The 285,919-nt window shown below is 37.2% G+C and overlaps 12 protein-coding genes and 1 pseudogene across 21 annotated transcripts; 7 read left to right on the top strand and 6 right to left on the bottom strand.

Annotated features, from left to right (window-relative positions):
* The window catches only part of LOC128245114 (probable flavin-containing monoamine oxidase A), a 12,729-nt pseudogene extending 11,535 nt beyond the window's left edge, over positions 1 to 1,194 (top strand).
* Positions 1,195 to 34,934: 33,740 nt separating this feature from the next.
* Positions 34,935 to 41,071, bottom strand: LOC128216781 (uncharacterized protein K02A2.6-like). The gene is made up of 6 exons (XM_052923448.1): positions 40,566 to 41,071; positions 39,241 to 40,453; positions 38,883 to 39,004; positions 38,035 to 38,486; positions 37,806 to 37,930; positions 34,935 to 35,174 (listed from the first exon to the last, which is right to left on the bottom strand). The coding sequence occupies exons 1-6, from the start codon at positions 41,069 to 41,071 to the stop codon at positions 34,935 to 34,937; spliced, it is 2,658 nt and encodes an 885-aa protein (XP_052779408.1).
* A 2,966-nt stretch (positions 41,072 to 44,037) lies between these two features.
* Positions 44,038 to 55,419, top strand: LOC128219780 (probable flavin-containing monoamine oxidase A). 2 transcript variants are annotated; one of them, XM_052927788.1, is made up of 11 exons: positions 44,038 to 46,268; positions 50,070 to 50,257; positions 50,643 to 50,730; positions 51,056 to 51,233; positions 51,463 to 51,577; positions 51,843 to 52,000; positions 52,610 to 52,784; positions 53,085 to 53,185; positions 54,202 to 54,384; positions 54,666 to 54,853; positions 55,160 to 55,419. In XM_052927788.1, exons 2-11 carry the CDS (start codon positions 50,140 to 50,142, stop codon positions 55,329 to 55,331), a joined length of 1,476 nt encoding a protein of 491 aa, XP_052783748.1. In that variant the 5' UTR covers positions 44,038 to 46,268; positions 50,070 to 50,139; the 3' UTR covers positions 55,332 to 55,419. The 2 variants fall into 2 exon arrangements, with proteins under 2 accessions (XP_052783748.1, XP_052783738.1); XM_052927778.1 differs by lacking the exon at positions 44,038 to 46,268 and having other exon boundaries at positions 49,265 to 50,257.
* A 4,335-nt stretch (positions 55,420 to 59,754) lies between these two features.
* Positions 59,755 to 119,072, bottom strand: LOC128220763 (voltage-dependent calcium channel gamma-5 subunit-like). The gene is made up of 4 exons (XM_052929292.1): positions 118,052 to 119,072; positions 68,122 to 68,214; positions 63,342 to 63,482; positions 59,755 to 62,441 (listed from the first exon to the last, which is right to left on the bottom strand). Exons 1-4 carry the CDS (start codon positions 118,242 to 118,244, stop codon positions 61,900 to 61,902), a joined length of 969 nt encoding a protein of 322 aa, XP_052785252.1. The 5' UTR covers positions 118,245 to 119,072; the 3' UTR covers positions 59,755 to 61,899.
* A 6,607-nt stretch (positions 119,073 to 125,679) lies between these two features.
* On the top strand, positions 125,680 to 140,677 carry LOC128243705 (intraflagellar transport protein 56-like). 3 transcript variants are annotated; one of them, XM_052961635.1, is made up of 18 exons: positions 125,680 to 125,787; positions 126,062 to 126,199; positions 128,171 to 128,263; positions 128,664 to 128,778; positions 129,281 to 129,328; positions 130,876 to 131,071; positions 132,616 to 132,685; positions 133,298 to 133,399; positions 133,745 to 133,819; positions 134,029 to 134,131; positions 134,541 to 134,650; positions 136,217 to 136,280; positions 137,253 to 137,341; positions 137,604 to 137,687; positions 138,087 to 138,156; positions 138,675 to 138,781; positions 139,222 to 139,355; positions 139,630 to 140,677. In XM_052961635.1, the coding sequence occupies exons 1-18, from the start codon at positions 125,785 to 125,787 to the stop codon at positions 139,742 to 139,744; spliced, it is 1,716 nt and encodes a 571-aa protein (XP_052817595.1). In that variant the 5' UTR covers positions 125,680 to 125,784; the 3' UTR covers positions 139,745 to 140,677. The 3 variants fall into 3 exon arrangements, with proteins under 3 accessions (XP_052817595.1, XP_052817587.1, XP_052817601.1); XM_052961627.1 differs by lacking the exon at positions 136,217 to 136,280 and adding an exon at positions 135,762 to 135,825; XM_052961641.1 differs by lacking the exons at positions 129,281 to 129,328; positions 136,217 to 136,280 and adding an exon at positions 135,762 to 135,825.
* A 3,284-nt stretch (positions 140,678 to 143,961) lies between these two features.
* On the bottom strand, positions 143,962 to 148,974 carry LOC128220130 (uncharacterized). Its single transcript, XM_052928400.1, has 2 exons — positions 148,208 to 148,974; positions 143,962 to 145,199 (listed from the first exon to the last, which is right to left on the bottom strand). Exons 1-2 carry the CDS (start codon positions 148,724 to 148,726, stop codon positions 144,810 to 144,812), a joined length of 909 nt encoding a protein of 302 aa, XP_052784360.1. The 5' UTR covers positions 148,727 to 148,974; the 3' UTR covers positions 143,962 to 144,809.
* A 1,036-nt stretch (positions 148,975 to 150,010) lies between these two features.
* LOC128224939 (ATPase family AAA domain-containing protein 5-like) lies at positions 150,011 to 166,039 on the top strand. The gene is made up of 19 exons (XM_052935050.1): positions 150,011 to 150,114; positions 153,343 to 153,382; positions 153,808 to 155,963; positions 156,141 to 156,204; positions 156,431 to 156,878; positions 157,476 to 157,690; positions 157,870 to 158,043; positions 158,263 to 158,413; positions 158,941 to 159,144; positions 159,382 to 159,570; positions 160,035 to 160,192; positions 160,336 to 160,456; positions 160,974 to 161,177; positions 161,441 to 161,577; positions 162,051 to 162,209; positions 162,587 to 163,108; positions 163,347 to 164,074; positions 164,419 to 164,577; positions 164,889 to 166,039. Coding segments are annotated over exons 1-19 (5,910 nt in total). The 5' UTR covers positions 150,011 to 150,112; the 3' UTR covers positions 164,968 to 166,039.
* Positions 166,040 to 169,596: 3,557 nt separating this feature from the next.
* LOC128241524 (UPF0602 protein C4orf47 homolog) lies at positions 169,597 to 176,818 on the bottom strand. Of its 5 annotated transcripts, none has more exons than XM_052958498.1 (8): positions 176,488 to 176,818; positions 175,769 to 175,988; positions 175,314 to 175,451; positions 175,085 to 175,160; positions 173,150 to 173,335; positions 172,635 to 172,810; positions 172,017 to 172,091; positions 169,597 to 170,628 (listed from the first exon to the last, which is right to left on the bottom strand). In XM_052958498.1, the coding sequence occupies exons 1-7, from the start codon at positions 176,585 to 176,587 to the stop codon at positions 172,028 to 172,030; spliced, it is 960 nt and encodes a 319-aa protein (XP_052814458.1). In that variant the 5' UTR covers positions 176,588 to 176,818; the 3' UTR covers positions 169,597 to 170,628; positions 172,017 to 172,027. The 5 variants fall into 5 exon arrangements, with proteins under 5 accessions (XP_052814458.1, XP_052814494.1, XP_052814466.1 ...); XM_052958534.1 differs by lacking the exon at positions 172,017 to 172,091 and adding an exon at positions 171,114 to 171,183; XM_052958506.1 differs by lacking the exon at positions 175,085 to 175,160 and adding an exon at positions 173,891 to 173,966.
* Positions 176,819 to 176,890: 72 nt separating this feature from the next.
* LOC128244579 (double-strand break repair protein MRE11-like) lies at positions 176,891 to 204,823 on the top strand. The gene is made up of 8 exons (XM_052962573.1): positions 176,891 to 176,962; positions 181,183 to 182,231; positions 182,563 to 182,659; positions 184,472 to 184,569; positions 195,667 to 195,752; positions 201,633 to 201,752; positions 202,027 to 202,439; positions 204,114 to 204,823. The coding sequence occupies exons 2-8, from the start codon at positions 181,184 to 181,186 to the stop codon at positions 204,376 to 204,378; spliced, it is 2,127 nt and encodes a 708-aa protein (XP_052818533.1). The 5' UTR covers positions 176,891 to 176,962; position 181,183; the 3' UTR covers positions 204,379 to 204,823.
* A 1,042-nt stretch (positions 204,824 to 205,865) lies between these two features.
* Positions 205,866 to 243,255, bottom strand: LOC128208125 (ubiquitin carboxyl-terminal hydrolase 7-like). Of its 3 annotated transcripts, none has more exons than XM_052911495.1 (33): positions 243,132 to 243,255; positions 242,782 to 242,977; positions 235,562 to 235,666; positions 234,999 to 235,101; positions 234,483 to 234,581; positions 233,854 to 233,927; positions 233,512 to 233,576; positions 233,135 to 233,223; positions 232,121 to 232,229; positions 231,623 to 231,753; positions 231,182 to 231,236; positions 229,822 to 229,902; positions 227,351 to 227,441; positions 226,721 to 226,803; positions 221,984 to 222,093; positions 221,493 to 221,646; positions 220,685 to 220,829; positions 218,964 to 219,033; positions 216,551 to 216,746; positions 214,544 to 214,645; positions 214,201 to 214,297; positions 213,835 to 213,927; positions 213,313 to 213,380; positions 212,471 to 212,625; positions 212,101 to 212,268; positions 211,338 to 211,443; positions 210,851 to 210,928; positions 210,387 to 210,484; positions 209,915 to 210,083; positions 208,817 to 208,864; positions 208,614 to 208,685; positions 208,228 to 208,330; positions 205,866 to 207,911 (listed from the first exon to the last, which is right to left on the bottom strand). In XM_052911495.1, exons 2-33 carry the CDS (start codon positions 242,831 to 242,833, stop codon positions 207,802 to 207,804), a joined length of 3,279 nt encoding a protein of 1,092 aa, XP_052767455.1. In that variant the 5' UTR covers positions 242,834 to 242,977; positions 243,132 to 243,255; the 3' UTR covers positions 205,866 to 207,801. The 3 variants fall into 3 exon arrangements, with proteins under 3 accessions (XP_052767455.1, XP_052767459.1, XP_052767469.1); XM_052911499.1 differs by having other exon boundaries at positions 243,204 to 243,218; XM_052911509.1 differs by lacking the exon at positions 242,782 to 242,977 and having other exon boundaries at positions 243,132 to 243,244.
* Positions 243,256 to 250,761: 7,506 nt separating this feature from the next.
* Positions 250,762 to 255,538, top strand: LOC128242257 (marginal zone B- and B1-cell-specific protein-like). The gene is made up of 5 exons (XM_052959352.1): positions 250,762 to 250,793; positions 250,934 to 251,168; positions 251,823 to 251,935; positions 252,165 to 252,269; positions 252,856 to 255,538. The coding sequence occupies exons 2-5, from the start codon at positions 250,953 to 250,955 to the stop codon at positions 253,043 to 253,045; spliced, it is 624 nt and encodes a 207-aa protein (XP_052815312.1). The 5' UTR covers positions 250,762 to 250,793; positions 250,934 to 250,952; the 3' UTR covers positions 253,046 to 255,538.
* A 5,828-nt stretch (positions 255,539 to 261,366) lies between these two features.
* Positions 261,367 to 268,517, bottom strand: LOC128218524 (renalase-like). Its single transcript, XM_052926213.1, has 7 exons — positions 267,998 to 268,517; positions 267,082 to 267,187; positions 266,676 to 266,824; positions 265,397 to 265,561; positions 265,043 to 265,213; positions 264,548 to 264,723; positions 261,367 to 263,039 (listed from the first exon to the last, which is right to left on the bottom strand). Exons 1-7 carry the CDS (start codon positions 268,140 to 268,142, stop codon positions 262,875 to 262,877), a joined length of 1,077 nt encoding a protein of 358 aa, XP_052782173.1. The 5' UTR covers positions 268,143 to 268,517; the 3' UTR covers positions 261,367 to 262,874.
* Positions 268,518 to 279,023: 10,506 nt separating this feature from the next.
* On the top strand, positions 279,024 to 285,691 carry LOC128225224 (galactokinase-like). Its single transcript, XM_052935312.1, has 7 exons — positions 279,024 to 279,247; positions 280,481 to 280,670; positions 281,220 to 281,481; positions 282,014 to 282,195; positions 282,500 to 282,650; positions 282,930 to 283,092; positions 283,643 to 285,691. The coding sequence occupies exons 1-7, from the start codon at positions 279,077 to 279,079 to the stop codon at positions 283,712 to 283,714; spliced, it is 1,191 nt and encodes a 396-aa protein (XP_052791272.1). The 5' UTR covers positions 279,024 to 279,076; the 3' UTR covers positions 283,715 to 285,691.
* The last annotated feature ends 228 nt before the right edge of the window (positions 285,692 to 285,919 follow it).

Genomic DNA, 285,919 nt, shown 5'->3' with positions numbered 1-285,919 from the left:
CCACTTTGCTGGTACAGAGTCAGCCACCATTTGGTGCGGATTTATGAATGGTGCTGTGCAGGGCGGGTAGCAGGGCTGCCTTGGAAGTCTTATATGACCTTCGACCCCAGTTGGTGGCTGCATCAGATATCCAGGTCATTGGAGGTCATAGAAGTGGACACAAACAAGGTCAAGGTCAAAGTCTCAGTGGAAAGGTTGTGAAATGGAGCCTAGGCCTCGGGATTGCTTTAGCGGTCATCTTCACGGCAAGAAAGTTCTATAATAGCATGTCCCCTGCATGAGAGACATGCTTTGTTTACTTTGTGTTCATTATTGGAGTAGTTTCACCTATTCTGGTGCATTTTATCTGTAAGTTCAACATTGTAGATTGTTCAAATTTCACCATGTTTTTTTTGCATTTTTTTTTTTAAATCTAATTTACAAATTCATTCTACAATTTAAATTCATTAGTACGATAATGTTTTCCTTTATTTTTTATATTAACGAAATAAATTATTTATAGGAAAAAAATGTAACTTAAACCCTTGTGAAATTTAAGCAATCTGCATGTTCAATAATTATAATGATGAAAACAAAGTATTTGCAATGCTTGAATACCTCCCCAAGGAAGTGTTAAATTACTTACTTATGTATTAAAGCCATTGACTTACTATCTGAAGGTGGTGTTTTTTAACTGAAAACATATATTTGTATTCAGACCTGATCATGAAATTGTACAGATTCACATTGTTTTTTTTATGTTACCAATGATAGTCTGTGATCTCTATTTGCGATTGCTGTGATAAGTTGACATTGTGTTTGATTTCTGATATTAGGAAATGCTTTCTGGCAATGTAGGTTTAATGTAATTAACATTCTTGCAATATTTTCATTAAGCAGTTAAATAAGTATTATATTATTCTCCTCAAATGGCAACCATAAATGAACCTTAATTTCTGCAGTACAGTTGTATAATTGTTTTCGGAAGTGCTGTACATTGAGAGTGGTGGTCCTAGTGCTTACAAGGAAGCCTAGGATGGAAGGTACTGGGGATTGAAGTTGGGACCAAAACTGATTTGGAAATAATAAAACAGTTTTTATTATTTTAATTAATCAGTTTCATAATCAGAAGTAGAGATATGCATGAAAAGGAGCCGTTGCCAAATTTTATTTCAAACTGATAATTATGTATTTACTTATAAATAGAAAATGACATTGGGCTCATCATTAATCTCATATTACATTTGCTTTGAAAACATCACTCAGACTTTCCCTTCAGTCTGAATATCAAATGCCATTAATATTACTAATAATGATGATGGTGTCTTGATTTGGGATATACAGTTCTCCAGACCAGTAAACCTCAATAGTTAGCCAGTGTTTTTCACCTCTTTGGGAACATTTCCTGATTGTTTTTTCGTGAAAACCAGCAAATTGGGGAAAGTGTGAAACATGGTCATTGGGAAATATTATTGTACTTGTATACAGTAACTAAAGGACATGGTCATTGGGAAATATTATTGTACTTGCACACAGTGAAGTAAGGACATGGTCATTGGGATTTTTAGCTCACCTGCGCACAAATGGCTCAGGGTGAGCTATGGTGGGCTGTCTGTCATCAACATTTTTCTTAAAAAACGTCTCATCCTTAACCACTGGGACAATTTTAACCAAACTTCACAAGGATGTTCCCTGGGTTTTATTCTTCCAGATTCCTTTAATAAAAGTGGTTACATGCAGAACTTATGGCAATGTAAAGGAAAAACTTGGAATTTTCTTTCTTTTTCTTTTTATGCTTTTATCTTTTTATGATTGGAAAAGTTTTAAATGAAGAACAGATTGAAAAATTTATTCTTATCATCTATCATATTTCAACATCAATGAAATACATTTACATGTGGAAACAACTTCAGTAGACATAGAACAGTATCAGAACAGGTCCAGAAAATATTTCAGGCTTAAAGGGGCTATACACCGTATGATAAAATAGCCAAAAAAAGGAGAAAATTTTCGAAAACTGAAGTAAACTTGGCATTGATGTGTACAATGCATTGAAACTTACTAACTGAAGTACCACATAGTTTACAATTTATTTAAGTTTAGCAGTTATTTCATATTTTTCCATTAAAAATATACTGGGTATGTCTACCAGGTAAAATTCATTCCTAATGCGTGATTGGCTAGTCGGTGTTATCACGTGATATTACCGAGGTAAGTGTATAGCTTTATTATGTCACCCATTTAGAGAAAGCCGTCGTAGCTCAGTGGATAAGATGCTGGACTGCAATTTTGGTGACATGGGTTCGAACCCGGTCTCCGACACAATTTTTTTTTTACATTTTGGTACTTTTTTTGCAATTATCATATCAAAGTGTAACACATTCTATTAAATAATTGTCCCGAGATTCTTTTTTTTTGGTGCCAATCTAGTGTACAGTCCCTTTAAGTCCTGGGCTTAGCAATTGGCAGGGGTGGGTGCAGGATGGTGGGTACTCCCGTCCACATGTCAATTTTTTGTTATAATTTCAATGCCAAATGGCACATTTTGGTGCACTCTAAAAAAAAATATTCAATAAAGACAAGCATACAAAGTCATTATTATCATATTTATTTCCTTGTTATAAGACATAAATAAAATGATATGAATAAATATAATAAAAAGGTCAACACATTATATATCAATAAATACTAGGGATGGCAACGAGTACCCGAGTACTCGATCGAACGTCCGAGTACTCGAGTACCAAATCACTACTCGAGTACTCGGAAAAAAAATCTATTAAAATCACCAAATACACGATTTACAGATAAAATATCAGATCTGGTTAGTTGCCAAGAGGACAATTTACGGTCCCTCTAATCCCCGCTGTGTATTTTAGTCATTTATTTATATTTATATCATTTATTGTTAAAATACGTAATGAAAGTTTACTTAAAAGGTGAAAATGAACAAAAATATGACCAACGCACAATATACGTCATTAACGATACATGTATATACACAATCATGTCTTCGCGAACACATATTCAATTTTTCCGAGTACCCGAGTACTCAATCGAACGATCGTCCGAGTACGCGAGTATTAATTTTACTACTCGTTGCCATCCCTAATAAATACACAATACATATTAATCATGAATCAATATATTTAAGAATAGATATAATGTGAATAGATATTTAAAAAATCAATAAATAGCATGATGTAATGTCTTAAGAGTTGTAAGGAATCACTCTAGGACGATACATTTTAATACTTCTAGAATTACATGTTTGCTATGGTGCTATCAGCAGAGAAGTGAACTCAATTCTACATTTTGTAATTTTTGAATGTGTTGCCAATAAAGCTAGGCATGCTTGACAGGTTGACATTTAAATGACAGATAACAAATAATAATAAATAACAAGAAGTAATTGCCTTTTTTAAATCCAAAGATCAACCTTTTCTTTTGGGTGCTGACAGTAGTTTCGTGTTCATGGGTCATCCAAAGAAAAGCTCATATGGAGTTTGCTTTGTACTTGTATGCGGTGTTGCGGGGTAATTTCTCAGATATGAGTGCATCGCCTGGTTCGATGGAATTTCTTCTGTAGTTGCTGCTGGTATGGCTTTGCAGATTGATTTATTAAACCATTCAACTTCTGCATGAAATTTTTGCTTGCGGCCACATTGGAGTTATCTTTCTGTGTTTAAAACCAATATATAAAGTGAAATGTGTAAATTCATTCCCATTCCTTGGTGGATTGTTGTCCATTTTGACACATTTGTGCAAAGTGGTTCCACTTTTTACACGCATGGCATTGTTTTCCCTTTGCAGGGCAGTTGGCTGTCCTTGAATGTTTGTTTCCACAATTACCACAGTTTTTGTTGTCGTCCCTCGGCTTATACGCCGCAGCTGGTCTCTCTGGCTGGTACTTCCGGTATCGCTCATTTGGTTGCCGCCGCACCTGGTATACAGCTGAAGAATGGGCTTCTTCGCCGGAAGTCGTCGTCATGGTTCGCATCTGCTCTCTGGCGTATTCAAAGTTCTGTGCTATTTGAACAGCTTTGTCCAGCGACAGTTTCTCTCCTTCGTTAATAAGCTTCTCTCGCAGTTTGGCCGACGAAATTCCAAAAACGATCCGATCGCGAATCATTTCGTCTGAGCTGGTAAACTGGCAATCTGTCGACGCTAATCTCAGTTTTGTAACGAATGATTCAAATTGTCAGCACCTTGAACTATGTTGTTAAACTTGAACCTGGCAAATATCGGGTTAAGTTTCGGCTGGACGTATTCCTTAAATTTCTTAAAAAACGTTGCCGGCTTTTTAGCGTCAGTCTCGCTAATTGTCGTCCACGTCTGGCGAATATCCCTTCCTTTGTCTCCGACCCAAAGAAGGACGTACGACGCTTTCTCTTCGTCACTTTTGTTCTTTAGGGGCCCAGAGAACACTAGTTCGGCGTGCCTTTGAAACTTATCCCAGGCTTGAGGTAAGTTCGTGCTTTCCCAATCCATTTTGGGAATTGACACCCCATACATCTCCATAATGGCCACGTGTTTGAATGGGCAAGTCCAAAACAATGTGTTATGTCCACGTATATCCTTTTGGAACGTTGAAATAATTCCTTTCAATTTCCACTAGATTCTGTGTCAGAGTTTTTACTTCTGACACCATGTAAAGATATGCTAATCGGATGCATTAAATCCACTTAAATTTAGGATTGTAATAGACACAGAGAACAGCGATGTTAGCAGTGTGAGTTTATTCCAAGAACTGGCGCTTCACCTTTGGGCGGAAGTGCCTATCAAATTACAGCATGCTTGACCATGTGACCATAGACTGGCCACATACATGATATCATTACATAATCTAGTGCGATGAAGATATACATATCGATCAATGAAACTGTAAATTAAAGATATAAAACCCGTTTAAGACATCATACCCGTACAGAACATTGTACATACATGAGGATTACATGGACTAAACGAATGAAAAGTTCATGGACAGCACAAATGACAAAACAAAACGAAATGCTGGGGTGGAGTTGACCTGTTTACACACTCCCCCACTTTATTGAAAATGTCTCTGACATTTCTGGCTGTAAGTTACGAATACACATGTTATGTAAAGTGTATCATATTCTCAAAATATCTGAAGTATCTGAAAACTGATAATAAGGAATGCATAAAACCCTGAAAGTAATGGTGTTATTTTTTAAAAATAGCATGTTAATTAAAAGAACAATCGTATGTTGCAACTACTATACTATGTTTGTTTTTTGTACAATTTGTGTATTTTGGGGCGATGGCCTTTATTTACTTGAATAAAATGAATTGAATTGAAATTGAATTGTATATGACAACAACTAAATGAGAAAATAGTTTCTCACTGAAATAAATGTTTTAGCATAAATTATTTTGCAATAATTAATGAATACATAAAGTACTTTTATAATTCCATCGAAGGGTTGTCAGGCCTAAAATAAACCACTGCTCAGGATTTCTGAAAATCACCAAAGAAATAGCAAAATTGTTGCACAAGAGGTTAGAAAAAAACAAATTAAAAGACAATAAATTATGGATTAAGAAAGTACTACTAGTTTAAATAAACTTAAAATACAGCAATTTGAAATAACGCCTAAATATAAAATATAACGTCTTTGGCGAGCTGGGATTATACCCACTCACCGAAACATTCGGGGGAACGTTTAGAACGCCTCGGTCTGGGAGTAGGAGTAGGCATTGATGGTGTCACGGGAATATGAAGAGGAACTTCTGGGCTGTGTTGGCGAGTATGGAAAGAAATAGGAGACTGAAAAGAAACAGGTGAATGAATTTGAAAAGAAGGAGAATTGCCATTACTGTTTGTGGGTGGTTCAGGAGCGGGTGGATTGGGATTTTGCCTACGGCTCAGTGGCCCTCTGTTGAATGATATATATTGCAGACGAAGATGAATCGGAGGAATTCGTGTCTCCATCGTACTCAGACTCAGAGGCCTGAGGAGGTACTGACCGCATCCTGATCTTTCGAAAAGGTTTGGGTTTTTGATCACCAACTTCGGCATCTTCTTGCTCTGGCACGGAGATAATAGGAAGCAGGAGATTTTGGTGCAAAGTACGTATTGGTCCCTTGCGAGACTGGAGTTGCACTTTGTTCTGACCTTCATATGGAATATTTAGTACTACATATGTGTCTTTCTCCCAGCCAGTTTCTGTCGCCCTTGTCCATTTACTTTACGTACAAAAACAATATCGCCTTCTGCAATTCTGTTTTCTCTGACTTTCTGGTCGTAGTGAACTGTTGCTCTGCTCTCTTCCTTGCTGCTTCTTCAGCTTTCCTGTAAGCGTATTATAGGCGTTCCTGCAGCTGTGATACATAAGAAGCATGGTTTTCACCATCCCAATTCACCGATGCAGTGCCTAAGTATGCATCTACAGAGAGAGTCATGGGTGCCACCGGAACATCAGGAAACGGGGGCTAAACCCTGTTTAACTCCTCTTCGTTGCGTTGTAAGGCTAGACTATAGAGAAGGAATAAACACAGCCCAATGTGATTTTGGTCGTCAGCCAAGGTACCCAACATACAAAGGCGAGTGTAGTATAATCTCTCAGCCGAAGGATTTCCCATAGAATGGAAGGGGGTTGTTCCGGTCTTTCTCACATTGTCAAGCTTACAGAGTTCTTTAATGACGTCGGTCTTGAAGTTGCGTCCCTGGTCTGAGTGGAGCTGCTCTGGAAAGGAGTAATGGACTATGAAGTTTTCATAAAGAGCTTTAGCAGTCGTGGTAGCTTTCTGATTCATACAGGGAATAGCTTTGGCATATCGTGTAAAGTGATCGGTGATTACCAAAACGTCTTCATATCCATCTTTTGACCTCTCAAGTTTGAGAAAGTCAATATAGACAAGCTGCATAGGTCTCGAGGCTTCAATGCAAACAAGATTAGCCATGGGAAAAACTGGGGTCTTGCTACAAACACACAGACGACAGGATGAAATACGACGATCGAAATCCGACTCCCTGCCTGGCCAGTAGAAACACTGACGTGCGAGCCAAAGGGATTTCTCATGACCAGGATGACATACATTGTCGTGAACACCACAGAAAGCAATAGTCCAGTAAAAAGGTGCAATGGAAGCAGAGACACCAAAACAAACAGCTTTTATCTCCTCCCCATTATGTAAATTGGTTAAAACATTACATTCAATGAACAAAAAATGAAATATACGATTCCCCTTTGAGTCCAAACAGCTTATGAAAATCTGTAAACAAGATGTGCTCCTAAGTTTATGTTTATTATGCTGATGTCATTTTGGTATTACCTTTTTATTTATTTACACATATCACAACCTTTTGCCATTATATACACTTGAAATCTTAAAACCAGGCTAAATGCCAATTATTAGATGGCGGTCATGAAACCCGCTTTCTTTCTGGCTCAAGTGTGACTATATTTGTTGCTGTCGTTAAGGTTACATACCCATATTTATACACAATTTCAAAAACAGACAAGCTCAAAATGTAATTGACTGTTTGGACTTTACACAGCATGTAACTGATGTTGATTGCCTAGATATTGGTTCAAGCTCATTCTCGACCACACCACTAGCAACCGAAGCATAAAGGTTTAAAACACTTGAACTCTCGTTGTTTTTTCTTTGCACGAACAGGTGATCCAAGAACACCCTCAAATGCATTAAATGTCTCTTGAGTAGCCACTTCAGTGGCATGTTGGCTCTCTCCCATTGATCCACATGTAGACTCGGAACTTTCAGTCCCCTCCATGATGGTCAACCAAGGCTTTAATACAGTAGACGTCACGACGGGGATATCAATAGGGTAAATGCCTGAGCTCTTGAAGCTTTTGATGACAGTAAGAGGCCGGTAGAAGATATGCTTCTTTCAGAAGTTTGCCAAAGTTATCCTTGCTTACTGGGGTTGATGGATTTTCAGTGGAGTGTGGCGTCTCAGGATCTGTTACCACCATCTGTTTTTTAATGGCCCGAACACTCCTTTATCTAGAGGCTGCATTTTGTCAATACAGACAAGCTGCATAGGTTTCGAGGTTGCAATGCGAACAAGATTAGCCATGGGAAAAATGGGGTCTTGCTACAAACACACAGACGACAGGATGAAATACGGAGTGGCATTCGGAACTAATCTATACAACTATATTCCCTTTTACATGGCAAACTCAAAGGCTCCCATGTTAACATGGCTACTTATGCTGTCAATCAGCAGTATTACAGCCCTGTCCCTGCCACAGTATTTGTTGAATTGTTCAAGAAATCCCTTGTATGCTACATAATCCATCCAATCCTTCGATTTATAGGCAATGCCACTGTTCTCAATGGATTGAAGCTTCATGGACAGCGTGCTGGGTACACAAATTAGGGAGGTAGCATGGTACCATCTGATGACCCTTAGAACATCACATTGATCCTCTATTTACTTCGGCCTCCTGTCATATGTGGCACTTGAAAACTCTCTGTTTAGCTCATCTGATTCTTTGAAAAGAGATGCGCTATTGTCGTCACTTGATTGTCGTCATTGTCGTCGTCAGCGTTGGTTCAGTTTTGCGGGTCACTTACATGGAAACTATCAAAACTGTCACTTTGAAACTTTGGAAACTTGTTCATATAATACCCTTCTTCACATTGTACCCTAAAGACGGTGAGTTTTGCCTGTTTTTTGTTGTTGTTTTTTTTTTTTGGGGGGGGGGATGAATTTTGATTGATTTTGGTTGATTTGGAGAATTGGACATAGCTTCTTCAATTTTTGTTAGACTGATTTCAATTTTATTCACAGACAATAAATGGATAATGCCTTCAATAGATCAAATGGTTTTTGAGTCACACATTTAGAAGGGGATGGGGGATATTTTAGTATTTTTGGACTGTGTAATTTTTAGCAAATCTTTCTTTTTTTAAGTTAAGTTTTGCATTTAGGTCACTTACGTAGGAACTATCAAAGCTATCACTTTGATAATACCTGTAATATTAAGTGTGCTGTACGACTACAAGTTTAATACTGACGACTTTTAACAGTATATACAATGATTGGGTATGCGAATGAAACAGGTCTGTTCCAATAAACATATTCTGTTTCAACAAATGTATTACATTTCCCGTCTTTTGAAAATATTAAAATGTAATATAAAATTCATTGTTTAAGACTAATACATGGGTGAAAGTTACAAATTTTCAAAATACTGAAAAATTAAGCTAATTTCCCTCAATACTTAAATTCTTGCTCATAAATCAAGAACTCATTTAACTCTGTAACTCATTCAATAAAAGGTAAAAAATGAAAAACAGAATAAAATATAAGAATCATATTAAATTATGTTTTGTATTTTTATCAAGTTAAACAGCACATTAAATAACTTGTACATATACTGTACATACATATATAAAATATATACAACAATATTGCTAAGAAAATATTTACAAAATATTATATAAAGTCTCTAAACTAAATGTTCACTGGTCTGCCCATATTAATTTCATTCTTTTCCACTTGGTGTCCCAACAGAATCACTAGTGGATATAAAATATATACAATATATCGCTATGGAAGTATTTACAAAATATTACAAAGTCCCTAATAATTTAATTCTTTTCCACTGGCGTCCACCACTAGAACCACTAGTGGCTTTCCTTTTGCTGTTTGCTATTCTGTTTTTCAACTTCACAAACTTGTCAATTCTACTGGCTTTCTCCTATTTCAGCATTTGAATAGAGGTGTTCAATTTCTCTGTCCTTTTCTCTTCCACTTCTTCCCTTCTTCTTTTCAGAAAGTCTTGATATTAAAGATGAGTATACATTTATGCAAGCTTTTGTCATTCTCCTACTAGCTGTTATTTTTGTGCATTTTTCAGCTCTTATCTTTAGGGAAGTCGTGACAATGGCCACAGCTTCATGGTTGACCACTGTTAGCTGGGTCCTGTCTTTTTCTATGATGTCATCCATGATATTGAATGTGGGTTCAATCAGAGGTCCGCTAAAGATGGTCAGTAGAGCCATCACAAGCTTCTTCAGCATTTGGGTAGCAGACCTCTGTGAAAGTTTTTAATTGAAACACTTTGGTCCAGAAGCCAGTATCTATTCTGTCCTCCTCATAGAACTCCCACCTCACATCCTTCACATGTGGATCATCACAGTACCTGTCAATCTCTTCAGCTAGTTGCCCATTCTGTTTGTCAGTGAACACATTTGGCAAGCAACTAGCTAATCGCTTTAAGACACTAGAGGTTTGATTGTGGTTGACTAAGTCTGGGTCCAAGGCAGTCATCAAACGGAGTGTTCTGTTGCAAGTGGCATTTTTGGCATTTTTTGGCAGCCATGACATATCCATTTCGGAGGTTAGTATACAGATTTTCAGCCCAGTGCCTGCATGATTTGTCTATTATTGCTTTGTTGAGTTCAGTATATGCATACTTCCCTACATCAATACCTCTATCCGGTTTTTGGAGAGTTCTGTCTGTGACATCTCATTTCATCAACTTAGTGATACTGTCTGGAATTTGCTCAGGTTTCATAAACATTCTAAACAGTTCTGTGGCCACCTCTGTCATTCTAGTGTGAAGAGTGTGAATCAAGGGTTTTTCACTCTGGAACTGTTTCACAAACCCTCGAAACACATCCAATAGGACCCTTAACAGATTGATCTTAACCAGTGTTTCCCACCCATTATGGAAAAGACTGCCTTGCGCTTATTGCTGGTGACCGACTTGTGCTGCCTCTCCTGTGACAGCTGAAGAAGGATGATGGCTATCTGTGCTTGGTCGGAGACAAATTTGAGTTGATTTTCTATGTTCTTAATAGTATTAAGAACATAGTTAATTAACTCAAACTTGTATGTACTATAACTAGTAAATATATGATAATTAATGATCAACAGTCGTTTACAAATATCTTCCAAATTAAAAGTCAAAACAAATATTTAACTAAAACACAATATTATTAGACCATCACCGTATTTAATGTTCATCTAATCTGCTAATTATTCAGATAACAATTTCACAGAAGCGTGTGATTATCTGTTTATACTATGTGCCTGTCAAGTACTGATCATTCTGATAACGAGTGCTTGGCTTCATAACTCTCCCTGACCATGTTACAAGGACTTTCAATGGATTATTGGCTAACGACCTACAATTGTAAGAAGGGAGCTGCTGGTTTGCCGGTTTGTCAGTACTACTAGTATGTCATATCTGGGGCACTTGTTTGCTAAGATATTTGGTTCAAAATCGGACAGTGTTTCTTTTGTCTTGATTAACAATTGTCTATTTCGGCGATTAATTACACCGTTCTGTGTTTGTACATTGTATGACCTCACACCTTGCTTTGAAACAATTTTACCTGGAACACATTTCTTTCCAGATTGAATTGTTACTGCATCTTTTATCTGAAGTGGTGTGAGTTGCTTAGTGGTCTGTTGAAATAGTGTTTAGCTTTGATTTGAAGTCGTGCTTTGGCAATACAATGGACTTTGTTCTTTGTCCCATAAGAAGTTGTGATGGTAAATATCCACACTCTTATGGTGTATTCCTGTACTCCAAAAGAAATATGTGCGGGTCTTTGCCTGTTTCATTGGCTTAAGTCAGGAGTTTCTTTGCGATCGGAACACCTTTCTCTGCCATGCCGTTTGACCTACTGTGATATGGAGATGAGGTAACATGTTCAAATCCCCAATCGTTTGCAAATTCATTAATCTCAGTTGATAAAAACTGCGGTCCATCGTCGCTCATACAAGTATCAACTACACCATAACGTGACATATGTACGCGAAGTTTCTTAATGACGGTTTTTGATCGCATGTCTGATAGCCGGTCCATCTGAAAGAACCTGCTGTAATAGTCGATGGTAATAGTAGTTGTTTCCATGATATGTGAAAATATCAGTTCCAGTTTTCTGAAACAGCATACCAGGAAACGGATGACTGATCATTGGCTCCTTTGCATTTGAGTTTCTGTGATTGAGACATGTACTGCATTGGAATACATATTCGGTAATTTGTTTGACCATTCCTGGCCAAAACAGGTTATCTTTCGCGCGCTCGACTATTTTGTTTACACCTAAGTGACTAATGTGAACCTTTGATAGATTTCACCGCGGAGAGATACTGGGATAACGATCTTTTGATCTCTGAATAGTAAGTCATTCTCGAATGATATTTCATCCCTGTGAATCAAGTATTCAAAGATCTTTGGAGGGCAATTTGACCTACTCTCTGGCCAACCATCAAGTATAGCCCGTTAAAATGTTTGCATTTGATCATCAGAGCTTATTGCCTCAGATATGATTCTTAACCTTTCGTCAGTTATGTGTAATGGGTTTTGGACTGTGTGTACATGTGTGTCCAGACCTTGAATAGGCCCTTGGTAACTCTATGCTAAGTGCTGCCTTGAAAGACAGTCCCTTACAGGAATGTTTTTGCCACTAACATGTGTGACCTCAATGTCATACCTTTGCAAGTGAACGCATGATCACGGAAATGGGCTTGTGATCTGAAAGTACCGTGACGTTTCTGCCTTATGTATATTGATGAAATCGCTTGCACCCAAAAAGTATTGCCAATAACTCTATCTCAATTTTGCGCGTAACCTATTTCCGTTTGTGTTAGGTTTTTCGACGCGAACGCTATCGGGCGACCGTTTTGCATGAGAAATGCCCTGATTTCGTGGTTTGACATATCACACTCGAGTACCAATGATGCTTCTGGGTAACCTAATACGGGAACATCTGTGATAGTTTGCTTTACACTTGTAAATGCATTACTTTGTTGCTCATCCCAGATAAACTCGTTCTCTTTTTTCAAGAGTCTCCTTAAGGGTGAAGTAACCTCAGCTAGATTTGGCACGAATTTAGCTTAGTAATTAACCATCCTCAGGAAAGTTTCTAGTTTCGATCGCGTGTCTGGGGACTCTAGGTACGTGATACCCTTGATCTTTGATTTGTCCGGCTTTAAGGCTGATCACGTGACCAAAGAATGGTACTTCGTTGACGCTTAGTATGCTCTTATCTGCGTTTAAATTAATACCCTTAGTTCGAGCGCGTTTTAGTACCTGCACTAGATTTCTGTCGTGCTCTTCTTTCGTGTGGCCATGTACGAGAATGTCGTCTACAATTGCCGTTATACCGCTGAGACCTTCAAAAATTGCGTTGATCTTTTGATTAAGTAGGCGCTATGCACTAATTCCGAATGGTAAACGAAGCCATCTATATCGTCCAAATGGAGTGTTAAATGTCGTTAGCAACGACGATCGTTTGTCGAGCTTGATGCTCCAGTAGGCATGCGTAATATCAAGTATACTTAATACTGCAGCACCTTTGACGTGACGTCATCAATGGTTGGCATCCGGTTATGAGGTCGGCGATTTGCTTCATTTAGAGTCTTGGGCTCTAAGCATATTCATATTCTTTTTTCGGTTTTTCAACCACGACGAGCAAATTCATCCAATCGGTCGGTTCCTTAATTTGGATAATTTTACTGTCGTTGACCATATTGTTAAGTTCATTCTTAACTTAAGAATGCAATGCATCAGGAATCTTAGATGGGGGATTAACAGTCGGTATGGCAATTTCCTTTAAGTGCAACTTGCATTCGCCCTCAATTACGCCAAGACCTTTAGGTCACACTCGTATATTTGTCTATTACAATTGACTGAGGGAGTGTGTACAAGAATTTCTCACAGAATATTCCATGCCAGATTCTTCCACTGAGTTTAAGTTTACTTTCTCAGACCGCGATCTAGTGATGTTTGTAGGCTTAGCAGCGGGATAGCATTTCTATCCGCCACATGAAATTTGGCAATGATGATTGTTTCTGTGATAAGCAGTGTAAAGTGACCGTTCCCAGAGCAGGGAGTGTATCTCCTGTGTTAGGGGTCAGTTTGCAATCAGAGGCCTCCCAACGGTTAACTCATTTTAATAAGTTGCTTGAATTTCTGGACAGGTAGGATATTGGCTACACTACCAGTGTCAACTTTGAATTAAATGGGATGCTTATTGGGCCAATATGTTCTTCAGTAAATACATGGTCTAGTAGTATGTGAACAAGCACCTACCCTATCAATAGAATATCCATGACACAATCCATCATTATCATCAATTTCATGCATCTTATTGTTACTTCTGCACACTTTTGAAAAGTGGTTTTGTTTACCACACTTGTAACACTCGCATCCTTTTGTTTTGAAGACGTCCATTGCCTGGTTTTGTGGTATCTCCGGCGTTTCGACCTACTTTTTGGCCCTTGGGCACAACGTCCACTGGTGTTTCTGACTTCCCATACTGCTCATTTGCTGTTGGCAGTACTCATGGTTTTGTATGATTTGGATTGCTTTATCTAACGTTATTTTTTCGCCTTGGTTTATGAGCTTTTCTCTCATTTTGAACTTTGTGTTCTATGTCTTTGGCGTTTGCCCATTGCCACTAAACCGGGTTTATGTTTAAACTTTTTGCTACTGAGCATGTTTCTGTAGCTTTTTGCATATATATTGAGCAACCGAACACAATTCTATCCCTGACCATTTCGTCGGTGTCTCTATATCTGCAGTCTCTTGCTTTATTTCTTAATCTGGTCACGAACATGTCAATAGAGTCATTTTTTGCACTTTATTTAATCGATATCGTGCAAATATTGGATTCAATTTTAGTTGGACGTGAGCCTTGAATTTGTTGATCTTTTCATGATTGTCTTTTACAATCAGATTTGTTGTCATCAGTGTTAGTTTTTCAGCTCGTTCATAGCTTTAAATGCATCTTGGTACCTTAATTTGATGAACACAAGCTAGCTCGTCAAACCAATCACCATTTTGATTGTATTTTTTCATGTACTTTTTCATCCCAATCAACACCTGATATCCAAATGTCCTGCATCAACATTTTAGCTCTAATGGTGTATGGAGTTAGCAAACTAAGTGGATCAAATAATGTAGATATTTTTTTGAGATATTCACGCTTTGTCATGTCCTTGTTTTCATCAACTGCTGTGAATTCAAATGAAAATATATCTTCTTCAGGTACCCATGTGGCCACTAGTGTTTTCGCTAGAGCTTGTAGACTTTGTAATTTTTAGCTAGTCTTAGTTTTTAAGTATTTTTGCTTGTATCACTTAAATGTGTAGTGGGTGTGTGGAGATGGCCACAAAACTTAAAGAGTTCGATTGTTTACTTGAGAACGATGTCGTAGAAACCTGAAACATATAATAAAACATATTAAAGTATATGCTAATCATATTACTTATTAATACACAAAATACAATTGCAGTGATCGGCATATATCAACGGAGACTTCGCGATCTAATACATAAAACATTCTCAGACATATTAATATCAAACTTACAAGGCACGTCTCAATAATAATTACATGAATAGAACTACAATATTACTGCTCAAAGATAGTCGATGACTTGTGTCGTTGACGATATAGAGTAGAGTGATTGATTTGTATATGTTAATAAGGGCGTAAGCAATGAAGCAGAAAAGGAGAGAAGGGCATTATCAACCGATCAATCACTCTCGTAAAAATAGATCAACTCGCATAACGAGTATTTACGCTCTGACGCACTCGAACATCGACGTACATTGACGGACAGTAACGCATATAGGACAATAACCACGTAGCACGACACTAAACACGACGAGTCAACAAATACCCAAACAATACAAGACAATTTACGATACAGAACCATACCAAACACACACACGGATATAATACGGAAATATGCACCTTGCTACATATGCAAACTATCAAAGCTATCACTTTCAAACTTTGGAATACCTGTTCACTATCAGATGTAAAATATCTCTGGGTTTAAGGTTTCATTTGCATTGTGCAACCGCCTAAGATCATCATCTATTCTAGCGTCGTGCTCTGTTTCTGAACGCCCAAAGATTAAAATATCATCAGTTTGACATATCAAACATTTTAGGCCCAATATTATTTAAGACATCATTTTTTGGAAATACTCAGATGGACTTGATAAGCCCATCGGTAGCCTGTTATGTGCAAATCTCCCTATTGGAATAATAAATGTAGTCAACAATTTGCTTTTGTCAACAATTTTGACTTGGAAATATTTTTTTGCATATATTTTGAAAAAATCGTGAATTTGCATCGAGCTTATTCAAATATTTCGCCGCGGTAAGACTACCAAAACTTTGATTTTTATCTGGCAGAGGAAAGTTCTTTCTCCATGAAATGTTATTTAGTTATGAGTAATCTACGAGAACCTTATTTTGTCGTTTGGTTTTGGCACAACGACCATGCCCGTGCGCCAATCGGTCGACTGATCAACCTTAAATATGACACCGTCTTTTTCCAATTATTTTCAAGTTCTTTTTTTAACATTCAAGAGTAACGGAATTGGTACTCCCCGCGGCACTGACAGTGTGACGGCCTAGATCAAAGGATATTTTATATTTTTTGTTAATTCTCCGTTAAGAATACCTAAAGCATGACATTCAATTTCTTATTCCCTGGCCCAAATCGGTTTTTTGATACTTACTGTCAGAGGAGGACTACCTATAAGTTTGTGAACATAATCTGGAATTACAGTGACATCAGCACCTGTATCTATTTTGAAAGTGATACGCTCTTGTCTCACCTTCAAACTAATTGTCCATTGTTCATCGCCTTGGCCAGACACGACCCCAAGAAACGACCGCTCTTCCACTTCGTCATTGTCGTTGTAGAAAACGTCCCCGGCATGACCATAGCACGATTCGTCGCCATCAGTTAGCGCTTCGGCCCCAGAACGATACGAATGTAGGACTTCGTGTACACGTTGCGTTTTCTTACCTGACCTGCAACATTTTACCCAATGGTCCGGTTTACCGCAACCACGGCACATGGTTCTTGCTGCATGACATTGTTGTAGGCCATGCAGTCTTGCTGCCCCGAAACGGGTTCACATTTGTGGCTTTTCTGTCTGTTTTGGTGTATACGTCCTTTTGCTTTGTTCATTTTTTTCTTAACCATGTGAATTGTATCTGTTTATGGAGATTGTAAAAACACTTGCTGTTTTAAACCGACTCCTTTTGCCGCACTTGATTAATTGCTTTTTCGAGTGTCAACTCATGTTCTATTTGTAATTTTTCTGATAACCTGGGTTTTTGGATTCCCACAACAATTTCGTCCCTTTTGAGTTCATCATTTAGCTCACCATATTCGGAAACACTTAACCCTTCAAATCTATAAAACCATTTATCAAACTCCTCTGGTCTTTTAAAGTTAAAGTTTTCTAGTGGTGGAACGTTACATGTAGCCATTTGAAATGGTTCTTGCAGTTAATGTACATGGTATGTAGTGAACTAGCAGCTAGATGAATATCTAGGCAAAAGCCCAGCATTACGCACAGACAGTGTATATATATATATATATATATTTATAGATTATCATGTGATTTCAAGTTACAACGGCTAAGCTTAAACAAGGTATACAAGAGAGGTAACCACCAAACACATGTGCCTCTATTCCCTGAGTAAGATCTGGGCAAGATTTTGTACCGCGTGTCTACTCAAAGTATCTGCTAATGGAAGTTTCTTTCCTTATACATATTTGAGCTCAAATTCATATGAACTCATTTTCAAAACCATGCGTTGCAAACGCATTGGAATTGTGTACATTGGCTTTTTGAATACTGATTGCAAGGGCAAAGGTCATTTTCCACTGTCACATATACAAAACAATATTGATTAAATTTCTTGCAACCAGAAACAATTGACAACATTTCTTTTTCAATTAGACTCATGTTCTTTTGTTATTGTATCACTCTACGTGAAGCATAAGCAATAGGACGCTGATCTTGAAACGATACAGCTCCCATCTCATAACTAGAAGCATCGCATCGTAGCACTAATGACTACTTTGGGTCATAATAGGCCAAGACCGTGTTATTACAAATGAGTTCCTTCATTTTATCGAATGACTGGCTCTGTGATTTACCCCAGGTAAAACCTACGTCTTTGTTCAGTAATAATCTTAATTGGGCTGAGATATCTCATAAGTTGGGTATGAACCTTGAGAGTTAATTAGTTATGCCCAGAACTGTTTGTAGTTTAGCCTTGCACGTGGGTGTAAGAACATGACCAAAGTATGAGGACTCTGTGAACCCAACTTCAATTTTATTAGAATTAAACTGTGAATTACAGCTCTTAAGTTCTTGTCGTGACTACCTTTTTGGCCCATATATGCAAATTCGATCAACAATGGTTACAACGCCTTCAAGGCACTGTAATGCGTCCTCGAGCATACGCAATAGGAAGTCGCCCTCTTTATTCAATCCCAAAGGACATCTTACGTGCCCCTAGAGGGCTATTAAAAGTAGTCAAGTATGACGATTCTTCGGATAGTTTGATTGACCAATATGCTGACGTCAAGTCTAGCTTGCTGTAAAACTTAGCATCAAGCTAAGGCAAAGCATTATCGAGCGTTTTAAGAGGGTAAGGCGATTTTTCGATTTTACTAGTTAATAAAAGACGACCAAAGCATAATCGAATTTCACCGCTGGCCCTCTCAGTAACCACCAAGTTAATACATCATTCTGTTGGCTGCAACACTTTGACAATGATCAATAGCTTTTCCATGCCTAGCAGCTCATTTTAACCTTAGGCCTAAAAAAAAATATGTCTGTTTCCTGTAACATGCTGAAAAAAAGATGGGTCGGTAGGTAGGGATTTTTTTTTTTTTTTTTTTTTTTTTTTTATGTCAGAATGATCCAATATTCAAGTTTATTTCAGGTGAATTATTTTAATAAGAATTCAGTGTGATATATAGATTCAATCTTTCTGCCACTTAAAAGCTAAAACTGCTAGCTTGACAGCCATCAAAACATAAAATACATCATCATTGTAATAAATCAAGACTAAGTGATTTTTTCACATCTATATATAGGTGAAGCTTGACAAAGAAACAGCATTGTTTATCAGTTATTTTTAGCCATGGTACATGTATTTCAGTTGTAGAATGCATCCTGTTGAAGGGCAAGCCATGGGTTCGACTCCCAGCGGTGGCAACATTATGTGCAATTTTGAGCATTGTCAGTATGTTCACCAGGGAAGCAGTTAATCTTTAGACTTTGCAAATATAACCCAGTGAAAGAGTGAATCAAAGAACATTTAGACAATTTATTTTTTGCAAATGTTTTAAACAAAACTTTCAAAATGCATACATTTTCAAATAATAAAACATGATATTATTGCACAGACTATTTTAAGATAGACTGTGTAATAATATCAAGTTGTATTACAATTAAATGTACATGACAACTATTGTAAAATAAAATGCTGTTACAACAAGAACAGGCAAGAATCTCCACAAAACATAATTTTATATAAATCAATACTTCGATTGATTAAGACTAGAATCAATGACTAAACCATTTAACTCTTAGATGCTGTTAGAATTGTACAGATCTTTGGGACCAGTGTAGACCCATGGTCTACGCTGTTCACTGCTTGGACACTTAAACCTTACCTGCTGACTCGACAGGGAACAGTGTAAAATAACAGATTGGACTGGAATATGTTTAAATAGACTAGAATCAGTATCAAAAAAGCTTAGACTGACTAATAAAAAGTAACACCATTTTCTTTTTAAAAAGTTAAACAGCAAAACTAGTACACGAACAGTACCTTAAATAGTTTCCACAACTTGTTTTTTTTAACAATTTTCAGTGTTTTAAAAAGATCTGCTGTATTAGATCCACTGTTCATTCTGTAAAAATCTCAAGCACGATAATCAATGTAACTTTCAATAGAATACCTTGTTGTTGTTTTTTCCTTTTCTGGACTTGACTGGACTACGGGGGTTAAAACATTCCCAGAGTCAAAACTTGGTAAAATATGTTCTGACTCTGACGAACATATTATTTAGTTAATGCATCTTCGTTATGTAATCCAGTGCATCCTTGTCAAATTCCAATATGCACCAGCGATTGTTTAGTTGCAAAGACATCTTTCTTACTTTAACTTTCACTTTCAGGTTTATCTTTTTTTCCGGAAGTAAACAAAAACATTTAACGTTCCTATTGCCAGTATTGCAACATCGTATTTTTCATAAATGGCAAAACCATAACAGTTTTGTTATAGAACCACGGACCTATAAACCAGGTCCGTGATAGAACTAAACTATAACACTGATAACGATCTACGTAGTTCTCCTTTCATTTTCATTAAAATTGACAGGAAGTTAGCGTGCACCTGTTTTCCGTGCTTTTTAGAACATGTGGTATGAAATATGTTTATTTTTCTGTTAACTCATTAAAAACTTATAAGAATATTTTTTAATTTACTGGAGATATAATAAAAAAACTTAAAATAAATGAACAAAATATATCCTAGCATTGTTGTTTTTCAAAACCATTGCACTTAGCGAAAAAGCGGAAGGTATCCGTTAATTTGCATAATGGGCGGAGTTAATATTACGTCATTGAGTTTGAGTGCTGCTAATTGACAAGGTTACCGATCAGATTCCAGATCGATAATCACTTGTCACTTCGGGTGTAAATTGCTCTTGCGGGTTAAACAAACATTCAGATCATGCATTGAGGCTCCTTTCAGATGATACCGACTCTCACACCGAAATATCCCGTGTCAAAACTGATGCATATTACAAATGGATGATGCGTTGATTTCGGGTCATTTACGATTCCTGTGCGTCAAAACCCGGGAGCTCGGGTCAATTGAAAGCCCTGCAGTTTAATGTCACAGCCATTAAGGTTTTTGCCATTGTTTCAACTTGCCAAACCGGAAACGTTTGTAACTATGCAACGATTTGGACACTACCAAAATATTTAAATTATCGTTGTATGCAACGATTCGGACACTACCAAAATATTTAAATTATCGTTGTCATCATAGGCCAGAGATCGCTAAAAATCTGACTTTTCGAATTTTGGGGCATAAAAAAATTGCGGTCGGCGGTAAAAAATTACGGTCGGTCGGGTTACAGGAAACAGACATATTTTTTTTTAGGCCTTATTTTGCATTGCAACGGGTATACGACGTGGTGGGTGGACAACAGGCGTTTTCGTCAACATGAATAATACATTCCCCAGGAAGCAACCCTAACCCTTTAAAGGCTTGGTGATCGTCCTTCAAAACGGACTCTTTTGTTAGAAAGGGCTTAAAATCAGTTTCTGATGCTTGTTTATTTACACTGTGGGCTGACTGTATCAAATTGGTGTCTATGCACGAAGCCGTAGTTAAGCACGATATTTTGTATCAACACCATGAAACATCACATCTTTTGATTGACCTGACATAACATTAATACATTTTAACGATAATGTACCCCTACATTTAGGAACATTGCCATTGTAAGCGGTCAACTGAGATTTAGAGTTTGCTAATGGTGCCTCAACTTATTAACGCTGAAATGCTGATAATGGTAAAATATTGTAAGATTATTCGAGTATTCCGCTATATCCCGTTTAAGACATGTAAGATATTATTTCGCTTGAGCGACCCCCTTTTTAGTCGTTAGTCTGTGAAAGTTAACTATTGTGTAAGAGAATAAATAGACAAAAATATGTTTAAACGTTACTTTTTATGCCCCCGAAGGTGGGCATATTAAAATCGCACCGTCTGTCCGTCCGTCCGTCCGTCCGGCTCTGTAGCTTTCCCTTGTATGGACAGATTTTAAAATAACTTGCCACATGTGTTCCACATACCAAGACGACGTGTCGCGTGCAAGACTCGTGTCCCTACCTCAAAGGTCAAGGTCACACTTAGTGTTTATTCACAATGGAGTGCTGCATATAAGGACATAGAGTATAAGTTGTCGTGTCCGGGCTGTAACTTTCTCTTGTATGGACAGATTTTAAAATAACTTGCCACATGAGTTCCACATACCAAGACGACGTGTCGCGTGCAAGACCCGTGTCCCTACCTCAAAGGTCAAGGTCACACGTAGTGTTTATTCACAATGGAGTGCTGCATATAAGGACATAGAGTATAGGTTGTCGTGTCCGGGCTGTAACTTTCCCTTGTATGGACATATTTTAAAATAACTTGCCACATGTGTTCCACATACCAAGACGACGTGTCGCGTGCAAGACCCGTGTCCCTACCTCAAAGGTCAAGGTCACACTTGGTGTTTATTTACAATGGAGTGCCGCTTAAAAGGACATAGAGTATAGGTAGTCGTGTCCGGGCTGTAACTCTCCCTTGTATGGACAGATTTTAAAATAACTTGCCACATGTGTTCCACACACCAAGACGACGTGTCGCGTGCAAGACCCGTGTCTCTACCTCAAAGGTCAAGGTCACACTTAGTGTTTATTTACAATGGAGTGCTGTATATAAGGACATAGAGTATAGGTTGTCGTGTCCGGGCTGTAACTTTCCCTTGTATGGACAGATTTTAAAATAACTTGCCACATGTGTTCGGCATACCAAGACGACGTGTCGCGTGCAAGACCCGTGTCCCTACCTCAAAGGTCAAGGTCACACTTAGTGTTTATTCACAATGGAGTGCTGCATATAAGGACATAGAGTATAGGTTGTCGTGTCCGGGCTGTAACTTTCTCTTGTATGGACAGATTTTAAAATAACTTGCCACATTTGTTCCACATACCAAGACGACGTGTCGCGTGCAAGACCCGTGTCCCTGCCTCACAGGTCAAGGTCACACTTAGTGTTTATTCACAATGGAGTGTTGCATATAAGGACGTAGAGTATAGGTTGTCGTGTCCGGGCTGTATTTTTCCCTTGTATGGACAGATTTTAAAATAACTTGCCACATGTGTTCCACATACCAATACGACGTGTCGCGTGCAAGACCCGTGTCCCTACCTCAAAGGTCAAGGTCACACTTAGTGTTTATTCACAGTGGAGTGCTGCATATAAGGATAAAGAGTATAGGTTGTCGTGTCCGGGCTGTTACTTTCCCTTGTATGGACAGATTTTAAAATAACTTGCTACATGTGTTCCACATACCAAGACGACGTGTCGTGTGCATAACCCATGTCCCTACCTCTAAGGTGAAAGATACACGAAGTGTTTATTCACAAGGGAATTCTGAATATAAGGAAATAACAGTGTAGGTTGTCAAGTATGGGTGGTATTTTTTATGTTCAGAGGCAATTTAAAATAACTTGCCATATGTATTTGACACGTAAAGGCAAGATCAACTTTCCATGTACTGACCTTGTTCATAGGTCAATGTCACATTCGGGGGCATTCGTCACATACTGTGACAGCTCTTGTTTATGTATGTTAATAAACGAACAATAAAGCAATATAGTTATATTTGTGAAGCCATCCGTATTAGTCGTAGTGTTAGTTAGTAACTGTTTATTTTGTTAAGTGTGCTATGAAATTTTAACGTTGTCAGGCCTAGATAATTCCACGAGGAGAGCCCCTGTTTGTCTGCTCGTTCTTTTTTTATATCCGCACTCGGATACATCTTCAGCAGCCACCGTATGAGTACTTCGTCAGCTCCCACCAATGAAAACCCAGCATTCGCCAATTTCCTCTTCTCAGCCAATCAAAAAGACGCGGTAAAATGCTTTCATATTGTGTAAGTCCTCGGTCCAAGGAAAAAATATAGGCAAAACTTTTTAGATATATTTAATTTCGATATCTTATATACCAAAACTGTTCTACTCTAATATATAATCATAGTGTAAATTAACTTAACGTTATTTGCTGTGTTACTCTCACGATCAAATATTTCGTAAACAGACAAGTTAAGATGGCGCCACATAAACAAGTGATAATAAAGTCATTTTCCAAGGGAATTATGACGTTACCAATGAGATATTAATAGTGAAAGATATACACTGTCACAAGTGGCAATAGATATTAAAGTGATATATGCATGAAACCCTGCTTCGTAGGTTATTTACATGGACATGTAATATATTTCCGCGACCTGTCAGAACTAATGTAGTTTTATATATACACCATTAACTCATATACATAAATCACACCCTTTAGTTAACCTATACACTAAATATACTCTAAACTAGGATAAAAGCCCATTAATCTACAAGATCTCTCTCCGGCTACGTGCGACTATTCTCGTGGCTGTCGGTTGAGGTTACATACCACTCTTTACCGTGACAGCCGTCACAACACTCCCCCGACTTTATTTGAAAAGCCTTGACCTTGGGGGGAAACTTTGACAACCTTAAGACATAACCCCTTTTTTAACAAAGTTACCGACATTCTAGCTATGGCCAAATCTCAACCAAAGTTCAAACCAACCTTAACTTGAAGACTTTGACCTTGGGACCTTTAACCCAAACACAGTTTAAGTTCAAACCATCTTTAACTTTAAGACCATGACCTTGGGACCTTGAACCTAAAAAGATACTTAAAACACTTTTAATGGTCCGTTGAATTGCCTGAGGAATAGCCCCTCAAAACAGATTATTTTAAACTTTGGTGTCTCCTCCTCAACCTGGATCGAAACGACCCAAAATTTTCTCCTCTATTTGGATCGAAACGACCGACAATTTTCATTGAAGATAGGTCGAAACGACCATCCAAAGGTACACTTTAATTTTCTATCTAACAATCCTCTTCGAGCTGAAACAGCTCCATTGACCTTCTTCACCTTTACTGAGGACACTGAAACAGGTCCTCTGCATTCATTGCCGCCGGACGCATCAAATCCAATGGATTTTCTTTCCTCAAGGAGACGACTGCTTCAGCTGTGTACCGTAGAATACTTGTTGACGAAAAGTCCCTTCCTTTTAGCGGGAAATGCGGAGCATCTGTCTCTAACAAAAGGCGGTGTCTTGGTACTGCTCTAAGTGCTTCTAGCTGGTCCACATTGAATCTCGAAACCATGAGGGTAAATCCACAATAGAGTCTTGAGAATGCCTCTGACCATTTTCTCAAAACATAGGCATCTCCACTGAAACATTGAAGATATACCTGTTGACTCTCTGGCAGATGGGATTTAACCCAACTCAACAGTAGCATGTAGGCCTCTGTCCCATTGTCACCATGTATCCCCCTACAATGCAAAACCAGCACTTGATGTGGCTTCACCAGGGGCAAGACATTCTGCAATAACCAGCTGCAATAACTCTAGCTGGAGATGCCAATATTGGATCGGCTCTGTTTGGTCAACGCTAATCTCACCCACAGCTCCAACTCTCGGATTCCTGAGTAATACCTCCAGTCTTCGAAATTCATCACAGCCTGGAACATACCTATGTTTCGCACTCTTTGGATGAATCCCAATAGCCACTGCAATATTTGTGGGCAACTCATCCATGCTCCTATTTGTGGGCCATGTATCTGGATCGCAGTAACTGGCACACGCTCCGGTCAGCTCCACTCTATGGCAAGTATCCACATCCGCTAGTTCCAGCGCTGCAGTGACGTCTCCATGCAGGCTTAACCGATGGCACAGCCTATCCAAATGATAATGAGCATTATAGGCTTTGAGCAAAATTTCCTTAAGAAGCCCAGGAGGTGCAGCATAGGTTTCCATTCAATAGCCACTCTGCGGTGGTTCTAACGCCGCTGCCATCAAAACCAAAGCTTTCTAGTACAGAATAGAGGCTATTGCGTTCAATGGAACCAAGGTATACTTCTTTGGGACCTTTTCACCGATGTAGCGACTAAAAGCCTCTATCATTTGGTCCTGGGCCTTACTGATATTATAATTATCAGTTCTTGTGAGTATACCTTGCATTTCCAGGAATTTGACCAGCTCTTTCAAGCTACCTGGAGTTCCCAGAAGCCAAGTCGTCTTTTGATACAAGGCTCTTTTCTCCTTACCAAAACTTCTTTATCCCCCGCAGGGAGTCTCATCAAATATTCTTGGAATATGATGCTCGAAAGCATGTGACTCTTGGTAGGTGTTTCTTTCTCTAAAACCCGGTACCAAGCAACGCTTATCTCTCGAATGTCCTTCCTGGCCCCTTATAAAGAACTTGCGCCTCACGTCCTTTTCAAGCTTTCCAGAAGCCAAGTTATTTAAGGACAAGACAATTGTGTCTCCTCTTGCCTCCACAGTGCGACCTGTCTCCAACTTTAACCTTGATGGTTCCGGCCTTTTATACGGGGCCTTCATCTTTGACGGGTTTCGCGCTGTAACATTGCCCTTAAAGTGCTTAGCCTTCGGCTGACTGCTTTCAGACAACAGTTCTTGGCTAGAAGTTCCCTGAGTAGACCTAAAAGTCCTCCCTGTAGGTACCTCTGGACTAAAAGCCCTCTGACTTGACCTTTTATGACTTAAAGTCCCCTCTGGGGATGTCTCTGGACTAAAAGCCATAGAACAACCTGCAGCACCGGACTCCACAACTACCTCCGCACTTAAAACTTTTGCAGATGAACCCAATACTGCCTCCGAGGATTCCGTTTCCAACATTTCCCCTGTTTCCATGGGTGACACATGTGCCGTTGGACGCACCCTCAAGCTTTCTGGTGTATTCAGCAAAGATGAACTTGGCGATGAAGTATAGCTGAGACTGATACCCGGGTCCGCGGCATTTGAGATCTACAGAGGGATGATTGGATTGTCTTGAAGACGGTAGTCCCGGGTGCACTTCTATGGTTCAAACACCTGTTCAGAGGTCTTGCGTTTAGGTGGCAGCTTGGCAATGTGCTCTTCAATCCACCTCTCTTCCACTATTTCAATATCGTACATGCATTTGGCCATGCGATTGAGATATTTGGTCATCCTTTGCTTGTCCTTTCCACATGCCTTTGATTTTGCCACTTTAGCCATACCTTGGAACAGGCTTTTTCGTACTTCATCATCTGCTGGCTGACACACTGCCTTTGACAACCCAATCACGAAGTACTCTGGGGGTTGAAACAACTCCTTCTTTCTGGTCATATCCTTCACCCTCTTTACGAACTTCCCCTCTGCCATCTGAAACAACAAATAAAGTATTTCACACTTATCCTTTGCATGCCCTACACCTGTATTTATCAATGTTCAACGCGTCACTAGCTGTTACATTGACACAAGAACCATGATACAACTCATTACAGTAATCACATTGTATCATGAATCTATTGTCCCATGGCATCCTACAGTAACAATATTCATCCGTTGTTGAACCTGCATCCACAATCTGTGTGGCTGTATCACCATTCTTTTGGTAATCTGTAATCCAACCAGGTATATAACGGTCTTTGCATGGCATGAGCCTATCAAGGTTCAACTTGATAATTTCTCTACAATTATAGCCGGTCCTTTTCATGGAGAACAGAGTGTTCTACAGTTGCCTTTGGTCACTGCAGTATCTAAAAGATACACTATATCACCTTTCTGGTAGGGCCGTATCAATATCTTTAGATCATAATCCTGTTTTGATCTTTTCAAAGAGGTATTGAGGATTTCTCTTGCCACCTTATGTGCATCTTGAATGCCCTTCACAAGATTAGTCACATACTCATATGGCTCTTGATGCTTTCCCTGTGGCAACGGAAACATGAGCTGTGCTGGAGTATTCACCTTCCTCCCCAACATAAGCTTATTGGGTGTGAACCCTGTGCTTCTATTCACAGTCCCACCGATTTTGCGATTTGTTTTAAAACAGCGCACTGAATCCATTAAGGTCTTGTTGTACCTTTCCACTTGGCCATTAGCAGATGGCCTTTATGGAGTGGTCCTTGCTTTGTGGATTTGCAATGTCTCGCACAGTGTCGTGAACAGCTTGCTCTCAAACGTTTGACCCTGATCAGAAAATAACTGTACGGGATACCCGAAACGGGTAAGGAACTGGTCTACAGCTGCCTTAGCAGTTACTTCTGCCTTTTGAGAAGGTAATGGCACGCATTCCACCCACTTTGTGAACTGGTCCATCATCATCAAGCAATACTCATTTCCATTAACCGTTTTAGGCATTGGACCTAAGAAATCGATATGCACTCTTTACATGGGAGCTACAGCGTAATACTCCGTCATCGGACCCTCCCATAACAGCCCTTTTCTTATTTTGACTACACACATCACATGAGAGTACGTATCGTTCGATGTCCGCACTCATACCAACCCAGAAGAACTTTTCCTTCATTTTTGTTTTTGTCCTCGCCACACCTTGATGTCCAGCTGATGGTATATCATGGTGCCACAAGATTGCCTGCTCTTTCAAACTTTCCGGCAAAACCAGATCCAAATCTCCAGTGTCTGTCCTTTTACGAAGCAACACCCCATCTTTTAGCACAAACAGTTCTTTGTTGACCCAAAAATGCTTAGTAGTTGGGCCCCTCAAGAATAATTCTCCCTCACTTGGTACCTGACCAGTAGCAATGAAATCGAGTATTACTTTGAAAGAATCATCCTTTTCCTGTGCAGCCTTGAGATCAGCTATAGAGAAGCCCCAATATGCTGGACTGTCTTTAGAGAATTCCTGTGGCAGCTGTACAGAACAGATAACTATATATAGGTTTTTCTGATCATTTACGATATCAAACCCAGAAAATCTGTCTTCAAACCTGTCTATATCTATTGACCCAATATTAACAATGAAATGTTCATCTGCGTGTACAATATACGCATCCACCACACGGCAACGTTTCTGGTGATATACCAGCCACATACTCAGGACAAAGCACCAGATTGTCCCCAGAAAGTCTTGATAATGCATCCGCATTCTGGTGTTTTCTTCCAGCTCTATGTTTCACCACCATGTGGTATGTGACAACTCCTCAATACATTAACCAGCTGCCCTCGAGGTTCTTTGAACCATAGCAACCAGGTTAAGCTGGAGTGAACACTCTACCTAAAAGGTAATATCTATATTGTCTTGTGATACGGACAATGGCTAAAAGTTATTTTCTAGTAGTGCAGTAATTCTTTTGTTCCGCTGTTAGCGAAAAGCTACAATAAGAAATTACTTTTTCAACACTTCCCTGCACTTGACTCAACACTTAAACTATTGCAAAGTCTGAAGCATCTGTATCAAGGATGAAATATCCATCTTTACTTGAAAACTCTAGTATGGGCGGTGTTGTCAGAGCTAACTTTAACTTTTCGAACGCCTCCGCTTGCTGCTCCCATACAAACGTGTTCTTTCCTGTGAGCTCGTAGAGTTGCTGCGCTTTTTTGCAAACCCTGGTACAAATTTTCGATGGTAGTTAACAAACCCGAGAAATTTCTCAACATCTTTTGATGATTTAGGAACTGGCCAGTTGACCACTACCTCGATGTCTTTGTCTGCCATCCCAATTTCATTCTTGCTCACAATGCGTCCCAAAAACTCAACTTGGTTTTGAAAAAAATAAACACTTGCTGGGCTTTAACTTTATGCCATGCTGTTTTATTCTGTCCATTGCTTCAGCCAAGTTTTGCAGATGGTTTTCATAGCTGTGTCCCAAAACCAGAATATCATCAAAAAATGCCAAAACTGTTTTCCAATTCAAGCCCCTAAAGATAAGATTAACCACTCGACTGAAGGTAGCCGGTGCATTCGTTAAACCAAACCCAATTTTAACATGTTCGAAAAGACCATATTTTGTTAGAAACGCAGTTTTCTTTTGATCCGGTTCACTTATCTTCACCTGCCAGTAAGCAGGATTAGCATCCAGTTTTAAAACCACGCACTCCCGGACAAAGTATCAAGACAGTCCTCCACTAATGGTAACGGAAATGTGTCCTTCACTGTAACGTTATTCAGTGCCCTGTAATCAACGCACCATCGAACAGATCCGTGACGCTTTCTGATCAAAACAGGAGCTGAGGCCCAGTCTGAAACAGACTGCTGTATCACTCCTCCATCAACCATTTTCTTAAGATGCGCCTCTTCCTCGTTGACAAAACATGTTGGATATTTGCGCATGTGTAACTTTATAGGCTTTGCATCACCTGTGTCGATCGTATACTCAATAGTAGTAAAACTACCTAGATCAAATTAATCTTGGCGAACACATCCCAATATTCATTTAGTAGGTTTGCTAAACCAATCTGCTGACTATAATCCAACTTTTCTTTTAATCTGTTAAAAACATCCTGCAAGTGTTCTGGAACAGTTAAATCTGTTCCACTGGTCTGTCTTACTGAATCTTTAATATCGCCATATTGCCCTTCCTTTACATTGTTTACAAAGTGACCTCCAGTGATGTCATTGACCACATCTGAAACAGATGAAGCTCCTTTTGCCTTGTTGAGCACAACATTTTCACCTGAAATAGGTGCATGAACATTGGTATTGTTAGAAACAATATTATTTATTGCAGCATCGTCTTGCGCGTCGTCCTCTTGCAAGACACTCTCCACTTCATATGCATTAGCGACAAATTTTCCTCTCTTGAACTTGCAAATTATTTATCACCTACATTGACAAGAGACACCACTGGTTTTGTTTCACCCTCTCGTAAAACGCGAGGGATTTCAATTCCGATATTTTCAACCGGTTCAACCACATTATCACCTAACTGTTGATCTACATCACAAACCACCCTCACTACTGAATTAGGGGGTACCACAACCCTCTTAGAAACCATAACCCGTGCAATTGTTGGCTTATCATCTTTAAACCGGGTTTTTAAAGGAATGACTTCCTCATTTAACACCAATGTCTCTGCAGACCAGTCTACCATTATGCCCAAATGATGCAATAAATCATGCCCAATTAACAGATCATCACTAATTGGCGCCACGTATACACGTTCCTTAAATGACTGGGTTCCTATCTGCATTCGGACAGGTTGTGTTACAAACCCCTTAAATTCAGAGTCTTTATCTTCCTTATAGCATCTTTCACCTTTTTCGGCTTCTTTACTAGTTTGTCATAAACACATTTCGACAGAATGGTTATCTCGGCTCAAGAATCTAAACGTGCTGTCACACCCACGTTACTTCAACACATTCCACAGGAGCCTCCTGATCTTCCACTTTTATAGTAGATCCCTTTATGTGGCCTACTCCTTTTTTGGGTCCAGCGTCCGGGCCAAAGTCCCTGTCCCCTTGTCGTTTAAAAAACGTTTTGAAGATTTCTCTGTAGGTTGCTTCTTCTTCAACCATTGTTTATATTTTATACAATCTTTCTTGAAGTGCCCTCCCAGCTCTTACCGCTACCATCCATTCTTCTCGATTTAAAGTCTGGTTTAGACTCCGGTACAAAACTTGTACGGCTTGATGTTAACTGCTGCACCTGTTTGGTGAGCTCCTCTATTTTTCTTTCCATGGCAGATTGTTCCGTTGCAACCAAATTTACTTGACCATCATCCCTTCTCTTATGTTTCCTACCATCAATTGATGTGGTTACATATTGAAAATCTTTCACAATATTAAGAGCTTGCTCTATTGTGCTTGGATGTTTCAAAACTGTATACTTGCCGGCCTCCTTGTCACTCAAGCCCTGGCAAAAGCGTTTGACTGCCTCCTACTGCATGTGCTTTTCAGGGTAGTCGCTAAAAGCTTCAATACCCAAGGATAAAATCCTATCTGCCCAGAGCTCTAAACTTTCATTCCCACCCTGCAACGCTTGTTCAAATTGAGACCGCAGGGCTGTAGGACAGCTGCTTGGTACGGGTAATGATGGTAAAATAATCAAGAGCGCTACCTCCAAGCTTCCAAGCAAGATAGTCAAAACTTTCTTCTTCTGTTCACTTACTTAAGAGTTCTACGAATGCTCTTGAAACGCCGCTCAAATGAAGCCCACTTCTTATCACCTTTGAAAGTTAAGTTCTTTTGCAATTTGCGAGGATCGCCCCGAACTGAACCAGAATCATAAGAATCATCTGAAACAGATGACAACCGGTGCCGCCGTGCACGTCTTGACCTTGACCGTGAGCTCGAGGATGCCAAACTATCTGAAGGTGAAGAATAATGTGTACCCTTGTGATGCTAGCTCTTCTTTTTGGAATGTTTTTTTTCGTCTCTACCTCGACCTGGACTGCGAGTCCGAGGTAGAGCTTGAATAATGTCTCCTGTGAGACTTGTGCTTTCTCGCCTTTCCGTGTTACGGTGACCTTGAATCCTTGACCACTTTGGGTGTCGGTCCCATCGGTTGCTTATGCAAATGTGTATCCAGGTTTTTACAACCAGATGCAGATCGCACCTCCTTTTGCATAGTCAGTTTTTGTCTAACATCCCCCGGTGGAACCAGCAACTGCTGTTCACCAAACTGTATGTATTCTTCCTTTTTCACATCCGCCTTCAGAGCCCTCACTTGCACCATCAACTGTTCATCTTCATCCGGCTCAGCGAAATCAACCAGTTTTTCCAACTTAATGGTTTAACACCGTGCCTACTATTTGTTTAAAAAAAAGGTAATATAACCTTCTGACTCCCTGTGCGCCACCAGTGCTCCTGCTCTTGTTTCCCCTATTCCGGGTAAAACCCTTTTAATTTCCTCTTCAGTAGCTGTATTAATCTTAAGCGCCATATCCGCAACTCAATAACACAACACCAGGAAAGAAACCAGAATACTAGCGACGTGATTGCATTTGGGATCTTTACCACAACTATTAGCTGAAACAGCCAAACCGGCCGGCTTTACCTTCTCATTAATCAGATTGCACTCTGTAGCACTCTACTACATTCCAAAGACATGTGCACGGTCTTTATACATGCCTATGCTGAAACAGCACTACATGAGGCAAATCAAAAATTCAAGCTTGAATTTATGTTTACAGTACAATGTTACATTAAGATAAAATCTAAAACATTGCGCATATGCATTATTTAACCAGAAACTGGATAAAATACAGTAAAAGAAGGAATTATCTTTTAGCAGTACAATGTTACATTTAGATAAAATCTAAAACATTGTGCGTATGCAAGGACCTGTATGCCAGACTGGCTTAATCATTAAAATGTGGGCTCACGTGTAGATAACTACAAATCTCTACTAAAATTTATCAGGCCTTTTACTTATTTGGAGCTCAAATCTTTCTTGTTGGGTCTGTTTCGTCTGTTGAGGTCTTGTGTTCTTCAACTGGTCCTACACCTCAAGAATCGGCTCCCAACAAACGCACTATAATGTCAGTAAGGGTCTGCTCCAATCACTAACAATGTTAGCAGTCAACTGTTCATGCACACAATCCGCCAAAAACACTAGACGTATGCAGTTTGTCGTCGCGAAATCACATGACCCGATCCTTCACTTCCCTTCACTTCCCTTCAAACGTATATTCGTGCCAGTCCCTCATATTATACTTCTCCTCTCTTTATTAAAATAATCCTCCTGGATTATACCTGTTAACAATACATCGCTAGATCTTCACTTGTCAAGATACGTACGTACGTACATAAGGTTGAATCAAAGTATGCTGTACATTTGCTAAATTCCGGAATGTATTTAGAAATGCATGACAGCATATACATCCTTACTCTGCTGTTAATGTTATTTATCAATTACATGTCTGTTTTAATGCCTCCATGCTTTAATGAATGATTAATTCTTCTGTTTAAAACACAGTTTGTTACATTTCTCACTATGACTTTGTCCTTGAAGTTGCGCACCGTGTTCATCAGTATCTGTCAGGAATGCCTCCAAAGTCTCATCTGAGACATACTGATGAAATCTTGAAGGGATATTGTCCCATATTGGCGCAATGTAGAGAACTGGAATGCAAAACATGTAGATAAAGTTTCATTAATGTCATTACCAGTGAGTGCTAATTCGGAAGACTGCAATAATGTACCGGTATTTCTGACACTTAAGAGACAAAATCTATCTTTCGACATCTGTGATCACTATCCTATATTTAGGGTGTTTGAATTATACGCACGCTACCAGTGCTATACATACGTATAACTTGTGCTCTAACATTTTATGCGTGTAGATGACCTTTAACTTTCATAGTAATATACTGACAGCTTAAACTAATATACTTCGACTAATTCCGACAGCCCATCAGAGTTTGACTGGGTGACGAGTTGACTTGATACCAAATGGGGGACGAGTTGACCAAATTTTATCACAGGGGGGTGGGGGCGAAATGACTAATTTTAGGGGCCGAAATGATCAAAATGGAGACTAAATGACTTGACTGAAAATCTAAATACTGTATAATTCTAATGCTCACCATCGATCTACAGTAAAAGCCATGTATTGGATAAAACAAAACATCGAGAATGCAAAATAAAATCATTTCACTATGTATAAATATCTGTAACACGTATACAAATATGGATTTGATGAATTACCATTGCAAAATATAAATGAAAATAACCACGTGTTTTTATACCATAATTATTTTTTTAACCACTAAAATACCCCTATTAGAACTGATCAAGCGACTACCACTCAGTACTAGCATTGAAACATATGTTCCTGTGAGCAAACTACTAAATGCCAACGGTAAAATAAGGCAGAAGTAAGTGAAAAAATGAATCAAAATGAAAAAAAATCGAAGGAAGTAATCAACTCTTGTTCTTTGTCCGCCATCATGGGTTTGGTATAAATCGCGCACGAATCAACGCCACACCACCTTTTACAACAGCACACTTAGAACAGTGACGGAATCGGATTCCAGTTCATTCGATTTGAATTTTGCCTGTACCGACAGTCGGATCGGCAAAACAAGCACGTTCAAACAGTTGGAGTAAATAATGGATAAAATAAGACAATTTAATATTTAAATATTTATGCCAAAAGCTACAGAAACAAGCTCAGTAGCAAAAAGTTTAAACATAAACTCGACTTTATAAACTTTTTAAAAACACATAAAGCATTTAGAAACACATATTTACATGAATATATTATAAAATAAGCATTACTGATTCTGAATATAAATCGTCCTAAACATAGTGTCCAATGAGGGGAATATTATAAATGTACACAATTTAAAGCCTGATCTTAATGCACATTGTGCCCATCCCTTCAAAAACTAGATCGCAGTCAGTCCATCTTTCGACGCGCTGAAGGCTTCCCAATATACCCTGGGATACGCGACTTTCAGCAAATTCATCCTTTGCGATTCCTTTCAGATAGGCAAATTTATAGAAACGTATTTTGGAGTCTATTTTATCGCTGTCTTTTTCTTGAACCCCTGGCTTCCCTTCCACCTTATAACAGCCATGAACTGATACTTGTCCAGGAGGGTTCATCTGGTCAGTGTTGGGAAAGAAGTCGCTGTCAAGGACTTCTCCAGGACGATGGCAGCATACTCATGGGCCATTTGGTCGGCCGTCATGGAGCGCCAGTTTGCTGGAGGCCAGCATAATTTTTGATGACCCCGCTGGAACACAAAGTCCGTCACATCGGACCAATCCCTCTTAGCCGGCGGGCACATGGGCATACACCCCTTCATCAAAAGACGTACAGCTTTGTCTTTTAATCCTCCCTGGCAATGCACACTGCTCTCTTAAGACAAGGATGACGAACTCGCCGAAACGCTCCTAGGTGTACTTTATCCACCCTCCCCAAATGGCACGACTGCATCTTTCTTTGGAGCCGCCTTCTCCCCCAACACAATATCCTCAACATACTCCAACTCATGATCTTCTTTCCTATACATTGGTCTTCTCCCCCGGCTTAGCACTAGACTTCTCGCTTCCCTCTTTTTCCTTCGCCTGTCCATTTGTCACTAAATCTTTACCACATTTCGTCACCCTTTCTTAACTTCTGCTCTTTATAAATTTCCAGCCCCGATCTCCATCCCGCTGCCATCCGTTCTGTTCGTTCTTTTCTGATGTTTCAAATGTAAGCATCAGGCCTAGTAAACGTGGGTCATATAGAATGGGTACGTTTTGGAAGTTAGCTGTGTTGACCCGCTTACTATTTACACTACAGGCCGTGGATTATGTGCGCACTGGACGTGTTTTAAATGATAATAAATGTATTGAGATCACATACAAACAGATTGACAGGAGTCATGATCTCTGAATGTTTGTACTGTTACAAAAAGATATGTTGCAACTACTGCATTGAATAGCCTACACAAGGGATTTTCTTTCTTTTTTTCAAAATTGTAAGTGTTCTGTATAATTTTGAAGGGAAATCCAAGACTTAAACAAAAATGTTATCCATATTTATATAACAAAATCACAGAAAAAGTTATATGTTTTTAAAGAAGGTCACCTTCGGATTTCAATATATCTTTCCGTAGATCACATTGTCCCCTTAATGCAAAAAGGTACCATCTGACGTTTTCATAATTTGAGAAAATCACGTTTAAAGGTTTGAAACCTGAGATCTAATTAAGTTTTTGTACTACAGCCTTTTGATGTTAACATATAAGTAGGCATGGGTCTTATGTGTATTGCCTGAAATTATTAAACGTTTGTATTCACTAATTAACCTAAATTAATAAATTAAGAATGATGGCTCCTTTTTGCATAACACACTTTAACGACATTTACGTGCAAGAAGGTACCATATGAAATTATGGTTTCTTTTTGCACTGAACATTATTTAAACTAACACAAATAATGTCACAAAATGGTGCCGTATGACAACTGGTACCTTTTTGCATAAACAAATTTAAGGTGATGCTGTACATTTTACATTATTATTTATACAAAGTTATGCTTATGCAATAATATTTTGCGTTACGCTGAGTCAAGCAGACTATAATCATTTTTGTAAACATTTACAATTAAAAGTAAGCAGAAAATAACATGTTATATCCAAATACGATTATGAACAAATATAACTGTAAACATGATAGTACGCGTTTGCGACTTAGCTTACTTTACATGTTGTATAGCAGTGTTATTTTCACTATTCTTGTAACATCGACATTATTATTCAATGTCTGTATCCTCATCACTTTTTCCTTTTCCTTTTTGCTGGATGGTGAACTATCGTAGTAACTGTGGAACTCTTCTCGATTTATTTCCTTTGAACACAAAATAACCAAATCAGCTTTCTTCTGTACTGAGAGTTTTGTATTATAACACATTGCTAGATCTTTTTCACTTTCGGGCCACTTGCACAAACTCCTCTTTATTCTCGTTGTCCTCTCAACATTGATCTCTTGGAAACTCTTGATTTTTTTATTTAAACATATTTTATTCAACATATCTATATCTATATATAGATATACTACACGTTAAATATAACGTGTCAAAAATGTAATTTACAAATAAAGATGTTGGGCATTCCCTTCGCACTTGTAATCATTTGACTTGAAGCCAGTTGATTCGTTCACCAATTATTGATATTCTGAGGTTTGGACAATGTTTCTTTACAAAGTCTTTAAAATCAATAACATGGTTGTATCTCATTGGATCAGCAATGTATGGCTCTAATTTCCTCGACAACGAAATTAAAGTGCACCACTGTTGTTGCGTTGGGTTATGGTGCGTTGAAGTACAATTCGAAAACAGTTTAACTTTTAATCAACTACATATTTTATGTTCCAGACAACATACATCCATAATGATGCAGACAACAGTTTTACAAGTCTATAGTGCCATGAATTATATCCCTTGCTAGATACTACAACTCCTCCTTTCTTTAGACTAATACAAACTTGTATTACAACTCATGAAGTTCTAATAATCCTTAAAATCAAATGTTTACTTTAACAATTGACGATGATTATAATTCTTTAACAATCATTAAAGATCTCACTAATGCAATAATTTACTCTTATAGCAAATGTCTGCATAATGTATCTTAAACATCTTTAAACAATTAAATGTAACTATAATATTCAGAATGAGACAAAATCATACATAATCTCATACATAATCTCATAAAACAATTATGAATAGCACAAGAATTTCAAATAAATTTTTCAATGGCCCTTACTTAAGGCAATTTAAACAATTATAACAATGAACTGTCTCTATGTCTTGCACAATAACCAATTAACTTTATCAGCCCATGTCATAGTCTTTGAATTTAACCGGTACACGTCGATCCCGCTGTGGTCTAGTTGGTAGAGTATCCGACAGCGTAGATGGAACATCCGTGAAAGCATCAGCGTCTCCATGTGGTAGACTTAACGCAGGTCATCATTGGTTACCTCCGACGTCTCAACTTCTGGTTCCCGGAATTCCTTCACATGTGTGGAGTTTCTGACTCGCGTTACTCCAGATGGCGATTCAAGTGATACTTGATTTCCGTACTTCTCCACAACTCTATACGGTTCTGGTTCATCATTAGTGCTCAGTTGTCTTGTTTCAACAACACTTTCTGTCCTTGTTGAATATTTCTCTGTTCAGCACTTCTCTTAGTATCTGTATATACCCTACTTTTCTCCTTCCTGAACATGTCTCTATCTCGTACTTCCCCATCATTCAACGAAAACTGAATTTCAGGTAACTTAGTTCGGATCTTTCGGTTGAACATCAATTCCGATGGTGGTACACCTGTCGTACTGTGTGGTGTTGTGCGGTAAGCTAGGAGAAACTTTCGGATTTCAATCTTCCAATTCTTCCCTTCGGCATTCGCAATCTTGATACGTTTCAGCAGAGTTCGGTTTTGCCGTTCTACTTTACCGTTGGCACTAGGATGAAGTGGCGTTGTTCGTCTATGCTCAATATTGTTCTCGAACAAATACTTCTCAAACTCATCTGACACGAATGGTCTACCATTGTCACTAGTTATGGTCACTGGCAGTCCATGAATGATAAACATTTTCTCTAGACAGTCAATTATCTTCTCAGACGCAATAGTCTTGATAATGTCTATTTCATAGTATCGACTATAATAGTCCACACACGCAAGTATGAATTCTCTTGAAGGTAATGGACCCATCAGATCTATCGCAACATCCTGCTAAGGCCCAGCTGGCAATGGAGTTGGCGTCATTGGCTCTGGATTACTTGATCCACTGACTAGTTGGCATCCGTGGCACGTTTTGACGAAACGTTCAACGTCTTGGTCCATCTTAGGCCACCACACTTTAGTCCTAAGATTTTGTTTAGTCCCTACGATTCCTAAGTGTCCCTCATGTGCCAATTCTATGCACTTAGTTCTCAGTTTCTTTGGTACCACTATTCGCGTTCCCCTCAACACTAACTTTCCTAGAGTGCTAAGTTCGAATCTCACCGGCATATATATCGAGTTTTGCCACTGATCAGTATAAATTGACTCATACAAGTCACACAGCTCTTCATCTGTAGCTGAAATTCTCTCGACTTCCCGTGTAGACAGCGCACTTGGAGTTGCATTGGTTGCAACAAACCGAATAAATCCCTCTGTTTCACTCTCGTCTTCGCTCTTGGTACAAGTCGATCCTTGTCAACTTTAATCCTAGATAAGAAGTCTGCAATGTTTACTTTGCCTGGTGCATATCTGACAACGAAACTATATGGCAGCAATCTTAACATCCATCTCTGGATTCTTGCAGATAGTTTGGACTTTGCAGAGTAAATGACTTCAAGCGGTTTGTGGTCCGTAACAAGTTCAAAATCAACACCATACAAGTATACATGATATCGTTCGCACGCCCATACAATAGCTAGAGCTTCTTTCTCTGTCGTCGAGTATCGCTTCTCACTGTCACTAAGTGTACGGCTAGCGTAACTGATAACTCTCTCTTTTCCGTGTTGTTCTTGTACTAACACTGCTCCGAGACCAACATTACTAGCATCTGTCACTAATTTAGTCTTACATCCTGGCTTAAAGTATGCCAATGTTTCTGTGTTTGCCATTCTTCTCTTAATCTCATTAAATGACTTCTTCTCTTCACTTTTCCACTGAAACTGTGCATTCTTCTTTGTGAGTTTTCTCAATGGTTCAGTTACTGTAGCAAGATCAGGTATATATCGCGCACTAAAGTTCACCAATCCAAGGAAACTTCTGACTTCTGAAGCGTTCTTAGGTTCTGATGCATTGATAAGGTCTTTAACACGCTCTTCTGTAGGCACTATGCCTTTATCAGACACAACATGTCCCATGAAAGTTATCTTATTCATGTTGAACTGTGACTTTTCAAGGTTCACCGTGAGACCTTTAGCTTTCAGTGTTTCCATACAGGTTTTGAGATTTGCATCGTGATCTTTCTGACTTTGACCATGTACTATAATGTCATCTGCAATGTTTGCAACTCCGTCACATGACTGTAACACCTGAGTTATTATGTGCTGGAACATTTCCGGTGCTGCGTTTACTCCAAAACTTAACCTCTTGTACCGGTATAGGCCCTTATGCGTGACAAAAGTAGTTATGAAACGTGATTCTTCGGCCAATGGAATTTGGTAGATTGCCATATTAAGGTCAATCTTACTAAAATAACAGCTATTATTCATCTGTACCAATACTTCATCTACGGTTGGAATCGGATGTCGCTCTCTGGTAATAGCTTTGTTGGCTTGTCTCATGTCAACGCAAATTCGTATGTCCCCTGATGGCTTTGGCACCACCACCACCGGAATCACCCACGGCGTCGGACCCTCGGCCTTTTCTATAATATCTTCTTCTTCAAGTTCTTCAAGCTTTTCAGCCACCTTCTCTCTTAGTGATATAGGCACAGAATAAGCTTTCTGAGCAACAGGCTCTACATCTTCATTAATGTGAAGCTTCAACTCAAAGTCCTTGAGCTTGCCGATACCCTGAATACAGTCACCATACTCGGTCCTTATGTCTTCAACATTATACACTGTCCCTATTTTCAGAATGCCTAACTTCTCGGCAGTTTCCCTACTGAGCAGAGCTGGAGCTTTCCCCCTTTATAACATAGAAAGTCACATTGGTTAAATTGCTAGAATTGTCGTTTAGCGACACATCAGCTTCAAATTCTCCCAACAAATTTAAGGGTGTGTTGCTCCAATATGCATACAATTTCTTCTTAGTTCTTTTGTTAGAGTGACACAAGATTTTCTGTTCTTTTAAATGTTCCCATGCGTCTTCGTCAATAATATTGGCAGAACTCCCACTGTCAACGATAATGTTAATTGGGATCTGTCCGATCTTGATCTTGTATCTTGTGAGCTTACTATCTGGAATCGTAAATGCATACTGTCTCTCTGAATGATCGTCTTCAACATTTTTCACATACCCTTCCTTCTTAAACTTGTGTTTTGCCTTAGACTTACAACATTTCTGAAAATGACCTATGTTGTGACATTTGTGACATTTTCGCGACTTTGCTGGACAGGCTGGATCTTTACCAAAGTGTCCAATAGATCCGCATCTATAACATGATGGACCGTTCAGACGTTTGCTCGCAAATGGCGCTACTCCATTAGCTTTTGAACCCTTGTGTTTACTTGTCTCGGCATAGACCCTATTTACTGAACTGTCAATATTTTCAATATTTTTACTCCGGATATCACTGAGTTCCATGGTACTTGCCAATAACCTTACTTGATCGAGTGTTAATTCATCCCCCTTTTCAAGTAATTTTGCCCTAAGCCTTTGCGAATTGCATTTATCAATTACCTGATCCCGAATTGCTTCGTCAGCATTGTTAAAACTACAATGTACAGCTTTGCTCCTTAGTCTAGTTATATACTGATCAACCGTTTCTGTACTTTCCTGACTAGTGTTCCTAAATTCATAACGTTCATACGCAATGTTTTTCTTTGGGGTAAAATGTTTCCGCAAAGTTTTCACACATGTATCATACTCATCGTCCCCATCTACCTCGGTTAGAGTAAAATAAATGTCCTGAACAGCTAGTCCTGCACTATGCAACAATAAGGCTCTTTTCTGCTTTGCATCAGTTATCCCTTTCCCCGTTGCAAATAAATCGAAAGCACGCTCCCATCTAACCCAAGCTTGACCTAAGTGGGTGGGGTTTACATTTGGATCAAATTTGTCCACTCCTAGAACATCAACCGTCGCCATTTTCCTGTTCTGTATTTAAACATAGGTTTGGCCGTATTTAATCATTGGTTCTGCTCCTCGTCGCCAGTTGTTGCGTTGGGTTATGGTGCGTTGAAGTACAATTCGAAAACAGTTTAACTTTTAATCAACTACATATTTTAGGTTCCAGACAACATACATCCATAATGATGCAGTGATGGAACTTACTCTGGTGTGATTTTCTTTGACCCTTCTACTGTTGAATGTACTGAGTCGCATTCCATTTGCGAGTGTCCTGACAATTAAAATTCCTGGCTGATAATTTGCAAATTTGTACGTGTACAGCAATGATGCAGATACTGTTTTGTTTTCCTTTTGTTGTGTGTGCGTGTGTTCAATGTTCACCATGTGAGATAACAAATAAGAATTGTGCTCTAACTATTTACTATGAACTACGCTAAGCAATGTAAACCAACAGACTGACCAAGAATACTCAGCATGCAAGAAGATAAAGATATAAAGTGTTGTCTGTTTGTAGAATCTGCAACAGTTACATACTGATTTCGATTCTGTCCTCCACAAGAGCATGAAGCAAGTTGCTATTTCGCATGATCCTCTTTTGCATTATGTTTCATCCCAAACATGACAAACAACTTGTTTGTCACCAAGAGAATATATGGTCAAGTTGAAACAACATAGTTTCCTTGAATAGTAAAGTTCATTGACTAAAGAACATGGTGTTGTAAGTACAGTCTGTAGTTCAAATGTAGCAACATAAATGCCTCTGTCTGCCCTGGCTCTATCTTTGTCTTTAGATCTCTCTTCGCGCGCTCTATCTTTCATCTTTTGATGTTCGTCATATTCATGCTGCACCGAGACATCAATTGTCCCAGCCTGTTTTCTTCTTTCGAAGATTGTACACAAAGAACACTGATCCTTTTTATGCACCCGAAGGTGGGCATATTAAAATCGCACCGTCCGTCCGTCCGTCGTCCGTCCGTCCGTCCGTCCGACTCAATAACTCAGAATATTATGGACAGATTTTAAAATAACTTGCCACATGTGTTCGGCATACCAAGACGACGTGTCGCGTGCAAGAACCGTGTCCCTACCTCCAAGGTCAAGGTCACACTTAGGTGTTTATTCCCAATGGAATGCTGCATATAAGGACATAGAGTTTAGGTTGTCGTGTCCGGGCTGTAACTTTCCCTTGTATGGACAGATTTTAAAATAACTTGCCACATGTGTTCGGCATACCAAGACGACGTGTCGCGTGCAAGAACCGTGTCCCTACCTCTAAGGTCAAGGTCACACTAGGTGTTTATTCACAATGGAATGCTGCATATAAGGACATAGAGTATAGGTTGTCGTGTCCTGGCTGTAACTTCCCTTGTATGGACAGATTTTAAAATAACTTGCCACATGTGTTCAGCATACCAAGATGAGGTGTCGCGTGCAATAGCCGTGTCCCTACCTCCAAGGTCAAGGTCACACTTAGGTGTTTATTCACAATGGAATGCTGCATATAAGGACATAGAGTATAGGTTGTCGTGTCCGGGCTGTAACTTTCCCTTGTATGGACAGATTTTAAAATAACTTCCCACATGTGTTCGGCATACCAAGACGACGTGTCGCGTGCAAGAACCGTGTCCCTACCTCTAAGGTCAAGGTCACAATTAGGTGTTTATTCCCAATGGAATGCTGCATATAAGGACATAGAGTATAGGTTGTCATGTCCGGGCTGTAACTTTCCCTTGTATGGACAGATTTTTAAATAACTTGCCACATGTGTTCGGCATACCAAGACGACGTGTCGCGTGCAAGATCCGTGTCCCTATTTCTTAGGTCAAGGTCACACTTTGTGTTTATTCACAATGGAATGCTGCATATAACGACATAGAGTATAGGTTGTCGTGTCCGGGCTGTAACTTTCCCTTGTATGGACAGATTTTAAAATAACTTGGCACATGTGTTTGAATTACCAAGACGATGTGTCGGGTGCAAGACCCGTGTTCCTACCTCTAAGGTCAAGGTCACACTTAGTGTTTATTCACAATGGAATGCTGCATATAAGGACATAGAGTATAGGTTGTCGTGTCCGGGCTGTAACTTTCCCTTGTATGGACAGAATTTAAAAAACCTTGCCACATGTGTTCGACATACCAAAACAACGTGTCGCGTGCAAGAACCGTGTCCCTACCTCTAAGGTCAAGGTCACACTTAGAGTTTATTCACAATGGCATGCTGCATATAAGGACAAAGAGTATAGGTTGTCGTGTCCGGGCTGTAACTTTTTCTTGTATGGACAGATTTTAAAATTACTTGCCACATGTGTTCGACATACCAGATGATGTGTCACATGCAAGACCCATGTCCCTACCTCTAAGGTGAAAGATACACTTTGTGTTTATTCACAATGAAATGCTGAATATAAGGACATAAGAATGTAGGTTGTTAAGTACGGGTGGTATTTTTTTATGTTCAGAGGCAATTTAAAATAACTTGCCATATGTATTTATTTCATCTTTAACTTTTCATGTACTGACCTTGTTCATAGGTCAATGTCACATTCGGGGGCATTCGTCACATACTGTGACAGCTCTTGTTTGGTTTGTAAAAGGAGATATTGTATTTTCACATTCTTTTGTGTATAGATCCCACATCTTCTTTATGTTTAGTTCATGCGATAAGTAGTCTTTTCTGGATGATTTGCGTTTGTAGTGGGATTCCATCGTTCTTTCAACCATTTCACAAATGAACTGCTTTTGACGCTCATAACTATCCAAAGTGTAATACAGTGTAAGAATGTCTTCCCTTTGTTCCTCTGTAAATTGATCACCACATTTGAACGTACATTTTATACAGTTATGAGCCTGAACCTTTTTAGCTGCGAATCTTTTTCTAGTAGCAGATAATTATTCTTTCCCTTTATTTTTCTCTTTTTTTCTCAGGTTTCTTTTCCAATTTTCTGTTTTTCATTTTATCTTTCTGCTTGAAATTCTTTTCTGGACTTTGGTATGATGCCTGTTTGTGTGGGGTGGTTTCAATATGCATAGTCGAACTGTGTGACTCATCATGATTGATATATGAGTCTGATTCAACAAAAGGTGAAATTATGTTTATTTATAGAATGTCAACATGATCCCTGTCGTCATTTGAATAAGATTTTACTCCATCATAGTGTTCCTGTCCACGAAGTGCTAAATAAGTGAGGCAAATGATTTTGTTCATTGCTTGCTCAGGTTTGATCTCATTGACTGGTGTTGATACTGAAGTTTAATACATTCTTACAGTGCTTTCTGTAATGTTTGCCACTACCAATGGAGCAAAATCTGCTATATCTAAATCCCACTGACCATTTGTCTTCAACAAATCAACGTCTCTAAGAAGCGCTTCTTTAGAATTGCCAATATGTTTGGCCAAAAATGACATGTATTTATCAGCATTTTCAACTGACCGTGTAGATTTTTCATTCTGCGAACAAAATGGTAACACATACTAACTATCTTGTCAAGAAACTAAAAGTTAAAGATGAGCACTTTTAGATGAAATCGGAAGAATACAAGTTAAGAAACTATATTGAATATAAACATATTTGTATTAATATTGTGCTTATTTTGTTTCAAGCATGTTTCATCAGATATCGCTGTATTGGTATAATAGCATTTAAAATGTTGAGCATGATAAGAAAAACATACTTAGATTTACAGGTGTAGCCATTATGAATATATCACATGGAGCTTGTTTTCTTCCTCAAACTGATATGAAAGTAATTAACTGCATCTTATGTTGTTAACACTTTCTTTGCTTGTTATCTCTAAATGGAGGAAACAACTGTCCATAATTAGACATTTGATACTTGATATAAGCATCTGGATTGTGTATTCATTCTGGTGCAAAAATGTACCAAGTAAACAATTTTTATTTATAAATACTTTTGAGTACGTTCTCTTTCAAAATACAAAAAGGCACCATGTGTCAAATGGCGCTTTGTTGCATGACATTTTTTTTAATTTTTATTTCATAGCGTATGTGCAAAAAGGTACCATGTGCCATGGTACATTTTCGCATAGATTATTCATCACTTGGTACCTTTTTGTAAACAGAAAATGAAAGATTTTCACTTGATACCTTAATGTTTGTTTTCTTTATATCTTTACACTGATAGTAATGTATATATAATATTTTCACATTATGAAGATTTCATCAATTTACAATGAAATATGCCTGACTAGGGTTAATGAAATGTCAACGGGCTAGTGTCTCGAAATCATTCAAATACAGTTAACGTGCAGCCCAGCGCATTTTAACATCATGAAACACCCTCGAAATGTTAAAATAATATATTTCACTGAAAAAATAAATCGAACCACAACCACGTTTATTTCTGTATATCGATATGAGGATGCTCACTTGCCCATTTCTTAATTGCTGTACGCAATTATTTGCACGTTCCCAATTAAACAATCCTAATATTTTCCCGTCTTACCCTCTTATAAATCAATTCATCACTGAACTCAGAGAATCTTATTTTTGATTGTTGTACTCACCGATGTCCACTTTTAGCATTTTCCGACATCTTGGAACACTGATGACTCTCGGTCGAAGCAGGGTTGAAAATGGTCAGGGTCAAAAGGTTAAATGACGTCACCAGAGTTAAAGCTCTTGCCGTTCATGAGGAACCCGTATGACTCTAGTCGGAACTCGGGTTCGTCGTGAACTTAGCCAAAAGCATGTAAGTGAAGAGTAACGTTTGTATAGATTCGAAATGCGACATTTTAGACGACGCCCTGTTGGACCGATTTGTATGCAGGTGGCAGAATAAAACATACTACATATTTCCCCCCTGTAAGAGCATCTAGTGTTTATGTGAAACTAAAATAAACCAGGGTTGTTCGTTGCCTGAAGAGCATGACCAACACAGAGATTACTTTGACCGATGGCATTATACACATTAACAATGTTAGCGTTGTCGTTGGTGATCAATAGTTTTGATGCCTTGTAGGCTGAGTCTTTAAATATTGTTTGCACATCGATCATGATTATTACATGAATCCTATTGATTTTTGGGTGTGTACTACAACGTGTAAGGTCTGCCCTTGCATCTATACAGATTGTAAGGTCTGTCCACCACGGCCTGCCCGCGCATCTGTAGAGTGAGCACGGCCTGCCCGCGCATCTGTATAGTGTGTAAGGCCTGCCCGCGCATCTGTATAGTGTGTTAGGCCTGCCCGCGCATCTGTACAGTGTGTAAGGCCTGCCCGCGCATCTGTACAGTGTGTAAGGCCTGCCCGCGCATCTGTACAGTGTGTAAGGCCTGCCCGCGTATCTGTACAGTGTGTAAGGCCTGCCCGCGCATCTGTACAGTGTGTAAAGCCTGCCCGCGCATCTGTACAGTGTGTAAGGCCTGCCCGCGCATCTATACAGTGTGTTGGGCCTGCCCGCGCATCTATACAGTGTGTTGGGCCTGCCCGCGCATCTGTACAGTGTGTAAGGCCTGCCCGCGCATCTATACAGTGTGTAAGGCCTGCCCGCGCATCTATACAGTGTGTAAGGCCTGCCCGCGCATCTATACAGTGTGTAAGGCCTGCCCGCGCATCTATACAGTGTGTAAGGCCTGCCCGCGCATCAATACATGTGTAAGGTCTACCCTTGCATCTATAAATAGTGTGTAAGGTCTGCCCTTGCATCTATATATAGTGTGTAAGGCCTGCCCGCGCATCTGTACAGTGTGTAAGGCCTGCCCGCGCATCTGTACAGTGTGTAAGGCCTGCCCGCGCATCTGTACAGTGTGTAAGGCCTGCCCGCGCATCTGTACAGTGTGTAAAGCCTGCCCGCGCATCTGTACAGTGTGTAAGGCCTGCCCGCGCATCTGTACAGTGTGTTGGGCCTGCCCGCGCATCTATACAGTGTGTTGGGCCTGCCCGCGCATCTGTACAGTGTGTAAGGCCTGCCCGCGCATCTATACAGTGTGTAAGGCCTGCCCGCGCATCTATATATAGTGTGTAAGGCCTGCCCGCGCATCTATACAGTGTGTAAGGCCTGCCCGCGCATCTATACAGTGTGTAAGGCCTGCCCGCGCATCAATACATGTGTAAGGTATGCCCTTGCATCTACATATAGTGTGTAAGGTCTACCCTTGCATCTATATATAGTGTGTAAGGTCTACCCTTGCATCTATATATAGTGTGTAAGGTCTACCCGTGCATCTATATAGTGTGTAAGGTCTACCCTTGCATCTATATAGTGTGTAAAGCCTGCCCGCGCATCTGTACAGTGTGTAAGGCCTGCCCGCGCATCTATACAGTGTGTTGGGCCTGCCCGCGCTTCTATACAGTGTGTTGGGCCTGCCCGTGCATCTGTACAGTGTGTAAGGCCTGCCCGCGCATCTATACAGTGTGTAAGGCCTGCCCGCGCATCTATACAGTGTGTAAGGCCTGCCCGCGCATCTATACAGTGTGTACGGCCTGCCCGCGCATCTATACAGTGTGTAAGGCCTGCCCGCGCATCAATACATGTGTAAGGTATGCCCTTGCATCTACATATAGTGTGTAAGGTCTACCCTTGCATCTACATATAGTGTGTAAGGTCTACCCTTGCATCTACATATAGTGTGTAAGGTCTACCCGTGCATCTATATAGTGTGTAAGGTCTACCCTTGCATCGTTATATAGTGTGTTAGGTCTGCCCTTGCATCTATATAGTGTGTAAGGCCTGCCCTTGCATCTGTACAGTGTGTAAGGCCTGCCCGCGCATCTGTACAGTGTGTAAGGCCTGCCCGCTTATCTGTACAGTGTGTAAGGCCTGCCCGCTTATCTGTACAGTGTGTAAGGCCTGCCCGCGCATCTGTACAGTGTGTAAGGCCTGCCCGCGCATCTGTACAGTGTGTAAAGCCTGCCCGCGCATCTATACAGTGTGTTGGGCCTGCCCGCGCATCTAAACAGTGTGTTGGGCCTGCCCGCGCATCTGTACAGTGTGTAAGGCCTGCCCGCGCATCTATACAGTGTGTAAGGCCTGCCCGCGCATCTAAACAGTGTGTAAGGCCTGCCCGCGCATCTATACAGTGTGTAAGGCCTGCCCGCGCATCTATACAGTGTGTAAGGCCTGCCCGCGCATCAATACATGTGTAAGGTATGCCCTTGCATCTATATATAGTGTGTAAGGTCTACCCTTGCATCTATATATAGTGTGTAAGGTCTACCCTTGCATCTATATATAGTGTGTAAGGTCTACCCGTGCATCTATATAGTGTGTAAGGTCTACCCTTGCATCTATATATTGTGTGTAAGGTCTACCCGTGCATCTATATAGTGTGTAAGGTCTACCCTTGCATCTATACAGTGTGTTGGGCCTGCCCGCGCATCTATACAGTGTGTTGGGCCTGCCCGCGCATCTATACAGTGTGTAAGGCCTGCCCGCGCATCTATACAGTGTGTAAGGCCTGCCCGCGCACCTATACAGTGTGTAAGGCCTGCCCGCGCATCTATACAGTGTGTAAGGCCTGCCCGCGCATCTATACAGTGTGTAAGGCCTGCCCGCGCATCAATACATGTGTAAGGTATGCCCTTGCATCTATATATAGTGTGTAAGGTCTACCCTTGCATCTATATATAGTGTGTAAGGTATGCCATTGCATCTATATATAGTGTGTAAGGTCTACCCTTGCATCTATATATAGTGTGTAAGGTCTACCCGTGTATCTATACAGTGTGTAAGGTCTACCCTTGCATCTATACAGTGTGTAAGGTATGCCCTTGCATCTATATTGTGTGTAAGGTATGCCCTTGCATCTATATAGTGTGTAAGGTCTACCCTTGCATCTATATAGTGTGTAAGGTCTGCCCTTGCATCTATACAGCTTGTAAGGTCTGCCCACGCATTCATACAATTTGTAAGGCCTGCCCGTGTATCTTTACAGTTTGTAAGGTTTGCCCATGTATCTTTACAGTTTGTAAGGTCTGCCCATGTATTTATACAAGTTTGTAAGATTAAAATATTAAGGTGCAAATATACAGTGTGTTAGGTCTGCCTTTGCATCCCATGTTGTTTGTAAGGTCTGCCCGTGCATCTATACAGTTTGTAAGGTCTGCCCTTGTACTATATATGTAGATTGTAAGGTATTCCCATGCATATAGAGCGCAAGTGTGGAGAATATTGTTCAGTGCATACTAATGATGAAAGGATGAGACAGATGGCACAAACGTTCACCACCTTTGAATTATGAAAGATAACTCTTATAAGATAAGAGTACTATATTTTGTTTTGTATCTCCCTTTAAAGCTTGTAAATTCTACATGTGTATAAAACCTTGACCCTTGTACTTTCAGTTTAGAGTTAAGTTAGCAATGCACTATCTTGTGTAGAATATGATAAATATTAATGTTATCTTGAAATAAACAATAAGGTTATTTTCCTACATATGGATGATTAAAGGGAAATTGATCTGCGATTCACTATCTTTCTTTCTGAATGTGCTGAATATCATAATATACATATAAATTTACTTGTTTCTGATGATCTTGTAATATCTATCAAGTTGAACGCAAAGGCCAAGGTTTAAAGCACATGTTTTGGACCTGCGGCTATTAAAGGCCTAACTATAGAACATGTCAACAAAAGAGGTTGATGTGGTGATAGTGGGTGCAGGTATAGCGGGACTGTCGTGTGCCAGGTACCTGCTGAAGAAGGATGAAACACTCAACATTGTCATCTTGGAAGGCAAGGGTAAGTTTTTCTCGGCTAAGATCAATTTTGCTGGTAGAGCATTAATACTGCCAGACTTTTTATTGGTGCATAATAATAATAATAATTTCCTCCATCGTTCGGTATGTTTAACCTTAGAGTATGATTGCCAACTTATAGAAATTATGTTTTGATACTGTTTAGGTGAGGTACTCATGTAATTATTTTTTAAATAATAAAATGTACTCATGATTTGCTTACCATATTTTATAGTTTAAAGTGTTGAAAAAGGATCGTACATATACTTACTATGAATAGAGATATCTCAATTAATAACAAATCGATCATGTTTCCTTTTCATGTAAGACATACATATATTATGAAACAGTTCTAATTATGAAATTGCGTGTCTCGCTTGTCATTTCAGATCGAGTTGGTGGGCGGACCTTGTCAGTTCCCCTGAAGACTGATGATGGCACGAACACCTGGGATCTTGGTGCTCATTGGGTTGGCAGGTATGCTCTCTATGCTAGGCAGAACAGTTCTTAAAAATGTTCCTTGTAGTTTACTTCATTAAATGCAGTCACATAATAAAGGCATTATTGTATAGTTTCAATTTTGAGAGTAGTGGGTGACGTAACTGTGTTGAACCATGTTGTCAATGACAACGTTAAATAACTAGCACGAGTATGAGTGAAAAGCACTGTAATTGTTCCGCACTACAGTAAAGGCATGGTGTAGCTCCGCAGTTAATGTATAAACACAAAAACACACTCTCGAACATGGTACAAGCCCTTGTATTGTTATCTACATTTGAATGTTCTGCCTTTGGTCTGCCAGGTGCCAACCACATATAATGAGGCTCGTTGGAGAGCTTGGGTTGAAGACCCACGAGCAGTGTATCCAGGGGAGGAAATTCCTGCAAATAGGAAAAGACAACTCTGTCAGGAGTTATGCGTCAGATATTCCCACATTACCTCTTTTGGACTTGCTAGATCTTGACAGAACCATGAAAAAGGTTAGTTATTTAAGAATTCAATAAAAGCTTTACATGGTCTTGCATTATTATCCTAATACTCTTTGACATTCATGTCAAATCTGATAAAATGTGTGGAGAGCAAGGTTTGCAAAACGCTATGTATGTGTAGAATATATGTTAGAAGATATATGGTTAGAAGACTTGTATGTCATTTTCTTACGTTTTGGTTAAGTTTGTTTTTGTCTGTACTGTTTATTAAACCTAACAGTTAGACAGCCTAGCTCGAGAGGTTGACCAAAATGACCCATACAGCCACAAACGTGGGCCAGAGTTTGACCAAATGACCCTCCAAACCTACCTGAACAACACATGTTGGAGGGCTGGTGAGTACAAACTTTAGTGTGTACAGTCCGCCAAAGATAATTTAAGGTTAACAAACACCAATTACAAAAAAACAGCAAATTAGGAAAATTTAAGGATGACACCATTGCAAAAGTCAACCTTTTATTTTTAAGTATTTAAGGAAACCATTACGAAACTTAATAACAAAATATGAAGGAATTTCATAACATTCATATGCAGTGTAAATGAAATGTTAACACTGCTTGTAAATTCGTGTTATATCTTCATGTAGTCTCTATATTACAGAATCGAAAGAGTTGATGTGCATAGCAGTACGAAGTACCCTTGGTGTAGAGGCACATGATATCTCAATGCTCTACTTTCTGACATACGTGTCCTCTGCTGGGGGTCTCAAACAGCTCACCGAGGCCACACCCTATACTGCACAGGAATACACTATACAGGTAGCTCTTGTTTGGTATAGTAGTGGACAGACAATATAAAACTAGTAAAAGGTTGAAATTCTAAGCTTGCTTAAAGTGTATTCTATGACATGAGAGGCAGTCTTTATATCGCAATACTTTGCCTTTGCCGTAATGTATATGTTGAAACTTGATCTTGTCCCATGTGTGTCATCTATGATTATTGTTTTAACATATCCTTTATGAATTGTATTGATTGGAGGTATCCCTGCTGATGGCCCTTAGACACTTTGTGAGACTGAGTGAGCCGGTGACCAGTAAGTAACTAGTGTGGATTTTTTTTCCGCGAAAATCGAGCGTGGAGAAATAGCGACTCGTTAAATATCGAGCCATCCGATCGAATTTTATGTAAACATATAATAAAAAAATTGGTCCTTTTATCCAGTTCGAGCCAACGAGGATATCAAGCCATGCGATGTGAAGCCGGCAAGTTTTGACTGTACTTATATTTACCATGTGACAGGGTGGTACTCAGCAGATACTGATGGCGGATGCACTAGGAAACCGTGAGCGAGTGAATGAGCTGGTGACCAGTATCATCCAGGGGCAAGATACCTTACATTGTAACTACTTATATTTACCATGTGACAGGGTGGTACTCAGCAGATATCCCTAAAGATGGCGGGCGCCCTAGGAAACAGTGTGAGACTGGGTGAGCCGGTGACCAGTATCAGCCAGGCTGTAGACACCGTAACAGTGGAGACAGGTCATGGCAATGTTTATATCTGCAAGAAGGTTGTCCTGGCTGTGCCACCTAACCAGATTGGTAACTTCATCATTGCTTTTTTGAGATAGTTAACCCACTGGTAAATGCAGCCTTGAGATAATATTTATTTACAAAAAATTATTGTGGTATTTCTCAACAGATTATTTCTATGGAGAAATGAGTACTTAGGATGTGAGGCCTTAAAAAGGTATCGAGTAAACAGGGTACAAGAGCTTAAGAATTGGCCTCAAAACTTAAACTATTCCTTATCTTAATATCCTTACATCATTTTATAATGTCCAATTTAACTGTACTAGAAAACAATCTAAAGAATTACTGATGTTGTTGTTGTTTTTCTAGGAAAACTGACATTGGAGCCACCTTTGCCAACTATAAAAAGGGAACTTTACAAACGAATGCCTATGGCAAATTATGTGAAAATCATTTTCACATACAAAATGGTATGAGAAAGCATTGCAGCAAATCTTCTCCATTTCCATTAGAGTAATTATGTCTCCCCCATTCCTGTGGGAGACTTTTTTGCCCTGTGACAGTGTCTCTCCATTTGTTCGTACATCACACTTTGTTTTATGCTCAACAACTATAGACCGCCTGAACAAGTATGCTGATTGGTCATGACCAGTGGATGGCCCCTATTGATTTTGAGATCATGTTTTCGCTCAATAATTGAAGATCCTTTAGATTTAGGAATTTCATAATTGGTTTGTCAGTTGGTCATGACAGGTAGATGAGGCCTATTGATTTTGAGATCAGTAGGTCAAAGATCAAGGTCATGGTGACATTAACATGTTAGTGATGAGGATTCATTGGCTGTCATTACGCCATCAAAAATGGTGCCTGCTCAATAACTTAAGAGTGCTTGCATCCATGAACTTCATACTTGGATCGGCAGGTTACTGTCCTGACTAGTAAATGACTCCTATTGATTTTGATATCAGTAGGTCAAAGGTGATCCAGTGACCATGAGGTGAAAAAGCAGTGGTTTCCGCTTAATAACATACAATCCTTTGGTTCCAGGAACTTCAAACTTATTGTTTGAGATTTTAATGACTAGTGGATGACCCCTTTTTCAGATCAGTAGGTCAAAAGTTAAGTCCGCGGTAACCTTTATTTAAAAAACTGATTTTAGGTGGCGACCTTAGGCTGAAAAATGGTTTCGCACAAGATAGTATGCCAGATTTTGAGATCAGTAGGTCAAAGATCTAGGTCACTGTTAGTTCGTCTGCTGTCTAAAATTATAAAATTCTTCTCAATCATTGATTATTCCTCAGCATCGACCACACAATGGGGGAGACAAACGTTTTTTTAAGCATTCTCTAGTTTACGGTTGTAAGCCTTTTTATCTCCCTTTACTCTGTTAAAAAAAATTCCGCCATTTTTTGGCGAAGTCCATTTTTAAAATATATATGTTATAAATTAAAATGAAAACTTCCAATGAACGTATGTCTTTTGACAGGCGTTCTGGCGGGAGGAAGGGTACTCTGGTGAGAGTGTGACGAGTGGTGGCCCCTGGACAGCAGGGGCAGGCTGCATTTGCGGCCCCTTGTGCTTTACATTTGATGACACTTCAGCCAATGGTGACCCAGCATTGGTGACTTTTGTTACAGGGGCTCAGGCTGTTGAATGGAGGCAGCAAACAGTTAGTTATTTAAAATAAATCAGTTCATTTTATCAATAGTTTATCAATAGTGCCAAATAATGCTATAAATAGAAATGATATATTCTTATAGTTCTTATATGTTCTCACTTATCCGTGAGAAAATGTTTATTCAGCTGGAATTGATGTAGAAGCAGCTCTTTTTATGCAATAACAACAGCATTTGGACTAGTACATTGTGGATTTTTGTAAAATGGTGCATAAGTTGATTACAATTTCCAACTGAAGAATAGTAATACTGGCATTTACATCCAAACTTTAAGGCAGAGGTTCGCCACAAAGCCATACTGGAGACATTGTCCCAGTTTTTCGGTTCCCGGGTTAATGAGTATGTAGACTGTCGAGAGAAGGACTGGGACGAGGAACCGTTCTGTGAGGGTGGACCAGTCTGCACCGCTGCACCAGGGGCCATGAAGTATTACGCTGATGGCTTGAGGAAACCAATGGGAAAGTAAGGAACAGCCCATGCCATCATTACTTTTGAAGAATCTGAACTTTTAATCATGCTTTGAGTGTATTATTATAAAATGTAATCACGGTAAAATGGAGTTCTATTTCCTCATTAAAAAATGTTAATTCATGAAGTCATAGTCAGTTACATGAAATGCTGTGTTGTAAGTCCAATGTTTTAGGTGAATATGAAAACATAGTTCTCGCCATTTCTATATTCAGAAAACATGTTCGTGTACGTTGCATAACACATGTAAAAAGAAGGTGTTTGTCTCCTTTTTTCTGTTGCACTACAAAATTATTTTAGTATCCACTTGGCTGGTACGGAGACTGCGACCGTATGGGCTGGCTACATGTCAGGGGCCGTGCAGTCAGGCTACAGGGCCGCTATTGAGATACTGGCCAATATAAGACCTGGCACCGTATCCCAGGAGGACATTGATGAAAATAATAAACCATTTAAACGGAGCAACTCGTGAAATTTACGTTTAATAGGTGCCATGACAGTACATGTGTAAGTGTTAAGAGTGTTGTAGTATAAAATGTATTAAACAATTTTATTCATAATTGTTTGTAGTTTGATTTATTATAGACATACAAATGGAACCAAAATGTACAAAATATACATTTGAATTATTCATGTAGAGATTTTGTCGGTGACGGAACTTAAAATTATAATGAAAAAAAATGAAAGTTCCCTACCCAGCAAATTTAAGATCAACCTAGAGCTACTTTATATTCTGCTTTTAAAGTTATACCCCTTGGGTTATACTGACAATGAAGGCGATATGTTGGAATTACTGTTGCTGATCTTTTTATCTGTCTGTCTGTGTAAATGATACCCTAGTCTTGAGCCTCAAATGGTTTTATTACTGGAACAACTGCATACTGGATACAGTTGCCATGGGGCAAGCCATAGAAGTACATGAAAGATCGTAGTTGGCATCTACGTTTCAGTTGCAATCACCATTGTGTCACTCAACAGTAGTCTGTAGAAACTTGTTGAGTTTGAGCTCAGCAAAACTATTGTTCATCTTGCTATTACAGTGTTCAACAATATTATATAGAAACTCATTATTTAGTACATGTATGTATGTGCATCTTTTGTTAGGAAAGTACTTTGTCCTTTGAAGTGTATGCAGTTTATGTGAATGACTGTCTTTTCAGAGCATGGTATTTTTTTTTAACTAGGTCACAGGGTCAAAAATAGGAAGCCTTCTTAAGATGCTACATGTTCCACTATAGTCAACTGTTTGATTATCCAAAGGGCAATTTTTATGAACGTGTGCACTGTCTATATCAAGATTTTGGGGGCTTTGGAATGCCCTGTAGTTTCTTTGACATTTTCACCACTTGTTACTCAATCAGCAATATTGTCCGCCGTATTATACACTTTAACTCTTGTGTTTTATATTGACTCGCGTGCCCTACTGCCTCCCTACAGCTTAAACGCGAGAAAACATGTGATCAATCCTTAATAATGTACGGCCTCAAGAGGGAAGCGATGGTTCTTGTGTTTTCCAATATTTAACTAGAGGCCAAATATGTGTCCTTTCATAGCACATTAATTTAAGTCGAACTAGATTTAAAATTGTCGTAATCTTTTAGAACGGAATGTAAGCCATATTCCGTACAGAAGATAAGCAGCATCTTCATTGATCTAATGGCATGGCCAGACAAGAATCCCAACCAGACTTGACCTGTGTTTTAGAAAGGTTTAAATAATATGTGGTCAAATAAAAGTCAACAGAAGAACACACGACAAACAACAAAAATAGGTCATTTTTGTACCTAAAAGTAAAATTGGTCATAACCAATCATAAACATGACAGTCCATGGTCACAAGGTATGTTATACCCTTGGGCAAAGAACTATATTGGTTTTACCGGACCAGGTGGGAGTGGTCTAGTGATATATATGTCCGCCTGTCATCCAAGAGGTTGTGGGCTCGATCCCCACCAGGGGTCCTTTCTTACGACCACTCGAAATGGGCACTAGTAATGGTTTCTGCACAGAGTGGGATTCTATAATCGATCTGCTTTCGTCATTCTCGAGATAGAATAATTTCGTATAAACTAACGTTTTTCAACGTTCACTTTTGCGTTGAATGTTAACCATGGACCATGTACACCTTTCTTGTAAATCCTTCATGTTGACCTATGTTCACTTTTCATGTCCACCCTTTATGGCTGAATTGTTATTGCGTTAGAAGAAATGTTCCGCACAATGCGGACTTTTGTACAGCATAAGTAGTTGACATTGCTCCTGGCACCTCCTTATTGTCACGTTTTGCATACGACGAGCCCAGTTCGTGATTTGGGATGTCGGATGTCCGCAATCTTTTATGACTGAAGCACATGATAAAATTAGATTAACCGTTACAGCTAGGAAACAACATCACGTTGAATTGTACTTTGATGGTCGATCACTATTAGATAATAAACGTTCCATGAGGTTGCTATTTCCCATTTTCTTTCAGCTCATATGTACACAAAGTCATAATGTGGAGGTATTCTGATCGGTAACTGTCCGCCGCGGTTTATTAACGTGCGCTTATGGACACCAGATGACGCGTCTTTACCTAGTCTTCGTGGAACTTAATTAGAATGTTTGTTCCATGACGTCTAGGTCAAAATATGTTTAGTCAGATATTTTATTAATGGGTAAGTATTCGAAACACTTATCAAACTCCAGAGGCTACATTTTTATCCAGTGTTAATAAAACTTGTTATTCATATATGTAGCTCTAGGTTGATCTTAAATTTGTGTCATGCCAGGTTAAGAAAAATTGCAGTGTGTTAGTTTTTTGAGAAAATGCTGACACTCCAATCCCACAATTTATTAGTACACATCCTACGTTAAACTTTTTCGCAAAATTGCCTTCTAAAGTTAATGTTTAGTTCAATTACGATTACAATCAAGAGGTAGTCAATACAATGAATTTTAAAAGTAGCTCTAAAAGTTGATATTTTCACACCTTAATTTGCAGTGAAAATATCAATTTGATTGTTATTTAACTGATAAAACTATCACTATATTTCATCGGAAAGCGTGTAAGAAAACCTTATAGGTGGAAAAGGTCACGTTTTCTTTCCAATTTACTTCAAACCTTGGCACGAGATTCGCATTTATGAAATCTAGAGAGATCATGTTTGATAATCGTTCTGTCAGGTAAAAAGCTAGATAATTAGCATAAGGGTGATATTTTCGATCCAATCTTAAAAGCAGTCTTATTGGATTTAGGTCAATACGAAGTAAAAAATGCTTAATATATTTGTCAATTTTTTTCAACATTAGAATCGTGTCCTTTCAGTCGAATCTTAGAATAAAACTTGTTGGGTAGGTCCGTTATTTTCAATACTGCGAAGTAAACAAAATATTCTTAAAACGAAAAACAGAAGTGTTTGCGAGTGTTTGGGTGACTTGACCATTACACTTTACCAGAACATTACATCATACACCGACTCCATTTGCTACAACTATGACCCCAAAACAGACATGTAGGGCATTTATTTCATATTCTATTGTTTGTTAAAGTTCCAAATTTCTGATCACTGCTGTGTTTATGTTGTCCTAGTTATCTACCATTTAAATTGAGTTGTCCTTTTATTCCATGTTATGCTGACTCACCTACGTTGAATTCGTTACGAGTCACAGTTTCTTACCCTCTATTTGAGGCATAGTTTATGGGGGGGGGGGGGGGTCGGGGGGGGGGGGGGGGGGGGGGGGTCGCCAAACCCCTTCTAATAGGGCTAACGTCCTGTTGCTGTAATTCATATGACGAAACTCCTGGGGCAATGATTACGAACAGTCTTAAGTCCAAGTCTAGACTAAGGCTCAGAAATGCACTTCGATTAAATTAAGAAGAATCATCTTTATTACATTCGTTTTAATAAGATAGAAGTGAATTATTGAACAACTTCGAATAGTAGTAATACAATTCAGTATACATCATCACCAAAACTCAACTAGAAGGAAAGTTGCAATGAAATGAAGATTAGCAGTTTTGCCACTTCCGTCTGAACCTAGACTTGTGACTGTACGTAAACATGGCCCCTGACCGGCGCTGTTGCGGGGACATCTCCCTTGTAGCGCTTTACGAGCGGGGTAATCAAAGCCCGGGTCGGTCGTTCCATCGTTAACTTGTTCAGCTGACCGTATTAACCATTCTAAGTTTATCATTTTTAAATATTAAATGTTGTTGCATGTAAATTTGTTTGTAAATAAGTACATAAGTTCACAATAAACTATACGGTTCAATAGCCGTGTATTTGCCATTGCCATGCTGTAAAAATGCTGTACAGGACATGTGTATAACATTAACAACAGAAGCAATACACGGACCTTTTCTTGTCCTTGTTCAATTTCCCCCTCGAACGGTTGAAGACGTACGGACACTTATGGTTTATGAAGATTTCCCTTCCTTACAAACTAGATCATATAGGTGTATTTATGAAACATAAACATATATTAATATAAAGTTTTTCATAAAGAAAGCTATGCAAAAAGCCCCTAACCCTGATGCCAATAAAACCCATAAGCCCCGAATGTCGTGACACCGTAAATAACTGATCATGATTGATAACAGCAGCACCTGTCCATAGAGAGGTAGGTAGATGTTGATGAACCTGTTGGCTGTTCGATTACACTAGCTGCAATAGACGGTGCGGAAACAGATCTAAACCACAATTAACGCTCTAATGCAAGAACGCCGTAAGTGCATATGCATACAGGAAACGTTATGTGGTTCTTGCAACTAGTCAACATTTACTTGTTTATACCATTGTAAGCGTATTGTCTCACAAATGTCATTAAGTAAACACAACGCTTCAATTTTTTATAATCAATATTATAGTTTACTTGATTTCAATATCAATAAAGAGTTTGGATCTGAAGCAAACCATGTACAAATCTTACAGATATGCCATAATCAGGGGCATGGGGAGGTCTCGCACAAAATGAAATGTAATGAAAGTCTCGTATAACCAAAACATGAGCAAAAATGAATGCATGTACAGTGTGCATACTGAGACATATAAATGGATTTTTACTTTAATAAATAAGCGAAAACACAGAACTTTTTCCTTCCACTAACATGCGTCTAATAGCCAGTAGAGTTGTTTTTACAGACAGCTTATAAGACCCCTTCGTTACATACCACTATAAATTAATCTTCAATTGCAATTTACTTAATGTAGAAAAGTTGTTGTTTGCATGTTACTTTCCTATTTAATCGTTTAAATCAATATCATATTTTTATGTATTTTGATGTTGCTCTGTTTAATCCACGTACCGAAAATATAATAAAAAATATAAAACGATGGGTTTAGTATAAAGGTAATTCCAACCTCAGCCGTTGTAAAAATCGCAAATATCTAAGTCAATTATGTTTCTTTTGAACCCGATTATTTATAGTATGCGAAAACAAAATAAAGCTAACTCATGCATAATCCGGAGGTCGGTGGCTCGAAACACTCGGCACATCTTTTTATTCAGGTTAACATTGAAACCCATTTGAATTTTTTCTTGTGTTCTTGTGTGAACTTCCATGGCAAGTTTTTTTGAGAATCCTATAATGCATAGTCAAGATACAGCCCAGATAAAGATCAGATCAAACATTTGACCTCTAACCTTGACCTTTACCTTTGATGTATAGACATTGGTCTTCTGAAAAACAACTCAATATATCGAGAACCTATGAACGGTTTATAGGTCCGTGACTTTGATAACATGACTAAGCAATTGAGACAAAAGTTTGTATAGCAAACAAGCAACAATTCCTTGACATGTTTTAATTATCAAAACATTGTGATTGATGTACAGAAAGGTTTCGAGAAAAATAATTTTGTCAGAAATTTCCATTTAGACCACTTTTTGACAGAAATATAAATTACTTAACTTGTGAAAATTCACTTAAACATGATATAGTATGTTTTATACATAAAAGTAGTTCTTGCAATAATTATTTGATCCATATGAAGAGATATTCATATATTGTAGAAATAAATCGGATATTACACTATTTTATGTTCATCACCCAAGCGGGAAATTGTATAAAATTAACCAAGATTTCCTTTTTTTAATTCCTACAAAATCTTAGTGCTGTTCTATGAACATTAAAGGTTTTAATCTCTCCTTAACTACGGTTGGAATTACCTTTAAACGGTGAACACATCATACAAGTGTCAATCTATTGACTTTTTCATTCTCATTTTAACTGTTTTTATAGTGCATTATTCGAATTTCTTTATTTTAAAAATACTTTTACTAGTCATTATCGATGTGGAACAAAATACTATAAAGGTCTGCAATTTAAATCAAAATAATTATTAACATACATTTCTGAAAAAATAACGACACGGTTCCTTTATGTACAACACTAAACTAATTCACTTTCTTATACATAACAAAATATTGCATGTTACATAATAATTAATAAAGCATCACTACCAATACTTGGTGTATACAAGAAAATAGTTCTCGTGGAAATGTGGATGACGTGTGAACAGATATTCATAACTATCTTTTGGCGAAAATACAAAAAGCGATTTTGGCAAGGACTAGAATGAAGTTCATACACTAACAATGACAAATGTTACAATTGTATCTATATGGCACATTCTGTTTATACCTAAATATATCAATCTCTGTAGAACATTGACGTGTTCGCTATTCAAAAATTTAAGGGAATAAAAAAGTACAACACTAAAATGAGCCTCCTCAAATTAACATTAACACAAATCAAAAAAGTATTTGAAAATCTGAAAATTAACAAAGCAAAACACCAATAAATAGACTAAAATGCTATTTACATTTATACAACCTTACCTAAATTTATATTGCTATTAGATATTCATATCTACTATAAAAAATCATGATAATGTCTCTAATCAAATCAATAAATCATGTGGTTATTTTTAAGCACTCCCTAAACGTACCAAGCACTACACACATTTACATTCACATGCGTTCAGAAACCCAAGTTTTGAACTTTTATATGATGGCACCAAGTTTGAACTATATCATTGTTTCATAGAAACACTGTCATTATACGGGCGTCGTCTTCCTAAGGTAGTCTGCTGATGAAGAATACAGGTTTTCCCTAGGCGCATGAGTTTCAGCTATAGTGGTCGTTGACAAAGCATTCCTAGATGTATCATTTGGAAATGAGTAGTTTGATAGCTCATGCGATGCACATGTAGTTTCAGAAATAGGTGTATATGTGTAGTAACTTTCAGATCTACTCAGTGAGGTGTCTCGTGATCTCTCACGTGACTGAGATCGATCACGTGATTGTGGGCGCGAACGTTTGTGACGCCAGTGTTGGTTGTTTCTGTCATTCGCATTTGCCTCAGACTTAAGTGCTTGTAGTCTTTTCTTCTTTTGGGCGTTTTTGTACCTAGTTATATACAGGTATACAGAAAACACACCCGACATCTCAGTCAAAGCAAACGAGCCCACTGCCATCATAAACGAAGATCCGTAATTATATAGAAATTGCACGTCCTCTAAAGAAACTTTTGGCTTGTTTCCCACTTCTTCTGTAATACTGCCTATGTAAAGAATTATCCCAACTAGAGTGCACAACCCTGAAACACAAAGTTGCACACAGTGAGGGTTAAACGTATATTGTATATTATTAAGGGCTGGCAGCGATGCAAAAGTCGTTTAAAGGACCAACATTTTAAATGTTAAAACAATCAATTTCTATTTAGATTTGAGATTCACTATTGAACAAGTATGATTCATATATATCCATTGCAACATGTGAAGCTGTAATTAGTAGTTTTTTACGAAAGAACATTTTATCAGATTTCAAATCAAAAGGCATTTACGGTTCCCCGGAAATGTCTTCATACAAAAAGAATATGTACATGAGTCAAATTTATCGGAACTGCCCAATCAACATTGTCTTGGGGCTTTGTGTTGATTGCAGCTATTTTAAAAAGATATATGCATTTTTGTAACCCGAAAATAAATTTCATCTACTTTTTAAAATATTTTTTCTGTATAACTTTCTTATTTGCCAAGATATCATCAAGAACGCTCAGAACAGTGTTGAGTATGTAGTCTGGGGTATTTTGATATAAAAACGAAGAAAAAATGTCGACAGACTCTTCCGAAATAATGTGAATGCTTTTTGATCCAAAATCTGATAAAATCTTCTTTTGTAAAAGTTGTTCAACTCCTTACTACCCCAAAACATGACACCAAAGATCGTTTCTCAAAACTGAATTAAACATGAACTTTTTAAACGTTTCAGTTTTTGACCTTCCCCACCCACTTTTGCATTGTGACCGGCCCTTAAAACATGCTTAACTATTATCTATTAACTGGATCAATGTAAGTTCTGTGGAAAGGAAATCACATGTACACGTATATATGCTGCTACAACGAATAACATACAAATTTAAATAACCTATAACTTTCCAGTTAACCATTCGTTCCAAAAACATAATTTTAAAACATGATATACATTATAGACGTACCTGCTAAAACAAATAAGATACCACTGACGAAGGTAAGGTTTTTCTTGCCGGACTCGCAGTGTCCTACGAAGCAGACTGTCCCCGCAATAAGCAGTATGACCAGGCTCGACAGGGGAAACCAGGTAGAGCGTCGCATTGTCACTGTAAACAACAACAACATGATTTGATAACCTTTGCATTATCTGTGTAAATCCATTCAGCCGTGACCTCGGATTTTGATGATTCTTGAAAATCGGATATTGCTTTAACAAGTGCATTGGGTCTTGACGAATTACGACTGGTCTGGCTTCCGACATTTGCGAATAAACTTAGCCAAATGTGATCGTCAATCTATCAAACTAAGTCTGGTTGTAATGCCATTTTGCACCGAAGAGACCATAATTTTTACCGTCTTAACAACGGCTTCGACGATTTGAACTTTTCATAGAGTTTCGTTTGTAACCTGGCTATTCTTGTGAGCGTAGTTGAAGTTAACCCATGCAAACAGTATATGTATGGATGTTTTGCGGGTTAGTATTAGTTAGTTTTATGCCGAAAGGTACGCCAAATCGCTGCATTCGGCACTCGCTTTCTATGATATGTGATATATTGCACCTGATTCAAAATTCAGTTGGCGGATTGGTGCGGAGTTAAAGCAACGTCCATTTAATGATTCAATGCCTTCAAACGCTAAGTTTATTTTCAAACGTTATATTAATTATGATATATGTTCTTTTATTGTGGCAGACGAAAGGATAAATCGTCCCTATAATTCTATTTCAGCTCGTTAACTGAGATTATTAGTTTTCAAATACCACTCCCCTAATAGTGTTCTCTGTTTTATTGTGTCTGAAGACCAATCATTGGCTGCATAGTTAACTTGATAAAAAATCCGAGCTTCGTCAACATTTCCTTGTTCATACACTAGCCGCCAAATTGATTGATAAAAAAACCAACTGCCAGGGCCTCGTTGATGGTCTTTGACATTGCCAACGTTTCGATATTGTTTACCTGGTATTTATAATCGGAAAAATATATATCTTATATCGTTCATACATAGACAGGAAATTGTGTCAGAGTATAATTGCAATATATCACCGAAAAGGTACCAAAGGTTATATTTCACGATGGTGCACTTATAAACTTGTTATGTTCATTGCATTTTGTAATCTGAAACGATTTTTTCTCTGTTATTGTATGCATTTAAAGACTCTATAAAATGATATTTACTTTTGAAATGAATATTTGCCAAACAGCATTCGGTTTATGTAAAATCAAAACCTAGTTCGCGGGGTCAAATGATTCAAACAAGTTGTTTATAATTGGTTTTATATTCTACAACTTGGTCAGAATGAGGTCCTATATGTTACGAAATGAAGGTAAAATTTATGTGTTCCTTTTATTTCAGACCAAACACTAGACCAGATGAAACGATATAATTTTGACACTTTCTTACTCTAAGTAGCGCGTCTATCTTTCAATATCTGTTAGCCTTGAGCATTGTGTCTTTATCCAAGATCATAGTTATAATTATGGCTATAAGGATTGTCCCTGAACTTTCAATTTTATTTTTGCTATAAATTTAAACTTGAGAGACACAGGAGAAGCAAACTCCTGCTTCAGTGTTCTTGTTTATCCCCAAGATCAAATAAGCACCACATGAACATGATAAAATGTGTGCCTGGAAAAACTCGCTAATATCGGCCACAACGAATCAAAATTGAGCCAAAGGAATATAATACACTGTCAATGCCAAAACAAAATCGCAGTCAAATTGCTTGTAATGAATTCCAGGTACGATTGTTGGACCATAATTTAGTTTCTACGCAATAGTGTGACTATGGCAATTTTGTGTGGGATTAAATGTTTCCTTCAAAGTCTGTTCAGTTTTACAAAAGGTAATTTAGTGTGAAAATTAGGTCAAATTAGATCATGGGTCAATTTAAGTTGACAGACTGTTACTGGGTCAAATTATATACAACGTCCTTTGATGTTATACCTTTATATTTAAAGCTTCACTCTCACAAATTTACCGATTTTACAACTTTTTTATTTTTTGTCTTGGAATGAGCAAATTTTTGCGTAAATGTTTGAAAACCAATGATGAAAGACTGCTGACAAAAAAAACAGATCGTAGATTTTCATATTTCCGTTCGAAAATTAATGTTACTAACGGTTTCAGAAAAATGCATAAAACATCAATATTTGAACTTAGATATAAAAATCTGCGGTCTGATTTTTTGTCAACAGTCTTATATAACTGGTTTCTATGGATTTTCGCAAAAATTGGCTCGTTCCAAGACAAAAAAATAAAAAAGTTGTCAAAACGTTCAATCTGTGAGAGTGCAGCTTTAAAGCACATGTGTGATCAGTGAGCCATATTCTTTGTTTCGTTCGTTCATAGAAGAATGCTCCCAAAAACTGACAAGCGTTAAGGCAAACTAAATACTATATCGGTCAATTTCATCCTCCGATCGGAAACGTGATTAATGAAAGCTATAATTCACAAACAGAAATGTTAGTACATATCCCCTATTGTCGACAAAAAGAGGTCAGGATGATATAGATTTTGTGGCAAGAATATTAAGTTTCCATGAACACTAGTGAATCAATTTCATAAAAGATCCGAGACAACGTAATCTCTGCATACTAGGAAAGTTGAAAAGACTTTTGTTTCGTCTGCAAAAATATTCTTCAGGGAAAATGGATGAATTGTCAGCGGCCGGGAAATATTGGTATATGAGATAATTAAGCATTTACATTAGACAAATTACATCCTAGCTATGGCCTGTGTCATGCAATCACTGGGTAACGGTTCATGGTAAGTGGTTTGAAGGACAAGACACAAAACGTACCGAAAGTTGTGGTTGTATATGGTTCGATGTTATGCCAGTACAATACATACATTCCTTTCAACAAATTCAGTTGTTTTAAAAAGCTTTTCAATATTAACGAAAAACACATTTTATAGCTTGTTTTGAATGAAATCGTTTGCAACAATTTATCCAGTCAACCATGTTTTGTGACTTTATGGTGATATTATGCTTCTATTTTAACACAGCGTTTTTGGATTTTTGTAACTAGGAAGTCAATTTAAGTCATTTGTATAAACTTATTTTTTAATAATATTTTATTCGAATCTATACCATGAAGACAACCTTATAAATTGTTGATTGGATGACCTGAAACATTTGATACAAACATATTGCTCTACCCTTTATTGTACCAAGACATTTTGGAAGTGTTTGTTTGACTCTTAGAAAAGACTATCTCAAAACTAAATTAAAATTCACAATTTTGAAACATTCCAATGGTTTGCCTTCAACAGCCACCTTGGTTTTGTGGGAGAACTTTTGGTGAACGTGACGTTTGCTAATTGAATGCTTCCAAACAAATCCGAATTTTAAAATAAGGTGATTTTCTTTTCGAGATCTGCTATTTTCTGCATCATCGGATACAAAGGTTCATTATATTCATATATGGATCGAGAGAATCAAAATTCAGAACGGATCGACCATGCGTGGGTTCCTCAAAGGTGTTTCAGTTGATGTGTGATTACAAATGTTCCTGTGAAATGTTAAGCAACTCCTACCCTAGAACGGCAATACGAGTACGACTTCCATTGTAGTTGATAATGGTGATTGACCGGTCGTGCATTGTGAACATTGACTGTAACGTGTTCATTGCCTTTACTATTCTGATCAAGTTTAATAATTGTCACAGGCATTCGAAAACATTTTTCGCAATTCCCATTCGATAATTAAATTACAGATAATATAACAAACGTCTACATAGATGTATTATTAAAACATCAACGAAAATATACACTTTGTCATCTCAAGGGTTTTGAAATAATTCAAAATGGACATGTATTGGGTATATATGTATTGGGTATATATGTATTGGGTATATATGTATTGGGTATATATGTATTGGGTATATATGTATTGGGTATATATGTATTGGGTATATATGTATTGGGTATATATGTATTGGGTATATATGTATTGGGTATATATGTATTGGGTATATATGTATTGGGTATATATGTATTGGGTATATATGTATTGGGTATATATGTATTGGGTATATATGTATTGGGTATATATGTATTGGGTGTATATGTATTGGGTATATATGCATACATACAACTACCTACGTCCGGTTAAAGTCTTCAGAATCGAATGGTCATCAGCCTGATAAATTTAATAACTAGAAGTCCCGCGATGCGCCGAAACGCGGTTTTTCATATAGGCAATGAGAAATTATAGCAAACTAATTTCTTGTATTAGTAAGAAAAAACAGCAAATTTTCTCTTTTTTAACTTCTATGAAAAAGTTACATAACTGAAAATTACTCTCGACAAGTGTTTAGTTTCTCTGCAACATTCATGCTTAGTGTTATGACCTTGACCTTGACTCTGACCCCACATATGTATTCACTTTCTTAACTAAAATTTTGGGCGGAACTCATTTTCTTATTCGAAGCATCAATGACCTTGACTTTGATCTAGCCCCCTTCAAAATTACCTACACACCAAGTTTATTCACAATTCATCATTTCTAACTGAAGTTATTGGTCGGAAACCATTTGTCTACTTTAAGTAACCTTGACCTTTCCCCCAACCCCTCAAAAGCAGATCATTTGGTATTTCCAAAATAAAACTATTAATAAATAATTTAACGATAAATGTTGGAATTGACATGTACTCAGTGAGTGCTAAGCTTAGACAGCGTGATATTAATAGGTATTATCTTGTCCGTTATTATTACCAAATAAGTAGATGAAAATATTAACTTACATAATATTGCATCGGTTTGTGGTATCCCATCTCTGTCGTCGTTGACGGTGAAGTACTTTATATATGTGCAGTTCATTTTACTGGTGTCTTTTGCTGAAATAAAAAGAAAATGTAACATTAATTAGGATAAATAAGTTAAATAAATAAATAATAAATCATGAGTTTATGATTCTCGTTGTTTTTTGCCAGTTTTCTTTTCCTTATTGTATTTGTAACGTTCTGCTTGTTTATTCATCTGATATAAGGTATTTATGTTTGGATTGCTTCAAACATTTGTCCTGTCTTGAAGGATGTCGTTTGTAAACATTGTTTGTTTTCATTTTCAACGGAAAACCAGAAATACTTTGTAAATCCAGTTCTGCGAATAATTATAACTGAGGAAAGATTACATTTAATGCACGAACAATATACCAGACAGCACTATATGTTTTTTTTATCCTCGCAATGTTAATGCTGTGTTACATTCAATTCTAGTATTAGAAAGTTTCTGTCTATAATCTGCAAACAAAGAAAGGCAAACGTGGCTCATCTTCTTCCAAGGATCATTTATATTTAAGGAGGAAGTGAATAAAACGGTTTGAACGAGTGCAAATCCGCTGACGATAAAGAACTAGAGCACGTCCCGCGACACTGATTACAACATTATATTTTCCAGCTCGCTATCTCGTCTTAATTCAATGAAAGATTGATTAGTTTAAAACATGGCATCAGTAAGGATGTTTAATTTGATTTCAAACGAAGTCTGCTATTGATTCATAACGTTTCACATCGACACTGACTGTTCATACAATTGGTCGTATAATGTAAATATTCTTGGTTTTGAAGAAAAACTTGAGAACTTAGAGACATTTAACGATCACTTAGGGTATAGAGTAAAAGAAGGCATTCTAAATTGTAAATAAACGCAATAAAGACGGGATCTTTACTAGTTTCTTGTCAATCCCGTTCCGATCATGATTAAAGAATACGTAAATATTTATTTTCATGTGATATTTCACTTAATATGTTTAAACCATGTGGTAGTGTCTTTAAGCTTCATTTCATCCGCTGTTGACTTTGAATTCATTAACTGTCACTGGTGACAGCAATCCAATATATATGACCAAATTACTTTTAGTAACTCGCGAGAGTATTCCCTTTTCAGAACAGCTGGTGTTTTTAAAAGCATTTTGGATGTTTTTTGCAGGCCGTTGTTTAACACATATCGAAGTTGAAATTTTCTGTATATCAAGCATTACAACTTCTAACGTTTCTTTTACACAATTCTTCCTTTGGTGTACACTAACTGCTTTGTTGCCAAGTTTAGGCACTGACATTCAAACAATTCACCATAAGACTACCAACAAAGCAGATTTAGAAATGCATGTGACTGCAGTGTGCAGTCTCAATGTACCATACAAATAGCGTTTCCTTTCCTTTTTAGTGTGGTTACAATGTATAAGAACATGTCGATGGATATAAACATCTTGTATCATATTTTACAAAGAGTGGATCAAATGTTAAGACAAAAACAAATCTTGCTGATCAGGCTACAAATGGTACGTTTGCGCTCTTAAAGAAAATAAAGAGACTTTCATTACCGATAATCTAATTGATTTTTTTATAAAACAGTTTTACCAATATCATTTTATGAAAAGTGAAATAGGGGTACATTTTAGAACGAGTTCGATTAAAATTTTATAAATATATATTAGGAATGAAAAAATCGACACCATCATACATGATATTTGGTGAACTTAATGTGTTTTTTCCTTGTATATGTTTATACTAAAACCAGAACAATTTCATACTGGACAAGAATGATTAAAAATAATAATGACAATTAAACATCTACTAATTTAAACTCCAAAATTTATTTACTTCAAAATGACTTGGTTTCAAAAAGGTAAAATCTGTCTGGATTGACAAATATATATATGTCTACTTTATGTGAACATGTTTTTTTCTGGCAAATGGTCATTCAAAGCTTTCTAAGGGTAACTGGTTGATTAAGGCTTTACATCAAAAACTAAAATATGTATATACTCAATAATAGCATTATACCTTAGAAATATCATTTGTTAACAACTTCTATAAATATATGATAACTAATTTTCCTCAATGAAGCTATATTCAGTCATTACCGTCTCACTTGACAAAATATTTGATACTTTTCATATCACGAGACCAGTTACTGCCAACTGCAGTTGGTCGATGGCGGAATTTACAAATTCATGAAAGAAAATGTCCAGTTTGTTCAGATGAATTTCCCTTTCTTTTCGTGTGTCTTTCATTTGACAATGTAAGAAATAGATACTAATCGCTGACAAGCTGGGTCATTCTTTACAGAAAATGTAAATTTGTAACAAGATATATTATTAGCATATTACAATTTAAGGCTTAAACAAAGATTGAAAGGTCCAAATATACTTATACACCAACAAAAACATCTATATTTGCAAACTATCCTTATTAGGATAACATTTGGATACAATTGGCGGATGATTATGATTTATATTATTCTGTAAGGGTTTCAGTTCAATAAGTCCCGTCAGTACTGATTCAAATCTTTTTTGCTAAAAACCATTTTACATTTCACAATCCTGAACCGTTTTAGTGGATGCACAGATGGACTAAGTAGCCTTATGAAGCACGCAGTTGACCTTCTCTTCATTTTCTGGAGTTACACACAGTGTTAGAATTGATTCATCATTTTTCATGGAAACGCATAGCTTTATTGAATATTGAAAACATATCCCTCCATGTTATGGTACAGAGCGATAATAGTACATTTCCCCAATAATGTAGTTAAAGAACATTTAGAGACGAGCTTTGTCCAAAAGAGAAATGGGTGCTATAAATAGGTAAGCTGTCAGCGATTCTCAGACAAAAGTGCTATATTTGAACTATATCAGGTGGGCGGTCGCAAATTTGCAAGGTTTATGACGTCACTGGAACAATTTCCAAAAACAGATTCGCCATCATTTCTCTGGCCGGGGTTGAATCAATACAAACATTATAATGGTTGATACGAAATGTTTACAATGAACCAACATACAAGAACTATCTTGTCCTCCTTCTAAAACTAAGATTATAAGACGCAAATATGGATTATCACGATATTTCATTGAAAAATAACTGAGGGACAAAACTAAAGTAGCGAAATAACCAACAATGAGTAAATGGCATCAAGACCAAACTTAATGACCACCATAACAGAACGACAGAAACACAATCTTACAGAACAGCGCATTAGCATTGAACATATCTGAATGGTCATATTGGTTTATAATGAAAATGGCAACACATGAAATATTAACATACCTTTAAAGACATTTATTAAGAAAACCAAAGGAGAAAGTTCACGAAACAGCTAAGACTAGAAAGTACTTTCCCGCCTAAAATCCTATAATTCTATAGGACAGTAATCAGTATAATCCAATCAGGTGATCGAAAAGTATTTGCTTAGTTTGTTATGGGATTAAAGTTTTTTTGTGAAACCAATCCATGGTCAACATGACTTATCATCAAACGTCTCAATGAATAGCATGCAAGTAATACATTTGGGGTACAAGATTACTCTTTTGGCGAGTATCCCTTCCACCGGTGGGGGGTGAAATTCCCTCTTTGGATTCAACATTTTTCCACACTTGAGGATGTGACGTGGTCACGCCATAATGTAGCCATTATAAGACGCGGGCAGACCTTTATAAACTCAACAACGTAATACATTGAATAGACTAAGAACGCAGCTTGCAACAATTGTAAACATTTGACATTTCTTGCAAAAACGACCGTTCCAGAACATTCTTTAAACTCAACAGAAAAAATAGTAATTTTCTGTTGTCATGGAAATCTGAAATATAATTTGATGTCACTCCTGAAGTGACATTTCTTCATTATTCCCGATACAATTGGCTGATTGTATGACAGAAGTAGAACGCTATGCACTGATAACACGAGTATACTGATCTATGAATTTTACGCATTTCTTGACAATACTTGTCCCGATATGATATTGAACGCAGATAACTACATTTTTCAAACCTTTGATATGCTTAATGGACATACCTTAATCATGTGTTCGTATAATGTGCAAATTTAAGGAGACTTAATCTACTAAAATCAAACACGGCTAACAGTACGTCCAAGTTACCCAGTACGTCTTAGTTACGCAGTACGTAAAAGGTACTCAGTGTGCCCAAGTTACCCAGTGCGTCCAAGTTACCCAGTGCGTCCAAGTTACAATGTGCGTCCAAGTTACCCAGTGCGTCCAAGTAACCCAGTGCGTCCAAGTTACCCAGTGCATCCAAGTAACCCAGTGCGTCCAAGTAACCCAGTGCGTCCAAGTTACCCAGTGCGTCCAAGTTACCCATTGTGTCCAAGTTACCCAGTACGTCCAAGTTACCCAGTGCATCCAAGTTACCCAGTACGTCCAAGTTACCCAGTACGTCCAAGTTACATAGTGCATCCAAGTTACCCAGTGCATCCAAGTTACCCAGTGCGTCCAAGTTACTCATTGCGTCCAAGTTACCCAGTGCGTATAAAGTACTCAGTGCGTCCAAGTTACCCAGTGTGTCCAAGTTACCCAGTGCGTATAAAATACTCAGTGCGTCCAAGTTACCCAGTGCGTCCAAGTTACCCAGTACGTCCAAGTTACCCAGTACGTCCAAGTAACCCAGTACGTCCAAGTTACATAGTGCGTCCAAGTTACCCAGTGCGTATTAAGTACTCAGTGCGTCCAAGTTACCCAGTGCGTCCAAGTTACCCAGTGCGTCCAAGTAACCCAGTGCGTCCAAGTTACCTAGTGCGTCCACGTAACACAGTACGTCCAAGTTACCCAGTACTTCCAAGTTACCCAGTTCGTCCAAGTTACCCAGTACGTCCAAGTTACCCTGTTCGTCCAAGTTACCCAATACGTCCAAGTTACCCAGTTCGTCCAAGTTACCCAGTACGTCCAAGTAACCCAGTGAGTCCAAGTTCCTAGTGCGTATAAGTTACCCAGTACGTCCAAGTTACCCAGTGCGTATAAGTTACCCAGTACATCCAAGTTACCCAGTGCGTTCCCTATATGCACTAATGGTTGGGCAAACAATTAAGAAAGACTTTTTAGCCCTAAATGTGGCAACCATCGACGTTATGTACTTGAAGAAAATATATGCATGTACATACACGTCTTCAGTTTTCCAGGCATAGTATTTGTTCGTATACACTTCATTTACTTGGTTTCTCATTTGAGTTGGTATATTCCCTTTACACGACCACCAAGTACGAGACTATTCTAAATGCAAAAACATGAACGGTGGTGATTTTTTCAATCAAAAAAGACAAATATTTCTCAAGCAGAAGCCAATTTCCTTACAGCTATCACTTATGTTAATGCATCTTTTGTGTTTGCCTTTTCATTAGGCGAAAGCTGAAGATTGTTTGTGTATTGATACAGTGTTCAAGGTGCAATTTCCATGTCAGTTTGATGATGAATGAGGTTTTGAAGATTCTTGTCTGACCTAGATGGAAATCGTTCCTACTGCTGCATGCGTGAACTTTATTTATGTATTGCTACTGAATAAGGAGGGGCTAAGAGTTCAACTAAGAGGGAGACGTGAATAATAAACCACAGTCAGTGAAAAGGACATTTATTCAAAGTCAAAACTAAATAATAAATACGAGTTTGACATCCTCGTAACATATTATTCACGACTAGCACATTGGGCGTCCAGATAACCGCCCAATAATGAAAAACCGTGTAAAATAAAACCAAAATATACTAGAACAAATGCTTAAACATGTATATGTTCAAAGAAATGACGTATAAAACAATACACAAACAATTTATAAATTAGTTGATTGCACTACAAATATACAACATAAAGAAGTGCATAAAATAATATATACATAGATTATTTGAATATGTATGGAGGTGGATTGGGAGGTGGAGGAAAATTATGCAATCTATTTTGCTCAAAATATGCAACCACGTATCTCAGAAGATTTTTCTAGAATGGCTGACGAGGGAGGCTAGCGATACGCTGACACCCACCACGTGGCCACTGGTCACGGCTGGGAACGCTGATAAGCCAAGCACACACCATGTGACCACTTGTCACGGCGTGGAACGCTGATAAGCCACGCTTTAGATGTAACCGGTTCAACCCGCACATTTAGCAAGGGGTGATTCAGTTCAACACGCAGATCCATAAAACATTTTATGTCGGCATAAAATTATATTTTATTGCTACTGAATAAGGAGGGGCTGGCCATGACAAGTTCAACTAAGAGGGAGACGTGAATAATAAACCACAGTCAGTGAAAAGGACATTTATTCAATGTCAAAACTAAATAATAAATACGAGTTTGACATCCTCGTAACATATTATTCACGACTAGCACATTGGGCGTCCAAATAACCGCCACAAGTGTAACCACACGACGCCCAAAGAGAGGAACGTTGGCATGGCACTGCACCGTAGATGCTGTTAAGGATGATTAGCTTATGAGACTGGGAACCTAATCTGTGTGAATTCAATTTTAACAGATACGAAAACAATTTAATTTATGTTTTCCTATATAACGTGAAAAAAGAAAATGAAATAAAAATATATCAAAAGAAAAACACTTTGACAACGTACTTGTTACAAAAGCTACGGCATAGGCACGTCTGCCCTAACATCTCTCCTGCCCCATAATCTCTCCTGTCTCAAAATCTATCTTGCCCCAACATCTCTCTGCCCTAACATATCACCTGCCCCCCCCCCCCCATCATCTCTCCTGTCCCAACATCCCTCTGCTCTAACATCTCTCCTGCCCCCCCCCCCCCATCATCGCTCCTGCCTTAAACATCTATCTTGCCTCAACATCTCTCTGCTCTAACATTCCTCTGCCCAACATCTCTCCTGCCCTCATCATCTCTCCTGCCCAACATCTCTCCTGCCCAAACAGCTCTCTGCCCCGACATTTCTCCTGCCCCCACCATCTCTCCTTCCCCAACATCTCTTCTTCCCAAACAGCTCTCAGCACCGACATTTCTCATCCCCCATCAACTCTGCTACCCTAACATCACTCCGGCCCAAACAGCTCTCTGCCACGACATTTCTCCCCCCCCCCCCCCCCCCCACCATCATCTCTCCTGCCCCCAACATCTCTCCTGCCCCCATCATCTCTCCTGCCCCCAACATCTCTCTGTCCCAACATCTCTCTGTCCCAACAACTCTCTGCCCCAACACCTCTCTTGGCCAAACATTTATCAGTAGGTTCAAATTTGAGGATATTAGAGCTGGCATCAATTTAAAGGCAATGAAATATATATTTAAGTTAAACTTAAAAAGTTAAATAATTATGTTCAGAAGCGCACATCTTCAATTGCTTAACAAATATTTTGCGATTATAGTGTGCTTGTTTGCAAAACATGTAGATACTACTAAGAAATGTTGTATTTTACATTGTCAGTTATCTTTCGAAGCATTTTATATAACATTAACTATTTAGTCTTTCATTTCAAATACATGACATAGGTGAATATAGGATTTACTTCTGACCATATTATGGTAAAAACCCTGTTCGTAATGCCAGAGTCACTCGCAATTTCGATTCTCCTCATCACATCTAATAAGCATGCATCGTCCAGGACAACACATAAACAATTGAAATGAAAACTACAGGTACTGATTAAGCTAAGGGCCTAACAGACAATCATTGAGACATACAAGGTCACAAAACAAAATGCGTATGAACTATTACTAGTAATATTAAGATTTTAGGTTATCGCATTGGAACGGTCTTTGAAAAAAGGTTTCCTTGGGTTAAGGCTGGTTTCCGAGTGCTAACCACTCGTCCAACATTGATCATCTGTAGCAAAATGCTTGCTTAAAGCCGCAAAGGAGTCAGGGTCAACTTGAAAACAATGTTGACTTTAATCAAGTACCACGCTTTATCTTCTATGTTTAAACTTACATGGCGCCATTATTAAAACCATTGTCTGCTGAAATCACGTTAGAATCATTATAACGGTTATTTAAAACATAATACTTTCTATGTAAAATTGGTCTGCTCTCCTTAAAACACACACACACGCACAAATATAAATTATATGATACTGAATTACAGATAGGAAAACGACTGGGATTTAATAAACATGCACACAGAAGATAACACAGATGCGAACGAATGTCTATCAAATGTAAAACTTCCACAATTGTGTATCACACATATTTGCTTTGTGTCTAGTTAAATTCATTGACAGAACTTGAATTGTGTAAGTCAATCCTATGGGAAATTATTTACACATGGAGATCTCTCATCCCGAAAGCTTATTCAAACACTCTGGAATGTAACTGAAATGTCATTCTGTCCATGGAGAAGTGTTAGTAGTAAAATAAGTAGTGTTAGTGGTGGTGGTGGTGGTGGTGGTGGTGGTGGTAGGTGTAGCGGTGTCATGTGACCTCAGAAACATGGCTGATTTCTAATATGTAGCATTAATGACCCAAATTAGCTTTACATAACGATATACAGCTTGTAAATTTGCTCTTTATTCCAGATGGAATCAGACGTTCAGTGGTGCAGTTTGAGGCCTAAAACCCCATGTATATACTCCCTAAGCCCTTATCATTAACGTGCAAAATATGTCTACAGGTTTTATGATATATTTTAGACGCAATGGGCCAATTGTTTAGAACTTGGTAACAGTCATTAACGACATCGCTGTTAATTTTAAACGATGATGTGCTCACACAATTTAAATATTAACAAGTACAGCTGAAACAATGGTCTCATCTCCAGTTAGAAATACAGCAGATCACAAGTGCCCATTTAAACTTCCAGGACAGTACATAAGTTTTTTTGTCTGTTGTAATATTTTTGTATGATATAGTTAAACGAACATATTTATATTGAAGCTACTGTTTTATGTGTTACCACGTGTAATGTAAGTGTGCAAGTTTAAACCTAAATAAACATCAATTAATCAATCAATCGGTCAATAAACAAATCAATAAAAAATACAAAATTCGGGCAATTGGATTTGTATGGTTGGTTTCACAATTAGAAATGAACTACGGTGTTGATATTGTATGTAGCCAGCTAATATAAAAGATGCAAGGACTTTACGGACAAGCCCAGATGTCGAATATTCAAAACTAAACCCTGTTTAGAGGCATAAGAGAAATGACCAAACGACAATGAACTAGAGACGCAAACGACAATGAACTAGAGACGCAAACGACAATGAACTAGAGACGCAAACGTATAAACATCAACGCACAAGCATCAAGATAGCCTTACCGATAGGTGATGGGATTACAACCGAAACACCGGTTCACTTTACACGAGTCTACTGGGAGCTTAGACTACTTTGTATGGTCATAAGCTCATACTTGTCCCAACATTGAAGTATTTAGACATGAATACGATAGTAATTAACCTAGGGTAATTTATTAATTGTGCCAAAATTAATAATACAAGCCTCGACGTACATTGTGATTGCATTAAGGGTCGTTGTGATCAAGGTAAGGTCGCTGATTATGAACACAGAAGAAAAAAAAACATGTTATCGCTCAATAACGTTGTTTTACTGACTGGAAGTGATAACGCATGATGTGTATTAAGAATATGTAAGGACGTATCATGGGATTAATTTTGGGGTCAAAAAGTTAATGCCAATGTCGTTGTTTCTAAAATAACAAAATAAAACTGAAAATAGAAAAGAATCGCTTAATAACTTCTGTTAGAAAGGATGTATTCTGGAAAGAAGCATTGGTGAAGACATACCTTGGCACTGCTTTTTGGGTGTGTGGGGTCAAGGTCAAAATCTCGGTTGCTAATAACAAACAATATGTTTTGCCCAATTGCTCAAACAACAGTTTCGACTTAATGGCTTGATTTTGGAATGATATTTTGTAATAACACGATGTGCATATATGTTCCTTTGGAAAATGGCATTTGGTGTTAGCTGGGTCAAGGCTAGGGTCAATCTTACAAGACTTGTTTTGGGTCAACAACTTTGGTATTTAGCAAGTTTAAGTTGTTAGGATTTAGAGATTGGTAGCAACAAGGCGAAGGTCACTGCTTATATTAAGAAACCCAAAACTTATATTTGCCAAATATCATCCTTGCACAAATTAAGAACAAGGTTTCATCGCATGCCGGCGTTTCTAGTATAATTGTTGTCTTTTCGGTTGTATTTATTTGTCTCGGTCGTAATTTCATCTCAATTCTTCTCAATGAGTTCCTTTTCAAACAACTTTTAAGGAGCGTGTTTTTTGTTGAGATGGCAATCTTGTCTAAAGTTAAGTGATTTTAAAAGTCGTCTTGCATAACCTATCAAAATTGCTCGTTTTTAAATGCGTTTTCTGACAGCTTTGTGATTGGTTTATGTGGTACAGATCTTAACTGCTCTATACTTAGTTTTGGTTGTTTGTTTAAAGGAAAAAACTCACAGAGTATATACTGCCAAGACTTGCTTCCAACTCATACTATTATATAAAAAATACCTTTATTCGTATCGCATCATTCAGATTCAAGGTTTCATATACACAATTTTATTAATTATGATTGCCTATTGATGCCATATTAGTGTGGTGTCATTTGAAATGTGTTATGCGGTGGAAAAGAAGTATGTAGATATCATTTTAAAACTGACTGGCTTTGAAAGGATAGTTCATGCACGATTTCAGTTGAAATAAAGAAACACATACAAACCACAGTTCCTTTATATTTGATGTGTTTCGACCATTTATTTCACATATTGCTTATCAAGATTATTTTTTTTGAAAATAGCCTTATTTAAAAAAAAGCCGAGAGAGGCAAGAGGAAATTGACTTTATATATCTAAACCATTCTACAGCAATAAATGATGACATGAGCTCTTTTCCTACGGATACGACAAATCGCCCTGGGAAGCGACGCAACTCTCGATGCTTTGGTGGAAGCTTAATACAACAGAAAAGACTTAAAGGGACTGTACAACAGATTGGCACCAAAAAAAGTTTTTTTTTCTGTAACGAATCTCAGGACAATTATTTAATAAAATGTTTTACTCTTTGATATCATAATTGAAAAAAAATCCAAAATGTCAAAAAAAAAATTGAGTCGGAGACCGGGTTCGAACCCGTATCGCCAAAATTACATTCTAGTGTTGTATCCATTGTGCTACGAAGGCTTACCCAATATGAGTGGTATATTTAAGCTATATACCTAACTTGGTAATATCACGGGATAACATCGACTATTGTGTATTTTTCAAAGTATTTTCGCTACGTTATACCCCATGTAATCTGTACAGGTTTTGTGTAATTGTCATTTATTTGTTTGTTAACATTCACACAGTAACTTCAAGTGAATCAAGTATTCCTATGAGTACATAGATACATATTAACTATAAGTGCACCTCTGTATGTCTGCATAATGATGCATTTATTTTATTTTATTTTTGCATACATTTTGTTTATTGTGTTATAGCTGCTCTCTATCCCCATTGTATGTGTACATGTTTTGCCCGATGGGTCTATGACCTTCGTTGTTAATAGATGCTCTGTTCTGTATAACGCCTCGGTCGGAGGAAGGACACGACAATACCTACTGTAGTTGTCAATGAGAATGACACAAGTACAACTGATAAAAAAACACTAGTTTATGAGAGCATTGGAAGTGATTTTCAGCGACTATACAAGAGTGAGGACAGGAATTACTTTGATCAGAATTTCTATAATTGTGAAAGAAAATCATAAACATTTCTTCAAAATGAACATTGCTGACCCACTGTTTAACGCTTAAGATATTCTAAACCACCAATTCTCGTCGGAAATAGTAGCGAATGTTGTTAAAATCAAACAAAGCGTGTGGTCTTGGCTCTATCCCATACGCGGTTCTAAAACATACACTGATCATTGCAATTCAAAACATTTTTCAGTTGATATTTGACAAGTTTTGTGCCCAGTGATAGAAGAAAAGCCATGATCCATAAGGATCCTAGCTAGGACAAAAATACGCCGTTAAATTACCGCGGGATCAGCCTCATCTCTTGCCTCAGCGTCATTGTGAATAAAAGACCTACCTATAACTTGAAGAAAACAAAATACTCGTCGACGAACAAAATAGGTCTAAAAAGGACAGCTTATGTGAGAACCAGATTTTCACCATTAACAACACTATCAAGAATAACATCAATGAGTACACCGCCTACATCGACCTTAAGAAGGCCTTTGATTTTGTTGACAGGGACTTGATGCTCTACAAACTATTGCTTCTGGGTGTGGACGGTAACATATATATCGGCAATAATTCTACTTATAATCAAACGAGGTCCATCATTACACAAACGAGGTCCATCATTACATACACGAGTCTAGAATAGCAAAAGGAAATAAGTTGTCACCTACAATTTTTGTCGCATTTGTTTATGATCTCGTAACTGAAATCAATAACTTTGGCATCTATGCGCAAGTTGGTGACCTTCCTGTGTCCATATTTCTACTCTATGCTGATAATATGATTCTACTTGCCAAAACAGAAAAAAAAAACCGAATACAGATATCTCGGAGTTATCCTCACAAACAAAGGTAACTTTGCACCTCACGCTGAAGTGCTACCAGTGGAGCAGGGAGAGCTATAGGTAAAACACTTGGGTTTCAATCACGTGAAAAGTTATTCAACAGTTGCTTCGAACCAATATTGGACAACTGCGAAATACTCTCTTTGCCGATACGCCAACGAGCCCGTGGACAAACGGATATGTATCATGTGCAACACCAGACAAATTGAGTCAGAGATTCACTCTATGCTCTTATAACGACCTTAGACGAGATATTTACGACAACTTATTAATTGAAAATTACGTTGAGTATGACATCAACTCATGAAAGGTTACAATAACTTTTGAATGAGAGACCTATGCTCTTAGATGTATAGAAATGTGTAAAATGTATTAAATAGCACAACATTTACCATGTACATGTAGTATCTGATATCTTGCTTTTTGGATGACAATGCCATATTATCTTATCAACTGCATTATGTATAATGATTGTGATTATAAAAGCTGTGTGAAGTTAGCTAAACATACGACATTGGACATTGGACATTCAAACGTGAATAACTTATACAAGGTTTGCATACTTTTGGTGACCGATCAAAAAACCTGATATTAAAAAGGAATCGGCCATTTTGTGACCAGATCTAAGTAAACAACACAGCACAACATTCGATTTTGAATGTCCAATGTCCAATGTCGTGCCAGCACGACTTTCACTTTTGAATGTCCAATGTCCAAGGTCGTGCCAGCACAACATTCGATTTTGAATGTCCAATGTCGTGCCAGCACAACATTCGATTTTGAATGTCCAATGTTCAATGTCGTGCCAGCACGACTTTCACTTTTGAATGTCCAATTTCCAATGTCCTGCCAGCACAACATTCGATTTTGAATGTCCAATGTCGTGCCAGCACAACATTCGATTTTCAATGCCCAATGCCCAATGTCGTGCCAGCACAACATTCGATTTTCAATGTCCATTGTCCAATGTCGTGCTAGCACGATTTTCACTTTTGAATGTCCAATGTCCAATGTCGTGCTAGCACGACTTTCACTTTTGAATGTCCAATGTCCAATGTCGTGCCAGCACAACATTCGATTTTCAATGTCCAATGTCCAATGTCGTGCTAGCACGACTTTCACTTTTGAATGTCCAATGTATAATGTCGTGCCAGCACAACATTCTATTTTGAATGTCCAATGTCGTGCTAGCACGACTTTCACTTTTGAATGTCCAATGTCCAATGTCGTGCCAGCACAACATTCGATTTTGAATGTCCAATGTCCAATGTCGTGCTAGCACGACTTTCACTTTTGAATGTCCAATGCCCAATGTCGTGCCAGCACAACATTCGATTTTGAATGTCCAATGTCGAACTAGCACGACTTTCACTTTTGAATGTCCAATGTCCAATGTCGTGCCAGCACAACATTCGATTTTGAATGTCCAATGTCCAATGTCGTATGTTTAGCTAACTTCACACAGCCTTATAAATGCATATGTTGCTTACTTTGTATAATGATGACATTTAGAACAATGGGGCCGGATGTCCTCCTTTTCTTTCTTATGCCGTTTACTAGTTTATATAACACATGTCACGGTAATACACAATTGACTTACTAACCTACTTACTTATATCAATATATGGAGTTACGCGGCCTCACAATTTAACAGTATCCCAATGACAATGTTTTTTTCTTCACAGTATGATGCGTTAAATAAAAAAAAATTATGGAGTTGAGATGCACTCAGACAACACTTGCAAATCATGTGGTATTATATTTTTTATTATATACACGTAACCTAATATTTGTTTTATTATTTTTAAGTGATACTCGTTTTTATAATCAATCTAACAAATATAAGTTTGAGTGATCATAGCCTTTAACTGCTTCCTTAATACTAGAAATGCGTTTTTGAAAACATTAACTGCTAGTTTAATTATTAGCTGCAAACACATAAATAATTAATTAATAAATGACTGGTAGAGCTTCATAGATTTACAGTGATCATCGACCGTCTTAAAATACTGTGATTTCTGCAGGCATTCATTCAAATTAAAAATTGTATCTTTAATAAGAACCGGACATCTTTTTCGGTAAATTTAAAACAATTGTATTATTTGAACACTGAATACTATAGGATAATCAAGATTTGTACAAGGAAAACAATCTTCATTGTACACGTCGATGTCAGTAAGCACAGCCTGCAAATAACGAGACAATGGTGTCGTCGTTGCAGGACTAGATTCCGGGCAAATTATCACAGACTGTAACCAGCATCTCTTGTCGCAGATATTGATCAGCCAAATCCAGAAGTGATAAACCTTTCATCGGGATCAGTTACACTCCCCCGCTCATTTTTTTCTAGGCTGCTTTATGCATTTAGCGTTTACGAATTGGAGACATCCCCTCAAGGGTTTTGCACGGACTCATCCCCCGTATATTTCCTAAGCTGTTTCAAAGCATGTTTTTATTTGTTTCGCCTTTTACTTTCTGAAGCATTAAGCAATGAAATCATTACTTGCAAACCATTAATTTCTTTTAAAACACTGAGCATGAAGAGAAATGATTAAACTAGATTAGTTTTTACTCTCTACTTGATTCCTGTGCTAGCTCAATGTTTATATGAGTCAAACCATTTATTTTGATCCAATAAACAAACGGGTCGCTGACATATTGAATCAATGATATCTTGTTCATGTTCTACTTTATGGCACTCATTTTGTCAATGGTTGCAATAACAGAACTAATAACGAAATGCCATTTATTCCATTGAAAACGCACGGCCATCAACAATAGCCATTGTATATTTATTAACTATCAATATAGCAGCCATTAGCCCGACATCTAATGCTCATGTAACGCCCAGACCGCATTTCATATCACCAAATGCTTTTTCCGATTATTCATTTACGAGTTATTTCGTTGACTGGGCCTCTTATTAGGCGACCGCTCAGCTAAATGTGCTTGGTCTGGTTGAGGCTTTGCCCCTTCTCAGACTAAGTTCCAGATAATTGACCATTGTTCAAACACAAATCAATAGTTGCTGTACACATCTGGACGAAACAAATATGAATTTAATAATCCGCTTGTCATTGAAAACACTGAGACAAACTGCATATGTAAATGTAATAATATTGAGTTTGATTGCTATATCTTAGGGCAATACTTTGTATTAAGATTCGAGTGCAGCGTTCTTGTTTGTGTCACCATTTCTGGGTAGCCCACTTCCTCCCTCTCATACGTCCTCCTGAATGCAGAGTAACCCCCTCCCTCTCATACGTCATCCAGAATGCAGAGTAACCCCCTCCATCTCATACGTCATGCTGAATGCAGGGTAACCCCCGCCCTCTCATACATCATCCAAAATACAGGGTAATCCCCTGCCTCTCATACGTCCTCCAGAATGCAGGGTAACCCCCTCCCTCTCATACGTCATCCTGAATGCAGGGTAGCCCTTAACCTCTCATACATCATCCTGAATGCAGGGTAGCCCCCTCCCTCCCATACGTCATCCTGAATGCAGGGTAAACCCATCCCTCTCATACGTCATCCTGAATGCAGGGTAGCCCCCTCCCTCTCATACGTCATCCAGATTGCAGGGTAGCCCCCTCCCTCTCATACGTCACCCCGAATGCAGGGAAACCCCCTCCCTCTCATACGATTTCCTGAATGCAGGGTAACCCCCTCCCTCTCATACGTCATCCTGAATAGAGGGTAACCCCCTCCCTCTCATACGTCATCCAGGATGCAGGGTAACCCCTTCCCTCTCATACGTCCTCCTGAATGCAGGGTAGCCCCCTCCCTCTCATACGTCATCCAGATTGCAGGGTAGCCCCCTCCCTCTCATACGTCATCCAGAATGCAGGGTAACCCCCTCCCTCTCATATACGTCATCCTGAATGCAGGGTAACCCCCACCCTTTCATACGTCATCCAGGATGCAGGGTAACCCCCTGCCTCTCATACGTCCTCCTGAATGCAGGGTAACCACCTGCCTCTCATACGTCATCCTGAATGCAGGGTAACCCCCTCCCTCTCATAAGTCCTCTTGAATGCAGGGTAGCCGCCTCCCTCTCATACGTCATCCTGAATGCAGGGTAGCCCCCTGCCTCTCATACGTCCTCCTGAATGCAGGGTAGCCCCCTTCCTCTCATACGTCCTCCTGAATGCAGTGTTACCCCTCTGCCTCTCATACGTCCTAATGCAGGGTAACTCACTCCCTCTCATACGTCATCCAGAATACAGGGTAACCCCCTCCCTATCATACGTCATCCAGAATGCAGGGTAACCCCCTCCCTCTCATACGTCATCCAGAATGCAGGGTAACAACCCTATCCATCTCATACGTCATCCAGAATGCAGGGTAAAACCCACCATCTCATACGTCATCCAGAATGCAGGGTAACAACCCTATCCATCTCATACGTCATCCAGAATGCAGGGTAATACCCACCATCTCATACGTCATCCAGAATGCCCGGTAACTCCCTCCCTCTCATACGTCCTCCTGAATGCAGGGTAACCCCCTCCCTCTCATACGTCCTCCAGAATGCTGGGTAACCCCTTGCCTCTCATACCTCCTCCTGAATGCAGGGTAGCCCCCCTGCTTCTCATACGTCCTCCTGAATGCAGGGAAACCCCTCTGTCTCTCATACGTCCTCCTGAATGCAGGGTACCCCCCGCCTCTCATACGTCATCCTGAATGCAGGGTAGCCCCCTCCCTCTCATTCATCATCCAGAATGCAGGGTAACCCCCTCCCTCTCATGCGTCCTCCTGAATGCAGGGAAACCCCTTGCCTCTCATACGTCCTAATGCAGGGTAACCCTATCCCTCTCATACGACCTCCTGAATGCAGGGTAGCTCTATCCCTCTCATACTTCAACCAGAATGCAGGGAACCTATCCCTCTCATACGTCAACCAGAATGCAGGGTAACCCCCTGCCTCTTATACGTCATCCTGAATGCAGGGTAACCACCTCCCTCTCATACGTCATCCTGAATGCAGGGTAACCACCTCCCTCTCATACGTCCTCCTGAATGCAGGGTAACCCCTCTGTCTCATATACGTCATCCTGAATGCAGGGTAACCACCTGCCTCTCATACGTCCTCCGGAATGCAGGGTAACCACCTCCCTCTCATACGTCATCCTGAATGCAGGGTAACCCCCTCCCTCTCATACGTCATCCTGAATGTAGGGTAACCACCTCCCTCTCATACGTCATCCTGAATGCAGGGTAACCCCCCTGTCTCTCATACGTCCTCCTGAATGCAGGGTAACCCCCCTGTCTCTCATACGGCCTCCTGAATGCAGTGTACCCCCCCCCCTGCCTCTCATACGTCATCCTGAATTCAGGGTAGCCCCCTCCCAATCATACGTCATCCAGTATGCAGGGTTACCCTAACCCCCTCATACGTCATCCAGAATGCAGGGTAGCCCCCTCCCTCTCATTCGTCATCCAGGATGCAGGGTAACCTAACCCCTCATACGTCATCCAGAATGCAGGTTAACCCTAACCCTCTCATACGTCATCCAGAATGCATGGTAGCCCCCTCTCATACGTCATCCAGTATGCAGGGTAGCCCCCCCCCCCTCTCACACGTCATCCAGATTGCAGGGTAGCCCCCTCCCTCTCATACGTCATCCAGATTGCAGGGTAGCCCCCCCCCCTCTCACACGTCATCCAGATTGCAGGGTAGCCCCTTCCTCCCATACGTCCTCCTGAATGCAGGGTAACCCTTTCCCTCTCATACAGCATCCAGAATGCAGTGTAACCCCCCTCCCTCTCATACGTTATTCCGATTGCAGGGTAGCCCTAAACCTCTCATACGTGCTCCTGAATGCAAGATAACTCCCTCCCTCTCATACGTCATCCAGATTGCAGGGTAGGCCTAACCTCCTCATATCTTTCTAAACGCAGAGTAGCTCACTCCCTTTTCTATACGCGGAAATCTACGGTGCGAAACCATGTAGGAAGAACGCCGGTCAGCAAAACACAGTTCAAACATGACTTGTAAAAGTAAGTGTTTCAAACGTATAGTCTTATAAATTGCTTTCAAAGCATTTGTTCCTTATTTGGAAGGCATGATTTACCGAGAAGATCTAAAAGAATTAAGTAAAAAAAATGAGGGGGATTTTTCCACGGCCAAGATGATTGATACAATTAAACTAATCATTGTAGGCACTTTTCTTTTGCGGCTACTTTTTGTCTCCGTTTTAAAAAAACAAACTTATATGAACGTTCGGTTTCTCTCTGACGGTAAATCCCCAACTGTATAGCTACTGGGCCTGTCCCGGTAGTTTTCATTATATTATTGAAACTGTGAACAATCCAAATCTAATCATTGAAAAAGAAAAGAATTAACGTCAAGTTAGAGTATCTCGTACTCGGCTGATATGTACAAAAACAAGTTTATTGACAATACCAGATGGCAATATGAAACTACTATTCACAGTCTCTGTCCAGGAATGAAGCGGAAACGTACAAAAGGTGATCTATGTTTATGGAAGAAACGCGTGTGATATTATACACAATGCAACTAAGGCTGTTTTATATTCGTTTTACAACATGTGTATTTGTTGTGACAGTTTTAAATGAAGTTTTAAAACCATCTCTATCTTCTGTTGTTGTTTTTTTTAAACTACCGGAGGCGGTTAAGTCGGTTCGTTCTATCTGAAAACAAGCCCACTTTAGAAAGCAAAACAACATAGCGGACAGCGATCCAACACGTGTGTTGAAACAATAGTTAGTTAAAACAGGCAAAAAAACATCTAGTGTATTATTGTTTTGAAAAAAAAGAAGAAAAAAAATAGAAATAATGGCTATATGCAGAAGCTCCATCTTGGTGTTTAAGCTGTACACAACACCATGCATCTGTTACATCAAGGAAAACTTCCGAAACAGGTTTCCAAACCGCCGAAACCCTTAAAACGAAAACTGAAACTAGTTTGGTACCAACAAAAATGCCCTGAAGAGTCAACTGCAGTGTCTAACTAAATACCATCCGAGCAGAGATGTACTTTCTACTTTGATGTTAAACTATACAATTATCATTGATTACTGTCAAATAAGAAGTCGATGGCGTGCAACCGGAGAAATGTTTTGCTTTAATGTGAAATTTGCGTGACCCATAAAACGGTTGACACAGAAGACCATAACATGGCGTTTGTTGAACGGATGATAGATAACCTTTCAAGAAACTCTGTTCGTGTCTCTGTGTGGAATGAGAATCGTTCAATTAGGATTCTGTGCTTTTTCCCCTACGATGAGACTTATTAATTACTAATAATAGTGCGGTTGTTTGACAGTTATACTGAGTGATTTATCACTGATATTCTGTTTCGTTAGGTCTTTTCCTAGTGTACAGGGTTGTTTTTTGCATAATTTCAAACAAGGTGTTTGAGTGAGCAACAACACGATAATTTAAGAAATCAAAAACATAGAAAATCACGATCCTCACGATCACGATAGGGATAGAGATTGGATAGGCACTTTGTATTCATTTGTATAATGTCAATATTGTTTTATAAAACTAAAGGCCCGTTGAATTAAAAAACTTTGTGGCAACGTAGTGTCAGGTTATAATTATATCATTTAATACTATGTCAGTGTTAATTTCACTATTTAATTTATTTGGCAAACAACTTCACTTTAAATAAATTTGAAACAATGTTAAGGAAGAATATCCTTCAAGTGCTACCAAAGTTATTTTTCTGATGTTAAATTGATCTTCACTTCCCATAAAAAAAATTCTAAAAGTTCGTTAGTTTTAATGAATCATTCTGATAGATCAATATTCCTCGACAAGATCTTTATATAGTTGATGTTGTCGTCAAAATGATTCGGAAGTTTGGTTATGTCTCGTTGAAATATTTGTCTGTTACAATTTTACTCTTCAGACAAACTGATTTAAAAATATGATGCCGAAATCGGGAAGCATTATTGGGTCACTAGGTTTATTAAAGTTCTGAACGCAGACGGGCAGGTCAGCCTTAGAGGCAGGTCTATTCCGGAGTTTGTACTTTTGTTAAATTGTGTAGCCAATATTCTTTGGACGATTTTTTTGAGAAACAGAATCCATTGTTGCAAATGTTTATTCTCTCTTAAATCATTCATTGCAAATAACAAACACAAAAGCAGCCATAAATCAACTGCAGATGAAATATGCCTTTTTGTTATTAAAATGGAACACTCTAGCTCAGCGGGTACATGTTGGAACACTCTAGCGCAGCAGGTACATGTTGGAACACTCTAGCTCAGCGGGTACATGTTGGAACACATTAGCGCAGCAGGTACATGTTGGAACACTCTAGCGCAGCAGGTACATGTTGGAACACTCTAGCGCAGCAGGTACATGTTTGAACACTCTAGCTCAGCGGGTACATGTTGGAACACATTAGCGCAGCGGGTACATGTTGGAACACTCTAGCGCAGCAGGTACATGTTGGAACACTCTAGCTCAGCGGGTACATGTTGGAACACTCTAGCTCAGCGGGTACATGTTCCAACACTCTAGCTCAGCGGTTACATGTTCCAACACTCTAGCTCAGCGGGTACATGTTCCAACACTCTAGCTCAGCGGGTACATGTTCCAACACTCTAGCTCAGCGGGTACATGTTCCAACGCTCTAGCTCAGCGGGTACATGTTCCAACACTCTAGCTCAGCGGGTACATGTTCCAACGCTCTAGCTCAGCGGGTACATGTTCCAACACTCTAGCTCAGCGGGTACATGTTCCAACACATTGAAGATTTTCAACTTTCATGAAATGAATTGGCATTTTGCTAAATATGATATTCTGAAAGTGAAAATAACAATTGTGTTTGCGACGTGAAATATTTCGAGAAAATACATTGAGTTTTAGACATCGCACTCAATATGAAATGTTTTAAATGATGAAATCATTTATAGACTTCTATCTTTATAATGGATATTTCTTGTTGTGGCTATTTGAAAAATGTTACAAAAGAAATACCTTCAGCTCTCGTTTTCATTTCACAATCAAATTTTGCACTTTTGATTCTTCGGTCTGACACTGTAAACCAAGATATTCGACACACGTATAAGCTAGTACTTTGATAACTCCATTAACCATCATGTTGAATGTTGACGCCTGGTGACCCCATTTAATATAGGGATTACTATAGGGAACCGCTTGTTGATTATGTATATGTCAATTGTATGACCAAAACACACAGTAGATAAAGTTATTGTTGTTTGTGTCTTTTGTCCTTAATTTCAACTGAAAATGCATGTGATTGACCTATTTTGCAATTTAAGGTCAACACAGCCGTTGTTTTGCTTTATTATAACGTTTTTTTCCCTTTAAAAACATATCAAAATACAATGGGGTTACCGAACATAAATAAGATGTACCACACTTAATACATTTGTTTTAATTTAACGAAAAATATGACTTAATACTGAAATCATTGGTTATTATGAAACATTCTGTGTTTAATTATACAGAAAGGTGCAGAATACACGGTTTTTCTACCTTATGAGACGAAAGTTGATCACTGTAATATATTTAGGATGATAGTTAATCACTGTTAATATTTTAGGATCCACCAGTCATTTTATATGTGTGCGTTTTCAGCTATTAAAGTACACGGTTCCAATCTTGCTATCAGTAATTATATTTTCCATAAATGCTAGAGCGTGAAACATGGGTCGTTTTAGCAAGCTACTTCCAAATCTTATACAATTTCAATGTACAAATCCAATCAACATCAAGTCATTTCAAAAATGATGACTAATATATTTTAGAGTGTTTTAAGTGTTTATTGGTAAAAACCCATTTTGGAATTAGTACCAAACTGACCAAGCGTTAATGTTCCGAATTATTCTAGTCTCCTTGACGCATTTATCTAAACAGCGACGACATTGAATGTACAAATTTATGAACACGAATCAATTTATGAATACATGACTAGTTCATCAAATAAAAAGTGCCTGCTCTAACTTAATTCTCAATAGCATCTACATTGAGCATTCCATTAAGAGATGTGCTTTGAAACAATTACACGATCTAATCTGAACGTGATAGTCAATATCACATGGAGACAATGTGTGAATGGCAGTGCACACATACCGTTCACATAGTCCAACTATCGGCCTCTAATTTCCCCCAGGCCCTCACCGTTTCTCCGCACTCGGTTCTTCCCACGTCATATATCAAACTAGCAACTACTAGACTAAACATACCAAACCAACGTTAAACATGTACCACCAGAGTTAACCCAGGAACTTAACGTAAAACTACCAAACTCCAGAGTTAACCAAGGAACCAAACGTAAAACTTCCAATCTCCAGAGTTAACCAATGAACCAAACGTAAAACTTCCAATCTCCAGAGTTAACCAAGGAACCAAACGTAAAACTTCCAATCTCCAGAGTTAACCAAGGAACCAAACGTAAAACTTCCAAACTCCAGAGTTAACCTAGGAACCAAACGTAAAACTTCCAAACTCCAGAGTTAACCAAGGAACCAAACGTAAAACTTCCAACCTCCAGAGTTAACCAAGGAACCAAACGTAAAACTTCCAATCTCCAGAGTTAACCAAGGAACCAAACGTAAAACTTCCAACCTCCAGAGTTAACCACTGAACCAAACGTAAAACTTCCAATCTCCAGAGTTAACCAATGAACCAAACGTAAAACTTTCAAACTCCAGAGTTAACCAATGAACCAAACGTAAAACTTCCAACCTCCAGAGTAAACCAATGAACCAAACGTAAAACGTCCAACCTCCAGAGTTAACCAAGGGACCAAACGTAAAACTTCCAACCTCCAGAGTTAACCAAGGAACCAAACGTAAAACTTCCAACCTCCAGAGTTAACAAAGGAACCAAACGTAAAACTTCCAACCTCCAGAGTTAACCAATGAACCAAACATAAAACTACCAACCTCCAGAGTTAACCAATGAACCAAACGTAAAACTACCAACCACAATACTACACCAAATAACCCAACGTAATACTACTTAACACAAGACTACACCCAAGAACCCAACGTAAAACTACCAACCTACAGACTACACCCAAGAACCCAACGTTAAACTACCATCCACCAGACTCAACCCAAGAACCCAGCGTAAAACTACCAAGCTACAGACTACACACAATAACCCAACGTAAAACTACCATCCATGAGACTAAACCCAAGAACCAATCGTAAAACTACCAAGCCACAGACTACACCCAAGAACCCAACGTTAAACAACCATCCACCAGACTTAACCCAAGAACCCAACGTAAAACTACCAACCTACAGACTACACCCAAGAACCCAACGTTAAACTACCATCCATGAGACTAAACCCAAAAACTCAACGTAAAACTACCAAGCCACAGACTACACACAAGAACCCAACGTTAAACTACCATCCACCAGACTTAACCCAAGAACCCAACGTAAAACTACCAAGCCACAGACTACACACAAGAACCCAACGTTAAACTACCATCCACCAGACTAAACCCAAGAACCCAACGTAAAACTACCAAGCTACAGACTACACACAAGAACCCAACGTTAAACTACCATCCACCAGACTTAACCCAAGAACCCAACGTAAAACTACCAAGCTACAGACTACACACAAGAACCCAACGTTAAACTACCATCCACCAGACTAAACCCAAGAACACAACGTTAAACTACCACCCACCAGAGTTAACCCAAAATGTTAACGTAAAACTACCAACCTCCAGAGTTAACCCAGGAACCCAGCGTAAAACTACCAACCACCTGAGTTAAGCCAAGATGTTAACGTAAAACTACCAACCTCTAGAGTTAACCCAAGAACCCAGCGTAAAACTACCAACCACCTGAGTTAACCCAAGATGTTAACGTAAAACTACCTACCTCCAGAGTTAACCCAGGAACCCAGCGTAAAACTACCAACCACCTGAGTTAACCCAAGATGTTAACGTAAAACTACCTACCTCCAGAGTTAACCAATGAACCAAACATAAAACTACCAACCTCCAGAGTTAACCCAATATGTTAACGTAAAACTACCAACCGCAAGACTAAACCGAAAACCCAACGTAAAACTACCACCCACCAGACTAAACCCAAGAACCGAACGTAAAACTACCAACAATCAGACTAAACCCAAGAACCGAACGTAAAACTACCAACCACCAGACTAAACCCCAAAACCGAACGTAAAACTACCAACCGCAAGACTAAACCCAAGAACCGAACGTCAAACTACCAACCACCAGACTAAACCCAAAAACCCAACGTTAAACTACCAACCACAAGACTAAACCCAAGAACCGAACGTAAAACTACCACCCACCAGACTCAACCCAAGAACCGAACGTAAAACTACCACCCACCAGACTAAGCCCAAAAACCCAACGTTAAACTACCAACCGCAAGACTAAACCCAAGAACCGAACGTAACACTACCACCCACCAGACTAAACCCAAAAACCCAACGTAAAACTACCAACCGCAAGACTAAACCCAAGAACCGAACGTAAAACTACCACCCACCAGACTAAACCCAAGAACCCAACGTAAAACTACCACCCATCAGACTAAACCCAAGAACCCAACGTAAAACTACCATCCACCAGACTAAACCCAAGAACCGAACATCAAACTACCACCCACCAGACTTAACCCAAGAACTGAACGTAGAACTACAACCACCAGACTAAACCCAAGAACCCAACGTAAAACTACCACCCACCAGACTAAACCCAAGAACCCAACGTAAAACTACCACCCACCAGACTAAACCCAAGAACCCAACGTAAAACTACCACCCACCAGACTAAACCCAAGAACCGAACGTAAAACTACCACTCACCAGACTAAACCCAAAAACCGAACGTAAAACTACCACTCACCAGACTAAACCCAAAAACCGAACGTAAAACTACCAACCGCAAGACTAAACCCAATAATCAAACGTATAACATGTGAACAGCATTACCTTCACGTTTTTCATGTTCTGTTTCAGGCGATGCTTGTATATTACACTTTTCTATATGTTCAGGATTAGATTTGATGAGGCGGAGAGACACTAAAGGTATAATTTTAGTTTGGTCACTTGCTACATTTTTCATTTAGACTGATAGTGTCCAGTGTGTTTTGTAGCAAGTCTAAGGACATTCATAACCCTAGTATGCATAAATACAACTTTCTTTAATTTAATTGTTGGTTCATAATTGTGTATAATGAATGTTAATCTAAAGACAAAAGTAAAACTTAAGTTTAACATAATCAGATGTATGATAATGACGACTATACTTCTCAATAATATTAAACTCTTTTTTGAAACAAAGTCATGCTTTTATAAAAAAAATATTTACTTAACTTAAATGTTATTACTTAATGTTATGCACTTATAATGCAATTTCAATGATAATGAGAAGCGGTCACAGAAAATGTGTCTATAATGCTTGTTTTTGTGTTTTTACGTGTATTACATTACATGTATGTTTTGATCTCTTATAATGATGTGAAACACATCCTAAATTAATATGGTTAAAGAATGTTTGTAACGTACAACATAATTATAGAAATATTGTCATAATGATATTTTATTTGCAAAATTTAGAATACTTTCTGTGGTTGTCATGGAGAAAATACTGCCGTTTTGCCATGTTACCACTATAAAGGATATTGACTCTAAACTGGACCTATTTCCCCTCTAAAACCCGCATGTCCTGGGTAACAACCTACGATTAAACAAATCATTAACGATTTCAGATGATTGCTTCTGTTATCAATGAAAATATCTCCACTCGCAGCAAAAACGACTTGTCAATCCGTCAATCGGAATTAATTTTTACAACGTGATTTTGGATATTAACAACATTATCTCATAATCATGTTATTAATCCAACTGAAAACCATCACAGACACATACAATTACTCATGCGTCGTAATGACAAATCCGCCATAATCAAGTTAAATGCATACAATAATACAATAAACCGCTAACATATCAAGTGATACACAGGCATTTGAGCTACTGTTGTATGTGTCTAACCAATCGCTTTATATGCAACAGTTCCACGTACATTTAAATTCCCTTAAAAGGTTTAAAAGCTGCATTCTCACAGATTTAGCGTTTTGACCAACGTTTTTGTCTTGGAATAAAACAAATTTTGCATAAATGACTTGTTATAGACTATAGTGATATTAAACTGCTGACAAAAGATCAGATCGCTGTTTCTCTTATTTACGTTAAAGGTGCACTCTTACTACCAAAAAAGATTTACCACAAATTATAATATTGTTTTAATATTCTCAAAAGGATGAATAAATGTCGAAAACAATGGTTCCTATGAAGGATAACCGAATTTAATTTGAAAGAAATGAGCATAAAACACGGTATTTCTACCTAATGAGACTACAGTAGACCACAGTAAATCTTTTAGCATTGACCAATCATTTAATATTGTTGCGCTTTCTGCTATTAAATTCGCGGTTACAATATTGTTTTCAGTAGTTAATATTTTTCATAAATGCATTATTTAGTAAGTAGTTGAGGGTTTATTTCTCAAAATTGATGTTTGTTATATATGTGTATGCATTGATTTTGAATAAGAGTGTCACTTTAAAAAAATGGATGTTTTATGCCGAAATCTTTTTTCTTAAAACGTTAGTATCGCTTTTAGCCATCAAAGCTAAGCTGGTGTTTTGTCAGCGGTTTTATATAACTGGTTTTCAGACTTTTAGGCAAAAAATGGCTCATTCCCAAAAAAAGCTGACAATACGGTCAATCTGAAAGAGTGCAGCTTTAAAAGTTACGTCAGGGGCATCTTACATCGCTGACATATTTGACGCATGGTTTGCGATCAACGTAAACTCGACGGAATTGGCATATCACCTTGCACTATTGATCACGCACACAAGAACGACTAGGACTTTTGTCTTAGACTTGTTTAGTTACTGTGCCTGGATATGGCTTATAGTAAATAACATTTCTTGACACAATAGATAATGAACTAGCATAGAAACAATGGCTTAGGCGGACTCAGAGAGAAAGCTATTCATCACTAGGCCATCTACTGTTATCAGACATCGAGTGAGCTATGTTGGCTGGGAAACTAATGGCAATGGATTCAAGACTGTGTGTGTCGTTTTTTTGACTTTAATATTGGAGAGATTGGATCACCATGAATTATAGACTTGGGAGTCAATTGTATGCCACACAAAACCTCATTACACTGAGCCAGTCTTTAATTCGAGGAAAATTTTATTCCTCATAGCTGGAATTGCTGGAAACGAAGCAAACATTCAAATATTACTGGTGTGTTCACAATAATGGTTTTCTTAAATGTATTAAGAAGACTTTTTGGATATGACCTGCTTTTAAAATAAAATCCTGTTCAACTGTTAAAATGATGGAAGGTGTTGCCGTCAGTATATAGCGTTCTTTATTACACACAATCCAATCACTTCCGATCAAGGCTAGGGTGTTAAGTATTGAAAACTGTGGCCTTTGTTGTTGATTTTTTGGCAAATAATCTTCAAATACAGGTTAGTAGCACATGTTGACTGCATGTCAGGGCAGCTCCTCTTAATATCAACTGATATCGGAGTCCTTGACAAGTATGTGAATTCAGTCAGTTCGTTTTCCCAAGTATAAAAAAATGCAGCGTATCTGTAGCAAGATACCTTAATTACATATATATATATATATATATATATAAATATATATATATATATATAAGCCCATAACTGGCATAAGCTGGAATACATTATGAAAATTATATCAAAGTGAATTTAACATTATTGTTTTTATTAAATCATTAATACTTGTAACAGGATCCTCAGACGCGGGTCATGTCCATCACACAACGGTACACCGTTTCTCCAAGAAATTTAAATGTAAGAAAAAAAAAAACGAAAATTACCAATATTTGTATGTTTATTGCTTCTTGTTTGGAAACTGTTGTAGGGAAGTTACGTATATGTCTGTCGGCACCTTTTTGCTTTCAGGTGATAAAAAGCTCTCGGGAGGATTAATTCAATCGCTTATTTATTTTCTGTATTCCATCTTCATTTTATTTGTAAATAAATACTAGATGCCCTTCGTCTGTCGTCAAAATACTCTTAAAACAGACTCTTCTCTGGCGTGTAGTTTAACGGTATTAAAGATAAAATCCCTAAGGGGGGGGGGGGGGGGGGGGGGGTCAGCGGTACACATATAATGCGCCCCGTGGCAAGAGTTCAACAAACTGCATAGACAACCACGTAACTATCAAATATCTAAGGCATGTGCCATGCGGTTATGGAAATAATTTGTCCATGATCCCTTTTGTTCGCGCGGGCAAACATAGTTCTGCTTAGAATAGCTTGCACTGAACAACTTAAACAGACTGAACAAGAAACTATTTTTGTTCAGTCTGGTTGAAACTGCTAGGATTCGAGGTTCCAGGGTGCCGCCGTGTTCCTTGTTGTAATTACTATGTGTTAATTCTATTGTCGACAACTTTAACATCACATAATTAATCAATCGAAAATAATTTCCATCTAGGCGTTTAAAAATTGTTGTTTTCGTCTTGTTGTATAACACCACGGCGCGCGTGCAATTGTTCGTAATGGAGAAGTGAAGATGTGGAGAGGTTTCAGATGCTCTCATTGTCAACGTTGTCTAGGGACCGATTTTCAGGATATAACTATTAACATTGGACACACATGAAAGCATTTCGTTTCAGTTAAGCATGTTATCATATTGTTTATTGAATCAATACAAGAACGTTTAGCCTGATAACTTTAAATACTGACTGCTTGAGTCAACCTTAACAACATGGCTCTGACATGTGCGATACGTTATAAAAGCAACAGCATGTACATTTTTATTCTATATTTGTTTTACTGTGAACGTTTCTTTGTTAAGTAAAGACCTTAAACGTTTACTTTTATCTTGCTTGAATGCTCATTATTAATAAAGTTGCTTAGAAGCTTTGATGGTTTAAAACATGTTCATATTACAATTCAAAAACAGTGTTTCCAATTTAAAACGGCGTATAAAATAAACGACGCAAATAAAAGACTAGACTGAGCTCCTGAGAAAACAAATCAACTGACAGACACAAATTTAATAGGATGTTGGAATGACCACTTGTCTCATAAAACCGTCTTGAATGAAAACATGTGGAAAGCCTCGACGCCAGATAAAACATTGACCTAATAGAGAAGTAGTAATATTGCTCCAGAATCAGTTAGGAACAGTAGCAATCATCCGCAGATTTCGACATTTATTGTTCTGCCTTGGAAAACAACATATATGATATCACTCGGGGGATATGTTGCTTTTGTTGAAATGTACCGCGCTCGTTAAAACCGTGACGGGCTATGACACACCGACCAGCAAGCAAACAATGCTCTGATTATTATAAGATATGATGATATTCTTAGTCGAACCGTGGGGGTAATGCTATTGCACTAAAGGTAACGCACACAGAGCCTGGTCGACCCCTCTCCTAATTCAAATGGAGCTGATTCTTTTTTTCTCTCTCCTGTAACGTTATAGTTGTGATGCATCGTTGTTACACAACCATATCTTTAGGGCTTTATTTATTTTCGTTTAGTCTTTATGTCCCATTCATTGATGAGAGTAAATCCCTGTTTAAGCTGTTAAAAACTTCTTTAAACTGCACAAGGATGCGGCGGTGTCAAGTCATAATACAGCCAATAGCAGCGGGCAGAAACGAGGGAGGGTCTGACCATCCTTTTAAGAAATGCTAGCATTCAAAAGTGTGGTATAATTTAGTTTTCAGATAGAAACACGCTGTATACTAGATAAATAGATTTCAGATTGAAGCACGCTGTATACTTGATCTATAGTTTTCAGACTGAAGCACGCTATATTCTTGATATACGGTTTTCAGACTGAAGCACGCTGTATACTAGATAAATAGATTTCAGATTGAAGCACACTGTATACTTGATATAAGGTTTTCAGACTGAAGCACACTGTATACTTGATATAAGTTTTTCAGACTGAAGCACGCTGTATACTTGATATAAGGTTTTCAGACTGAAACACGCTGTATACTTGATACATAGTTTCCAGACTGAAGCACGCTGTATACTTGATACATAGTTTTCAGACTGAAGCACACTGTAAACTAGATAATTATATAGTTTTCAGTTTGAATCATCTTGGACTGTAACGGTGTAATGTAGATATATATTTTAATGAGAGTGTGTGTATATGCGAGCATTTCTGTCTGGCCTATAACCGATTCATCCCATGTCGCTTTGTGTTTTCATAGCTTAGTCTGTGACAGAGGATTTTATTATTGGCGATTTCTTTTAAGAAACGACTTTGGACCATGACCTTGAAATCTGTCTAGAATTAGTCTGGAAAAGGTTGATGTATGTATGAGGCATTGTCTACTTTGTCCAGATATCATCAGAACTTCGTAGACCAAACACCGAGATCTATAGGCTAAAATCCAATTAGCACACATTTTAAAAATGTTGAAAAATAATGTAATGGGACGGTTAATTCAGATAACACATAAGCGTATGTTGTACAGACTTTTTACGATATGAAACAAACATAAATTTCAAAAAAATCCAATTCTACGCTTGAAACAGATACCTCCGTTTAATGGCTGCACAAAGTACTAGAAGAAACCACAAAACAATGGTGACGCAATATAAATGTACCAGGTAAGGAAGAACGGCTTCAACTCGTTATTTATTTTCAGTTTTAGCGAGTTGTAGATATTAGATATTAAATAGAATCATCACATTAAACCAGTGAGTCTTGTAATACTTAATATGCAACAGTGTACTTTTTGCACTATTTAAAATGGGGGTTGTAGCAAAATATTTAGAACAGAACATTTATTTGACTTCAATTCCATCGTCACAACAATGTGTATAGAAACAAAACATGGCATGTCACAATCTTATCATAAGTAATAGTGATGCAATTTATAACCTTTATAAAATATCTAGATAGTACAACCACAAGGTTCATGTTGAGGGTTACCATGGTTAAGTACACTTATATTCAGCGGTTAACTGGGTATAAGAATGTTATTGATTTAAATATATATATATAAAGATAAAAGAATCTGTATGTATAAAAATACTACACATTTTGGTTTGATTACTACAGATATATTTTATCAAACTTGAGTGAGTGTAATAATACCTCGGACTATATTGACGTCTTATGTCTGCATATACTGAGCAATACAACAATACACTACAATATCTACCAAACTAAACTGAACTAATCTATGCTTAGTTTATGGGATGATAAGCGTATTATTTACTAAAATATTTCTATACTCTTTTTTTTCTCGTGATATGAGAAATGTTCAGAACTTGTCTTCATTTCTTTGTATACATTTAGCATACATTTAGAGCAGATGCCATTTACTAAATTATTGTTTAATACTGATGGATCAAACCGTCAGAAGTTATTTGACATTCGGTGTTTTTGTTTCAAGAGAAATCTGCATACTCGCTAGGAGACCAAACGTGTCATTAGCACGTGTCATGTTGATGTATTAGAAATGTGGAAATAAAATAGTTGGTGTTAGGACAGACAGATTTGTAGCCGTTTATTCTTGGAGAACCATGTCATTCGGAGTAGTTCATCACTGTCCCACAATAAAATGAGCGTGATTTGTGAGCTAGTCACGTGACTTAGGCGATCCATTAGGCGCTGCAAAAGAAGCTAAGACGTTAAGCCAATATCCGAAAATTCCGTTACACCGTTGCGCATAGAAAATCCCCTTGTGGCACTTATCAATGACATTATCGATCGTTTATGAGACTGCTGAAGCGAAAAGAAATAACTTCCCGATAAACTTCTTGCTTAGATACTTGTAGTACGGAAAATTAGTTTCGTGTTATAATAACTAATGGATGTTCTCTCGGTTTCCCGTAAAATACTTTGACACGCGCCGCGCAGCGTTTGTACCGTTTGATCAATGCATTTCTATGATTGCCACTACGGTTTCAGTATCATGTGATGCTTGATCGCCAGCCATGACAAAAGCTCTCAAGGAGACAAGACAATTACATATCCCATGTTGGCACATGTATATTGACGATGACAGTGACTTCGTCTTTCATGACACGCTAAGTGAAATCACCGGAAAGAATTATACGAGAAGTAAGAATGTTTAGAAGCAAAATAAAAACATTCATTACGAGACAAAACATATAAGAATTAACGACTTTCAAATACCTTCGATACAAGGGTCGGTTTAAGAATAAAAACATGTGACATAAAAAAGCCACACACTCGGAAGTGTTTGAATTGGTATCACAAAATTTACTAATGGGCACATGTTCATGTCATTGTACACAAGCAATGCTTTGTCCCGAGCAATATAGGCAATGCTTTGTCCCGAGCAATATAGGCATTGAATGAGTCTTGATCATATATAACTTGAGCTTGCCCCGGATTTCGATCAAATATTATCCAGTCTAGTATAGACATTGGTCAGAAAGAGCAACACTGATTGCTCCACAACCTTGAATTAGCTAGTATGTGCCGAGTGCAAGTTCTACTTCCACATTAATCTATATACTATTCAAATGGTCCAAATCTTATCTGTGATTTCTACACAATGTACTAATTGCTGATTTGCGCCAAGTGTTGCTCATGACTTCCACCAAAATCTAGGTATATCTAAAGTGGGTAAAGTGTTAATTTTGCTTTCTACACAATCCAGATATTGTTCGAATGAACAAAGAGTTCAATGTGATTTCACTACAATCCAAATATTGCTCGAATAAGCAGTGTTTATTTTGATTTCTCTATAATCCAGATATTGCTCAAATGAGATAAGTATTAATTCTAATTTCTCTACAATCCAAATAGTGCTCGAATGAGAAACGTATTTATTTTGATTTCTCTACAATCCAGATATTGCTCGAATGAGAAAAGTATTTATTTTGATTTCTCTACAATCCAGACATTGCTCGAATGAGCAAAGTGTTTATTTTGATTTCTCTATAATCCAGACATTGTTCGAATGAGCCAGGTGTTTATTCTGATTTCTCTACAATCCAGATATTGCTCGAATGAGCCAGGTGTTTATTCTGATTTCTCTACAATCCAGATATTGCTCGAATGAGAAAAGTGTTTAATCTGATTTCTCTACAATCCAGATATTGCTCGAATGAGCAAAGTGTTTAATCTGATTTCTCTACAATCCAGATATTGCTCGAATGAGCAAACTGTTGATTCTGATTTCTCTACAATCCAGATATTGCTCGAATGAGCAAAGTGTTGATTCTGATTTCTCTGCAATCCAGATATTGCTCGAATGAGCAAAGTGTTTATTCTGATTTCTCTGCAATCCAGATATTGCTCGAATGAGCAAAGTGTTTATTCTGATTTCTCTACAATCCAGATATTGCTCGAATGAGCAAAGTGTTTAATCTGATTTCTCTACAATCCAGATTTTGCTCGAATAAGCCAGGTGTTAATTCTGATTACTACATATTCCCAGATATTGCTCGATATTACTTAAATCTGCGAAAAGTCAATTCTGATTCCACCCCATTTCATTCAATGCTAAAACTTACCAAACGTTTATACTGGTTCTATTGTAATCCAGATATCGTTAAAGTGTACCGAGTATTCATTTATATCGTGTAGTCTGAAATTGTTCACTAAAATAGGCACTAAAACTATGAAAAAATGAGTGCCCTTGATTTAGATCAAATTTAAATATGGATCAAGTTTTTTTTCCGTCTATGAACAGCTGCCTTCAACAGCACACTTTGAGAAAATAAGACCTGTATGGAAGACATATTTATTCGAAAATATATCTGTTCTGTAAAATTGCAAAATTGATACAGATTGTGAAACACATCAGTCAATGAAAACTGGTAAATAAGGTATTTGCATGCTGTTATCATCGATATTTTTTAATTATATTGTTTAAAAACCCTATTGTTTTATTATGTTATACTGATATATGTTGTATTCGAGTTGTGTTAGATATGGTAGCTATATAAAAGATCTCTGGCCGTTTCATCAGGAATTCTAGGAATAATTGTGTATTTAAACAGTAGAGTACTGTCGCGACCGCCTATAACAAACTCTTTGTAAATTTAATGAAACGGCCGCGGATACATGAGATGCACACACCAATATGTGGAGTGTAATAATTTGAGATAGGAGAATCGAGCGAAAAATGAAAGTTAATCAAGACCAGACAAATGTATTAAGAACAAAGCGTGTCTGCTATTAGATTTGGTAAAACGCCTGAATGTGTCAGGAAACATATTTTGAAAATGACAAACAAATTTACTTTTGTGATGTTTCAGATGTATCGAGATATTTTTTGAAGCTTCGTACAAATCATATCAATGTTTAGACATTCCATACCCATTGTTACATTTACATAGGGTGTTCCTTAGCCATCAAGGTATTTTCCTTGAATATGCTGTACCATTTGGTCTTGAATACGTTGATGATGACACTCTTTTATATACAAAACTCAACATGATTTCAAGCTATTCAAATAAAAAAAAATACTACAGAAGGAGATGTTGCCATTGACAATACGCACATGCGTATCAATGCACACAACACGGGCTTTGATAGTAATAATCTTGAGCATGTATTACAGTCTATGTGGTTATGTTTTTACTTAAGCTTACTCAGGTTTTTACTGAAATATTATCCAGTTCAGGATACCTATTGGTCAAAAGGGCGAAACTGATTCGTCTAGAACCTAGACATGTTTAGCATGTGACAAGAGCCAATTCTAGTTAAACAAAACACAAGATATAATTTGAATCTTAAAAACCTTCTTTCTGATTTCTACATTATTTACATGATACCGATTTGTGCAGAGTGTTCATAAAGATTCCTCCACAATGTTTGCATTGTTTGAATTGGTCGATACGTGCTCTTCAACAATTCAGATGTTGCTTATTAAACCTAGTGTATATTCTGATTTCTTCTACACACTCTAGATATTTCTCAAATGACCCAAGTGTTAATTCAGAATCGTCCAAAACTCAGATATTGCATAAATGACCCAAGTATTAATTCAGAATCGTCCACAATCAGATATTGCACAAATGGCCCAAGTGTTCATTCAGAATCGTCCACAATCAGGTATTGCACAAATGGCCCTAGTGTTAATTCAGAATCGTCCACAATCAGATATTGCACAAATGGCCAAAGTGTTAATTCAGAATCGTCCACAATCAGGTATTGCACAAATGACCCTAGTGTTAATTTAGAATCGTCCACGATCAGATATTGCATAAATGTGTCAGGTGTTAATTCAGAATCGTCCACAATCAGATATTGCACAAATGGCCCAAGTGTTAAATCAGAATCGTCCACAATCAGATATTGCACAAATGGCCCTAGTGTTAATTTAGAATCGTCCACGATCAGATATTGCACAAATGGCCCAAGTGTTAATTCAGAATCGTCCACAATCAGATATTGCACAAATGGCCCAAGTGTTAAATCAGAATCGTCCACGATCAGATATTGCATAAATGTGTCAGGTGTTAATTCAGAATCGTCCACAATCAGGTATTGTACAAATGGCCCAAGTGTTAAATCAGAATCGTCCACAATCAGGTATTGTGCAAATGGCCCAAGTGTTAAATCAGAATCGTCGACAATCAGGTATTGTACAAATGGCCCAAGTGTTAAATCAGAATCGTCCACAATCAGGTATTGTACAAATGGCCCAAGTGTTAAATCAGAATCGTCCACAATCAGGTATTGCATAAATGTGTCAGGTGTTAATCAGAATCGTCCGCAATAAGGTATTGCATAAATGTGTCAGGTGTTAATCAGAATCGTCCACAATAAGGTATTGCATAAATGTGTCAGGTGTTAATCGGAATCGTCCACAATCAGGTATTGCATAAATGTGTCAGGTGTTAATCAGAATCGTCCACAATAAGGTATTGCATAAATGTGTCAGGTGTTAATCGGAATCGTCCACAATAAGGTATTGCATAAATGTGTCAGGTGTTAATCAGAATCGTCCACAATCAGGTATTGCATAAATGTGTCAGGTGTTAATCAGAATCGTCCACAATCAGGTATTGCATAAATGTGTCAGGTGTTAATCGGAATCGTCCACACTCAGGTATTGCATAAATGTGTCAGGTGTTAATCAGAATCGTCCATAATAAGGTATTGCATAAATGTGTCAGGTGTTAATCGGAATCGTCCACAATCAGGTATTGCATAAATGTGTCAGGTGTTAATCGGAATCGTCCACAATCAGGTATTGCATAAATGTGTCAGGTGTTAATCAGAATCGTCCACAATAAGGTATTGCATAAATGTGTCAGGTGTTAATCGGAATCGTCCACAATAAGGTATTGCATAAATGTGTCAGGTGTTAATCAGAATCGTCCACAATAAGGTATTGCATAAATGTGTCAGGTGTTAATCTGAATCGTCCACAATAAGGTATTGCATAAATGTGTCAGGTGTTAATCGGAATCGTCCACAATAAGGTATTGCATAAATGTGTCAGGTGTTAATCGGAATCGTCCACAATCAGGTATTGCATAAATGTGTCAGGTGTTAATCAGAATCGTCCACAATTAGGTATTGTACAAATGGCCCAGGTGTTAAATCAGAATCTTCCACAATAAGGTATTGCATATATGTGTCAGGTGTTAATCAGAATCGTCCACAATTAGGTATTGCACAAATGACCCAAGTGTTAAATCAGAATCGTCCACAATCAGGTATTGCATAAATGACCCAAGTGTTTAATTCAGAATCGTCCTCAATATATGCAATGCTCAAATAGGTCAAGTATTAATTCAGATTCGTCTACACTCCAGATATTGCTCAAATTGTGTCACATGTTTATTCTGATTTTTCTACAGTCCAGATATAGTTCTTTTTTTCCGTAATCTACATATTACTGAAATGTGCCAAATGCCATTACTGATTCCACGTTTATACTGGTTGCAATAGAATCCAGTTAGTGCAAAATGTTTTATAAGTTTTAATTCTGATTATTTGTGACGAATGTTCTAAAAGCGTTGTCTATTGACCTACACTAAAACTACGACACAAAAAGGGAGTCAACCTGATCGTAGAGAAAAGTTTAAGATGGATCTATATTTTTCGTCGATTAATAACTGCCTTCAACATCTCTCTTTGACAAACTTAAATAAGTCTTGTAAGGAAGATGTATTTATCCGTTCTCTATGTGTCCCGCATAGTTGCATTACAAAATAGTTGAAGCAGATTAAAAGCAATGTCTTCCTAATCGTTAAATAATGCGATTTTTCAACAAAACGTGTGTCTGTGCACCCAATTCAGTCAATGCAAACTGTTTAATAAATCTCTAACTTGAATATTGTGTTCAACAATATCTGATAATATAATATTTTTCATTATAAAGTTTAAAAAGCGTATTGTTTATACTATGCTATATCAGCTGTTTTCGAATTGTGTTAAATATAAGTAAAATTGAATGTTTCTATTCAATAATTAACGATTAAATCAAAGATCTGGGGCCGTTTATCATCAAAAAGTTGTTGGAGTTATTTTGTATCTTAAACTGTGTACTACTGCGGAAAGGTCCTTTAAGACTCGAAACCGCCTTTGTTACTTAGATGAAACGGCCGCGGATGCATGAGATTCAAAGACCAATATGTAAAGTGTTATGATTTGTAGGAGTCATGTGTGGATAAAATATCAGTGTAGATTATTACCACAAACAAAAATGCCAGATTGTATGTTTTTTCGCCTCTATAAATGCCAAGCTAGGAGAAACGAGCGAAAATGGAAGTTTATCAAGATCAGACAACTTTATTAATAACAAAGCGTGTCTGCTGCTAGAATTGGTAAAACGCCTGAATGTGTCAGGAAAGAGATCTATCCATCACGAAGCACGTCTTATCATTGCCGTTTTCAAGTGCAGCATTTGATGTATCATAAACGTTATATTGTTTGCAACAAAGAGTGATTTCACAACTACTAATGCAATGTTAGCACTAAAAAAGTCCAAATATTATATCAGTATCAGATTCTGTGACAAGTAACATTATTTCTATTAAATCGACGTCTGATTTTTCATTTTGTGCAGACATTTGGCATTTTAGCCCCGATAAGTGCCGAAGCATTAAATACGTAGTATAAGTGTGTTTTTTTGTTAATGCACACTTTTATCAGTCTACATAATGTATAAAAAACATTGTTCTAAAAGAAATGAAACGGCGACTTTACATGATTAATGTGTTTTGTGTTTGTGTTTTCTGTTTAACAAACATTTTGATAATGACACTAACACATTTACTTTTGTGATATTTGGAACAATGACATCTCAAACATAGTCTCCTTTAAGTATACTTGCACAAATGTCTTGTTTTGTGCTTTTGTGTCTTTTACTTGTACTAGTAAACAAATTATTCATGAGTATATATAAAGGAACAACTCATTAGCTCTGGATTGTTTTCATTTAAATCTGCGTCTTCAGGCACCATGACAAAGTACAGTGTCATCTTGCCGACCGTTCCCTGCACTACTTACAGTTCTTATTAGTTTGATCGCACGAGCACGCGTCTGGTAGTCTCAATAATTGATTTCTCCAGAATTTGAGAGATAATTTGCTTTCAAATCTTTAAACTAGTGTTAACGTTTTTATTTTTACACAAGTTACAAATGTTTCAAATGTACTTGGATATAAATAAGTATCAAATTTTATAAACGTGGAAAACAAATGTATATTTGGACGAAAACACTGAAAACAGTAACAGAAACAGTTATGGTCAATAAAGATGATATACTTTCTTGGAAACGGCTCTATCTTTATTCAAAATGCGATTATGAAAGCCTCGGTGGGTTGGGCAGACATTCTGAATAAATTCGCTAGTATGATGTTTTACATGTGTAATTTGCCAAAGGTCTGCAGCTATAACTTTTAGATAGCAAAGTATGCGTAACGTATCTTCCCTTTCACAACACCAATGCCATTGTCCGTTAGTTTGAAGTCGATTGAAGTCGATGCACTAGAAGAGCTACATTATAGCCAGAAATTGAACGTTCTTAATACGAAGTTCTTTAAAAGTGTGTTGCTTATTCAATAACATGATTGATAATGAAACACACTTGTGTTTGTATGTGTTTTGCTCCAACTCTTATATGTGTGTTGGTGTATTTATTTCTGTTTTTATAAACATCTTTTTTTGAAAATTATTCAATTTTTCAAACATAAGCAATCATAATATGTCACATGATTTGGACTACATGCATGAAGTTTACATCTGATTTATATCAAGTGTCCATGAACGTTTTGGACACAACTCCTACATCCAAATTGTTGCTTTGTTTTTGTAAAAATGTTACTATTTGGTGTTATTTCATCAATGGAATGTTGATTTACAGTCACTACCACAAATTACCAAAGACTCGAGATATTTAAGACATGATTAAACATTAAATCGAATTTAAACTATTATTATTTAATATTGTATTTTCATATGTATATATTGACAGAATGATGTTATCAAAGCCAGTTATTATATGCCTTACGAAGCCAAAGCATTGTCTAGTTTGGCTTCTTCATAAATACTGGTGTCTGGCTCAATGCGATCTAAGTAAAATCACACCAAATGCGCTCGAATAACAAATATCTTTGTCTAGCCGTAGAGACATATTCGAGCAATTATTGATTATCTAAAAAAAAAAATGTATATGCCTATTAATCTATTTCAATTCTTGGGCCCTTGTCGAAGACTCAAAGTCGTCGAGATTTATTTCACAAGAAGAACACGAGTCCACTGGGATATTCTGTGATATTAAACAGTGTGATGTGTGAAACCGGGTTTTTGATTAACTAGGCTTCGGCTAATAGATGTATTATATACGGGGAACGAATAGAAATTGTCAGACAATGGCAAATTGCAATGGCAACATTACGTGCAAACTGAATGAATTTTATATGTAATAGACATGTTTTTCTTTTGTAATTACGTCTCTTATTGGTATTCATCCGATCGCCGTGTACACCTGAAAGAATAGTCATGATATATTGTTCATCATAGAACTTTGTCATAATTCAAACCGACACGCCAATTTTCGCTCTAAGAGAACCTAAGATCTCCTTGTATGTTCCACATCAATAAAGCTCCCAGGATTAACTGAAAACGTCATGTGTGCCAGCTAGTATTTTATCTTAGAAAATAGTTGTTTTAGATTGGTCTGGGTCTGATCCACAGCGTCTTTTAAATCAACCATTGTGCAAGAAAAAATGAGTATTTGTCCATTCAGACTATTGTTACGTAAATTATCTGGAGGAATTATTTTAAGTGACTGAATAGAAGACAAACTCTTATCGTAGCTTAAGTTTGCACTTTAACATAAACGTTTAATTCACATCAACTCAAACGCACAGCTCTTTACACATATTATTCCCCTCGACTCACATATAATTCAGTTCGACTAAGAATACACATGGAATTAACTTAGACACAAACATAAGTGATTCACAAGTACTCAAACATACCTATATTGTTCATATTGACTAAAACATACATACATTATGTATCAGGATTGTAATGTAGACATATCAATCACATGGACGCCAATCGAAAACATCGATTCAACCATACACATAGTTCTACATCGATTCAAACATACACATATCATTCACAATGACTCAAACATGCACATATCATTCACAATGACTCAAACATACACATATCATTCACAATGACTCAAACATGCACATATCATTCACAATGACTCAAACATGCACATATCATTCACAATGACTCAAACATGCACATATCATTCACAATGACTCAAACATACACATATCATTCACAATGACTCAAACATGCACATATCATTCACAATGACTCAAACATACACATATCATTCACAATGACTCAAACATACACATATCATTCACAATGACTCAAACATGCACATATCATTCACAATGACTCGAACATCCACATATCATTCACAATGACTCAAACATCCACATATTATTCACAATGACTCGAACATCCACATATTATTCACAATGACTCGAACATCCACATATTATTCACAATGACTCGAACATCCACATATTATTCACAATGACTCAAACATGCACATATCATTCACAATGACTCAAACATCCACATATTATTCACAATGACTCAAACATGCACATATCATTCACAATGACTCAAACATACACATGTTATTCACAATGACTCAAACATGCACATATCATTCACAATGACTCGAACATCCACATATCATTCACAATGACTCAAACATGCACATATCATTCACAATGACTCAAACATGCACATATCATTCACAATGACTCGAACATGCACATATCATTCACAATGACTCGAACATCCACATATCATTCACAATGACTCGAACATGCACATATCATTCACAATGACTCAAACATGCACATATCATTCACAATGACTCAAACATACACATATCATTCACAATGACTCAAACATACACATATCATTCACAATGACTCAAACATGCACATATCATTCACAATGACTCAAACATACATGCATTATTTACACTAACTCAAATATACACATGTAATTCACATGGACTCAAACATACATACATTATTTACACTGACTCAAACATACAGATCTACTTAACATGGACTCAAACATATGCAGTGTATTATTGTTCAAATGGACTCACACATACATACATCAGTTACATGGACTTTAACATGCACATATTATCCACATGGACTAACATACCCATGAAATTGACATGTACTTAGGCATATATATTAGTGTTTACATGAAAACAAACATACACATATAATTCACATCGACTCAAACCACATGTAATTCACCTGGACTCAACCCACATGTAATTTATATGGACTCAAACCACATGTAATTCACATGGACTCAAACATAGCCATGTAATTCACATGGACTCAAACCACATGTAATTCACCTGGACTCAACCCACATGTAATTTATATGGACTCAAACCACATGTAATTCACATCGACTCAAACATAGCCATGTACTTCACATGGACTCAAACCACATGTCATTCACATGGACTCAAACCACATGTCATTCACATGGACTCAAACTAATGTAATTCACATGGACTCAAACCACATGTAATTCACATGGACTCAACCCACATGTAATTCACATGGACTGAAACCACATGTAATTCACATGGACTCAAACCACATGTAATTTACATGGACTCAAGCCACATGCGATTCACATGGACTCAAACCACATATAATTTACATGGATTCAAACCACATGTAATTCACATGGACTCAAGCCACATGCGATTCACATGGACTCAAACCACATATAATTTACATGGATTCAAACCACATGTAATTCACATGGACTCAAACCTCATGTAATTCACATGGACTCAAACCACATGTAATTCACATGGACTCAAACCACATATAATTTACATGGATTCAAACCACATGTAATTCACATGGACTCAAACCACATGTAATTCACATGGACTCAAACCTCATGTAATTCACATGGACTCAAACCACATATAATTTACATGGATTCAAACCACATGTAATTCACATGGACTCAAACCAATTCACATGGACTCAAACCAATTCACATGGACTCAAACCTCATGTAATTCACATGGACTCAAACCACATGTAATTCACATGGACTCAAACCACATGTCATTCACATGGACTCAAACCACATATAATTTACATGGATTCAAACCACATGTAATTCACATGGACTCAAACCAATTCACATGGACTCAAACCTCATGTAATTCACATGGACTCAAACCACATGTAATTTACATGGATTCAAACCACATGTAATTCACATGGACTGAAACCACATATAATTTACATGGATTCAAACCACATGTAATTCACATGGACTCAAACCACATATAATTTACATGGATTCAAACCACATGTAATTCACATGGACTCAACCCACATGTAATTCACATGGACTCAAACCAATTCACATTGACTCAAACCACATGCGATTCACATGGACTCAAACCACATGCGATTCACATGGACTCAACCCACATGTAATTCACATGGACTCAAACCACATGCGATTCACATGGACTCAACCCACATGTAATTCACATGGACTCAAACCACATGTAATTTACATGGATTCAAACCACATGTAATTCACATGGACTCAAACCACATGTAATTCACATGGACTCAAACCAATTCACATGGACTGAAACCACATGTCATTCACATGGACTCAAACCACATGTCATTCACATGGACTCAAACCACATGTCATTCACATGGACTCAAACCACATGTAATTCACATGGACTCAAACCACATGTCATTCACATGGACTCAAACCAATTCACATGGACTCAAACCACATGCAATTCACATGGACTCAAACCACATGTATTTCACATGGGCTCATTTTCCCCGGAACCGAAATGTATATAACCTGTTCGATTCGACCATATGGGGGTCGGGTTCCCCCGACCCTAGATACGCGTGTGCATGCATGTTAGTTCTGGAACTGTAAACTACTTATCGTTAGTGGACTTCATTCGTTGGGGGAGCTTTCGGGATCTGCTAAAACATTTGCCAGGAAGTAACAATATATGTCAACGTGTAACGCTTACAGCAGATGGTTTTTTCCATTTGGTTATTTTTTTAAAGGCCTTTAATGTTTAGTTTTGGTAGTTTTGATTGACAAGTTATGGGCTAAAATAAAAAAGGAAACTATTTATTGCTCGAACCGTGCTGTTACAATCAGTTACCAAAGCACACAGAGACTATATTCATAACAGAAACTTCGAGTATCAGTAAAACGGTTGACAGCGTACGAATATTTCCAAGCAAAAAAAGCATAGGGTATATGCCATGAATATGTATTTTCAAAGAGATTATAGTCATATATCTATGATTCATAGTTAAGTGACATGTGAACCACTGGAAGCTTAATTCCAAGAAAATGACGTCTCTAAAACATTCTGGTAAAAACTGTAATGTTATATTGGGCCGATTGTTCAGAACTTTGTTAAAGTCAACAATGTGATTAACGATAGCTTTGTTAACTTTTAAACGTGAGCTGTTTGATGGTGTGCTGTTACATTCAAATGAAACAAGTACAAATGAAACAGTCGTCTCAAGTATTGTTAGGAACATTGCAGATGTGCTCTAGTGTATCCACTAAACATTCAGAGCAGTAACGATCTAGGAGAAAAAAAACAATGTGGTTAATCAGTTCGTTAACTTTAAAGTCCCCAGTAAACATTCGGGCCAATTGTGCACCCATGAATTTCACTTTTGCACGTGCTGGATAAAAAATGGAATAAATAAAATATGGTAAGATTAATATCAATGCTAACTATTACTCAATTATGACATAATTTCTACATTTGCATGTACAACCTAAACTATATAACTGTGTGCCTGAGTGTTCCCTCCAGGAGTCTAGGGCTAATGATTCTGATCGGGATTTGATGATCCAGAAGTCCCGCTTTGCTTGTACAGTACTGTGATTGATAAGACCACAGTCTGTATTGACATTTTAATTAGGCTACTTGCAGTAATTAATTTAGTGGTGATTTCATTGACTGTATGTCTATTTATTGGTAATAGTTGATGGCTAATCAAGCTATGGCTCTGAAAAGATCATATTAGACGCTGCTATTGCCTTCACGTGGAACTAAATTGTGTATATTAAAATCAGGTTCTTCTGTTCATTTCCTTCCAACATGCAATTAAAGATTGCATTTGAAGGTATTCGGACCCGTGAAACGTTCACAACACATATACATTCAAAATTGAAAACTTATAATTTAAATCCTCGTGTATCCGATAAAAGAATTAAAATGTGCATTTAGTGTTCTACTTTAAACAACAGAGTTCTGTAAAAAGGGATAACCTAAATTGGTATATATACAAACATTATTATTTGAGATGAATGTTGATGGCTAAGCATGTGTGTACAAACAAATGTTCAACTTTTGGGAGCTTTGTTTGGCTTGGCTGCCTTGGCCTTCTTTGGTGACTTTGTTGCGTCCTTCTAAAAACTGTATTGGCGTGTTTGGACTGTTTTTATCGTCATGTGTGTTTCAAGAAATAAAGTTTGATGGAGATTTAAGTACTTTTCCTACAAAGAAGTCAATTATTAGAGAACATCAGTCGAATATTCCGACCATGTTCTTAGTTAGCTATAGTTATCTGGCTTCGTATTACCAACCAGGGATAAAGAACTCATCTGGGAAACCCCAAGTGTATATTTTGCTAATGTTATTTGCCTTTCAAAACGCACCATTAGTTGATTCCCGATAATTACTTGCAGCACACCATACCAAGTCAAATAGTACAAATGTTTTAGAAAGAAAATAAATACGTTTAACTAAATTAAGACAAGCTTAAGCTATCTTTATTCCTGAATTAATCGTGCGATACAGGCTTTAGATTTATATTGTACCAGACATATTCTTCAACTGAAAATACTTCATTTGCATTACAATTTGAATTTAAATACGCAAAAGCAATTTCAAGCTTTTTTTGCATCAAGATTAATTATAGTTGTCCCATACTCTTCCGGAAATCAACACACATTATGTTTCTGAATAGGTAAGAAAGGTACTCGACTCTTTATAAATTAGTGAATTTGAAATACATGAAACATGCGAGAATGCGCATTTATTACTTTATTTTTTACAGAAATATAAATTCATTTAGCTGAGAGAAAAAATGTGAAATTGAATTGTGTTTATTTTTTTATCAATGGTGCATTCGTTTATAATGCCCAAAGGAAGCGATTGTACTTTTATACATGTGAGATTGGTTCGTGGTAACCAACCCGGACAAGTGGGTTCTCTCTGGGTCTCCAATTATCCCAATTAAACATAACCACACACTCGCGAAACATTCTGATGCCAACGAGAGCGACTCTTCTTCACAACCGTTGTAAACTAAAATAGTTTGAAATAGTTTAAAATGCGTTAATAGTGTTAATGGTAGAATAACGGTTAAATTAAAGGATTTTTGGGTGAAATGGATAACGAGATAGATCATCTGTAGATAGAGAATGCCACTGAAACAACAAAGGTTGAAACTTCAAAAGTACATGACCATACTGTGTTTCTCAATAACGCTACATGTTATTAAGCGAGTATCGTCTCACGGGCCATTAAACAAAACGTATCGCCTCAACATTCAATTTGTACGCATATTAGGAAGAGTTCGAACATTATTCCAGGAATCATGGATATTGGTAAACTTCTTTTCTTTTCGAAACGGAGTTTTTTTTAGTCTCATACATGTCATGTATCACAGAGTACTAAAATATATCGCCGAGTACTAAAAGTACAGTGTTAGCTACATCTCATAGCTCGCCGGGTGTTGCGTCATAGAATATTTTCTACCCAAATATTACGAAAAGAATGGGAAAAATATTGTATATGTTACAAACCTGAATATTCCAGCAAATGTGGACCATTTTGTAACTCATTTTCTTTAGACAAGGTAAGGTTAATGTATTCGCTGGAATTGGTCCCAGAAGAGATATACTGAACATGCCGTTTTATCCGAAGGCACAAATTTTAAAATGCCCATTCGGAACATCTCGGCCATTTTCCATCGAAAACAATAGATCAATAGAAGTAGTTCATAAAATTTTGAATAATAATAGAAAAGTCATTTAGTTTAACTGCTAAATTGAAATTACTACGTGATCTACTTGCAGCGTATCTTTGATGATAATATGCCCAGTGGCTGTTGGATTGGTTGTATTACTATTTTTTAAACTGCAGTTTATTGTATCAAAGCCTATCATTTCGACAAGCTATCTCAACATTAGTAATTGCACTAAAATTAATCTGCAACTTAATCTTAAGCTAGATAAATACGATGGTAAGTATGGTTGTGTTCAGTTTCCTTCTAATGGTGTTTCTCTTTATAAGAGACAATGAAGGGATGTAAGTTATCGCTACATGTAATACGTTTGTTTTATTAGTGTTACACAGTTGGATGTAATAAAAATGGGGAAATGATTTCTGCATTCATTGAACAAAAAATGTTGTTGTTTTTTTTACGTAGTCGATGTTCTTGTCAACATATATTAGTCACGTCGTTTGCTTAACCGTTTCCACTCGCTACCAAATTTGGCACGTGGTTTCCTTCTATTAAATAACCCAGCACAGTTACAAGACGGCTTTCCCTCTAGGGTCTCAATGAAAGCATCGAACAAATATCAATTCCGGTTGATTTTTCTTGATTCTCTCGATTATAGTCAACTCGGAATCGTCAGATATCTTTCACAGATTTATATTATACACACATGCAATCTTTCTATTCGGGGCAACATTGTTTCTTACAAAATCATCATCTCATTGATGAACATTATAAATAAACTGGAAAACGGTGAATCGGAAATTATAGAATAAAATATTGATTTGCGGCTGTTTGTGTTTGGAGTTGCTCCATAAACCCATCTACTTAGAGGCGTGCATTATCCAGAATTTAAATACAACATGATATTATGTCTCAGTAGAGGCTGTTAGCTTACAAGATTTGGCAATCTCAAAGATTAATTCAAAACGATTGCACAAAAACATTCTAGAAAGTCATGTTCAAAAATTGTTTTAATACAAAAGTTAAAAAAACACTTGATAATTTGAGATTATCATACCTTTAATATTGATAATTTAGAAGATGAGTATTACAGTATTACTATATATTAACCTGTTTTATGACATAAGAAGTAAATACTGTCAAATGTTAATATGTTTTATACTGAGGTATTTGAAGATGAATTCCATTTTCTCTAAGAATGTCCTTAATACCATGAATTAAGAATTGTATACATTAAGCAATATAATTGGCGCAATCCAAATATTCCTAAATTCATCGAACTGATTTCGAGCGAAAATGTAACTACTATTAGAAAACTATGTTGTTTTGTCTATAAGGGCTTTGAAATGCGTCAGCTTAGACATTAGACACTTTTCTCCACTAACTATTGTTCAGTATTTTAAGCAAATGTGATATACCTTTACTTTGTTTATACATTATGATTGATTTTGAAAGTTGTTCTATCGGAAATGTTTATATGCTGTACATGTTTATATTATATGTAACTGATGGGCTGTAAGCTTATTGTTAATAAAATCTTCTTCTTCTTTATTGTTCTTTTGTACTCCACTGGGCCGGTAATCTTAAAGCATCTGAAGTCAATTTCTGAATTATCGCACTGGTTATATGATATAATAAGTTTACAATATAAGAAATACTTTCATTGAATATAAATATTTGTATGGTAAACAACACTTTAATGAACTTATCGTTTAATTTGACTTTTTATGAAATCGACTTAAGTTAAGAAATGACTTAAGAAGTGTTATCAATACGGCTCCAGGTCCGCGTCAAACCATATTTTATGTTTTGTTTTGATTAACAATGTCATACATCGTTTAGATCGGACAGTTGTACTTTTGGATGTGCCACATACTTTGTAAACTCCAGTATACGACCAGTCCATCGTTCCAAATTGTCAGACCCTTCGAATATTTTCCCCGTTTATTGAAGAATCTTCCACGTGATTTGCATAATGTTTCTTTGACACTGTTAAGTCAACAGCTCTGGGGATTTGGTTGTATCTCTTGACAAGGATGGGACGATATTGGCCATATTAGTCGGCCTTCCAATGAAAAACGTACAAATGAAACCTTTTACTTCTTGCTTCTTGGCACAAAATGAATCCAATATGCGTGAAGTATTGAATAATTGCACGTTAGTTACGGTTTGGTTATTTTTCAATCAGCAGTAAACGCGAATCGATGAATGTATAAACGTGCATTCTATTTTGTTACGTTTTTTATTTTATTAATATTTTCCTTCAACTGAATTAGTTCATGCCAAATCATGCATATTTATATAATAACATGTTTGTAAAATTGTGAATACATTTGAATGTAAATTATAGTATTTTGCCTACTTTTATCTTAAATTATTGGTTTTGCAATCAATGACAGCCACTTTTTAGTCACCTGGATTGTAATTAGTTAGATATTCATAAAGTTCAGTCTACTTAATGTTTAACGGCGACGTTATATATTTTACTCGTTAAATCAAAAAATTGTTTCTTTATTATAAATACTGAGTCTGAGACGTCAGTGGTGGGTGGTCAGTGGTGGGTGGTCAGTGGTGTGTGGTCAGTGGTGGGTGGTCAGTGGTATGTGGTCAGTGGTAGGTGGTCAGTGGTGGGTGGTCAGATTGTTGGAATTGTTTTGTCTGAGACACTGTTTAAATCTATTCCAGTTTCCGAAACCACTATTTGAATTTCTCATTTTCAAATTGTCAGATTATTATTTAACCAATGTCAACTGTGTTCCTTAACAGAAAGAAGCTTAAAGCTTCCTGAAACACTGATTTACAGGGGAGATTGTCCCCGTCGTGCCAATTATCTTACCATCAATTTTACATTTCCTGAAGAGTCCCGACCAGAAGCGATTGTAGGTGGTTCCGTTGACGCCTTCCTCCAGTTTCTCCATAGTATACAGCCAGTAGTCCGTTGCCACGGCGATACATAGAAGCCCGAAGGCGGCACAGGCACATGCACTTGTCATTACCATGAGCAGCCGCTTCCGGTCGCAACAGTCCATGTTATACAGAGGCCTGGGATCCGGTCCGATATAAACTGGAGACTGTCAGTTGTACAATAATGATATAACAATTGCACGTCTACGGATCTACAAACATGGGTTTCAAAGTAGTTCTCGTCGATTTCATCGACTTTGTATGGCGTGTCTCCGTTTCTACAAATGGTTGAAATGGACTGACGATGAACTTTGGAAGATGTAACAGGTTCGTGACGTCTCGTGATATCACATTCACAGTTCGCACGCAATGGTCGACTTCTGAGGGGTGACACAAGTGTATTAGTCACCATCACATTAGATATAGTGTCCTAATGCCCTGATTCAGCTTTGTCTGGACAATTGTTTCACAACAGTTTTAATACCATACATAATCAGATAATATGTTTAAGTTCTACCTTACTATTCAACAAATCAGCTCTGGTATCGTTTGAAGTAAGTAAATGTTCATTATATACTCCCAGTGATCAATTTAAAGTCACAGACAGGAATTAGAAAATTAAGTGCGAGGCAAAGTTGGATTAGAAAACGAAATATCCATGGTGCTCCTCTGTAAATACCAATCCCGTGAATTGCCAGAACGCTCAACCCAGACGAGATGTTTGCAATCCAAGGGAACAATAAATCTCTAATCCAAATAATTGATCCGTGTGACAGTGCCTTTTTCCGGTTCCCTGTTCCCCGAGAGTTGACACAGTCATATAGTTGTATCAGAAAATAATCCAACTTCCATGCTTTCATGGACTACACAGCCCTCGTGTCAGCTGAAGCAGACGTTTAGATGACTCTCGTATCGATCCGAAAGCGGAAAAGGCAAATACACGTCGAGCCTAGCACTGCCTTCTCACTTACTGAGAAATGCCGAAAAACGATGGAACGAATTCTGCTCTAGACTTCCCGTACAAGGCAATGGACGGCAGCTGCCGGGCTACAACTACAAATGACAGTATTGGAATAATGTAGATTCCATCTTGCTTCCAGTGGTAAAATTATAGCAACGCTAGCCAGCTCCTAAACTAATTAAAAGTATAAGTTATTCAATGTTTTGTCACAAGCTATTTCAAAGACTGTATTACTTTAATTTTCAAATGTTGGTTATTCTTACATGCCATGGCAAGAGCACAGCCATAATCGTGTTTCATGAACTTATGTCTCGTTTTCATAGATACGATGATTAAAGCAGGAGCACGCATTTGTTTGGTAATAAAAGTGTATCTTCTTTAATAACAAAGCATTAAGTTCATTATCTATTTTAATATTAATTTTGTTTTCACTTGAGCTTATTGAACAACGTTGTAAGTTTTAAACATGATATACAATTACGTTAAGTTTAAGGATTTGCTATTCCGTGAACATGTCAAGGCAACCATGATAAACAGTATGTCTGATGCTATCAAGTTCCGAGAGAAACAACTCCGAACACTGGCTGCTTCCTCGTCATGGTTTTCTTGAATTGTTCATATATAACATATTTAGTTATTATATTATTTAATCTTTTCGAGGTTTTATACGTTTTATGCATTGCTCATTCTCAGTTAAATGTTTGTATTTTGGCCAAATAAGTAGTTATACCAAGTGAATTGCCAAAGGCAAGATGCCGATTTGCCAATAAATTTCGTTGTAAACTACCAGAGCTGTCCTACTCTGGGAGTTCCATGGACACACTTATGGGATCTGCACTATTTCTAATCAGATTTGAGACAACTGTTTCAGCTGCAGTTATTTCATTTCAATATAAAGGCACATCATAAACCAGCTTACTACAATTGTGCCTTTACATTTTATCATACAATATCTTGGATTTTGTTCAGTGATAAAATATTAACATTATATTATTATTCTTAGTCTCGAAACTGGTGTTACCTTTGATGTGTCTGTTGTTTGATTTTATTCTTAAATCTTTTTCGTAAGAGCAGACTATCCATATATATTTAAATATAATCATACAGTTAATTTTCATTGAAATATTTTCGACATTCGCTTGAACTCTTGTGCTTGTTTTGATTCATATGGTACAATGTTTTTGAATAAAATGCATTGAGTTTACTCTTCTGAGGAATATCCCATTAAAATTCGATAGATACATACAAAAATCAACAACAAAAAATAAACGGACCGACCAATTGTCTTTAAATTCCCTAAATATTTTATAACAAACCGGTGCATTACATTATTTTGTTGTTATTTTCCTTATTATCAAATATTTTTGACTCCGCGTGGTAAAACCCATATCAAAATCAACCCTTAAACTTTAATTTATATTAGTAAGTCTTATTTCTTGAGAAATCCTAAAACACGTAAAGAAATAATAGTATAAACAGAGGAAAATTCTGTAGACCTTGGTTCTATATCATACACAATATGCAAATATTCTGATTCAGTGACATTTTGTTTATTTATGTTTATCATGGCCTGTAGGTTTAAGGTGTTTATATATTTATTATTATATTATTCAAAATACCCTTTGCTTTTATACTTACTTATTAAACATTGCAAATATATGCACGCGTATATGAATGTAATACGTGTTGCATTAAAATGATAGTAGGCCTAAATTAAAGTTAAGTGGATTGAATTTAAAAACGAAACATGATATCCAGTTGGAATTTTGTAAATAAGTAATATAAGATATATGTGCGTTTATGTGCATGTGTGTTTTGAGTATGTGTCCATGCGCTTATGTTCGACCAGTGTGTTACCTGTAAGATGTCAATATTACTTTTTTCTGCTCTTATTATTACTATGTTCTGCTTTGGCTCAAATCATGTGACACCCCATTCTTTGCATTGAGATGAAATAGACAAAAGTAATGAAGATATGGCTCTGTTTTCATTTAAAGAAATGATATATAAAAATCGCAATAAATAAATTAATTTACGGTGTCAACATGAAATACGCCATCAGCAAATTAAATCACGGTGTTTGTGGGTGGCTTTATTTTTCATTTTTATATTTTCTTCATACGCATATATTATGCCGTGCATTTTCAGCCAGATAAATGTTTTATTTTTAACAATAAAAACATAATTGTAATTATTTCAGGCGATCATTATAAAATATAAATGGTATTTCCTCAAATATTGATTGAGACAGGATCTACATAATCATTAAATGATATTTTAGTAAAATACATTCATTGTCAGCTTTTTGCTTGGAAGACAAATAATTTCATTTTTAATTGTTCTGATAACCACATTCATCACCTGTAATATTTTATCAAACTCTGTATCACATTTAGGAGTATGTAAACACGTACATGTTTTCATTTGAATAGTGAGGATTTAGTAATCAAAAACGTAACAACTTTGTGTAACTTTGTGAAAGACATTATACTCTCTTTCTCTCTGTGTAAAACTTTGTGTTTGTTTGTATCTTAAACTGTGTGAACAAGTGACTAAATTTAATTGAACAAGCTAATAAGTAGACTTTTATTTTTAGGTTAAACTATTCGTTTTACTCTGTTGTTTGTTACTGGAATAAAAGGTGAAAACCAAATAGTGCTGTACGTTCCTTTTGGTCGGAGTAATGCTATGTGGCAGACAAACACAAGGTCGTGTTGCGGGTGCGAGGCTCACAATACCGCGCACCAAACTGTCGCACAACATGAAAACGTCATGACGGTAAAGTTGGAAGGTAGTTGGTAGTTGATAGTTGGGGATTCGAAAAATCAACTACTTACCAGTTGCCATTTGGGGATTCAAATATTCAACTACCTGCTAGTTGCCAGTTGGGGATTCGACAAACACTGTTTTAATTCACTTTTATTCGTATATTCGCCAGTCGGATATTCGACCATTTCCAGTCGATTATTCGCGAATGTTCAACTGCAAACCAGTCAGTAGTTGGGTATTCAGATTATGTCTTTATTTATGGTTTTAAAGGTCACATATGGGAAAATTAATCGCCAAATGTTTCTTTATGCATGTACACATATGTATCTATGCGACAAACACTGTTTTAATTTACTTTTATTTGTATATTCGCCAGTCGGATATTCGTCCATTTCCAGTCGATTATTCGCGAATGTTCAACTGCAAACCAGTCAGTAGTTGGGTATTCAGTTTATGTCTTAAGTATGGTTTTAAAGGTCACATATGGGAAAATTAATCGCCAAATGTTTCTTTATGCATGTACACATATGTATCTATGCGACAAACACTGTTTTAATTTACTTTTATTCGTATATTCGCCAGTCGGATATTCGTCCATTTCCAGTCGATTATTCGTGAATGTTCAACTGCAAACCAGTCAGTAGTTGGAGATTCAGATTATGTCTATATGTATGGTTTTAAAGGTCACATATGGGAAAATTAATCGCCAAATGTTTCTTTATGGATCTACACATATGTATCTTTGCGACAAACACTGTTTTAATTTACTTTTATTTGTATATTCGCCAGTCGGATATTCGACCATTTCCAGTCGGTTATTCGCGAATGTTCAACTGCAAACCAGTCAGTAGTTGGGGATTCAGATTATGTCTTTATGTATGGTTTTAAAGATCACATATGAGAAAATTAATCGCCAAATGTTTCTTTATGCATCTACACATATGTATCTTTGCGACAAACACTGTTTTAATTTACTTTTATTCGTATATTCGCCAGTCGGATATTCGACCATTTCCAGTCGGTTATTCGCGAATGTTCAACTGCAAACCAGTCAGTAGTTGGGGATTCAGATTATGTCTATATGTATGGTTTTAAAGGTCACATATGGGAAAAATAATCGCCAAATGTTTCTTTATGCATGTTCACATACGTATCTTTGCGACAAACACTGTTTTAATTTACTTTTATTCGTATATATTCGCCAGTCGGATATTCGACCATTTCCAGTCGATTATTCGCGAATGTTAAACTGCAAACCAGTCAGTAGTTGGGGATTCAGATTATGTCTATATGTATGGTTTTAAAGGTCATATATGGGAAAATTAATCGCCAAATGTTTCTGTATGCATGTTCACATATGTATCTTTGCGACAAGCACTGTTTTAATTTACTTTTATTCGACTGGCGAATATACGAATAAAAGTAAATTAAAACAGTGTTTGTCGCAAAGATACATATGTGTTCATGCATACATAAACATTTGGCGATTAATTTTCCCATGTGTGACCTTAAAAACCATACATGAAGACATAAACTGAATCCCCAACTACTGACTGGTTTGCAGTTGAACATTCGCGAATAATCGACTGGAAATGGACGAATATCCGACTGGCGAATATACGAATTAAAGTGAATTAAAACAGTGCTTGTCGCAAAGAAACATATGTGTACATGTATACAGAAACATTTGGCGATTAATTTTCCCATATGTGACCTTTAAAACCATAAATAAAGACATAAACTGGATACCCAACTACTGACTGGTTTGCAGTTGAACATTCGTGAATAATCGACTGGAAATGGTCGAATATCCGACTGGCGAATATACGAATAAAAGTGAATTAAAACAGTGTTTGTCGAATCCCCAACTGGCAACTAGCAGGTAGTTGAATATTTGAATCCCCAATTGGCAACTGGTAAGTAGTTGATTATTCGAATCCCCAACTACCAACTACCTTCCAACTTTACCGTCATGAAAAATGTCGCCGATTTTACACCATGAGTGACTTCGATAAATAATACTGTTTCTGTTTCAGTTTATTGGCAATGTCAGCAAATGCATGCCTTTGCAAAAATTATACAATTTACGACAGCAAAAGCATCAGTACGTTGTGTCATAGCATTAAATACAAGTCTTGAAAGATTTCTAATATTCCGACTGTTATTAGCACTAGACATGATGGATACAAATTTGTTAATAGTGTTAAAAGTGCAATTCAGGTTATAGTTAGTAAGTAGGTAAGTAAGTTAGTAAAGTGTTTTTATAGTGACATTTATGCATAACATAATAACATTTCATAATGAATAGTTTTACATTTACACCCGGCCCATCGGGCCTATAAAATCACCTATATATCGGCGGTATATGGTTATATTTAGTTCTCAGGTCGGTAAACAGAGAATAAATGCACTAAAGAGGTACTCTGATTCAACCGTATTGGTATTGCTTATTTTACATTTTCTCTTCTCTCTAACAATGTATATTGCTTAAACTTGACAAAGCAATTCGATGATACACTTTATCAATGGTTTTAATATATTTATTTTTTTCAAATATAAACTCCTTTTTAGAATTAACGTAGTATTCTATTTTGCTCTGTCAATTAACAAATCATGTTTTAACATACTGATCATGAAGTATTTGTTTTAGCATAGGGACCCTGTTTGATTCATTGCTTTAATTAAACCAAATATTACTACTATGTAAAATCTATTCAACCAAATAGAACTTTAAAAATACTGGCTTTTCTGTTAAACATTAATATTTACAAAGGAAATCATTAATTTTTATTAACAGGTACAGTAAAAGAGTTCGTACTTTTACACCGACCCTTTAGAGCTCTCTCATTACAAAAAAAATAGATAGTGGGGCGCGACCAGCCTGGTTGCCCCAAAACAGCTGCATTCAAACTCTGCTGGCGGACACCCAAAATATATCTAGAATTTTTGTGATGTTACTTGTCTTCAATATAACTTCCCCACTCTTCAGTGCCGTATGTTATAACAGGCACAACTAAAGAGTCAACTAATAGCCGTTTAGTCTTTACACCAATAGGATATGGTACCGTAAAGTCCTGAATCACATGATTCTCCCTTAACTGCACAGTATATCGATATTGGCGATCTAGCGACGCAAACCTTAAACAAAATATCCTTCTTAACGCCAAATGCTAAATCCGCCTCTCAAGCGATTGCTTTTTAATATTTTGATAAGATTGGACCTGGTGAAATTCATGGCCTATGATGATTATAACTCTAACAAAAATAATAAATTATGATTAAAAATCCCTTTTTACTTAATCAAACGAAAAATATTCACATGTGATTCCATATCGGAACTAATCAGTCAACAGCACTCTATTTTACAAAATAATGTAGTTTTTTATTACTTACGTTTTAGTCATTATAAACCGTGAGTAGCGACTATTATGTGCACGTAAGTAATGCCAGCGCAGCAAAATCGGCAAAATGCCACATGGTGTTCATTTTTTGAGGTCGTACTTTTGTTTTCATCTGTTTAGATATTTTATAAATGTAATGGTATCGTTGAAAAGCTCAAGGTGGTATCACAAGTAGCTACTGAACAAAATAATAATAATTCAGTCGGTATGTAGCGGTATTTTTTCGGAGGACCAACATGCAAGCGTCGCTGCTTTCTTAATGTTATTGTTTATCGGAGAAATACAACTGTTCAGCATTTTCTATTTTTTAAGAATAACTGAAGATGCTGCCCTGAAAATAATACGCAGGTTTTATCATGAACTAAACTGTGGTTTTCTTGCCTGTATATTTTCGTTCGGTTCCAAAAAATACAGTGCGCAGTGCGCATGCGCGGCATTCACATTCCAGCAACCGGGCCAAACAAATTTAGAAGTTTGTGAACAAACCAACATTTTGCCCTAGGAAGTGTACTTGACAACCAAAAAAGCATCAATATGGTAAAAGACTGTGCTATACTTTCATTTCATTGCGTCTTTGAACATACAAATATAAGATTTTGAATGAAATCATTAAAATTTCCAAGTCATGAAATGTTTTGCATTGAAATGACAGATGGGTGGGGTAAAATAATTAATTTGTTTGCGTCATTTTTCTTCGTTGACATGCCATTTTATTCTATTTATTCTATTCATAGTCGGTTATAAAAGCTCATCAGAGCTTATGTTGTCTGTATATCTGTCTTGCTGACTTTAAATAAATATTATCTTACAGATGCTCTCACGCCAAAAGCCGGCCATTGGGCCTGGCTCCACTACCCCAGCAAAAGAAAACAAAAAGAAGAAAAAGCTTCCAAAGTTGGAAGAATTTTTGGAAGCGCGAGATTACACTGGGGCAATAACTTTGCTAGAAGTAAATTTTTTATACCTTTTATACTTTTATCATTAATTGTCCATGATTGCTGTTACCCTTTCTGTTTTAAATCAATATATCCTATGGTAAAATTTTAAGGATCTTAATTAAGAAAGAAGTGAGACAACTTCACACAGGATTATATATTCACAAGGTGCATACATCTATCATTGAACATTTTCATAGTCCTGATGATCAATGACATCATTATAAATTAAATCAAACCAAAATAACACTCCAGTTCTGAAGATGGGATTTTCAAAACGACCAAAAAATTCTGTCACATTTTCGCGATGTGGATTCTGTCAATTTCATATTTCTTGGCAATTTGTAGGTGGTGCTTAAGAACCATCATAAACGATTAACATTGTAATTCATACAATATAAATTTTAAAGGAAATCCTCATCAAGTTTCTGCAGCATTTCTCTGTCTTACCAGTGGCAAAAGTCTGTACCAGGACTGTGGACGGATGCTAAATTCATTGATTTTGTCATTAAAGAGTGAAATGAAAAGTGGGTCTATCACTATAGCAGGGTTCAACTTTAACTTATTTTGCCACTTGCTAAAAAAAGCAAGTGGCCTAAAAAATTATAGCTAAATTGTCAAAACTAATTGCTTTTTAAGAAAAATAATTATGAAATCGCATGACTATTATATTATTTTGACTTAAACTAGTTAAAATTAAAACTGATGTGATGAATGTTGTGTATAATTTGACAATAGAAGTACAACAAGGTAAGATACCATAATTACTCACTATAAACACTTCAACTCAATGACATTATAATACCACATGGTCAATAATTGTTCTTTTACATAAATGGAAAAGTAATAAAAGGGTATAAAATAGACCATTACTGTTTTGTACACAGTACACTGACAACGATTTAATTAAGTCATTCAGTTCGCCTTTCACTTTCATTAAAACTAACAGGCAATAAATGGGGCACCTGATTTTTGCCTTTTTAAAACGATGTGTGAAAAATGTTTACCTGTCTGTTACGAATTAAATTCTTAAAGATTCAACTTTTAGTTTAAGCTGATCAACAAAATATATTTGAACGAAATGAATAAAATTATATTTTTCATATTTTAGCACTGTTGTTTTTTCAAAGCCATCATAGTTAGTGAAAACTGTCGAAGGTATCCACTATTTAAAAAATGAGCATAGTTTTTTACGAACCGATCTTTTTAAGATAATTAAGGTTTGAACGGTTGAACTTGGCGAACATTCGCTAAAGATATCGAGTGGTCATGAAATCCTACTCGCATTTTCAGAATTTGACTCATATTTAGGGAGTAAGCAACTGCTAAATTTGAACCCTGCTATGGGTGTTCTGTACATGGCTCAGGTTTCCTGCTGGCAATTGCTAGTGGCTGCAATAATTTTTCAATATTTTTTCTGAAAATGATATCTGATAGAAAGGGCACCACTGAATTAATTAGGTCGGAATTTAATGGCTTTCTAAATAAACAATGAAATCCTTAAAGTATTATGGCTCTAAGAAGTAGTGATGTTCCGATGATCGATTATAATCGAAAATCCATTGGTTGGGCCTGAAATCGGCGACAATCGATTGTATTTGGTTATAATCGATCATCGAAATAAAAATTTGAAAAAAATATAAGTTAGTGTTCAGACGTTATCTTTAACAAAATGGCAGATGAAAGCCACAATGAGCAAGTAAAAATGAACTATTTTTGATATAACACTTAATTACTTCAATCGTAGACATAACGTATATGCATATAATGTTTAATAATGTGGATGAATAAAACTTCACTTTAGGTTTTATCTAGTATTTTAAAAAAACGATTGTACTATCGATAATTGGTTACTTGAGTGGAACCGATTATCGATTGTAAAATTGGAACCGATGGCCAACACTTAGGCCCTGTAAACGTTATAAGGTATTGATAGTTTTCTATTAATTTATAACTTATAAATGAATACTTCTGATATTTTACAGTTCAATAGAGCCGGTGGGAAAGGAGACCAGGATACAGATCTGTGGATTGCCTATTGTGCCTTCCATCTGGCAGATTATAAACGAGCCATGGAGGCATGTTTGTTTCAGTCATATAGCACATAACAATTTCCAATTATCAATTTGAACACTGTGGCTAGGAATTGTTTGAGTGAAATAACGGTCAGCAGACAATTAAGTTAATTTGGAACTGTAGGATTTAACTGCCTACTGATCAGAAGTCAAACACAACTCAGATCAACTATTTGTTTTCACTGTAGTGTTGCATTTAGGTTTCATACACATCAACACTGTTTTAATGTCTCAGCTAATTGAGTGCCTTCCAGTCATCAAGAACCAAATTAAAATTTTTGTAGCAGACAGCAAATACATTTGTTCTTACAGACACAATTTCTGACCAATTTAAGTAAATAATGTTCAATAATTTAATTGCAAATTATGTTATACCTGTTATCAATGTTCCGTTCATCTACAGGAGTACAACCGTATTACAGCAAAAGGCACCTGTCATCCAGATGTGTATGTGAACCTTGGTTGTACATGTTTCTTCCTCGGAATGTACCCTGAAGCTGATGAGGCTGCACAGAAGGGTAAGCTATTGCCTCAAGTAGGGTGGAAAGTCCATTTTTTTGCTTTGCATTCATTGGTTCTTTGCTAAAATCCATTGAAACTTCCATGTACATCATGCAATGAGTTTGTTGAGACTTCTAGCTATTCTACTTTGATACATGTGTATGTTAAAAAATGTCTTTCATAAGTTAGAACAAAGTGAATATTCGTCTCTCCGGAATTATTATGTTCAAACGCGTACTAACATTGAAGAGTAGCTTCATAAAAATAACTTGGTATCTGCTGTGTAAATAATGAAAGTGCATGAAAATCACATTAAATGTGTTTTGATTTTCTCATCATTTGAGATGTAACACAAGATAAATCTGCACTACATTGATTTTTTAGATATGAATTGATTACAAGTTTGGCTTAATTCAAACAAAAATATTGCTGTATTTTCATGCATTTCCATGTACATGTTAACGTCAATGCATACTGTAATGCATTTGTTGTAAAGTTGAAATCGGCCATTTATTTTAGGTTTGCAGCTAGCTGGAATTTCTGTTGAAAATCTTCACAAGGATGCTTGTAAGATGATTGAGCTCTTAAGTTTCACGGTGTACTGGAGCATCCTCTATGTCTATATTGTTCACCTGCTGGTGTCTTTTAAGCTTGCATGCTTTTCGAGAAAAAGAAGTTGTGGTATTGTGATAGTCTTGGTGTCATAGGCGTGCTACAACTTAACTAAATAACTTCTTAGTAATTTATCCAAAATTGAGTACACATGTTGCCAGTAACAATACACAAATGTATGGCAAAGCCAATAACTGTGGCTTTAATAATCATTGTTTAATAATGTCCTCTTTTGAAAAATAAAACCCGATGAGCGTTGACATCCACTTGCGGTGTTTTTATCTTTTAAAAAGATTGCAAATTTTGGTCATAACAAAAAGTGTAAAACCAATCGTGGATAAAACACATGTATAACATTGGATGCTGCAAACACCTTAGATTTTCTTCTCACTGTTTTCTCACAACAAGCTGACAAAAACCTATTCATATCAATTTTTCACAATCGAAATGAAAATGAAAAAACCCAGACCAGCATGATTCAATAGCCATTGTCTGTGATATATGAGTGTTGTTTGAGAAGTGTGGGGAATTCTCACATAAACATAGTAAATTATGGTACAAATGTTTGTAAATTGGTACAAATAATGTTTACTAGTTATTGCATCCGATGACATTTTCAAATTTTCACCAAATAATGTCAAGATGAGACATGTGACATTGTCACTTATTTCAGGGTGAAATTATCAGGGCAAAATATGGTGGTTATCTTACTGCAGAAATTGTACCTTTTAAAAAAAAAATGACTTGCTTCAAATATACATGAGGTTGTGTCATGGATACCATTTTTCAAACCTTTTCACCAAAATCTATTTTTATGTAAAAATTCTGCATCTTTCCCAAACAACCCTTGAATATAAAATTAATCATTTGAGGATATGCATGGTACAATGTCAAATAAATCTTACAGAGCTGATATGAACTTCCAGCTACTGGCTACTACATCACTTAAACCCCATAAATTGACACATCTGTTCTGAAATCATTTATGTCTTATTATGTTTCATTCTCAAAAGTTGCTGTTTTCTTTCATTCGTTCAATGCAAGGCAGAAATTTTATTTCAACAAATTGCAGTTTTTACACTTACCGGGTAGTACAAACAAAAACTAAATAATTTCAGAATTAAATAATCCCATTTACTATTAATTGTGCAATCATGAAAAGTTGAATATATTAGAAATAGTTACTAAAACTTATTGCTGTTCTTGTACATTGTATAAACTTTTGAATGATCCATTTGCATGACCCATTTGCACTAGTTCAGTGATACTACTATCAAGGTTGTGAATCTGATGAATAGAAATTTCCTTTCAAACTGACTACCATTACATGAAGCAGTTTTATTAGTTAAATTAAACTAGTGACATTTAATTTTCATTTACACTTCATTAAAATACTCATTTTAATCTCAAAATCTTTGCCTTCTTAAATTCTATTATATTGACTAATTTGAAAGCATATATACATTGCTGAAAATATAACCTAAGTATGTTCCCTATCCCAGCTCCCACAAGTCGTCTCCAGAACCGACTTTTGTTCCACCTCTCCCACAAGTTTAATGATGAGAAACGACTGATGGGGTACCATGGTCAGCTACAGGACATCATAGAGGACCAGCTCTCCCTGGCATCCATACATTACCTCCGCTCACACTACCAGGAGGCCATAGATATATACAAGAGAATACTGCTTGATAACAGGTATTACCATCGCTATTAAAATGGAGAAAAATGGTACAGGTATTGATCTATAAGAAATAAAGAAATTTTTGCTCGAGTTTTTATTGCTAAAATCAGGGTACCGGTATTTGACTTTTGTAGAAATCACATTTTTAGCTCGACTTTTCGAAGAATAGGTGGGCTATACTACTCGCCCCAGTGTTGGCGTCGGCGTCCGGTTAAAGTTTAAGGGCAAGTTGGGATTTTCACTTATAAGTCCAATACCTTTCATTCAATTGAGTTAATACTTCACACATTTGTTCAGGGCCATCACATGATGAGGTTAGATAACTCCATATTAGTCTTTACACAGATTATGGCCTCTGATTGACTATGAAACTTAGGTTCAAGTTTTAGGGCATGTTGGGATATTTATAAATAACTTCTATACCTTTTGTTCAATTGACTTAATACTTCACACAGTTGTTCAGGACCATCACACAATGAGGTTACATAACTCCATATTATCCTTAATACAAGTTATGGTCTCTGATTGACTTAGGTTAAAGTTTTAGGGCAGGTTAAAGTTTTAGGGCAAGTTGGGATTTTCACTTGAGACTCCAATACCATTCATTCAATTGACTTAATACTTGTTCAGAGCCATCACATTATGAGGTTAGATAACTCCATATTATCTTTTATACAAATTATGGCCCCTGATTGACTATGGAACTTAGGTTAAAGTTTTAGGGCAGGTTGGGATATTTATTAATTACTTCTATACCCTTCATTAAATTGACTTAATACTTCACACAGTTGTTCAGGACCATCACCCAATTGAGGTTACATAACTCCATATCCTTAATACAAGTTATGGCCCCTGATTGACTTAGGTTAAAGTCTTAGGCAAGTAAAAGTTAAGGGCAAGTTGGGATTTAAATCAAAAAACTTTTATACCTTTCATTCAATGCACTTAATAAAATTCAGAATTATTTACGACCATCTTACAACAAGAAACATAACTCCATTTTAACCCTAAATACAAATTATGTCCCTTCAATATTTTTTTATTTTATTTTTAAATTTCTTTTGACAGGCACATTTTTACATTCTTAACCAGTTTTATACCAAGGGAAAACAAGGAGGGCTATACTATATGGCCCTTGAAGTTTTTTATTATATATATTATTTTTTTTAATTTCTTTTGAAAGGCATATTTGTATATTCTTTACCACATTTTCATAATGGGAAATCAAGTTATTTGAATGACTTGCGTCATTTTTCGGGTGGTGGGAGGGCAGTATCAAAGTCACCTTATGTATTGAATAATTTTAGTAAGGTTTGACATAAATAGACCAAACTTGGTAATACTACATTGTTATTGTATTCACTTCTAAGTCAAAGCGGCGAAGTCGAGCGCGCTGTCTTACGACAGCTCTTGTTATAGATAGAAACTAGGAAAATTAAGGCTGAAGATTAGTTTTAAATATGATTGATTACTGTTAGAACCTATTATATCTGCATTGTAGTTGTAATGTATAATTGAAAGAAATGTATTCCATAAAATGACCTTATTTGTATTTCAGAGATTTCTTGGCACTAAATGTGTATGTGGCTCTGTGTTACTACAAGCTGGACTACTACGATGTTTCACAAGTAAGTAATAGTTTCATTTTTATAGAACAAATTACAGGTTTTGTCCATTTAGGCTTTATGTGTTTTTAATCAATGCAAGAATTAGAAGAGTTGTATATAGACTTCGTAAAATTATGTGATAATTGAATAACTGAATATTTTGAAAGTACATTTACATAACTCCTACTTAACATATATTTAAGAAAACGAAGGGCAAAAACTGTGGTTGATAATAGTGATGATCATTGGTCTTCTAACCAATTAACTTGACAGTCAGGGCTGTACCAATTGTGCTAATTGTTAATTAAAAATAAATGCCTAAATTTAATAGAATATATATTTATTTTTTAAATTCTTGGTGTTCAGCAGGAAATGTCATGTGAATTCCTCTATATTAGCCAGTCCACTTGATTAAGCTTCTAAATAACGCACAAAATAAAACCAATAAATGACTAAAGGGGTATTTGGGTTTTTTGTGGTGTTACTAAACGGAAGCTAGTCTGAGCTCTTCTCAATGATTAAATGTACATATATGCTGGGCTATTCCACTGAAAGCTTAGTATTAAAGGATTGATATCAATTGATTTCTTTGTAACTGTTCAATGACTACCATGTATTGTATGTTTCCTGTAGGAGGTGTTAGCCGTATATCTACAGCAGTTCCCAGACAGTGCCGTCGCCCTCAACCTGAAGGCATGCAACCACTTCCGCCTTTATAATGGCAAGGCTGCAGAGGTATAATGTTAAAGTGAATTCTTTTATTGACTTTTCTTTTTTGTCTTCTAAATGAGGCTGTCAGTGATGTATTGCAAATTATTGGTACATTGACCATTTATGTAACTTAAGTTTGCTGGATAGCACCTTATGTAGATGGCTTTAATTTTTTGTGGTCCCTCTTCACAATTGAATTGTTTCGTCCAATTTTGAGAGGCTTAGAATTGATGATGTTCTTTAGTCACTGGAAAACAGCGGCTTATTGACTATTTTCCTAGGTTGCTCAATCATGGTAGTACATTAAAATCAATGTTAAGAGAAGATTGAAGCTACATAAAAATACAGCTGGCTTGATCTTCCTTGCAGGCCGAGTTGAAAAATCTTGAGGACATGGCATCACCATCCTTCATTTTTGCCAGGGATCTTATCAAGCACAACCTGGTATGTTAATTACCCTTTCTTGTGTTTTGGTTTCATTACAAAAGGATGTGAAATTGTAAATTATTGTATAACTCATGATGAATTTAAACATGATATAGTTAGCTGTAACTTAATTTCATTGTTCAGTTCAGTTTTAATTTGAAATACTGTCAATGTCATAGAGTTACATTATCTGATACATTATACTGATGCTACCTCCCCATCTACAGGTGGTGTTTCGGGGAGGAGAGGGGGCCCTACAGTGCTTACCTCCCTTGATTGACGCCCTCCCGGAGGCCAGGCTCAACCTTGTCATCTATTATCTCAAACAAGGTGAGTTCTTTAATGGAGACAAAACAGCAATTGGCTTAAAATTAAGATTCGTATAATTGTTATTTGTATCTGTTATTTGACGCTTTAAATTTTATTACAACAGCCTTTTACAATAACCTACTTTTAACAAAATAATATATTGAATTCATGTGCACATGGAGTCTTTTGTTTGTTCAGGGTAATCATGTGACAAGAAAAAAAATCAATAGATTAGAGTACATTTATTTGTAGTTGATTTGGCATTCTACTGCAGTCATTTTCGCCATTTGCAAACCTTCAAATTAAGAATATTCAAGAAAATCTTTAATTGAAAACCATTGTTTTAAGGAAAGAAGTTTTTAATAAATGAAAGATAAACTTTTAAATTTATGTTATCTGTTTGAGTAAGTATGAGCATCTTGTACTGCAGATGACGTTGGTGAGGCCTACAACCTGATCAAGGACCTGGAGCCAACCACACCCCAGGAGTACATCCTCAAGGGGGTGGTGAATGCCGCACTCGGACAGGAGCAGGGATCGGTAAGTATGGGTGGAATTTGCTGTAAACTTGCATATCAGACTGTCCATAGTCATTAAATAAATATTAAAGGGTTTCTGCAAATTGTGGATAAAAGTCACAGTGATTTTGTTACTCATGTATATGTCCCTGTTGCCTGTGGAAATCATATTTAACTGTTAAAATATTTCATTTTAAACAGTCAAGATATAAATATAAGCTGTGATTTTAAAATTTGTGAAACAACCATTGACCTTTGCGTCTACTACTAATAATTTTTTTATTATTGAAATATAATATTCTGTTTTTTGTTGTTCATTAATTGGGATAGCATACATATTTCAGCTTCTTTCTGGCAAGAAACAAAGCAAATACAGTGTAATGGTCTTTGTTCAAAGTTAGATAAATGGCAGAATTTCCATATGCATGTTTTGTTTATGTAAATCTTTATATTGTTTCTTATTTTACTGTGTTTATCACAATTCTATTCAATTATTGGTTTTGGCTTGTCTTGTTTTTCAAAGAAAAGTTGAGGTATTCACTATTGTCATAGCCTTGGTCTCGGTATTTGTCAGGACCATAGGCACTCAGAAACTTTAACCTTTGTTGTTACTCAAAAACTGTTAAGGGCTATTCCATTTAAACATATAACCCCCAGGGGGAAGGCACATTTAAATAATACCACCCCCCTACAGAAGCAAATTTACTCCTTTGTGGTCCATATTAGTGAAAAAAAACACCTGCCCATACACTATGAAAATTATTGCCTTCCCCCTGTGGGTTATATGTTTTACTGGAATAGCCCTAAACTGGAACAGATGAACTTCAATATATTTGAATTCGGGAAATATTGCCAGAAACATTTAAGCAACTCCTATATTCATGGAATAAATAGTTGTCGAGTTATGCCCCTTTTGCACCGCCAAAAACTTTGAGAGTTTGGTAAAATCTTTACCTTGACAGTTCATAAAATATAATTGTAAGTTATAAAAGAGGTTGTAAATTTCTATTCGCATGTCTTTTTTTAGGTGAATTAATAGGTCTCATAAAATGTAATTAAAAGTCTGATGTTGTTCTACTACTTATATATTTATATATGTGTAAGTTCTACAATGTGCTGGTGTATATTGACAGCGAGAGCATTTGAAGATTGCCCAGCAGTACTTCCAGTTGGTAGGGGGCTCGGCCAGCGAGAGTGGTAGGTCACACTCTCTTAACACACATTACATGTGTGTATATACACTGACCAAGGGGATATCTGTACACAGGCTGTAACTATGTAACAGTCAGGCTGTTGAATTTGAACAAGAAATAAATTGAGACTGAAATAGAATATGGCAGTACAGGCGTTATACCCATGCATGTCTGTGTACAGATATTTACATTTTCAGTGCATAGCATGTTCACAGAAGTTTATTGGTAGGAAAAAGTTCATTTTTTCAGTTATAGAAATTCTGTTTTAAAAATACTTTATAAACCCCAGCCCTTGCCAGTAAACTTCTCAGTGAAGGACACTCAGATATCCGACATGGGTATTGACAGGTGCCTGTATAGCGAGGGGGTAAACACATTCTTATCTTTATATTCAGAGAGAACATCTAAAGGAAGCTCAACAATTTTTCCAACTAGTTGGTGGTTCTGCAAGTGAAAGTGGTATGTTGCTATAGACACATCTATGTATCTCTGTGTTGACATGGAGCTTAATGGGTTGTTTGTTACTTCTGGTCCCTCTGTCAAGTATCTTTCAATAGCCTGCTATCCGGATCTTTAGTTAGTAAAACTTAAAAAACAAATAATGATGCTAATTAATAAAAGTAACTTTAGTCATGAGTTAAATGTGCGAAGATGAAACAGAGAATTATATAAGTATAAGCAATCAAAAACTGCTATTTGCAAAACCAACTTACTTTGTTACATTCATTTTGACTCATAAAACTGTTTTAAGTTGAATTAATTTCTGTGTATATGTCAACTTGAGATACAAGATGTTTTTTTTCCAAAAGTGCTGAACAAATTCAGTTGATGTTAGTTTTTGGTGCCATGTTAGAGTATCCACAGTTTCTTCCTTTAGTTGTTTTCTTTCTTCAATATTTATGTGTTCTCGTTATCAACCCCAGACACCTGTGTACACAAACAACATCTAACTATTCTAATACGGGTTGCAGAAGATAACATTTACCATCTTATGTTCTTTCACTCCTCACGTTGCTCTAATTGAACAGCCTTATTCAATACTAGTTCAAGGGGAAAAATACCCTAATGAAAAAGCTTGTTTGTTAACTAAGTTTAATTTAATGTTTAAAATTTCATGTACATGTCATATCAAAATTATGTTCTGAAATACATATAACAATGAACTTTTGTTTCTAATTTTATTAATACATGACTGCTTATAGCTACTCAAATTTGGTAGAATAAAATTGCACATCATTGTTATGTGGTCGTTCATAAATAAGTTTCAACACCTCTTTCATATAGATTGTACAATAATAATAATAGCTTTAATAAGTCTTGATGTTCAATATTAAATTATTTTCTTTTATTGAAACATTGAATGAAATGGTAAGATGCTTGTCACACATAGATACAACTCAACCATTACTGGTAATGTGCTTGTGTTTCCAGATACAATCCCAGGTAGACAGTGTATGGCCTCCTGTTTCTTCCTGCTCAAGCAGTTTGAGGATGTCCTCATATATCTCAACTCTATCAAGGTGACATGCACTTTCAAGGATCACTCCATTTCATGAAGTTAAGATGTTAAATAAAACGGTTACATTTGTGTAAATGAGTTTTTAAAATAATTCAACAGTTTAACAACATTAGATCTTGCTTTAAATGGTATCCATCATTCACTTGCATGTTCTTTGGACAACCTGGTATGATTGTATGATATAGTATGACTTTTATGTTGCTTCGTCAAAGCATTTCAAGTCTATCGGCTTTCACGCCATTCTGTCTATGGTTTTTCTCCAGAGTTACTTCTACAATGATGACACATTCAACTTCAACTACGCCCAGGCTAAGGCTGCTGTCGGAAACTTCAAAGAGGCTGAGGAAGTATGTTGGATTGTAAATCACTTACATGTACCTGGTCAAATGATATTGTTGTTATGAATTGTTTTCCAACAATAAGTTGCTCCTCTTTCAAGTGAAGTTATCATATTCACTTACTGTTTACATGTTATAAAATTACATATTCACAGTAAGTGAGTTCATTCAGAGTAAGTGAGTTCAAAATAGAAAATAAGTTATTACCAGTATATTAGAATTAGTTATTCAACATCAATATGTTCATTTTTCAAACTTAATGGAAGTTATCACATTGCCAGATTTAAATGGATTAAAATAGATATTAAGAGTAGTTGCTTAGCACAATGTCTGTGTAGAAGTTAATTGTAGTTTCTGTATGTGATGGTGTATATTTTGTTGTGTAGCAAGAAGTGTTTTTTTTTGCAGGTGGCTCTGCTGATCCAGAGTGACAAGATTAAAAATGACTACACCTACCTCAGCTGGCTGGCCAGATGCTGTATGTACACTGTATACACAGTTGTACTCACTTAAGAAAATATTAGCATGTGGCTTGCATTATTAAATGTTTGCCTTAATGGTAGCCTGCCATATAAGTAACCTGTTAGGTTTCTCTTTAAAAAAAATGGTAGTCCAGCATAATTGTTTCGTAGCCAGCAGGCTCAGAACTCTGGGTATCAGAGAATCAGCTTTATTCCATTTGTTAATACAGAAGTGTAATGAAGGGTACAGTGTCAACTAGTAATAAGATTCAGCAGTTCATCATCAAAACTCAACACAGGAAAGTAACAATGAAATTAAGATTTGCAGTTATGCCACTTGAGTCCGAACTCAGACTTCAGGCTTTTTGAAATCATTGCCAGTGTTCTTCAGTGTTTCTATCCCCTTAATGATAAAATTTCCTCATATAATATTTTTGTCTCATAGAAATTAATCCAATATTAACTTCCAGTTAAGTTTTGCTTATTTTGTTTTAATTGCACACCATTTCAAAATGGCTATTGTGTTGTGTTTCAGACATAATGAACCGCAAGTCTCGTCTAGCCTGGGAGCTGTACCTGAAGATGGAGACGTCCGGAGAGTCCTTCTCCCTCTTACAACTCATAGCAAATGACTGCTACAAGGTAGGTCACATTTTGGGTATTGACATTTGTTTAAATGGATAATCATTGGGATTGTTGTTTCACATAGTTATTCAAATGTTTTTATTGTATAAAAGAAAAATCTGCTCCTTAAAACATAAAAATAAGAGGGTTTTTTTTATAATGCATTGATAATAGTTTTACCAAAATCTTTCCGCTGATTGAAGAGGGTCTTCATTCTGTAACCTGATAGCTGTGGTGTTTAGGGACTTGAACCATGGAAATAATTAAAAATTCCAATGAAACTTGATACACATTGGCAGTGACAAAACACTTAAATGTTTAGCAAGAATCATAACCCTGTTGTTAATAATTTTTAAATATGGACCTTTGTTAAACTGGGGAATAAAACAGATGAGCGTTGATGTTCACTGCTCAGCATTCTTGTTGAATTGTAGCACCCTGCATGTTGAATGTTTCAGATGGGTCAGTTCTACTACGCTGCAAAGGCATTTGACGTCCTGGAGAGACTGGACCCGAATCCCGAGTACTGGGAGGGGAAGCGAGGGGCGTGTGTGGGTGTGTTCCAACTCATCATAGCTGGACATGAACCCAGGTAAGAGGCTAGGGATGTCATTCTTATATTGTATCAAAGCTAGCATTTTTCTTTGTAGACTCTGGCTTAAATCCACTATACTTAAGTGTTGATTTTGATTGTTCTGAAGACCTGCCTTTATAATCTTTATAAGGTATTCGTTTTCCTAGTATGTAGCATTCACACTGTGAGTTCTGTTTTTGTTTTATTGATAAGTAAAAAATTCTGAAAAAAAATCTTTATTGGTCTTGTAGTTCTTATGAAATTTTATACTTGAAAAAAACTTATTTTGCAGGGAGACATTGCGAGATGTGATTAACATGCTGCGAAACACGAGCAACCCACAAGTGGAATACATGGTGCGGACAATGAAGAAGTGGGCAAAGGAAAACCTTGTGCCTCTACCCTAGTGATTCAAGAAGTTATAGTTTAAACATTCCATTGATTCTGAATACCATGTCTAGGGGAGTATTTGCAGCAAAATCCTGAAAAATAAGAGTTTTGACTTGACAAGGCTAAAATCTGGTTTTCATACAGTGAAGAAAGAAGGATATTTGCCAGTTAAAATTTAGTTAAATGATGGCATTTAGTCTGTTCCAGAATGCTCCTCCCACTGCTATGTGGTTATGTTTCTGCTGCTCCCTAGATCTGACAAGTGTTCTCTCTGTTCTGTGATACTGATTTTTTACCAGACACTGGCATTGTATATGACATGATGCTATATCTCTGTGGTTGTGCCCTTCTTGAGAATCATACATGATATATTACTGCTGTTCATGGCCCTTGGAAGATATGTCATTTCCCATGAGTTATAATGTTACTGATTGTTAAACATAAACACTGGCATGTATAGTTGTTGAACGGAACACAACAAGGGCAGTATTCATATAGCATCTTGGTGAAAATGTGTTTTTTTCGATTTTGAATGTAAAGAAAAAAAAATATGTGTACACCAAAATATGAAAATAAGCAAGAAAATGGTCTTAATAATAAATGAATTATCATTGTCAAACTTCAGAAAAGTTTCTCCAAAATGCTTTATGTATACTTGTTTGATTTGCATGTGATTGTTCTCACTCATAGACACATTCAGAATATAAAAAGTAGAATACAAAGTTCTTATGTATGCTTTTCTTTTTTACTACAGTTTATTTATTTCAATTATATAATTATTTTAATTGTGATCCGTCCAATGATTGTGTAAGATGTTTTGAGTGTCATTCTGTTGTAAATGATGTAATATTATGATAGTTATTGTTCAAATTTATTTTATTTATAGTTGAGCAAATGAAATTGTAAAAAATGAAAATGTTATTACCGATGAACATGTGCTTTAAACCATGGCAACTGGTTTGTTGTTTATAGTTAACTACGTCCCGTATACATTTGGGTACAGCGCTCTGATAAGACCTGATTTATTATCTAGTTCGTTATTAACTAGCATAACTAGATGAACTGGTACATTTATGGATTGTCTATTTTTCTATGAAACAATTGAGTTTTAAGAGTTGTTTTCAGTAGCGGCACTGTTGTGTGAATACTTGAACCGTAGCCATTACTGCAAAACCATTCAATCTATTCAAATGAAATGGTTCACATGTTTCCAGAGACATGTACCAAGACCCATAACTCTGGCTGTAACATGGATCGAGTAATTCCATTTGTTTAAATGAAGGAAAATAAATGAACTTTGCCATTCTCTTTGGCACTAGTTATTATGCCCCCGAAGGTGGTCATATTAAAATCGCACCGTCCGTCCGTCCTTCCGTCCGTCCGTGTGTCCGGCTCAATAACTCGTGTCCGGGCTGTAACTTTCCCTTGTATGGACAGATTTTAAAATAACCTGCCACATGTGTTTGGCATACCAAGACGACGTGTCGCGTGTAAGAACCGTGTCCCTACCTCTTAGGTCAAGGTCACACTTAGGTGTTTATTCACAATGGAATACTGCATATAAGGACATAGTATGTTGTCGTGTCCGGGCTGTAACTTTCCCTTGTATGGACAGATTTTAAAATAACTTGTCACATGTGTTCGGCATACCAAGATGACGTGTCGCGTGCAAGAACCGTGTCCCTACCTCTAAGGTCAAGGTCACACTTAGGTGTTTATTCACAATGGAATGCTGCATATAAGGGCATAGAGTATAGGTTGTCGTGTCCGGGCTGTAACTTTCCCTTGTATGGACAGATTTTAAAATAACTTGCCACATGTGTTCGGCATACCAAGACGACGTGTCGCGTGCAAGACCCGTGTCCCTACCTCTAAGGTCAAGGTCACACTTAGGTGTTTATTCACAATGGAGTGCTGCATATAATGACATAGAGTATAGGTTGTCGTGTCCGGGCTGTAACTTTCCCTTGTATGGACAGATTTTAAAATAACTTGCCACATGTGATCGGCATACCAAGACGACGTGTCGCGTGCAACACCTTGTCCCTACCTCTTAGGTCAAGGTCACACTTAGTGATTATTCACAATGGAATGCTTCATATAAGAACATAGAGTATAGGTTGTCGTGTCCGGGCTGTTACTTTCCCTTGTATGGACAGATTTTAAAATAACCTGCCACATGTGTTCGACATACCAAGACGACGTGTCGCGTGCAAGACCCGTGTCCCTACCTCTAAGGTCAAGGTCACACTTAGGTGTTTATTCACAATGGAATGCTGCATATAATGACATAGAGTATAGATTATCGTGTCCGGGCTGTAACTTTCCCTTGTATGGACAGATTTTAAAATGACTTGCCACATGTGTTTGGCAAATACCAAGACGACGTGTCGTGTGCAAGACCCTTGTCCCTATTTCTTAGGTCAAGGTCACACTTAATGTTTATTCACAATGGAATGCTGCATATAGCGACATAGATTATAGGTTGTCATGTCTGGGCTGTAACTTTCCCTTGTATAGACACAATGGAGTGCTGCATATAAGGATACAGAGTATTGGTTGTTATGTCCTGGCTGTTACTATTTCTTGTATGGACAGATTTGAAAATAACTTGCCACATGTGTTTGACATACCAAGACGACGTGTCACGTGCAAGACCCATGTCCCTACCTCTAAGGTGAAAGATACACTTAGTGTTTATTCACAATGGAATGCTGAATATAAGGACATAAGAATGTAGGTTGTCAGGTATGGGTGGTATTTTTTATGTTCAGAGGCAATTTAAAATAACTTGCCATATGTTTTTGCTTGATCTTTAACTTTTCATGTACTGACCTTGTTCATAGCTCAATTTCGCATTCGGGGGCATTCGTCACATACTGTGACAGCTCTTGTTACAACATTATATTAATCACTCTCGTTGGCAAGTTTTATGCGAGAGTGTGGTCTTGCATTGTGGGGGAAACAGGAGTACCAGGAGGAAACCCACTTGTCCGGCTTGGTGACCACAAACCAATCTCGCATGCGTCCAGGGCGAGAATCGAACCCGGGTCGCCTAGGTGAGAAGCATGTGCACTAACCACTGCGCTTACCGGACAACCAAATGGTATAGATAATCATTGTCAATGCTCTATGATTATGGAAAAGGCTATGATATATTGAAGTTGAACCTAAAAACAGAGAAGTGAGGTGTGGGAAAGTAGCGAGGTGTTTGCTATGTGGGAAGATATCGAGGTGTTTGAAGGAAGCGAGATGTTTGCTATGTGGGAAGGTAGCGAGGTGTTTGATGTGTGGGAAAGTAGCGAGGTGTTTGATGAGTTGGAAGGTAGCGAGGTGTTTGAGGTGTGGGAAGGTAGCGAGGTGTTTGATGTGTGGGAAGGTAGCGAGGTGTTTGATGTTCGGGAAGGAAGCGAGGTGTCTGAATATAGCTAGAGGGTTGATGTGTGGGAAGGTAGCGGGGTGTTTGAAGTTAGTTAGGGGTTTGATGTGTGGGAAGGTAGCGAGGTGTTTGAAGGAAGCTAGGGGTTTGTTGTGTGGGAAGGGAGATAGGGGTTTGTTGTTTTTTTCCAATTCCTAAATTTGTAAACAGTACAATCGCATAGATTAAAAAATGTGGGTATTTTAGTCGGGTAGCGCCAAGCTAAACTATTAATCAAATGTGGCCTTTGCATTAATTCAGTCTTATGTGGATAATGAACGGATTTTTTTGCGAAAAGCTGTTAGCTTAGCTCAACCATTCCTACACAGAAAAAGATTAAATATTCATGTTGCTTTAATAAGATGTATTGTCTATCTTTCAAAAGAATATTCATTATTGAATAAAGTTGAATTTCTGTTTACCAATCTTGTTTGACAGAGTGCCAATATTTTGTCTGTGCTGCTCAGGAGCTAGTAGTCTCAAGTTTAGAAGTATTGAGTTTCAAATATGAGATAATTGGAAGACAGATGAGGTTTGGATGGCACAAAAGGGCTTGCTGGGTGCCAAGTATTACCTGTACCAGTCTATTGTATGTCGGTGTGGGTATGGTTGACATTGTCGCTATGTTGTGGACACCTGGGCTTATCAAGTTTAATTACCTTTTATATCAGCACACTGTCAGGTCATGAGAATGTAGATACTTTGTTTGCCAAAATATGCACTGCACACGTCTGATACATGCTCTTTAAATGACGGCAATGAAACCTTTAAATACATAAATGTAGAGTTATGTAGACTTTTGGTTTATTAAAATTCTCATAATGTTGATTCTTATGTTACAAGCGCCATGGATAAATGCATTAAATTTCAATATTTAAAACTTCCCGAGGACCTTGCAAACACTTGTAGCGCACTCAAAGCCGTTGGTTGGTCCAGTGTATGACTGGAGTGTTGACGCTGATTAATGGTGACAATACTTGAGACTCTGGCTGTATATTGATCTGTACTAAAATCAGGTTTAAAATGTTTTATTCTATGCTTTTAATCTATACACGTATTTGACCTTGTTCTATTATTTACAGGATATGATTGATTTTAGCTGAGGCAATTTAACGAACGTATAAATCATATTTTTACTATTTAGTGGTCAATCATTTGTACAGAATAATTTAAAACTGAAATATAGTACTAGAATTACGCTTTCAAATAAAACCAATAAACAGATTCCAATTTAGAGCAATCCTATTATGTATACTCGTCGTTCTTGGAGATACGAAATGCAACTGTGTTCCATAAGCGTTGTGTTTCAGATATGTTAACATGCAGCCAAAACACTCTGTCTGACTTTAATAAAATCTGAGCTACCACATGAATAGCGAGTAATCACATTTACACAATACCGGTATGTGGGAATGTACTTGTAACAAATGCTGCACAATCACACTAATATGAATAAATGAGACTTTAATATATTCACAAGTAATCACAATCTGCGTCCACACGCAGACTGAATGTGCAAATAAATAGTTCATTAATGTTTGCACTGCGTTCTTTTAAAACGGCACAAAGTCCACGTGTGAAATCAAACATAACAAATCCAAATTCAATGCTGGATTTGACACCCTCAGATTAATATATCGAAATAATTTGTTTCTGAAATCTCTTCAAACATCTACGAGTTGAGGGTTTTTATTTGCCATGATCTTTGATAGTTCGTTCATATTTCTCTTCACTTTGTACCTAAACACCCAGGGTAAGTTCCTTGGAGGTAAAACCTGCGTTTTCTGATTAGGCAGGTGGTTTATATCCTCAAATTCGAAAGTTTCTGGGTAAACAATGCCAGTATCCAGTGGCGGCGCCGTCCGAACCGACTCCGGCGTTTTCCGGACGGAGTGACGTGACGTGCGAGACGCTCGCGAGATAGAACGTGACGCAGACTTTGGGCGGACTTCGGAAAATGATGTCGGCGCTAGTTGCATTGTGCCGTTTGTCGTCGTTGTCGCCGTGTTCGATCCTGTCGGCATCAGAGGTGCTGACATGGCGTGAACTGTCGGCTGGAATTACAGAATATGAAACTTAAATTTCATGTGTGAAAAGACATTCCTGATGCGAGAGCGGATCAATTAACGTGAAGATTTTAAGCTCATCTTTTCCCAAAGTGTCGTTCTTGTTGTATATCATTTTTATCGTACAGTTACCAAACGCATCACAAAGTCTAAATTACTTATTGAGTTGTGCCCTTGAACTGTTAATCGAACAGACAAGACGCCTGCCACGTTTTTCGGTTTTCATTATTTCATCGTCAAAAAGCAATCAATTTCTTTAATTCGCATGATTGTGCATTTTTTCGTCTAAGCTTTCAAGCAAACAAGTACACCTATCAGATTGTTGAGTAGAGCTGTAATTAATTATGATCAATTAAAAAAAAAACGCACAATGTCGACCTGGTACTATTTACACCGGATTTGGAAAGTTTGTTTTTGTGCGTTTCTTTTTAATTTCTGTTTTTTTGAATCATAATAACAAAGTTAGAACCCTTCGTGCCATTATATTCCTACATCGACTGACTATGGCTATACACTTGGATAAGGATGTGATTAGGATACGTCGTGATATTTAAATTATCTTGTAAAAACTATTGACAATTTGAAATCCCGTGGCCCAGAAGATAAACTCGTATATCAATTCAGAGATCAATACATGTCAATGTTAACATGTTTATTACTTAAATAACCTCTTGCGAACCCCCATTAACATTATTTAGAGAATCCACTAATATTGTCATTTGCTCTTTTCTCGCATTGTTCAATGTTTGTCTTGTCTTCCGTATTTTGAAATCATGTGAACGAGATAAAAATGTTGATATACAAATAACTGTGGTAGAATAATGGAAGGCAAACAATGTTTTACAGTCAGCTAGCATAAACCAATATTATTCGAAAACTGTACATCAATGTCAATTATCATTTAAAAGTACTTAATTGAGCTTGATAATACTAAGTCCGTCATAAGGAGTTCCTATACACGTGCTTCTTGTCTTTATTAAACATTTAAAATACCTCATTATTCCGACAAGAGTAAGTAAGGCTGTTAAATTTGTTAATTTTATGCTTCGATATACGAAGTATCTGACAGTTTTTTTGTGTGCGTTTCTTTTTTCATTTTAATTCCTCCGTACAATATGATAAGTTAGTTGAAGCTAATACAATTTTATAATTTCTCGTCAATTTAGTTCCGTTGAATTTGAACTTGTACACTGATGAATGAGTGAACCGATACCGTTTAACATATATTCAAACATGATAAGATCAACAAAGCATAAACAAATACATATGTAATGGAATTCGTCTTTGATATCTCCTGAATAACAGCATAAACAGTACCCATTTGATTCTGTTAAGTATGATGTGAAAAGAGATGGATTGTGAAAATAAAGAAAATCACTATATTTAACACATCTTGAAAGCGTTGCCGCCAACATGCTCGTGTCACTTAAATTGGTGGTATACGACTTACTTTTTTTATTTCTGTTCTATGATACATTATACTGGTATAACAGAGGTTTATCAGACTTGTCAATCTAAGGTAATTTCATTGTTTTTGTTTAACAGCTACAGATATAAGACCCACACTCACAGTACATAGTATATCATCATACGATCGCCACAAAAGCCAATTAAATTTAATTACATCTTGTTCAATAGTCTTTTGTTCGTGTACAGCGTATACACCGGAACGAACAATGCATCGAGATGATATAATACCAGACATGGCATTAAGATATGTTCGAAAGGCTCATAATACAGACACGAGACAATCAATATTAGCGTTATTGTAAATCAATAACTATTTAATATTTAAAACCTTACGATTACGAAATCGCCAAAATTATCGCTACTAAATTTATCAAAGTTGTTATATTTTTCATTTTGCAACAGAAATGGAAATTAAATGTTTACTCTTCTTCCGTGCAAAAGTTTGTGTTCTTGTGTACTTGTACCACTGTATTTCATTGTATGTTATCTTTGTATGGCTATGATCTTGTCACAACAATAATGCTTATAAAACTTATGTTATGTTATTTAATTTTAATACGTATTTGTCCAGCACACGCACACACGCGCGCGCACGGACGCAATCACGGACGCACGCACACACACATACATACAATATGTATCATGTAAACTTAGGCATCCCTTGAGTGAAATCAATAATTCAGCAGTTTTCATAACTAAAATTGTATTGTGTTATTCAAGGTGTATTTATATTTTATCCGATTACCTGATCTGTTTTATACAATCAAATCCAATTTACAAGCAGGCGCAAGGCCATGATTCGAGGGATTACTATAGATTTGAACATTATGTACTAGACTATACTTCAGTTTTACTATAGGTGTAAATAGTTAATTCCAATTACATGTACATGCATTAACAATAACCATACAAACAACAAATATGGTTAGAACAACTTGGTTCGTAAATAAATAAAAATACGTCTGACATATAGTACCTACAAGAAGGTTAGTAGGATGTTTCAAATCCGTACAAAATTATGGCACCCATTCCATGTCTTTCAGTTTGTGTTTTATGCGATCTTTTACCAATGGAAGTGTTATATACAACAGTATTTTAGCGATGGGTGGCCTGTTCACAACGTATTTAACGTCATTGTTGTTAACGCTTAAAACTTTCACTACCCTCGAAGTTCCAGGCACACACTTCTGTGGTACTCACAATTGAGACAACTGTACATGTTTTATTTTGATATATCAGGACATCATGAAATAAAACATCTTATAAAGCTAACAGCGATGCCATTAACGACGTTGTTGACTTTAACAAGGCTCTCGCCACTAAGATAGTATCCACGTTAACGGAAAAGAAGGGAAAGGTTCATTGTACGTTAAACACATGCAGCGTAACATTACACAACCAAGGAAATCAGAATATGTCTCCTGTAAAAGATACAAACAAATTGGATTATCTTTAGGAAAATCAATAATAAGAAAATATAAAAATGAAATTATTTTCACTAATAAATAACAAGCAAAAATGCCTACGCCATGCAGTTGTTGGTGCACATATTGTCCTATCTCCGACGATACAGCGCTATGGGTGGGAGACTTTGCCATGGTTGCCGACGAAGCCATCCTTAATTTCACAGGCGGGAAAAATCCATTTATTCCTCGTCGGCGTTTATGCACACTCATTTTTCCTACATTAAATTCCACTACTTTGGGTTGCGCCATCGGTCGCGATAGAAATCGTTTAGCGAATTCCGACGACGAGCTGCCTGACATGCCCAGTTTCTTGCTGGTCACTCCTTTCTGTTGCGGGAGCGATTCCCCAATCATGTCTGAGAGTGTGAAAGTGTGAGGCTTGGGCGGGATGCTCCGATATATCAAGCTTTTGGAGCTGGTGCCCCGGTTATTTTGGCTCACCATGTTCGATGAAGAAAACGCATTAATTCCACATATCCTGTTTTGTCTTAAATTGTTCGCGGAATATTGACCGTCTATTGGTGGTAATGCGCTGTCGACTCGACCACTGACTTTTGTATTAATATCTGACACATTCATTGTTATTTGATACTTATATCAATCCCAATTTCAAACAATTCATCAGCTTAAGGTATTCACATTATCTTATTATTTCGATCATTCAACGCCGACAATTTTAAATCAGATAGTTTAAAAAATATACAGTCCGATTGATAAAGCGCGGATATATGGATTTATATTTGTAAAGGGATTTGTATTTACCACGGAGCGCGATCAATGTGTTTATAATGTTTTGAATATCTCAGTTCGATATATAAACCTAAAGGTGTGTTCTAATTCCAGATACCCAAATGAAGACTCAAGAGACTTATATGAAAATGTTTGATGTGAATTTGATTTTTAAGCGATTGATTATCTAAATATTTCCCAATGACGCTGCTGTTCTGGACTACGGTAATCTTTAGCATTTTGATGAGAGCTATCTCACAACAGACAGAAAGGGAGGAAATTGACATGTTTACGATTTGCCCGAAAACAAATGACTCCCCAGGATTTTCTTCAGGCATACCATTTCAATGTTTCTTAACCTCACAGACGTTGTAGGAACCACCAGTTACTGACCGAGTCAAGTAAACTTCTGTCTCACGGTCTCTCTGTCTGTCTGTCGTCTTTCTGGCTTTTCTACAAGGGCAATTTAATTATTGACTTTGTTTAAGCAATATTTCATTTATCATCGCAAGGATTTGGGTTAAAAGTCTAAGCTAGTACTTTTTTCTCCCCGTCTTTAAATTCATGAGTTGACGCAAAGTGATAACAATGTGGTGACCAGCATGCGTCTTGATTCTTGTCATGGAATCACGCTATCTGTTTAAAGTGACACTCTTATTTAAAATCAATACATACACATGTATAAGAAACATCAATTTTGACTGATAAACCTTTAACTTCTTACTAAATAATGGAAAATATTAATTACTGATAATAAGATTATATCCTTAATAAGAACCATTGTGTTCGACATGTATTCATCTTTCTCGCATATTAAAACGATTATATTAATCGTGTTGAATCTTATATGGGAGTCTTTAAATCAACGTATATAAATTTAGTGTTTCAACAAATCAGGGTGAATGGCCTAAACCTGAAGTCCGGATAAGTATTTTCTTTCTGTAACTTCCAAATCAATTATGAATTTGGTATAATAGCCTCCATTACTCTTGCATTCACGTGTATAAACACTAAATATAAATCTGATGACCAATAATACAATTCCCAAATTATGTCGAGGATGAGAATTACGCACACAACTTAGTATAATGTAACCTTTAACTTCAGTACGAAGCCGCAGGTTACGAGTGATGGCAAACCGGAAGTTTATTTTCAATTCCTCCCGCCAAGTTGAAGAAAGAAAACAAAGTCAAAATGTTTAGTGTAGAAGAAAACTAACCTCCATACTAGATAAATATGTAAGTCAGACGTTTGTCTATGTTATGTCTATAAATGACCCTTAGCAAAGATCGCCTGTTTTCGAAACAAATTTAATATTAATCAGTGAACGTGATGATCTCTCATTTTAACTACCAAGTTTACAGGTTAACCAACAATGAAACCTGCCAGCAGGTGGTGACCGACAGTAGGTTTAGATATTTGTTTAGATATAAGTTGTGCTTCCGATGGCAGCTTTGCTCGAAATGGTTCATTGCTTCGAAAACATGGCTAAATGGTTCCTAGTCCAAATAATTGTACGTTGGCGGATTTTTTTTTAGATTTTTGATATGGCAAATCCTTCACGTACAAATTGTTTAGTATCAAAAGTGGGTAGTTGTTCCGATCAGGATTCCGGGTTAAAGCATATAGAGTCTATAAAATATCATAAAAACAAGAAATATTACCAGATTATGTTATTTTATATTAGTTCCGTACACAAAAAATAAATATCCAACTTATAATTATGAGTTTGACGGCTTTTTTTCATTTCATTCTGTCAAAACATAACGATATATACATGAAGGGCACCTGCAAGGCTTCAGGGCACAGTTTTAAATCGCTCGGAACATTTCGGCCATGGCCGAGTTGTTACGATTGTATAACGAGGTCTATCTCGAAGCTTTGTCGGAGGAGGCCGAGTTATTACGATTGTATCGAGTTGTTCCCCTTCGCATAATTGTTTTCTGTGTCAGTCAACTTTCGTTTTATTGGAAAGGTAAACAACTTGTTTTAATGCATTAAATGCTTGTTTAGTGCAAAATTACATCTCACTTACATGGTAAAATATGAATATAACTCTTTATGATCAATTTCAACCATAAAATACTTCACTTAAAACAATTTCAATATTTTCAAAACACCCCCGTTTTTTGCACATTCCCGTTTAGACGTTAGGGATTGGAAGAATCCCGTATAACACGTCTATTATTTTAGACTAAATGGTTCCTAGCCACAATAATGCATGTTTGGGGAACTTTTTTATCATTTGGATTTTCATTTTGTTCCCTAAACGCCACAATTCGACTGTTTCATACCAATGTAAAATATATACTCCAACTGTAACTCCACAGTATTTAACACTGCATTGTTAAACAAAAACACAAAAGTTACAAATAAATATTTGAGCCAATACCTTATTACACAAAAATTCAGACTAATCTGTCAACAAAGCATTGCCGTTTTTGAAATACCTAGCAGGTGCCTGATATCTCTCCCCTCTATAAACTTACGGCAGGGATCTGTCATTCTTGGCTAGGAAAACAAGAAATGGAATATGGACCCGCAGAGTTGCCAGAACAAAATTGTCAAAGACTTTCAAGCGGCTTTTTATATGGACTCTATGCTTACCATCGTAATGAAAATGCCTTACAGGAATTTAAAGTAGTTTGACTAAATATTGGATCATTACTGAAAAGTTTGCATTAATAAGAATATGTTGATCACCCTTACTATCTCCCATTGAAAAGGTCAAGGGGATAAAGTAATGGTAGTGTGTGCATCTAGGCAATCTTGTCCGAAGCATAACAATTGAGGAATTGACTTCATATTTCATAAACAGAAAGATCTCATTAAGGGGAAGTGCCGTGCACAGGAACCTGGATTCTGGCTGCAGTTTTTTTAATTCTCACACTTAATCTTGATACTGATATTTTGTCTGGAACATAACATGAAATGTCTTAGTGGTATTTACTTTAAACTTCATATTCAAATGGATCTAATTTAGGAGAAGCGGCATGCATAAGAAATACCTAGGTGCAGTTTTTTTAGTACCAGATACAAGTATGATAGGTGAAAAAACACTGAGCTATTTTACCACATGATTAACAAACATATAAACATGTTACATAACAATAGATAACAATGAATTGATGACCTGGATTTATAAGCATGTAATTTAAAATATGTTTTTACATGATAATATGTTACTTTATATGCAAGTGCTAACATACAAATTATTTTCTCAAATAAAACTTAATTTACCTCAAATAAAACTTAATATACCTCAAATAAAACTTAATTTACAGATTTAAACTTTGTGTTTTTGTTTCAAATCTCAATCTCGTACCAAAATTTTGAATGTTTTACATGTAAATTTTCACATTAAACAAGCATTTTTAGCTTTTCGAAAAATATGGAGAGCTATTCTACTCACCCAAGCGTCGGCGTCGCCGTCACCCCTTGGTTAAGGTTTTGCGTGCAATCACACATAGGTTAATATCTCAGCAACAACTTGAGGTATTGCATTGAGACTTTATACAATGGTACTCAACCATCCAACCTACTTAATTAACCAAGTTTGATAACTCTACTTTGCATTTAATGCCAATAATAGGCCTTTATTATTTGACTTATAAATTCTGGTTAAGGTTTTGCGTGCAAGCACTCATAGGTTAATATTTCAGCAACTACTTGAGCTATTGCATTGAGACTTGATACAATAGTACTGAACCATCCAACCTACTAAATAAACCAAGTTAGATAACTCTAGTTTGCATTTAATGCAAATTATAGGCCTTTATTTAATATTATTCGACTTAGAAATTCTGGTTAAGGTTTTGCGTGCAAGTACACATAGGTTAATATCTCTGCAACTACTTGTGGTATTGCATTGAGACTTGATACAATAGTACTCAACCATCCAACCTAATTTATTAACCAAGTTAGATAATCTACTTTGCATTTAATGCAAATAATTGCCCTTTATTATTCGACTTAGAAATTCTGGTTAAGGTTTTGCGTGTAAGCACACATAGGTTAATTTCTAAGCAACTACTCGATGTATTGATTTGATACTTTATAGAATGGTATTCAACCACTCAACGTAATTGAATAACCAAGATATATAACTGTATTTTGCAAATAATTGCCCTTTATCATTAGACTTAAAAAATCTGGTTGAAATTTTGCATGTAACCACATTTATGTTACTATCTCAGCACATCATGAATTGCATTGAAATCTAATCTAACAGTGATCCATGCATGTATGGCCAAAACTTTTCAATCCTTACACTGAAAAGCGGCGGAATATTCGAGCGCGTTGTCTCTGTGACAGCTCTTGTTAGTTATAGCCCTTGATTTGTCCAATAAACTGGTTAACAAATTGACATTGTTTGTACTTGTAATTGAACAGTCACATGTGAGTAACCAGTAATAAAAAATATGTTCTGTGTAAAATACATGTACAGGTTATTTTATGTTTTTCAGGACAGATGTTAAGAGAATGGAGACTGCTGAAAATACAAAGGTCAGTACGAATAGCATTAGTATTCAGCTAATATTATTATTATTATAATAGTAGTATTCTGTTATAACACTTATATGTTGCCTTTCATAGTCATTGTACACGTGTAGTAACAGTTTACTTAAAGTTATAACACAGAAATGAAATATATAAATGTTGCAAGGCTGAGACTGCATAATTTTAGAAAAACATGCACTTCATGACCTGTGAAAATACTTTGGTATTCTGTCATTTAGCATCTTTTTAATTTGTTATCTAAATTTTAACTGATCAGTGTTATTTTACTTTTTTCTTTCTAATTAACAAAAAATCTGAATAAAAGGTTCTATACAACTTTTCAGCATTTAGATTCATATTACGAAACAGTTTAAACATAACCTCCTTTTTAGATAAGAACAGTTGACTGCTATTTTATCCATGCATTTCAGACCACACCTAAAGCTAAAAAGAAGACGGCAGAGGATGATGGAAGTAAAGCAAGGAAAATTTCAGACTTCTTTAAAACTCCAGATAAAAATATTGGCCATAAGCAGAAGAGCTTGTTCCAGTTCTTCAGCAAGAGTATGCCTGACAAACCAAGTGATGGCGTTGAAGAGGAAGAAATTGAGGTCAATCAGTCTGTAGAAGACAATGGGGCTCCTGTTGTTGATAAAGAAAATCAGCATTTGTTAGGAACTGGTGATACTGATGGATTGGTAAAGGAAAAAGCTCGTAGAAAGCCTAAAGATAAACATAAGAACAAAATATTAGAGGGAGAAACTGAAAAAGTTTCCAAGAAAAATAAGAAGAATAAAAGTAAAAAGAAAGAAAAAGAAGAGTCTATAAAGGATGACTCTATCATACTGCTGTCTGACTCCAGTTGTAGCACTCCAGCCATACATGATGCTGATAATGTTAATGAGTCCAGGGTAGAATTGGTAAACATAACTGATGAGCTGGTTTGTGTGCCAGCTGAAGTTACAGATAACATGGTAAGTCAGCATAAAAGTAAAAAGAAAAGAAAGAAAAGTGGAAGTGTTAAAGATGAACCATTGGAAAATGATTGCACCACAGGAAGAGCATTTAAACATTCTGAAGTCAATAGAAACAAAGCAGAGAGTGACATGAAGAAATGTTTTGCAAAAGATACAGATGAAAAGATGGGTTTAAAGAAGAATAATTTAAAGGTTGAAGACATGATGAACTTGTTGAAAGAGATACAAAGTGATGCTGAAAAAATGTCCAAAAAGAAACATAAACACAAAAAGAAACATAAACACAAGTCCAAATCTGCGTTTGATGCAGTTAGTGAAACTCATGAAATAAGTTGTACTGATTATGTAGATGGAACAAGTCCAAAGGAGGGTAATGATGATATCGAGCCTGCTCAAGATCCAGAACAGAAGAGTGAGTGTAATAAAACAAGTGAAAAATTACATACGACTACAACAAAAGATGCAAATAATGAAGAAATTTCTTCAAAGACAAGGAAGTTACACAAACACAAACTTAGCAATAAGAATAAAGTTCATAAACACAGCAAAGACAAGTCGACTAAAAAATCAGCAAGTAAAGGCAAAGATTTAACAAGTATTGAAGATAAGGATACAGATGATATTAATAAATCAACAGCTTATGAAACTAATTGCAAGTCAGCAACAGTAGAAGAGGAAATGACTGAAACAAAAGATAAGTATGAGAATGAAGAAAGTCATCCAAATGAAATGTCATACACTGAATACTTAGAGAAACTTGAAAACAATGGCAACTTAAATGAGGATAATGGAATGGATGTTGATGATTGTGGTAACACAGACAAAATAGCCATTGTTGAAAGCACTAGCCCTTTAAGACCCGAGGGAGATGCTAATTGTGTAAAAACTGAAAATATAGCCAAAGCTGAGGACTTCAAAGGCTTTTTCTCCTTAATGACCTCCACCCCAAATAGAACAAAGAAAAAAGGCAGCAAGGTGGTGAAAGACAAAATTGACAAACTAGAACAATCTAAAAAAGGTAAAGACAAATTGGAAACAAAATTAAATGGTGAATTTGATAAAAGAGAAATAAACTGTGATGGAGACAGTCAGCACAAGGTTAAGGATAAAAGCAAGATGGTAGATATAAGTATGACAGAAACTACAGAAGTAAAGCCAACAAATGCTCATATTATAGAAGTCACAGAAAGCAAGAAAACACAGGCTAGATTAAGATTTGGAAAAGAGGGCCTTAGTCTTGCTGTTTCTAAATCAGTAGTTCAAAAACCTGAACCAACAAACAAAATACAAGAAGTCAAACTAGATGAAGAAAAACCTAAGAAAAAAGGCAGGAAGAAGAAAGACAGCAAGATCAAACCTCAAGAAAATCATGAGGAGCCAGCTGTTAAAAATGAGCAGGTTGACACAAATGTAACAGAGAGTGATGTATTTGAAACACCCAAGGAGAAGCGAAGAAAGGGGAGTAAAAGGAAGGTGAGCGAAGTAGACCGGGAGGAGGAGCAGTCAACAGAGGGAGAGGAGCGACGGAAAAGTCTGAGGAAGAGGTACAAGGTTGAGGCATTCCAGATGGACGCTGACAGAAAAACACCCATCAAGATCAAACTCAAACGGTACAATCAGTATCATAACTTAACATTGAATTGAAAATATTAAATGGTGTATTTGAACTTAACATAGAGAATGAAAAATATAAATTGTGTTTTTCTTCGAAATTATTTCTTATATATTTGTAGTAAAAGCAATGTAGATATTATGCAGGAACACAAATATCTGGTTGTTGTTGGTAGGTGTCCTAAAAGTAGTAGCAGTGAGGACAGGGAGGCTCTGAGGAAACAGCTGAAGAAACACAAGGTTAGTTACAGACGAAGTCACTTGAACATTAGAAGCTCTGCATGTGTTTACCAGATTCAACCTTGTGATTTCCTTTTGTATCGGGAGACTCAAATTTACCACAAAAATCAATCTTTGGGTATAAATTAAGCGAAATTGTTATGTAACCTGGGTTACTCCTGCTTAATGTATTGCCTAGGTTTAACGTTTCTTTGATTGTATATGTATGACCTGGTTAACTTTACAGACTGCAGCCCAGGCCATTCTTCAGAGAGCCAAAAAGGGGCCTAAAAAGTTCAAGGTGATGACCATCTCAGATACACTGGTACCGAAGAAGCCCAAAGTCCTCAAGAAGAAGAGAAGCAAGCATGCCAAAGAAAGATCAGACTCTAATTCCTCTGAAGACTCGATAGGAAATCGCAGAAGTTCTAGACTTGTAGGGAGAACGATGGCTTCTATGGAAGAGGTGTCATTAGAAAACATTATTATATCGTCAGATGATGATGGTGATGACGAGGCTAGTGTGATCATGCCAATCAAGAAGAAAAGGGATAAAAAGAAGATGAAAAAGATAGAGGTTGCTGATGAAGATGAAACTTTAAAAAAGGGCAAATTAAAAACATTGAATGAAGATACTCCTAGTAAAAAGAAACTATTGACACCAAATAAGGGCAAAACTCCAATAAAGAAACCGGGTAGGTCTTTTCTTATAGAATTAAAAAATAGTTGTTAATATTTAATGATCACTGCTTCTTGACTGTAAAAAAACTGGGATTGGCAGTCCCAAAAAGTATATATTTCCACCAAAATTTGACCGATATTTAACAATCTCCTAAAAGAAGCTTAACAAAGTTTGTAGTTTAAATATGTTTCAGATAAAATAACATCCAGCCTTTATCTTTTTTGAAAAAATCTTCCAACCAGGGATCTTAAAGTGTGCTTTGGTTTGTTTGAAATAAGCTATGGTCAATTCACAGTATTAAGCATTTGTTGCTATATTCAAAATTCTAAGAGCCCTGACGCCATTAAAAAAAATGTAACAAACAGCATGTGTGGTGCCCTACACTTCGATTAGATGCTAATTTATCTGGTCAATGCAAATGTTTCCAAATTTCTCACTTTGGGGTTCTTACTACTCAGTACTAAAATGGTAGATATTGTCTTAGTTTGAACAACCTCAGCAGAAAACAATACTTTGGGGGGAAAATTCTGTCAATTTTCAACACAGCTTTACTATATTGTATTTTTAACTTGATTGTTGTTAGCATTATTTTTGTATGAATTTCTTTCAGGTGGCAAGTTGGCCCCAATGTTCCTGTTGGGTAAAAACAAGGCAGCAGCAGCGTCTCCAAAAAAGCCTCCCCTTGATCCGGAGCAGGCACGGCAGCGTCAAGCATTTTTGAGTAGTGGGGTTCCAGAGGAGCTACGTAAACAGACAGTGGTACACTTGGCATCACGCGCAGCCTTGGATTACCCGCCCTTGCCTACTGTGTCACATGTACTTCAGGTGAGGAATATGTGCTTGTTGTAAAAATTCATGTTTAATGACATATATAGACTCGAATTATGTAGTTATATTTTGTATTTACAAGTTGGTACAAGTGTAGTATTTCTTTGCATCGTCTTTAATACCAAGACTGACATCATGCATTTACATAAAAGTTGAACGTACATGTGTATTTTCAGATTCCAAATGGCGCCGTTCAACCTGGTGAACTAGATGTCTGGCAATTGGGTCATGCAGAGCTAGCTTTTCGTTGCCACATTCTACCAAACATTATCTACCCTGTGTCTAACTTCACTGGGAACCTCATCTGTAAACTGGACATGCCTTCAAACGCCATAAGGGAGATGACCAAGGTTTGTTTTTCATAACATGAAGACTTTGTCACTCAATGTCAATCAAATAGTTTGAGGTCTGAAGACATTTTTTAAGTTAAAGAAACACATCAGTCAATTTATTACAACTTTAATTATAGAAAATTAAAGTTATTGGGTGTTTCAGATTAGTTTGCGTGAGTCTGTATGCAGATAAGTTTCAGCGAAGCACGTAGTCACACAGTACTATTTTCCATACAGGACTACAAGAGTCACCCTGCTCTGGAAGCCAGTCACATTGAAGCTTGTTTAGCAGAAATCAGCAGCTATAATCCATCATTCCCGGTGAAGGCTTTCTATAAAGCACTCAAGGAAATGAAAACTGAAACGGAAAAACCACCGGTGAAATCTGGTAAGGAATTTACTGACTCCACTTGTAAGATGAAAATGACAATTATGAACAAGCAAACACATGAAGTCAATTCCATGTTGCATTCCTGGCAAACTCCTGCTAACTGGTTTCATTGTACTTCAGCAAACTTATATTAATATGAGGAGTTGGTAATTGGTTGATAATAACGCAAGCCAAAAAGCCCTGCCCTGTTTATGCTCATTTTCTGAATTTTAAGTAAAGCAAGGCTTTATGCCAAGCTTTTGCATAAGAATTTAATAGGGCTTTTTTATACAAAAGTCTTATTTCGATGGCATTTATGCTAAAGCCTGGTTTTGATTGCCGAAGTTTATAAATTGAAATGTAAGTGAAGAGCTACAAAAAAAACATGTACATGTATGTTGGGAGTTTGTATTCATTTTGTATGTCTGATTGCAATACATGTACGAGTGATATTAAGGGTTGGTCACTACATATCATCTTTAAAATAGAATAAATAACATTCTTAGTAATAGAAATAATCATTGATAAACAAATGGAATTTGTAGAGTCAATGCTGAAGACGGACATGTCAGGACTCCTGTCTGGGTGTACAGACATGGTGGTCATAGAAGATGAAGAGGATAGCGCTGGGAAAAGGGGCCGGGGTGGAAAGGCACTCAAACTGCACAAAAAAAGGTCCACAGATGAGAAGGAACCTAAAGTAGCAGAACAGGACTCACAGACAGGGGAGAAAGTAGATAAAGAATTTAGTAAGTGTTTAAATGTTGTTCACATCACCACTGAAATTTAAGATAATTATCAGATCTATTCATTTATAACCAAGGGGTCAAAGTGACATTATAAGAATGATGATTGATGGAATCCTTTTTTTTAACTCATTGAAACTCTTTGTCTTGAATACAAATTTTAGTTTGTTGGCAAATTTTCTTTAAATTAATTTGGAACAAAGACTTAAGCATTTGTCATTTCTCCTTTGACAATGTCAGAGTGCAGCCTGTTGTGGACGGAAAAGTACAGCCCGGCCAAGAGCGGGGACATCCTGGGGAACTCTGGCGCCCTCAAGAAGCTGAAGAATTGGCTGTGTGAGTGGAAACACATCCTCGACCGAGAGGCACGCAAGGCTAGGAAACTCCTCCTCAAGAAAAACAGGGGCAAACTGGAAAAAAAGAAAGAAGGTATTTTATAGTTTCTGCTACTTCACTCTAGTCCAGTAAAATTAATATGGATCTTGTTTTTGTTTTTGTCATATTTACAATTGACCAGTCTCAAATTGTAAATTGAACAATCAGTTTACCAATAAAACAATTTGATTTTATCAATAAATAAAAGCACATGGTTGCATTGCCCAATGGATAAACTGGAACAACTTCATCAAATGATCTTGAGTTGCAATAATTGCTTTGTTGACTGGTCAAATGGACTAGAAACAAACTCCGGTTAAAGCTGTCGGTTGTTGGCTATATCTGGTATTTTATCTCATGAAGCAGACTAAATAAGCTTGGTCTTCATAGTAAGTTGCTCAATGACGAATGTTTGTGTTGAACTCTGCTACATCCTCCTGCTGTCAATGATGCTCTGCCTTTTGTCAAACATATTTGTAGAACATGTTTCAATAAGGGAAATTTATCACAAATTTCAGTTGAACATGAATGCTGGGATGATGACAGTGACTTTGACCTGGACAGTGATGACAGTGAGGATGATGATTCGCTGATCAACACCATGCTGCTCTCCGGACCTCATGGGTGTGGAAAAACCAGCACTGTCTACGCCCTTGCACTGGAACAAGGTTTTAAGGTGTGTGGAATGCTGTAGAAAGATTCATAGTTAATGCTACTATTCCAGTCCCACTTGTGTGAAAAAATCCGAGCCACTGTGATTGCTTTCAAAATTCAGTTCATTTTCATCTCAAAAAGTCTAAAATAGAATACTTCCATCAGGTGCATGAGGTGAACACATCGTCATGTCGGAGTGGGAAGCAGATCATGAGTCAGCTCCAGGAGGCCACCCAGTCACACCAGGTGTCAGCCCAGGGGGCACACACTCCCAGGAAAAACACAGGTGGGCCATTTTATGAAGTGTCCTGGTCTGCTAACCCAATCACACTAGGTGTCTTTATAATGGGCACACACACCCAGGAAAAACACAGGTGAGCCATTTTATGAAGTGTCCTTGTCTGCTAACCCAATCACACTAGGTGTCTTCATAATGGGCACACACACCGAGGAAAAACACAGGTGAGCCATTTTATGAAGTGTCCTGGTCTGCTAACCCAATCACACTAGGTGTCTTCATAAAGGGCACATACACCCAGGAAAAGCACAGGTGAGCCATTTTAAATATTCTGGTCTGCCAACCCAGTCTCTGGAGACCAAGAGGGCAAACCCCCAAAAAATCACAGGTCAATTATTTCATATACCAGTCCCTTAGTTGGCTTATGGTTTTGTCTCACCAAAAAATCCATTTTCTTGTATCAGAAGAAAAATAAAATAAGAAGTTAATGCTGTCAAAAAGTAGTTTAATTTTTATTTCATTTTGTATGATTTATTTCAATGATTTTTGTTAATGATGTGGTCAGCTCTTGGTGGTAACAGTCAACAAGGGAAAGGGGAGAACTCTGGCAAGATGCCAACATCATTTACCAACCTGTTCAAGAAGGCCGGGGAGAAACTCCCCTCACAGCTGATAGGCAGTGGCGGGGCAGCAGGCAAAGAAGACAAGCCAACAAGAAAAGATGGAGAAAAGGAGGGCAAAAAGAGGAAGAGGAACAAGTCAGACAAAGGTTATACAACACTGCATCATACAACATTTTCAACTAACAACCCAAAGCATGTTAAGAGAATCCTGAACTGTTATGTGTAGTATTCAGAAATATGTGATATAATTGAGGAAACTGTTATGTGTAGTATTCAGAAATATATGATATAATTGAGGAAACTGTTAAGAAAATAATGAAATTGTGGTATGCTATATATATTTGAGTAAGAAAATATGGTGATGAAAACATGTTGCCTCCGTTATTTATGTTGAGCTAATGTTTCACAGATGGCAGTCCAAAGAGAAAGCGTCACCACAGTGAACGCAGCAAGCTACTGCAGTTAGCTTTAGAGGATAACAGCTCCCAGAGCTGTGCTGCAAGAAGCCTTAACCTCTCAAGCACAACACTCATTCTCTTTGATGAGGTAGGGAAAGAAGACCCTGGAAAATTTAGGAATATCCTTAAACTAAGTGGACTTATGAAAAAGCACATGTTTGAATTTGAAAATCTACTCACACAGAATTGAGAACACTTTGATCTAAGTAAATATATCAGTGAGTTAAGGTTGATAAATTCCTAATCTATCTAGTATAGCAATCTAACACACCAGTAGCTGACTAAGGTGTAATTAAGCATCACTTTATATGAAAAACACTTGCAAACTAATTTGCATTTACATGATCAATCAAAACATTCTCATTATTGCTTAATGTCAAGTGGCTGTACCCTTGATAGGACTTGGTGACTGCTTCAACAGGCAGATTTAAGGGCAATTAAGATGTTTTCTTGACCGAGCAGTGTAAGACTGAAACATCTTAAAACTTTTATCAATAATCAATTGTTGCGAAGCGCACTTAATCATTATTTATCAGTTTTTCATTTGCTACCTTTACAAAGGTTGACATAGCGTTTGAAGAGGACCGGGGGTTCCTGTCCGCCATTCTGACATTCATGTCCACCACTAAGATCCCCATCATCCTGACTTCATCTGACCCGGGGTTTGCCTCTACCTTTGATGGGCGGTTTGAACAGATGACACTGAAACATCCACCGGCTGTAAGTGCTAGTTAACATTGTATATTTTCAATCCATTCACATGATTGAATTAATTTAATAATGTGATTTCAGAACAGGATGTGTAATTCAGTTATGTATATGAATATATCAGCGATCAAAATTAGCACATGCCTGAAAGTAGTGCGTTGGAAAAATGCCTTACAATGGCTAAAATTCTGAATTTTATGCAGCAGGGCTTGTTAAAAAAGAGAATAATTTTGATAACAGGATAATATTCAATTAATTTTTTTTTTTAAATGTATATACTTTAATATTTAAATGAACTGGATTTTTTTTTTAAGAAAAGCATAAAAAAGCTATGTACATATTATGTAAAGGTCTTTTTTAAACATAAGTTCAAATACGTAACATTTCAGTCCAGCATTTCCTCTTTCCTGCAAACTTTGGCCCTTGTGGAGAGTATGAGACTGGATGTCCCGAGTGTTAACAGCCTAGTCCAGCAGTGTGGCAGTGATGTCCGCCGCTCACTCATCAACCTACAGTTCATCATCAAATCAGGGGGTGGAACTTGTGTGATAAAAAAACCTCTTCCCATGGGGAATGTCAGCAAAAATGATTCTAGTGAATCTAGATCAAGGCTGGCTTCAGATAGTAATATTTGCAGTCAAGAAAGTGTTATGTCAAATTCAGACTCCAAATCTGTCAATGATGATGATGATGATGACTTTGTGACCTTAAAACCACTTAAGAAAAGAAGACGATTCCTTGAAGAAGATAATTCTAATTCTGTGGATGGATTTAATAAAGTTGTTACTAAAAACTTCGATGTAGAACTTACCTCAATTGAAGACTCAGGAAACAGTGTTAATACAGAGAACTGTCCACCAGTCCATTGCCTTGACTTGGGATATCAGGAGATATTTTCTCAGGGAATTCAGGTGTGATAATCATTCATTTCTTGTCTAAAAGAAGAATACTTCAAATGCTTTATGAATCATTTTGATTCAAGAGGAACGGTTGTTTTCAATATAGAATTAAACAAATCAGATATGAGTAGTATTAAACACTTGTAATCTCTATAATTTTAAGAATGTTTGATTTAACATTTACAGTTTACGTTAAAATCTAAAAAGGTGGGTAATACAAGAAATCAATACATATGACCTTTCATTTCAGCAAATCTCAAGTAGGCCTCTCCCCAAAATGATACAGGTCTGTGAAAGCCTGAAACAGCTCACATCATCCCACGTGTTCTACAACAACCTTCACATCTTACTGCCATTCAGTGTGCAGGTGATCTCGTGTGTTGCTTGTACAGCGTCCCGGGAACACGCCCAGCAAGCCCAGCCTGTGGTCACTCGGAAAAGGATCATTCTCAACAGTGATCTCTATGACAGTGACGCCTCGAATGATGCACTTAAGGATAAAGCTGGTGACATTTGTTCTAAAGATGTAGAAATAATCACTACCGAGTCACGTAAAAGTACTGTGATGCCTAGGTCAACAAAGGAAGAACATTTGTGTTTAGCAAAAAGTCTTTCATTGTTTTCAAAGTTTTATGACACAGTGTCAGCTTTAGACGTAATGGAGTCTCAGGAATCAATGCAGATAGGGCGAAATCTTCAAAACTTTGCCAGTAGGCCAATAACGGGTAATATTTATGCAGGAGTTGAGAGTGAACTGCCAAAGTATGAGACTGGTTGTGAGCTGGACATGGAGAGTTGTAGAGGGTATAGTGCAGAGATAGAGACACGGAGTGCCTGTAAACTGTACCAGGGGATGGAGGGGGTGAAGACAGCGGTTGACAGAATAGAGGAGCAGAACCCGGGCTTTGGGGCCAACTTTGATCTGCCTGTGTTGAGAGGGAGAGACCAGTTCACCACACTCGACCAGGCAAGATTCAGGTTAGTATTCATTTAATGTCCATTGCAAACATGTACTTCAAGATTTAAATATATTTGAAGATATATTTATTGATTTCTTAAGCATTACATATAAATTGTTATAACCTGTAAGGTTATTTTAGGGAACTTCATGTATAAGCTTTGGAGGTGTGATTGGTAATATTTCACGTAGTTGATAGTGTTTTCTTCCAACTACTTTTTGTAGGCTGTGTTACTAAGAAAGTTGTATGTAATAACAGGTTCTTGTTAAAATATTCTTTGCAAATATATACTTAATGTAAAAAGATACATTTAATAATTTAGAGTATGCTATAATATTATAAATTGTTGTTTTTTCCACCCAGCGTTCCATCTGAGTACCGACAGGCGAGTGACAATGCTATAGACAACCTCCCACTTATAACTCACTCCCAGAGGAGGATGGTTCACCTTGACTACATGCCTGCACTGCGTGACATGTGCCGCCTCGAGCAGGGGAGACAACTAGCTAATACAAAGAGGAGGTATAGAGCATCGCTGATTAGTATTCAGAAAATGTATTATTCAAGTATCCTAAAACAAAAGTTAATATACATGTTACTAGTCTTTTGTTTGAAGAATAATTTCTTCCCTGTCATGTGGTGTTTAGTTTCTATTTGACTTTCCGTCCCTTGTGTAGTGTCTAATCAAACAACTTCTTGTTCAAAAGATAAACCACTAACACTCACATGCAGAATGTCCACTTGTAGCAATTTAATATACTGTGTGATGACCATGCATATGTTATGTAATGATGTTGAGACACTAGAAGCTAATTGCAGAAATCACCTTTCAGATTCCACCATTATTTTGACAACATCACACTGCCTCTGAAGGAAAGAACGATGACAACCCTGGCCACAACTTTCTCCTGACAACCCTGGCACTAACCTGACAACAATGGCAACTACCTTCTCCTGGCTACAACCTTCTGGCAACAACCATCTGACAACCCTGGCAACAGCCTTCTTCTGACAAAATTGGCCACATCCTTTTGACAACCCTTTTTCTAGCAATAATCTTCTGACAACCCTGGCAACAACTCTGACAGAACAACCTTCTCCTCACAAACCTGGAAGCAAGTTTCTGACAACAATGACAACAACCTTCTACTAACAACCCTGGCAACAACATTCTGACAACCCTGGCAACAACCTATCCTCCTGATTTCAACAACCCTGGCCTTCTACTGGCAACAACCTTCTCCTGATTACAACAATCTTATGGCAACAACCTCCTGACAACCCTGGCAACGGCCTTCTCATGATAACACAACCTCCTGACAACCCTTGCCACAACCAAATAATAAATATTTTGTTCAAACATGTGAACACAGGATATTTTTATTATGAGGTGTCTTCCTGCATTTGCTACAGAAAAGTTGACAATAGTTGCGCAAACTTTAATCAGGTTCTTCATTTCATTTGTGATATTGTGTGAACTAAGTGCAAACCATTAAGTTGCACTGCTTTTGTTTAATCTGGTCAAATCATGATGTTACATTTAAATTTCTCAAATCTTGCTAGTAACTTGTTTTTGCATGTGTCGGGGCATTCATGTTTGCTTTGGTAGAAAATGGAATACAAGATATGTAAACAAATATTATATGTCAAAACAAACTAAGTTAATATAGGAAAATGATTCTGTTATAAATATATTGCAGCTACTCATACTTCCATTTTTTCAGGTGCATGTTTTCCGCCATGTCTGATAAAACCAGCTACATTTTTCATTCATTCACATGTACACATATTATGTGTTGGTGAAACTATTTCTGATTTGTTTATATTATGTGTAAATGGAAAATTTGTATATAAATAGTCTATTTATTTAGATTCTTACAAAATGCTTGTACTTGATGTATTTTTAATTGAGAATAGTTTTTAAAATCTTGATTTTTTTCTATTTACTTCATGTGATTGTTTTTTTTGTATTTTCCAATAAATATTGAACTACTTGATGTCTCGTCTACATTTCAATAACTTCAGATGGAATTATTAAACTTTACAAATTGTTGAAATAAAGCACAATAGACAAGTGTTGGGCAGAACATTTCAGCTTTCAGCAGAAGGGTCAAGATCAAACTAGGTGGCGGTCAATGAAATCTTGAAGTGATTTTAACGAGCCTATTCTGCCTGACAATATCAGCACTGACTGGTTGATACATTAACCATGATATATTACAGAATGAATGGCATATAATCCCTGCTTTGTCCGTCCACATGCATGCCTTTGTCATGAGAATACCATAAAAAGATGGGATTCCAATGAAACTGAACATTATAGGCAGAGGGCATTATGCATAATCTGAAATCACAATGTGCAAGAACCGTAATCATTGCTGAAACATACCCCCCTTTGACTTATACAGTAAGCATTAATTTCTGAACCATAACTCGAAAATTACTGAAAGGATTTGATGAAACTTGGAAACTAGTACAGAGCATTAAGAGGAAGTGCCAAAGGTAAAGGGGATACAGTAATTGTAGGCATGTGTGCGTCCAGGCAATCTTTTCTGAGCAAAATTTCACTTGAGCAAGATCTCAACACAGACAAATAAATGGTTTTATGTCCATTATCACAATAAGGAAAAGTGATGTGCACAGAAAACATAATTGGGTGCAAGAATTTATTTGCTATTTCCTTTTTAATAGTTTTCACATTTTTGGTCTGGAGCACAACTTGAAGTCTTTGGGTTATTTACTTCAGACTTTATATACAGATAGATCTCATTTAGGAGAGGTGCAGTGCACAAGAACCTTGACTATGCACTAAATTTAGTTATCACCCTTAGTTAATTTTCATTCTTATGTTTTGTCCAGAACATACTACCTGTAGTAATTTATCTGCAAGGACTTTATTTCAAACTTGATATACTGATAGTCTCCATTAGGACAAGTGCAGTGCACAGGAACCATAAGTACTATCATCTATGGCGTCTGTATCTTTTTAGTTATTGCCATTTGTTAAAGGTCATACTTATTGTTTGTCTGGAGCATTATTTATTCTCTTTGTTGTAAGGCAAAGTTCATACTATTGACTTAAAACTTCAAATATAGATTGAACTCATATAGGAGCTAGTGCAGTGTGCAGTGTTTTTTTACAGTAATTAACATTTTGTCATTTTTATACTCCAGTTTTGTCTGAAGCCATACTTCAATGCCTTTGAGGTATTGACATCAAACTCCACATACAGATATATCATATCAAGGAGAAGTAACAATAGCCATAATTGTGGCTGGGATATTTTTTGTTATTGCCCGTCGTTCATTCTCATTAAATTTTGTTCAGAAAAGTACTCCAAAATGTTTTATTGACTTCAAACAGGGAATACTGAGAGGTCCTACTGAGGAGAAACACAGTGCATAGGAACCATAAAAATGGATAGTGTATTATTTCTTTGTTATTGTCCTTTGTTCATATTCATACTCTGGTTTTTGAGGTAATGACCTTAAATTTAAGATACAGATACAGATACATATAGATCCTTTTGAGAAGAAGTACAGTGCATAGTATCCATAACTCTGGATTCAGTATATTTTAGGTTATTGCCCTTTGTTCTTTTTTATACTTATGTTTTGTCCAGAGTATAATTTCAAAATATTTTGAGGTATTGACCAATGGTAATTTTTAGCTCGAATTTTTGAAGAATAAGGAGGGCTATATATTACTCTCCCCAATGTCTGCATCGGCGTCCGGTTCAAGTTTTAGGGCAAGTTGGGATTTTCACTGATAACTTCAATATACCCTTCATTCATTTCACTTCATACTTCACACAGTTGTTCTTGTTTCTCATATTGAGGAGAAGTCATGTACAGGAACTATAACTAAGGTTATGATATTCTTTTTTTAGTAATTGCCCTTTGATTGTTTTTATTATTTATTTCTTGTTCAGAGCATAACTCCAAGAGCCTTTGAGGTATCGACTTAATACCAAACATCATACATCATACCAAAATAGATCATATTTAGGAGAAGTGGAGTGCATGGGAAACATCACTCTGGCTGCAGTATTAGCCCTGTTTATTTCTATATATTTTTATTTCAAATTTTGTCCGCAGCAAGACTCTCAAAGTCTTGAGGGATTGACATCAAGTTGCATATTCAAATATTTATCATTACCAAAAAGGGCTCAGGGCCCACCACTTTGAACATATTTCAAACCTATATAATATTGCTGCGTTTAGTTTCTTAAGAATTTTTTAACTAATGAAAATTATTGAATTAATGGTAGGAACACAGTAAATATTACAAAAAAGAACCAAATTTTCTGTATTTTTAAAGTTATAGTCCTTTGTTCAATTCCTATCTCCTTACAAAGTGCGAAGCCTAAAAGGCAGTCTGTGACTTCTCCTGTTCATTTTGATGCTTATTTTTTGTCTGCATTTATTAATATTCTTTATATTCTCAAGACTTCCCCTGTTTTTATTTATCGAAACACTTGAGATTCTTCTGTATTGCTACTTATTTCGGCTGGAAAATATGGCAGTCTCTTACCACTTCTTGTCTTATTTGCACTTCTCTTCCCAATTGTGTGTTTCCTGCTCTTTATATTCCTCAAATAATAAGAATGATTTCAAATCAGTTTGCTGAAGTCCTCTCAGCATTGACCAGAAGTGTTGATGATCATGCTAACATTATGTCTTCAAATAACAGTCTTGTTCTTTCGCAGTTATTACCTCAATAATTTTATGTTTTAACTAGACCAGTTACTTGAGGAAAAACTGGCTAATCTTGAAAGAGGTTGGCCAGACTGTTAAATAACAAAACCGCATTGATGGAAATCATTTAATAGATAGATATACAGTAATAACCATTTTATACCACAAAACATGGCAAAACAATATTCATGTAAATCTAACATTCAGCAGCATCGCTTTATCACATACGACATGGACGTCACCATTATAACTGGTAATTCTTGGTTAACGATAAAATGACAAAAAGGCACAGGACACAAATTTGTTTCTAGTCACACTTATATAGCTGTCTTAGTTGCTATATACAACAGCAAATGCATGGGTATAAGGCTGCTGTTGCCCAAACTTTTTAATAATAATATTACTTTTAGGAGAATGTTTTTAAATCAAAAAGTTTAATTTGTTTTAAAGAAAAGCGCTAATAACATGTCAAGACACATGCTTAGGAAAAAATAAACATAAACACAGCAGTGAGCAATTTGCTGACTTCACAAAAATAATTATATTATAAACATTAAAGGTCTCATGTTCAATCCATATGAGAGATTATGTCTGGACAGAAAGTGCTTGCAAGCTTGTAAGCGGAAATCCAGTGAAACTCGATCGCCTTCTGGGACTTGTCTGTCCATTTAAAAACCACACAACATTTTAATAAATAAGGTAAGTTATGAAACATTTCAAAAACAAAACAAAAATGGAGAGGTATATGAGAACAAACTATAAAAAAGGTAAATAAAAAGGAAAACAATTGTAAAAAGTTGTAACACCTCTATAAGATTAATTACTAATAGTTTTAAATATATGTTTCCCAGTATTTCTTTTAAATAATGACTCAAAATACTGTATTGTTTTAAAAAATATATTTATTTTTTTTCAATTGGTTTTGGGGAATTTAGAGGTTAAAATTTGTGATGCCATTATTTTATCACTATTAAGCATTGATAAATAATCATATCTCTAGATTTAATGTCACTTCCTGGTCCCTTAGCATCAGCAAATAGGTCGCGTATATTAAACTTGTATTCTGCAGTGGTTGCCAGGTAACATTTTAAAATATATGTAGTTGGATCTAGCAAAACAGCATATTTAAACCTTGGCATATGTAACTTAAAAAATAGTAACAAACTATTTAACATATGAGGACTTTTCTGGCATACACTGAACTTGAGTCTAAGATTACAATGTGTATATGTTCATGTTTTCTAATTGTCTATGCCAAGTCTACTAATAATGTAATAGTGGCAGTGAACAAATCTAAGGAATAGCAGTCCTAACTTTAACTAATCTACTGCATGGCCTTTGAAATGCTAGTTTTGTAATGTTCACTAACAAAAAAACACATCTAGGTAAAAAAAAGGATCACAGCTTCCGCTTTTGATGAGACTTCCAGTTAAAACCGAAAGATCGAACATAAAAATATAACCTAAAATTGCTATGCACTTCAAACTTAATGAGGTGACTGCAATTACAATATTGTAAAATGATATGTTCTCAAAAATGTATGTGTGTGATTGATCAAGTGAAATAAAATTATGCCTTTGACATAAACCAACAACATGTTTAGTCAAGTTGTTAACACTCATTCACATAAATCACTCATACAATTAAAACAATACCATAAGTTAATATATAAACAATACATGCCAGTTTAATTCACATTTGTTGAATAATTTTCATAAAAAAAAGCATAATGATATAAAAATATAAGTGCATTAAATCTGTCAAACAAGATCACATGTATGTGTTCTTATAAGCCGAGGCACTGAATGTGGCCGGGATAGGCGTGTCTAGAATGTCAAACATGTAACAGATCTGTAGTTGCTTGGATTTACACTCCTGAAAAACAGAAGAAAAAGAGAATGTTAATTATAATTAATGAATTATATGTCGAACAGTGATGAATTGAAAAATAAACCCAAAAACAATCTGAGTTATTTTACTCCAAATAAATTATTTAAATGAAAATATGTGAATATGCATGTTGACAATGACAAATTGTAGTATAAAACATGATTAAGCATGCCTAATCTCAGTTTGGTTTGCAGTATTTTTTTGAACGCCGTAATGGCCTAAAATAGTACTTAAAATAAATGCTACGGTGAAAACACAAGTTATATACTGGTAACGAAGCTTTATAATAAACACAATATGATAACACAAAAATAAATGACAAAATCCAACAAAAGATTGTATTATTCTTCCATCAATGTAATCTACTACCAGTTATTAGTATATCTATCTTATTCCAAAACATAACACAACTTGTTATTGAGCATTACAACAAGGAAATTCCTCACAATGGTTAAGCACATTTATGGTACCATGTATGTCTGAAATAACTTTCACTGTGTTGCTAGCTTATAATGGTCATGGACTTGAAATGGTGTAAGCCTGTAAATGGGATACAAATCATCTGTAAATGATGTATACCAAAAACATTGTATATCTAAACCATTGTATACCTAAAACTCATGGGAGACATGAAGATGACCATACAACATGTTTTATGAAAGGCATCTGATCTTTTCCAGAACTACAGGACTAAGTTATCTACGTTCTTGTATAAACTGCATATCATTGGGGTCATTTTATCAAGAATCATGTGAGTTTGGTTTGTGTTCACCATGCCGGACAAGTGGGTTTCCTTCGGGAACTCTGGTTTCCCCCACAACATAAGACAGGCCAACAAATGAGAAAATTGACTATTCCCCCAAACACTACAACAATAGTCAAACATTTAGTTCATACTAAGTTGTTTTAGCTTGATTGTGATGAAAGCTGACAGCTTAAAGAAGTATGCTCGAGTCTGTTTGGTGGGTAGAACCAGAACTGATGACAGTTCCATTGGTGGGGACTGAACCCACGACCTCTTAGGTAAAAGGTGCATATTTAGACCACTCTCACCTTCCACCAATTTTTGTAAATTTTTGCATATAGGTATGCAAGGGGTTCCATACAGATATGCAAGGGATTGGTCAATTGCATAAAGAAAATATCAAGACTAAAACATGGCATAATGGCATGCATTAAAGTTTTACCGGTTATAATGTTATGTGGGCTTATCTTTATGATGAGATGAATAATGATTTATAACAGCATGCCTGCAAGCCGTAACTGACAACCAGAATGAAGAGGGTAAGAATAAATGGGATTAACTGATAACATGAAAAATGAAAATTATTCTCTGAAAATTCAGCATATTGGCAGCCCTTTATTTTACCAACCACAGTGCTGTTCATGTCTTTATGGCCCCTTTAAGTGCCTTCATTTGAACTGATTTGAATATCTCAGCCTGGTGTCTATTCAATTTAAAAAAAAGACATTAAACTAACGTGTTATAAACAAGTTTAGAACTAATGCAAAAACACTTGAAAATTTGGTAAGTTATCATTTGTCTATATGATATACATGTATAAAGTCTTCTCAAAGTGCATATTATCCTGATACAGAGATAATACCCTCACTACCTCTAAGTATATGCAAATTACCAATATTATGTCTCAGATAAGGGTTTTAATCCTCTCATATGGAAGTCTTGAAAAAAATACATATAAATATCATATACAAATGATAAACAGAGCTACTTTCAGATGCCAAAGTTTCAAATTTTCCATAGTGACTGCTGGTATTTCTGCTAAAAATGAAGCTTAAAGCTCACTGAATTCTTCAAATGGCATGATTCATGGCCACTAATTTCTGAACTTAAAGTTAAAACAATTTTGAATTGAAATAATTATTTCTAAAATATGTCAACCACTCTGACCAGCTTTAAACAAATTACAATGCACCATGAGTAAGCATTTGCTGCAAACTGAAAGATGAAGAATACTATCTATACATACTTCATAACATTTGCATTTATAATGGAGACCATGGGCCTTGTCTTGGGCCCCTGTGACGGCATGAAGGTTCGGCCGCTCTTGTTCACCACATTCACTGACCGCTGAACCTTCACCTTGTAAGGGTCATCGGAGTGCTTGGGGTACGGATCAAATGTGCCGATCTTGGCACCACCAGGCTGAAAATCAAACAATATTTAAAGTGAAAAATGTATTTCAAACTGTTACATAACAATTGTTGCCTTTAATTAAATTATTGGCCAAAATGTACTTAAAATGCCAGCATAAAGTAACATTTTGCTGGTCATAAATATTAATTGAACAATTTCATAAAAAATAATCACCCAACAAATGTCAAGGAAGCACATTACAAACCTTTAGAACATAAAGCTTTTCTCTTGACTAAGTCATGCACATCCAAAACCCCCCATACACTGACATGATGTATAAGCCCAAAGGGGCATTACTGGCTGCTAGGAGTTGTGTAGCCTGATCACCATGGAGAACAATGTACCCACCTTTTTACCAGGAGAGCTTGGTTTGAATGGTTTAGAATCATCCTTCTTTGAGGGGAGGGTGGCAGAACTGCTGCGCTTAGCCAGCTTGTCTGAGTTGTATGGGTTCCCATCAAAATATGCTCGTGGATGCATGTTCAGTTTGAATGCACCACCTTTTGTAGCGTTTTTGTGGGCTGCTATTTCTTTCTGTAATTCCACAATGAAAGGTAAAACTTCACAAAAACATGAGAAGTATTTTCATTTAAAATGTTGAGTCTATCATAGATTTATAACCTGTATCACCAACTTTACTTATATAGTTATGAACATAATTAAAAAACAAACTTTCAAGCATATTTTGAGAAAATAAACCCATTATAAATATCAAACTGAACTTATTTTTATATTTATTTAAATGAAACTTCTTCATGTTATGAACCATGACATGTACTTTTGTGTAACAAACAAATGTGCAAAAAGTTGATGTGCAAAAGTTAGAACTTTATAATTGTTAGGTAGGTCTCTTTGATCTCACACAGGAGTTGCAATCTTTTTACAAAAGCATTGATTTTTGCATGAATTGTTATGATCTTCTTATGTAATTTCTTGCTGTGTTTAATAAAAAATCAAGGCAAGACTGTTGGCATCTAAATAGACCAAGCAACTTATGAAAAAAAACAGTCAAAATGATTTGTCAGGATAATAATTGTTCATTATGTATCAATGGTGTAAGAGCAAAGAGAGATATAGTGTCACCCAAACCTTGGACAGTTCCTTTGCCCGATCATATTTGTCGCTCTGATAGGATGGGTAGGGGCTCAGTGTTACGCCCACAAAGCTGTTAATAAGGAGAGCAAAGCTCAACTTCAAAACAAAACAAACTGGCAATGCAAGAAACTAAGCAACATAGTAAACTGTGGACATATAGCCCTCATCCCATGAAATGGTGTGAATGAGAATGATAATGAAATTAATTATGAGAATGAGATGCAGATTGAAACGATGAAAACGTAAAACACATTCAACCATAGATACGTAGTTATGACACGAGTAGCACAAGTTATGCAGATTTTGAAGATTCTTATTGTTTAGTGCAGAAAGTAAAAAAGAAGAAATCTATGTTACCAACTTTGTTGTTAATAAAATATTTAAATCATTGATGCATGCAAGGTTTTATTTTCCAATTAAATTCGGTGTTTTATTGAATGATGATCTGGTCAAAGAGAAGCTAGAACCGGTAATAACATTTTTAATTTCTATTTATGATAGGCACATTTCATGATAAAGAAAACTTATTGAAAATATATATATGAAAAATAGGTGTGTAAAAAAAAGTGAATCAATTTGAAAATTAATTTGTCTTCATGCCTTACTCCAATGCTTGTAGATGTATTTGCAAAACCTTAACTAGTTAAGTTTATGTGTATAAATAGATAAGAGTCATTGCAATCCAATGAATTGTTTTAATTTACAAATGTTGCATACTGTATGAATGATTTTTTTACACAAATATGTAACATTTGAATTTCATATTGTTATGTGCTGATGCTTAATTACACACTAGTCATAGGATTGCAATATATTACAGTTACTGTAAAAGGAAAAGACTGTTAAAATGTTTCTGATACCGGTAACATGGTAGGAAATGTCATTTTGCCTGATTTTTATGAGACACCAAAATTGACAATTAAATTTGACATTTCATTCATAATATGACTTTGTTAATTTTGGTAACAAAAGAAAAGGTTTCAAGACATTTGCACAAAATAATGGTGATATGAATCATTGTAAAAAAATAAAATTAAAAGTCTCATTTTGGTGTTCCATAATTAACAAGCCAAGCAACACAGGACTTAGGTAACAAACATTCAAGTGGCAACTGGGAACAAGGAAATTAGCATTGTCAACACAGGAATAGTGCACAGTTAATGTGCATGTTTCTTGCAAGAAACAAACCCTGTTCAGGTCTTTGTGCATGTCGTAATTGTCTCCTTGATATTGTGGGTATTTTCCAATAGTTACTGCTACATATCTGTAATTTGCAATGTCATGTCCATTATCAACAATTAACAAATTAAGCAAAAAATATTTAAATAACACTGTATTTTCCTGTTTGCTTTTTATCCTTTCTCAATGTTATAATAAATAATTAAATGGTTTCATAGAATTTTAGTTGTTTACATACCCAAAGCCGGTTCCTCTCTTTCCTGGGTTGGTGATAACATTTTTACTAGAAGACTTCTTTTCTTTGCCAGGTTTTGAAACAGGACTAAATGCTGATATTGGTCCACTCAATGTACCATAATGACTACCTAAACCAGACCTGCATGTATAAAGAAACAAAATATTTTACAATGTCAGCAAGCATAAAAGATATCTCACAGTTTTTCAAAAAACTCTCAAATGTGAGGACAAAAGATGTTCTTGATTTTAACAAGATGTATTCCTGGGTGAGTACTTAGAAAAGACTTTCAAATGGAGAAAGAGTTTGTTTCCCAACTGGATATTCAATGATTAGCCTTAGGATCTCTAAGTATGCAAATCACCTGAACCAGCATTGCAAAAGACTGCTGGAAGCTTAATGTCTATACCAGTACAGCTGATGCTACAGAAATTACAAAACTTAGGGTATTAACTTACATGAGCTTTTCTCCACTGCTGGGTAAAAACGATTTTCCTATATTTTTTTGTGACTCCTTTAGTCGTGCTTGCCTCCTCATTTTTATGGGATCAGTAAATGCTTCTCCCTCCATAATACGACCAAATTTGTCGGTGAAATACCCAGCCTGCAAAGCAGACCTGGTTTTGCTGCCTCCAGGCAGGACTTGTTTGCCCTTTGTTGCTGCCTCATTGAATTGAACTGCAAAATTACATTAATCAGTATATATTTTAGCAAATGGTATACATAAACTAGGAGTATTTTGGGTTTAAGCAGAAGTTGGAATTATTACAAGCCTTGCACTTGTACAATTATTTCAGGCTTGCTCAAAGACTTGTTGATGCCAAGCACTTGTGTAAAAATTCAGGCTTTTCATTTAAAAGTCCAATTTAGATGACTGTTCAACATGCTGGAAATCAAACGTTTTGTTTTTGGCTAATTAAAGACACTATACAAATTGTGAAATTTCAAATTTGGATGAATAACATTTACCCTGATCTAACATTTTAATGGCAAACATGTTTACTAGATGAAATAGTACCAGGTAGGTTAACCTTTATAATTTTGCGAGGAAATCAATTTTTATGCTGTTATAGTTTTTAACAGTTTGTATTATTTTCATTAACAGTTTGTAATATTTTAATTGATATTCTGTAGACTTAATAACATTAAAATTAAACTATTTACAACATGTACGCACCACTTCCTTTGCCTTTGTATCTGTCATTGATGGTGACATATCCCATCTCCTGAAATAACCCCACTCTGTCCATATCTGCTTTTCCTCCTCGTTCCCCCATGATTGTATCTGTATCTTACTTTTCAGAAAAAAATATCAAAACTTGTTTAACAAGTTAATTCTACCTACAACTATGATCTAAATAAGGCATTTGGTTCTTGTTATGAAAGAAACAACGCCTCAGTTTTGTCTTATTAAAAGTTGTGACCATGTGCTGATTATTTACAAACAATTAACAATTATTAGGAAGACAGCATTTTTTGCTCAGTGTTGAAACAATCGCTATGGTGATTCCCATAATACCTTGTAACCGGAAATATAATTCGAACGATAAAGCGAGAGGATTTCCGATTCAACTATTTCCCGCGTATTGAAGCGGTGTTACTGTAAATATTGTACGTAAAATTTGAGCCTGTTTAAAAGAACGAATAATAAGGTAACACTAAGGAATGATTTATCCTATGATTTGGATCAAACTTGAAAATACAGTATTGTCACTATTAACTGTCACATTGAAGTTTGTTCAAATGATGAAAAATTAAAATATCATTTATTGTAATCATGTTTATTTTACATGCTAACACCACAAGGGTGACAGCTCGTTTCCTTTTTACAAATAATCAGATTTCACCCCCATCCTCCACGTTTTTTGTAACTGAATATTTTTCTGGGGAATACTCAAACATAGTTATTAATGAACGAGTTTAAAAACAACCAGGTCAACTGACAACTAACTACAATGGAACCTGGTCGAATAGCCCCCAAGTCAAAACACCCCCATTTTGGTCAACTGCCCCCAAACTTGTTTTCAAATAGCCCCCACTTAGAAAAAAAATGGTCAAAATGCCTTCACTGTTTTTTTTTATTTCAAAATTATATTTGAAGGTCAGTTGTAATATGTTGAAGATAAATTGGATTTTTATAATTGCTAATCAAACATTTATAACCTGATTTCAAGACAAAACAATTTTTGACAATTAAAATGTTTAAAATATATTAAAAGAAATTTGCACACATTAAAGACTTATGAATTAGAGAAGATAGGGCATCTTAATTATTACATTGTGCAATAATCGTATAAATGTGAAGCGCATATGTTTGAAACATAAATATTATGCTTAAATAGTAATAAATTATGCACAATATGAATAATGTTAGCTATAAAGCCCCAGTAGAAATATGAACTCGTACTCTTTTGGTAATAAATTTGTGAAATGAGTTAAAAAAAAATAAACAGAAAATACACTTGCTTGCATTTATTTATTAGTTTACTTCGTAATGATGCAGTATAGTATACAACGACAGATTAGTGTATCTATTAGAGTATTGTCTACGGGTTGTATAAAGAAACAAGTTGAATTTGAAAATTATGCAATACTTACACCATACCAATTTCAAATATGTGATTAAATTTAGAACAAGAAATTATAAATTGACAGTTGAAATTTGAAGCTGGACTAATGCTGAGTATAATAATAGAAAATGAAAATTTCATCGTATGTTAAATAAAAGTATGTAAGGAATTTTGTGATATACGAAACACAGTATATACGAGGGGGAGTCAATAAGTTCGTGAACGACGCCTTTTTGTCGCTTATTGTACATCTTTTTTTTTCTTGAATTGTTTTTAGCATCATATTTCACATGTGATTTAATAAATATGGAAATTAATTACTAACTTATTTCATATTTTAAATATTTTATATTGATTTATTATTATACACTGTCAACAACGTGGCGCACTTTGAAATGGCGCTGTTACTAACATAACAATGTTAAATAAAGTACGTCATTTTTGCGGAAAAGAGCGTGTGATTCAGGCGAGACTTTTACTGACGTCACTTCGACGTGTCGATCATGTATATACGAAGTTTTGACGTCGTACCATAAACAACAACGGTGCGCTGACCTTTTAAAATACCCACACTAGGATTATCTTCAAGTAAATGACGTCAATGGATAACGTTGAGAAGCGGGCTGTAATTAAGCATTGCGTTAAGAGTCGGAATGACGCCCACCGACACGCTCAAGTTCATGAACCAGGGAAACACTGGACAATCATGAAGTTTAGTTTACAAGTGGCACGGGAGATTTTCAAATGGGAGAGAGGACATCAACGATTACAAACGAGCAGGAAGACCGGTAACCAGTGACTCATTGAAGCTAGCTGTTGCATCCGAGCTTTCTACCGACAGACGAAGAAGCATCGACGAACTTGCAGATATGTTTGATTTATCGCACGGCACAATGCATAAAATAATTACAAACGATCTGGGAATGAGGAAAGTCTCAGCACGATGGGTGCCGCGACTTTTGTCGGAAAATGAAAAAAACGTGCGCGTGGAAACGTCACAGTGCTTTCTGGCACGTCACGCCAGAGAAGGCGACCATTTCTTAAATAAAATTGTCACGTGCGATAAAATATGGCTACACTTCTATGACCCTGAAACAAAAGCTGAGTCAATGGTATGGAAACGACCCTCTTCACCGCCACCAAAGAAAGCAAAGGTCATCAAGTCAGCGAAAAAAGTGATGTTCCTCGTCTTCATGGATCACCGGGGCATACTCCTGTCACATGCCATCCCCACTGACAAGACCGCCAACGCGGGTTATTATCAGAAGGTAAACAGTATTAAAAGTCTAAAAATATTGTTTTATTAGTTGGATTTAAATATTATATTTTAAATAAATACTTATTTACAAAAATAATAAAGTGTTTCATGTTTGTTTCTTTTATGATTAATTCCCTAATTTTATTTTAATTTGTTCACAGGTTCTGCGCCGTGATCTCGTTCACGCCATCCAAAAGAAGGGCCTGGATGTTGAGATCGAGAATCTCATCTTTCACCAAGATAACGCCCCGGCCCACCGTGCACAGGAAACACTGATGACGATTAACTTTTTAGGATTTGAGCGTCTCAATCATTCGCCGTACTCACCTGACCCCGCCCCTATGGACTTCGCGATTTTTCCAAGACTGTAGGCCGATCTTCGCGGGAGACGTTTCAAATGTCTGGCAGAGCTCCGCAGCGCAGTCCAGTCATCGTTCGCGTCCCTGTCCGAGACATGGTTTACAGAGGTGTACCGGAAATGGGTCGTCCGCCATCAGAAATGTGTCCAAGAGAGTGGAGAGTATTTTGAGAAACAGTAACGCCCATAACGTCAACGTCATGACATTGTTCCGAAGTGCGCCGCGGTTTTGCAGATGGGTATTTTGTATTTTTTATTTATATTAGTAATTGTTATTGTATTCACATTTATTTTTTGTACATGTTTTGAAAACATATTTGTTATTGTGTATATTAAATTTCATTACACGCAAACGCGCATTTGTTTTTTTAAAACGCTCGTTCACGAACTTATTGACTCCCACTCGTAGTACATGTTAATGTATATTGTATTGTACAATGCGAATAATTTTTACCAAACAGTATAAATGAGTATTTAAAAGATATGAAATAAATATATGTGAAGAATACAATGTGCAAATTATTTCAAAAATAGAAAAGTTAAGTTACATGTTCTTTATGTTCCTTTAATTTTGATGCGTTATCAATATTAAAAAAAAGAAAAACAATAAAAACCTATGGCTTAGAAACATTTAAAATGTAGAAATGATACATTATTTATAGGTAATATTTAAAAACGTTTGTTATACTTACTTGGTTCAATTGTCAGATTAATGAATGTTGGTTGCACTTCATTTTGTAAAATTAAAGGTTTAAAAATACTTAAGAATAACATAAGTATGCATACATACATATAAAAAGAATAAAAAAAAGTGGGGGCGTTTTGGGGGGGGGGTATATATATATATACCCGACAGTGATCTTAACTGAATTGAATTTGTCAATAGAGTCGTTATTTTCACATAAATATATTCTTGGTCACGAAAACCGTTTAATACATGTACACAACCTGTCAGATTTGTCCCAGATTTACAGATATCGGGATACTTGATAAACAATCGACACATCTTACTGTTTTATTATACCCAAAAGTGTTTTTGGGCATAATGACATAAATAAATATGTGTTTAATAGTAGCCAACAATATTTTCATAGAAATTTGAATTTATAACAGAGATAATTTCAAAATTGTGGCCGCGAGGATTCTCTGCGCAAGGAACGTTCGCTACTTTTTGCTGGGATGGTGGGCGTCTTGAGCCTGCCATGGTAAAAAAAATCATCAAAAGACTCATTCAGGGCCATTTAGGTGGACTAACTGACAACCAGGTCAACTGAAACATACCTTAGTCATTCTAAAATGTTGTCCAGGCTTTTTTTAATGATGGTTAGAAAAAGAGCCTGGACTGCATTTTAGAATGACTAAAACAAACCTTAGTGCCTTTACAGCATTCCTATATTGGAACCCACACACACCTCTAAGACAGGCCAAATTTCAGGCTGGGCTGCTCAGCTTCGCTCATGAGCTTATACATCTGGTGCAAATTGATAGTCCTAGTAGCTCCTGTGTTTCTGATGAACACTACTGTGATGATATTGCATGCTTGTGAACCTTTTATTTCATTAGGGAATATATTTTGCTCTTGTTATGACCATGTTTTTTTTAAAACTTTTTGCAATCTGTACGGTACATAATGATGTACATGCAAGTTCTTACTATAACTTCATTGCCAGTGTTCTTTCTTTTCAGTATGGCAGAAGACATTGCAGAAGGCATTGCAGAAGGTGAAGAAAACATTTTTAAGATTCTGATTGCAACAGACATCCATCTTGGCTATGCCGAAAAAGATCCAATCAGGGGTAATGACTCACTGGTAACATTTGAAGAAATTCTGGAAAATGCCCGCAAACATGAAGTAGACTTTGTCTTGTTAGGTGGAGACTTGTACCATGAAAACAAACCATCAAGACGAATTGTGCATGGGACTCTATCACTGTTTAGAAATTACTGTCTGGGTGATAAACCAGTCCAGTTTGAATTTCTCAGTGACCAGTCAAAGAATTTTGAGCACTGCCAGTTTCCAGCATTAAACTATGAGGATCCTAACTTGAATATTGCAATACCAGTATTTTCCATACATGGCAATCATGATGATCCAACTGGTCAGGGGAATCTGTGCTCCCTTGATGTGCTTCATAGTGCAGGCTATGTGAACTATTTTGGTAAAACTAATTCTTTGGACAAGATTCAAGTAAGCCCGTTGTTGTTTCAGAAAGGATCATCCAAGCTTGCCTTATATGGGTTGGGTTCTGTGCGAGATGAAAGGTTGCACAGAGTGTTTCTGCACAAAAATGTGACAATGTTGAGGCCAAAAGAAAACAGGGATGATTGGTTTAACATGTTTGTAATACATCAGAATCGATCAAAACACGGCCCAACAAACCACATACCAGAACAGTTCTTGGATGACTTCCTAGACTTGATATTCTGGGGGCATGAGCATGAATGTCGACTGGAGGCTGAGTGGAATGGTACGCAGAACTTCTACGTTACACAGCCAGGCAGCAGTGTTGCCACGTCTCTCAGCGAGGGGGAAACCGTGACCAAACACTGCGGTCTGCTCATGATTAAGGGGAAGAATTTTAAGATTACACCGATACGTCTGGAGACAGTTAGACAGTTTTACATGGAGGATATAGTGCTGAGTGACACATCACTGAATCCCCTTGACCATGACATAGGAAAGAAAGTTGAAGCGTACTGTCAGAGGCGTGTTGAAGATTTGCTTGAGCGTGCAGGTAACTTTTTAAAAATATTTTTTAGGTATAGTTTAATACATAAAAAGTTATGTTATAAAGGAATATTTGTACATTGTTTTGGTTAGAAATTATGGTGCATACTTTTAAGTTAGAAGTATCTTTAAGGCATGGAAATTGGTTATTATCTCCTGAATAAAATGTCTCTTAAGCATTTCAGCTGAATACTTGGAATTGAAAATTACTAGTTTGCAATGTTTCTTATTCAGGTCTCTTAAAATCAGCCTTCCTGTTAATTATACCAATGCTGCAGTAAGTGAAAATGCTCTCTTAACCTCGAAGAATGTGTTCAGTGTAAACTACCTCATTTCAGCAAGAGAACACACAGGAAACAAGAAACAGCCAACTCAGCCGTTGATAAGGATTCGGATTGACTACTCCGGGGGATTTGAACCGTTCAGTCAACACAGGTACTCTACATGCCGATCATTATTGTATTTTGTGGCAGAAACAAATTGCTGGCTAAATCAGGAATACATGTATACTTGAAAACATGTGTCGTGAAAGTATGTTTTTGTCGAGTTCACTTGTGGTGAGCAAGGCAAAGTTATCCCAATCGCGGTTCTGTGTATGTGCGTTCATCTGACCATGCATTACAGGATTTTCAAAAAACTTGCCATGAAGGTTCACCATGATGAGGTGGAGTGTTGCTCAGAGCCCAGGTCTTTATGTCGAATGTTAGAGGTCAAAGGTTGATCCTTTTCTGGGCGGTATCTTGACCATGCATTACATTTTAAAAAAACTTTCCATTACGGTTCACCATGTTGAGGCAGCATGTCATGCACAAGACAAACTTCTGTCCCATGGTACCTCAAAGGTCATGTTCATGCTTACAGGTCAAAGGATGAGATGATTCTTGTCCAGGCTGTAAATTGACAATGCAGCGTAGAATTTTCAAAAAACTTGCAATGAAGGTTCACCATGCTGAGGTGGCGTTGCACACACAAGAACAAGGTCTTTACCTCAAAGGTCAAGGTCAAGCTTTGAGGTCAAAGGTTGAAATGATTACTGTTGATGGAACTGATTTGGACTGAACCTTATCAGGGCTTTATCTATACCATGCATTTTAGGATTTTCGAAAAATCTTAAGGCCATGAGGCAAAGTGTCGCTGGTTCCATATATTGTTCTACTCCATGTTATTCTGTATTGCAATTGCATGAAAGAGCATTATGTCTGTGTCAAAAGCTCTTCCAACAGGCTTGACATGTCACCATTTGGCATCTAGTTATAATAGGTGTGTTTTATTGTCATCGTTGATACCTGTAAATGAAATGTCCTGATTGGCCCATTTCTTTTCACTATGGATAACTGGCACTTTCTCAGTGTAGAACATAATTTCATAGATATATATGTGGAATGTAAGTGAATGCATAATGGCTAGACAAGTCTTATAAAAATGTTATTTCTTGATATTTATGGAATTAAGAACAAGAGATCACTTTTACTAAACCATTCACTGTCCTTTATTGCCCATGTATAAGGTGTCTCCCAAGATACATAGCCAAATGTGATTACTCTAATTGTTTAAGTCTGATCGCTATGGACAATTTACAGGATACTAAATTATGTTTTGGAAGTGCGAACACTGCTTGTTGAAAAACATTCGTTTTTTATGAGCAGGTCATGTGGACTGGCGCACACTATGAAATCATGTTTTGTATGTAACTGCTTTATGTTTGTTATTCTATGTCTGTACATGGTAGATATCAAATAACTAGGCAAACCTTTAGTTAATTATTTAGGAAGTTATTTCACAAATATTTATGGATTTTATGTAGTAAGCCTTCTACAATGTTTCCATTAACAGAAGATAACTTGCTTACTTGTAAGTTGAGCATCCATTTTTTGGATAGATAAAAAGATGATAACAACTTAGTTACATGAAAGTTCAAGACCACAAAGGCCAACACAAGGAAATTTTATGAAAAACAAGACATGTTTTGATTTGATTTGAGTGGTAAAATTGAACTTTTTAGATATAAATACCCAAAAATAATGTTTTGGAACAGTTTTAAAATAGCTGAAATTATGTTGCCTTGTGTTATGTCTCTTGTAGTGATCAATTTTAAACAGTTTTTGAGATATTTATTCAAAATTTGGCTTATGAATGCAGATATCATTTATCAATTTACCAAATTCCATAACTCTCTGTCCTTCACTTGTTTTGCTAAAGCAATTGTCTCCGATATTCTGATTCACCCCTCATATGTTTTGTTTGCAGGTTTGGTCAGAAGTTTGTGGAGCGGGTGGCCAATCCCAAGGACATGATCTACTTTATGAGGAAGAAGGCAGTTGCAGCAGGCAAACAGGAAAGTGGAGGTAAACATAAATTAAATAAGATGTTCAAATGTAAGTTTTTTAGTCATTCAATTGTGAAACTCAAAAGTTTTATTTGTGAAACAATATTAAGATTTCATTTAGTTTTATAATAATATGTCGGAACATAATAATTAAATGACTATTTTGGGATGGCTTGGTATACACTATTGTTCATTTGGGATGGACATGATAAGGTACACCTGGGGTGCAACTTTGCCTCTCTCTAAGATGAATTTAAAGAACAATGTTTATTCAGCAAAAATATGGTAATATGGGAAATAATGGTCTAAATTATGAATTCATGTCAATTAAGGAGATTTAAAATTAACAGTGCCAAAAATTACAACGTTTTTCACAAAGTTGAATTTTTTCACATGGATGCTTGATGAATATGGCTCCTGGTGGCGTTTTAATGGAGACTTTCAGCAGAGAGGTTTACCATGAGACCCTAATTATACTCTCTTAAACAATCATGCTATGCTGTTTGATACTTGCATAGCTACATATGACCCCTAAACTCTGGCTGTAATTGCCTAAAATGTGCGTCAGTTTATGCCCTGTGTGTAATGACCCAAACTTTGTGTAAGTATATGCCCTGTGTGAAATTAGTCCAACTACGTGTAGGTATATGCCCTGTGTGAAATGAGTCCAACTATGTGTAAGTATATGCCCTGTGTGAAATGAGTCCAACTATGTGTCGGCAAATGACCTGTGTGAAATGAGTCCAAGTATGTGTACATAACTGTGTGTCAGTGTGAAGCCAGCATGTCTATAACCACCCCAACTGTGTGTCACCGTATAGCCAGCCTGTCTGAAATGACACAAACTGTGTGTCAGCATGTAGTAGTGATGAAACGATTATCGAGTACAATCGATAAATCGTCACTGACAATGCTGTCGCCGACAATCGATAGTGGTTGTCCAAAATCGATTTTGCTCCTTTTTCTTCCGGTAACTATGTATTTTTTTGTTTTGTGGTTAAAGTCGAGTAAATGTCAACTTTTTCTTTCCGGTCTCGTTGACTTCAATTTAACAAGGAAGGTCACTCTCTTACACAAATGCGGTGAATGTAAACACTTTGTCTTTATATGAACTTACAAACTCTCCCGAAATAACAAATTGTTTTTATTGTTTATATATTTCATAAAACCTTCTTCAATAACCTGTCTCTATGGTGAAGTGGGTCCGGTCTTACCTGTAAATACTGGGGATCCCGGATCGGTGCATTCTGTTTTTTAAACCTTTTTTGGTATCGTTTGTAATAAACTAATTTACTTTTTTGTGAAAGTTCTATGAAATTAAGTTATTCTTATGAAATGTTCAATATAACAGATTATTGAATGATAAGCTGGTTCACAAATATTTAATATGCTTTTACAAAGAAGAAATGCTAAGATAACTTACATAATGCGGTGTGCATCATTTTGCAATTGATGTGCAATTATTAAGTATGTGTTGTGTTCTTATGTTTTTCGTTAAGTAATTAAAGGCGAATAAGGTTATGGAAATTCACTTTCTATTGCAAAATGCATGACCATACTGCATAGCATTACACATACTGATTCCAAGTTGAACCATTTAAATGATCATGATGATACTATGTATAAAGAATGTATTCCTTACTGATATTATGAACTTTCAATTATTGTCCGATAGTAAATCGAAATGCTTGGTCCGATTCGATTCGATAATCGATAGCAAATGAAGTCCGATTTTCAAACACTAGCGTGTAGCCATCCTGTCTGTAATGACCATAACTGTGTGAGAGCCTGTAGCCAGCATGTCTGTAATGACACCAACTGTGCTAGGGTGTAGCCAGCATGTCTGTAATGACACCAACTGTGTGTCAGTGTATAGCCAGCCTGTCTGTAATGACACCAACTGTGTGTCAGTGTGTAGCCAGCATGTATGTAATGACCCCAACTGTGTGTCAGTGTGTAGCCAGCATGTCTGTAATGACACCAACTGTGCTAGGGTGTAGCCAGCCTGTCTGTAATGACACCAACTGTGTGTCAGTGTATAGCCAGCCTGTCTGTAATGACACCAACTGTGTGTCAGTGTGTAGCCAGCATGTATGTAATGACCCCAACTGTGTGTCAGTGTGTAGCCAGCATGTCTGTAATGACCCCAACTGTGTGTCAGTGTGTAGCCAGCATGTCTGTAATGACCCCAACTGTGTGTCAGGGTGTAGCCAGCATGTCTGTAATGAAACCAACTGTGTGTCAGGGTGTAGCCAGCATGTCTGTAATGAAACCAACCGTGTGTCAGTGTGTAGCCAGCATGTCTGTAATGAAACCAACTGTGCGTCAGTGTGTAGCCAGCATGTCTGTAATGAAACCAACTGTGTGTCAGTGTGTAGCCAGCATGTCTGTAATGAAACCAACTGTGCGTCAGGGTGTAGCCAGCATGTCTGAAATGACACCAACCGTGTGTCAGGGTGTAGCCAGCATGTCTGTAATGAAACCAACTGTGTGTCAGGGTGTGGCCAGCATGTCTGTAATGACACCAACTGTGTGTCAGTGTGAAGCCAGCATGTATGTAATGACACCAACTGTGTGTCAGGGTGTAGCCAGCATGTCTGTAATGACACCAACTGTGTGTCAGCGTGTAGCCAGCATGTCTGTAATGACACCAACTGTGTGTCAGGGTGTAGCCAGCATGTCTGTAATGACACCAACTGTGTGTCAGGGTGTAGTCACTGTGTAGCAAGCATGTCTGTAATGATACCAACCGTGTGTCAGTGTGTAGCCAGCATGTCTGTAATGACACCAACTGTGTGTCAGGGTGTAGCCAGCATGTCTGTAATGACACCAACTGTGTGTCAGGGTGTAGTCAGTGTGAAGCCAGCTTGTCTGTAATGATACCAACTGTGTGTCAGCGTGTAGCCAGCATATCTGTAATGACACCAACTGTGTAGGGTGTAGTCAGTGTGTAGCCAGCATGTCTGTAATGATACCAACTGTGTGTCAGGGTGTAGCCAGCATGTCTGTAATGACACCAACCGTGTGTCAGTATCAGTGTGTAGCCAGCATGTCAGTAATGACCCCAACTGTGTGTCAGGGTGTAGCCAGCATCTCTGTAATGACCCCAACCGTGTGTCAGGGTGTAGCCAGCATGTCTGTAATGACCCCAACTGTGTGTCAGGGTGTAGCCAGCATGTCTGTAATGACCCCAACCGTGTGTCAGGGTGTAGTCAGTGTGTAGCCAGCATGTCTGTTATGACCCCAACCGTGTGTCAGGGTGTAGTCAGTGTGTAGCCAGCATGTCTGTTATGACCCCAACCGTGTGTCAGGGTGTAGTCAGTGTGTAGCCAGCATGTCTGTTATGACCCCAACCGTGTGTCAGGGTGTAGCCAGCATCTCTGTAATGACCCCAACCGTGTGTCAGGGTGTAGCCAGCATCTCTGTAATGACCCCAACCGTGTGTCAGGGTGTAGCCAGCATGTCTGTAATGACCCCAACCGTGTGTCAGGGTGTAGCCAGCATGTCTGTAATGACCCCAACCGTGTGTCAGGGTGTAGCCAGCATGTCTGTAATGACCCCAACTGTGTGTCAGTGTGTAGCCAGCATGTCTGTAATGAAACCAACTGTGCGTCAGGGTGTAGCCAGCATGTCTGTAATGACCCCAACCGTGTGTCAGGGTGTAGCCAGCATGTCTGTAATGATCCCAACCGTGTGTCAGGGTGTAGCCAGCATGTCTGTAATGACCCCAACTGTGTGTCAGTGTGTAGCCAGCATGTCTGTAATGAAACCAACTGTGCGTCAGGGTGTAGCCAGCATGTCTGTAATGACCCCAACCGTGTGTCAGGGTGTGGCCAGCATGTCTGTAATGACACCAACCGTGTGTCAGGGTGTAGCCAGCATGTCTGTAATGACCCCAACCGTGTGTCAGGGTGTAGCCAGCATGTCTGTAATGACCCCAACTGTGTGTCAGGGTGTAGCCAGCATGTCTGTAATGACCCCAACCGTGTGTCAGGGTGTAGCCAGCATGTCTGTAATGACACCAACCGTGTGTCAGGGTGTAGCCAGCATGTCTGTAATGACCCCAACCGTGTGTCAGGGTGTAGCCAGCATGTCTGTAATGACCCCAACCGTGTGTCAGGGTGTAGCCAGCATGTCTGTAATGATCCCAACCGTGTGTCAGGGTGTGTAGCCAGCATGTCTGTAATGACACCAACTGTGTGTCAGTGTGTAGCCAGCATGTCTGTAATGACCCCAACTGTGTGTCTGTGTGTAGCCAGCATGTCTGTAATGGCACCAACCGTGTGTCAGTGTGTAGCCAGCATGTCTGTAATGGCACCAACCGTGTGTCTGTGTGTAGCCAGCATGTCTGTAATGGCACCAAACGTGTGTCAGTGTGTAGCCAGCATGTCTGTAATGACACCAACCGTGTGTCAGGGTGTAGCCAGCATGTCTGTAATGAAACCAACCGTGTGTCAGTGTGTAGCCAGCATGTCTGTAATGAAACCAACCGTGTGTCAGTGTGTAGCCAGCATGTCTGTAATGAAACCAACCGTGTGTCAGGGTGAAGCCAGCATGTCTGTAATGACACCAACTGTGTGTCAGGGTGTACCCAGCATGTCTATAATGACACCAACTGTGTGTCAGGGTGTAGCCAGCATGTCTGTAATGACCCCAACTGTGTGTCTGTGTGTAGCCAGCATGTCTGTAATGACACCAATTGTGTGAGAGCCTGTAGCCAGCATGTCTGTAATGACACCAACTGTGCTAGGATGTAGCCAGCATGTCTGTAATGACACCAACTGTGTGTCTGTGTATAGCCAGCCTGTCTGTAATGACCCCAACTGTGTGTCAGTGTGTAGCCAGCATGTCTGTAATGACCCCAACTGTGTGTCAGTGTGTAGCCAGCATGTCTGTAATGACACCAACTGTGTGTCAGTGTGTAGCCAGCATGTCTGTAATGACCCCAACTGTGTGTCAGTGTGTAGCCATGCTGTCTGTAATGACCCCAACCGTGTGTCAGGGTGTAGCCAGCATGTCTGTAATGACACCAACTGTGTGTCAGGGTGTAGCCAGCATGTCTGTAATGACCCCAACTGTGTGTCAGTGTGTAGCCAGCATGTCTGTAATGACCCCAACTGTGTGTCAGTGTGTAGCCAGCATGTCTGTAATGACCCCAACTGTGTGTCAGTGTGTAGCCAGCATGTCTGTAATGACCCCAACCGTGTGTCAGGGTGTAGCCAGCATGTCTGTAATGACACCAACTGTGTGTCAGGGTGTAGCCAGCCTGTCTGTAATGACCCCAACTGTGTGTCAGTGTGTAGCCAGCATGTCTGTAATGACACCAACTGTGCTAGGATGTAGCCAGCATGTCTGTAATGACACCAACTGTGTGTCTGTGTATAGCCAGCCTGTCTGTAATGACCCCAACTGTGTGTCAGGGTGTAGCCAGCCTGTCTGTAATGACACCAACTGTGTGTCTGTGTATAGCCAGCCTGTCTGTAATGACCCAAACTGTGTGTCAGGGTGTAGCCAGCATGTCTGTAATGACACCAACTGTGCGTCAGGGTGTAGCCAGCATGTCTGTAATGACCCCAACCGTGTGTCAGGGTGTAGCCAGCATGTCTGTAATGACCCCAACCGTGTGTCAGTGTGTAGCCAGCATGTCTGTAAAGACCCCAACCGTGTGTCAGTGTGTAGCCAGCATGTCTGTAATGAAACCAACTGTGTGTCAGTGTGTAGCCAGCATGTCTGTAAAGACCCCAACCGTGTGTCAGTGTGTAGCCAGCATGTCTGTAAAGACCCCAACCGTGTGTCAGTGTGTAGCCAGCATGTCTGTAATGAAACCAACTGTGTGTCAGTGTGAAGCCAGCATGTCTGTAATGAAACCAACTGTGCGTCAGGGTGTAGCCAGCATGTCTGAAATGACACCAACCATGTGTCAGGGTGTAGCCAGCATGTCTGTAATGAAACCAACTGTGTGTCAGGGTGTCCAGCATGTCTGTAATGACACCAACTGTGTGTCAGGGTGTAGCCATCCTGTCTGTAATGACCCCAATTGTGTGAGAGCCTGTAGCCAGCATGTCTGTAATGACACCAACTGTGCTAGGATGTAGCCAGCATGTCTGTAATGACACCAACTGTGTGTCAGGGTGTAGCCAGCCTGTCTGTAATGACCCCAACTGTGTGTCAGGGTGTAGCCAGCCTGTCTGTAAAGACCCCAACTGTGTGTCAGTGTGTAGCCAGCATGTCTGTAATGACCCCAACTGTGTGTCTGTGTGTAGCCAGCATGTCTGTAATGACACCAACTGTGTGTCAGTGTGTAGCCAGCATGTCTGTAATGACACCAACTGTGTGTCAGTGTGTAGCCAGCATGTCTGTAATGACACCAACTGTGTGTCAGTGTGTAGCCAGCATGTCTGTAATGACCCCAACTGTGTGTCAGGGTGTAGCCAGCCTGTCTGTAATGACACCAACTGTGTGTCAGTGTGTAGCCAGCATGTCTGTAATGACACCAACTGTGTGTCAGTGTGTAGCCAGCATGTCTGTAATGACCCCAACTGTGTGTCAGTGTGTAGCCAGCATGTCTGTAATGACACCAACTGTGTGTCAGTGTGTAGCCAGCATGTCTGTAATGACACCAACTGTGTGTCAGTGTATAGCCAGCCTGTCTGTAATGACCCCAACTGTGTGTCAGGGTGTAGCCAGCATGTCTGTAAAGACCCCAACTGTGTGTCAGTGTGTAGCCAGCATGTCTGTAATGACCCCAACTGTGTGTCTGTGTGTAGCCAGCATGTCTGTAATGACACCAACTGTGTGTCAGTGTGTAGCCAGCATGTCTGTAATGACCCCAACTGTGTGTCAGTGTGTAGCCAGCATGTCTGTAATGACCCCAACCGTGTGTCAGTGTGTAGCCAGCATGTCTGTAATGACACCAACCGTGTGTCAGTGTGTAGCCAGCATGTCTGTAATGACCCCAACCGTGTGTCAGGGTGTAGCCAGCATGTCTGTAATGACCCCAACCGTGTGTCAGGGTGTAGCCAGCATGTCTGTAATGACCCCAACCGTGTGTCAGGGTGTAGCCAGCATGTCTGTAATGACCCCAACCGTGTGTCAGGGTGTAGCCAGCATGTCTGTAATGACCCCAACCGTGTGTCAGGGTGTAGCCAGCATGTCTGTAATGACCCCAACCGTGTGTCAGGGTGTAGCCAGCATGTCTGTAATGACCCCAACCGTGTGTCAGGGTGTAGCCAGCATGTCTGTAAAGACCCCAACTGTGTGTCAGTGTGTAGCCAGCATGTCTGTAATGACCCCAACCGTGTGTCAGGGTGTAGCCAGCATGTCTGTAATGACACCAACTGTGTGTCAGTGTGTAGCCAGCATGTCTGTAATGACCCCAACTGTGTGTCAGGGTGTAGCCAGCATGTCTGTAATGACCCCAACTGTGCGTCAGTGTGTAGCCAGCATGTCTGTAATGACCCCAACTGTGTGTCAGGGTGTAGCCAGCATGTCTGTAATGACCCCAACCGTGTGTCAGTGTGTAGCCAGCATGTCTGTAATGACCCCAACTGTGCGTCAGTGTGTAGCCAGCATGTCTGTAATGACCCCAACTGTGTGTCAGGGTGTAGCCAGCATGTCTGTAATGACCCCAACCGTGTGTCAGGGTGTAGCCAGCATGTCTGTAATGACCCCAACCGTGTGTCAGTGTGTAGCCAGCATGTCTGTAATGACCCCAACTGTGTGTCAGGGTGTAGCCAGCATGTCTGTAATGACCCCAACCGTGTGTCAGGGTGTAGCCAGCATGTCTGTAATGACCCCAACCGTGTGTCAGGGTGTAGCCAGCATGTCTGTAATGACCCCAACTGTGTGTCAGCGTGTAGCCAGCATGTCTGTAATGACCCCAACTGTGATGACACCAACTGTGCGTCAGGGTGTAGCCAGCATGTCTGTAATGACACCAACTGTGCGTCAGGGTGTAGCCAGCATGTCTGTAATGACACCAACTGTGTGTCAGTGTGTAGCCAGCATGTCTGTAATGACCCCAACTGTGTGTCAGCGTGTAGCCAGCCTGTCTGTAATGACCCCAACCGTGTGTCAGGGTGTAGCCAGCATGTCTGTAATGACCCCAACTGTGATGACACCAACTGTGCGTCAGGGTGTAGCCAGCATGTCTGTAATGACACCAACTGTGCGTCAGGGTGTAGCCAGCATGTCTGTAATGACACCAACTGTGTGTCAGTGTGTAGCCAGCATGTCTGTAATGACACCAACTGTGTGTCAGTGTGTAGCCAGCATGTCTGTAATGACACCAACTGTGTGTCTGTGTGTAGCCAGCATGTCTGTAATGACACCAACTGTGTGTCTGTGTGTAGCCAGCATGTCTGTAATGACACCAACTGTGCGTCAGGGTGTAGCCAGCATGTCTGTAATGACCCCAACTGTGTGTCAGTGTGTAGCCAGCATGTCTGTAATGACCCCAACCGTGTGTCAGTGTGTAGCCAGCATGTCTGTAATGACCCCAACTGTGTGTCTGTGTGTAGCCAGCATGTCTGTAATGACACCAACTGTGTGTCAGTGTGTAGCCAGCATGTCTGTAATGAAACCAACTGTGTGTCAGGGTGTAGCCAGCATGTCTGTAATGACCCCAACTGTGTGTCTGTGTGTAGCCAGCATGTCTGTAATGACACCAACTGTGTGTCAGTGTGTAGCCAGCATGTCTGTAATGAAACCAACTGTGTGTCAGGGTGTAGCCAGCATGTCTGTAATGACCCCAACTGTGTGTCTGTGTGTAGCCAGCATGTCTGTAATGACACCAACTGTGTGTCAGTGTGTAGCCAGCATGTCTGTAATGACACCAACTGTGTGTCAGGGTGTAGCCAGCATGTCTGTTATGACCCCAACTGTGTGTCAGGGTGTAGCCAGCATGTCTGTAATGACCCCAACCGTGTGTCAGGGTGTAGCCAGCATGTCTGTAATGATCCCAACCGTGTGTCAGTGTGTAGCCAGCATGTCTGTAATGACCCCAACTGTGTGTCAGGGTGTGGCCAGCATGTCTGTAATGACCCCAACTGTGTGTCAGGGTGTGGCCAGCATGTCTGTAATGACACCAACTGTGTGTCAGTGTGTAGCCAGCATGTCTGTAATGACACCAACTGTGTGTCAGGGTGTAGCCAGCATGTCTGTAATGAAACCAATTGTGTGTCAGTGTGTAGCCAGCATGTCTGTAATGACACCAACTGTGTGTCAGTGTGTAGCCAGCATGTCTGTAATGACACCAACTGTGTGTCAGTGTGTAGCCAGCATGTCTGTAATGACACCAACTGTGTGTCTGTGTGTAGCCAGCATGTCTGTAATGACACCAACTGTGTGTCTGTGTGTAGCCAGCATGTCTGTAATGACACCAACTGTGCGTCAGGGTGTAGCCAGCATGTCTGTAATGACCCCAACTGTGTGTCAGTGTGTAGCCAGCATGTCTGTAATGACCCCAACCGTGTGTCAGTGTGTAGCCAGCATGTCTGTAATGACCCCAACTGTGTGTCTGTGTGTAGCCAGCATGTCTGTAATGACACCAACTGTGTGTCAGTGTGTAGCCAGCATGTCTGTAATGAAACCAACTGTGTGTCAGGGTGTAGCCAGCATGTCTGTAATGACCCCAACTGTGTGTCTGTGTGTAGCCAGCATGTCTGTAATGACACCAACTGTGTGTCAGTGTGTAGCCAGCATGTCTGTAATGAAACCAACTGTGTGTCAGGGTGTAGCCAGCATGTCTGTAATGACCCCAACTGTGTGTCTGTGTGTAGCCAGCATGTCTGTAATGACACCAACTGTGTGTCAGTGTGTAGCCAGCATGTCTGTAATGACACCAACTGTGTGTCAGGGTGTAGCCAGCATGTCTGTTATGACCCCAGCTGTGTGTCAGGGTGTAGCCAGCATGTCTGTAATGACCCCAACCGTGTGTCAGGGTGTAGCCAGCATGTCTGTAATGACCCCAACTGTGTGTCAGGGTGTGGCCAGCATGTCTGTAATGACCCCAACTGTGTGTCAGGGTGTGGCCAGCATGTCTGTAATGACACCAACTGTGTGTCAGTGTGTAGCCAGCATGTCTGTAATGACACCAACTGTGTGTCAGGGTGTAGCCAGCATGTCTGTAATGAAACCAATTGTGTGTCAGTGTGTAGCCAGCATGTCTGTAATGAAACCAATTGTGTGTCAGTGTGTAGCCAGCATGTCTGTAATGACACCAACTGTGCGTCAGGGTGTAGCCAGCATGTCTGTAATGACACCAACTGTGCGTCAGGGTGTAGCCAGCATGTCTGTAATGAAACCAACCGTGCGTCAGGGTGTAGCCAGCATGTCTGTAATGAAACCAACCGTGCGTCAGGGTGTAGCCAGCATATCTGTAATGACACCAACCGTGTGTCAGGGTGTAGCCAGCATGTCTGTAATGAAACCAACTGTGTGTCAGGGTGTGGCCTGAATGTCTGTAATGAAACCAACTGTGTGTCAGGGGGTGGCCAGCATGTCTGTAATGACACCAACTGTGTGTCAGTGTGTGGCCAGCATGTATGTAATGACACCAACTGTGTGTCAGGGTCTAGCCAGCATGTCTGTAATGACACCAACTGTGTGTCAGGGTGTAGCCAGCATGTCTGTAATGACACCAACTGTGTGTCAGGGTGTAGCCAGCATGTCTGTAATGACACCAACTGTGTGTCAGGGTGTAGTCAGTGTGTAGCCAGCATGTCTGTAATGATACCAACCATGTGTCAGTGTGTAGCCAGCATGTCTGTAATGACACCAACTGTGTGTCAGGGTGTAGTCAGTGTGTAGCCAGCATGTCTGTAATGATACCAACTGTGTGTCAGGGTGTAGCCAGCATGTCTGTAATGACACCAACTGTGTGTCAGGGTGTAGTCAGTGTGTAGCCAGCATGTCTGTAATGATACCAACCGTGTGTCAGGGTGTAGCCAGCATGTCTGTAATGACACCAACCGTGTGTCAGTGTCAGTGTGTAGCCAGCATGTCAGTAATGACACCAACTATGTGTCAGGGTGTAGCCAGCATGTCTGTAATGACACCAACAGGCCAGACTGTTTGTTATGACACCAACTGTGTGACAGTCCATTCTGTATTGTAGATGTGGACCTAGAGGACATCAAGGTGGACCTGCCATCAGCGCGGGTTGAGGACATGGTCAAAGAATACTTTACCCAGGCAGACGAGGTAAGTAGGACCAATCTTGTGAACATCAGATACATACACATGGGACAGCAATTTATGACATAATTTGTATTCCAAGTCTTATGTGTATTCTCTTGAATGTTCAACCCCAAATTTATCACTCGAACATTGTTTGTGAATCTTGACTGGTTAAAGAAATTGGTTTGTGCTGTTTGGTTTAAGTAAAAAGCAACAATCCTTCATTGTATGTGCATTCTATTTTTACGGTTGTCCGGCAAGTTCAGTGGTAAGCACACTTGCTTCTCACCTATGTGACCCTGATTGAATTTCCTGTCTGGGAACATTTGAGTTTGGTTTGTGGTCACCAAGCCAGACAAGTAGGTTCCTCTGGATACTCCACCTTCCCCCACTTTACAAGACAACACTCTTACATTACAATGTGAGAATGATGAATATGATTGTAATAAATTGTTTCATAATTATTGTAAAATAAATAAGTTTAAAATAAACACTTTCTTTCATGTTTTGAAGAATAAATATTTTGGCATATAATACAGTTGTTTGTCTATGAATATAGTAAAAATGGACATATTTTTGAATTAATGCTGTATCACAATAACATATTATCAATATATTAATATTATTATTTGTATCATTTCACACGAAAATATTAAGCCACACATACACATTAACAAAGAATAACACAAAAAAGAAGACTTAACTTAGATCTTTAATGCCATGACCATTATTAGAAATAATTTGTTCACAGTGCCCAAATGGAAGCATAAATGTGCGACTTGGTAATTCTTTTAAGCCCTTGAAGGCAAAAATATTGTACAATGTTGTTTTGTAGTTTGATGATAAGTCAGCATTCAGTCATTGAAAAAATCCTGCCTGAAAATATGGCCAAAAGAGAAATACCCTTGTTACCTGGTATATGATATTGTTACAGAAGCTGCGTTTGCAGGTATTAATACCTGTTTTGTGATATTGTTACCTTTGCAGGTATGAATACCTGTTATGTGATACCCAGCTTCTGTAACAATATCACATACCTGTTATGTGATATTGCTATATTTGCAGGTATGAATACCTGTTATGTGATACCAAGCTTCTGTAACAATATCACACAACAATGTGATATTGTTACAGAAGCTGGGTTTGCAGGTATTAATACCTGTTATGTGATATTGTTACAGAAGCTGGGTTTGCAGGTGTTTATACCTGTTATGACATATTGTTATAGGAGCTGGGTTTTCAGGTGTTTATACCTGTTATGTGATATTGTTACAGAAGCTGGGTTTTCAGGTGTTTATACCTGTTATGTGATATTGTTACAGAAGCTGGGTTTTCAGGTGTTAATACATGTTATGTGATATTGTTACAGAAGCTGGGTTTTCAGGTGTTAATACCTGTTATGTGATATTGTTACAGAAGCTGGGTTTTCAGGTGTTAATTCCTGTTATGTGATATTGTTACAGAAGCTGTGTCTGCAGTTGTTAATACCTGTTATGTGATATTGTTACAGGATCTGGGTTTGCAGATGTTAATTCCTGGTATGTGATATTGTTACAGAAGCTGGTTCTGCAGGTTTTAATACCTGTTATGAGATATTGTTACAGAATCTGTGTCTGCAGGTGTTAATACTTTTTATGTGATATTGTTACAGGAGCTGGTTCTGCAGGTTTTAATATCTGTTATGTGATATTGTTACAGAGGCTGCGTTTGCATGTGTTTATACCTGTTATGTGATATTGTTACAGAAGCTGTGTCTGCAGTTGTTAATACCTGTTATGTGATATTGTTACAGAAGCTGGGTTTGCAAGTGTTAATACCTGTTATGTGATATTGTTACAGAAGCTGGGTCTGCAGGTGTTTATACCTGGTTTGGGATATTTTTACAGAAGCTGTGTCTGCAGGTGTTAATACCTGTTATGTGATATTGTTACAGAAGCTGTGTTTGCAAGTGTTAATACCTGGTTTGTGATATTGTTACAGAAGCTGTGTCTGCAAGTGTTAATACCTGGTTTGTGATTTTGTTACAGAAACTGTGTCTTCAGGTGTTAATACCTGTTATGTGATGTTGTTACAGAAGCTTGGTTTGCAGGTATTAATACCTGTTATGTGATTTTGTTACAGAAGCTGTGTCTGCAAATGATAATACCTGGTTTGTGATATTGTTAAAGAAGCTGTGTCTGCAGGTGTTAATACCTGGTTTGTGATTTTGTTACAGAAGCTGTGTCTGCCAGTGTTAATACCTGGTTTGTGATATTGTTACAGAAGCTGTGTCTACAGGTGTTAATACCTGTTATGTGATATTGTTACAGAAGCTGTGTCTACATGTGTTAATACCTGTTATGTGATATTGTTGCAGAAGCTGTGTCTGCAGGTGTTAATACCTGTTATGTGATTTTGTTACAGAAGCTGTTTCTGCAGGTGTTAATACCTGGTTTTTAGCTCACCTGAGCACAAAGTGCTCAAGGTGAGCTATTGTGATCGGTCTATGTCCGGCGTCTGTCATCCTGCATCTGGCGTTCGGCGTCAACAATTGGTTATAATTACCTTCTTTTCCTAAACCACTTGGACAACTTCATAGGAAAGATCCTTGGTTGGTGCTTTTTCAAAATTGTTCAAAGAAAGGAATTCCATGCAGAACTCTGGTTGCCATGGCAACCTTAAGGAAAATGTCAACAATTGGTCATAATCATCATCTTCGCCTTAACCCCTTGGACTATTTTAATGAAACTTCATAGGAATGATCCTTGGTTGGTGCTTTTTAAAATTGTTCAAAGAAATGAATTCCATGCAGAACTCTGGTTGCCATGGCAACCTAAAGAAGTGTCAACAATTGGTTATAATCATCATCTTCTCCTTAACCCCTTGGACAATTTTAATGAAACTTCATAGGAATGATCTTTGGTTGATGCTTTTTCAAAAATTGTTCAAAGAAATGAATTCCATGCAGAACTCTGGTTGCCATGGCAACATAAAGGAAAAATTACAAAACTTTTTTTGGCGAATACTTTGAGGCCTAGTGCTTAAATATTTGGTGCGTAACATTGTTGATTGGTTATCTACCATGTTTATTCAAATTATGCCCCTTGAGAAAAATTGGCCTCACCCCGTGGGTTACAAGTTCATTATAAATATATTTTGTTAAAATCTGATAGTTATGTAAAGTTTACTATTGAAGCAAGGGCACAAGTCTTGCTATATGGTCTCCCTTTTTGTTGGAGATTCCACTACTATCTATTTTTAGTAACAAGGGAATAGATTTTAAATTTTATTAAGTCTTCAACATAGTCACTTCTCAGGTAATTATTGTTCTTTTTTTATGTTCATAGATTCAAATAATTACTATACACTTTATTCTTTAGAAGAAATTTCATTTTTACTTTAATGATAAATTTAATAATCAGACTTTTCCATTGAACTTCATGTATATTATTGTAAACTTCATGTAGATTATTCTAAGCTACAATCTTATCTTCTGTGTGGATAATGTTATTAACTTATAACTGATATAAAGATTTTCGTTGTAAACATTAAATGGAAGGTGATGTTTTCCTAGATAGAAAATGTGATAATACGAGGGTTGTCCGGAAAGTTTTGAGACTGTGTCTATATTTCAAAACGTTTTTAATATAAATCAACAAACAATAATCAGCTGTGTATATAGACTATTCACAAGTTTCCTTTTGAAAAATTAAATTATATAATTTCATAATAAGGAAGAAAATGGTTGTCAAGACAACCCATCTAGCACTTCACGGAGCACTTTGAATTTTACTCTTTCTATACTACTCCTTCTTAATAATAGATGCCAAAACATCACGTCAAGACATATGACAACAGTATGATGTCAGCTGCATCACCCCGCAATTTATTAAAGCCATCTAACTGTAGACAAGTTTGTAACGATCAATTGAAGTAGAGTAGTATTATGAAGATGTACGAAAAAACTGCAACATTGACGTCACGCACGGAGCAGCGCGCTATGATCAAACACAGTGTTCGCAGCGGGATAGCTCCTACAAATACTTATACGTTTCTAACACGGGATAAATCAAAGCCAAAATGTTCAAGGGCTTTGGTATTTCGCTGGCATGGACTGTTTTATTGACGGGCATGAAAATGTGTGCGATTTAAAGCGGCAGACCATCAGTCGTGAGTGAAAGTGGCGTAAATTCAGTGCGCGACAGGTTACAAGAAGACCGGCGAAGGACAGTGAGGGAAATTGGTGACCCTGTTCAGTTAAAAAGGACAGTTGTTCATAATATCATGGAAGAGTGGTATGGAAAGATATTTAAGCAATGGGTTGAACCCCATAGTAAGTGTATACTTGCAAAAAGGGGGTATTTTGAAAAAAAGGACGTGACGCAATGAGAAAAGGTAGTGCTCTGTGGCTTGTGACCTGTACTTTTTGTAATGTTTGTGGTGTACGTTTACTTCGTAGTATATTATTGAAACTTTCAGGATTTGTTTATATTAGATAAAGTTGTCAGCTGCTAAAATTTAAAATGCATCCTTTGAGTTGTATGTGTTTTATGAACGCAGTCTCAAAACTTTCCGGACATCCCTCATATTAGCTGAAGGTGCTGAATGTGTTCTGATATCTAATTTTAAGAGCTTAAGGCAGTTTATTGATTTTATTGGATGGTGCACTGTTTGTTGTTTGTGCATCTATACTCAAAAGTTCTTTCAGTGTGCAAGCAATTTAACATAGTTTTGTCAGTGTGCAGGCAATTAAACAAAGTCCTGTCAGTGTGCAGGCAACTGAAAAAAGTGCTGTCAGTGTGCAGGTATCTGTACCAAGTGCTGTCAGTGTGCAGTCAATTATCAAGTCCTGTCAGTGTGCAGGCAACTGAACAAAGTCCTGTCAGTGTGCAGGTATGAGAATCAAATTCTGTCAGTGTGCAGTCAATCATCAAGTCCTGTCAGTGTGCAGGCAAATGGACAAACTCCTGTCAGTGTGCAGACAATCACCAAGTCCTGTGACAAGTCCTGTCAGTGATTATCCAGGCAACATGTTTGACCAGTATGTTTTTCAATATTCTTTGAGAACAAATATCAAGCTATATTGATAACGAAGGTTAAACTCTTTTACTCAAGTGAGCGATTTAGGGCCATCATGGCCATCTTGTTGATTTTGTTACAGAAGCTGTGTCTGCAAGTGTTAATACCTGGTTTGTGATTTTGTTACAGAAGCTGTGTCTGCAGGTGTTAATACCTGTTATGTGATATTGTTATAGAAGCTGGCTTTTCAGGTGTTAATACCTGGTTTGTGATTTTGTTACAGAAGCTGTGTCTGCAGGTGTTAATACCTAGTTTGTGATATTGTTACAGAAGCTGTGTCTGCAGGTGTAAATACCTGTTATGTGATATTGTTACAGAAGCTGTCTCGCAGGTGTTAATACCTGGTTTGTGATTTTGTTACATTAGCTGTGTCTGCAAGTGTTAATACCTGTTATGTGCTATTGTTACAGAAGCTGTCTCGCAAGTGTTAATACCTGGTTTGTGATTTTGTTACAGAAGCTGTGTCTGCAGGTGTTAATACCTGTTATGTGATATTGTTATAGAAGCTGGCTTTTCAGGTGTTAATACCTAGTTTGTGATATTGTTACAGAAGCTGTGTCTGCAGGTGTAAATACCTGTTATGTGATATTGTTACAGAAGCTGTCTCGCAGGTGTTAATACCTGGTTTGTGATTCTGTTACATAAGCTGTGTCTGCAAGTGTTAATACCTGTTATGTGCTATTGTTACAGAAGCTATGTGTTCAAGTGTTAATACCTGGTTTGTGATTTTGTTAAAATTTGTTACAGAAGCTATGTTTGCAGGACTGGTGTTAATACCTGGTTTGTGATTTTGTTACAAAAGCTACAGTTGCAGGTGTTGATACCTGTTATGTTATATCTCTACAGAAGCTGCGCCTGCAGGTGTTGACGGAGAAGGGTATTGGAGAGGCTGTGAAGGAGTTTGTGGACAAGGAAGAGAAGGATGCCATACCACAGCTCGTTATTTACCAGCTGGAAAGGACACAGGTATAGCCGATTTGTTTTAGAAAGAAGGGTATATTTTCAATTGTAGTCAATTTGTTATAGCCCTTATACTGAATTTTAAGTTGTAACTTTCACTTCATAGCTATATGAGAGTTTGATCTTAGACTTTGTTACTTGAAGCAATATGCTTTATTTGGCTTGAAAACTGTAGCAATTGTACCTCTCTTGAAGTACAAAATGTGAACTCATCTGTATAAAGACGTATGGGCAAAGATTTCAATCAAATATTTCAAATAACCATTTAACATTTTTTCAGGATCATTTAAAGAAGAGAAGTACCAATGAAGATGTGATAGATGACGAGGTACACAGATATAAGGAGGAAAGACAGAGACGGAAAGAAGACGAACAGGAACTAGAGGAGGCCAAGAAAGTAGTTCCTAAACGCCAGCCAGATATCACCATTGGTGAAAGTGATGACGACATCAATGGCATGAACTCAGATGACAGTGAAATTTCAAAGGCTTCTTCCACGAGGGGGCGTGGAAAAGGGTCGCGTGGAGGTAGAGGGTCACGTGGGGCCAAGGGAGAGGGAGCCCGGGGCCGGGGATCTAGGGGAGGCAGGGGTAGGGCTCCGGTTGTGGATAGCAGTCAGAGGTCCATAGCAGACTCCTTCACCTCCAGCAAGGCAAAGTCCAGCAAGCGAGCCAGCAAGAAGACAGCTTACTTGTTAGTTAATTTGCAATTTGAATTGTTTTAAAAGTCCATGTAGATAGTTGCTTTGAAGTTGTTAGCTTACTTGCTAGATGTTTTTATGCCCCTGAAGGTTGGCATATTAAAATAGTACCGTCTCAATTTCTAATGAACAAATTTGATAATGACGACATGTCTTTGCAAGACCTGTGTCCCTACCTCTAAGGTCAAGGTCACACTTAGTGTTTGTTCTAAATTGAATGCTACATATAAGAACATACGAGTATAGGTGGTCCGGGCTTTAACTTTTTTATGTACTTGCCTTGTTCATAGACCTGTCAATGTCACATTCAGGGGGCATCTGTCACATACTGCTCTTGTTTTTATGAAGTCCTTAGTACTGCCTCAGATCTAGGGGTAACCAATGCAGTCAACATTTTGAAAGCAGTTTCAGTAAAAAAACATATTGCAGATCGAGTAACATCTTCTTAATATGTCAGCTTCTTAAAGCATGATGTCGTTTGATGATGCAAGTGCTGAGCTAGTAAGGTTACAGGAAACAGCCGAAAGTAAATTGAGGCCTGCAACCTACATGAAAAGCAATTGTGATATATTAGTGCTTGTTACATAAAATTATGCTCGCTACATATTGCAGCCTAAGTGACAATAAGGTACAACACTGTAACTACACATGCTACCCTCGTGACTGATTACATAACTTAAAGCACTTGTTGTGTATGATTTCAACTACTTGGCAAGTGTGTGCGGTTACTATTACCAGCCTACCTGTACGCCCCTAAATGTTAATTATAAACGATACTTATATATGCCATGTTCTAAATACTGTGAAATCATTTATATTTGTGGCTTGAAATTTCGTGGTTTTTAGAAAAAGGACAATTCCGTGGGTTCTGTCATGGATTTTTTTTATTTTTTTTAAACATGCAATTCTAAATCGTCTGCAAATTCACCATGCGCCGATGTCTTGCTTTGTATCACTATGTCATGCAGTACATGCAAGTCACTACAATGGGACAATATGTCAATTAGAGCAGATACCCATGTTTATTAGCACTTGATCGGTTATTTAAGGGTCATAAATAGAGATGCGATAACATCAAGGATTTAGAAATAGTGAAGACATTGAATTTTAATTAAGTATTTTTTGCACACTGTGAAAACATGGTTAGGGTTTAAAATTAAATAATCGATTAAATATTTGGTCAAGGAAACAAAATCAAGTGGTGACGCTCAAACACACCAGGTTAAAAATCAGCACGTTTTACATGTGCTGCACAAGAGGTTGATTATCAGCTCGTTTTAATGTTCCGGCAATGTCATACAAAAGAAAATGAATTGAAGTACCCATTACCAAAATTTGACTTTAAATAAATAATCATTAAGGTTAAATAATATATAAAACATATTGAAATTAATATAAACTAGGTAACTTAATTTATTTAGTTGTATACCGCTTCCATGAATATTCATGTAAATACATGTATACCCTTTCACATAAACAATACGATTTCAGACAAAATGTCAAAGGTCAAATTTTCGTGGAGATCTTGAATTCCTGGATAAGCAAACCCAAGAAATCCATGAAAATCAATTTCCCGGGAATATATATGAATTCACTGTATGCAAAATTCATGTAAATAAAAGATGTTTCTAAAATATTTGTTAACATATCTTATATGTCATTTGCAGTTCGGAGTCTGAAGAAGATGTGGTGGAGTTACTCTCAAGTGATGACGACTCTTTCTCCTCCATCTCATCATCACGGAAACCATCTGCCATAAAACAAGCACCCCGGGGTGGGAGCAGGCGAGGGGGGCAGCTTCAGTTTGATGCTGACTCTGATGGGGGAAAGCCTGCCAAGAAGAAGACAACAGCCGCCAGGAAGAGAGGGGGTGTGGTGTACAGCTCGGGATCAGATGATGATATGACTCCTATTAGAAAGAGGAAGAGATAGTTCTCCGGCAGTTGATGGTGTTTTAGGAACAATATGGTTCTCATGCGAGAATAGCAAGTTGATGAAGAACACTTTGTGTACTATGAATGTGAGCTGGAAAGCATGATCAAACTGTTGTTTTGCATTTCAGAATACTGTGCCTTAGCTTTACATTTAGAATTCATTGAATGACAAGCAGATTTAAGAAATGTCCATAACGACCAGCAGATTTGACAAGTGTCCATAATTACCAGCAGATTTAACATTTGTCCGTAATTTTAGTATGTTGCTTATGAAAATACTGAAGGATTAAAGGTTTTTGAAGAAATGTAAAAATCCTGCTTGAACTTTATGCATTCATATGAAAGTTATTTGTTTGTGTTGTTATTTTTCTGAATGTTATTGCCTGCAAATTAATGATTTTAATTATAATTTCTTTATGTAAACAATAAATTAAAAAATGTCACAGTTTCGTTTCGTTTTCTGTCTGTCAACAAGTTAATACAGATAAAGCAAATGCACTTGATTGAACTGTCCTCATGGAAAATAAATGAACTGACCAATGAAATTGGATTTATTTGAATTGGATCATCAACATTTGAGTGGTGTTAAGATTGTATGGTTAAATACAACAGAGAAAACTTGAAAAATACATATTCCAGCCATCATACTGCTGGAGTTGAAAGGGTTAGAGAGCCTTAATATGTGACCATGCCTGAACTCTTGGAAAGGAATTCAGTAGAATGCAATTTCCAGATTTGGGCTCAAATGTCTGAATTATCTACATCCACTTCATAAGTCTTGTTAGTGGATATTTTCAAATGTTGCCTAACAGGTCAGCCAGCTAATTATCCAGGTCCTACATGAAACATTTGATAGAGACTTGATCTTCATCTTATGTTATGAATTTCATAATAACATGTTCACATATCGAGGCAATATGTATGATAAAGTTATATTGCGTCAACCTCAAAAGTCAGAAGGCCAGAGTAGTGTACGCAGCATGTTAAACCATATTCTACAAAATAAATGTTCACACATCGATTATGCATGATGAAGCTATATTGCGCCAGTCGGGTCAGATTAGTGTACGTAGCATGTTTGACCATATTTCAGCTGTGTATCATGGCAGATATATAGAGATCATTTTGAAATTTTTGTTGTCTGCAACATTACACTTCTATTTCCATTGGCTGACTGTAATCCAATCTTGACTTTTGATTATAATGTTTATTGGCATTATATCTCACCAAGTTCAATCGGCAGCCAGATCACATGAGATTCCGTGTCAAGACATTGCCCGTAAATTGTCAAAATTTAACCAAATTCATTCATTATTTTTGTATCAAATATTAACCAGACTTGATGTTTACAGACAAAGTATATCCTACAAGACTGCAACAATTCACATCCAAGAAAGAATGGGAGGTATTTACGTGACTGGAAACATAAATAGCATTATCATACCTGTAAAAATTGTACATGTTATTGAATAAAAAACAAACCAATTGTGTTGTTGATGATTTATTATAAAATTTATGCCATTTTGACACACAATACATCAATTTAAACAGCACAGTTAAACAGACGTTCATGCAATTAAATAATTCAACCATGTTTTACTTGATTTCACGTATTTGCTATTGTCAATATCGATCACAATACAGAACTGGGCAGACAAAACGTTCTCTCAATTAATCTTATACATGTGGATTTCGTATTAATATTATGTAACTTTCAACAACTTAACAGTTTTAAATGATTTAAGTGCAACATGAAATATATCAAAGTTTACATATATATTTTTTTCCATTTTCTTAAACAACAAAATACTAAATAGGATGATTTTCAATTACACTGAAAAAAGAGAGAATAAGACTGGAAATAAAAATAATTTCAAAATTAAACTTATAAAAACCAAACTTGGCTATGATATTATTAATAATTAAAAAATGAGGAGACAGCAGAGAAGTCACTATACAACAGGAGAGTACGTAAACATGGAATGTTCCAACACAGCACTGACAGTCCTAGCACAATACACAGGCCTGAACTTTATGTTTAATAGTAGAATGTTTCTCAAGCATCTACAGTGGACACTTTACAGTATCAACAAGTTGCCGTATAGTTTATCATCTCTAAAATTGCAAACTGTTAAGTATTCAGAAATAATGTTTGTGCCACATTTTCTACATTAAAGGTGTCTAGGACTACTTGGCAGGAATAAGTTAAGATCTTGATACCGGTACATGTTAATATCAAGGGATGATAGTCTTTATTCTTTCCACTAAATTAAAATATGAATTCTATGCATTTTCACCTGAAATATTTTTGTGGAGAACTTTTTTATAATCATTTATAACTACATGTATATAATTACCCTCATGGCATGAACTGACTGCACATCATCTTCCATACTTTGAAAAAAAAAGTATTTACATTATCCTTGCATTCATAATTAACATCTTTTCTAAACATTTTATAAAATAATAAAATGTGCTGAAATAAAAAAAGATCTGTACAAGAACTCAGAAATTGTGATATTTACAAATTTAGCATTGGGCATTATCATAATAAAGCACAACCAAACAATGCTGAACCTTTCAATCTGAAACTTCGGCACCAGTCTGTCAAACTACATTTTGAAACAGTAACAAAAATATAATGGCATCTACGACTTAATAATAATCCCAAGGTCGTTTTTATTGAAATTGATAACATTGATGTTCAAAGCTGCAAAAAACATCACAAAAATGAGTCGGTAAAGTAGAACAATGAATCTATCAATTATATTCGAACACTTTTCAATTAATTTTATCTGAAACTCATTTCAGTACCATTTTAGTACCAATTAAATAAAGAATTTTGACAGAATACATCTTCCATTGCACATCTACCTATGTGAGGTCTACCAATGTATTGCACTCTCATGGAAAATTAAATACATGTACCTCACAACTAAAAGTATGTGTGATAATAACTATCATTATTTCTAAGTCTGTGTTCATATTATATTTCGATACATTTGTCAGATGAATATCAAACAAACAAAAATATCAGAGCTAGAACATAACCTACCAACTGTCTAGTTCAGGAAATGACTAGTTATAAGACGCTATTGTACATAGCATGGGGTTATGTATTTCTGAGAAATACGCGGGAAATGTTTGTGTTTTCAATAGTATTTGTTCTTATTTGCCTTTATTACAACCGAGTACTACTAAACCTTCCTTGATGATTGGTGAAACTAAGGATAAATACTTAGAGTAATACTTAAAAAATTCACAACAGTAACAAAATCTCCATTAAGATATCTAGTTGTACTAAAACACAGTGCTGCCATAGAAACCAATAGGCAATCTTTTCTCAGTCTCTCACAGAGCCAGCCAGGGACCTTGTCACCTCAGCCAGGGGATAAAACTCTGATGTATTCAGTCCCGCTGATCAGTTGTAGATCTTGATGGTTTTCTCCAAGTAATTTCCTACACGAGATCTCTTTGGGGTCTTGTTCACATGGTCTAGTCCCAACCAAGGCCGTGATTGCATATTCCCACCTGAAATGTACATTTACATTTTATAACCTTTTTTGATTGGAATAGAAGAAATCTCTCATCTAACACAAATAGTAGACAAGTTAAATCTTCATTTTGTTTGAGGATCATGCCCCATTTTACTTCATGCATATGTGCCAAAATAGTGAAACTTGAGAATAACTGGTTATTCTATGTATTTAGTGGAAACTCAGCTATTGAGCTGACTTTTGTATTGACCCGGTGCTTGTTGCCCAGGGAGCTCAATCCGGTCTTGGATACATATTGCAATCTGTGAAGTCCTTTAAGTAATTATTTCTACAGTTGGAGATCATCCTACCTGCATGTAAGTGTGGAAAGAACTGTGAGATGTTCACTTTGAGGTCCTGGTCCTCGTCAGATATGTACTCCACCTTGCCCATCACAATCACAGCAAACTTGTACTGAAACATAACACACATACATTGAACATGCAGTCTTTGCCATATCACTATAGCAGCTCACACACCTGCTTTGGAGGATTGTTTTTCTCATAAGAAAGAACAGAATGTGTGTGAAAATAAATTTCATTAACTTGAGAATAAGTGGAGGCCTAAATCGCTTGCAGTGTGTAAAAACTTAACACCAAACACACTTAAAAACACTTCAGCACTTTAAAGTGAACTGAGACTGTGGTTACACAAATATTACACAACAGTTGGATAAGCAATGGTCAGCCCATTATACCTTTTCAAACTCTTTCTCTGGGACATCTAAACGTTTTTGGATTCTGTCCTTCACAGATGAAAACTTTTCACTCTGAAAGAAGATTAATGTAAATATTTATCAATGACCATACCTGGGTAGAACATGTTCATATTTTCTATGTAAGCTTTAATAAAGACATCCCAATACAAGTACAAAAGTATGAAATTTCATGTAGAACTTACATTTTTAATTTTCAGTAAAAATGGGACACCAAATGTTGAGAACACTTCCTGAAACATAAAATGAAAGTATAATGCAATAGATAATAATAATTACTTAAACAAGAGCTGTCAAGACAGCACGCTCGACTACACCACTTTGATATAGAAATGAATACAATAATGATGTATGTGCCTGTCAAAAGCAATAAAAATCAAATTAAAAGTAAACAGTGACCTTTACTCTGGGGGGTCCAAAACACAATCTAAGAAAGGTCTCCATAAACTCTTTATATATACCAAGTTTGCTTGTAATATGTTGACCCTTACTTAAGTTATTCAATACCAACCATTTTTCTATTAATAGTAGCTTTGACCTTGATTCTAGGGGCCTCAAATGCAATCCCATGAAGGTCTTCATAAACTCTTCCTATATACCAAGATTGGTCACTAAATGTCAAACCTGGCTAAAGTTATTCGATACATAAGATGACTTTGAAGCTGCCCTCCCACCAGCCAGAATCAAGGGTATAGAAGTTATTAATAAATATCCCAACCTGCCCTAAACCTTAGTTCCATAGTCAATCAGGGGCTATAATTTGTATAAAGGATAATATGGATTTATCTAACCTCATAATGTGATGGTCCTGAACAACTGTGTGAAGTATTAAGGGAATTGAATGAAGGATATTGGACTTATAAGCAAAAATCCCAACTTGCCCTAAAACTTTTACCGGACGCCGACGCTGGGGCGAGTAGTATAGCCCTCCTTATTCTTCAAATAGTTGAGCTAAAAATAAAATGATCAAAATGCCATTCCATATTAATTAACTTCTGTTTACAACGACTATTCAATTGCTAGAAACATGTTACCCATCATACTTTGTTGTCAATGCAGGCAGGCAGATGCATACAGTACACAATCATCAACCCAAAGCATTGAAAGACAACAGTACGATAGATAACCAGTACACCATGTGTAATCAATTTAACTGAGACCTTATGACCAATATAAACCATTTCTCAGACAAATTTTTTCACCCTGAAAACTGATGATTTTAATATTCCCAGTAGTCATGCATGTACCTATTTTACCATCATCAGCTAGGATGTAGTTTGTACCTTGTGAAAATGAGCAACATGTATGAGGACTTCATCAGCAGCGAGGTTCACCTCCTCTTTGGGAATCTCCTCCACCCGGAGGGCCTTCGTCCCTGTCCCCGTGAGCATCTCTAGAGACATGTCCTCCAGCTGGATAGAGTAGATCTTACACCCTATCACCTCCAACAACCTGTGGTACAATACAGCAAGTCAAAAATGAAGGTTTCAGATTTTATATTTGCCACATTTTTTAATGCATCTTACAAATATGTGCCAATTATAAAACACGAAATAGTGCACAAAACGTTTCTTGTTTGTTTTTTTCATTTACCAGCAAATAGAATCATTCATTGCTCTCTGGTCAAAGCTGAAACATTATAAAACTTTACTTACTCTTCCAACAGTTGAATATGAAGTAAATGAAACATGAACATCAGCAAGATAGAGCGAAAAATTCAAGCAGTGCTTTAGTATGTCCTCCAAAATTTGTTACCTGAGAGTGCCTGACTCTGTGACGTTGATCTGTTTTTTGGCCTCCTCCAGCAGGTCACACACCTTCCCAGTCTTGTCCGGGTACAACACTAGCTCTTTCTGTATATAATACACACACACACAGGCGCTGGGTTAAACATGGAATAAATTGAGTTGCTCTGTACACACCTTTCATGTACGTAATCTTCTAGAGGGAAGTAAATTTAAGAATAGTCTTCAGTTATTTATATCAAAGAACCCTTGATGGTAAATCTGTGTCTAAACTAGTGTCTACAGAATCTTTATCATGGCTTTCACTATTCAAGAATCTATTTGATATACTCGTTAGTAATTTCTTATCAATTTACAGGGGACATTTTTAAACCAATTTAACTTACAGTAATTTAATAATCTGTATGCCAGTTAGAAATTCTTACCATCTGGACTTAAGTTGGCCAATGAGTTTAAATACACAAGTTTACTCACCTCCTCCTTGAGTTTACTATTTACATATATACACTTGAACTGGCGCTTATTTTCCAACTCGTTTATACGAATATTCAACTGAAAGGGAAAGAATGCCCAAGTTTGAACAAATACTCGTTTTAAGTTAATCTTACATGAATACCAATATAATGGTATGCTGAATTAAAAACAGGAAGCTCCATTCCTAAGGAGACATATATGAATGTAAAATAAGGGGAGCCACTCATGGTGGGAATGCAATGGCTCATCTTTTTCAGTCAATAAGGCGCACAACTCAACAATTCTTAAAGCCAAAGTTGTGGGCCTTGCCTTGTCTCTGGCAACATGTTTACTAAGAATGTGTAGTCAAATGTGAATATCTTGGTCATTGAGTCATGATCCAGTGTTTCATGACAATAATGACACCAAGGTTATAATAATACCTCGTATCTTTCGTTAAGAAACACATAAGCTAATTAACCAGCTCAAATAAGCATTGTTGACTGACCTGTTGGTAGTACAACTTCCTAGGTTTTGGCTTGTTAAATGAGACAAGGTCTTTCAAGGTGCCCTCAAATGTGCACCGTATGGGGTTCCCTGGACCATCCCTGTACCTAAAACACAAAACAACAGGCTAATTTAAAATCAATTCTTTCTTACATATATTAAATCCCAAGCCTACATGAAGATCAAGCAACATGTACAATTCTCTTTGATCATAATGCACTGAGCAACTTTCAAGTGTACTACAGGTAACAGATATTAAATCGTACAGTTGAAACCTGTTATGTCAAAGTTGTCACGACCACGAGAAATATATTGATATAAAGAATATTCCACTTATCTGAAATTGGATCAATTGACATCTCTATCCACTCTTTCTTGACATACGCTTGAGTAACATATGTATTTGTTTTAATAAAAAGGATATACACCTTATGTCTGACTTGTAGAAGTAAGAAGAAAAGAAAGTGTGAAATTCGACTGTGTGGTCTGATAATCACTTCAATACAGCAAAAATATGATATAAAAACATCAACATAAACGAAGGAACAAATCGGGATCAATAAAAAGTTTGACATTACAAGGAAATTGACAAAACATGTATCAACGTAAAGGGCTATGACTTGTATTTGTAATTCATACACCTTAAACATGACGATCAATTTGGAACATCACCAATTACAATGTTTAAGAATACATCATTTGAGGCAGGTTAGTGACATGTCATATCCTTGAGGAGTCGGAAGCATAAGTAAGCGAGCACTTACGCCTGAACTTTGAAAAACTGCAGCAAGTATGGGTCTGTGCCTAGGTACTTGGCCACACCGTTGGCCATCTGGTCATAGTTCATGCGGGATGAGAGCTCCAGGGAAAACCCGGGGTCATTTATCACATTTTTATCACAGAAAGTAATTTCAATTCGGTAAAAGAGGTCTCTGAAAGTAGAACATTATGAATGTTATAAATATATATAGGCCAGATGAAGAATTTAAGGACGACCGAAAAGTTTATTTTTGATGAAAGATCGTTACAGAATTTTAGGTCAGTTCCCTCACAACTTACAGTAAAGTTTATGTTAAAATGGTCTACATGTCAGCATGAAACGTGGTCAAAATAATAAACCTGCCAGAAGTCTACCTGAAGTAGTCCTTGGCGGTGGGCAGGTCAAACGAGTCCAGGTCCGGCTCGTCCTTCTGGAAGACGATGATGTCCCCATCCATCAGCTCCTCCAACATCTTCTCCATTGGCAGGTCTGAGTTGGGCAACATCTCTAACAGGTTAGGCTTCACCTCCTACAGATGGATGGGAGATTTATTAGCTAGGTATGTGGCCATTACCATATGGCCAATAGGAATATTGTTATGCCTTGTTACTGCAAGTGACATATCAGAGATTGATGCAACTATGTGCTGTAATTTATGACAAAATATAATGCCTTTAACGTTTAATGGAATGGATGAATGACAACCAGTGTCATGGTAATTTTGGTTGAGTAGTTAAGTAACATGTTCTCATGTAGGCAGGCGGGAGTTGGGCAGCATCTATAACCGGTAATTCTTCAACGTCTGTAGTGGGGGAGATAGGGGAAACAAAATACAGATGGGTGGTAACAGTTGACACTGTAGTCAATTATAATGTTTGTAAGCATAAGGATTACTACAACAGTAACTACCCTAAAACAAAATCCAACAGATACATACCTAAGGGATAAGCCAGACAAATGTGAACGAAAGAAATCTAATGATATAAAACTCTACGTTGTTTTGTTTGTTGACATTAATTAATCCTCTGACTGGTTTAACTGTTGTCTGAACATGTGTCTGGTGTTGCTATATACACTGTACCTAGTTTAAATAAAAGCTATGTTCATCAATGAATAATTGTTAAGAACTACATTCTATGTGGTAATCAAATTCTGCCCTAGTGTCTTGTCATTCCTAAAACTGCCCTACCAATCAACATATTCAATCAAAGAATACCTCAAACAAGAGAAGTGGTGTATCTACTGGCCAGCCAGCCCTCTTGTTTAATTCAGGCATCAACTCAGCTGTAATAATCACATAAAAAATTGTATTTCATATTTACAACAGTTTTAGTTAAAAAAAAATCCTGAATAACTCCAGGTGGGAATACACAACATTGCTTTATTATATGATTTCTGGTGGTTTATAAAGATTGACCAGTGAAATAAAACTGATATTTCACTGTTTCAAAAATTGAAAATGTCAATTTGATATTTTTCACTCTATTAACTCTATCATCAGAATGAAAAGGGCTGGGACACAATAAAATAAATAAAAGACATTACTTGCTCATAGGTATTGGCGTTTTGTTCTAATAAAATGTTTTTGATTAAATGTCTTTGAAATCTAATTTTAGGCATATTATAATAACATTGTTTCAGTGTAAGATAGCAGTATATTTACCTCGTGGACACTAACAGTAATATTTCACTTTTATTGAATTATTTACAAAACTGTATCATATTTTGTACTACTCACAGCCTTTAGCAGCTATGGGCACATATTCATGGCCACAGTAGTTGGTGGTTTTGGTCCTTGGATCATACATCTTCAGAAATAACAACACATCACCTGCAAACAGGATAGGGGCTTTAACAACAAATACATACAACGCTCATACATGCATATACAGTAGTCTCATCAAGCTGTACATTTACATATTACTGAAGGCTCTGTTGTTGAAGACTTCATCTGATTTGCAAAAGTCAATGTTGGTGTAGATTGTATATTTTATTTTTTTTTACATTACCTGCCATTCTATTTTACTCATTTTTATGCTATTTTTAATTCAAACACAAAAAAACAGTATTTTGAGTGCTTATTTATGACCTGAATCCATCTTACTGTCTTTGTCAAAGTGTGGAAGCCTCTGTAGCGAGCTCTCCGGATTCAGTGTTTCTACAAACAGTGTCCAGGGACCCTCCTCTGCTAGGTCCTGTACCTGTAGGAACACACAGTACAGTTACATCTGTTCCATTGTAGGAAAGGTCCAACACTTAAGGTTTAACAGAAAGTGCTTTAAGCACTTCATTCATGGAGTAAATAAAATGCACAAAGAACTTAAAATAGATCTGTCCAATAATGATTCAGCACTGCATGTTTGCATTTTTAATACTAAAATATTAAAAATTACTGATAAAAAATGGCTCTTACTTACAGAACTGTAAAAAGCAGAAATGTCACTTACAATTTTGTTTATATCTGCTTCTATATCTAAGAGTGTGGGTCTGTATGTCTGGTTTTGTCGGGCTTGGAAAGGCCATGGGCGCAGCTGCTGGACTGGGTATTTCTATGGGGAAGAATCATCAAAAGTCTAATTTATCAACTCTACTATCAAATTGATGAAAAAAAATAACCAGTAACCTCCAAAAATATATTTAATAGTTTAATCACAGCCCTAATTGCAATTATAGAATAGCAGCAACAGTGATAAATATCACCGCCTATGTTATTAGGTCATAAGGTATTAACAAACATTTTCAATATCAGAAAAAATACTTAAATACCAAAAAACCTAAATCAATACAAAACAAGACACGCCACTAAGCAATGAGACGAGGTTTTCAATGATTAACAGAAGAACTTGAGTCACTCAGTAAAAAACATGTTTATATTTTACGCACAGTTACAAAGTCTAGTTACAATAAATGATCTGTAACTGACGATATTCATTTTCAACTTTTTCTAATTTTAACAACATTGAAATCCCGTTAAAGGTCTCCATAAACTCTGTCTTGATACCAAGTTTGGTCACAATATGTCCAACTACAGATATTCAGTTTAAACTTTTTTTTTCCTTATACAGGTAGAATTACAATTACAACAAACTAGAGCTGTCACAGGAGTGACGAATACCCCCAAATGCCGCCTGGACACAGGAATGGCAAACCATTCCTTTGAAAAGAGGCCATAACTCCAAGGTTACTGCACACTGCATCTTCTTTTATCATGCATGTATTGTTTTATTTAAATCTGTTGAGTAATTTAGAAGTTACACTGCTGACAAGAAAAACTAGCCTTTCATGAGTTATCGTCCGGAAACCGTTTTTCTATTTTTAGTAACAGTGACCTTGACCTTGGCCCCACCAGCCCCAATATCGAACTTGACCTGTATCTTCTGATGTTACACCTGTGTACCAAAAACTGTTCAAATCTGTCTAGCCTTTTATGAAATATCGTCGGGAAACAGTTTTTCTATTTTTAGTAACAGTGACCTTGACCTTGGCGCCACCAGCCCCAATATCGAACTTGACCTGTATCTTCTGATGAAACACCTGTGTACCAAAAATTGTTCAAATCAGTCAAGCCTTTCATGAGTTATCGTCCGGAAACCGTTTTTCTATTTTTATTAACAATGACCTTGACCTTGGCCCCACCAGCCCCAATATCAAACTTGACCTGTATCTTCTGATGTTACACCTGTGTACCAAACTGTATCTTCTGATGTTACACCTGTGTACCAAAATTTGTTCAAATCTGTCTAGCCTTTTATGAAATATCGTCGGGAAACAGTTTTTCTATTTTTAGTAACAGTGACCTTGACCTTGGCGCCACCAGCCCCAATATCGAACTTGACCTGTATCTTCTGATGAAACACCTGTGTACCAAAAATTGTTCAAATCTGTCAAGCCTTTCATGAGTTATCGTCCGGAAACCGTTTTTCTATTTTTAGTAACAATGACCTTGACCTTGGCCCGACCAGCCCCAATATCGAACTTGACCTGTATCTTCTGATGTTACACCTGTGTACCAAAAATTGTTCAAATCTGTCTAGCCTTTCATGAGTTATCGTCCGGAAACCGTTTTTCTATTTTATGTAACAGTGACCTTGACCTTGGCCCCACCAGCCCCAATATCAAACTTGACCTGTATCTTCTGATGTTACACATGTGTACCAAAAATTTTTCAAATCTGTCAAACCTTTCATGAGTTATCGTCCGGAAACCGTTTTTCTATTTTTAGTAACAGTGACCTTGACCTTGGCCCGACCAGCCCCAATATCGAACTTGGCCTGTATCTTCTGATGTTTCACCTGTGTACCAAAAATTGTTCAAATCTGTCTAGCCTTTCATGAGTTATTGTCCGGAAACCATGAAAACCGACAGACCGACCGACCGACAAGCTCACTCCTATATACCCCCTCAAACTTCGTTTGTGGGAGTATAAACATGCACATCTACCACTCGACATTTACCAGATTTTCAGCCAACATTTCTAGGAAGTCTTTTAGTGTTGCGGACTTTTTCACCCTGAAGTTTCTGAAGTTGGCCTTCTCAAGGTCGAAGAGATCTGTACCCTGGTGGCCGTAGAAGTAGTCCTCCGTGACAACCTGCACGTTCATGTACAGATGGGCCTCCTTACGCTCCTGACGCTTTTGGGCCTCTATACGCCTAAAATAACAACAAAATAAACTCTAATTTTAAAATGCAATTTATAACATTACTCAATTCATTGAAATGTACGTCAAAGTTTCTTCAATACACATTCTCATGTCCTATAGGGAAGAATTTACATTGTGTGCTATATAGTACATTGTGGATGCTTCATCCACATAAACTAGATACTGTACAAGTTTCATCGAGATACAATCAAAACTGAAGACTGTATCGTGTTCACAAGCAATTGTTTACAGACGCACGGACGCACGAACGAACATACTACGTACACATTACCATCGCATAAGCTCTTCTGGCCTTTGGCCAGTAGAGCTAAAAAATAGACATAAACAAGAGATGTTTGTCAAACATTATGCCCCCCCCTGAGCGCCATGTTGTCAGGATTATATGGACAATTGAATGAAATATGCATGGACCGAAATGACAGCTGATTTGTCGCTAACATTGTATGCCATTGAGGCAGTTTTAAGATTATGACCATTCAAAGTTTGAGGATAGAGTGTGTTATGACCATGACCTTTGACTCTATGACCTCAAAATCCATAGTAATCATCAGCTGGTCACCAAAAATCTAAATGTTAAGTTTGATGGCCATGGGTGCAGGCCTTGACAAGTTATCACACAGACAAGCATTTTTCGTTCAAGGTCACTGTAACCTTGACCTTTGATCCAATGACCCCTTAAATCATAAGGGGTCATCTACAGGTCAGACACAACTCCAAGTCAAGTTTGAGGGCCATGGGTGCAGGCATTGTCCAATTATCACTTGAAACATTTTCGCATTCAAGGTCACTGTGAACCTGACCTTTGACCCAATGACTCCTAAAATCAATAAGGGTCATCTCCTGGTCAGGCCCAACTTACATGTCAAGTTTGATGATCATAGATTCAGGCATTGTTGAGATATCACTGGGAGAAGATTTGTTAACTTTTTTGCGTTAGAGGTTACTGTGACCTTGACCTTGGCCTGATGACCCCCAAAGACAAGAGGGGTCATCTACTGGTCAGGCCCAACCTTCATGTCAAGTTTGATGACCATAGGTCCAGGAATTGTCGAGTTTTCTTTCAAGGTCACTGTGACCTTGACCTCTGACCCCTTAAATCAATAGGGGCCATCTACTGGTCAGGCCCAACCTCCAATTCAAGTTTGATGGCCGTGGGTGCAGGCATTGTCGAGTTATCACTCGGACATCCTTTTGCCATTCAAGGTCACTGTGACCTTGACCTTTGGCCCGATGACCCCCAAAAACAATAGGGGTCATCTAATGGTCAGGCCCAACTTCCATATCAAGTTTGATGACCATAGGTCTAGGCATTGTTGAGTTATCACTCGGACAAGCTTTAAAATTATTTTACCATTAAAGGTCACTGTGACCTTGACCTTTGACCCGATGAGCCCTTAAATCAATAGGGGTCATCTACTGGTCAGGAACAACCTTCATGTCAAGTTTGATGACCATACGTCCAGGAATTGTTGAGTTATCACTTGGACAAGCTTTGGTCTACCGACGGACGGACCGACCGACATGCCTGTGCAAAGCAATATACCCCTCTTCTTCGAAGGGGGGCATAATAAATATAATTTACAATAAAATACATAAATCATGTCTCAATTATTAACCAATTTTCAAAGGTTTCACTCAATTTGTTTTAAATACAAAGTTGTATCTATTTATATCAATAATAAGAGGAATACTTTAAAGCTGCACTCTCACAGATCGAACTTTTTGACAACTTTTTTATTTTTTGTCTTGGAACAATTTTGCAAAAATCTATGGAAACCAGTAATATAAGAATGCTGAAAAAAATTAGACCGCACATTTTTATATTTAAGTTCAAAAATTGATGTTTTATGCATTTTTCTTAAACCGTTAGTAACAGTTTAAGCCATAAAACATTAATTTTCAAACGGAAATATGAAAATCTACAAAATTTTTTTTTTTTGTCAGTAATCTAATATCATTGGTTTGCAGAAATTACACAAAAATTTGCTCTTTCAAAGACAAAAAATAAAAGAAGTTGTAAAAATGGTATATCTGTGAGAGTGCAGCTTTAACTGCGTGACGTCATTAGTAATCACGCAAGTGTGTATAGATCATTAGTTGTCTATAGAGGCATTGTAAACCCAGTTTTTTATGCCAAAGAGAAACGCAAAAATTCAGCCTTGTTCATTAAAAATTCTCATTTCGATGAGTGACATTGATCACATACCTTTCTTCTGCCAGTCTGTCTTTGAGTGATGTTGGAATATTATCTTCTGTTACTGAACACAAGATTTCATCTGAAACAATAGTTTGTAGGCATCTGATAAATTTGGTCTACTTCTAACAATTTTTACAGATTATTAACTGAAGGGCAATGCCTTCAAAACATTTTTTCAGCACTAATCAAACATTTCTCAGAATACTTAATGAACTTTTTTGTTTAAGTCTTTTCAGAACATACAAAAAACTTATTAACCAAGGTTTTAAACTGGTGCAACTAAGACATTTGACAAATAAAAGTTTTGGGTACCTAAACCAAATGGTGACCTTCACCAAGCCCAAAGCATTTCTACATGAACTTGCTTTATACCAAGTCAAATCACTGCACACTATTCTTAACTGAATTATTGAACCATTTTCCAATTTTCACTATCAATCAATTCTGACTCAAGTTATTTTGGGGAAACCGCCTTTTGAAGCCAAACCAACAAAATACACCAATCTAATAACAAGGATTTTTCTTCGAAACAAGAGGCCCAAAAGGGCCTATGCCCTACTGGCATGGCTTTTGTGGTCATATCAATCCAGAGCATGTATGTATGGGTAAAAGGCAACAGACATATAGTTTATGTTTTGTGTTTGGGTTACCTGAAAACGTAGCACGTTCAACATCTGAGCCCAGAAATTATTGTAAGCAGATTAGTTGCATGAACTATTTTAATATGTGCCGAGTAAAAGTCATCTGACAAAAAAAAATGCTTTCAAAACTGTACTCAAAGTAAATATTTCTGTAGTTTTAAAAGTTAAAAAAGTTGATCAAAAGGTCAAAGTCAAGGGCATCCTAGAACAACATTGATCAATTTGAACAAACATTCACAATCAATTGTGCTGAGATGGATGCACGAACACACAAAAAGATTTTCAAACCTTTTCCAGATTTATGTTTACCAAACCTGTGAACCCTGGGTGTGGCCAGTAATGACACCAGGTGCATAACTTAAACACTCACAACCAATTTTGTTCAGATGAATGCGCAAACTACAGAACTTAAAGCTAAAAAATGGCCTTTGGGCTTTCAACAAGAACAAGGCAGAGTAATTCACAAAATCCACTGCAGAAGCAAAAAAAAATTGTCTCTCAAAATCCTAGACTTGCAAATTGTCTCCCTTAACTCTATACTTGAATTTACATGAACATGTAAACTTGGCTAAAAATAGAATTCGCTCATGCAGACCTGGCTAAAAATAGAAAGCATTTCTTTAAAACTTTCATGGCCCATAATCTAGGCATTCATGGGCGGATCTGGCTGGTTTTCGAGAACTGAGCTCTAATGGATATCTAGATACTGTACAAGTTTCATCGAGATACAATCAAAACTGAAGACTGTATCGTGTTCACAACCAATTGTTTACACAATAGCATTTTTTTTATACTATCAAGGGCCATAATCTAGGTATGCATGGCAATTCTGGCTGGTTTTTGAAAGGAACCCAGCTCTAATGGATATCTAGATACTGTACAAGTTTCATCAAGATACAAAACTGAAGACTGTATCATGTTCACAAGCAATTGTTTACAGACGTACGAACGCACATACTACGTACACATTACCATCACATAAGCTCTTCTGGCCTTTGGCCAGTAGAGCTAAAAAAACTGGTTTAAAATATGTCAAATGCCTACAGATGTAAACATAAATAGACATAGAAGTTGCTTGCTTGCTGTCACCTTTAAGGCTTTCCCTGATATAGACCAACATGTAAGCGTTGGTGCAGTGTTTCACTGAGATGTCGTCATCATGACCGCCAAAGTTCCTGTCCAATGCTTCTTGTCGGGTGCACTTTGAGACTACATCATCATCAAATTTGCAGTACTGAAATGGTTAACCAAGAACTCCAATCTGGTGAACAGGGTATAACACAATCACCAACAATAACCAAAACCATCAATGATATTAACTCTGCGTAAGAACAATTTTATCTAAACAGCGAATTTTAGTGAAATTATCACTGAACTTGAAACATCATTAAAACTTCATATCCATCCATGAACACGCATGATATGTTTATCATATTACCATTTATTCAAATAATGCACTCAAGTACAGAAAGTACCAATAGAAAATTTGATTAGATAGCATTCAGTAAATCTAATGTGTTGCCTTTCCACTGCACTCATAACTTTTCTGATTAAGATCATTATGAATTTAACTTATGACCTATTAAACGAAAAATAAATAAGGGTCATCCACTGACCATCACCAATGCACATTCCAAAACCGAACACTCTTCACCAAGTTGTTTAAAATAAATATTGATTGAAAAGTGTCATTCCTTTGCAAGTGACAAAAAAGTATGTCAGGTTTTTTTCCCATTTTTCTTTTGAAAGCAATGCATGTAAACAGAAGTGACCATTTCTTTCTTTTCTTAAACTTTGAATAATAATTATGCTTTTATGTAAACCTTTAAAAGAAAAACTATTTGAGACTTTTTTCTTTATATTTTTAAGTACCCACAGTTATTCAACATGCCCATACCTTGCCATCTCCCTTGGGTGAGATGTAAACAACATAATGCCCGCCATGGTTGTCGCCACTGTGCACAAGTACCGCGTGCAGGATGTATATGGCCGGCGTCTTCTCTTTCTTCTCCAGATATGGCTCCAGGTCCAGACGCTCCGGGAATTCATACCTGCAGTGCAGAATCAGGGAACACGGTCTTTATTTTATTTTTATTCATGATAACAAATTTTGTTCAAAGCATAGCAACGCTATATAAAAATCCCAAGGTCGAATGTAATGCCAACAAATTCGAAGATTGTAGTCTAGTCAGCTTATTCTTCATCCATGTAGTGAGATTCAGCCTCACAATGTTGTGCTACTTGACACTGACTGTCAATCTGCCACAATGAAAAAACCTGATTCATTAAATAACAAACACAAAAAAAACATTTCATTTAATATAAAATAAGCCAATACTAGGTGTAAGAATAAATTTAAATTGTTAACAATCTGTAAAAAGTACAAACCTGTCATTGATTTTGACATTGGCATCAGATGATGGGTCGTACATAAAGCGCAGTAGATGAAGGTGTAGGACAGGGGGAAGGTGCTTGAATATCACACCCTTCTCAGCTTCCTTAAGAGTATAAAACAAATAATTAGAAAATGCCAATGGCAAGGTAAATCTATACAATTAAAGCAATGTGCTAAAACATGTATGGAAGTTCTGTAAGTTATGAGTTGATAACTATAAAATCATTTTTATTCATGAGAAATTAATTTTTGTAGATTTTAAGTAGGGATGGAAACTGGATACCAAATCGGTATTCGTATCAAGTATTCCAATACTATCCGGATACTCGTATCAAATTGTTTTCATAATAAGTAAATTTCCTATTATATGTCACCCACCTTCTGTTATTTGACATAATTGTCCACTTAATTTATAATTCGTCATATGGCAATTTCAATTTTTCATTCATTCTTTCTCAGTCTTAATAATTCATAATGTTAAAATCAAAGCTAAACAACTCATTTTACGTCATAAAACTCATGATGAATACCACATAAACACCTCGTGAATTTGATAGTCACTTCGGCCGAGGTGGTTGCTTGGTTACTGCCACGTGCTTTCGAGTTTTGTTATTTATCAGCAGGTTTCATGTTAAATTGTAATTTTATTTCATTACATTGTTTGATTTAATGCAATACCTGCAATTTCTACGGTGTTTTGTAATGAAGGATATAATTGCGGAAAATATAAGACAATCTGATTTTTCGTTATTTACATGCGTGTACTTTTTTTATTTATCAATAAACTAAACATGTTTACATATCGTATGAAAAATAAAATACACTACACAAAATAAATCGTGAATAAATACTAAATATCAAATAAATCATTTATATATTTGATAATTTAATTAAACACTGTACACACACTACTTTCAAGTCCGAAATGTTCGAATACTTCACAACAGTTTTCATTCGATGTCGCACTTAATCGAACGCACGACCCTTATCTTGTGATTGGACGATCAATTCCTATGGATTAATGATCAATCCGTTTAATATCAACTAGTGCCAATTAGTGTCAATTAACCACATCTGAGATGATAAAACAACACTTGTCATTGTAAACAAGGTCATAGAACTTCACAGGGTGCTGCACAAGGACACAATATCACGCCTTGTGCAAACACCCAATTAGCAGACAATTTGTGACACATACCCGCTTCGCGACAGACACTGTTGATCACCTGAAATATTTCATCTGAAAAGTTTTATAACAATTGCTATGTCTCTGCTAAGCTATTTCATTGAAATTTTAATTCTTAACGAATATTCGAATACCTATTTTGGTATCCGAATACTTACGTGATATCCGGATACTCGGATATTCGCTTCCATCCCTAATTTTAAGTATAGGGCAATTGAAATGTTTGTTAAAAAAAATATACATGCATATATAAAAAAAGAGCTGTCACAGTATGTGACGAATGCCCCCGAATGTGACATTGACCTACGAACAAGGTCAGTACATGAAAAGTTGATCTTGCTTTTACGTGTCAAATACATATGGCAAGTTATTTTAAATTGCCTCTGAACATAAAAAAATACCACCCATACTTGACAACCTACACTGTTATGTCCTTATATTCAGAATTCCCTTGTGAATAAACACTTAGTGTATCTTTCACCTTAGAGGTAGGGACATGGGTCTTGCACACGACACGTCGTCTTCGTATGTGGAACACATGTAGCAAGTGATTTTAAAATCTGTCCATACAAGGGAAAGTAACAGCCCGGACACGACAACCTATACTCTATGTCCTTATATGCAGCACTCCATTGTGAATAAACACTATGTGTGAGCTTGACCTTTGAGGCAGGGACACGGGTCTTGCACGCCACACGTTGTCTTGGTATGTGGAACACATGTGGCAAGTTATTTTAAAATCTGTCCATACAAGAGAAAGTTACAGCCCGGACACGACAACCTATACTCTATGTCCTTATATGCAGCACTCCATTGTGAATAACCACTAGGTGTGACCTTGACCTATGAGGTAGGGACACGGGTCTTGCACGCGACACGTCGTCTTGGTATGTGGAACACATGTGGCAAGTTATTTTAAAATCTGTCCATACAAGGGAAAGTAACAGCCCGGACACGACAACCTATACTCTATGTCCTTATATGCAGCACTCCATTGTAAAAAAACACCAAGTGTGACCTTGACCTTTGAGGTAGGGACACGGGTCTTGCACACGACACGTCGTCTTCGTATGTGGAACACATGTAGCAAGTGATTTTAAAATCTGTCCATACAAGAGAATGTTACAGCCCGGACACGACAACCTATACTCTATGTCCTTATATGCAGCACTCCATTGTGAATAAACACTAAGTGTGACCTTGACCTTTGAGGTAGGGACACGGGTTTTGCACGCGACACGTTGTCTTGGTATGTGGAACACATTTGGCAAGTTATTTTAAAATCTGTCCATACAAGGGAAAGTTACAGCCCGGACACGACAACCTATACTCTATGTCCTTATATGCAGCACTCCATTGTGAATAAACACTTAGTGTGACCTTGACCTTTGAGGTAGGGACACAGGTTTTGCATGCGACACGTCGTCTTGGTATGTGGAACACATGTGGCAAGTTATTATTAAAATCTGTCCATACAAGAGAAAGTTACAGCCCGGACACGACAACCTATACTCTATGTCCTAATATGCAGCACTCCATTGTGAATAAACACTAAGTGTGACCTTGACCTTTGAGGTAGGGACACGGGTCTTGCACGCGACACGTCGTCTTGGTATGTGGAACACAGGTGGCAAGTTATTTTAGAATCTGTCCATACAAGGGAAAGTTACAGCCCGGACACGACAACCTATACTCTATGTCCTTATATGCAGCACTCCATTGTGAATAAACACTAAGTGTGACCTTGACCTTTGAGGTAGGGACACGGGTCTTGCACGCGACACGTCGTCTTGGTATGTGGTACACATGTGGCAAGTTATTTGAAAATCTGTCCATACAAGAGAAAGTTACAGCCCGGACACGACAACCTATACTCTATGTCCTTATATGCAGCACTCCATTGTGAATAAACACTAAGTGTGACCTTGACCTTTGAGGTAGGGACACGGGTCTTGCAAGCGACACATCGTCTGGTATGTGATACACATGTGGCAAGTTATTTTAAAATCTGTCCATACAAGGGAAAGTTACAGAGCCGGACAGACGGACGGACGGTGTGATTTTAATATGCCCACCTTCGGGGGCATAAAAATATAATTATATCAGTGTACGAAATTCGGATTTGATTCCACGAGCCCTTTCGGGCTACCAGATAGGAAATTTTACTAGCCCAAAACCAATTTCACTAGCCCAAACTTAAATACTATAAAGTATCACTTGTTCAAAATAATTTTTGGAAGTTTAAATACGATTCCACAACGATTCTGATCATCTAATCAAGCACGCTCATACAGTTTCAATAAATGTTCCCCAATCTGAACAATGCATCAATAATAAATTATAGTCATACATATATTAGTGTTGTCATCAAAAGTTCAGTAACTAATAAAGTTTTCAAAAAGGTGATGAAAAGAGAAAAATATTTTCTGAACATATCATTTATTAAATGGCATTTTTCTCTTTTCAACTTTTAGTTTCACTTTCAAGTTTCAGAAGAAACAACAAAAATATATTGATGTTTATATTGCCAATATTCCTATAATTGTTCTTTAAAATAAATGGCAAAGCAATTCAAAGGTATAAAATAGAACCTTACTGTACTGTACACTGACAACGAGTACTATATCCCTATATCCGACAGTTTTCCTATCATTTAAATCTGTCAGGAAGTAAAAGGCCACTGTTTTCTGCGCATTTAAGACTATGTTTGTAGATTGGTTATTTTCTGTTCGCATTAAAAACTTAAATATCTTTCTTTTTATTTTAGCAAATAAATGAAATATATTTAAACGAAATAAATAAAATATCAATGTAACATTGTTTATATTGCTATTTTAGCATTGTTGATTTGCATACACATCGAAGTTGTCGAAACTGCAGATGTTATCCGTTAATTTACATAATGGGCGGAGTTATTGACGTCATAAAGTTTGACTGCTGCTATAAATAGACACACTTACTGGTTTGAAACCGATTGATAATAACTTGTCACTTCACGCGTGAATTAATTTTGACATGCGTTTTATTAATTTTGACATGTGTTTTAATTCTGACATGTGTTTATATTCATTAATTAAATAAACAAACATTCAGCACATGGCTTGAGCCCTGAATCGCAGAGCAATTAGCTTTTTGATCATCGTAAATTTCAGCGAATCCGACTTTGCCGTTGTCAAGGCGACTTGGTCGCTCCAGTCGCCTTGAAGGACGCATTCTTGAATAATAAGATTTTGCGTGTAAAAATACGATGTGTTACGCATCTAATTGGTATGTGTTTTTTTAAATCACATTAGGACAAAACGGTAGCCCGGTCGGGCTAGTTTCTGTGGAAAATCGGTAGCCCCAGCTGAAATTTGGTAGCCTTGGGCTATCGCGAATTTCGAACACTGTTATATATATATATATTCCTTTACCATTTTAGGCATTGCAAATGGGGGGCCGTTAGTTTCAATAATACTTGGGTTATTTCAAAGCCACCTTTGTCCAGCATGAGGGTCACATAAACCTCAGCTGAGAACTCCTAAGGAAACCCTTGCAACCATACCTGCAAACCATGTTGACCTGCATCATACTTGTTCTCCCCGTCCAGAGATTCTACAGTGATGTACTCCTTGAACGACTCTATCACTGTAACAACATCATCAACATTTAACATAACCATGCCACAGAAACTGATGGCAATCCTTACCACTCACTCCATCGTTGCACTCAGTTCATCTGTTGAACAAATACCTCACGATTAATCTATACTAGCAGGAAAAAATTAACTGTTCATAGTTATTAATCTGCCCAAAAGGGCCTGCAAACATTCTAGACGTTGTGTCTCAATGTATCAATGCAAATTTATACAGAAAGAAATTCTTACTTGACATGTGCCAAATTTTAGAATAAAATTCAATAAATCAGTACCGTAATTTCTTAAGCTTATTCTTATATGGTATATTTATCCTGTACAGTTTCTTTATTCACCTATTATATGTGTACAGTTATTGACAACCTAAAATATTTGGATTACGGGACTCTCTGATATTCAAATACGAAATATTATTTTGGCAACCTAGAATGGTCAGATTAATATCCCTTATTCAATGTACTAGTTATATTTCAAAGCTCTAGATGTTAATGTTAGGATAGAGAGAAACTGCCTGAACAGTCTATAATATATTCCACGTACCATTTTTCATTCCTTTAACATTAAGCTGGATGTCATAGAAGGCTTCTTCTTTTTGTGAACAGTAGTTGACATGTTTACAACGGATGTATGACTGAAATCAAGAAGCCAGGTACAGTACAAATACAACAAGAGATGTTTGTCAAACATTATGCCCCCCCCCCTAACTGCCATGTTGTCAGGATTATTTTGACAATTGAATGAAAACATACATGGACCTCCAAGTCAACATTTAGGGGCATGGGTGTAGGCAGTGTCAAGTTATCACACTGACAAGCTTTTTGCATTCAAGGTCATTGTGACCTTGAACTTTGACCTGATGACCCCTTAAATTAAAAGGGGTCATATACAGGTCAGGCCCAACCCCCTAGTCAATTTTGATGATCATAGGTCCAGGGTTTGTTGAGATATCACTGGGAGAAGCTCCGTTAACTTTTTTGTGTTAAAGGTCACTGTGACCTTGACCTTTGACCTGATGAAATCCAAAATCAACTGGTCAGACCCAACCTACAAGTCAAGTTTGAGGGCCATGGGTGCAGGCATTGTCGAGTTATCACTCGGAGAAACTTCTATCATTCAAAGTCAATGTGACCTTGACCTTTTGCCCAATGATCCCCAAAATCAAAAGGGGTCATCTACTGGTCTGGCTGAACCTCCAAGTCAAGTTTGAGGGCCATGGGTGAAGGCACTGTCGAGTTATCACTCGGACAACTTTTTATCATTCAAGATCAATGTGACCTTGACCTTTGGCCCAATGAACCCCAAAGCAATAGGGGTCACCTACTGGTCAGACCTAACCTCCAAGTCAAGATTGAAAGCCATGGGTGCAGACATTGTCAAATAACCAATCAGACAACCTTTTATCATTTACGGTCACTGTGACCTTGACCTTTGACTCGATGACCCCTCACATCAATAGGGGTCATCTACTGGTCAGGCCCAGCCTCCATGTCAAGTTTGATGACCAAAGGTCTAGGCATTGTTGATTAATCACTCGGAAAAGCTTTAAAATCCTTTTACCATTAAAGGTCACTGTAACCTTGACTATTGACCCTATGACCCCTAGAATCAACACGGGTCATCTATTGGTCAGGCTCTATCTCTTATAGCCAATTAATTTGTTGTATGACTTGTTACCCAATAAAGTAAGAAAGTTTTGTTTTTCTATAAATCAACAGAAAAATTAACTTACCTTGTAAAATATTCTCAAAAAATCAGTTGTATGCTTTTTGTAAAAAAACCTTAAGTTTTTAACTTACACTCAACAAATCAAGTACCTTGACCTTCTTCCCCACCCTCAAAAGCAAGTTTAATCTGCAGCTTCATATAAGCTATATTCACACTAAGATTCATCACTATCCATCAATTCTAACTAAGTTGTTGGGCAGAAAAACATTTCTCTATTTTAAGGAACAGTGACCTTGATCCCACAGCCCAAGCTAGCTCTTCACATAAGCTACCTTCGCTCTAAGTTTCATCAATATCTATCAATGCTAACTAAAGTTATTGGGCAAAAAACATTTTTCTATTTTTAGTGACAGTGACCTTGACCCCACCCCCCTCAAAAGAAATTCCAAGCTTGCTCTTCACATAAGCTACTAGTACCTACACACAAAATTTCGTCAATATCTATCAATCCTAACTTAAGTTATTGGGCGGACACCATTTTTAAATTGTTAGTAACAGCGACCTTGACCATAGCCCCCCCCCCCCTCAAAAGCAATCCCAAGCTAGCTCTTCACATAAGCTACCTACACGCCAAGTTTCATCAATATCTGTCAATGCTAACTAAAGTTATTGGGCAGAAACCATTTTTTTATTTTTAGGAACAGTGACCTTGACCATTTTTCTATTTAAAGTAATAGTGACCTTGACCTTAGCCCCTCCCCTCTCAAAAGCAATCCCAAGCTAGCTCTTCACATAAGCAACTTACACACTAAGTTTTGTCAATATCTATCAATGCTAACTAAAGTTTTTGGGCAGAAACCATTTTTCTATTTTTAGTTACAGTGACCTTGACCTTAGCCCCACCCCTCTCAAAAGCAATCCCAAGCTAGCTCTTCCCATAAGCTACCTACACACCAAGTTTCATCAATATCTATCAATGCTAACTAAAGTTATTGAACAGAAACCAATGTTTGACGACCGCCCGCACGCCCGCCCGCCCGCCCATTCGCCCGCCCAACGATAACCTCATTCTAATAACCCGGTTTTCAACGAAAACCGGGTTAAAAATCCTGACATTACTATCATTACTATCAATATTTCCAGGGCATTGAAATCAATATCTGCCTTTTAGTACCATGCTTAATCATTAACAATGGCAGCTTTACACATTAAAAGACAAGACATCATCAATTCATTCTTGGTCTGCTGAAAATAGTTGAACATAGCTGATTCAGCATTCACAGCACTGCTTATATAAAGGATGGAAGACCACTTGCCTGCTAAATTGCATTAATACAGCAACTTACCAACATTTTGCCCTCAAACAGTTTTGGAATGGTTCCATCCACACATGTGTTTTTCATTTTGCTTTCCATGTTTTCAAGGAGCTAAAAATGAAACAATCAATACCTGTTATACATGTACTTTATTTTACCATCAGATATTAATAGTGTTTTACCTCTTAGTTATTCACTTGCTTACAAACTGTATATAGTTGATAAAAGTGATCTGTGATTAAAATGTAAATTTTCAACATTCTCAAAAACAAGTTCAACACGAAACCCTCATCCAAGTTACCTCATATGAATAAGAAACATAACTCAATAAATATTTCAGGCTCAGAAATTGAAACTCAGAAATGCAATGGGTACTCTATAATTTCGGAGTTCTGCAGGTCAATTTAATACCAGTGAGCCGGGTTAGAGTTCCTGTAGACAATACCCGTAACCGCGTCAGGTATTAATTAAGTGTAGCCTTTTCAATTGATTAAACTCAAATAACAATCATAGGTATGCTTTCCAGTAATACAGTCTTTGAAATAACTCACATGGACAAGTAAAATTCCCATTGGGGAAAATAATATTTCGATTTCATCTGTCTTCTCTGGCAAGTGGTGTTTGAGTGTTTGAGCTCTGTTTTGGCTAGCTTTATCATTAAGCTGTCACAAAAATTTAGAGAATAGTCAATACTGTAAATTTCAAACATACATGCATATGTTGTGATGTTTGATCTTCCCTATGTAGAAGGGTCAAAGCCAGTAAAAAAAAGGCCTCCGGTAAGTCAAATTATGGATCCTTATCAACATTTCTTAACTCAAGGTTTATAAAAATCACTGTGTCATATTTTAATGGGTAAAATTTCATTCTAGACATTTTTTGCCAATGTTGACACATGTAGAGAAATGTTAGTGGTTTAAGTTGTTTGAATAATTCAAAATAGGTTCATACTTTAATTAAGTAAGTGTTGCAGTTATGAAAAATATGGTCCAAACACATACTGGACAACACTCCATACATTTTGGGGGGATTTTTAGATGATGTTCTCATATTTAAACTGTTACAATAAGTTATCTAGTCATTACGGTAAGTTTAAAAGAAATCGTATCTTATCATTTATACATGAACTGACCTGAAATTACCTCACTCACAGGAAAATTTTCACTAGACTCATCCAAAATATTTGGCCTGTTAAAGCTGTTACATCTTATTGTAAACATGGGTATGCAGTTTCTTGTTGATGCCAAAGTTGGTTGAATAACTACCGTACACTTCAGCATCTGCTGGCACCAGGGCAACTCAACTTGTCTCTTTGAAAAGAAGAGACAAGTTAAAAATATATACTTCCAAGAGGGTTTATGTGCTAATTTAAATCAAAAACAAAACTTACAACTCTACACAATTCTTGAACATCATGCTGCATAAATGTGTCAAATGTTTCCCATCTGAAACACAAAAGTGATCTTTGTTCAACTTTACTGAAATAGTGAAACATTAATCTTACTGAAAATCATTCAAACTCGTAAAAAGAAACACTGGACAAAAGTTTTTTTGTCTAAAATGATTTAAAGATGTTAACTGAAACTGTGATAACATGTTTTTTGCCAATATTTTTTAAAAATGCTCATCTAAAATTTAGGAGTTCATCATCATACAGTGTCAAATTTATCAGAATTGAATTCAAAAGGAGTAACATAAGAGCTTGCACAGTGTATTCTGCTAGAATATAATATGACTCTTATATAAATGAGAAACATTACTCCGTATATAATTAAATATATAAAACATTGATACATGATGCAGCGACTGAACACGTATTTATAACAATTACCCAAAAGATTTAGTAAGTTTTTTAGTTCCAACAGCTGCATCTGAGAACTGCAGCTCGTGGAAAACCCTCTGTAAGGCGAGAGGTACACTCTTGGTAGGGTCATCACTCTCTGTTGGCATCAGGTACACAGCCTGCACACATAGACCATAGGCTAAGACATGCAGTTACTGTGTTAATATGTACATTTACAACTGTTTGTCATACAAAAATAAGATGAAAAACATTGATTAAGATGAAAAACATTGATATCAACATGAAGGTTTGTATTGAGATTTGAAAACACGAAGTTATGCTCATTTGCATTCGCACTTACTGCAAACATATCTAAAGTCTCTTCCATTTGAACTTTAAACCAAGATATTCTTGCAGCGTTGATATGAATTGACTTTTCTGTATTGAAAGTGTTACTTACTTATGCATATCCGGTGAATAAAATTTTAAAATCCTTTCCGAATATAATAAATACGTTCCCAGCTTTTGACTTAAGGTTTTGTATACCTTTCTGAGTTTGTTTGTGAAGAAGAGTGTCTGTAAGAGAGAGTTCATGTAGCATGTGGCCCCTTGGTTCTTCAGGCCAACAAACCCAGTGTGCTTTTTGGAATCCCAACTGTAACATGCAATATACATATGGCTTCAAACATAGAATTTTATATTCATTTATATACATGTATTCACAGCCGACTTTCTACTATTTTGGGGCCGAATATAGGGTATTTCCCAACTATAAAGGTATATACATTATTTCTCCATTTTTTAGTGAAAATAATGTTACAGACGGAAGAAAAAAATTGACCAAAAATTGGCCTTTCACTTTGACACTATGCTGTTATACATGTATGTATGTGATCCTCTTTATCTCTTCATTACACAACAAAACATTTAAAACATTCATTTATTAATTTTTTATCATTACAAATCATTTATTTAACATCAGCTATCAAAACTATGAATTTCTTATAACTGTTTTTTCAATTCACTTTACACATCATGTATGTTTCCTCAACACCTTACAGCATTGTGGGGATTTTCCCAGCATCACAATAACAACTTCATGCAGATTTTTATTGTTTGTCAATAAATAACCATTGATAGCTACTTTTTTTTTATTCTGCAGTGATTTTTTTTGGAAATATTTTTACCGCCTGTGCCTTGCAAATTTGGAAAAAAAGTCGAAATAGGGAAAAATACAAAATCGGAACAAAATAGCAAACATAATGGCAAATATTAATGTTTTCACCTTAAAATGCATACATTATGCTGTGAAAGAGTTAGTCTTGTCAAGATTTTGTTTATTTTTTAAGAAATTTATTGCTATTTTGTTCATTTACATAATCTGCATTTATCAAATTGGGAAAAAATATATAAATTTTGGGGAAAAATGGACATTTTGCAAGGGGAAACAGCCTTTAGAAGACAGTAAATTGCACCCAAAAAATCACTGATTCTGCACTGCCTGGTATAAGACAGTCGCTTCCATGACTAGGGACTACTAAAATAATGAGTATCGCGTACCTGACCCCATGTGGAGCATCTGCAATCACGTGAACCTGCAGCGTGACCTTGTCATCCTTACAGTAGCCTTTGTCTGGCTCAAGAAGATCCTGGAGACATAGGGGAACAAAGCCATTTACGTATCTTTTATTAATATTAGTGTTTCAAAAATATGTTCATGCAACTAAGGCTGTATTCATATTATCTTAGGTCTATGAATCTTGACATGACTTTGAAAGTTTGAAATAACTCGACAGACATCATTAAAACTTCTTCTTTTTGATTTAAGAGCATTTTCCTAATGGTCGGTGTTTAATTTTAAACTTGCTTAATATGCCTCTATTGTATAGCATAAAAATGTATTTATGTATTGAATATCATAGTTAAAAAACTCTTACATTCCATGGCAGAAAATGGCTGTAGCCCCAGTCATTCTCCTTACTATAAAACAAATGCTGGATCTCTGTAATAAGTAATAATGTTTAAATGCAATTAATATACAAGCTATAATGTTCAGTAGTGTATTAACATAGAAAGTTGATACATGACAGCAGTAATTCCATGCCTATAATTTATTGTTGCTATAGCAAAAAGTAAGTGTGAATTGTATGGTCAATATTTCTTACAATGTTTTTTTCAGTTCTTCAGTCAACAAACCACTTAGTCAACACTTTATTTAAACGAGACACAGTGGCTTAAATAGACAGGCAGCTATAAGATGATATGTACATGGTACATACTTCTGACAAAGTCATCTCCACTGGGTTTTTGGTTTAGTATCTTCAGTTCTGCCGCAGCATTACAGGACCAGGATCTGTAAGACATCATTTCTGTCCATCAATCACTTTTTATATTGCTGCATAACTGATTGAAACCTTATAAGTATATCACTTCACTTCAACAAATTAACAGACAAGATTCACACTGCATTATTACATATACAGGCACAAACCAAAAAAGAAACCTAACAACAATTTAACTGTCAGAACTTTTATATAATCTTGTCTAAAATGTTTAAACTGCCATATGCTTTCATTGACTACTGTCATCGAATGAAGACTTTTTGATGAACAAGACTGAATTCTTATGTTCTTATGTAAGTGCTTGGCTTCAGTATTTTAAACAAAACCTGCAATATAAAATCAAGAACTTAAACAGGTCCAGAAAGCATTTTGTGCAGGGCCGTGACTAGTAGCCAAAATTCTGTCATCCTTCAAGGTTTCAATTGATATTTACTATAAAGCATTTCTTTCATAAGACAGAAACTTGCATGCACTAAAGTAACTGTATATTACTGTTTGGGACTTAAACAATCATCTTTTTGTTGCTACAAAACTAAGGTACATCTGAGTTTTACAAATCTACGTACGTGGAATCCGACTCTGCATTGCACTGTAGGAAAAATCCCAAGCTCTTCTGATTGTGTTTCTCTGCACTGTGGTTGATTCTCTGCATCGCCATAATTTTCCTAAATTAAAAAAGCAATCATCCTTTATTGTCATATTTCTTGAATAATTAATTTCCTTGGCAAAAATAAACATCATCATCTCACCTTTAAACATAATGAGTGGTTTTATGAAGCACATGTAATCAGCAATCATTACAAAATCAATACCAACTTTTTTACACAGCAAGAGAAGTGCTTTTATGAATAACTATCAAATGTCCCAAAAAATAATACCTCATGATAGACAATCGGAGAACAAGCGTATCAATTTATTACATATGAAGCAGTCTCTCTCAGTCAATATTTTAAGGTACAGAATAAGCAATACTGTAATAGATATAGAAATAATGTATATTACCAAGAAAAAAAGATGATAGGCAAAATGATTTTGATTAAAGGAAAGAAATCACATACTGACATTACAATATTGAAACTAACCAGGGTAAGTTTCTGACCATGCACTTCGGACTAAGAACAGATTCTTTGAGCTTGCTGATGTTATCCACAGTAAAGCTGAATGTGGCCTCTGCTTTACTGTCATCTGAAAATATTGTATGGATGATTAAGATTAAATGATCCAACATCTAACCTCCATCATATCATGAATGTTGAGTTTGTTCCTCTGTCCTTACTGATGGCATGGCCAGGAGAAATACAATACAGACATTTCTTAAACATTATTAACAATGGTTGGAGTAAACATTTTAAGTAATGCAATATTAAAATAATTTAGACTAGAAGAAAATGTGAGTGGAGGGTGTTATTGGTAAAACAAAGCAGCTTGGTAGTATATCGAGGGGTGAAAGCGAAAAGGTTCTATCTTCTTCTTAATTTAATGTCACTTAGAACCTTTTCGCATTCACAACTATGATTTGACCAAATGATTTTTAATTATAACAAGTGCGGCTTGCTTTTAGCAGTTGTCTTAACATGATTTAACACCCACAAGGCCTGATGTATGTACACATATCATTCAATATTGCTATATGTTCCCCATTTACCTTCTTCCATCTCCTCCTCCACCGGCTGGCCAGGATTCTCACCGTTCTCATCCACTTCGCCATTCACAGCGTTTGCCATTGTGTTATTACTTCTATCTAGTGACTCTGAAACAAACAATCAAAATACAAATGACTTGCTTAACAAATTAAATGCTGACTATTGAGTTTCTTTATTCAAATTCATTCGTCTCTTTAAACCCTTAAGTAACTTATCAAAGTAGCAAAACATCATGTCATAAAATAAATCCTAAAAGCCAACAAGTCAATTTATCTTTTCCTGATATTTACTTTTGTCCGAAGTGTTAATTACAAAAGTGAAAAACAAATGTTGTAAAGTGAATAATTTCCTTTACAGTATTAAAGTGTCTCAAATGAATGTGTAAACATGTATTGCCAATGTAAAATAAAGAAATCATAGCTTGAACTGAAAACCAGGCAGTAAATGAACTGCTACAAGCAAAACATCTTAATTTCTTACCAAGGATATTTTCAGTTTCCAGAATTACAATTTTGATACAAATAATAAGAATGTTATTTTTTTTAAATCAGAGTAACAATTGGATGTGTCTTACTTTACAATGCCAACTAACTTGATTATACAAAATGAAATATGGTATTAACAGTTTGGATTCAACCATTTATTGTGATTGTCAAAAAGATACCGGTAATTTCATATAAAGTCTAAGAACTCTTTAAGGTGGAACGTGACTATGAATTTTTTTTTGAGTTACTGTCTGAAAATTGGAATACAAATAGAAGAGCATATGCCCGATTAGGAACTGTTTTTACATTTTCAATATTCGGAACAGTTTTGAAACTATGACTCCTCAAAATATACCACTGACGTCAATTTTGAGACGTCTCTCATCTTTTTGCGTTCCAGCTACAATAACCGATAGTTTCATCAATTCTTCGTTTACCGCTAAGAAATTTCAACGTCATGTGCGTCTTGTGAAAACGTTCACGCACATATATTTTTCGTTCTCTTGTTTTACGTTATTTTTTTTAAAATTCGTCTTTAACGTCATTTTTCGCGGGAAAAACGGCGTCGTGTTTCGCTGAAAAAGTGCGCCTTTCTTTAATTCTTGAAAAAACTGCTCGTTTAATTTTTGATTTTTTTAAATACATGTATTCAATGTATTACGAGTTCGTTTTTGCGCAATATCAAATAATCTAACCCCTATACCTGTTATTTTTCATTACGTATTGTTATAAAATGTTTAGCATGACGTAAATCGAACTATTATTTACGCTAATAAGAGCTTAGTTTTCAATAAACCACTGATCAATAACATATAACAGTTGTTGTTAATTTTAGTTAAATTGATAATTCAACATTGTTTTCTTCTGTTGAATTCCAAATAGTTAACATTATTAAATCATTAAAGCACTGATTATAAACGAACTATAGTTAAAGTGACATGCTTATCCAAAATCCATGCATAAACATGTATAACAAGATCAATTTTGTCTAATAAAACTTTAACTTCTTACTCAATTATGCATTTATGGAAAATATTAATTAATGGTTACAAGATTTTAACCGCGTGTTTAATAACAGAATGCGCAAAAACATTAAATTATTGGTGAATGCTAAAATATTTACTGTGGTCTACCCTAATCTCATAATGTAAACTAGAACTCCGCGAGTCGGAGGTGTCGCCTGACGAATTATTTACTGTCGACATTATAGCTGTTAGATTGGCATTTTATTCATTTATAGACAATGATGTGTTGCCATTTAACTTTCAAGTGTAGGTGGCATTTGAACCCTCAATCAGATATACCTATGGAATAAGTTTCAGGTTGAAACCTCCTATAGTTTACGAGATATGCCACGGACAAAACCTAAGCAAGAAAATTAACAAAGGGCAATAAGTCTAAAAATATGGCAGCAAGAGTAACGGTTCTTGTGCACTGCACTTGCCCTCAATGATATCTATCTAGCTATGAAGTTTCAAGTTGATACCTCTTATATTCTTCAAGATATGCCCCGGACAAAACTTTAAGCATGAAAATTAACAAAGGGCAATAACTTTAAAACTAAGAAAGCAAGAGTTACTGTTATTGTGCACTGCACTTGCCCTCAATGAGATATATCTAGCTATGAAGTTTCAAGTTGATACCTCTTATATTCTTCAAGATATGCCCCGGACAAAACTTTAAGCATGAAAATTAACAAAGGGCAATAACTTTAAAACTAAGAAAGCAAGAGTTACTGTTATTGTGCACTGCGCTTGCCCTCAATGAGATCTGTCTAGCTATGAAGTTTCAAGTTGATACCTCTTATATTCTTCAAAATATGCCCCGGACAAAACTTTAAGCATGAAAACTAACAAAGGGCAATAATTTTAAAACTAAGAAAGCAAGAGTTACTGTTATTGTGCACTGCACTTGCCCTCCATGAGATCTATCTACATATGAAGTTTCAAGTTGATAACTCTTATATTCTACAAGATATGCCCCGGACAAAACTTTAAGCATGAAAAATAACAAAGGGCAATAACTCTAAAAATATGGAAGCAAGAGTAACAGTTCTTGTGCACTGCACTTGCCCTCAATTAGATCTATGTACATATGAAGTTTCAAGTTGATACCACTAATAGTTTAGGAGATATACCCCGGACAAGCGAAAATGGGACGCGGACGCCGCCGCCGACGCTGACAAAAGTAACCCCTATATGTCGTCTTTTCAGGCGACACAAAAATACCATGTTTTATGCTCATTTCTTTCATATCAACTTGGTATTTCACATACGACCTTACTATCGTGGAAGATAAATAGACTTATTTTATTTGCGTGTAGAATATAAGCTTTTTATTTATACTTATATATAGCTATATCCTACCTATATAAATATTTTGACACCAATTTGCTATAATTTTAAACTGTACTATTATGTATATAATATTATTTATGTTCTATGTCTATCAATGTTTGGATATATTGTCATTATGTCCAGCCATGGGGAAAATTAAGATATTGAGTTGAGCTAAGGTGGGAGAGTAAGTGTGCATCATTAAATAGTTACTTTAAGCTCATTTTGTTAAGGGTTGTTATAGCTTACATACAAACACACGCACAAAACGTACAATAAAGTCACGTACGCAAGCACGCGTCAAATCGCACCCCACACACCATCCCACACTCAAGCACGCGTGCACACACACACACACATGCACGCACACACACCAGCGTGCACATATGCATGCATGCATACACATACACACACACACAAACGATCATACGCACACCCATACACACGCACATGCACGCTCTCACGCACATGTACGCTCTCACACGCAGGCATGTATGCACACACGCTCGCTCATGCACACATACTCGCACGCACGCACATATGCACGCACGCACAGCCATTGTACGCACGGCAGGGATATTGAGTGCGGGATAAGGTAGCTATGTTGGCTTCTGTATTATGGGCATTGAATGCATCGCCGAAAGTTGTCTCATGAAGTTGCTTGGTTGCACGAGAAGCTTTGATTACGTGGTAAAGTCAGGAAAACAAACTAACTCGTTATGGATTAAAACAAACAATGCATTGATTAACAAAATTAAACATTTTACTGCACTAAAAACATTAACTTTAAGATCATTCTTTGAGCCATTTGGAAAATATATTTTATCATAGCGTGTGTGTGTGTGTGTATGTGCGTGTTCGTGTGTATAGGCGTGCGTGCATGTACGAGTATGTGGGCGTATACGTGCGTTCATGTGAGTGCATTTGTGTGAACTTTAACAACCCTTAATAACAACCCTTAATAAGATGAGATAATAGAAACAATTCAATGTGATCATTTACAATCAGTGCAAACGCAAGTATTAAACAAAAATACGATTTACCACAACTAATACTATTGTTTTAATATGCCTTTAAGAATAAATACATATCGAAAACAATGGTTCTTATGAAGAATACCGAGTTTAATTTGAAAGAAATATGAGACCATAGTAAATCCTTTAGCATTCACCAAAAAAAATGAATCATTTTTGCGCTTTCTACTATTAAATAAACAGTTACAATATTGTAGTCAGTGAATAATATTTTGTATGAGTTTATTATTTAGTAAGAAGTAAGGGTTTATCAGTCAAAATAATTGTTTGTTATACATGTGGAATATTGATTTTGAATAAGACTTTCACTTTAAAATTTTAGTGTGTTTTAAATTAATGCCGATGTATCATTTAATTTTTACCCGTTATATATTGACCACATGACTCATTTTCTTTCTGTTCAAAAAATGATCATTTTTTTATCGTCAAGAACTGACCATCCCCCACTCCTCCCCAAACCGTTGCCTAACAAATGACCCTCGTTGAAAATGTTCAAGAGTTATATTCACTACCAAACTTAGTCAATAATATGGTTACCCCTATTAGTGAAATTTATTAATTGTATATGTTTTTATACAACGATAACCGATTGACTACATTGAGATTAGATTCAAAACACTGAACTCTATAGTCGCGTATTTGCGTATTTTATAGATCTGTATACTATTACATTTCTCTCCGATAGTGACATACAGAAGAAAAATTTGGATGATTTTAGGGGGGGGGGGGGGGGGGCTGCAACCCTCTACTGCCGGGATCCGTTTGTGCTTATTACAATGCAGATTTCTGTCGATTACCATTTTTTTGGTTTGTTAGTTATATTTTGTGCATGAAATGAGTGTCACACACTGGTTTTACTATGCTTTTGCTTAGTTTAGAGCCTTATAACTGCAGATCTTTTCTGAAACTTATAAAAGAAATTGGTAACTAATAAAGTAGTAGAACCGTTTATTGTTGTGTTATTATTGTAGATGTATATATATAAAACAAAGCACTAATCTAGTCGCAGTTCATAGCATAGTGACTGGAACAATTATTGATGTGTATTATCAAAATATTATAATTCGGCAAATGAGATTGCTTAATGATCAAGAAAGCCTCTCATTAAAATTGCCGCCAGATTTATGTCATTGATTTATTAAGCTGGTTATTCAGCGCCCGTCTTGTGTGGAATTAGTAATGTACAACAACAATAACAAATATCACTAACATAAAACTGATCAGACACTCTAAGATTTCTAACCTTTCCATTTAATAAACAAAAACAAATCGATTAACGTCATGCTAAACGTTTAAATACACTACGAATTGAAAAAAGGAAACAGGTATAGGGATTAGATTATTTGATACTGCGCAAAAACGAAGTCGGTGACGTACCCTTTTCTTGATATCAGGCGATTTGCAATAAAACATTGAATACATGTATTTAAAAAAATCAAAAATTAAACGAGCAGTTTTTTCAAGAATTAAAGAAAGGCGCACTTTTTTCAGCGAAACACGGCGCCGTTTTTCCCGCGAAAAATGACGTTATAGACGAATTTAAAAACAATAACGTTCAACAAGAGAAAGAAAAATATATGAGCGTGAACGTTTTCACAAGACGCACTTGACGTTGAAATTTCATAGCTGTAAATGAAGAATTGATGAAACTATCGGTTATTTCTAGCTGGAACGCAAAAATATGACAGACGTCTCAAAATTGACGTCAGTGGCATATTTTGAAGACTCGTAGATTCAAAACTGTTCCGAATATTGAAAAAGTAAAAACAGTCCCTAACTGGGCATATGCTCTTCTATTCGTATACTAATTTTCACACAGAAACTCGAAAAAAAATCATAGTCACATTCCACCTTAAAATAGAAAATAACACAGAGTATACGAAACCAAGCTTGATAGTTTTAAGGGACCTCTTTCAAATCACTTAAAGCCTCAGTACCGCTAGGATTAAATAATGAAAGGCAATAACAAAATTGAATATACAACAGTGATAGAGTCTCATATAATACTGATAAATACCCAAGGTCCACATGATGCTTTATAAAAAGAAATGTATGGGAAATACCAGCGAAATTCCAAACTGGTACACTAACTTTGTTGTTATAAGGCAGATAAGTGGGCGAAGCATGGCATCAATGTTGTTTAGTGAAAAATCGCAGATAGATACTCGGCTCATGTTTTTGTAAAATGCGTTTTTTGAGTATGACAAAATAAAGTGTGGCAAATCATTAGGAGTGTTAAAACTAAGATACTAAAATCTGAAACCCTTAAGCAGATGTTGCTTTTTTCTCAAATATCGATTTGGAAGACCACAAATTTCATAATAATTAGCGTCAACAGCTTTGTTGTCACATGATGTTATCAATTTATAAACAATATGTTAAAATATCAATGTAGAAGTATGAAAGTCTTCCTGGTCTAATGGTAAAGGTGTTGTGTTTCTAATTTTTTTTTGGACGTTACCAGCAGCATTCCACTTAAACAAACAAAAAAATTATACTATAACTCTATCTTTCTTCTGCAATTTCGATGTCATAGAGAACATCAATGGAAAAAAGTGTTTTCATGTACATTACAGGGAAATATTTAAACCAAAAACTTTTTAGTTAGAAAAAAAAATCATTGGCAATTAGGAAGGCGTGATATGCAAATTTCATAATGATGTTATGCACACTAAATTTAGATTTGCTTTTGATGCATTTTGTAATTGTGATACAATGCATTCATCAAAATTAGTATTTTGTTTGAACAAGCCTGAATACTTATATTATTGCTTGGCATGATTTTCTTTTAACACCCAGAGGTTTAAAGTGTCCAAAAGGTTAACAGAAGTCATTTGGTTATGCATACAAATAAATAAGTTTACATCACTAAATTAATGAGACTTTAAGGAAATGCTGCCAATCAACTTAACATACAGTACATGTCAGACACTGCCTTCACATGTTTTATCAATGATTGGCCTAGTACCAGATGGGCCAGTCTAAAAATGAATATCTAATACAAACCATTAAGCAGATAATCACAATATATCTGTTTGTGTTAGTGCATTTATAAAGATTTGCATATGTTATGTAAGCAAATTAGTGTTGCATCAATTGGATTGGACTATTATAAACATTTTTAAATACGCTGTGTTTACAATTAGGTAGATACACTTCATTATTCATTTTTTTTTCAAAGAAAAATCCCAACATCAAAATAAAAAAGTAATATCGCAATATACACAGTTGGAAATATAATCAACAACAAAAGTCATTTTGTCTATCATAAATGACTTAATGGAAAAAGAATGCGTGAGCAAACAAATGCAAATGCAAGAAAACAAAAGCTAACATGTTAAAAAAGCTAGCATTATAAGAGATATACCATCTCTAGATATTTCCATAGCCTCTTCTTGTTTCCCATTTACATGATTCATGCTGTTTTGAACACTTTTGACAGTGACCGTTCGCTGGCGATCTCGCTCTGGGGTGGCTTGACCCTTTTCGGAAACGGTCACTTTTACGTGTTTACTAGCAATTCGCCCAATGTCTGCAGGCTTAACCCCGTAAGAGGGGTATCGCTGACATAGAAAAAAATGTACAAGAAAAGAATGAAAATAAACAAGATGGCGGCAAAATTGTGAAACACTTCGGGATTTGTTAATCCATTAAACGGCATATGAGAGAAACCATTGTCGTCGAATTAAATGGCATGCAAAACTAGAATAAAAGTACTTTATATTCAAGTTATTTTTGGGTTCAAGTTGTCAGGATCTTATAGACAATAAGAAATTTTCTTCTCCTAACACTCCACCGGTTAATTATGCAGAACGTCACTTAGGCGCTTGCTGCTCGATCGGTTATTCCAAATCAAGCGTCTAATTTCATGATGAAAGTTTGTGCCCTATAGACTTTATTGGTTTAACATCACTAATTCCTTCAATGGAATATTATTTATAGTGACGCCATAGTAGAAGTATACCATTTACTACGAAAAACTGGAAAACATACAGAAAGTTACATATGTGTATATCATTTCTGTTTATACAAGATAAGGGTCTGGACAAACTGTAAGTAAAGTTGTAAATCATGGTCCATAATGTCCCCAAATATGGACCGTTATGTCTGGTCCTTAATGTCCATGATCCGCAATTACCACCCCCCCCCCCACCACACACACACACAACACACACACACTCATGAGTAACTTAATCATGAGTGTTCAAATTATTCACGATCAAGACTGTGACCAGTATTGACAGCGAAACGGATGACATTCGATGGTTGTTGACGGACCTTCTCAACGACTCGGTTGTTATTTTGGGCCATTCTAGTACATCGGATTCTTACGTAGAGAGTTCCGATGTATTGCTATCGGATGCAGATGTCTGCTGTTCTAATGATGCGACACCAAAAAGCCAGAAAGCCCAAAGAAAGGATTTTGCCGCAATTGCCCGGAGCACATGTGTGCCTTTGCCATACACTTATAATGTGCCCATGGTGTATTTGATCAGAAGGATTATGTTTTTAGAAGATGCCATGGTCAGAAAAAAAATCATCTTACCTTATGAATGATACGTTAAGAAAATCGCCGTTGTGCTTGTTTCAAATATATAAATTACGGAAACGCTAAGCGGACATCCAATTGTCAAGTCAAGTCAAGTCAAGTCAAGTCAATATTTATTTATTGTCGGGTACTATCATCAACAGTTTAACATAAGCTATGAATAGCTTTTGACCGACATAATAAATAAATAGCATAATTTATGGAACTAATATATCACACACATCAGTTCATGCAAATAATAATATTCAGTATGTACACTTGAAACAAATAAATAATTCTTATAGTAAAATCACATAAACATATTTGGCAGTTGAAAGACATTAGACTATATATAGAATGTAGGTAGATTAGCATAATTTATAGCATAAGTTAATCGAAAATACGAATCACAAGGTAATACGACAATGCATTTAGCATGGGAAATAAAACAAAAGAAGTCACAATTAATAAACATGATTTAAATCAAAGACGAAGACACATTGAAAGAGATCAGCTGCCTAGGCAGTCTAAGCTCGCGAGGTCCCATCCAACATATCTTTGATTAAGACATTTTACAGCATGTTATATGACAGCATTCTTATATGCAAAATGAGCATTTGCAGTTATCTCCGCTCCATGCCCGGACTAAACTCTTGAAATGATTAAAATTAGTTTCTTCCCTAAAATGTTGTGGAAGCGAATTCCAAAGTTTAGGGGCACCGGAGCGGAAAGAATTGCACCCATATGTTGTAGTTCTTACAGTTGGGATAGCAACCATCATCTTATATCTAAAGTTAAAGGAATGTTCTTTTATAACCACTAAGTCATGTAGATACATTGGACCCTGCTTGTGGATAATTTTATGGGTTTCTATAGCAATGGACCTTAACCTTCTAAGCTTGAGAGTTGGCAACATTGATTTAGATAAAAGTGTTGGGTAATCAGATGTGTAATCATTGTATATGAATCTGAGGGCTCGTTCTTGTACTTTTTCAAGCTTCTTAGTATGCACCTCGCCACAAAAATGACAAGTAATTGGACAGAAATTGAAACTTGATAGGATAAATGAGTAATATATGTTTAATTTTCCTAGTTTACAAAGGTTATGACCTATTCGCTTTAAAACATTAAGCTGTCTTGAGGCTTTCTTGCAAATGCTTGAAATGTGGACATCAAGTCACAAAACAAACAGATGGAAATCAGCCAATGGTTTTAGATGAGGAAACCGTTCTTTGATTCACTGTCATTATATAAAAAGAAAAGAATAAAAAGCATGTAACAATAAGAAGTCACTTTCGATTATGTGTGATATGCCCTGTATGTAAAACAAATACTATCTTAATGGTACATGGACAGAAGTACGATGGAGGAGCTGGGAGTATAGAACAATATGTAAAATGGCAGATTCCATCGAACCATGTTTAAACATATTGATCTCGTAGTGTTTAGCAATGGAAAATAATTTCTTTCATAGTTAAACTTTAAGAAAATATAATTTAAACAAACGTGATAGATAGCAACAATGACATGTAATGATTTCAAAACTAAACGTACATAAAATATATTCTTTCTTCGAATGCGTAATTAAATATATCAACATAGCTACGTTAGGTATAATCAAAGCATTTGTAATATACATTTAAGAATAAGATTTATCCATAGTAGGGTATTCTCGATAGTATTTTGCAATATAAACAAATAATTATAAAAAGGACATATCAACAAAAATGGATTTCATCTTCAATATAAAATTCGCAGTATGGCCGGAAAGTTCGTTCTTCTCTGTGTATCACATAATGTCTAACAGTTTCAAAAGAAAGATTATGTATAGAACATCTAAATGACACAAAACGTTTACGAAATTTAACTTCATCTAAAACATAAGCATTGGTTAAACTGTGTTATTTGTTTTATGTTGAGTATATAATGATAACTTTCTATCTGGCTCTCCTCATCTTTATTCCTCGACATGTTGGCGTTCCCAAATGTAGCTAAAGCTATTTCCATATAGATTTTTCTTAACAGTAGTCACCCAATTACAAAAGCCAATCCTATCATAATATACTAGCATGGTACAACATAATTAAGGGTATCTAGTACTTGGCATAAGAAGACGAATCCAGTATTTAATTCAACGTTTCGATGAATGTGTACATAGTAAAACGCCCCAGGTCACCTAGAACCACATCATTACAAGAATTTTGTTGAAAATTCAAGAACCTCTTGCATCGCAACATATGTACATTATCAATGCAAACCATATTTTTAAGTCCCCATAACTCTGAGCCATTTAACATAATTGCCATATTTTTTACATCACATACTTTGAAACTGTCTTATATGGTACAAAAATAATTCTGAAATGAACATGCAAAAGTACTCGATTTGCCTTAATTGTCATATGTTCAGCCATTTCATAAAGAGCTCAGACATGTACACCAACATTATCAAATCCTCTATAACATTTAGTATACTATTTGCATAAAATCAATGTCAATGCCTTGAGAAATGCCCAGAATTCCTAAAGACCATATCGTTTTGTTTATATTGACAACAAGCTTGCATTAATTGCAAATGTCCTGTAGAATATTAACTGCCTTTGCAGGCCTACACCAGTGTCAGATATACATGTGATATCGTATAGAATTATAATTAAAAATATTTCAGTAATATCAGGAAAAAGTTGTATACCTCTTACATTTTTGTTTAAGAACAATCTATGCAATGCATTTCTAGACATGGCAAACACTATTGGACTAAAACTTCAACCTTGACGTAATCCTATTGGAAAATCAAAAATATTTGAAATTCTTTGTTTGGTCTTAACATCACCTTTAACAGAAGCATATATTGACTTAAACTATCCGTAAACAAACGCCCTGAGATATTGTTTTTACATAGAACATCATACAATAATGAACGGTTAACAAAGTCAAATGCTTTTTTGAAATCTATAAAAGCAACATGAACGGGCTTCCTCTTTCTTTGTAAGGCCTTTTATTTTTAATAAATTGGTTAATGGATCCGCCGCCCAATTATTTCGAAAACTCAAAAAAAAAAATTGAAATAAAAAATTGGATGTTGTTTTTTTTTGTATTTTTTTTTTTTAAATATAAAAAAAAGTAAATTAGTTGGGGTTTTTGCGCACGTGAAATGATGTAAAAACTGTTGCCTGTTCCTTTGCAACATAAGGATGCAGTTTTAAAAATTGTTTTAAAAATGGCGGCCTCAATTGAGCTGAGATCATGCAAAAAAATAAACTCTCATTGTCATCATACCATCTGCATTTAAACTATATTTTTGGTATAACTGACATCAAGGCTGATGTCTGTATCAATGGTAACAAATCACATATACACCACAGTAATTGATAAAATATATTGTCCAGTGTTTGTCCCAGGGGGCATTAATTGTTAAACAAATTATATGAATCAGGTAATCAAAATCTGAGGTAACTTAAATTTTGTTTAAGCTGCAGAGAAAAATCTTAACTTAAAAGAATTCATTACTGAATATAAAGTCATTTTTATTATTTACATTTCCTTATTCCATCTAATAGAAATTTGTTACATTGTGCTTTTTCTTTTGAGAAAAAGTAGTGCCCAGGAATGAGGAGACACAAGCATATTCATTGTAAGGTTGATATGTGGAAATAGTGTTGCAAATAGGAAAACTCTTGCAGTCAGGATGTGCTTCAAAAAACATCAACAAAAAGTGACAGTAAAATTGAAAGTTTGTAATAAAATTGACTTAAAATGTGACATTATATTAAGGTGGAAGTGTATAAAATGCTTATATAATGATTACATTAATATGAATTTGAAATTCGAAGGAGAGAAAATTGGACTGTTAAAAAATAGCATGAGTATGAAATCCTTTTCTTTCTTTTTTCCGCACCACCCGTTCAAAAAAATCCGTTAACCAATTAAAAAAATGGCCTAAGTATTTCGCTATAACAGCATATAAAACAAAGGCATTATCCGCAGTACAGTAATCTTTTCTTAAACCAGCCTGACTCTCTGATAATCTGTTGGGAAATGTGGACATTTCACCATATCAATAACATTGGAAATTCCTGCTAAATGTAATGCACCAGTCAATTGTAACCACGCCCCCCGGTCCAGAGGTATACCGGGGATAGCCGGGGAAATGGGCCGTGCTTTTACCTTCCAGGTGGCCGCGCAGTGCCGGGTAAATGCGACGGTTTTTTCTTCGCGCCGAAAATAGCGTGGAGTAGACATACCTAGGGTCCCTGGGGTGCGGGGTCATTTGACGGAGGTTATTCCAGCAGTTAGTTCCAGCCGGGCGAGGATTTTACCCGGGCTTGGCTGGACCGAAAGTCAAAGTCCCCGCTATTCCCCGAACCTGTTGGGCGTGGTAACAATTGACTGGTGCATGAATAAAAAAACAACATTTTTGTAGCAATACAGCTATCAACTACAATACATCCGTTCTGATTAATAAATGTAAAGTGGTCGTAGTCCTATCAATATTATCTTTAAGACGTCGTCCATTTGAATTAACTGACTTGCAAAAGTTAAGTAAAAGTCATTCGTAGTGGTTGACAACAGAACCAAACGACTGCCTTGTGCTTGTATAATTTCCATCCAGAATATCCCTGACTTCATGTAGCGTTGGTACCTCGACAAATGATATATTATCGGGCAAGCTCCCAACCCTTGCATTAAAATCAACACAAAGTAGCAGTTCATAACATGTTAAATACTTGCCTGCAGTCAAATCTTCAAGTCTTAGCAAACATGAGTAGTTACTATTAACATAAAAAGAAGAGTTTTCAGGAGGCAAGTACACTTCTATATTAGCAATACATCTCTTACGCAATTAAACAGCGATTTATATAATGACACCATCACTCAAAACCAAAACTCATACCACAGCCTATCCATCGCCCTCTTAAAAAGATTCTTTAGCTAAACAAGAGAACACCTCATGTTCTTGAAATTTATTTTTACATTCATTACAATCGTCCGTATCCCAAGTTTCTTTGAGGCATGCCTCGTCATATCCAGAGATAAAACTTAATATATCAAACTTACAAAGCTTAGAATTTAAATCATCAACAATCCAGCAGAGTGTATTTAATTGTTTGGCTTTGACCATCATCCTTAGAAAGCGCAGCATATAGAGCTGAAGATAAATTATTATCAATGTGGACAGAGGCATCATGTGTGGGACGGACTGGCGCGCTTTTTCACCCTTGATTCAATACCAGACTCATCCTTCGACGTATTTGTATTGTATGTCACCAATTTACCATTTTAAAGTAACCTGTAGGCATCTACTATTCATTTCTCTTATTTTATGACGTTGAAGAATTGATAAATCATTTGCTATACGATGGTAAGTACTCCCTCAGTCCTGGGTCTGTGACGATATTTAAAAAAGTTTGAATTTATCTTGTTAGGATTTTTATATTCCAAAAAGGGGAATTACTCAATAACTATTAATGCCAGACGTATATACCTTAACAATTCTTCAACATGTTCAATGTGCGCATTTTATTTAGGAGATATTGCTCTTTGGTTATAGCAATTAGCTAAAATTGGTCTTGTTTATAAAAAAATGATAATTCAATAATTTGCATCATGAGAAAGTTATTGTAGTAAAAATGTATCAATATCTAATTACAAGTTAGCTTAGTTTTATGTGAAACACATGAAAAACGTCGAACATGAACTATTAGTAGGATTTGTTATTGATCCCACATCTAAATGGAAAACACATAGCCAACTTTGGAGAAATCCAGTGTAGCGAAATTTGATAGACAAATTAGTGTGTGTGTTTTTTTTCTCATAAAATATCTATTCCTGGGGAGGAGATTTTTTTAAACTTTCAGTTATGCAACAAATCTGACGTATTTCGAAAGTCTTTTCATAACCAGGATTGACTTGTTATCACACAAAACAAACTGTTATCAATTAACTTAATTGAATGTTGAATATTTTCATACTTGCCTTATGCATTACAGATTACATGTCATAGTGCTTTTAAGTATCTTAGTAGTTCGTATAGTTCGCAGAAGCTCTCAGTAGTGGCCTGTAGCACTGTAGCAGGACACTCCAATAATAGACGTCCAACTTTTTTCTTTGCCTATCAAACTTCTGTCTACAGCACAACGTAAATGTCCTCGCTGGCATTTTAAAAACATTGCCATTTTACGTTAATTCGGAACATAACGTAACACTCGTTTGCCCGTGCACTATGCCTTGGTCACTCTGTCCATTCTCGGCCATTTGCGTTATATAAGGAATACGAACAAGCAAAACTTTTGAACTGACAAGCGTTAATATAAAGTTAACTGAAAGCGATTTGCCATACGACTCACTTTTTATCTTTTAACAACACTAAATAATATTTAAAGAGTAAACTGCACGTGGCAAAATTAATAACGGTCAAATAACAATTACAAAAAAAAAGAAATTTCAAAAGCCATGAACTATATTCAATGACATGATTATTACAATATCGAGCAAGAAGATACACAAAACATTCACAAGTAAGCAACGCTTGTACAATTAGAATTTACAGTTATTATGCATTTATCATGGTAATTATAGCTTATTCATTTATTATTTTGAATTTTTATTTTATTACCAAGACAATAGAATAAAAATTCAATATTTTTCTTAATTTATCATTAGTAGCAGTTCCCCCACCATTATTTATAAGCCTGGGATTTAAAAAAAAATGGGAGAGGCGGGGGTGGGGGACTTGGTTTTAGGGTAGGTCAAAACAACGCACCCTTCCTCTGTGATTTGAGATCCTCTCTTTCTCTTCCAGCGGCGGAGATGACCGAGTTTAGATGACCGAGTAGTTACGGAAGTGAACGTGTCGGTAGCTGATTTGTCATTTCCGTCATCTGCTTGCATGTAAACAAACCGATTACTTTTGGTTTTATTTATAACTGTGAATTCATTTGAAATGTTATTGTAAGTTTAATTCTAACAACTTAAAACGAATTCCTTTTCAGAATATCTGCAAGTGTAACAATGAGAACAGGACCAACATTCGGCTTGTTTACAGCCTGTGTCCTGGTATTTGGAGGTGGGTGGGGTGTAGTTGGGCAGAGTGTGGTCACACAAAATGACGACGCATCAGAAGGTACCATCAGCTTCCAAACACCGACATTAAATGATGAAGAGGCCCACAGTGTACACATGCCATCACACTTGAAATGCGACGCGTGTACTGCAGTTGTCTATCAGGTACTGTATGTTGATTTTATAGCACTTCTAATTGTTGTTGAAGAATGTCATCAAGGGGTTGCACCACAGGCATCTGAATAATTGACTGCCTCTTAAATGGGTACATATAATGAGATTCAGACCCCTGTGGGTTGTACTAGCGGGGAGGTGAAAATTAGTAATAAAATATGCACACTTAAATGCACCATTTCACACTAGAAATTTTATTTTTGGGGGGATTCCCCAAAATCCCTTTTCAGCACTTTAAACCAAATAAAGTCATCAACTACAAGCTTGAGAATCCAAGGTGTACATATTCATATAGGACCACATTCACCCTTCACCAGTTTTCTTCCTGTGGTGTTAATATGTAGAGTCTGCTGCTACAGGATGTTGTTCAGGGCAAAAATGATGAAAACTTCAAAATCTTGTTTGATCTGCATGCACTGAAAACACAATGTTTGTTAGACTGAAATACATGCTGTTGAGAGACAGTGTTAAATGACCAAACCATACTAATCACTTCACCATACAGTACTTTTAAAACCTACAACATATGATATAATAGAAATAAAACATCAATGAGTGTGTTCATATGTACTTTTAGTATTTGTTAACAGGAGAAATCAAAATAGAAACAAATAATTGCATGTAGATCTACTTTTGTATTTGCAGCTGTCAAAGGGTTTTGATGATTTTCATGGCAGGAGAAAGTCTTTGAAGGTTATTCCTGAATCTGAGATCTATACCATTGTTGAGGAGGTCTGCTCAGGGGATAAACTTGACAAGTAAGTGTATTCTTCTTGAAGGACACCCTAGCTCTTTGTCGTAGATATCTCTTGGTTCTTTAACATGACAAGGGAGCTACTGGTACCAATTTTTAACCTCATTCAGTATGATTCGATCCTGGATTAAACCTGGGTCCTTCCACAACCACTGAGCTATCGGGGTGGTATCTGGTTCATCATTATAATTTATTAAAGTGCTTACACTCTGCCATATATGTGTGTTTTTCAGTTACGGTGTGAAGGAAGTGAAGAAGGTGAAGAGATTGTCAGGGCCGGGTCTGGAGACAGCTGAGAGTCCAGGTATCATGGCAGGAGGAGGCAAGTGGCCAGAGAGGTACAGACAATGGCAAATTTATAATTAAAGTTATTTGTTAATTTAAAACATAAAGAAATGTTATGCAGGGAAAACTTTGCAAATTCAGTTTGGTACTTAGTTAAAAAAAAATGCAGTCTCGGTAGAAATTGACTTGCCTTTCATGTGTAAGGGGGTAAGCATGCAGTTTAAGACAGCAGTAAAGTTTGTAGGAATACATACCTCTTAAAACAAAACAAAAAGCTTGCGATGTTATTTGAAAAGAGATTATGAACATGAATCTATATGATGAACTGTTGTTTTTGTTTATTAATAAAATTCAATTTCAATGAGCATACTATTATTTCTTGGATGCACTTTTGCCTGTTTAGCCTGAGACTTAGAAACGCACTAGTTATATCACTGGTAATTTAAGTATACAGCATATTTTTCAATAAAAAAGTACTTTTTTAGAAACCCATATGTAAAGTGGGCAAGCTTCAGAGTGCAAATAAGACATATGTTTTAAGAGACTTTCCACGTTCTCGTTTTACTAACAGTTACTAATGAGTATATAAAAGGTTATTTCATAATGGCATGATAACCCCAGCTTTATTTAATCCTTCAGAATGAAGCGTATGTGCAACCTTTATGTGGAAGAGTTTGATGAAGAGCGTATCTACGCTGAGTACAAGGCTGGTAAGGGACGCCTACAGAAGCTGCTGTGTGCGAACACCATCCATTCCACACTCACCGATGTATGCCTAGATCTGCCCTCTAGTAGCAAGAAAGTTACGTCCAACAAGACTGAGTTGTGATGTGGTGGTTGTGTCAGATTGTGGTTTGACATGTATGTTAAAATAATGGCATGATATGTCCATAGTTATTAATGGAGTTTAGTGAGGTAATCTTTGATTTTTTTCACAGGATTTGAAAGATTGAATTACCTTGTTGCTTTGGTGTTTTTTTACAATTTTGATGTGTTATCTTAACTGTTGAATTTGTATTTGATTTATTAAGCCGGTTGACCTAGTTGTGAAGAACATTTTCTTTATGTTGTAAACTAATCTTGAGAATATAATAAGACCATAAATGATTAGATGTTGAGTAATTAAACAGCATCCAATTACACTATACATTCAAAGCCATTCTTATTTTTTTACAGTTTTTGTTCTGTATTACTCTATGATCTTATAAACTTATAAATGAACACTTATAACCATTTGACAGTTTATCAAACTGATGACTAACATCGGAGTCATAGAGTTTGGTGTAAAAAATATTACAATGTTCTTTATTTTTTGCTTATAATCGGCAGTAGGGTTATATTTCTGCTGATGTGTTATACATATTTCATGAACGCCTGTTAAAATGTTCATGTTCATATTCTGATGAGATTTTGTCTACAGAGCTTTGTCACTACACTAAACCCAAAGTGCTTTACTATTATAACATGTAATTTATTTATAGGACTTAAGTTTATATATACATGTATGTACATACATAAAGCTCAGCATGTATTAATATTGTACATTGTTTCAATGTTTCATATTATTGATTTCTATTGTGCCTTACTCAGCCTACTTCAACAACCGTTATTGAACATTCCACTGTAGCATCCTCATTCATCAGAGGTTTGATAATGATAAATCTATGTGGTACCCATAGCATCATGACTCTGGTGAACGAGAATGCACTCTAGCTGAATCAGTGTTTTCAATATACTCCCTGTCTTGTTTTTGTCTGGGAGTATGATATTATTGGTCTAAGCTTTCAACTTTACACTGATAAAACCTATGCTTTATATATATTGTAAATAGTTGTCTTTTATATAACTAGAGGGTTGTGTGATAAATGAAATTCATTTTGTACTTGCAGAGCAATATATCTTTGTATTGGTCTGAAGTCCTTGTTTACAGATGGAATATTTTATTATGATTACTATTTTCATTATTTTGCTTTGACAGTTTTTCTATCATTTAATGCAAAACGTTATGGCTAAGGGAAGGGGTGCAATCATTAATTAGAAATTGAGAATAAGGATATTTTTCTAATCAATCAGCCTAGTGTATAATTGTTCATTTAACATTTGAAATTATGATAGTTTGAGAACCTTATGCCTCATGAGTTCTGTTTTGTTTGACTTGGTGTATTAAGAACAAATGCCTTGACCTCTATCCCCAAAACATGGAGGTTCAGAAATTTCTCAAGGTCATAGGTCAAGTGATTCTAGAGTGGTGCGAAAATGTTTTCTGAACATATTGGCCGTGACCTTGAAATTTGACCTACTGACTCCAAAAATTATAGAGGTCATCCACTGGTCAACATATCAGTAAATTTTCATGGTTCAATGTCAAAAACAGCTTTTAAACTATCGTGTCATTTTTTGCTTTAAGATTGTTGAATGACATTAACCTTTCAACTGGTTTCAAATATTTGGGTCATCAACAAGTCAAGGGCAACCTATGATCTATGAATTGGACCTATTTCAAATAGTTCTCAAGTGCAGACAGTTTGCCAAATAATATTTGTCATGACTTTAACATGTACATGTAACATCTACAGACCTCAAAAGCAATAGCAGCCATCAATGGGTCAAGTTTTATGGTGTTTCATCCAGTGGTTCTTGAGTAAATATGCAAACAGTTTCCTAAACAACATTTGCTGTGACCTTTGACCTGCTAACCCCACAACAATAGGGTTAATGGATTGGTAAAGGGCAGCCAACTGGCGGAGTTCAATAGTCCTATGTCAACCCATTCTCTAGCCATTACAGAGACAGACCTACCGGTCATTGGTAACCTACTGGTGGAGTTTCATGGTCCTATGTCAAACCATTCACAAGTAAATTTGAGGACAAGACATGGTCTATCACCCAGACAACCAACCAACCATTAACAGACTGACCCATCAACATTTGCAAACTCACTGCTTTGAAGGGAGCATTTAAACAATATACACAGACATTGTCACATGTTATAACCATGTACAAACAATAAACTTACTGTGGGGTATCTCTTCATCAATTATAGCTTTAAAAGTAGTAATTTATAATTTTTAATTAATATTTTTGGAAGAATGTTACAGTTTTTGCTTGTTGTATCTTTAACCCTAAAAATGTAATAGACTCTTGGTAATGTACAAATATGTTAACCTATTTCAGTCAATTGTTTGGTTGCCTTACACCTATTTGTCTGCAATGTTTTTTTTTGATTTCTGTGAAAAGGAAGCCTTGTTTGCCATTATTGTATCTTTTATACATTTTTAATGAATTTATGACTTACTTTTATTCTTTTAATAAATATTAACATATATAATCTATTGGTTGTTTTGAATCTGAAATCCATGGTCAATTTTTCAAGTTTATTTCTTTTGACTGTAACATTTGTACATGACCCTTTACCAAAGTGTTCTGAAGGCCTCATTGAGTAACTGTCTCAGTCAGCAGCTTCATTGAGTGGCAGTCAAGGTCAAGGTTGCATTCTAATATGATTCCTTATAGAGCTGTCTCATTGGGTGGCAGTTCAGGTCAAGGTGAACCTCTATGACGAGCTGTTTAATTGATTTCAGGTCAAGGTGACAGTCTTTGACGAGCTGTTTCACTGAGTTTACAGTCAAGGCCACTGTTTCATGGAGTGACAATGAAAGTCACTGACAAACTATTGAGAACTTTTTCATTGAGTTAGAGTTAGATCAAGGTGATCATCTATTAAGAAATAATTCATTGAGTTACATTCAAGGTCCAGGCCACAGTCTATGAGAAACTGATTTATGGTGTAATGGTCATGGCCACAGTCTATGAAGAACTGATTTATGGAGTAATGGTCATGGCCACAGTCTATGAAGAACTGATTTATGGAGTAATGGTCATGGCCTCAGTCTATGAAGAACTGATTTATGGAGTAATGGTCATGGCCTCAGTCTATGAAGAACTGATTTATTGAGTAATGGTCATGGCCACAGTCTATGAAGAACTGATTTATTGAGTAATGGTCATGGCCACAGTCTATGAAGAACTGATTTATGGAGTAATGGTCATGGCCACAGTCTATGAAGAACTGATTCATGGAATAATGGTCATGGCCACAGTCTATGAAGAACTGATTTATGGAGTAATGGTCATGGCCACAGTCTATGAAGAACTGATTTATGGAGTAATGGTCATGGCCACAGTCTATGAAGAACTGATTTATGGAGTAATGGTCATGGCCTCAGTCTATGAAGAACTGATTTATTGAGTAATGGTCATGGCCACAGTCTATGAAGAACTGATTTATGGAGTAATGGTCATGGCCACAGTCTATGAAGAACTGATTTATTGAGTAATGGTCATGGCCACAGTCTATGAAGAACTGATTTATTGAGTAATGGTCATGGCCACAGTCTATGAAGAACTGATTTATGGAATAATGGTCATGGCCACAGTCTATGAAGAACTCATTTATTGAGTAATGGTCATGGCCACAGTCTATGAAGAACTGATTTATGGAGTAATGGTCATGGTCACAGTCTATGAAGAACTGATTTATGGAGTAATGGTCATGGCCACAGTCTATGAAGAACTGATTTATGGAGTAATGGTCATGGCCACAGTCTATGAAGAACTGATTTATTGAGTAATGGTCATGGCCACAGTCTATGAAGAACTGATTTATTGAGTAATGGTCATGGCCACAGTCTATGAAGAACTGATTTATTGAGTAATGGTCATGGCCACATTCTATGAAGAACTGATTTATGGAGTAATGGTCATGGCCTCAGTCTATGAAGAACTGATTTATTGAGTAATGGTCATGGCCACAGTCTATGAAGAACTGATTTATGGAGTAATGGTCATGGCCACAGTCTATGAAGAACTGATTTATTGAGTAATGGTCATGGCCACAGTCTATGAAGAACTGATTTATTGAGTAATGGTCATGGCCACAGTCTATGAAGAACTGATTTATTGAGTAATGGTCATGGCCACAGTCTATGAAGAACTGATTTATGGAGTAATGGTCATGGCCACAGTCTATGAAGAACTGATTTATGGAGTAATGGTCATGGCCACAGTCTATGAAGAACTGATTTATGGAGTAATGGTCATGGCCACAGTCTATGAAGAACTGATTTATTGAGTAATGGTCATGGCCACATTCTATGAAGAACTGATTTATGGAGTAATGGTCATGGCCACAGTCTATGAAGAACTGATTTATGGAGTAATGGTCATGGCCACAGTCTATGAAGAACTGATTTATGGAGTAACGGTCATGGCCACAGTCTATGAAGAACTGATTTATTGAGTAATGGTCATGGCCACAGTCTATGAAGAACTGATTTATTGAGTAATGGTCATGGCCACAGTCTATGAAGAACTCATTTATTGAGTAATGGTCATGGCCACAGTCTATGAAGAACTGATTTATGGAGTAATGGTCATGGCCACAGTCTATGAAGAACTGATTTATGGAGTAATGGTCATGGCCACAGTCTATGAAGAACTGATTTATTGAGTAATGGTCATGGCCACAGTCTATGAAGAACTGATTTATGGAGTAATGGTCATGGCCACAGTCTATGAAGAACTGATTTATTGAGTAATGGTCATGGCCACATTCTATGAAGAACTGATTTATGGAGTAATGGTCATGGCCACAGTCTATGAAGAACTGATTTATGGAGTAATGGTCATGGCCACAGTCTATGAAGAACTGATTTATGGAGTAATGGTCATGGCCACAGTCTATGAAGAACTGATTTATGGAGTAATGGTCATGGCCACAGTCTATGAAGAACTGATTTATTGAGTAATGGTCATGGCCACATTCTATGAAGAACTGATTTATGGAGTAATGGTCATGGCCACAGTCTATGAAGAACTGATTTATTGAGTAATGGTCATGGCCACAGTCTATGAAGAACTGATTTATGGAGTAATGGTCATGGCCACAGTCTATGAAGAACTGATTTATTGAGTAATGGTCATGGCCACAGTCTATGAAGAACTGATTTATGGAGTAATGGTCATGGCCACAGTCTATGAAGAACTGATTTATTGAGTAATGGTCATGGCCACAGTCTATGAAGAACTGATTTATGGAGTAATGGTCATGGCCACAGTCTATGAAGAACTGATTTATGGAGTAATGGTCATGGCCACAGTCTATGAAGAACTGATTTATGGAGTAATGGTCATGGCCACAGTCTATGAAGAACTGATTTATTGAGTAATGGTCATGGCCACATTCTATGAAGAACTGATTTATGGAGTAATGGTCATGGCCACAGTCTATGAAGAACTGATTTATTGAGTAATGGTCATGGCCTCAGTCTATGAAGAACTGATTTATGGAGTAATGGTCATGGCCTCAGTCTATGAAGAACTGATTTATTGAGTAATGGTCATGGCCACAGTCTATGAAGAACTGATTTATTGAGTAATGGTCATGGCCACAGTCTATGAAGAACTGATTTATTGAGTAATGGTCATGGCCACAGTCTATGAAGAACTCATTTATTGAGTAATGGTCATGGCCACAGTCTATGAAGAACTGATTTATGGAGTAATGGTCATGGCCACAGTCTATGAAGAACTGATTTATGGAGTAATGGTCATGGCCACAGTCTATGAAGAACTGATTTATTGAGTAATGGTCATGGCCACAGTCTATGAAGAACTGATTTATGGAGTAATGGTCATGGCCACAGTCTATGAAGAACTGATTTATTGAGTAATGGTCATGGCCACATTCTATGAAGAACTGATTTATTGAGTAATGGTCATGGCCACATTCTATGAAGAACTGATTTATGGAGTAATGGTCATGGCCACAGTCTATGAAGAACTGATTTATGGAGTAATGGTCATGGCCACAGTCTATGAAGAACTGATTTATGGAGTAATGGTCATGGCCACAGTCTATGAAGAACTGATTTATGGAGTAATGGTCATGGCCACAGTCTATGAAGAACTGATTTATTGAGTAATGGTCATGGCCACATTCTATGAAGAACTGATTTATGGAGTAATGGTCATGGCCACAGTCTATGAAGAACTGATTTATTGAGTAATGGGCATGGCCACAGTCTATGAAGAACTGATTTATGGAGTAATGGTCATGGCCACAGTCTATGAAGAACTGATTTATTGAGTAATGGTCATGGCCACAGTCTATGAAGAACTGATTTATTGAGTAATGGTCATGGCCACAGTCTATGAAGAACTGATTTATGGAGTAATGGTCATGGCCACAGTCTATGAAGAACTGATTTATTGAGTAATGGTCATGGCCACAGTCTATGAAGAACTGATTTATGGAGTAATGGTCATGGCCACAGTCTATGAAGAACTGATTTATGGAGTAATGGTCATGGCCACAGTCTATGAAGAACTGATTTATTGAGTAATGGTCATGGCCACATTCTATGAAGAACTGATTTATGGAGTAATGGTCATGGCCACAGTCTATGAAGAACTGATTTATTGAGTAATGGTCATGGCCTCAGTCTATGAAGAACTGATTTATGGAGTAATGGTCATGGCCTCAGTCTATGAAGAACTGATTTATTGAGTAATGGTCATGGCCACAGTCTATGAAGAACTGATTTATTGAGTAATGGTCATGGCCACATTCTATGAAGAACTGATTTATTGAGTAATGGTCATGGCCTCAGTCTATGAAGAACTGATTTATGGAGTAATGGTCATGGCCACAGTCTATGAAGAACGGATTTATTGAGTAATGGTCATGGCCACAGTCTATGAAGAACGGATTTATTGAGTAATGGTCATGGCCACAGTCTAAGATGAGCTGTTTCATTGATTATAATTCGAGGTCACAGTCCATTAAGAACAGTAATGGTCAAAGTCACAGTCTATGAAGAACTGTTTCAACGAATTACAGACCAGGTCATGGTCAGTCTTCGAAGAGCTGTCTCATTTAGTAATAGACAATGTCAATGTCACTGTCTATGAAGAGCTTTTTCATTGATAAAGAGTCAAAATGGTCCTTGTCACATTCTGTAGCTGTTCCATTTAGCTACAGGTAAGGTAACATTCTAAGAAGTATTTTATTCAGTTAGGATCAAGGTCAGTCTCACAATATATTTTTCATTGAGTTACAGTCAGAATAAAGGGCACAGTCAAAGAAGAGCTGTTTCATTGTTTAACAGTAAAAAAAGGTCGTAGTCACATTCTATGAAGAGCCTTTTCTTTTGTTACAGTCAAGGTCAGTCATTGTTCCATTCAGTTACAGTCAAGGTTGTTTCATTCAGTCACATTCAATGATGCAGTCAATGAAAAGCTATTTCATCGAGTTCTAGTCAAGGTCACAGGCTATGTAGAACTGTATTATTTAGTAGCCGTAAAGGTTAAGGTCACAGTTTATGAATATCTGTCTCATTGAGCTCAGTCTACCAAGATCACAGTAAACACTTAATCAAAGCTCTAACGCATCACATAAGATTTGTTTAATTTCCGAAAGACACACAAGGATTGCAAATTTATTGTATTGTTCTCTTAAGAACAATGCCATCTTATCAAGCAGAAAAAAGACACAATACAAACACATTTAGTAGAATCCGGAACATAATGGAACATTTTCTTCCCCATTTTGTAAGCATATTTTACAATAAACTGTTGTGTCAGTATTTGGTGTGATCTACGCTCTATCTTTGATGAACATCATTGAAGGACTTCACAAAGTCATTGCAAAGCTCACATTGTGCTAGTTAACATCGCTGATTCCTTTGTAGAACGTCATGCTTCAGCTCACTAAAATTGTGCTGAATTTTGCGCATGTAAATATGAATTGTAAAAAATAATTTTTAGGGAAAAGATAACATATTGTTTAAAAGACAAAATAAATTTTACAAAAAAATAACCTAATACTTTTTTTTAAAAGTGCATTTTTCATCATTTTGGTAACTAAAAATAACAATATGTGCTCTCTGAAATTAAACTGCTGAGCGTGTTAGAGTCGGCAATGGATTATAATATCCTGTCCTTTAGAAGCATTACGGGGAACCCAATAGCCAAGCTGGAATTATGATGGTCATGGTCACTTTTGGTTCCACTATCGGTATATTATATTTTGAAACTTTTGCTTTGAGCCATGTAGAAACCTTGTGTAACAAGCTCACAAAAATAACACCATTATTAAATTCCATTTATTATCTTTCAAAATGCAGACTATTGTTTATTTAGTCCTACAGGAAATGTAATTTTAGCCCAATTTTATGTTTCATCAATTTACTGGAGTAAAGTTCCTTCACCACTTTCACTCCGTACATAATGTTGTTGTTTGTTAGAAACATAAAACAAAACTAACACATTTCAAAAACAAGTTATGAAAAAGATCGCAAATAAAAGCAGCAAGTAAACTAGCCTTCAAATGGTGACATTTCGAGCCCGTTCAAAGAGCGTTTGGCACAAACATAATGCTCTTCCATGCAATTGTAACACATAATTAAATGGAGTAGAACAATATGTAGAACCTGCGACTCTACGCCTCGTCATGATGAACCTCTATGGCAAGTTTTTTTTTTAAATTGTTTAATGCATGGTAAAGATACAGCCCGGACAAGTGTCATTATGACCTGTGAGATACAGACGTGGGTCTTGTGTGCGGCACTCTGCCTCATCATGGTGAAACTTCATGGCAATTTTTTTTTAAATCCTATACTGCATCAAGCTTCTGGTCAAGATACAGCCTGAATACGGTTCAGTCTGGTCACACGCACGCACATACACAGAACCACCATTGTGACAGCTATGCCTCATTCACCGCATGCGGGCTCGACAAAAATGCAGGAATTCCAACATTTGTTCCGCATGGCTGCATTAAGCATATATTTGGTATTTTGCAAACGCTTTTTAAAGTAATAATGCTATAAGTAAATCATTATTACGGCCAGCGTTATGGGCCATACTAAATATATGTGCATATTGTCTCTGCCATACACCTGCCAACAGGTGTACCAAGTTTAATTTAAATATATTCAGCTGTTTAGGAGTAACAGTCAAGGTTCAAGTGTTTCACAATGATGCTGTCAACCACAACCACAAAAAGGCTGGGTCAACACCCTGACTTTTTTCTTTGAAAAACAGATGAGCAATCACCTAAAGATCATTTTCATGGATTCAGCATTCAAAGCCTATATACCGTAATATTACAACAAACAACTATTTTATGCTTATTGCTTCTACATGCATAAAATTGACAAAACTTGCATTCTTAAAAAAGGTATATCCATGTATAAGCACACATGATCCTGGGTAATTGAGTTTGTACATTTTCAGTTCATGTTCAAGTTAATTGTTTGGTTTGGTTCTGTATTGTACAGAAAAATAAAATGTTTGTAAAAGGAATTTCAATTTAATAACAAATGGCAGATGATATGCATACCAATGGAATTCACAGCTTTACACAGTCATTTGAAAATGGGTATAATAAACTATAATTTAAACTGAAAATGTATGTCAATAAATTACTTACAATCCTAAAATTCCCTGAGATGTGTTGCCTTTTTTATTACCAAACATGTTTCATTATATAGTAAATATATGATCCAGCATATCAAAATTTTATCAAGACATTTATCACTTTATTTTATCAAATACAGTATAAAGATTAAATCCCTGTAGGTATGTTATATAACAGATTAGACTTTTGACTGTAGTGAACCAGTTAATGTCTTGTGTACAGCTAGGGAGGATTCCAGACAACCGTCAAAGTTTGAGTGTGTAAACCCGTCCCCGGCCAGAAGAATGGCGGGGCTCTCACTGAGAACAACACAACCTGGGCTCCCATGGTAACCCTTGTGCACCTGAAACATATTGTACTTGCATATGATATAATGTTCATCTAAATAACATTACGAAATAAATTTCTTTCAAGTTGTTCCAATCCCTCCAAACAACCAACTTTGAAATACAGAACTGCGTGACCCTGAGCTGAATCTTTGCCATCTGTGGCCACATTTTTGTAACTTTTGTGCCATGTAAAAGCTTTCTACAAATCACAAGGAACGCCTATCGAGAGCACATATTATTTTACTGGTAAAATTCACCATGACCTTTGACCTATTGACCTCAACAACAATAGAGTCTATGTACTGACCATGACCAATGTGCTTACCAAGTTTGAAGACTCTACACCAAGTTTTTAAAAGTTATTGATCGGAAACAAATGTGGTATGCCAATGACACGGTTACAACACAGCGGACAAAGTTATCAGCCTGAGTCTGTTATTCTTCATAGGCAACACAAACAACAACAATAAACGCAGTGTGGACAAGAATATGTTGAATATTCTGAAAAAATGCTTCCAACAAGACTGCTACTCTGTGAAGTACATAGTCATAAAAGTACAATCAGTATTTTCTTGGTTTTCAATTCTAAAACTTAAATGCCAAACCAATAGATAGGATGTATTCACAGTGATGAAATGATTATCGAGTACAATCGATAAATCGTCGCTGACAATGCTATGTCGGCTATCGATAGTGGTTGTCCAAAATTGATGTCGCTAATGTTACTTCCGGTAACTACGTATTTTTTGTTTTGTGGTAAAAGTGGAGTAAATGTCAATTTTTCTTTCCGGTAAATTCTCATTGAATTCATATTAACAAGGGAGGTCACTCTCTTACACAAATGCGGTGAATGTAAACACTTTTGCTTAAAAACTTACAAACTCTCCCAAAATTACAATTTGATTTTTATTGTTTATATATTTCTTAAGACCTTCTTCAATAACCTGTGTCTATGGTGTAGTGGATCCGGTCTTACCTGCAAAAACCGGGGATCCAAGCTCAATGCATTCTGTTTTTGAAACCTTTTTTGGTTTGTTATTAACAAATTTACTTTTTTGTGAGTTTTATGAAAATAAGATATTTTAATGAAATCTTCAATATTACAGGTCATTGAATGTTAAGCTGTTTAAAAATATTTAATATGCTTTTACATGGATAAAATGCTAAGATAACTTACTTGTTGCGGTGTGCATCATTTTGCAATTTATGTGCAATTATTAAGTATGTGTTTTGTTGTTATGTTTTTACTTTAAGTTATTAAAGACAGAAAAATGTTATGGATATTTACTTACTGTTGCAAAATGCATGACTATAGCATCACACATACTGATTCCAGGTTAAACCATTTAAAATATCATGATTATACTATGTATAAAGAATGTATTCCTAAATGATATTATGAACTTTCGATTAAAAATAAACTTTCGATTATTGTCCGATAGTAAATCGAAATACTTGGTCTGATTCGATTCGATTATCGATAGCAAATGGAGTCCGATTTTCAAACACTAATTCACAGCACCTGCGAGTATCTCCACTTGTGCCCTTTGACCTCGGCTGGCTCTGGTAACCATGGTAACACCTGTTTGAGGTGGGCAAGTATTTCCTGTGCAGCTTCATCCTTGTCCATCTCCACATGTTCCAGGCCCCAGGGAGCTGACGTGTGCACACAGATAGACGGACCTACATCACTGGACACTTGGATAAAAAAAAATCATATACAAAGATTTTACTCAATGTTATGCTGACTACACACTTAAGACTCAAATATGTCTTATCCTAGTTATGAGTTTTGACAATAAATATCTATATTTTTATCTAAATTTAAAGAACATTGATTCATGTGGTTTGCCTTTATACATAAAACAACCGTTTCACAGCATAACTAGAGAAATATAAAATATAAACTACATGTATGTTGAAAATAGACATGATTTAATAAACTTGAACATGTATTAACATGGAGAAAAGAAATGTTAAGGCTGACATGCATGTACAGTTTAAGTTAAGTAACTACCATTCCCTCTCTTTTTGCTGTCTATAGCCACATATCGTACGCAGGGGTTGCCAGTGATATACTTTGCTGCCCAGGGGACATCCAGTACAGTGTCTGGGGTGAAGTAGAGACCAACAGCAAACCTAGAAGAGTAGCTCACTTCCTCTAGCTGGCTACGAATACCCTTGCCATCTGAAATTTCAAATCATACATAGAAGATGATAAAAAGAGCACACAGTATGTTTGAAAAACATCTCACATTAAATAGACATGAGAGAGAATCTCTTCTGTTTTACATTGTGTACAAGATTGCATTACCACGCACTAGTACCAGAAATAAAGTTCAATATATATGTAGATAGAAGTGAGTTTTACCTATCAAACTAGGAATGTCACCCTTCAGTTGGAGTATCTGGGGAACTGGCATGGTTAAAACTATAGCATCAAATGTGTCTGATAAGCCCTGGTCAGTAGTTACTTTCACCCCATTTCCATCCTTCGACACTGAGGTGATTTGATGACTTCTCTCTACTGTTGATCCTGTTGAAAGTATAACCCAGAGATAATCCTTTCTTCTTTTGCTCATAATTGAATTTCAAGAGGTTTGAAATATATTTTGTTTTTTTCCAATTTTAAGACCAAAAAAAATATAGTAAAGCAAGAGTGGGATTGTTTCCAATCTATAAATCGTCGCAACTTGATCTGACTCCATTTACACATCTTTCCTATAACCAAACATGTATCCCAAAAGATGAAGAAAAAAATAATGATGAGATAAACTGTCTATGCGTGATACAAATTTAGAGTCTGATGCAAAAGAAATTTAGGTAGGTCAGGAAACCAGAAAACAACAACATTTGTCTGATTTTTCTGTCCAGTTCAAGGCATGCAGGTCAAAATGGTCTACTTCCAAAAAGGCCCGGTAGAAGAAAGTCCCAGTACCAAAAAGACCCAGTCAAGAAAGGCCAAATGCTAATAACTGTCTTTGGCACACATTGTTTTCATAAACCTATAAAAACTGGCCATTGGTCATATTTTTCACATTAATGTGTATAGTAATTGTTATATTTAATTCCGAAATAAGCATTTTGGGATACAGAAATAACATTTACACGCAGATTGGAACACGTTATTTGCATGTCAATTGTCATGGGCCTCATAAAAACACTATTAAGTTGGGTCATTCATTTGAGCAATCAAAGTGATTTTTAAAAACCAATAACAAATAAAAGCGATGTTTATCACTAGCAATAGAAATCTTTCATTTAAACACTATACTCAATTTTGAGTACATCAGTAAAGATGTAACACATACAGAATATTTACATATATCTTTATCACACTATTATTTTCCCTTACGCAACTAACTTGTAAAATGTAAGCAATACACACACCGCTAATTCTTTAATGGTCAAACCCACTCCAGCACAAAGTGGGCCTTTCTGGTACAGGGTCTTTTTATCTCAGAATATTGTTCGATCAAAGATCGTTTGAAAACATCTCCACTTTACATGGCATTTTTCCGAAAGTACTTCAGTGGCCTATTTTCAGTTTCTGCACTTAGTTCAGGTTTGAACAGTTTCAGGGCAAATGTTAGGTTACATACATGTAGGAATGCATATTGATCGTACAATTAGTGCAAACTGTTCCTTACCTGATTTGTTCACAAAGTATTTCACAAGGGAGCTTATTCCATTTGGCACAACATAATGTTTTATGCCAGGTTGTTTGTCCTGGTGTCCTTCCATTGACTTCACATCTATTTGCTTGAAAATAGCTGCATCTAGTAGTTCTGTGTACATCCTGAAATTCAAGTGAGCATTAAAGCTGGAAGTCATCCTTCCCTGTTACAAATATCAATAAAATTCATTGGAAACACTAAATTATTAACACTAAATGTTACCAAATGGCTCACATTCTAATGCCAGGCAGAACATTAAAAGCTAAACATTACCAACATACCTGAATATATTGTATGATTATCAGCAGCCTGTTGCAGGACAACGCTACAATAACACCTTTGCAAAACACTATTTTTTTTAGTTAATAATTTTTCATACTGTTCATGTTTTTGCTGGTATTCTGGAGTGGCTGATATGTATTGTGCCCCCAAATCCACAGTGCTGCCTTTACACTTGTTAGAACGGCTTGTTGACATACGTCCACCTGCATAACATTGAAATAATTATTTGCATGCATTATTTCAAAGGTATACCGAGTAATCCCATCCCTGTTACATCCCAGATAATATGACTAAGAAATTTATCATTGAAAGATCATACGGCCCTGACTGAAAAGACTGAAAGATGGTAAATTAAGAACTAGATTGAAAAAGGTTACAGCCAAGACTGTAGATCTGTTAGGCCAATGTTGGTTGCAGTACATGGACCAGATCAGTTCACATATATCCTCTATCAAGTGTTTCCCGTTCAGATCAGAAAATGTGACGCTAAGCACATCCATAAGCACGTAACAAGCCTTGCCGAACACCAGGGTGGGTGGGTTTTTTTCAATCTGTACTGGTGAAACTTGATATATCTTTGTTCATGAATACTTGAAACTTTTGTTTATGTCAACAATTTCTTCTAAAGGTAACATGTTTTTAAGGATAATGTTTGGGTTTTTTTGTAATTAAAACTATAATTGTTAATCGCGCTCTTTAAAAATTCAATAATTCGATGCTCATAAAATATTTCATACAAGAAAAAAGATGTGGCTTGTTGATGCGCTTGGCTCATCAGTTTTAAACGTGCGAGCCAGTTTGCCCAATTCACTGGAAATGTCTCTTCTGTTGTGCAAGACCAATCTCATTAAATTAGTGGATTTTTCTGGCTGGATGTTGGTGGGGAGGCGCTTAATCAAACTTTGAACGTAGAAGCGATTTGCTGTATCATCCGCTATTCATAACATGAATACCATGTAGTAAATGTCTTCTATTTGAAAGAGTTTAACGTTGTGCTTGGTATTATACAGTACCTATCCCGTTGCTTTTATCCCACAACGTAAGAGATGATGATTTTGGAAGCTCCTGTCTCAGTAAAGAAACCACTGACGCCCCTGTCATCCCCGCTCCTACGACTAGAATCTTCTCCATGGCTTTACTACGTACAGAACTTATCATGACAGTCAATTTTTTAAAAGAAAACAGTTATTCTAATGTTGACAGCTAAATGACTTTTGAGATGTGATATTTACCATCGCACCGTTTCAGACTTAGCTAGGTGGTGGAGGTTATATGGGAGACGTTTTCTCATTATTCAATGATAGAGGGGATTCAAAAATGGATAATGTCGTAAAATGACTTATTTGCTACATAATGGTTTAAAGCTGTCTATGGGTATAAGATAACTATATGGGAAGCAGTTTTGATATATCTTGGCCGTAATTACTAATATGATTACTATATTGAAACGAAGTGTTGACTATATGGGAGTCAGTTTTGGTAAAAAAGAAAATCCTTACTATATGGGAACCAGTTTTGGTAACTCAACGAATATATAATCATATAACATAAGACAGTTGATAAAAAGGATTCAGTGTTTGTTAAATGCAATTTATGGGTATACAATTACTATAAGGGAGTCAGTTTTGGTTAAATGCAATTTATGGGTATACAATTACTATATGGGAGTCAATTACTATAAGGGAGTCAGTTTTGGTGAACTGCAATTTATGGGTATACAATTACTATAAGGGAGTCAGTTTTGGTGAACTGCAATTTATGGGTATACAATTACTATATGGGAGTCAGTTTTGGTGAACTGCAATTTATGGGTATACAATTACTATACGGGAGTCAGTTTTGGTGAACTGCAATTTATGGGTATACAATTACTATACGGGAGTCAGTTTTGGTGAACTGCAATTTATGGGTATACAATTACTATAAGGGAATCAGTTTTGGTTAACTGCAATTTATGGGTATACAATTACTATATGGGAGTCAGTTTTGGTTAACTGCAATTTATGGTTATACGATTACTATATGGGAGTCAGTTTTGGTTAACTGCAATTTATGGGTATACGATTGCTATATGGGAGTCAGTTTTGGTTAACTGCAATTTATGGGTATACGATTACTATATGGGAGTCAGTTTTGGTGAACTGCAATTTATGGGTATACGATTACTATAAGGGAGTCAGTTTTGGTGAACTGCAATTTATGGGTATACAATTACTATATGGGAGTCAGTTTTGGTGAACTGCAATTTATGGTTATACAATTACTATAAGGGAGTCAGTTTTGGTTAACTGCAATTTATGGGTATACAATTATTATGGGAGTCAGTTTTGGTGAACTGCAATTCAGGGGTATACAATTACTATATGGGAGTCAGTTTTGGTTAAATGCAATTTATTGTTATACAATTACTATAAGGGAGTCAGTTTTGGTTAACTGCAAGTTATTGGTATACAATTACTATAAGGGAGTCAGTTTTGGTGAACTGCAATTTATGGGTATACAATTACTATAAGGGAGTCAGTTTTGGTTAACTGCAATTTATGGGTATACAATTACTATATGGGAGTCAGTTTTGGTTTTTAATGCAATTTACAGGTATACAATTACTATAAGGAAGTCATTTTTGGTGAACTGCAATTTATGGGTATACAATTACTATATGGGAGTCAGTTTTGGTTAACTGCAATTTATGAGTATACGATTACTATAAGGGAGTCAGTTTTGGTTAACTGCAATTTATATGTATACGATTACTATATGGGAGTCAGTTTTGGTTAACTGCAATTTATGGGTATACAATTACTATAAGGGAGTCAGTTTTGGTTAACTGCAATTTATGGGTATACAATTACTATATGGGAGTCAGTTTTGGTTAACTGCAATTTATGGGTATACGATTACTATATGGGAGTCAGTTTTGGTTAACTGCAATTTATGGGTATACAATTACTATAAGGGAGTCAGTTTTGGTTAACTGCAATTTATGGGTATACAATTACTATATGGGAGTCAGTTTTGGTGAACTGCAATTTATGGGTATACAATTACTATATTTGATCCAGTTTTTGCATCTCTACTGTAGGCTAGGCATTGAACGCACGTTACAATGAACAGCTATAATGATAAAACGGGATCCCTTACCGTCAACTGTTCGTTTTATTATAATGCTCACGGTTTAGAGATATCAAAACTGGATCCCATATAAAGTAATGCTACATACATACAATGCAATTAACCAAAACTGAATCCCTTTTAGTCAGTTAAGTCAACTGTGTATTTCAATATGTTTTCACTGCCTAAGGATATCAAGCCTGGATCTATCTAGTAGTTTAATACCCATACATTTATGTTGCAAAAATGCAATTAACCAAAACTGAATCCCTTACAGTCAGTTGCGTCAACTGTTCATTTCAATGTGCGTTCATTGCCTAGCATACAGTAGAGATGCCAAAACTGGATCCCATTTAGTAACTGTATACCTATAAATTGCATTTAACCAAAACTGACTCCCATATAGTAATTGTATACCTATAAATTGCAGTTCACCAAAACTGACTCCCATATAGTAATTGTATACCCATAAATTGCAGTTAACCAAAACTGACTCCCATATAGTAATTAAAGACCCATAAATTGCAGTTAACCAAAACTGACTCCCTTATAGTAATTAAAGACCCATAAATTTCAGTTAACCAAAACTGACTCCCATATAGTAATTGTATACCCCTGAATTGCAGTTAACCAAAACTGACTCCCATATAGTAATCGTATACCCATAAATTGCAGTTCACCAAAACTGACTCCCTTATAGTAATCGTATACCCATAAATTGCAGTTCACCAAAACTGACTCCCTTATAGTAATCGTATACCCATAAATTGCAGTTCACCAAAACTGACTCCCATATAGTAATCGTATACCCATAAATTGCAGTTCACCAAAACTGACTCCCTTATAGTAATCGTATACCCATAAATTGCAGTTAACCAAAACTGACTCCCTTATAGTAATTGTATACCCATAAATTGCAGTTCACCAAAACTGACTCCCATATAGTAATTGTATACCCATAAATTGCAGTTCACCAAAACTGACTCCCTTATAGTAATTGTATACCCATAAATTGCAGTTCACCAAAACTGACTCCCTTATAGTAATTGTATACCCATAAATTGCAGTTCACCAAAACTGACTCCCATATAGTAATTAAAGACCCATAAATTGCATTTAACCAAAACTGAGTCCCATATAGTAATTGTATACCCATTAATTGCATTTATCCAAAACTGACTCCCATATAGTAATCGTATACCCATAAATTGCATTTAACCAAAACTGAATCAACTGTCTGGTGTAATATGACTTTATAATATTTGTTGAGTTATCAAAACTGAATCCCATATAGTTTTGTTGACTATACGGGGGTCATTTGAAAGTCATTTTCATTTTTTGTTTATTTATTTTTTATAAAATCTTTAGCCTTATTGAAGTGTGCAATTGACTAAAATGGTTCAAGTTTCGGTTTATCGCCTTATCTGCCAAAATATATAATTGGATACAATTTGGATAACTATAACCTTTGTTATCAAATGAAGGCATTTAGTTTAAAGTAAGAGCATATTCAATAATTATAACTCCACAACAGCCATCGTACTATTATAATATTAACTATAGCAGTCGTATCGGAAAGTGATTGCAAATACCGGGTACCGGTAACCGTGCTTTTGCACCGCCCTTCAGAACGATTTACGTTAACCAAAATCGAATCCCCTAAATATTCGATTTCGTTTCCCATATAACACATACCTAGCTTTTTTAGGTTCAAACTCCGCGCAGTGTTACTTCCCTTGCAGTACAGTAACTGCAAGGGAAGTAACACTGCGCGGAGTTTGAGCTAGACTGGTACCCTTTTTCTCTTTTCTACAAAAAGATTTTTATCAAAAAGTAGCGAAGGGTACCAGTCTAGTTTGAGCTAGGTTCTCATTCGGGACTCCTCGGCCATTGTTATCGTTGTATTTCGATAAAAAATGGCCGAGGAGTTCCGAATAGCTAGGTTCTATCAATTTGACGGCCTCTATAACCGAAATTTGACTTGATTTGTACTAAGACCAGTCCGCGCACTTCGTTTGGAAAACATATAATGCATTTCTTTTCGGTCGCGGCGTAGGAAAAAAAACATTTGGTAAACTTTATTATAAATATGACTTTGCACCCCCCTCTTTTATAAATATGTATTGTCTTATGAAGTTGTCTATAATCTTTTTCTTTTTTTTTAATTGCTTTTCACTTTTTAGTTGTAAACCTTAAATACAGAAGATCACTTTAAAGCCTACCTACCCTACCTATTTTTGAAAAGGATGTAACCCTAACCAAACAATATTTTTAGGCCCTAGGATACCAATTTCTGGTTGCTTAATTGTCTTGTTATTTGGTGACACATTTTAAAAAAAATATGTCGACTTGGATTCTATTCACATAGAGCTAACACGGTGGTGTTAAAATTGGATTGTAATACAGGACTCACACGTGCTTATAATCTAGTGCACGAAAATGCAATCTAGAACTCGCGCATTCGAACTCTGATATTGGCCGACGATGGTCTCAATACTTGGATTGCCGAAAACAGAACTGGTTGTAATCTCAGTAGAGCTCCAACGTTCGAACTCTTGATGCTAGACGACGGTGGCCTTGGTCATGACTTCGATTGTTATATAGAGCTCGCACCTGGTTGTAATCTAGAACTAGAGCGTTCTAACCCTGATGTTGGTCAACGATGGTCTCAATACATGGATTGTAAAACAGAGAATGCACGTGGTTGTAAACCAGAACTCGCGCGTTCTAACCCTGATGTTGGTCAACGATGGTCTCTGTACTTGGACTGTAAAACAGCGACAGATCTCGCACGTGCGTGTTATCTAGAACTCGCGGGTTCAAACCTGGGTGCCTGTCCGACTATGGTCTCTGTACTTGGACAGTAATACCGTGGCAGAACTCGCACGTGCGTGTAATCTAGAACTCGCGCGTTCTAACCCTGATGCCTGTCCGACGATGGTCTCAATACTTGGATTGTAAAACAGAGAATGCACGTGTTTGTAATCCAGAACTCGCGCGTTCTAACCCTGATGCCTGTCCGACGATGGTCTCAATACTTGGATTGTCAAACAGAGAATGCCCGTGGTTGTAATCCAGAACTCGCGCGTTCAAACCCTGATGCCTGACCGACGATGGTCTCTGTACTTGGATTGTTAAACAGAGAATGACCGTGGTAGTAATCCTGAACTCGCGCGTTCGAACTCTGATGCCGGCCGACGATGGTCTCATTACTTGGATTGTAAAACAGAGCATGCACGTGGTTGTAATCCAGAACTCGCGCGTTCGAACTCTGATGCAGGCCGACGATAGTCTCAATACTTGGATTGTAAAACAGAGCATGCACGTGCTTGTAATCCAGAACTCACGCGTTCGAACTCTGATGCCGGCCGACGATAGTCTCAATACTTGGATTGTAAAACAGAGCATGCACGTGGTTTTAATCCAGATCTCTAGCGTTCGAACTCTGATGCCGGCCGACGATAGTCTCAATACTTGGATTGTAAAACAGAGCATGCATGTGCTTGTTATCCAGAACTCGCGCGTTCGAACTCTGATGCCGGCCGACGATAGTCTCAATACTTGGATTGTAAAACAGAGCATGCATGTGCTTGTTATCCAGAACTCACGCGTTCGAACTCTGATGCCGGCCGACGAAAGTCTCAATACTTGGATTGTAAAACAGAGCATGCATGTGCTTGTTATCCAGAACTCGCGCGTTCGAACTCTGATGCCGGCCGACGATGGTCTCTGTACTTGGATTGTAAAACAGAGCATACACGTGGTTGTAATCCAGAACTCGCGCGTTCGAACTCTGATGCAGGCCGACGATAGTCTCAATACTTGGATTGTAAAACAGAGAATGCACGTGGTTGTAATCCAGATCTTGCGCGTTCGAACTCTGATGCCGGCCGACGATGGTCTCAATACTTGGATTGTAAAACAGAGCATGCACGTGGTTGTAATCCAGAACTCGCGCGTTCGAACTCTGATGCCGGCCAACGATGGTCTCAGTACTTGGATTGTAAAACAGAACTCGCATGTGCTTGTAATCTAGAGCTCAAGCGTTCTAACCCTGATCCTGGATGACGATGGTTTCAGTACTTGGATTGTAATACAGGACTCGCACATTATCTAGAGCTCGCGCGTTCTAACCCTGATGCTGGCCGACGATGGTCTCTGTACTTGGACTGTAATACCGCGACAGAACTCACAAGTGGTTGTTATCTGGAGCTCGCGCGTTCAAACCCTGATCCTGGATGACGGTGTTCTTGGAACTTGGATTGTAATTCAGAGCTCGCGCGTGGTTGTAATCTAGAGCTCGCGCGTTCTAACCCTGATGCTAGACTGGTACCCTCTGCGTTTCTTTTTTTTTAAATAATATACTTAATGCTTTGTGGTCTTAAAACCCTAATTCTAACCGACGATGGTTTTAGTACTTGGATTGTAATATAGAGCTCGCAAGTGGTTGTAATCTAGAGCTCGCGCGTTCAAACCCTGAACCTGGATGACGATGGTCTCAGAACTTGGATTGTAATACAGGACTCGCACATTCTTGAAATCTAGAGCTCGCGCGTTCTAACCCTGATGCTGGCCGACGATAGTCCCGGTACTTAGATTGTCATATAGAGCTAGCGCGTGGTTGTAATCTAGAACTCACGCGTTCGAACTCTAATGCCGGCCGACGATGATCTCTGTACTTGGATTGTAAACCAGAGCATGTACGTGGTTGTAATCAGAACTCACGCTTTCGAACCCTGATGCCGGCCGACGATGGTCTCTGTACTTGGATTGTAAACCAGAGCATATGTACATGGTTGTAATCCAGAACTCACGCGTTCGAACCCTGATGCCGGCCGACGATGGTCTCTGTACTTGGATTGTAAAACAGAGAATGCACGTGGTTGTAATCCAGAAATCGCGCGTTTGAACTCTGATGCCTAGCCGACGATGGTCTCAATACTTGGATTATAAAAGCGAGCATGCACGTGGTTGTAATCCAGAACTCGCGCGTTCGAACTCTGATGCCGGCCGACGATGGTCTCAATACTTGGATTGTAAAACAGAGCATGCACGTGGTTGTAATCCAGAACTCGCGCGTTCGAACTCTGATGCAGGCCGACGATAGTCTCAATACTTGGATTGTAAAACAGAGCATGCACGTGCTTGTAATCCAGAACTCGCGAGTTCGAACTCTGATGCCGGCCGACGATAGTCTCAATACTTGGATTGTAAAACAGAGCGTGCACGTGGTTTTAATCCAGAACTCGCGCGTTCGAACTCTGATGCCGGCCAACGATGGTCTCAGTACTTGGATTGTAAAACAGAACTCGCATGTGCTTGTAATCTAGAGCTCAAGCGTTCTAACCCTGATCCTGGATGACGATGGTTTCAGTACTTGGATTGTAATACAGGACTCGCACATTATCTAGAGCTCGCGCGTTCTAACCCTGATGCTGGCCGACGATTGTCTCTGTACTTGGACTGTAATACCGCGGCAGAACTCACAAGTGGTTGTTATCTGGAGCTCGCGCGTTCAAACCCTGATCCTGGATGACGGTGTTCTTGGAACTTGGATTGTAATTCAGAGCTCGCGCGTGGTTGTAATCTAGAGCTCGCGCGTTCTAACCCTGATGCTAGACTGGTACCCTCCGCGTTTCTTTTTTTTTAAATAATATACTTAATGCTTTGTGGTCTTAAAACCCTAATTCTAACCGACGATGGTTTTAGTACTTGGATTGTAATATAGAGCTCGCAAGTGGTTGTAATTTAGAGCTCGCGCGTTCAAACCCTGAACCTGGATGACGATGGTCTCAGTACTTGGATTGTAATACAGGACTCGCACATTCTTGAAATCTAGAGCTCGCGCGTTCTAACCCTGATGCTAGCCGACGATAGTCCCGGTACTTGGATTGTCATATAGAGCTAGCGCGTGGTTGTAATCTAGAACTCACGCGTTCGAACTCTGATGCCGGCCGACGATGATCTCTGTACTTGGATTGTAAACCAGAGCATGTACGTGATTGTAATCCAGAACTCACGCTTTCGAACCCTGATGCCGGCCGACGATGGTCTCTGGTCTTGGATTGTAAACCAGAGCATATGTACGTGGTTGTAATCCAGAACTCACGCGTTCGAACCCTGATGCCGGCCGACGATGGTCTCTGTACTTGGATTGTAAAATAGAGAATGCACGTGGTTGTAATCCAGAACTCGCGCGTTCGAACTCTGATGCCTAGCCGACGATGGTCTCAATACTTGGATTGTAAAACAGAGCATGCACGTGCTTGTAATCCAGAACTCGCGCGTTCGAACTCTGATGCCGGCCGACGATGGTCTCAATACTTGGATTGTAAAACAGAGCATGCACGTGGTTGTAATCCAGAACTCGCGCGTTCGAACTCTGATGCAGGCCGACGATAGTCTCAATACTTGGATTGTAAAACAGAGCATGCATGTGCTTGAAATCCAGAAATCGCGCGTTCGAACTCTGATGCAGGCCGACGATAGTCTCAATACTTGGATTGTAGAACAGAGCATGCACGTGGTTTTAATCCAGAACTCGCGCGTTCGAACTCTGATGCCGGCCGACGATGGTCTCAATACTTGGATTGTAAAACAGAGTATGCACGTGGTTGTAATCCAGAACTCGCGCGTTCGAACTCTGATGCAGGCCGACGATAGTCTCAATACTTGGATTGTAAAACAGAGAATGCACGTGGTTGTAATCCAGATCTCTAACGTTCGAACTCTGATGCCAGCCGACGATGGTCTCTGTACTTGGATTGTAAAACAGAGCATGCACGTGGTTGTAATCCAGAACTCGCGCGTTCGAACTCTGATGCAGGCCGACGATGGTCTCAATACTTGGATTGTAAAACAGAGCATGCACGTGGTTGTAATCCAAATCTCGCGCGTTCGAACTCTGATGCCGGCCGACGATGGTCTCTGTACTTGGATTGTAAAACAGAGCATGCACGTGGTTGTAATCCAGAACTCGCGCGTTCGAACTCTGATGCAGGCCGACGATAGTCTTAATACTTGGATTGTAAAACAGAGCATGCACGTGGTTGTAATCCAGAACTCGCGCGTTCGAACTCTGATGCCGGCCGACGATGGTCTCAATACTTGGATTGTAAAACAGAGCATGCACGTGGTTGTAATCCAGAACTCGCGCGTTCGAACTCTGATGCCGGCCGACGATAGTCTCAATACTTGGATTGTAAAACAGAGCATGCACGTGCTTGTAATCCAGAACTCGCGCGTTCGAAGTCTGATGGAGGCCGACGATAGTCTCAATACTTGGATTGTAAAATAGATCTCGCACGTGCTTGTAATCGTATGTTTGCGCATTGGAAACTTGATACTGGCCGACTGTGTGTGTTAAGAAGCCTGATGCTGGCCGACCGGTTGGTTTTAGAAGCCTGATGCTGACCACCGGTTGGTCTTAGAAGCCTGAAGCTGGCCGACCGGTTGATGTTAGAAGCCTGATGCTGGCCGATCGATTGGTCTTAGAAGCCTGAAGCTGGCCGACCGGTTGGTCTTAGAAGCCTGATGCTGGCCGACCGGTTGGTTTTAGAAGCCTGATGCTGGCCGACCGGTTGGTTTTAGAAGCCTGATGCTGGCCGACCGGTTGGTCTTAAAAGCCTGATGCTGGCCGACCGGTTGGTCTTAGAACCCTGATGCTGGCCGACCGGTTGGTCTAAGAACCCTGATGCTGGCCGACGGTGATCTTAGAACCCTGATGCTGGCCGACCGTGTGGCCAGTCTTAGAACCCTGCTGTCGGACGATGGTCCAAGCGATTGGATTGTAATACAGAGCTCGTGCGTGGTTGTAATCTAGGGCTAACCGTTCAAATCCAAAGGCTGGCCGACGATGGTCTCAGTACTTGAATTGTAATCTAGAGCTCGCTCGTTCCAACCCTTATGCTATGATTTGCATTCGTAAACTCTTTCAAACCATGAAATAAACATTAACAACATTTATTAGTGTTAATAAAAATAATGAAGGGTCTCTCAGTTTGACTTACATCTTGTTTATCAAGTCAAACTAGGTCACCGACTTGCCCTTCTTTAACCTGCTTGCAATCTTGTTACGGTAATTGGACGTCCCCAAGGACACCGAGCTGCAACTTTCCATTCATTTGAAGCCATGAGGTTATAGTTTGTTCACGTTATTTTTATTTGTCAATGATAAAGTTAATAAATACTTTGATTTTGAAATAATTTGATTTTGAAATAGGTTTAGTAATAAAAGTATTTTATTTGTGCCCCACGAAGTATGCCACAGCTCTGATCATGGAACAGTGGATAGTATGTATGATATCCCATCCCGGGCCTGTCCCCTTGGAATCCGAAAAGCCGCTTAAAACCCTGTCCACCGGTTTGACACGCAGGATTCAGGTAAAATTGAATCGATATCAGTTATAGGCCGCGTTGAGTTCATACAACTAGCTTCTTTCCTCTGAGAAAAGTTGTCATCTATGTTTGTTTGTTTTCTTACGCCGGAATCCGAATCCGGCATACCGTTCTATCATAGGGCGAGTTCAGGAGTTGGTGTGAGAGGGGGCGCAGTGCAACGAAGAAAGCACGTACCCTTCCACAATAATACGTACCCTACATGGTTATAATTAATGAATTCATTGGGGCTTAAGGTCGTCCTCTAGGACCGTTGCTAGTCCGAATGGTGCATTGTGCGCGTATCTTATCATTCTTTGTTCCCCTATATTGAAATAAAAAGAAAACTTGCACGGTTTTAGGGGAGGGGGCGCCTGGTGCGCTCCCCCTCCCCCTGAACTGCTAGTGGTTATCATAAGATATAAAAGCAAAGCATATATAAGTTCGGTATGACTTTAACCACAGTGGTTTTCAGTATCGGTATTAATGAACTTGTGCTCAGGGAAGCATATCAAACACGTGATCAGCTGAAAGAAGTATAGATTTACAAGCATTCATTCCCATACCATTGTATCGCTCAATATAAACGTGGCGCACTTGTAAACATGGCTGACCTCCAAGCTCGGATACCGACAGTGGAGGACTTGCTTAAGGGGGCTAAGGACGCGTTCAAGAAGCGATTCGATGCGGACCCCGAAGTGGCTGCCTGCGCCCCCGGAAGGGTGAACCTGATCGGAGAGCACACAGATTATAACGATGGATTTGTTTTTCCCATGGTGAGTGCATGATGATGCAATCATTGCAGTGTCAATGTCGAAAAGTGTAATGATCACGCTGTCACAGTGTTCAGTGTTGTATGGGAGTAATTGTGTTATACATGACAGGATACGTTACATACAGGAAGCGTTTTAAGGAGCTTGGCTATGTTAACAGCTTTCATGATAAATTTCAGTGTGCGATGGTTTCAATTTCTTCAAATATTTCCGCAAAAATCTTTAAACATTGCGTACACGGCGTTTCGACGTGAACGGATAATATCGTGACAGTACTAGGGACATATTTTGTTTTGTTGTAATCTATTAATGCTCTTTCAGCATTATCTACGCTATTAAAACGTAATTAAAGAAAAAGATAGATCTTAGCCTGACAAATTGGAACTGTGAATGAATTGCCTAGACGGCCCTGACCTTGATGCACATGCATGTATATCATGAAAGCTAGCCTAAAATTCTTAAATGAACCCTGTCAGACGCATATTATTTCCGTCGAACGCATATTTAATCACGGAATCTGTAATAACTGCAAATTGAGAAACACAAGTGCCAGGGGACCGGGTGCAGCGCCGTCACTCTTCATCAAGGTCGTAATGACGAAATATTTCGGCGCCGTGCCAGGTTTTATATATGCTACTTCTTTTACTATATCATGATCCCAGAGATTCGTCCCATAAGAATGATTTATTATAACTAATCATGACATACCCTTAGAAAACGGTTAAGAAAGATGAGAGATATTTCCAGCTGAATTATACGTCTTATTACCGTTTAGAAAATGCAGCAAAAAGGAAATGCATCAAGCTTCGAAATCATGAACAGTATTGTACAAAGATGAAAAAAGTTTTAATCTATTAAGATAAAGTGAAGGCAATGCATGATGAATAAGGTAGTTTGTTAGCTGTTTAGTATGCCTTTTAACACTTTGAAAGTCCCTTCACAAAACTCAGTGATAAATGCCATTTTACTTATAATTTATCAATACATAGTAATTAAAACTATCAATTGACCGGTATTTGAACCATTTGCTTTTTTCTTAATTGATATGGTCAAATATCACAAAAAGCATTTCAGATATTAATTAAATTAAATAACAGACCTCTTTGCTGTTACAGTAAGTTATGAACAAACGTTTGAAAAGCTTACAAAACACATACAAACACTATTATGAGGTAGGTTAGTTTGCATCATTGTATTACTCTATATTTGATATGTTCATGCATTGTTGTGTTTCAGGCACTTCCCCTGGTGTCCGTATTTGTGGGCCGAAAGAATGGAACGTCACAGTGCCGTGTGCAGACGCTCTCCCAGGGAGCAGACGATCCCACGTATGTCGAGTTTCCGGTTCCCTCGGATGCCACGCCCCTCAACCCGGGCGTCCCAAAATGGGCTAACTACGTGAAAGGGGTCGTTGCCAACTATAAAGGTAATAATTATTGCAAGGCATTTTCAGGTTGTATTATTCTAATTCGGTATGCATCGTGGTGTAACAATATAGTTTATAATTATTGATTTATGCACCAGTCAATTGTAACCACGCCCCCAGGTCGGGACAATAGCGGAGACATTGACTTGCGGTCCAGCCGACCCGGGTAAAATCCCCTACCTGCGGGGACAAACTGCCGGTAGAAACCCTGCCAAATGCCCCCGTACCCCGGGATACCTAGGTAAGGCCCATTCCCCGCTATTTTCGGAGCGAAAAGAAAACCACCGCATTCACTCGCTCGGCACTGCGGAGCCACCTGAAAGGTTAAAACACAGCCCATTTCCCCACTATCACCGGTATACCCCCGGACCTGGGGACGTGTTTACAACTGACGTTAACATATCGTTAGTGCAGACTGTTAATGGATATAGGATTTAAAAGACAGAGATTTTAGCAATTGGTTATCGTATCTTTTTGTATAGTTGTTAAACGTCAATGGAACAAACCTTAGTACATATGTATTACCTTTTTACCTATATATACATGTAGGGTCGGTCCCGGGGTTTGACTGTGTGATCGTGTCGTCCGTTCCTCTGGGTGGGGGAGTCTCCAGCTCGGCAGCCATCGAGGTGGGCACGTACATGTTCCTCGACCAGCTGGCTGGCGGCGGCGACCCTAGCGTCGATCGGAAACAGAAGGCGCTCGCGTGTCAGAAGGCCGAGCACGTTTACGCAGGAGCGCCGTGCGGCATCATGGATCAATTTATCTCCTTCATGGGAGAAGAGAAGCACGCACTGCTTATCGACTGCAGGTATTTATAATTAGGAAGGACACGTGTCACGGAGCCTGAGTGTAGCCAGTGGATTGTTACAAGAAAAGATCATTTAACCAATGCGAAGACACAGCTATAAATCTCAATTTAAGTTTGTCCAAAATAGGCTCTAAACAAGGCAGGGGGTTAGCCCTTCCCATGATTGTGTTATGTAATTTTAGTCTAAAATGGGGGCATTTTGGTGTAATTTCATAACTTCTCTGCCGTATTTACATGAAATGTTCACTTGGAAACTTTAGAGGGAGTGCTGTTACGATCTTCTGCCTGAACAGCTGGTAGACGGAGAAATGAGCTTATCACAACATTGGATGTCATTCTGTATCCATCAACACTTCATACTTAAATCATAGGCGGCATACATGTATACATAGTTTATGAGGGTCGGTACTTAGCAGTATAATGGGCTAAACAATTTCGTTTGCGGTCATATTCAATTAAGCTTTAAATTAATATTTTTTTTGCAATATTCACATTTTCTTGTGTTTACTAGTGTGCTCTATTTCATCGGCAGGTCCCTTGAGAGTCGGCTGGTTCCCCTTGTGGACCCAAATGTCGTTATCCTTGTTACCAACTCTAACGTGAAACACAACATCGAGTCGTCTGAGTACTCCACCAGGCGCGCCCAGTGTGAAAACGCCGCCAAAATACTCGGCCTGTCCAGTCTCAGGGACGCTAATGACAAACTTCTGGAAGGTATCAAATGTTTGAAAACACATTTCTAGCTCGTTTAAAATTCTTTAAAAAAACAAACAAGGTACTATCATCGTCTTTGTCGACGGCGATGGTGTGTAAAATTGGGTCAAAGCCACAACTCGGCATCTGCTGATAGGTGTTTATATGATAATTGATACATTGCTTGCCATGATGTAATTACCTGTCGTATTCTTGCAAAAGCGGACATAACGAGAATTATCAAATCTGAATTACTTCCCGTTTACTGTTAATCGTAACCGACTTACCCGGCATGTATTTTAATCTTCTATAACTATACCTACAGACAACAAGGATCAAATGGATGACGTCACATACCGTCGGGCCCGTCACGTGGTGGGAGAAATCCGGCGGACGGAGGAGGCCGCCTCCGCCCTCGAGAACAACAACTACAGCCTGTTCGGACAACTCATGGTGCAAAGCCACAACGCACTCAGGCAAGTGACGCCCCTTGATGAACTGCAGCTTCTGTTTTTATGGTGGAGCGGTGTGTGTTCTAGTCGAGAATATGTATAACACCGAGTTAATATATGTAATCATTTTTTACATCACTTCCTTCTAAGACCAGTCAAAATTTATAGGTGTCAGTTTCGACGGGATATGGTAAATATTTGTTTTAAATACAAAAATAAATAATTATTTCTAAATGTTTTTGTCATTAATTTAAAAATTGAAGTGGTTGATCAGTCATTTCAACCATTTCCTTGTTTCCTTAGGGATGATTTCGAGGTGTCGTGTCAGGAGCTGGACCAACTGGTGGAGGCGGCGACGGAAGTGGATGGCGTGTACGGCTCTCGCATGACTGGCGGTGGTTTCGGGGGATGCACCGTTACACTTCTAAAGAAAGAAGCCGTTCCCGCCACACTTCAGCATATAAAGGTGTGCAACTGGCGCTGATAAAATAGGGGTTTCTGAATGTTAGGTTTTCTATTACGGCACAGCGGGTGCTGGCATACACGGATGCTTTTGTTATTTAGTAAGCAATTGTCTAAGAAATTGTGTCGCACGTAACTTCAAAAGTACGAAAGCTTTCGAAATGTCATGGGAATGTTGGTCAGCAAGTAAAAGTAAGCATTTCAAGCAATTTCTGTTCTTTGTTCTTGTACACAATGGTCTGAAAAGATCTTCAGGACAGAATGAGAGTGGCGCTCAGTATAACAGATGTTCATGTTGCTAATTCCGAAATACGACGTATAACCAACCATTCGTGTGTCGAGACGACGTTTGTGGGTATTCATCAATAGATCTTTTTCATCGCATGATTGTTACTATTTTGCAATGCATGTGTTTCATCGGCTGCGTCGTGTAATGAAAACTACTACAACATTCGCTCTTTAACCTGAAAGATATACACACTTCTTCACTGTATCGAAAATGCTTTCATTTGCTTCAATGCTTTTTAATAGCACACCCTCTATCTCGATTTCAGAAAAGGTACAGCGGAACCCCGACGTTCTATGTTTGTGAAGCTTCCGGTGCGGCGCGAGGACTTTCATTATAATACGACATTAAACACATAAGCACATGTAGTGTGGTAGAATCTACCTCTTTGGGCGTGATTTCTTATCCATTCGACCATATCATCCACGGTATTACTGTGACTTGAACTACTTGTATACAGTCAGCCAGGAAGGATCGGAACATTTATAGATATGGGTATTACTATATACGTGTTTATACATTAATAGGACAGCTATATTTATCTTAGTTTGTGAAAGTATATTATCCATGTAGCTAACTTTTTGCGTCTAATGCTGTTTATTTTTACCATTGTTATGGATAGTTAACGTATATTTTAACTGAATGCATCATTTTAGTGTTGAAGATCTCATGCAGTTGTATTCCATAGTTTAGCCAGGCCATATGGTTCTTGTTGCATTCACGAGTTCCAAAATAAACAAAATGATACATTGTTTGTCTTATGCCAGCTATACATTTACAATGTTCTACCATAATACTAATATATTTTGTAGATACTGAACATAATTATTTTTTTATATACCATAAGTAGATCTGCAGACATAGGTGATAATTTGGGCATACAGTAATATTATTAAAGAGCTTGGTCTATTCATGCGATCCCACAAAGGTTTCTGTGTAGGAAAGCATAGGTTATTTATTCATCATTGCAATGCATATGTAGCGTTACCGCATATATGCACGATTACCGCCCTTTGTTATTAATGGATATTTGCTTTAACAAAGTTAAATGTCTGGCGGTGTTTTTCAAAGGTTAGTTTTATATTTTAGACTTATCTATTCCATACAAATATTTTATTAGCGACAATAATATTTTAAGGAATCATGTTAAACATTATTTGTTAACCGGAAGTTGTTTTCATAAAGAATATTAATAAAACTAGAGCTGCTTCCCTCAAGCGGAATATACCCGTTTTACACATTTTAATGATGATCTCGTCCGCCCGGGGAGGGTTTATTAAAGCGCGTAACTCATTGTAAGAGAACATATTTTTCAAATGAATTAGTTTGGTTTTTAATATACTTGAACTAACAATCAGGTATTAATTTGGCTATTGTGTTAAATATTAAAAAAAAAACACTACGAGAAGCATGGGGTCTCGAGATTTTAGCTTTTTGCAGCATAGCCGTGCAAACAGAGCATGTCATTTTTGTATTGGACAGTGGTTGATGGCAATGACGTATTGGTTAAATAATTATTCTCATCGGTACAAACTATCACCATTTTTTCATGTATGAATCAACATTTAGTTAATTTTGAAACTGTGTGTATTTCCTTCAGCGCATGTTAAACTTGGTCATCAGTGCCACGAAATACACACCATACATGTACCTTTGTAACCAGTAACTTTTTATTTCAATCCAAGTATCATTGTAGTTTCATTCATTGAGATTTTAATACATATAGTACAATGACACCATGCATTCTGAACGGCAGATTTCTGCTGATTCTACCATTGTTATTAAAGCCACAAAGAATTTAATACGTAAAGTAGTTCTGCAGTTTGAATGAAATATACACATCGTCAATCAGTATAATAACAATACTTGATTTTACCCTTTTTATGCTTGTTTATCTGTTAAACTACACGAAGTATTGAAGTTCCGGTACAGGAAACAACATGTATAATAGTTTTAAAGTTTTTTGCTTATTTCCTTGTAACCAAGGTCACCAATGCCCAGCAACGCTATGAACTCTTCAAGGACACTTTCCCTGCAGCCCTGATTTTTGTCGAAAAACAATCCCATTCATTCTTGACATCGTTTCTTTCGTCTTTATAACGCTTGGTTTTATGTTCATCTGTATATATTAACACCTTACTTTCCATTCCTTAAATGAACTGCCTTTCGGTCATTGCATTTATAAAAATTTACACCTCAACTTCCATTCCTTAAATGAACTGCCTTTCGGCAATTGCGTTCATCAATCGATGAACGCAACATCTTCGGATATGTTCGGATCGTAATTCTTTGCATAACAATATACATGGAAGCTATTGATCTTGTTATTGGTTGTATTGTGTCTGCAGGTCCCGTAAAATATAGATCAACATTTTTAAAAGTGTTTATTATATTTTAAATATATTGATACCAGAAGTGTTTCAATTTTACGTTTTGAAGTGATTTCAAGTGGTTGATCTTTTCCCGCGTTATTGTGACGTCATTTGAAAAAATGTTTCCGGTTATAGTCGGGTCGTTCTATTTACAGAATGGGTAAGAACGGATT

This window comes from Mya arenaria, chromosome 2 (assembly GCF_026914265.1).
Source record: "Mya arenaria isolate MELC-2E11 chromosome 2, ASM2691426v1".
Taxonomy (NCBI): Eukaryota; Metazoa; Mollusca; class Bivalvia; order Myida; family Myidae; genus Mya; species Mya arenaria.
This window is presented reverse-complemented; position numbering and strand designations above follow the sequence as displayed.

Coding starts and splice junctions, on each gene's coding strand:
- LOC128244579 (XM_052962573.1), top strand. CDS start 181,184: ATGGCAGAAGACATTGCAGAAGGCATTGCAGAAGGTGAAGAAAACATT. Junction 195,753..201,632: donor ACTTTACCCAGGCAGACGAG/GTAAGTAGGACC, acceptor ATATCTCTACAG/AAGCTGCGCCTGCAGGTGTT. Junction 201,753..202,026: donor ACCAGCTGGAAAGGACACAG/GTATAGCCGATT, acceptor ACATTTTTTCAG/GATCATTTAAAGAAGAGAAG.
- LOC128208125 (XM_052911495.1), bottom strand. CDS start 242,833: ATGAATCATGTAAATGGGAAACAAGAAGAGGCTATGGAAATATCTAGA. Junction 235,667..242,781: donor TATGGAAATATCTAGAGATG/GTATATCTCTTA, acceptor TGTTTGTTTCAG/AGTCACTAGATAGAAGTAAT. Junction 226,804..227,350: donor TGTTAAAGGAATGAAAAATG/GTACGTGGAATA, acceptor ATGTTGTTACAG/TGATAGAGTCGTTCAAGGAG.
- LOC128241524 (XM_052958498.1), bottom strand. CDS start 176,587: ATGGGGGAACGAGGAGGAAAAGCAGATATGGACAGAGTGGGGTTATTT. Junction 173,336..175,084: donor TGCACAAAGACCTGAACAGG/GTTTGTTTCTTG, acceptor GTGGAATTACAG/AAAGAAATAGCAGCCCACAA. Junction 172,092..172,634: donor ATAAATGCAAATGTTATGAA/GTATGTATAGAT, acceptor TAAATTGAATAG/ACACCAGGCTGAGATATTCA.
- LOC128225224 (XM_052935312.1), top strand. CDS start 279,077: ATGGCTGACCTCCAAGCTCGGATACCGACAGTGGAGGACTTGCTTAAG. Junction 282,651..282,929: donor CAAAGCCACAACGCACTCAG/GCAAGTGACGCC, acceptor TTGTTTCCTTAG/GGATGATTTCGAGGTGTCGT. Junction 283,093..283,642: donor CCACACTTCAGCATATAAAG/GTGTGCAACTGG, acceptor TCTCGATTTCAG/AAAAGGTACAGCGGAACCCC.
- LOC128220763 (XM_052929292.1), bottom strand. CDS start 118,244: ATGGACTGTTGCGACCGGAAGCGGCTGCTCATGGTAATGACAAGTGCA. Junction 63,483..68,121: donor ACAAACCGATGCAATATTAT/GTAAGTTAATAT, acceptor TGTTGTTTACAG/TGACAATGCGACGCTCTACC. Junction 62,442..63,341: donor TATCTTATTTGTTTTAGCAG/GTACGTCTATAA, acceptor TTTGTGTTTCAG/GGTTGTGCACTCTAGTTGGG.
- LOC128224939 (XM_052935050.1), top strand. Junction 153,383..153,807: donor AGACTGCTGAAAATACAAAG/GTCAGTACGAAT, acceptor CATGCATTTCAG/ACCACACCTAAAGCTAAAAA. Junction 164,075..164,418: donor CTCGACCAGGCAAGATTCAG/GTTAGTATTCAT, acceptor TTTTCCACCCAG/CGTTCCATCTGAGTACCGAC.
- LOC128242257 (XM_052959352.1), top strand. CDS start 250,953: ATGAGAACAGGACCAACATTCGGCTTGTTTACAGCCTGTGTCCTGGTA. Junction 251,169..251,822: donor GTACTGCAGTTGTCTATCAG/GTACTGTATGTT, acceptor TTGTATTTGCAG/CTGTCAAAGGGTTTTGATGA. Junction 252,270..252,855: donor GGAGGCAAGTGGCCAGAGAG/GTACAGACAATG, acceptor TTAATCCTTCAG/AATGAAGCGTATGTGCAACC.
- LOC128243705 (XM_052961635.1), top strand. Junction 128,779..129,280: donor TGATGAGGCTGCACAGAAGG/GTAAGCTATTGC, acceptor CATTTATTTTAG/GTTTGCAGCTAGCTGGAATT. Junction 133,820..134,028: donor ATCTTATCAAGCACAACCTG/GTATGTTAATTA, acceptor CCCCATCTACAG/GTGGTGTTTCGGGGAGGAGA.
- LOC128219780 (XM_052927788.1), top strand. CDS start 50,140: ATGTCAACAAAAGAGGTTGATGTGGTGATAGTGGGTGCAGGTATAGCG. Junction 51,234..51,462: donor TTGACAGAACCATGAAAAAG/GTTAGTTATTTA, acceptor TAAACCTAACAG/TTAGACAGCCTAGCTCGAGA. Junction 54,854..55,159: donor TTGAGGAAACCAATGGGAAA/GTAAGGAACAGC, acceptor AAATTATTTTAG/TATCCACTTGGCTGGTACGG.
- LOC128220130 (XM_052928400.1), bottom strand. CDS start 148,726: ATGAATGTGTCAGATATTAATACAAAAGTCAGTGGTCGAGTCGACAGC. Junction 145,200..148,207: donor TGCACCAACAACTGCATGGC/GTAGGCATTTTT, acceptor CTGTAATTCCAG/CCGACAGTTCACGCCATGTC.
- LOC128218524 (XM_052926213.1), bottom strand. CDS start 268,142: ATGATAAGTTCTGTACGTAGTAAAGCCATGGAGAAGATTCTAGTCGTA. Junction 265,214..265,396: donor TGACATTCCTAGTTTGATAG/GTAAAACTCACT, acceptor TTGAAATTTCAG/ATGGCAAGGGTATTCGTAGC. Junction 263,040..264,547: donor ACAAGTGGAGATACTCGCAG/GTGCTGTGAATT, acceptor AATATGTTTCAG/GTGCACAAGGGTTACCATGG.
- LOC128216781 (XM_052923448.1), bottom strand. CDS start 41,071: ATGGAACTCAGTGATATCCGGAGTAAAAATATTGAAAATATTGACAGT. Junction 40,454..40,565: donor AAAAGAACTAAGAAGAAATT/GTATGCATATTG, acceptor TATGTTATAAAG/GGGGAAAGCTCCAGCTCTGC. Junction 37,931..38,034: donor CATGTTCAGGAAGGAGAAAA/GTAGGGTATATA, acceptor ATGATGAACCAG/AACCGTATAGAGTTGTGGAG.